The sequence below is a fragment of the Balaenoptera acutorostrata genome, chromosome 13, assembly GCF_949987535.1.
Source record: "Balaenoptera acutorostrata chromosome 13, mBalAcu1.1, whole genome shotgun sequence".
NCBI classification, from domain to species: domain Eukaryota; kingdom Metazoa; phylum Chordata; class Mammalia; order Artiodactyla; family Balaenopteridae; genus Balaenoptera; species Balaenoptera acutorostrata.
This window is the reverse complement of record NC_080076.1, coordinates 74,746,544-75,033,035: the sequence shown is the minus strand read 5'-3', so window position 1 is coordinate 75,033,035 and position 286,492 is coordinate 74,746,544. Positions and strand designations below refer to the sequence as shown.

The 286,492-nt window shown below is 48.2% G+C and overlaps 6 protein-coding genes and 1 non-coding gene across 17 annotated transcripts; 3 read left to right on the top strand and 4 right to left on the bottom strand.

The window, feature by feature from the left end:
- Nucleotides 1-24,606: 24,606 nt before the first annotated feature.
- TRNAR-CCU (transfer RNA arginine (anticodon CCU)) lies at nt 24,607-24,679 on the top strand. The gene has a single exon. It is a non-coding gene; the product is annotated as a tRNA-Arg (tRNA).
- Nucleotides 24,680-71,616: 46,937 nt separating this feature from the next.
- MVK (mevalonate kinase) lies at nt 71,617-92,498 on the bottom strand. The gene is given in 13 exon segments (XM_007180108.3): nt 71,617-72,191; nt 72,193-72,254; nt 72,256-72,353; nt 73,389-73,542; nt 76,762-76,878; nt 77,254-77,344; nt 81,271-81,316; nt 81,908-82,011; nt 85,180-85,335; nt 87,144-87,288; nt 89,990-90,137; nt 90,996-91,087; nt 92,373-92,498. Coding segments are annotated over 12 exon segments (1,434 nt in total). The 5' UTR covers nt 91,074-91,087; nt 92,373-92,498; the 3' UTR covers nt 71,617-71,956.
- Nucleotides 92,499-92,706: 208 nt separating this feature from the next.
- On the top strand, nt 92,707-107,369 carry MMAB (metabolism of cobalamin associated B). 3 transcript variants are annotated; one of them, XM_007180106.3, is made up of 10 exons: nt 92,707-92,859; nt 94,310-94,371; nt 95,406-95,499; nt 98,605-98,662; nt 100,594-100,666; nt 100,916-101,013; nt 101,351-101,415; nt 102,947-103,006; nt 104,427-104,654; nt 105,048-107,369. In XM_007180106.3, the coding sequence occupies exons 1-9, from the start codon at nt 92,744-92,746 to the stop codon at nt 104,524-104,526; spliced, it is 726 nt and encodes a 241-aa protein (XP_007180168.2). In that variant the 5' UTR covers nt 92,707-92,743; the 3' UTR covers nt 104,527-104,654; nt 105,048-107,369. The 3 variants fall into 3 exon arrangements, with proteins under 3 accessions (XP_007180168.2, XP_007180169.2, XP_028021771.2); XM_007180107.2 differs by lacking the exon at nt 105,048-107,369 and having other exon boundaries at nt 104,453-104,636; XM_028165970.2 differs by lacking the exon at nt 105,048-107,369 and having other exon boundaries at nt 104,395-104,586.
- Nucleotides 107,370-117,009: 9,640 nt separating this feature from the next.
- Nucleotides 117,010-173,147, bottom strand: UBE3B (ubiquitin protein ligase E3B). 7 transcript variants are annotated; one of them, XM_007180098.2, is made up of 29 exons: nt 172,986-173,146; nt 171,311-171,470; nt 169,086-169,192; nt 167,176-167,357; nt 166,893-167,013; nt 165,515-165,574; nt 164,992-165,096; nt 163,437-163,533; nt 162,096-162,181; nt 161,129-161,211; nt 157,894-157,999; nt 157,475-157,595; nt 156,298-156,475; nt 155,687-155,850; nt 154,380-154,547; nt 142,127-142,298; nt 140,430-140,548; nt 139,360-139,474; nt 138,487-138,586; nt 134,060-134,179; nt 129,661-129,837; nt 129,425-129,535; nt 127,358-127,495; nt 126,936-127,001; nt 125,064-125,122; nt 122,239-122,421; nt 121,652-121,763; nt 120,082-120,174; nt 117,010-119,214 (listed from the first exon to the last, which is right to left on the bottom strand). In XM_007180098.2, exons 4-29 carry the CDS (start codon nt 167,334-167,336, stop codon nt 119,023-119,025), a joined length of 3,207 nt encoding a protein of 1,068 aa, XP_007180160.1. In that variant the 5' UTR covers nt 167,337-167,357; nt 169,086-169,192; nt 171,311-171,470; nt 172,986-173,146; the 3' UTR covers nt 117,010-119,022. The 7 variants fall into 7 exon arrangements, with proteins under 7 accessions (XP_007180160.1, XP_007180162.1, XP_007180161.1 ...); XM_007180100.2 differs by having other exon boundaries at nt 171,311-171,343; XM_007180099.2 differs by having other exon boundaries at nt 173,001-173,143.
- Nucleotides 173,148-173,424: 277 nt separating this feature from the next.
- Nucleotides 173,425-210,102, top strand: KCTD10 (potassium channel tetramerization domain containing 10). 3 transcript variants are annotated; one of them, XM_007180097.2, is made up of 7 exons: nt 173,425-173,518; nt 181,345-181,558; nt 189,947-190,116; nt 192,745-192,831; nt 193,156-193,208; nt 194,495-194,690; nt 207,301-210,102. In XM_007180097.2, the coding sequence occupies exons 1-7, from the start codon at nt 173,516-173,518 to the stop codon at nt 207,523-207,525; spliced, it is 948 nt and encodes a 315-aa protein (XP_007180159.1). In that variant the 5' UTR covers nt 173,425-173,515; the 3' UTR covers nt 207,526-210,102. The 3 variants fall into 3 exon arrangements, with proteins under 3 accessions (XP_007180159.1, XP_007180158.1, XP_057382283.1); XM_007180096.2 differs by having other exon boundaries at nt 192,742-192,831; XM_057526300.1 differs by lacking the exon at nt 173,425-173,518 and adding an exon at nt 173,815-174,153 and having other exon boundaries at nt 192,742-192,831.
- Nucleotides 204,880-205,441, bottom strand: LOC102997514 (60S ribosomal protein L21-like). The gene has a single exon (XM_057526301.1). The coding sequence runs from the start codon at nt 205,404-205,406 to the stop codon at nt 204,924-204,926; it is 483 nt and encodes a 160-aa protein (XP_057382284.1). The 5' UTR covers nt 205,407-205,441; the 3' UTR covers nt 204,880-204,923.
- A 544-nt stretch (nt 210,103-210,646) lies between the features above and the next one.
- MYO1H (myosin IH) lies at nt 210,647-258,687 on the bottom strand. The gene is made up of 31 exons (XM_057526302.1): nt 258,532-258,687; nt 255,703-255,818; nt 254,166-254,364; nt 253,124-253,204; nt 250,608-250,787; nt 246,982-247,080; nt 245,736-245,849; nt 245,341-245,412; nt 244,564-244,683; nt 243,448-243,515; nt 243,006-243,111; nt 242,633-242,713; nt 240,285-240,376; nt 238,478-238,572; nt 234,711-234,757; nt 231,417-231,497; nt 230,163-230,268; nt 229,318-229,435; nt 222,905-223,018; nt 220,243-220,319; nt 218,794-218,862; nt 217,305-217,389; nt 216,459-216,618; nt 215,741-215,824; nt 214,863-214,956; nt 214,589-214,644; nt 213,603-213,738; nt 213,161-213,231; nt 212,932-213,029; nt 212,231-212,330; nt 210,647-210,849 (listed from the first exon to the last, which is right to left on the bottom strand). Exons 1-31 carry the CDS (start codon nt 258,655-258,657, stop codon nt 210,826-210,828), a joined length of 3,069 nt encoding a protein of 1,022 aa, XP_057382285.1. The 5' UTR covers nt 258,658-258,687; the 3' UTR covers nt 210,647-210,825.
- Between the last annotated feature and the right edge of the window lie 27,805 nt (nt 258,688-286,492).

Genomic DNA, 286,492 nt, shown 5'->3' with positions numbered 1-286,492 from the left:
TAATTAATTAATTATTTTTAAAAAAGGAAAGAAGTAAAACTCTCTACCTTCATATCAACTCCCCAGAAGCAACAACCCAAGTGTGCATTCAGACTTTCATTCCCTCACTTACTCAACTAATACTGACTACCTACTATGTGCTACACACTGCTGTAGCTACTTTTAACAATCGTGTGTTTGTGTGTAATTCTCTAGAAACAGTTTCTAGATATACTTTGCTTTTAGGTAATTGTGAACATGCAATAGTCTATTTTGCACATTTTTCACCCGCCCAACAACCCAGCCTAAGGAGAGATGGGGTGAGTTCACACCTCATCCATGCTTTTTAAAGGCTGTCCAGGAGTTCACTGAATGGATGGACCAAATTTATTAACCTGCCCTCTCTTGACAGACATCCCACTAGGCTCTGCATTTTTAAAATATCACACACAGAGCTGCAGTGAACATTCTTGTGCCTGCAACTGGGCTTATTCACAGGGTATACTCCTGTGGGTTGAAGAATATTTTTCAAAATTTCAAAAAAATTTAAATCTCTCAAGTCAGCCCTCTTCTTGACATTTGGGTGTGTTTCCACCCTTTTCAGAAAGTGAACCCAAATCTTCACACACGCCGACAAGCTGCACCATCCTGCCCCTACCGGTTCCCCTTGGCTTCATCTCACCCTGTGCTCCAGCCACACTGATCTCTGCCCTACCACAGGGCCTTTGCACCTGCTATGTTATCCGCCTGCAAAGCTTCCTCCCTCCTCCTTGTCCCCGTCGCCTGGCTAAACTCCCTCTTATCTTTCAGAGTTCATCCTACAGGAAGCACTACCTCCTCCAGGGAGTCTTCCCTGATTGCTCTGACTGTTAACAGCTTTCAGAAACCCCATTGCTTTCCTTCAGAGCACTGATGTCCATTTACAAAGAAATTTGTTTCTCTAGGATCCTGTGAACAATGCATGTCTCCCCACTAGATTGTGAGTGCCACAGGGCAGAGATGGAAACTTGGGTTGGACCCTGGGACCAGGATTGGTGTGCAAGGGATTAAGGAATCCATCTCAGGAGAGATGAGTAAGAGCATGGGGGAAGCAGGATGGGGAAGGGGAGGAAGCCAAGCAGGGTACAATTCCAGGCAAAGCCCCACGGAGGGTGGCTTCATCCCGACCGGGAGCTCGGGAGTGTAAGTTACACCGCAGTTATCCTGACCTGAGGCAAGGGAGCTGGGCTTCCACCCTCACTGTCAGCCATTGGCTAAGAACTGCCCCAGCATGGGGATGAAGGTGTATATAAACTCCCTGGCTCTGGGCATGTGCCTGCAAAGTAGCTCTGGTGGCCTGAAGATAGTTCTTTGAAGGAGTCACAAATGTGGACACACAGAAAAAAGCACACGAAAGCTGGTGGAGGGACATATAGAAATGGTCAAAGGGACCCCAGGAGATAAGTGGCATGTGATTGTACCCACTGCAAATGAGGTCTTTTTTCTTTACTATCCCAAGAACCCAGCATAGCGCTTGGCATAAAGCATGCACTCAAGAAAGACTTGGTGAATCAATGAATGAATGAAAGAATGAATGTGAGTGGAAAGACAATATTCCGGCAGAAGTGATGGCATATGCAAAGCCTCAAAAGCAGAACTAGACATTGCCAACTAAAAATTGTCACTCGCCATCTGCCTCTACAAGGATGAAGTCATGAGCCACTGCTGTCGCTGACTGTCAACACTCCCTGAGAGGAGTTCAGGGCAGAGATCAGGAATGAGGCGCTCTGTGCTCTGGGAAAAACTGGCAGAACAACACTTCAGATAGTTAGATATTTTCAGGAGAAGGTTTTATGAGCCCAAATTCTTGCATCTTCTCGTATCTAAAAAAGCACTAAAATTATTAATGGTGATGTCTGCTCCTCGTGACTAGCAGCTAGCCTCTGGCAACATGTGTGCTTGATGCACGTGCCCCCTTCACTGAAATCACATATAATACCGACTTTCCCCACCACCTCTTCGGAGCAGTTTCTCAGAGCTATCTGAGATGCTATCTCCCAGGCTACAGTCCTCATTTTGCACCAAGTAAAACTTAACTCACAACTCTCACGCTGTGCATTTTTTTCAGCATTTATACCCATCTGATGAGAGCCAGTTGTCAAAGGTTCAGGAATTCCGTGAGCCAGTTATGTACATAGTATTCTGATCCCAACTGGTGTGCTTTAATTCAATCCAGTTCTGATGCTTAACCATCAGTCAGCATTGGACTCGGCAGGTTAAGGGGCACAGACCCCAACAAGACTGCCCTCGCTGCAGACGACAGCTGCAAGTTCAGGGGTCCTGACACTCAGGACCAACTGGCTACAAATTCAGGTCTGAAAAGGTCCAGAACTCAGAGCTTCCATGCCTGCTCCTCGTGGAATCAGGCACGTCACCTCCTAGCACATCAATGTGTTTACCAACCAGGAAGCTGCACTGAGCTTTGGTGTCCAGAGTTTCTGCTAAGGTTCCGTTACCTAGGCAAGCTTGATTGAATCATTGGCCATGTGATTGAATTCCATTTCCAGGCCTCTCTCCTGCTTGGAGGGGGTTGGGGTCAGCCGGGGGCGGCACAAAGGCCCACCTTCTAATCACGTGGTTGGTCTTTCTGGTAACGAGCCCCCATCCTGAGTCACCTCATTTGTTAGCATAAACTAACACTAACTAACGTGCCCAAAGGCACGTGTAACATATATACTTTTTTTTTCTTTCCCCAGAGAGCTGGGACTAAGCCACTATGATAGGGCAGGTTGGATGGAGTGGAAGGGACAAGGTGCCTGAGGGGCTAAAGTTGGAGATGAGACCCAGTTCAGATAGTCCAGGAGCCTGAATGTCAGGCTCAGAGAGGGAGATGAGCTGCTCTAAGTCACACAGCCAGGAAGTGTCAGAGCTGAGTTAATCAGAGGGTTGTGGTGGGGCCTGCCCTTCTGTCTTGGGTCCTCTGCTCCCCTCTCCTCTCCAAGGCTCCAGCTCACTAATCTTAGGGACAAACCTGGGGTCGTTTGGGTCTGGGAAGTTAACCCAGCCCAGCCTCTGTATCCCATAAGCAGAGGCATTTGTCAAGTCTCTGAGTGCCAATTAGTGGGGCAAGGGCCTGCTTAGTCATTGTGGCATGGCAGATTTGGGGGAATTAATCAGGCCGGAGGTGGTGGCAGGGAGGGGGCAGAGGAGAAGGGGGGGAGAGTGAAGCGTGGGTGCTGAGTCCTAAGGATCCGGGTGATCAGTCCTTACAAGTGGCCATTAGGCTGGCCTGGGGAGAAGCAGCCATTGCTCCTGGGAGATGCCACTGGTCAGGGAGGGGAGGGGAGCGGATACTCTGGGGGACCAGGAGGGCTTGTTCACCCTTCCCTAGAAAGACAGTACAGAATTTTAGATCAAGGTGGCTCAGGAAATGACCACAGATGGGGCCCTGCCTCCCATGCCTGGATTTCAGAGGTAGGAGGGACATGGGAGACAGGGCTAGGTGGGATGGGAGGGGGTGCTCTAGGGCAGCTGAGTAGAGTGGTCAGGTCCCAACCCCCTTCCTTGCCAGCCCGCTTGCCTGGGAAACTGTCAGGAACTGTCTCCCACCTGCTGAGTCTGGGCTGACTCTTCCGGACAGGGGGGCCCCATGGGACCCCACCTCAAAAGTGTCATCTTAGAAGCTGGGCAGGGTTTCTCAGCTCCTGCGGATGTGCTTGCCTTTTAAAATGTGTTTCTGCTGGGATTGCAGGCAGCCCATCTGGGGGCTTTGTTGGAATTAGAAAAACGTATCCCCCTCTGGGCAGACCCATGAAGAAAAAGCACCCCTCTGGGTGTGATCATTACCAAAAGGCTACACTTTCTCCAGGCTATTGAAGGCCCTTGGTACAAGCCTCAACCAGTGGACCTCGGACTGCATTTCAGATGCATTTCACCCCTAACCCCACTCCCTCAACCAGGTGCCCCTGGGTGGGGCACAACCTGAAAAACTGTATCCTGCAGCCTGTTCCCATCTTCAGACCCCTAGGGACTGCTTTGGTCCCCTGTGACACCATGAAAAGAGCATGGGCTCCAGAACCAGCTAGCACTGGATCCAAATCCCAGCACTGCCTCTAGCCCTATGTGTGCCCTACCGTCTCATCTCTGGGCCTCAGTTCCCTCATCTCTAGAATGGGGATGATAACAGCTCTTCCATCCCAGGGCTCAGGGATGACAGAGGAGGTGACATGTACAGCCATGTGTGGTCCTTCCTATGTGCTAAATACACGCTTGGGCCTTTATTCCCTGGCCCCAGCCCAGATCCCTGGCTGTACCCTCCTAAGAACCAGGCCTGCCCATCTCCCTCCCCACAGCAGAGGAAGAATCCAGCTGGGGCCCAATGATTAGCGAGGCCAGCAGATAACCTGAGGACTGGACCTGGGATCTAGGGCTGGGGAGGCACATGCCAGGTGACAAGATCCAGCCCCCAGAGCAGTGGTCCTTGGCTTTTGGGGGTCATGAGCCCCTCTGGGTATTTGATAGACACTATGGCCTCTCTACCCAGAAAAATGCATCTGCACACACAGTTTTGCATATTGCTTCAAGGGTTCATGAACATAGTAAAACCTAACCATGGACCCCAAAGAATTCCCACCCTAGAAACAGCACGCTCAGTTCCCCGTGCCCCCCAGGGGGGCCATCGGGACACTAGATTCTTCCACAGGGCAAGAAGAGAAGAAGGAAGGAAGGAAGCTGGCATCTACTGAGCTGACTTTATATGTATTAGCTTGTCTAAGGCTCTCAGCAATGCTGTGGGGTAGTAACTATTCCCATTTTACAGATGAGGAAACTGAGACTCAAAGAGGCTAAGAGACTTGTCCAAGATCACACAGCTAGTGACAGAGCTGGGCCTCGAGTCTTGGTTGTCTGATTTCAAAGCTGTTCTAATAGACGAGGTTGAGGTCTCTTCCTAGAGGGCAAATGCCCTGGTTGTGCCTTTGCAGGGAGAAAGAAGGACGCCAAAGGCCTGATTTTTCTAGCCTGACTCTGAGTGCTAGGGAATGTCAACTGCTCTGTGCCCCTCTCCTCACACCCTGCTGTTGCTCCCATGGATGCCAGAGTCCTATTTGCTGCTGCCACAAGACATTCAGCTTCCATCCTCCAGATTATCCAGGCTTTGTCCCTGGATCAAGTCAGATCAAATTAATCTTTTCCCAGGAGAACCACCCACCCAGGGCCACAAAGCGATGGAGCCCTTGGCAGTCACTAAGGGTTTATGTGAGAAAGAATCATATGTGGAATGTCTCTGTGCAAAACCACTGTCAAGAAGCTGATCCATAATGTTGTCCATGGTTGTTCTATGTCATATGGATTCTAGAATGGCCCAGGGGACACATCCCTCTCAGGATCCAGACCTAAGAAAAGTCTCTCTTTTCTGGAAAACTCATAGTTTTACTTCTCTTAAACTTGGCTTTTGGTAGACAATGAGAACTAGGAAAAGAAACTTGTTTGCCTTTTTGCCATGGCTGCTAGGAAGCTCAGGACAAGGCTTACATTTTGATTGCCATCATTTACCTTACCCTAGGTTTTCTGATATAATTTGTTTCCTCACTTACTGTCAGAGAAAAAGCACATTCTCCCAAAAAAATTGCCTTTTAAACAATTTCTAAGGGAATATGTTGACCTAATAATTGTCTTGCAAGACTATGGAAAACAGAGAGAGGGTAGTCAGAGAATGGAGGCTTTTTCTGTGCATCTCCCTTGCACCCCCATTCAATGGCATAGGCCTTCCCCCAGCTCATTCCCTCTGATGTTAGGGCCTGGCTACCTCTCTGTTCCCAACCCTCTTTATGCTTGGCTCTTGTATTTTATTTCCAGTTTTAATGGTATAATTTTAATTAGGCAGGGTTTTAAAAAAATGTCAACTACCTTACATAATTTTTTGGAAGCAACACAGTTAGCTGTACAAAACACTACCTGTCTTCAAGTGCACAGGTACACACGTGACCACAAACGCACATAGACACACACATACACATCCGGTCTGAATGCCTCCCTGTCTCCCTACTCTTTGTTTCCTGGGACTCCGCTTTGCCTATGCTCTGCCCTCCCTCACCTGGAACATTCTGGAGCCTGGTGCTGGATCAAAAGATTAAGTCCTGCAGTGACTCTTCTCTCTTCCCCAGGTCCCTGAAGATCTCTATCATTTTCCCATTGGCCTGGTGGGGCCCAGGAAAGGGAATCAGAGATGATTATGGGCCTGGAAATTCAGAGACATCATGGGAAACTCAGGAAGCAAAGATACTTAGATCTCAGCTCCAATTCCAGCTCCATCACTTTTTCCTGTTAGGGGACTTGGTCCAAGTTCTGGACTTCTCTGATCCTCAGTTTCTTTCTTTGAATAATGAGGAGAAATAATCATACAGACTGTTATGAGGATGAAAGAGCATGTACAACGCCTGGCACACAGTCAGGGCATAATAAATGGGCACTACTTTCACTGCCTTCTGTCAGCTATGAGCAATTATCTCAAGCCCTAAGTCTGGAAGTTTGTGGGTGACTGAGAGATGAGAGTATTTTTGGTCCTAACAAAGGGAAATACTGAAACCAGAAGTCAACATCTACCAATCCATTCACTTCCCAGTCTGTCCAACCATCCATTTGTTCATTCATCCATCTATCCATCCACCTACCAATTCAAACAGCTATCCATTTATCCATCCACCTACCAACTCAAACAGCTATCCATTTATCCATCCACCCAACTACCAACCCACCCATTCACCCATCCACCTACCAACCTGCTCATCCATCCATCCACCCAACTACCAACACACCTATTCACCCACCCACCTACCAACCTGTTCATCCATCCATCCACCCAACTACCAACCCACCCATTCACCTGTCCACCTACCAACTCAAACAGCTATCCATTTATCCATCCACCTACCAACTCAAACAGCTATCCATTTATCCATCCACCTACCAACTCAAACAGCTATCCATTTATCCATCCACCCAACTACCAACCCACCCATTCACCCATCCACCTACCAACCTGCTCATCCATCCATCCACCCAACTACCAACACACCCATTCACCCACCCACCTACCAACCTGTTCATCCATCCATCCACCCAACTACCAACCCACCCATTCACCCATCCACCTACCAATCTGCTCATCCATCCATCCACCCAACTACCAACACACCTATTCACCCATCCATCCACCAACCTGCCTATCCATCCATCTATCCATCCATCCATCAACCACAAATCCTTCTGTCTGTTCATCTATCCATGTATCCATCTCACCCACCCATCCATCCATCTGTCCATCCTTTCATCATTCACCCTTTCACCTATCCCATTATTCCTTAGCACCTTCTAAGGGCTAATTTCTAGAGATAAGAGGAGAATAAAGCATAAACTTTGCTCTTAAGAACTTCTGGTCTCGGGACTTCCCTGGTGGTGCAGTGCTTAAGACTCCACGCTCCCAATGCAGGGGACCTGGGTTCCATCCCTGGTCAGGGAACTAGATTCCACATGCATGCCTCAACTAAGAGCCCACCTGCCGCAACTAAGGAGCCTGACTGCCGTTAACTAAGACCCAGCACAACCAAATAAATAAATAAATATATTTTTTTAAAGTAGCTTTCTGTTTAAAAAAAAAAAAGAAAAGAACTTCTGGTCTCCAGAGGAAGATAAGATACGTAGCTAGATTATTTTCTCATATCTATCTTACCCACCCCACCCCAGGGGATCAGGAAAAGAAATGTTTGGGAAATGTTGCCTATTAGATCCCCCTCTGGGTGATTCACTGCTCACACTATTAGCACATTAAAATATCTGACAAGTCCTCTAGTCAAGATCTCTTTTCAATCACTATTACCCCAAATGACTTGCCTCTAGAACTTATTTTAAGAGGATTGCCTGTTAAAATCCCATGGAATGAGATTGCCTCAGAATAGATTTGGGGAAATGCAGATAAACCAAGGAAGAAAGAACCAAGTGTCATTTAAAAAGCACTGAGTAGTATTGGATTATAACCCAAAGTAAAAAATAAATATCCATGAGTCCATAGTGATATAATGACTGAATAAATAAACAAAAAAGAGAATATACATATCTCCTGTGCAGAAGAACTCCAAATAATTTGTGTAGGTACTCTGTCATCAAGGAGGGGGAGGCTAATTCCCTACTCCTTAAGTGGGGGCTACACACAATGACCTCCTTCTAAAGAGGACAGTATGGAAAGGAGGGGGAAAGTCACTTTACGGTGGAGAAGCCTGGCAAATGCTACCCCAGCCACGTGATCAAGGTTAAGGTCAACAACGATATGTCAAACTCATAGTATGTACCCTTGACAAGATGTGATGAGAATGGCATCTGTGGTCTTCCTGCCCCCCAGACACATAACCTCAGTCTAACTATGAGAAAAATATCAGACAAATCCCAAGTGAGGTACAATCTGCAAAATACCTGACCAGTACTCCTCAAAATTGTCAAGGTCATCAAAAACAAGGAAAGTCTGAGAAACTATCACAGCAAGAGGAGCCCAAGGAGAAGTGATGATAAAGTAGAATGTGGTCTCCTGGGTGGGATCCTGATAAAGAAAGAGGACATTAGGTAAAAGTGAAAGAAATCTGAATAAAGAATAGACTTTGGTTAATAATAATGTATCAATATTGGCTCATTAATTGTGACAAAGGGACCATACAAACCGTAGGATGTTAATAATAGGGGAAACTGGGTGAGAGGCATATGGGAACTCTCTGCACTATCTATGTCATTTTTCTGTAAATCTAAAATGGTTCTGAGATTAAAAATTATTATTATTATTATTATTATTTTTTGGCCGCACTGCATGGCATGTGGGATCTTAGTTCCCCAACCAGAAATCGAACCCATGCCCCCTGCATTGGAAGTGTGGAGTCTTAACCACAGGACCACCAGGGAAGTCCCCTAAAAATTATTTTAAACATAAATAGATAAACAAATAAATAAACTTCAAACAAGCAACATACAGGGTTTGGGGAACAGCCCGGGGGAAATATGTCCTGGTTAGGAGGGGACATCTGAAATCAGAGCAGCCTGGGTTCTGTACCTTACTTACTGTGTGACCTCGAGCAAGTTACTCGATCTTTCTGAGCTTCAGTTTCTTCATCCATAAAATGGGGATTTTAAAATGCCGATTATTAGTTGATTTGGATTAAATGAGGCAATGTATGTAAAAGTACTAGGCACCAATAAATTATCTGGGACTATCAGATTTACTATATTATTATTTTTGGCAGGGTAAGTGGAGGATCTTGAAAGGCTGCAGGGAATAGGGCTATCGGCACCAAGCCTTGGAGAACTGGTAGGATACGGATGGGGTTGGGAGTGGGAGGTGGGGGCTCAGCTTTCCCCAAAGCAGAGAGGTTTCTCCTTCTATCCTTAACTCCTACCCTTTGGTTCCAGAGCAGGGCTAAGCAGCCTGTGAGGAGATAGAGACTTCACAGTTAGGTCCCTGGCTTCCCACCCCAGCTATGGCCCCAGCTCGCTCTCTGTCTGCCAGGGTCTCCGGGCTAAGTAATCACTAATTCCTCCCTAGAAGCACCTGTATCTGTAAGCAAATGAGCTGGCAGGTGGCGGCCTGGATAAAATATGACCTGCTCAGCAGGGGATTTGCTTACCAGTCGAGAGGCAGCCCATCCTGCTGCCTGCAGCCCGGAGGCCTCCTGGATAAAGCATAAACCGCTGGTGCCCACGGGGAGGGCAGGAGGCACCTGGAAGAGTGAATGACCCCCTGCTTAGACCCCAGCCACAGGCCTATGGACATGTTCTCAGTGGTTTGTGGAGAAGAACCAGGACTGGAAATCAGGAGACAAGGGGAGTTCCATTCTAGCTTTACCACAGGACTTGCTGTGGGGCCTTAAGCAAGTCACTTTCCCTCTCTGGGCCTTTGTTCTCAACTCTCTCAAATAAGAATTGTTCCCCTTCCTCCTATTGATTTGCTACAAAGATCATAGGAGAAACTGTATGGAAACTCACAATATTTGTTCTCATCTTGATTATTACTCTGTTGTTACTATGTTGCTCCTGCAGAAGCCCTAGTGAGCAGTGCTCAGGGGCTGGTAAGTTTCTGGTGGGCTGGTAGCTTCAGGGAATTACCTTCAAGGCTATAGTATCTATATCTATTGGCAGAAAACTGATCAAAGACTTTTCCAAGGAGGCAACATGATATATTAAAAAGCACAGGTTCTGCAAACATCAGAACTTGGTTCAAATCCTACAGCTGCCACTCATTAGATGAAGGTACTTGGGCAAGTGACATTCCCCCTCTGAGCCTCAGTGAACTCATCTATAAAGCAGAGTGAAGAACATAATCTTTTGGGTTGTGGTTATGAGGTTGAAACAAGATTACATTCCAGAGTATCTGGCTCATAAGTCGCTGCCCGATAAAGGTTAGTTCTTCCAGGCTGAACCAGGTTTACAAATCAGATTTCCTAACTTTCTACTCAGCTCTTTGCTGAGATCTCAGAAAGCCTTAGGGGAAACCTCCAGGCTTCTGCGATCTGAATCACTGCCCCCACCCCCAGTGCCCCACCGGGAGATTTCTGCAACCTGGACCTGGAAGAAGACCCCTTGGGAAGTGCTCCAGCCCAGGGGCTGCGGGGACTGCATGATGAAGACAGAGCCGTTTGCTAATACCATGTGGCTGCTGTGACAGTCTGTTAACGCCATTTACAACGTGCTGTAATTATGTCTCACACATGCTGGCAGCCCAGCCAGCAGGAACGTTCCCTAGGAGGGGCTTTGGGAAGATTCCTTTAGTGGGGTGGGAGATTGGGCTTTCTCAGGAGGCTGGGGACTAAGGCTTTCAAAGCCACTGTGAAGGAGGAAGAATTCCTTGCACAGCCCTGGGCACCTAAGAAAGAGGTCACCCCTGCTTGGACCAGTGGTTCCCACCCTGAATTGCTGTGGAACTTTGGGCAAGTCATGGCTCCTCTCTGGGCCTCAGTATCCCCTTCTATAAAATAAGGATATGGGGAAAGATAAATGTACTGGATCAGTAGTTCTTAACATTTTCTGGAGCATCTCCCTAGAAAAATGCCCAAACTCACAGCTAATCACAATGTAGCCTGCATTTCAGGGGGCTCATGGGCCACTGAAGTCCATCATAAAGCTCCAAGGACCCCAGGTCAAGAATCTCAATCTAGATCATTTCATGGACCTACTACCAGTATGGTTGAGCTTATTCCACCATCTGGGTTCTTAAGTTGCTCTCTGCTGGGTGTTGCTGCCGTGTTGACTGGGACATAGGTATTCATGACAGTTAACTGCTGACTTTGGATTGGACTTCTTATCATAAAGTGCCCAGCGTTGTCTCTTAAGCCTTTTTTATTTTGCCTTGAATTTAATGGGCCAGCTAATTTCTACAATGCTGCCCAAACTCTGACATTCTAGGATCCTTGCTAGTAGGTAATGCTCATCCTCCTCGAGGTCTGATAAAAAGAGCTCTGCTTTGGAGTCAAACAGATCTGAGTTCGAATCTCTCCATACTTCCTTGTTGGCAAGCTACCAGCTTCCCTGAGCCTGTTTCCTCTTCCAGGAATCCGGTTGTCATGAAGGTTAAATGCATCAATGCCCCTCAGGTGCCTAGCACAGAGTAAGCCACCAATACATGCCAGTTTTTCTGCCCCCATCACACTCTACCACCACACTGAACTCAGGCCCTCCTCTCCCTTTCCCGGAGGGAGCTGAGAAGGAGTCCTGGAGAAAAGCTCTCGGGAATGGAGAAGCCTATTTCCAAGTCATTAGTCCCCCAGTGTCGGGCTGCAGGATGGATTTTGATCAAGAGCAGGGTGACATTTGGCAAAAGTTGCTGATGAAGGATTGAATGATTAATCGTCATGACAACCAGGCTGGAGTAATGACAGGGATGCGATGGCGCCCGAGTTAAACACAAAGCGGCCCTGCGAGCCGGGGCGGTAAATTACTAGGCATGTCACCGCTGCGCTTTTGGAGAAAGCGGCCGTGCGTTCCTAATGAGAGGTTAACTGTGTCCCCAAAGTAATTACAGCCAATTGAAGAGGTGGCTGGTAATTAGAGGATTAGCAGTGATGAGGCTCACCTGCATGGTTGCCATGGTAATGGAGGGTGGGTGGGGTAGGGTGGCAAGGAGGGTCCAGACTCCTCCTCAAGGCAGGTGCCAAAGCCTTCTCTTCTGCACCAGTCTTGGTGTCCACCACCGATGCAACAGGCCCTGGGGAACTGGTAGGCAAGCCCCAAGGTTCTGCCTCTGGTGGCTGGGCCTCAGTCTTCCCATCTGTAAAGTGAGGGCTTGAACCCATTTGAGAATATAGAATATCAAAGCTGGAATTCTGGAAAGTGTCGAGTGATGTCACTTTCATAATTCAAATAGTCTTTAACTTGCCACCCTCCCCCCAAGCCTGGCTTTGCTGGGACCCAGGAAATTACGCACAAATTCCACTTCTTGGCTGAGTGACTCAAGTCAGGGGTCTGATTGCAATCCTCAGTTTCCTCACCTCTAAGATGAGAAGAATAATAATGGTTCCTAACTCTGAGGGTTATCTGGAGAATAAAGTGAAATCATAACTGCAGAGCATCTAGAACAGTGCCTGGCCACTGCAAGAGCTCTATAAATGTTAGTGGTGACGATCACCTTTGCAATCACCTCTCCTCTCCACTGACCTGGGGCAGTTGGGGCAGGGAGGGAACAGGAGCCTCAACCTTTTGTTGGGGAATGGGCTGAACCCTCCCACAAGTGATAGGTCACAGGAATTCCAGGGGAAGGAAGTAGGCGCCCACTTTCTGCTCACTTGCTGTGCATCTTTGGTCAAGTCTCGTTGCCTCTCGGAGCCTCTGATTCCTGCCTGCCTGAGCACTCTGTTGGGAGAAAGTCATGAAATGCTGGATTTGTGAAGCACTTACTATAAGCCAGACCCACCCTCACTATGTACTTTACAGCCATTGTCTAATTTGATCCACCACATAACCCATAAAAATATTATTTTGCCCATTTTCGAGAGGAGAAAACTAAGGCTCAGAGTGGTGAAGTACTAGCCGAGGGGCACACAGCTGGAGAGTAAGTCAAGATCTGAACCCAAGTCAGTCCAAATTTCTCACTACCATATGAAGAAGCCTGTTTATCTCTCAAGGAGAAGCCAGGCGAGTCACCTCCACCTAAGTGGGCTGGGCACCGCCCCCCATGGGCGGAGCTTCGAGAGGTCTCCCTGGGATTGGCCAGGGCTGGTATGACATCACGAGGGCGGGGCCATCGCTACTGAAGTGCGTGCTGGCACCTGCCTTGGTGCTGGTGGAGTCTGCACGCCCAAGGGTCAAGTTTGAGATGCTGCGGGGGTGGGGGGGAGGGGGGGAGAGGGGAAGGGGAGAGCGATAATGAACACCCCAAACCAGTTCAGCTGCTGGTGACGCCTGGTGTCCGGTCACAGGCCTTGGTGAACCGCCGAGCTCAGTGGCTTAATTATTCCATCCATAAATGATAAGCCCCGTTCATTTCCAGGCCTTCATGACAAATTTATGGCCTTAATGTGCTCGCTGCCCAATCTTCCCTGGGATTGCAGGGAAACTGGGGGCCCTTTCTGGAGGGCGCAGCGGGCGTTTCTTGCAGCCTTAGCCGCTGGGCCACGCATCCGCCCCTCCCGGCAATGGCTTCCAGGAGCCGAGCTCAGGTCGGCTGGTCTGTTGCAGTTTGCAAACCCATTTTTCTGTTTTGCTTCTGGGAGGTGCTGGAGCTTAAGCTAAGGGCAGCGAGTCAGCGAAGACTCAGGTTCAGGTCCCAACTCTGCTCCCTGTGTGACCTTAAGTATGTGTGGGTCTCTGCCTCAGCTTCCTGGTTATGAGGGTGAAATGAGATGAAACAGATGGGAAATGTTCAGTGTGTAGTAAATACTCAGGATAAGGTAGTGGTTATTGCAGCTTTGGGGTTTTCACATACAGTTATATGTTCTTTTTTTGGAGCCACTGCTTGGGGCCTGGGGACCCAGGGATGGGCCATATCTTAAAGCAGAAAGCCACCAGGCCCTGCTTCGGCTCTGACTAGAGAAGGCTGCAGAAAATGCTGGCTATGTAAGCCTTGCCTCAGTGACCAGGAGCCTGGTCGCAGTGTCAGTCTCACCTCCAACCTGCGCTGGCCTTGGTGACTCCTGCCTTTCCCTCAGTTTCCTCATCTGTCACAGGACCTCCAGCACAGTACTCAGAGCTGCCATGGGCCATAGGTTCCAGCATAACCGAGGAGTGGCAGAATCACTTTTTGGGGGGCCAATTTCTTGAACGTACGCAAGGCCCTCCAGCCTTGATGGCGGACAGGCTCTGAGTGGGGGTGTGGGTGAAACTCACAGAACCACAGAAACTTGGAGCCGGCAGGGGTCTCAGAGAGCACCCCCTCCAGCCTCACACTTCACAGATGAGGATGCTCAAACATGGCTGCCATATATTAAGTGCTTACTGTATACCGCACACCACAGTCATAGCTTACCCTCTATTGTCTTATTCAGTCCTCACCACACCAAGTATGGGCCAGAGATGACTAACCTCATTTTACAAAGGAGGAAAACAGAGGCCCAGAGAAGTACAGAGTCTCGGGCACGGCTACACAGCACCACCTGCCTCCAAGTCCAGACCCTTCCCGCTTGGCTACACCATATGCGTTTGCATGTTCATGCATGTGCATGCCTCCCGTGTGTGTGCATGTTTGTGTAGAGGTGCCGATATAAGGATGCTGGTGTCCACCCACATGTGAGCATGTATGTGCTGTACCTGGAGCACATCTCCTGACTCCCTGTCCAGTGTTCTTTCATCCCTACCCAGTGCCTTTTTGCAAAGAGCTGATTGGAGACAGGAGCCTTTCAGCTTGGGGAGTGCCTGGATTCTGAGAGTCTTAGAGACTTAGCTTTAATTTGCATGCTCATTTGCATGCCAGTGTAGCCACTCCCTTAGCAGGACCCAGCCTGGCCAGGGACTGTGCCTGTAACTCCACCCTAGCTACCCACTGGAGGTTCAATTTCTGTGAGGTCATTTCTATCATTACGCCCATTGGGTAGATCATGAAAGTGAGGCTAAGAAAGGCTGGACCAGTATCATGCTGCCAGCAAGTGGCAGAGCCAAGTTCTGATTCTTGGTTTGGGGACTCCAAATCCAGTGGTCTTTCCCCAATCCCATCCTGCCTGCAGCCTCGAGGTGGGCATGGAAGAGTGAACAGTCAGGAGGGGCTTCAGGGAGAAGAGGCCATGAAGTCCTTGAAGGTTCAGGAGGGGTTGAGGAAGCAGAGACGGGGGAGGGTAGAAAGTGTGTTTGTGTGTGTGTGTTATGTGTGAATACATAGGTGTGGAAGAGTGTGTTTAATCATCTTCAACAAAATGATTCAGAGCCTATTATGTGACAAGCACATAAACAACAATAATAATAACACAGCAAATATGTATCTACTGCTTATGGTACACCAGGCAAGTGACTTCCATTAACTCATTTAATCCTCACACCAACCCTATGAGATGGTGACATCATCATTCCCATTTTACATATGGGGAAACAGAAGCACAGAGAGATGAAGTAAGCTGTTCAAGGTCTCACAGCTGATAAGTGGCAGAGCTGGGATTCAAACCCAGGCTATCTGGGACCATGGTTCATGGACGCTTCCCTCTCAAGTTGGGAGACCTTGCCAAGTTGCTGTGCTGCTCCCAGAAGGATGAGACACGTGAGGGTGTGTGTGTGTGTGTGTGTGTGTGTGTGTGTGTGTGTGTGTGTGTGTTTGTGCATGTGTGTCTTAGCTCAGGCTGCCATAAAAATACTACAGACTGGGTGATTTAAACAACAGAAATATATTTTCTCATAGTTTAGAGGCCTAAGAAGTCTAAGATCAAGGTGCTAGCCTATTCAGTTCCTGGTGAGAGCTCTCTTCCTGGCTTGTAGACAGTTGCGTTATTGCTGTGTGCTCACATGGTCTTTCCTTGTTTCTTGTGAATGGAGAAAGACAGATTTCTCTTTCTGGTATCTCTTCTAATAAGCATACTAATCCCATCATGAGGGCTCCACCCTCATGACCTCATTTAACCCTAATTACTTCCCAAAGACATCATCTCCAAATACCATCATCACATTGAGGGTTAGAGTTTTAACATATAAATTTAGGGGGCAGGGGGACACAGACATTCAATCCATAACAGTAATGTATGCTATATACTTGTGCACATGTACATGCATGAGTGTGCATGTACACGAGTGTGGTGTGTTTGCATGTCTATGCATGCATTTCATGTATGTGCGTGTTTCTGTAAAGGTGCCTATTGGTATACAAGGATGTGGATGTATATACATGTGCAAGTATGTGCATGTAAGCACGTTCTGTGTTTATGCATATGTACATCTGAGTGTGTACACTCAGATAAGAGGTTGGGGAACCTCATCCCAGGTCAACCCCTCTGCCAGTTGGTCCAAGAGCCCTGTGAAAGTCAGGGTCACACAAAGGGGACTAAGGTGGGACTTTGGGGAGCTAGGGCCTAAGAGCTACTGCTCCCTGGATCAGGGGGGAGGGGACTCCCCAGCTGCTCATGCCTGTCACCCTGGCCTCCAGCAGACATTAATAATAGATCAGCAAATTCCAAATGTAAATAGGGCAATCAGGCCCGAAAACACAGACATTCATCACCCAGATACAAATTATGCTGCTGGCCCTTATGTAATTACTGGAGTTCAGCTCAATGCATGAGCCACCCCCACTCTGTACCCCTGCACATTGCTTTGTGCTGGTGTTCTTCCCTGAAAACACTCCCAACCTGACCCCACAGGGTCTCTCTGGCCACAGCCAAAGGTCCCCAGCTGTCTTAAGCAGCTATGAAGATAGAAGACCCATGAGATCCTTGTGCTTTGATGGCAGAGCCCTGAAGCTCATGGAGGCAGACACCAGACAACAAATCTTCCCCAGTTCTGGCTCCAGTTTTGAAACGACTTGCTGTGTGACCCTGGGCAAGTCACCCACCCCTTCTGAGTCTCAGTTTCCTCTCCTATCCAAAGGAGCTAACAATACAGTATGGTGTAAGAGCTTTGGGTTTTACAGTCAGAAAGACCTGGGTTTGAATCCCAACCTTATTACTCTTGAGTTGGGAGACCTTGGGCAAGTTTCTCCCCCACTCTGAGCCTAACTCCTTCATCTGTAAAGTGGGTGTAAAATGCCTCTTATGGGATTATTTGAAGGAAAGAATGAAATAATATTTTTTCTTTTAATTGGTGAATTTAACTCATTCACATTTATTGTGATTATACTATCATATATAAAATATATTCCATCAACATATAAGTAGATTTTAAAAATCTATATCCATATATAGTGATTATATAATTATGTGATTATATGGCTGCACTCTTTCTTGCCATATTTGTTTTGTTTCCTATTTACCAGTCTTCCTTTTGTTTCCTTCTTTCCCATGGCTATTATATTAGTTATCTATTACTCCAAAACTTGGTGGCTTACCACAATAACCACTTAGTATCTCATAGTTTCTGCGGCTCAGGAATTTGGGAGCAACTTAGCTGGGTGTTTATGGCTCAGGGTCTCTCATGAGCAGCTATCGTGTCAGCCAGGGCTGCAGTCTCACCTGAAGGCTTGTTTGGACTGGAGGTTCCACTCCCCAAAGTGGCTCCTCAGTTCCTCCCCATGTGGAGCTTCCCATAGCTGCTTGAGTGTCCTTATGATATAGCTACTGGCTTCCCCTAGAGCAAGTGATCCAATAGAGCAAGGCAGAGGCTACAATGTCTTTAATGAGGAAGCCTTGGAAGTCACAGCTGTCATTTCTGCAATGTTGGTTACAAAGGTCAGTCTCTTCATGTAGGAGAGGACTACACAGCAGATGAATACCAGGAGGCAGGGATCACTGAGGGCTGACTTGGAGCCTGGCTACCACACCTGTCTTACGTTAGACTGAATAATAATGTATGTAAAACTCTTAGTCCAGGCTTTGGGAGAAATTTATTAATCACTGTGACCCCAATTCCTGGCACAGACTAGGCCTCCACAGAAATGGGATGGCAAGTAAAGGACAATAGCAGAATTGGGTCTCCTCTCCCCAAAGCCATTTCCTAGAAGCCAGTGGGCCAGTAGCTACTTATAAGCCCACATCCTCCTTCCTTGCTGCTGTCCAGGCCTTGGCTCTGGACAGGCTGAGAGATGGAGGGCCGAGACCTCCTGCCTTCTCTGAAACGGAGAAGAGAGTCTAGACCAAAGGCAGTTTCCAGGCCTGTCTCATCCCAACTTTACATTGATCAGTAGTTAAACACAGCCTCCAATTACTATAACGTTTGGCGAGGCACCAAGCTTGTGTGAAACCTTGCAATAAACATCTGCTTTATAAATTGCTTCTCGGTGCAGTGCTGCACCAGAGGGGTTCTTGTGGGCTGGGGAGAGAGAAAATCAGAGAGCTGGGAAAGGGAGGAGAGGTTAGGGAGGCAGAGAGACAAAAGGAGAGGTGAGGGAGAGGGAAGAGGAGGAAGAGAGGGAGAGAGGGACATGAAGGGCCCGCTCATTCCTCTGTGACCCTCACCATCCTCCAAGGTGGAGACCCAGGATTGAACCAAGAGCAGAGGAACACTTTTCTCTTGAGATTTTGTCACACACCTAATGCAAATTACTCTTCTGTTGTTTTTTTATTTTACCAAATCCCATAACATCCCACTCATCTGCCATTTACATTTAGAGGAAGAAACATAAAGATGTATTTGCTACACCTGCAGCCCCTGTTGGGGGTGAGATATTCCCCAGGCTGCAGAGAAAGAGGCAGGTCAATGGTTTCCCACCACAGGCCTGCAGCCCACTCCCCCCAACTACACACACTGTCCCCTGAGCGAGAAATGGGCCTGTGCACCCCACTCTGTCTCCTGCATGGTCTTACTCAGGGAGGCCACAAGGAAGGGCGAACCCCAGGATGGGAAATGAGATGGAACTGGGCTGAGCTTCAGCTCAGCTCACATGAGACTTTGGGCAAGTGACTTGCCTCTCTGGGCCTCTATTTCTACACCTGTGAAATGGGCATAAAACCACCCTCAGAGGTTTTGGGAGGATTATGGGAGTTGTGGAGGCAGGCCTCAGGCCAGACCTTTTCCCCTCGAGCCTCATCTGAAAATGGGAGTTTGATAGACCTCTCATCCCCAGCCTGCCTGTTTGTTCACCCAGCACTGGAGGAGACTGAGGACTTCTGGTGGGTGGGGGTGGGCAGAAAGGGGAGGGCTGCCTGAGGCCAAACTGCCTGCCTGGGGGACCCTCACAGCTGCCCAGGGCAGCTGAGATGAAATGAAATAGCACACGTGTCACATGCTCATTAATACTGCTACTGTGATCTGAAACCCCACCTGGGGGGTGTGGGGTGTGTCCATCTCCCTTATTCCGTCCACTTTGGTCAGGTAAGATGCAAGGCGAGATGAGTGGGCCTCCTCCCATCTCTATGCCCGGGTGAGCTGCCCAAGCGCCCGGGAGTCCACCATTAGAAAACCTTTTCTTGGGCTTCCCTGGTGGCGCAGTGGTTGAGAATCTGCCTGCCAATGCAGGGGACACGGGTTCGAGCCCTGGTCTGGGAAGATCCCACATGCCACGGAGCAACTAGGCCCGTGAGCCACAATTACTGAGCCTGCGCGTCTGGAGCCTGTGCTCCGCAACAAGAGAGGACACGATAGTGAGAGGCCTGCGCACCGCGATGAAGAGTGGCCCCCGCTTGCCACAACTAGAGAAAGCTCTCGCACAGAAACGAAGACCCAACACAGCCATAAATAAAATAAATAATTAAAAAAAAAAAAAAAGAAACCCTTTTCTTACCATTGACACGGTAAATGAAAAACGTTTCATTTTTCTTTAAAAATGAAAACGGCCCCTAGAAGGCTGGCAGAGGGAGTCCTCCTATCTTAGCAAGAAATTCTTTATGAAATGACCTAATCTGCGAGTGAGGGGGGGATGTTCAGCCGAGTGCTTGGGTCATGGTGAATATTTGATGAATGAATGAATGAAGCCTTCCTTCCATCTGGCGCTGGCATCCTTACTACGACACGTTTACCGCACGGAGCCCAGCCTCACTGTGAACTCTTTCCCGACACAGGGAGCTCATTGCCTGGAGGGCAGCCTGGTCCATCCCTAGACAACGCCAGGCACTGGAATAGTCCCCTCTGAGCTCAGGCTCACGTCCCTCAAACTCCTCTAGGAATCTCTTTCCCCTGGAGCACAGCACTGAGGTCACTCTCCAGAAAACCCTAAGCTGCAGATAAGCAGTTGCCAATAAGTTTTGTAAAAGCTTACCTTGCCATCTCGGGATGTTTGTCAATGAAAATGACGTAGCAGGCGAGGTTTCATTCAGAGCTGTCAGCCCGAGGCAGCACACAGGTGCTCCGACGAGCAGGAACAAGGCAGAATAATAAGAGCTCACCCAGGCCAGGTGTCAGGCACTATTTAAATGCTTTCACATGGAGCAACTCATCTACTGCTTCCAACCCTCCAGTGAGGTAGGTGCTAGGAGATGGAGACTCAGAGAGGTCAAGTGACTTGCCCCAGGTCCCACAGCTGCTGAGGATCAGGGTAGGGATTTGAACCCAGACTGTCTTATTCCAGAGCCTGGGCACCAAAGCCTTACACTAAACTGCTGCTCTACTTACCTGTGATTCCAAATTTTCTTGACGCTGGCCAATCAAAACCAAATACAGGGTTCTTCCCCGGCAGCCCAGTGGTTAAGACTCCACGCTTCCACTGCAGGGGGCATAGGTTCGATCTCTCATTGGGGAACTAAGATCCTGCATGCCTTATGGTGCGGCCAAAAGAAAAAAACAGAAACAAATATGGAAATAAATTAGATGTGGGGCTGATACAAGACAGCACCTGTTATCCCTAACTCCTGATTTCAAATGTTTACATCTGTCAAAGCAACTTCCTTGTTTTTCCTAACTGGCTTTATGAATACATATATTATCTTCTTTAGCCTATCTTTGGTCACAAGTGATAGAAAACCCAACTGGCTGGAGCACAAATGGCTCTTGCAACAAAAATCTCCAGAGGTGGTGCTACTTTCAGGCACAGCGTGACTCAGGGGCTCTCGTGATGTCACCAGGGTTCAAGTATTCGCCATCTCTCAGCTCTGCCTTTCAGGGTATTGGCTTCATTCTTAGACTCCAAGGGTGAACTCTGACAGCTCTAGGCTTACCCAACCCCCATCTCAGGCTCAAATCTAGGAGAAAAAGGACCTTCTCTCCCTCTATAGTTTGCATGGAAATCATAAGCCTGACTGGCTCACATTGGTCACAGTCTGGTCCTTGAACATTTCCCTGTGGCCAGGGGATGTCTTTGGCATTGAGTAAATGCCACCTCCAGTGGGGGTGGGGAGCTGAGAGAGGGGGAAGGACAATCCCCCTGAAGGAAGGTCAGGATGTTATCACCAAAAGGAAAAAGGATGAAGGATGGCCAGAAGGCTGCAAACATCCCTAAGTACAAATGTCACGCTTTGAATGCTACTAAAACGTTCTTGTTCCTGTTTTACACGTATTGGGTTTCCACCTAAGATTCCATTTGTAAATGAATTACATACCTAAAAACTGAGGATCATTTAAAATAGCTTCCTAGGGTCTGTCACAGGGGTGGGTATGAATGCAAGGGTTTGCCATTTCTCTCGATGGGATAATGATAATTATAAGGCTAAAGCTACTATTTACTGTATGCTTGCTCTGTATATACTATTTTTTTAATTGAAGTATAGTTGATTTACAATATTGTGTTAGTTTCAGGTATACAGCATAGGGATTCAGTTGTGGGTTTTTTTTGCAGATTATCTGTATATACTATTAATATCCACTATTGCTGGAGGAAATTGATGCCCAAAGAGATTAAGTAATTTCCCTAATGTCACTCAGCTGGTAGAAGGAAGATTGAGAACAAGAACCAGATCGGCTTGACTCCAAAGCCAGTGTTTTCTTGTTTAAAAATTTTGTATTACATTTTTATACTTACAGACATCTTAGTTGGTTATTGTAAAAAAACTCAAACCATGGAGAAGGTTATAAAGGAGACAATTAAATTACCCCCCTGGAGCTGAACATTTTAAAAGAGTTAAAACTTTTAAAAAATACAAGTCCTACTGCACATAGTAAAAAGTAAATTAAACTAGCACGAAAGTGGATGAAATGATAATCAAAAACTGACCCGATCCCCAGTTCTTTGGTCTCACTTCCCAGAGAGAATTGCTGTGAGTAGATATTTGTGTGACTCTTCCTACATACTTTTCATGCACATCAAGTACATATATGCCTACTTTCATGTAAATGAGAGCACACTATAAATTGTCCTATAACTTGCTTTTTCCACTCAGTAATATCTCATATACTTTCTTCTCTATTGGTCCACACAGGATTATCTCTTTTTCTTAGCTGCCTAGTATTCCACTCAAATGGCTGTATTATAATATACGTGTATCTAGTCCCTTGTTGAAGGACATTTAGACTGTTTCCAGTTTTATGCTTTTTTTAAGGTTGCCATGAGCATTCCTGTACTTTTCTCTTTGAGCATTAAGCACAGACTTGGCTTCCATGCTGTAACCACCTGCTTCACAGCCCTCAGCTGTGTGGCCACGCTCCCCCTGCCAAGTTTGCCTTCCCCACCGACCTCGGCTTTGGGATCCTCCACGGGGCCAGCCTTCACCACTTAGGGGACGTGAAGGGGCCTCCCCTCCTTGTGTCCCAGCCAGTCTCTGCTCTGTCTCCTCTGAAGGCCCCAGCTCGGAGCTCTCAGTGTCTCTCTGTGATGAGATAATTTACATTTTCTGTTCTTTTTCTTTTTCAGCAAAAAGGGGGCACTTAAAGTGAAATATCTCTTGCCACACTGTTAATAAGGATTCATAAAAGTGAACTGTTCACCTTGTCTGTCGGCAGGCAGTTATGACAAATCAATAGTGCACAGAGGAACCCTGCTTCTCGTGTCTGACGCTGCCTCTTCAGTGGCACAGGAGGGCGGGAGCACCCTGCCCTCCTCAAACACCCCACTGGGAGCCTGGTGCGTTTGCAAACATGGGGCCCCTTGGCCCAGGTGACAGCCCAGATCAAAAGTCAATGCAGACAGCTGTCATTTGGGGTAGAAAAAGCTGCCTGGCCCTACACCCTGACTGCTTTCTTCCCCAGTACCGCCAGGAGAGCATGGGTCATAGGCCACTTCTTCTAGGAAACCTTTCCAGACTGACGCGTTCACTTATTCACTCAACAAACACATATGGAGGCCCCTACTATGTGGCAGGCCCATGCTGGGCACACAGAGGTGACGCAACATGGTCCCTGCTTTCTACAGTGGAGAAGAAAGACAGATAAACAAAGAAGGGTGAGGGGTACTTCTGCAGGGGGCACTCGGGGATGGTTGGGGCCCAGAGGGGACCCCTGACCCAGTCTAAGGGGTGGGGTGCTCAGAGAGGCTCCCTAGAGGATCTCTGTCTCTGTTCAGAGTCCAGGGAGCATGGGGGTGAGCCAGATGGAGGACAGGAGGAAGGCCATGCCAAGCAGAAGGAACAGCCCCGTGCAAAGGCCCAGAGACAAGGGGAGGGAAGGCAGGTGGGTCTGGGGCATCAGAGGTTTGGTCTGACTGGAGCACATGGTCAGAGAGGAGATGAGATGGGAAGGTGGGCAGCAGCTGGCCATGGAGGGCCTTGCAGACCCCACTGAGGAATGGGACCTGCCAGGGGCTGACACCTCTGGATGGTGGTATTTGAGGGTGAGTTTTAATTTGTCTTTGAAATTACCTCTTTCTTAATTTTTCTATCATGAACATGTGTTACCTTTGTAATAACTTAAAAATAACACTAAAAATTACAGCAGAAGGGAAAAAAGGGAGAAAGAGAAGAAGTAGCAATAGTAGTGATCATGGCAGCAACAGTAATAGTAATATTGGTAATAGTGGTAATAGTAGCAGTACTGGTAGTAATAGCAGCAATAGTGGTGGTAGTTATAATAAGAGTAGTGATAGTGGAAGTAATAGTAGTAATAGTATTAATAGTACTAGGAATAGTAGTAATAGTGGTGGTGGCAATAGTAACAGTGGTAATAGTACTGATAATATCAGTAATGGTGGTAGTAAGAGTAGTAGCAGTATTGGTGGCAGTAAAAGCAACAGTAGCAATAGTGGTGAAAATAACAGTAATAGTATAGTAACAGTGGTGGTGGCAATAATAGTAATAGTGGTAATAGTGACAATAGTGTAATATTACTAGTAATAGTGATAGTAATAGTAGTGGCAGTAATAGTAATAGTAGTAATTGGTCTGGGGTGACAGGCCTCTCATCACCACTTTTCCAACACTGAGAAACTTAATTGTCTCTCTTCCCAGCTCTTAGAATCCTCAACAGTCAGAATTTTCCTCTATCTTTTGTTTTCTCCATCTACTCATCAACCACCCACCACCCACCCACCCATCCATCCATCCACCCATTTCTCCCTCATCTATCCATCCATCTGTTCTCCGATTTTTTTTTTTTTGGGGCCTCGCCACACAGCTTGCAGGATCTTAATTCCCCAACAAGGGATCAAACCCTGGGCCACGACAGTGAAAGTGCCAAGTCCTAATCACTGGACAGCCAGGGAATTCCCCATTCTCCTATTTTTATTTTTTGTTGTAAAAGGTTTCCTTGATTTGGGACTTCCCTAGTGGTCCAGTGGTTAAGACTCTGCACTCCTAATGCAAGGGGCCCAGGTTCGATCCCTGGTCAGGGAACTAGATCCTGCATGCCTCAACTAAAAGATCCCACATGCAGCAACTAAAGACCCCACCTGCTGCAACTAAGACCCAGTGTAGCCAAATAAATAAATAAATAAATAAAAATTAAAAGCAAAAGTTTCCTTGATTAAAGTTCACCAAATGTTAATTTCTGGGTAGAGGAATCTTGAGTGTTTTTTTCCCCCTCTAATCTTTGCACTTTTCCATAGTGTTTGAATTTTTACACCACACATCCATCATATGTGTTTGCATAAAAATGATATACTCATAAAAATAAACAAGCATACCAAAATAGAAAACACACCCAAGATTTCACATTTCTTTCTCTGGTGGAAGTCAGCCGCCATGAAAGAAGCCTGACTACTCTGAGACCGCCATGCTGTGAGGAAGCCCAAGCTAGCTAAGTGGAGAGGCTGTATAGAAAGGAGGGAGATATCGAAGAAGCTCCAGCTGTCCCAGCCATTGAGCCCAGGCATCAGATATGCGAGTGAGCGAGCCATGTTGGACATTTCAGTCCCAGCACATGCAACTTGGAGAAGAACCAAGGAGCCCATTTGGCAGCCAGAACTGCCACCCCAGACATATTTCTAGTCTTTCAAACCACTCCAAATTAGGACCCAGTCATTGGTGAGCAAACACAAGCTATCCCTTCTGGGCTCTGCCTTGGTCAACATACCAAAACAGTTATTTTTTAAACATACACACACACAATTAAGACCTGGATTTGAATTCCGGCTCTGACACGGTTTGGGTATGACCATGGGCAAGTCCCTTTACTTTTATGGTCTCAGTTTCTCTATCAGTGGAACAGGAGCTGGATGGCAGTAAGTGATCACACTGCTGGTTTCTCCGAGATCTCTTACTCATCATGTCAGGAAGGCAGCATCATGGGGTGATACTAACTTGGGCTTTGCAGTCAGAGTCCCAAGTTCAAGCCTTGGCTCTGGCATTTATGAGCATGTGACCTTGATTCTCTATGCAATGCTTAGCTTTTTTAAAAAATTTTCTGTTTGGCTTTTCTATCTTGATGAAAAATATGTGATGTTGAGGGACTTCCCTGGTGGCCCAGTGGTTAAGAATCTGCCTGCCGATGCAGGGGACATGGGTTCGAGCCCTGGTCCCGGAAGATCCCACATGCCGCAGAGCAACTAAGCCCATGCAGCACAACTACTGAGCCTGCACTCTAGAGCCCGCGAGCCACAACTACTGAGCCCATGTGCCGCAACTACTGAAGCCCGTGCACCCAGAGCCCGTGCTCTGCCACAAGAGAAGGCACCGCAGTGAGAAGTCCTCTCACCGCAACGAAGAGAAGCCCCCGCTCGCCACAACTAGAGAAAGCCCGCGCACGGCAACGAAGACCCAATGCAGCCAAAAATAAATTTAAAAAAAAAAGTGATGTTGTGTGTCACTGCCAACAGAACTGTGGCTAATGCTACCCAATTATATTGCTGGTACTTTTGACGGTTCAAACATGTTTCGACAATTTTAAAATAAAGGTTCCCTCTGCGAAGTTGTTGGGGGGATGCAGTTGCCCCCCTCCCATACCTTGAGCCTGGATTCGCAAACTAAGTGTGCTGGGGTTCAGGAGACCTCTTAGGCAGCCTGTACCCCAACCAAACAGGCTAGGATGAAGATCTTGGCAGGGGTGTCCCCCTGCAGCCCGTGAGTGTGCGGGTGCACACACACACACACAGAGCCCTGCACAGACCCGGCCTGATTAGAGTCAAAAGGGCGAAAAGAGCCAGATTAAATATGTGTTGATTATGCGAGCTCGTGCTCCTGTTTATTTCTTATAAATAAGACATGAGACCTGTTTTCCACCCTCAACACACAGACACACACACACACACACTTCCAGGGGGTGATATTTATTGTATGCAAATCAGAAACTGAACTGGGAGGAGAAGTAATCACCTGTTTATCAGGGGGTGAGTGAAACAGGCAGAAAATAATCACCCTGGGTAACAGTGTCACATCAGTTTTAAAGGAGATAACATAGACTCGTTCTGGATTTGCTGTGCCTTGGACAAGTTAAGGGCTGGATCTGGGACCCACTGCCCCTTACCTGCTCAGGTCAGCCGGGCCCCCACTGCTCCGCCCAGTGGTCTTTGCTGGGTAATTGGTGGAGGGTAGCACGGCATTCATGAAACAGCAGGAGGAAGACAGCAGTTACCTGCAGCCTGCGTGAGCTTGGGCAGCTGTTTGCAGGAAAGACAGCGCAGCAGGCAGACCAAGTTCAAGTGTGGGATCTGCTGCTCCTCGCTGTGTGACCTTGAGCAAGCTACTACACTTCACTGGGCCCCCATTTCTTCATCTGTGAAATGAAGATGATCCTCATTCCAGTCTCGTGGGTGCTGGGGGCATGAGAGGACTCGGGTGTGTCTGGAGCAAGGCACCTGGAGTCACCTTAGACCCTTCTTTCACCCTCGCCCCCAGTTTCTGCTTCATAATATTTCTTGCGTGTGAACACTGCCCGACACTCTGTGAGTGTCCAGCCAATGCTAAGGGCTCACCACCTCTCCCAGACTGACCACCTGGCGGGCTTCCCTCCTTCCCCTCTAACCCGTTCCTCACCCTCCAGGGCAGAGAGAGGGCTCTTTCTCATGTCAAAATCCCATCATCACATCGCCCCCCTGCTCAACAGCCTGTTGTGGTCCCTGGGTGCCCTCAACACGAGAAATCCATGCTCCTCCCTATGCCCCACGAGGACCCCGGGTCCCGGCCCAGCTGGCCTCAGCATCCTGGTGGCCTCCTCCTTCATCACGCTCCAGCCTCTCGGATCTTTTTTCAGATCCTTAAACATGTTGAGCTGGTTCCTGCCCCAGAGCCTTTGCCCTTGTTGTGCCCTTTGTCTGGAATCTTCTGCCCCGGCTCCTTTTCCATGAGGCCACTTAAATGTCACCTCCCCAGGGAAACTGCTCCGTTAAATTAGGTCCCCTGCCAGCTATTCGCCTGCTCTGAAAACCTTGTCAGTTTCCTTCATGACACCGCTTACAATTTGTCATAGTGTTATTTATTTGGGTTTACTGGAATGTGGCAATCTCACCAACTGACTGTGAGCTTTGGAGAACAGGGACTGGGCCTGGTTTGCTCATCATGGTGGCCCTGTGAGCTGATGTACAAGTAGCCACTTCAAATGGGCCAAATGGCCACTGTGGACGTGACCATGGAGGCACTGGGCGGGGGGTGGCCAGGGCGGAGGGGTGCTCTGGGCTGGCGACCATGCTTCTTGTCCCCCTCCCCCCTCCCTGCCAACTCCAGGGCCCCCCAAGGGATGTTTTCCTGCCTCTCCCTAATGGCCTGACATACAGGGTCCTGGTGATAAACCTCCCTCTGATAAAAGATGCAAAACTAACATCTGGTGGTTAATTAATAAAGAGCAGCGGTGTCTGGCTGGGGCATGCAGTGTGCTGATGCTGGCATTTTCTCCCGCCCCAAGAGATGCTGACACTGTGAGTGAAAATGGGGGGAAAAAGATCGATTTGGAACGGGCCCTGCTGACAAGGCTCCTGAGGGGCAGGACACCCCCCTCGTCCCCTCTTTAGGGGGCTGATGCTTGGTCTTCCACTGAAGGGGAGTGGGTGGTGGGAGGGGGGAAATCATTTATTGAGTACCTATTATGTGCCAGCCCCTAATCTCATTCTTTCCTCCCAGAAGCCCTGAGAGGTCAATGTCTCTGTTCCCACTTACACACAAGGAAACCGAGGTGCAACTGCTTGTCTCAGAGCCTAGGCCCCTACTCCCTCTCTAGGAAGCAGGGGTGCTGGGGAGTCACTGGGAGCCCTTGACACAAGTGCAGACTCCAGGGCCCCAGCATCCAGGCTCTGCCGGTCCAGGTGGGGCCCAGGAGACTGTATTTGTAACAAGCACCCCATGGAATTCTGGAGCAGGTAGAATGGGCAGCTCACCTTGGAAAACACAGGTATTGCGAATACTATCGTTTACTGAGTACCGACCATATGCCAGGCCCCAGGCTAATCCAATAACACTATAAGCAGGAAAGAGTGATGTCTCCGTTTGACAGACACGGCCCAGAGAGCGGAAGGGTCTTGATCAAGCCCACACAGCCATGCAGGCAGGCTCCAACCCCGATCCTCTAACTGCCCCTGGCCCCAGGGCTTCCCAGCTGTCTCCGCTTGGCCTCTTGGGAAGACAAAGGACGCAGCTTCCCAGCTGCAGCAATCACCAGCCAGGACTGGGCCACTGAAATATTAATTGAGCTAATGTTTCAGTTACTACTTGGGAAACCTTGGAAGGCCTGGCCCCCAACCTCTACTGAATGCGAACGCCAGGGTGACCTTAAGCAAGCGGGTGGGGGGCCCCACCTGGTTCCCCAGGCTTCTGGGGACAGGCAAGTGGCTGCTGGAAGTCTTTTTTGAAGAGATGGGGGGAGTGGCAGCTGGGCTGCTCTCTGCGTTGACCAGGAGGCCATGGGGGTGGGAGACAGTGGAGAGAGGTCAGCAAGGTGGGCTGGAACGTGGGAGGGTCTGAGGCTCCAGAGGGGGCAGACAGAGGGCTGTGTGAGATTGAGATTGGAACAACCCATGTCTAAATCCCAGCTCCTTCTCCATCTCTCTGTGGGGCTACAGAGGGTCTCGCCTGCACACAGCACCTAAGGGATCTCCCAGAGCCATGGTGAGGAGAAAGCCAGGCGCTGGCTATGGACTGAGTCTGGGGGGCAGCCCAGACCTACCAAGAGGCCTGGGTTTCAGGCCGACAGGTTCAAATCTTAGCCTCACAGCTTTTGAGCCGCATGAACAAGTCGCCTCACCTCTCCAGGCTTCAGCTTCCCCATCGCCTCTGCTCACAGGGTTCTAATGAGAGTTAAATGATATAAAATGCTTAGCACAGGGGCTGGCACAGAATAAAAGCCGACATGCTATTGCACAACAGGTGTGCGGTTGCCTTATTACTACTACTCATAGTGTTATATTGAGAGCACGTGAGTGCACGCTGCTTCCCTATTTTGGGGTTTTCCTGTCCCTGCTGAGCCCAGCCAGCGCCCCTTGTGGCCCCCCTGCTCCAGGGCCCCCGCTTGCTTGCTCATCTCTGAGGGGTGGCATGGTCATCCACCATGGGAGGGGGCGCCAGCCAGCCCTGAGTCTCTCGGCATAATTGAATTGTTACCGACTTGCCCTTGTGACTCCGGTCCACAGACATGATAACGCTCCCGGGGGCTGCGCCGACTCCCACCTTGGAGACCTCCCGGCACCTGGGAGGGCGGCCAGATCAGGCTGGGAGTTGAGGGCTTGTGGGGATGATAGGATGTGCGTGTACTTGGGGTCCCTGGCTCTGTGTCGTCTTGGCCAAGTCCCTTATCCCTTACCTTCTCTGGGACTCAGTCTCCACCTCTCAAGTCAGCTCCTGTCTGTGACTGGGGTCAGAGGCAGGGTAGGTTTGGGAAGGAAAGGAGCCTGGCTTGGGGCTTATGCGAGGCTTCTCCCCCAGCCCTAGCCCGTGCCCTGTCCTGAGCCCCCTCCGTCCTGCCTCCCTAATCATAGCAGCTAACATTCGCTGCTTGCAAAGTAGATCTTAGCATCAACCCCATTTTCAGCTGGACAAACTGAGGCTCAGAGAGGTAAGGTAACAAAGGAGACCCACAATAAGGAAGTATCAGATCCTGGCCTTGAACCCACGACTATCTGACTTCCTTCCACCCTATGTTCCTACCCTCCCTACCATCCTGCCATCCTTTCCACCCCATCTTCCCCTTGGCCTGGACCAGAAGTTGGGGAGACCCTCCCATTTCCTGCTTTCCTAGCCACCCCATTTCCTCCTCCGCCCCCTCTCATTCCTGCCCTGGGCAATCAGTTTCTTCAGATATGATTTGGGATTCTAATGAGCGGAATGATTTGGCATTTAAATAATTATCCACTCCCTGTTAGTGGTGCTGAGTCGGGAGAAATTTCCGAGTCTTATTTATGAATATGGCTTTTCTCCCTCTCCGGGTGGAGATTTCCCAGCCCACCCCCCTCCCAGCACCTCCTCTCTCAAATGACTTTTTAGCACATGTTCCAGGGGAGCTCCCCCCACCCCACAGAGCCCCTAAGTGCCTATTAACAACTTGCCTCTTCCGCTATGAGCACCGCCCCCCCATTCACGCCCCCTTTTATCTTTACATTTCAATATCATTATAAATCCTAGTGTTATTCAAATTGCATCAATTATTCAATTTCTCCTCCCCGAGTGGAGGCAACAGTTTCCCAGTGGCTGAGCAGGAAAAAGCAGAGGCCTTTCAAGGAGGGTTAGACATTCACGGGGGATTCGGCTGTGTTCCATTAACCTGGGCTCTTTGGCTCCACAAACCATGGAATTGATTAAAACACACACGCAGTTTCAGTTTGGTTTGGGGAGAACGCCTGCTGCTGAGAAGCACTGAAGAGACGGTTTGGAAGAGAAAATGCTTTTGCTGCCCTATGATACTCATTCAGTGACCATTTATTGAGCTCCTGCTATAAGAGCAGCCGCCATTTATGGAACACTTACTGTATGCAAGACGTCACTTGAAGGTCTCTATAGAAGATGCTTCTGTTACCCAGCAAGTGCTGGCTGCCTGATGCATGTAGGAGCTGATACTACGGCACCAGCTTTCGAGGAAAGAAAGAGCTTTACTGCGAGGTCGACCTGCAAGGAAACAGGAAGCAGGGCTCAAACCCCTCCCCTCAATCCAGGGTTCCGGGTGAAATTTAAAGGGTTAAGGGAACTTCAAACTTGGAAGCTGATTGGCTAGTCTCGAATCAGTCCAAATAAGCTACCGCTGGAAGCCAGAGTCTCCTTATTGAAGGACTTCTCGTTTCGTAAAGGGCTCCGGTGGCAACATTTCTATTCTTTAAGTTCCGTCAGCTAAAGATCCCTGGTTCCGGGGTCATCCTGGAGACATGCGTTCCCATTTTGAACATGCGCAATGCTGTCTGTAAAAATAACTCCAGGTTAGATTCATCAACAACCCATTTTAAGGAAACAAAACCAGTTTAAGCTGGTCAGTGTTTTACACGCTGTTTCACCACCTCTAATTTTCGAGAACCTAGAGGTAGTTATCTCTATAACCATCCATTTTACAGATGAGGAAACTGAGGCTCAGAGAAGGGGCAGTCTCGAGCCCAAGACTGCGCAGAGGTGGAGACTGGTTTTGTCTTCAGGGCTGGGCCTCTTAACCATTATGCCATCAGCTATGGTTGTAGGGTTTGGGTGACCCCACGGAATAGCTAGAGGAGGAAGAGAGGGAGTGGAAAGGAAAGAGAATTACTCTTCCCACAGGCCCTCTCATGTGAAGACTCACATGAGAAATCACTCATATCCCATTACCAAGAAAAGTTAATTTTTTTCCCTAAGCAAGCAGTAGTTTCTCAGCTTATGGATACCAAGAGTCACATAATGGTCGTATTTCTCCCTTTGCTGTGGCTGCCAGGAAACTCTGATCCAGATGTGTGGCCCCCTGCTCGCAACCATACAAGACTTTACCCCACCATCTTGTCATCCTGTCCTCTCATCTAGGTCTTTCCTGCATTGGCATTGCAGTGTGTATTTATAAGCCACTTCTAAGCCTTTTTTGAAATGAGGCCAGATATAAGTGCCTTTAGAAAGACTTTTAAGCATCCATTATGAACCAGGCATTTTACACAAGCTCTCATTTTAACCTTGGCAAAGCATTTATTCTCACTTTACAGATGATGAAACTGAGGACCAGAGAGGCTACGTGAGTTGCCCAAGGACACACAGTAAGTGGCAGAACCAGGATGGAAACAAAGTCTGTAGGCCTCTTCTTCCCATGACTTAGGGGATATGAAGACCAAGAAATGTCGTTCCTCCCCAGACTCTGATATCCCTGCTCTAGATCTTGGTCTGGCAGGAAGATGTCACAGAAAAAGCACTCAATTGCGAATCAGTAGACATGTGACCTTCCTCTCTCCAGGCCTCTGTTTCTCCACGGAACACTATTGGGCTGCCCTCCAAGGCCCCATGTAGCTCTGACCTGCTATCACTCCTTTTCTGCCTGTTTTACTGGTGCATCCACCAGCATCCGAGCCCGGTTGCACCTCTGAGTCACAGCCGCCACTCCCTGAGGCACGTACACTCCCTGGGGAGTTGTGTCACCTGTTTCTCAGGGTTTCTTGATGCCACAGACAGGAGGAGGGGGCCACCGTGCTGATGACGAGGCTGTGACACGTACCTCCCACACCAGCCACCTGTGTGCTCTGTGATCCTGGGTCCCCAGGCAGGCAGCGCCTTCCTGGTAAGACAGGGTCTCCCGGGATGGGGACAGAGGAGGGGTGAGGATGGCCAGAGGCTTAGCTCTGGGTAGGACTCAGCCCCTTCCTGAACTCGAGGGTTCTAGGAAGGTCTGAACTCCCAGCAGGCAGGCGGTGGCATAGAGATGGAGGAAGGAGAGGCTCCCCAAGAGAAAGGGACCTCATTTATCGAGCACCTGCTAAGTACATCACCTTCCGTCAGAGCCTACACCCTGGCAGCCCACAGATCAAATTCAAGCCACAAACGTGGTAGCTTTGACCCACCTTGTGTTTTAAAAAAGCTTAAATTAGTTTCTAACACAAATAGGGATATCCTACATAAAATCGGGATTTAGGGTTCTCTTGAGAAGTAAGACTAGTTTGGGAAGTCTCCTTTACATTGTCTACCTGGTCCCTGTGGGCATCTGAGTGTCTGACCCACTCTTATAACCATAAATGCCTTCTGGGTGTTATTATCCCCATTTTACAGATGAAGAAATTGAGTGCCTCAAGGCATCCATCCCACCAAGTCCCACAACAGGTTAGCACTGGGGTCAGGACTTCACCCCACCCCTCAGCCCCCCAAGCCTCTACTGTTTTCACTGCCCCACACTGTCTCCCATCTAAGGAGGCTGGAACAAGCAGCCCCAGCAGCCTCCCTTTCCAGTGGATCTCTCTAAAGTCCTCTGTGCTCCTATCTGTACAATAAATGGCCTCTGAAGTCCTTTCCAGCTTTGATGTGGGGTGTGGCAAACTGAATGTGGCTTCCCTGGGCTTGGAACCAGGAAGCTACCCAATCACCATGAGTGCTCAGGCTCTGTGCTGGGAACTTTAAACACACCATCTCATTTAACCCTCACAGCTTTGCAGGAGGTAGGTTCTACTATTATATCCATTTAACAGATTAAGAAACTGAGGCTCTTCCATCACTCTCAGTGGTCCAGCCCCTCTGGCTTCTTTTTAGCTCTTGGATGGTGTCCTGCACCTTTCCTGCCTAAGGGCCTTTGCCCATGCTGTCCCCTTTGCCTGGAATGCCTTCCACCCTCCCCCATGCAAGCTTTCATCATCCTTCAGGTCTTCCCTGATTCTCTGAACAAAGTCTGGCTCCCCCTGTTATTGCCTCTGAGAGCTCCCTGGTACACTTCATAGTATAAATAATGACAGTAACTCAAGCTAAGACTTATTGAGCACTTTCCATGAGCCAGTCTCTGTTCTAAGCACTTTAATTACATAATCACAATCCTCTCACAACCCTCTGAAGTGGCTATGATTATTACCCTCATTTTACAGATGAGGTCATTGAGGCACAGAGAGGTTAAGTAACTTGCCCAAGGTCACACAGTTAGTGTCGACATTTTTTAGGTTGTATGACTGATTGACATCTTCAGGGACTATGTCCTGGGGAACCTGTTCTTGATAAATAAATATCCTTTAAATGAACGAACACACTAGGAGTATGGCTCCAAATTTCACGTCCATAACTATGAAAGTATATGACTGTCACCTTCTTCCTCTGTCAGTGTCTCACCACTGGGGCTGCCCCCAGCTCCCATCTGATTACATGGTAGCGCTGAGTTCACAGGACTCCCCCACCTCAGCCCTCTTTGTCCCCAGGGAGAAAGAGAAAGGGGCAGGTGGGATTCAGCACCACGGATAGCACCACCTCCCCACTTATAACAGCTCCCCTCCGAGGCTGGGGCTGCGAACTGACCTCTGGGAAATTCCCAAGGAGACCCCGCCCCATGGCTGCCTCCTTCCTCACTGCCCTCCCCCGCGCCAGTTTACTGCCAATGACATTCAGATAAATGGCTGCTGTCAGCCAGGCCGGTCCCACGGAAAGGCGTGTCGGGTGATGTATTGCACAGGACTCACTGCTCAGGAGCTCCGAGTGGGGTTCTCCCCTACCCCCATCAGCCTCCAACCCCAGGCTACATCTGGGCTTTGGTATCCCCCTCCTCTCCAGCCCTGGGGATGAATCCCCTGTCAGACACAATTACTAGGGTCTTTAATCACATGCTGTTAAGACCCTGGCCCACTCCCCTACTCTCTGGGCTGCTATGCAACCCCAAACCCAACCTCCATTCCTGTCTGCCCTAGGTATGCCCTCCTGGATTATTCAGGGGCTCAGGGAGGAGACCCAGCCCAGCCCAGCCCAGCCCACCCACCAATAGGGCAGCTAATAAAACCCTGGTTTATGATCCCTTCACTTGACTCAGAGAACGTGGAGAGATTGGGGCATGTAATGAAGTTGCTGCCCCTTGGGACCCTTGCCCCTTGCCCCTTGGGGAGGACGGAGGTATCTGAAGCCACTCTGTCCTCACATGTCAGGGGGCACCAAAATGCCCTCTCCTGCCCTTGGCCTTCTGCCAGCTGCCAGCTTTGGCACCAGGTTTGTCATCTTTAAAATGGGATTAATAATAATAGCTAACGCTTACACAGTACCGTTCAAATGCTTTCTAAGCTGTAAACCCCCTGCCATAATATTTAAAAGTAGGGGCCAAAGCATTCAATTGCATACAGTTCAAAGTCACGTGTGATGTTAACCAGAGGACTAGCGCCAAACAACAGAAATTTACTCTCACGATTCTGGAGGCTGGAAGTCCAAGATCAAGGTGTGGGCAGGTTTGATTTTTCAGAGCCTCTCTCCTTGGTTTGGAGACAGCCGTCTTCTCCTCCCTGTGTCTTCACATGGGCTTCCCCCTTCTGTGTATCTGTGTCCTGATAGCTTCTTATAAGGACACCAGTCATATTGGAGTGGCTGTGACCCATATGACCTCATTTTACCTTAGCTCCCTATGTAAAGGGTCTATCTCCAAATGTACTCACATTCTGAGGTACTGGGGGTTAGCACTTGAACATATGAATTTTGCAGGGGACACAATTCAGCCCATTGCAGTGCTCCACCATATCCCCTCACCCTTACCACCTGGGTGCACCTTAATCCAGCCTCTAGCTACCAGTGTGTGAAGCCTGCTTTGTCACCTGTAGGCCAAACTGGGGGATTCATGTCCCCTGGAGCAACCCCAGTGGTGATGGGAGTTGATCTGTAAATACCCCAGCTCCCAGCTTCTTGAGCTGGCGTGTTCCCAGCTGCATCCCAGAGCTCCCTCGTAAGTTTACGCCCCACTCGCCACAGCGACAGCTGGGCTTTATAACACGCCTTTTACTGGCGGCCTCCTGCCCTGCCTCACTTCCCCACTCTCCTCATGGTGTGAGCTTCATTTCCAAAATAAATGACTTGCAGGCTTGCAAATCCCTGTCTCAGGGTCTGGGGAGCCAGCAGTTGGGAAGGGTGACTGGTCCCTTTGCGTCCACAGGAGCTTGGGGGTCATGAGGACTGTTGACAACCATCCCTGGAAAGGGGCAGGCCAGCGTGAATGGGGTCCTGCTGATAAAGCAATAGTTACACCTACTGTTTACAGGTTGCTTCCTCTTCCCCAGGCATTGTGCCCAGCACTTTACTGGCCTCCTCTTCTTAAGCCCCACCCACAGTTCTATGTGAAGCAAATACTATGCTTAGCCCCTCTTACAGATGGAAAAACAAGGCTCAGAGAAGTTGAGTTACTTCCCTGAAGATGCAAAGCCAGGTTCTCAACCAATACTCTATCAACTGTGCTGTAAGACTGGGACCTCTGTCCCAACTGCACAGAATGGCAGGTGCCCAGGGTCCCCTTGATGATGGCTGGGGCAGTGACAACTCCTCTCCCATGGCTGCCCCCCACAGCTGGGACCCGTTATCTGTTTTGCGCACGGCCTGCGCCCGTCAGGGTAATGGACTGTGCTTGTCCTAGCGGAGGTGGCCTCTGGCAGGGATGATGTATGAGGCGCTATTGTTTGATATGAATGCATTAGGCGACATTCCCGATAAAGACTTTACCAGCAGAGCTGCACTTGCTGGCAGCAGCCCCTGTGGAGGCAGGGGGGCAGAGGCAGAAGCCCAAGTCCCCATCAAGCAGGGCTCCGGGGGACCAGCCCCCTTCAGGGAGGCAGAGACCAGGTCACTCTTGCTTTCAAAATTCTGGGTCCTGAGATGCACATCTTACCCCCTTACAAGCAGCAGAGTGTAGCCCGTGGGCCTCACACTTCAGAAAGCATCAGAATTGGCTTGGGAGCTGGCTAAAAAGGCAGAGTCCTGGGTCTCAACTCAGATCCATTGAAACAGAATCTCCAGAGTGAGGCCTGGGATCCTGCCTTTGCAAACCAGTTCCCTCAGTGACTCTAATACAGATGGGCCAGGGCCCAGACGTGGTCTACAAAATGGTCTGGGACGAAGCGAATGGGGTTTAAAGTCAGAAACCCCTGGATTTGAGTCTGGGCTCCTCTGAGAAGCAGCAGGGAAATCTTAGGCAGGTCACTCAGGCTCTCAGTGCCGTGACTCCCCTCGACAAATAAGCCTCAGTTTCCCAATCTGTAACGTGGGCACAGAGGCGATACCCACCGTGGCTACCTCCCAGGGCTCAAGGGGACACACCTTGCCTGTGCTCCATCCACATACTCACGAATCCCAGGGGCTGGCAACGTGGACCCTCTACATCTTCCCTGGGGGTCTTCTGAGGACACCCCACGTATGTTCAGACTGATGCTCCAGGGGATTCCAGGCACCCTATGAGGAATGGGGAGCCCCTTTGAGGGTTAGAAGATCCTTCAAAGCATCTATTCCATGAATCCTTTATGTTGAGTGGGGCAGGGAGGGGGCATCTGCCATTAGCACGTTCAGGATGTGGAGGTGAATGGAATCCAGATGCTGCCCCCGAGGATATCTACCAGGAGGAGAGAGGTCCTCCCCTGGGATGGCATCCCTGGGGACAACCTGGAGGGTCCCAACAGAGACAACGTGACCCAGGGCTCTGGGAGGCCCAAGGAGAGAGAGGTCGGGTACACCCAGGAGGGGGAGATGCAGAGAAGATGCCCCAGACAAGGAGATGGGTTTTGTGTGGATTTGAAGCAAGAGTGGCTTCAGCCATACAGGGAGGATCCCATGTCAAAGTCAAGTCTCTCCAACCCCATCATTCATTCATTCATTCATTCAATAAATGTGGATTGAGCTCCTACTCTGTGTCAGGCTGTCTTGGATGCTGGGAGTATGAGGATTATTTTTATGTGTCAACTTGCCTGGGACCAAGGGTACCCAGACATTTGGTCAAATATTATTCTGGGTGTATCTGTGAAGGTGTTTCCGGATGAGCTTAACATTTGAACTGTGATCTGAGGACAGCAAACTGCCCTCCCAATGTGGGTGGACCCCAATCAATCCACTGAGGGCCCGAATAGAACAAAAAATTGAGTGAAAAAGAATTCTCTCTCTCTCTGCCCGACTGTCTTTGAGCTGGGACATCCATCTTCTCCTACCTTCCAACTCAGATTCGGACTGGAACTTACCCCATCAGCTCTCCCGAGTCTCCAGCTTGCTGACTGTAGGTCTTAGGACTTGTCAGCCTCCACAACTGCATGAGCCAATACCAAACACACACACACACACACACACACACATACACACATCTCCTATTGGTTCTGTTTCTCTGGAGAACCATAATACAGTGAGAAAGTCCCTGCCGCCAAGTTGCTGACACTCCAGAGGGGACAGGCAGACATGGAGCAAATAAAGATAGAAAATGTCACAGGTTGGCCTCCAGGGCCGAGAGTGATCTTACTGCTGCCCCAGCCTCGCTTCCTGCTCCGCCCCATCCCTGTGTAGGCAACAGCTCACTTAACTTCATGCAGATTTCTAAACCTAAAGGTCAGCTCTAGCCTGTCCCTCTGCCTGGAATGTTCTTCCGTGTTAATTAGGTTTCAGCCCAAGGGTCACCTCCCCTGGTCCCATCCTCCACACCCAACCACACCGCAAGCAGCCACCTCCCTACACCCCACGATCACTTTTGATCCTAATAACCTCGCAAGGGGCTCTTCTCTGAAACAAACAAACAAACAAACAGGGAAACTCACAAAACATTGAGTGAGGAAAATCTTGACCTCTTCCCCACCTTAGGTACGAACTCTATGTCTCACAAGTAAAATGCAGCCTAGCCTCACTGCTGCTTTTCATCAATGCTAGGACGCGCGTTCCTTCACCTTTGAACGTCTCTGAAATCCGGGTGCACCTTGCAGTAGCTGTGGCCTCCAGTCCCACTCCCTTCAACCCCCTACGCCCTGCTGCCAGGCAGCAGTGACGGTGGAATTGTCATTGCCCGCGTGTCCTAACCCCGTCGGAGCTACTGCTATTGTTGTCACTCATCTACTGGGTTTAATCACTATCTAAGTATCTTCAAACCAGGATGGCAAAATGTTGGTAAGGGTTGAGGTTGGAGGATGGGGTCGTGGGAGTTCTTTATTCTATTCTTTCCCCTTCATTATGTGTTTAAAAGCTTCCACAATAAAAAGGAAAACATTTCCCCCCAAATAATAATAACCGTGCAAATATAGGAGGCTCTGCTTTGGAGATGAGAATGCAGAGGATCAGAGAGGTTAAGAAACCTGCCTAGACTCACCCAGCCAGCGCATAAGTGCTGGGGCCAGGATCCCCTCAGGTCTATTTCATTCTCGGGGACATGCTTTTCCTAGTGGAGCCTCCCCAAAAAGCCGTTCCTCCAGACATCTCAGTGCTTCCCCACCTCTGCGCCGCAGGGCCCTCAGCCAGGATGACCAGCCACCCCAACTCTGCGTGTTGAGAACCTGCCCATCTTTCAATCAATAGTCATTCGACAAACACATACAGGCACAATTGTGGTGTGCCTGGCGCTGCGCTGGGAGCTGGGATTCAGCATGAACCAGACAGACATGGTCCCTGAGCTCGGGAAGCAAATTTCCAAACACCACCCTCTGGAAACCTATCTCTTTAATCTCTTAGGACGCCAACCACAGTTTGCTACCAAGTTCAGCTGTTCCACGGCTGCCCCCTCTACACTGGAGAGCGAGCACCTTAGGGTCAGGGACTGCCCCACTCATCTCGTGTCCCCAGTGCCTGGTGCAGAGACTGGATTGTAGTAGGTGCTCATGAAATGGCCTGTGAAATGGAATGAATGAGTAGGTGGGTAAGCGGCTGTGCGCGTCAAAGCGCTGGTCCTGTATACAGTAGGTGCTTAAGACTGGAGGATGACTATCCGTGGTGACCCTGCTGATTGGGGCAGGAGGGGGAAAGGAGGCTCCGGTTCCTACACTTTGATCTTGGGTTGTGGCTGCTTCCCCTCACTTTCACACACACACTCACACGCTGACACTCTGCACACACGTATTCACACTCATGCACACACGTGTGCGACACCCTTTCTTGATCAGGTGCAGGGTGACACAATGAGGAAGAGTCGAAGCACCTGGTTCGGGTCCTGGTTTAGATGCCTCTTAATGGTACGACCTCAGCCCCTCAGTTTGTTCATCTGTAAAATGTGCATGATACAAACCACCCTCACGAGGACATGGTCAAGGTTAGATGAAGGACAATGACTTAATTTACATAAAGGTCTGGTCCACGGTGGCCCCTTGCTCCCCCCCACCCCCGGCTGGCTCTGGGACCCCCAGGGTGGGGTGGGAGGGAGGGAGCACGGAGAAGGGTGTGAGGCCACATCGGCTCTGGCTTGTGCACCTGCCCATGGCCTCTTAGCCACTTGGTCTTGCCCTTACCTTCCTTCACCCCCGGAGGTGTCCCATCCCTCCTTCTCCACCTTTCAGATTTTCTCCTGTCCATGTCCACATCTCTCAACACCCCAATTCCACCATCTATGAAGAGAATCCTGGGTCCCATGTGTCCCAAACACGAACACGTTTCAGCAGAAGCTTCTAAACACGGCGATGCTATCAGTGAGGGTTTCAGGCACATATGGGACCAGCTTCTGCCCTCCTGCCCACGCCAAGCCCACCCAGGGTTCGGCAGGAAACAGACTGCAGCATGGCGGCTGCAGATGTGATTGTTAGAGCTAATTTATGCTCCGTTTACAGGGGCTCCAGATGTCACAAGCTCCTCTGTGGCTTTATCCAAATGCCAGGGAAGGTGGGGAAGGGCTGGGGGCCGAGGCTGCAGCCACTTCCCCCCAGCCTGCCTCCTTTCCTAGTCCAGCTCTGAGGGCAGCATTCCAACATGTGGCCCCTGGGCACTCACACCCCCTGCTGAGCCCCAGCCCTGTCCCCCAAAGCTTCTGCCACATGTTTTGGTCATAGACTGTAAGCTTTGTGAGACTAGGAGCCCCATGCCTGGGCTGGCTCCAGTGCCCATGAGGTGCTTATTAAATGCCTCTAGTAATGAGCTGCTAAAAAAAAAAGGGTGACTTCCCTGGCGGTCCAGTGGTTAAGACTCCACGCTTCCACTGCAGGGGATGCAGGTTCGATCCCTGGTCAAGGAACTAGGATCCTACACGCCAAAAAAAAAGAAAAAGAGCTGCCAGTGTGCCAGTGGCTGTAGTGGGCAGAATGGTGTCCCCACCCTCGAAATACAAAACCCCTAGTACCTGTGAATGTGACTATATTTGGAAATAGGGCCTTTGCAAGTGTCATCAAGTTAAGATGCGCTCATACTGAATTGGGGTGGGCCCTAAATCCAATAATTGGTGTCCTAAGTTGACACACAGACACAGAGAGGAGAACCCATGTCATGATAGAGGCAGAGAATGGAGTGATGCATCTAGACTCCAAGGGACACCAAGGGTTCCTGGCAACCACCAGAAATTAGGACAAAGGCATGGAATGGTTTTGACCTCAGAGCCCCAAGAAGCAACCAACACTGTTGACACCTTGATTTCAGACTTCTGGTCTCCAAAACTCTGAGAGAATACATTTCTGCTGTTGTAAGCCACTCACTTTATGGTACTTGGTTACAGCCGCCCTAGGACACTAAGACAGTGGGGATGAGGATGAGCTGCCCAGTGGGGCAGCCCAGCCAAGGCTGCTTCCTTCCAGGCTCCCGAGGCCCCTCCCACAGGCCTCTGTCCCAGGTGGGGCTGCCCCTGTCCCCCACCTGGAGGACCAGCCCAGCCCCTCCCCAGTCTCCTTGGGAATCTCAGGCTTGTCCCCTCCATCCATTCTCCACCCAGCAACCAGGAGAATCTTTCCAACTCCCAGCCTGGCGCCTTCATCCCTCCCACCTTCCATTCACTCCTCAACCCACTGCCATCTGCTCTGGGCCCCCATCCCCTGAGAATGCTCTCCTCTACCCTGGCATGTGCACCAGCCCCACCTCACAGGCCTCTCTGGGAAACCAGACACTGTTCTAACTCCCTCCTCCCTGCGGGTCTGAGATTCCTTCTTTCTCGTTCTCCTCCTGCCTCCCCAGATGTGACTGCTTGGCTGTCTGCCTGTGCAGCTGCCCCCTTTCCTGCCTGCCTCTGAATGCAGGTGTTCCCCAGGGCTCTGCTTTCTCCCTCTTTGCTTCTCCTCCCACACTTGGTGGTGGTGGTCATGATGGTGACAGTGATGGTAGTGGTCATGGTGATGGTGATAGCGGTCGTCATGATAGTGATAGTGGGGATGACGGGAGATGATGGTGGTAATGATGGTGATGATAGCGGTGGTCATGATGGTGATGACGGTCATGATGGTGATGACGGTGGTTGTGATAATGGTGGTAGTGGTGATGGTGATAGTGGTCATGATGGTGGTTGATGGTGATGACGGTGGTGGTCATAATGGTGATGGTGGTGATGATGGGGGTGGACGTAGTTATGGGGATAGTGGTGCTGTTGTGAAGAGAGTCTTTCAACACGGAAAGTACACTAGGCCAGGCTATGTTGAAGACTTCGTTTTCACAGGCACTAACGCACGGTGTTTTTGCATCTTCATCTCTCTCTCTCCTCTCTTGTCTTTCCTCGCTTTCTTACACACACACACGTATGTATACACACTATAATTTTCTAGGGCTGCTATAACAAAGCACCACAAGCTGGAAGCCTTAAAACGACAGAAATGTCTTCTCCCACAGTTCTAGAAGCCAGATATCCAAAAGCAAGATGTCAGCAGAGCCATTCTCACTCTAAGACGCTGGGCAGAATCCTCCCTTGTCTCTTCCTACCTTCTGGTGGTGGCCCTAAATCCTTGACTTGCAGCTGCATCACTCCAATCTCTGCCTCTGTCATCACATGGCATTTCCCTGTGCGTCTGTGTCTTTTCTCCTCTTCTTAAGAGGACACCAATCATATTGGATTAGGGCCCACCCTAATGACCTCACCTTAACTTTTTTTTTTTTTGGCCATGCTGCGCAGCTTGCAGGATCTTAATTCCCTGACCAGGGACTGAACCCGGGCCCCCAGCAGTGAAAGTGCTGAGTCCTACCCACTGGACCACCAGGGAATTCCCTGGCCTCACCTTAACTTGATTATATCTGCAAAGACTCCACTTCCAAAAAGGTCACATTCACAGGTATTGGGGGTGAGGACTTCACATATCTTTTTTTTGGTGGGGGACATAATTCAACCCACAACACACACATGCACGTGCATACACGCACACACACACACACACACACTTCTCTGCACCTTTCTCTCAGGCTTCTATCATTTTCATACCCCGTCCCTTGTACTATCAAACCTTTGCCTTTGGTTCCTCTTACCTTGTCTTTCTGTCTTTCCCTCCCTTTCTCCATTCTTTCTTACACCCTTTAAGCCGCTCTTGGTGAAGGAACTGGAGGCACAGAGACAGGTGGCACCCGTGGTGCCTGTCTTCAAGGAGCTCACTGTCTAGAAAGGAGAGTGAGGTTGCACAGGCCTCTGGCCACGCAGCCTCAAGAGGGCTTTGACGGGGACTCAGGGGGCTGAGGGCACAGCTGATGCACCCAGCCAGCCCGTCCCTGGTCCTCTGTGCCCCTCGTCACCTCCAGGCCTATCTCATCTTCCTCCCAACTCCACTGCTCAGACACCCATCTGGTCGGTCCCCATGGGTCAGCGAAGGCTTCTGGGGGACCTGCACCGCCCCCCACTCGCGCATGTGCACCTCCCACCCTCCCACCCTCCCACTCCTTCTAAGCATCTCTCATTAAAGGGGCTGAAGACTGCCCGGCCTGTCTCTGGGCTTTGCGCTGAAAGGGCTAAATGATATGCTGACACCTTAATTACGGCCCATTGTCGTGGAGCACTGCAGAAATTGTCTGAGTGATCCGCAGAGAATGGGTGCTAACAGGCCCCTCAGAGCCTTTGATTCCCTGTGGCAGATTCGAAAATGACACAAACGATGGCTCTCCTCCAACCGCAGCCCCTGGGTGATGTGGGCGGACCGCCCCCCTCAAACATCTACCTGCGTGGTTGCCACAGGCAGGGGGTCAGGTGTCTCCCTGTGGTCTTGATCCTATAACCCCTTGATTCGGTCCACTGCATAGCAATCTGCTGAGTCGGGCGTTGCACACGTAACCCCGACACAGATCCTCACCACAACCCAGCTGAGTGAGGACTATTATGCTCCCATTTTACAAGTGAGGAAACGGAGGTCCTGAGTGTTTAAGTCACCTCTCCCAGCTCACCTGCTTACGCAGAGCAGAGCAGGCAACCTGGCTCCCAGCCTGGGCCTCGGCCACCGCAAGATACTGCCTCTGTAGGGAGGGTGGCTCCTGGCTCAGAGGGGTGGGATTTCCCAAGATCACTTGGGCCATAGCAGATAGGGGCCAGGACCCAGGCCCCTCAGTCCCACCCCACAACTTTTTCCACCAGGGCAGCAATTTGCAAAGTGTATCTGTGGAGAATGTTGACAATAATAATAACGCAATAGCAGCACCGACCTGTCGCTGAGGTCGACAAAGCACGGGCTCTGGGTCTTGCAACCGCAGGGGAATTTCAGCTCTGCAATCAATGGTGCTACCTTTGTGAGCTGGTTCAGGGAAAGGCCGGCCGTTGGGAAGGGGAGAGGCCTTGATACCACTCCCCTTCCCACCAGCCCACAGCCCACAAGGGGCAGGGGCCGATTCCCTGGCAGAGCAGTGCCTGCAAATAGGGGGAGGGAAGCTAGGGCCCCCTCGAAGCCAGGCCTCTGACCACCTCCACCTTGGGAACACCCCTCCCTCTCCTACCACTTCTGGGTGGGCAAGGGGCAGGGCTGGGCATCTGATAACCTGGACTTTAAAAATCTGGCTGCTGTAGTGGAATCACAGCGGAGAGGCCTCCTGACATCACTAATTGGCTCCATTAGCTGGAAAAGGAGCGAGGGCATCTCTGTGCAGAAGACATACTCATTCGGCACCCCCAGGATGGGCAGAACTTGAGGTCGGGACCCCAGAGAAGCGTGCGGGAGCTGACTGATGGGGACCAGCCTGGGAAGAGGGAGAGGGCAGCAGGAGAGGCGCCAGGTGCCCCCACAAGCTCTAGGGCAGGACCAGCCATGGACTCGGACTGTCGTCCCATTCTCCTCCCAGGGGACCGGACCCCAGGTGACGGCTGGTCTCCCAGCCCTGCCCCAACACCATCCCCGTGTGGGAGGAGGGAGAGGCGGGAACGCCATCTGAAAAGCTCAGGCTCTGTGCCCTGTGCTTTCACAAGCGCCGGGGCTGGATGTTATGCCCATTTCACAGATGGGGAAACAGAGTCTCCAAATCATGCATCCTTCTGGCAAAATTGCCTAGCGCCCGCTTTGTGCCAAGGGCTGTTCTGGGCACTGGGACCACATCAGGGGACAAGACAGATCATCCCAGCCCTTTGGGGACTCGCACCCACAAAAGGAACCTGGCTTCTCATTGCTTCTCACGGCAGCCAGGAGGAGGCAGGGCCAGGCTGGGAGCGGGTTGAGGGAAAAACTTCATCCGGCAGATGTGGGGACTGCAACTGTGACCCGGCAAGTGACTTTGCTTCCCGAGGCCTCCATGTTCTCATCTGCAAAATGGGGGCCGTAATGACACCTCCCTCTCAGGGCGATATAGTCAGTGCCATCAAGCCTGGCTCCTCCACGCCATCCCCTGCTGGCAGCGGTGGCAGTACTGGACAGTCGACACGGCATCTCCAGGGCCTTTCCCACACCCAGCAAAGGAGAATGTTTCCTGTGAGCCTTCTTCCTGCAGCCTTGTCGTTTCCCGTGGCCCCCACCAACTCTGGGAGGCGCCTTGGTTGTCCCCGTTGGGCAGAGGGGGAGCCCAAGGCTCAGAGACAGAGCGACTCTTGAGTTCCCGGCAGGTAGACGGGGACTGCCGTGCTCCCCTCTTCCTGGTGCTCCCACCCCTCCCACCACGTCTCAGCACGGTCCCTCCCTCGCCACCTAGAAGGCTGCCAAAAAGCTTCAGAGCTGCCAAAATGCCATCACGAAACCCAAGCATATTCTCCTCCTCAGGTCCTTTTTTCTTTTGGCCGCACCACGCAGCTTGCAGAATCTCAGTTCCCCGACCAGGGATTGAACCCGGGGCCACGGCAGGGAAAATGCCGACTCCTAACCACTGGACCGCCAGGAAATTCCCTCTCCTCCTCAGTTTCCACCCCCGAGAAATGAAAACATGCGTCCACACCAAGAACTTGTGCACAAATGTGCATAGCTGCATTAGTCATAACAGACAAAAGGCAGAAACGACTCAGATGTCCAGCAGCTGAGGAAGGGATAAACAAAATGTGGCCCATCGAGACAATGGAATAGTATTCAGCCTTAAAAAGGAATGAAACGCTGATACATGCTACAGCGTGGATGAACCCTGAAAACAGGATGCCAAGTGAAAGCAGCCAGTCGCAAAAGACCACGTGTTGTATGATTCCATTTATATGAAATGCCCAGAATAGGCAAGTCCATGTGACAGAACGACTAGTGGTTGCCAGGGCTGCGTGTGTGTGCGCGTGCATGCGCACGCACTAATGAGCAGGGAGTTCCCTTCTGGGGGAAATGGTGAAATGTTCTAGAACTGTGGTGCTGGTTGCAATATCTGTACTCTGTGCAGATACTGCAAACCATTGAATGATACACTTCGAATGTGTGAATTATAACTCACTGAAGCTGTTCCCAAAACCCCGGCGAGTAGACCCTGCCCAGTGTCTCTGCGATTCAGGCCCTGCACCTGAGCTGAGGGGAGAGCCCAGCTGGGGTACCCCCAGGCCTTCAGACTCCCCATCAAACCTGGGCAGGGCCTCGTGGCACAGCCCAGGGGGTGACACAGGGAATCGCCATACGAGACGCCCTGGGCCCGTCCCTGAACCCACGTGGCCGTTCAACCTTCATTCCCCATTCCAGGCTCAGTCCTGGAGCTGGGGACTTGGTGGGGAGCAAGAAACACTCGCTACCTCCAGGAAGTCGACAGACAGATGGAGTGGGGCTGACAAGTAGGCAGAAATGACAGCCCAGTGTGACATTGCTACAATCCCGGCAAGCACAGAGAGGAGGGCTCCTATCCCAGCTTGGGACCCGGCCCATCTCCCAAGGAACAGACATGTAGGCAGAGACGGGAAGGAGCTCAGGGGTGGAAAAGTAGCCAGGCAGGGGGAAGAGGAGATGTGAGGGCCTAGAGGCTCAAGAGAGCTTGGTGTATTCAGAAGAAGAAAGTGAGGGACGAGGGGGTGGGAGGGACGAGGAAGGCCCCCTGGCTCTGTGAGGAAGGGGCTGGGAGGGTAGAGTTGGAGCAGCCCACAGGCCGGCCCTGAGTAGCCCCTTCCCAGAGGCAGAACCAGCTCCCGGTCATGTCCCCTGCCTTGTCCGCTCTTCCGGGCTGGGGTGCCTGTGACCCCAAAATAGAAGGTGTCAGCTCCGTACAGCTAGGATCCCCTAACCTGCGCCCCACTCAACTTCTATGTCCCCCCCGCCGCAGCTGCCTCTCCCATGCCCTGAGCGTTAATCAGAGCAGACGGAAAAGGCAAGACTAAATTTTAATGAGACATCGCCGGGATGTCTTAAGCGGCATTGAAAAGCCCCTAAGCTTCCCACGACAGGGCGACCCGTATTAGGCAGGGTAAATATTTACAGCTCCACCTGAAAAGCCGGGCCCATTTTTCACGCAGGATTTTAACAATATAGATCATGCCGAGAATGAGACACAAATAAAGGGAAATGAAACCATGGGCGGCCGCAGCACCGGGCCCTGAATCATGGATATGAACCTGTCCCCAGCTTCTTGTTTTTAACTAAGAAGCCCTTTTTGGTAATTCCATTAAGAGGTGGCTGTGGTAGGAGAGTCTCTTGCTTGTTCTCTTTAAATTATGAAATGTCCCGTTGGCTCCTTCTAGTTTCAGGGGTCAGAGGACAGGAGACAGGGGACTATTAGGACTCAGGAGGGGACAGGTCAGGCCTGGCAGGGGCTCTGAGTCCTGGGCCTCCGCACTGCCACCCGATGCTCCTCTGCCCTAAGTCCCAGCCACACTCGTGACTGTCCACCTACTGTGTGCCGAGAGCTTCTATCTCCATCATCTCTCTTGCTATCCACAATGCCAGTGAGGTTGGGATGAGGGTGCCTAGTGTACGAGCAGAGGAAGCTGAGTCTCAGAGAGGGGAAGGGACGGGCCTAAAGTTACACAGCAAGTAGGAGGTAGAGCTGGAACTCGGATCCAGGGCCACCTGACTCCGAGTCTCCTGCCTTTCCACCTCCGCCAAGGATGGAGAGGGACTGGAGTCCTCATCCCATCCACTGGAAGGGCCTGGTGAGAGATGGGACACACTGGGGCCTTGATCGGCACACACCTGAGATCCAGGGAGAGGGGATCTCTGAGCACCCGGTCTGCGTGGGGGCTCAGGGCAGAAGATGGGGATTCAAATCTGGGAGATGCACACTGCCTGCCCTTAAGGAACACACAATACCCTTCTCTCTGTTTATCTGCAGCTTACTTCCTCCTGGAAGCCTTCTCAGACTTCCCCAGCCATCATCCCTCCTTCCATCTGCCATTCCTCCATCCACCTGCTACCTAGACCCTAATGTGATATTCACCCATCCACCCATCCACACTTCCACTCATCTGTTGTCTCCTTCAGCCGTTCATCCATCCATCCATCCACCCACCCATCCTTCCACCCACCCATCCTTCCATCCACCCATCCTTCCATCCACCAGTCCTTCCACTCATCTAATCTCCCTTCCATCCATACATCCATCCACCCATCCACCCAGCCACCCACCCACCCATCCATCCTTTCACCCATCATGAAAAGGAGCTAACACATCTCAAGCCATTACTACGTGTCATTCAATGTGTCTCCCTCATCTAATCCTAATAGCACCTCTGCCAAGTGAAATCTATCATCCTCATTTTACAGATGGAGAACCGGAAGTTCGGAGATGTTTAAGTTGCTTGCCCAGAGGGAATGGAGAGCTACTTATACATTTTCAGGCAAGGTAAGAGGCCACTTATGGTGGGGTGTTTGGGTCAGGAAAGAGAGACCTTCCAAATCCCGCCATGTGGGTGGGCTGCCCATTCCCCCTCCCACCACCACCATGTGTGAGCTCACCAGCCCCTCGCCCCTTGTTCTTAGGCCGGGCAGTGGCTGCCAGGGCCATCTCTCGTCCCCAGAGTGGCGCAGGGAGAGGCAGGCCCCGGAACACAGGGTGCCTATTGTGCCCCACCCCCCAGGAGCATAGGCTTCTCATTGTCTGGAGGAAGCTGCAGGTGGGCTCCAAGCTGCTCCTAAAGCCCAGTGCCTGTCATCTGGCTTGGATTGTCACCATTGTGTGGCCACAGTGGCTCTTTGTCTCTGACAGCCTTTCTCTCTTTGCCTCCCAGCCCTCCCCCACCCCACCATGGTGATTTGCACTCAGGACGGTAGAGAGATTAGGGAGGGGTGGGAGAGAGCACTGGCTTGGGAGTCCAGAGACCCCAAAATGTCACATCCCCTCTCTAAGCCTCAGTTTCCCCAGCTGTAAAAGGGATAGTCATTCCTGCCACGCCCCATCCATACTGGAGACAATGGTAGGGGACGCAGGAGTTGTTCTGAATACAGGTTTGGTTTAAGTCTGTTCGTTTCTTGCTCTGGTGGCCTTGAGCAAGTCATTTGCCCTCTCTGAACCTGTTTCCACATCTGCAGAATGAAAATAAAAGAAGCCCTGCCTCCGAGGAGCTACAACACGCAAAGAGCGTGGCCCCGGGCCTGTGCTAAGAGACAGAAGTTGCCATTTCTGTCATCATCGGTGGTGGCGGCAGCAGCCCTCTGAACACCGCAGAGCTCTGTGCCATGCAGGGCAGTCTGCTGTTTCTGCTGCCCTTCCAAACCGTCAAGCCCTTTCTTAGGTCATCTCATGTCTCAGACCAGAGAAGTTAAGCAACATATCTAAGGTCACACAGCAAGGGGACATCGGGCAGGCTCACAAATCCCATCCTGAATTCCTTATCCTCCAATTCAGGAGGCTTCAGCTGTGCTGTGGGCACCATGGGGGCAGAAGCTAGGCAGGGGCTCAGCATCCAAGGGTGGTCTAATGGGGGCGCTCCTGGCCTGAGCACATCTATTCATTGTTTTTGGTGAGGGCAGGGAATTGATTGAATCCCCAGTGCCTGGAATAGGCTTGGCTCGTTGGAGCTTGATAAGTGGATGGGGGGGAGGGTCCTGGGGGGGTCCACAGAGGGGCCAGACTTAGACATGGCTGGGATGGGGTCCAGCCCCGGACGGAGGGCTCTGCCACTGCTGCTGCTGAGGACAGAGAGTTGCTGGTGAGAGGTGCCCCCTGGGGTGGAGGGATGACAAGATGACATGGGGTCAGCCCTGCCCAGTGGCAGGCACTCTGGTCGGTCTGGCCGAGGACCGCAGCCTCTGTGGCCACTTCCCCGACTCGGGGGCCCAGGCCTCAGGGTCCCCGCATGGCCAGGTAGGTGGGCAGGGTGGCCAGGGCTGCAGAGATGGGTCCAGCAGCCCCCACGCTCTGCCAGCACCCAGTGTCCCGCACGGCCTCTCGACCCTGCGAATTACCCAGTTACAGCTCCTCACTGGGGACAGCACCACCCGTACACGACAAGGTCACCCAACAATGTCATGAGACACGGATAGATGGGGGTCACCCAGACACAGGTCACCCAGATGTTGTCATCAGGCACGGACAGACACCGACACCGATATCACACAAACAACTTAGGGTCACATGGCCGTGTCCTAGAGACATGGAAAAACATAGCGTAACTGGGACAGTGTCACCCCGGGAGACGCAGTGCCCATGGCATCCACGGGCATGACTTACCAGACACGGTATCACACTCAGCATGGGATACACCCCATCTATCACACAGGGACATGAGTGGCCACCGACACGCACAATCACATTCTCTCACACCACGTGACCAGAGCAGAGCGGCCAGGCCCCCCCACAGGAGCGCAGACCCAGGGTTGAATCCTGGCTCCATCCCTCCACCTGTGTCCTCCTCCCTGCTCTGAGTCTCATTCTCCTCTGAGAAAGGGAGAGGGAAGAGCCACCAGCCAGGATACCGTGCAGCTTGAGTGGAATAATGCTGGAGGGGCCTGGAGGAGAGCTGGCATACTGCAGGCGCTCAATAAAGGCTGTTGCTTACAGCGTGGTTTTGGCTGTGGAAGGCCCAGCCTCAGGCCAGACAGGCAAGCCTCTGGTTCTTCCCGGCAGGCCTTGGGTGCAGTGCCTGCAGCGTCCTCAGGCGTGGATGCCCCTCGGGGGGATTTCGGGGCTGGCTCAGGGCGGGGAGCGGTGAGGAGGGGAGAAACCCAGGCCACCCACTCACCCCCTCTCCCCCCGCCTCGTGAGCAAGTCTGGCTGGGCGGCTGCACCACCTTGGATGGGCGCCACCTGTGTCTTACAGGGCTGACCACTCCCCTTCCCACAGGGTGAAGTATCTACGGACCCAGGAGACGTGCCCACCAGGAGCCTGTGCCTCTGCTGACCATACTCAGGAAGCTGGCATCCTGGAATCCCCTTCTCTAAGAGCCCTGAGCCCACTTCCAAGGCCTGGAAGTCCTCTTCCGAGGTCCATCCTACCAGGACAAACCTGTCACAGATGTGAGCACCCCCAAGCCCAAGGGGTGGTCAAGGGGTGGCTGTTTAAGGGGGGTGGTGTGACCCTAGCAGGCTGGTGTCCCCCTGTGTGGGCGTGAGGCCCCTCCAGTTCTGGACATGGCCCATGATGGGAAGAGAAGGCCCAGGGGCTGGTGCTGGGGCCTCCATCTGTACCCGATCCAGAGCCTTGAGTGTCACCGGCAGGCCTGGAGGGAGCTGCACCCAATCCTCAAACCACTCTGCTCCCAAAGACGGCAAGAAGCCTGCTTGTCAGGGGAAACTTCCTCCCCCAACAAGTGAAATTCTGTGCCTGGGACTCTGTCCAGCCTCCAATCCCATCAGACTCACGGCACCCATGGGACCCTCCATATGACCCAGGGATTCTAAGCCTGAGCCTTGGAGCCTGGTAGTCGACCCAAACATGGGTGCATAGAGGATGCAAGTCTACAGTTCACCCGGGAGCCCGGGGAAGACAACCCTGCCCAGCCCAGGGCTTAAGCTGGTAGAATCCAGGTCACTAGGAACAACTCAAGACTCAGAAACTCCATCAGGCTTGGGTTCAAATCATGGCCCCATCTGGTACCAGCTATGTGACATCCAGAAAGCTAATGAGCCTCTCTGAGCATTAGTTTCCATTCTTTTGGAAACTGGAGATAAGACCTGCCTCCCAGGGATGTTGCCGGGATGAAATGTAATCATGGCTTTGAATCCTCCCCACACCCATCTACACAGATGTCCTTGGCCAGTCCCGGGGAAGCATTTGTTGCACGGATGATTTTAAAAGACAATCTGAAAAGTGGGGCCGAAGGAAGCCGTAGACCTCTGCCCAGCCCCCAGCTCCCGAATCCCTCCCTCCATGCAGCTGCAGCCCCTTCCCTGGGCTGCGACCCCCTGCCCCCGCTCCGGGCCCCTCCCCTAGCCACAGGAGGCCCAGACACATGTTGGAGGGGGCATTATCTGTGCTCAGTTGACTGTAAACGTTTAAGCGGAATTGACTGTGTACTCAGCCACTTTCAAACACAACTAATCTTCATCGGGGCGACGGGAAGTGAAATATGTTATTGTCGGCAGCAGTAAATTACCCATGCCAGAGCTGGCTTGTGAGGCATTAAGGGCCGCGGCCAATGTACTCCTTCACCCAGCCACCACCCGCCCGCAATCCATTACCGCAAATGGCCCTGGTCACCTCCTCACCAGCCGGAGGGACGTGGGGCCAGCTGCCAGCTGCCCTGGCCTGGACCCCACCCACCCTGGGCAGCAGGGTATGAAGCAGGCTGGCAGGGGCCGGGGAGGCGAGGCCTGGCTTTGCGCCGCTCCGCCTCCCGGATGCCTGGGCAGGACGCTTGGCCAGGGGATTCTTGGAGGTCGGCAACCAGATGAGATGGAGGCGCAGATGGCGAAAGGGATTTGGTCCAAGGCTTACCTCTGTCGCCTTCTGAGCCTCAGTTTCCGCATCTGTAAAATGGAGCGGTTCATTCCTTGTTTCACAGTTTTACAAATCTCTTTAACGTACGGTCTACCAAGACAGCTAGCTGGATTCCCACATCTGCCTCTGCATTTCAATCTGTTGCGATGTTTTGTTTCGGTTGAAGCATAGGAAGAATACCTGACCTGGCACAGGTGTGTGCTAGAAAAGGGAAGAATATTCTAATAGGCTTCTCAGATGATTATGGATATTCTACTTTGATATTAAACCAAGAGTCCTTCTGTGGCAGTTCGCGAAAGGTTAGCTGCAGTATGGCACTTGAAACCACATCCATTAACTCTCAGATTCTATTAAATTAAAACCCATTGGTCTATTTTGCCCTTTGAATGGATCTTTTACTCATTTTGTAACACTCTGCATTGGTCATTGGGAACGTACTGGTTTACTGAGTTACGTAGCTCTTCCAAATGTTGACGTATTTCATGATACAATATCCAAAAAAAAAAAAAGTTACATTCACTATTACCACCCAGCTCTTTGGTAAGCCTTTCCGTAGGAAGCTGTCAAACCCAGAGCGGCAGGTACAAGTTCTCCAAAATTCAAATTTTTGCTTGAAAGTCAAATTTTATCATTGGCAACAAATACTATCAGCTGACAGGCAACTTTGTGCATTTTCGAGAAAATACCTGCCAAATCGCCGAGCCGGCAAGGCTATAGTTTGTCTGTGTGTCATTATTTAGAGTGAAAATGATGCTCCGTGAAAAAAGTGTCTAGTGCAGCTTGTAACTCAAACAGTCACATGGCACTTTTCTGGGCCTTTCCGGGTGTGCTTCCTATTTTGTCACATGGAGTATTTAAAAGATGTGTACTCAAAAGTTGAGATTTTTAAAAATTAAAATTTTTATTTTTCATCAAGAACATTCTTAAGTGAAACTAGCTGTCGAAATTTTAACCGAGGGAGTGTTCAGGATGAAAAATGCAAACATCTCTATTCCATGTTGGTGCCAATGCCGTGATTCATGCTATGAGGCCAGCAGGTTTTATCCACCCATTACTTTTACACCATCAACACAGTGAAAAAGGGCAAGTAGGGACTTAGGATTATTATGAAAATGGTCTTGATCTCACAGGCTCCCTGAAAGGTGCCCCAGGAGGTCTGTGGAGCACACTTTGAGAACCACAGATCCAGGGTGATGATCCCTGGCGCCGCTAGAGGCGTTGGAAGAAGCGGATGAAGTCTGATGGGCAAAGGGTCCTCAACGAGTTGCTGTCCATCATCAGATACCACCGTCCCTGCCCCTATCATCAGGCCGCCTCTGCATTCCAGGGGCAAGTGTCCTCCACCCCCACGTGCAGCTCCTCCCTCGATCCCAGCCCTAAGTGAAGCTACTAATGGAAACCTTTTGGCTCTTTCGAGATCCTGTTCAAAGTCAAGTTCTTCCTGAGCACAAGCCCTCAGAGAGGATCATGTCTCCCTCCTCTGAACCTCCTGTCCACTCAGCATCTCTGTTCCAGCCTCACCTCACTCTCAGCACCCTCATCGGACATAATACGTCCTCAACAAAACCACGTTGATCCAAAGGAATGAGGAGATGGAAGTGTGACTCGGCCAATGGCTGGGGCTGATTAGTGACACTGGCTAACTGTGGTTAGCAGACCAGAGGATCCTGGGAGATCCTGCTATGAATCCCAGAACATGGGCATATCCCCAAGAGTTGAGCACCAGGGACCAGCACCCTGGGGGGACTGGGACGGGTGGGGCTTGGAGGAGAGGAAGGGGTTACACGTTTTCTGACGGCTGACCCAGAGAAAACTGTGACCTTGATGAAACTTACATCTGGGGGGGGCAGTCTTTCTCGCTGTGTGACCTTTGGCGAATCACTTAACCTCTCTGGGCCACGGTGTCTGCATCTGTCAAATGAAGAGTTTAAATCAATCTCTAAGATTCCTTACTGCTCCCCAATTCTCTGAGTCAATGATACTCATGTACTAATGGTCCTTGACGTTGACTGACACTCTGACCTCCTGTGAGAGGGAGATTCAAGCTTTCTGGGACACTGACATTTGAACGTAGCATTGACATTCAAATGTTCTGTGACATCATCCAGTGATATCGACATCAAACAGTCTATAATGCTAACACGTGAAAAGACATTTTGCTGACATTCACAGGGGCTGTGGCTGACATTGAACGCTCTATGACATCAGTGTGAATTGAGTGCCAGCTGTGTGCTGGTCACGCCAACAGCCGGGGGAAACCTGTGAGTCCATAAACTGTCCCTTCTCAGAACTTTCCTTTCCAGGAATCTAGACCCCCATGGTGGCACCAGAGAGTGGCTTCAGGAGACCTTAGCTGTCCCCATCTCCCACAGTCCATCCTCTTATATGAAGGATTGATGTTATCTCAACATAATGCAAAGGTAACTTCCATACAAGGTCCTATGGCCTTCTTCCAACCAGATTCTGTCCCCCCAGAACCCAGAGCCATCATTGCTGTAGGTGCAGTTCCCTAAGATTTCCCTCCTCCCTGATTTCTACCCAGGGCCTTGCCAGCTGGACCATGCTGGTGGGCATCAAGGAGGAAACAAGGCTCAGGGTGGGACCCACAAAGGGCCGTGGAGGAACGGTCCCGGGACCGTGGCTCAGCCCCCTCCTCCTGTCCCCTTGTCTCTCTGGCTGCAGCTGGGGATCCTGGGGGCCTCTAGGGGCAGGGGAGCAGGCACCACAGCGATGTCTGCTCCCCAACCCCCCTGAGGCTGTTGCCCAGACAAAGATTCCAAGCCCTGACTGGCTTTCCCTCTCCTGCCTCTCAAAAAAAAAAGAAAAGAAAAGAAAAAAAAGAAAAGAAATTCCTGCAAGTTGAACAATCCTTGTGTTGGATTTGGGAGATGTTATTCCTAGTGACAGACAAGGGCAATTATCTGCAATCCGCCAGCAGTTTTAGCCTAATTTCATTACTGCTGTGCAATTCTCCCTGAGCTGCTAGTCTATCAATGTCTTCCAGAACGGATTAGCGGGCACTTTCTTCATCTTCAAATGAATTTTAGCTGTCATGCCCTTGATGAATAGAGCAGGGACAGGCGGCTGACCTGGGCTGGGGAGTGGCCAGGGGGTGGCAGGCAGGCAGGTGGCCTCAGGGCCTGGCGGGAGGTGAGGTGGTGAGGGGTGACCCGGGAGGTGAGTGGAGGCGGGACACCGGAGCCGTCCAGCCTTCCTGGTCCCCTCCAGGCACAGGACTTAGGGCTGTTTGGACCCACCTACTGCGGCTCTGCACATGAGCACCCCCTGCATCTAAGGACAGGACACAGGAAGGGGCTCTTTCCTGGAAGCGTGTTGCCGACTGACATCAGGGGCCTCACCCGACAGCCCTCTGGGTCACCCCCTGCTACAGCATCTCAAACTTTGGAAACTCCCACTCCAAGTCTGCCTCCGTAAGACCCCGTGGACCTCACAGGAGCAGAGTCCAGCGCTGTCCTCTCACTGCCGTGTCTCCAGAGTCCAGCTCATAGGAGAAGCTCTGTCAGTTTTCGCCACAGGACAAATGACTCCAGCTTCCCTGCAGCTTGGGTCGGGGGCCGGCGCAGGCCTGCCACGTGGCAGGAACCCAGTTGCTATCAGATGAATGGCTCATGCCCCAGGGACTGATTAGGAAGAGGGTGGCGAGGGGGGGAAGGGGATGCTTTGTGGACCACCTACTATGTGTCAGGCACTGTGCGAGGCGCTTGGCTGATGTGGCCTCAGTTAATCTCAGGGAGGTGGAGCCCCTAAGCCTAGGGCACAAGCAAGGTGGGAACTGGAGAACCCAGCCTGTCTGGAATCCTCTCTGACTCCCCAGGGAGCACTGTTTTGGGAGCACTGGTGCCAAGTGAGACTCTGATGGGCGGGATGAGGCCCCAGGGGGGGAGGGGAGGAGCCATGGGCAGAGGTCACATGGGACTCAGCATCAGCAACATGGGGTGAAGACCACGCCTGCTTAGGACCCCCTCGTCCCCACTCCCCCCCAAAGCCTCCCCTCCCCCCAGTACGTATCCAAAGTCCTGGGAAGAAGGGCGGTGGTGGGTTCTTCCCTTTTATCACGTGTCTGTTCCCAACTTTCCTGGCGTGGCTCTGTGCCCTGGAAAGCTGACCTCCACAGGCTTCCCGCCCTCTGGCTTCCAGGAAGGACCACCCAATCGGAGGCTAGGGGTCGAGGGAGAGGGTGGGTTTGGGGTATGCTTGCCTCGGTGTGGCATTCCCGGCAGCGGCCGTGTCCCTTTGAGTGCGGGGGCCTCAGTGTCCCCGGCTGGCTTGCACCTCTGTGTACAGAATCCCTCCATGGAACTCTCTTCACTTGTACCGTCTGAGTGGGGCGCTGGGGCCGGCTGGACGCTGCCGGACGCGGGGGGGGTCGGGGTGGGGATCTGCATGGATAGCAGCTTCCATCCTCCCCGCAGCTGCTCTGTGCCGGCACCAGGCTGGGCCGCCGGCATCCCCTGGCCCGCTGGAAACTCCCAACTGCTCAGTGGGGTGTGCGATTTCCAGAGGGGAGCACTGGGGCCCCAGGAGGCCTGGAGACTGGCTGGGGCGCCCAGTGGGGAGGTGGGGGAGTCGGGACCTGAGCCATCCTTCGCCTGCCCTCTAGCTCTGTCACCTTCCCCGCCAGGCTGCGCACGCTCAGCTCTTAGGCTGACCAGAACCTGGGGCAGTGGAGGGCTCCTGGGGCTGTACACTGATGATTCCTCAGAAAGACCAGATGTTCAATTTTGTCCTTAAAAGGCAGTCTCGGTGAACCCTTTCTGCCTCCTCAGTCCCCAGCAGGCCCCCAAGTCAGCAAAGGGAAGTTGAGGCCACGAGAAGAGGGGCTCCCTCCACAGCTGCTGCCCTACTGGCCCCCTGTACCCTCTTTTCCCCTACACCTCCCAGAACTTATAAGAGAAGGAAGATCCCTGACTGGGGGCAGCCCGGACCCCCATCTTACAGGTGGGGAAACTGAGGCTTGGAGAGGCAAAGGGACTTGCTCAAAGCCACCAGAAGGTCACGCAGAGCTGAGCCCCACCCAGGAAGCCGACCAGCCCTCCCCAGGGCTGGAAAACAAGGCTCAGACCTGCCAGAGCTGGCCTTCCTCCCCCGCTTTCAAGTTCTGGTCCTTTTCTCCAAGCACCCGGGAGACTGTCCCAAGTTTATCGATTGCCAGGGTAGCCTCCAGTCAATATGGTGCACTTTGCTAATTAATCTTTTCCAGATAATTGCAGGAAATTATTGGTTGGTGTGAATGAGGGTGGAGAGGTGGCCTCTGTCCCCCCCACCTGCCCAGAGCGGCTCCTGGCAGAGCCCAGGATACCGGCCTAGACCCTCTGCCCAGCCTCCCACCTTTACCCACTTCTCTATGCCTTGAATCTGGGGCAGATGAACCCTGCTCCCTCCTGCACCCTGCCCAGTCCCCTTCCAGAATCCTCAGCCCAGGCCTCCCACCAGGTCAGCTCTCCTGGGATGCTGTGGGAAACACTGGAAGCAGGGATGGTCCTAGGTTCAAATCCTGACTTTGGCAACTACTAGCTGTGCAACGGGCAAGTTGTGTGACTTCTCTGAGTTTCAACTGAAAAACAAGATAGAGTTTACAATCTGCATCATGGGCTGCTCCGAGAGATGAAACCAAAGAAGGCATTTTAATACTGATTTACTGTGACCTCTATGAATAGTAATAACAACTCCAACAATAGCAAACATGAAGCAGGGGCTTTGCCACATGCCGGCTACTGTTCTGAGTGTCTGATAGGCGCTATTATTATGCCCATTTTATGGAAGAGGAAACTGAGGCCCTGAACTGAGGTCACACAGTGAGAGGCAGAGACTGAATCCCTGCCTGGGATGCCCATGGCCATCCCACACGGTGTCACCAAGCCCAGAGTGGGGCCCTCCATGGAGCAGTGTCACCAGGAGCAAGCCCTCCACATACTCATCTCAGAAGCCAGGGGATGCCAGCTGTGGGTGGGAGGGAGATAGGGGTGGGATGCCAGGGGTGGCACAGGCCTCAGAGGCACCCATGGCTTCCCACTCCAAGCCCTTTGCCCTAAAATTCGGGCTCCACCTCAAGGAGCCTGAGAGATTCATCGGGGTCCCCAGGGGCTTCCCCAGGCCCCACAGTAATTAATCATAACTGGACACTCTGGATAAAGTTTCCCATCCTTTTGGGGTTTCTCTCGTTCTCCCAGATACCATTTAATACATCACCTCGCCGGGCTGTATATACCTGCTCCTAATAAACCTCTAAGACTTTAATGAACTAAATAGCAAATTACTTTTTTATTCAAGAATGAAATTTCATCATATTCATAATTCATATTTTATTTCAGACATCTGCTGCTGATTACATTACATTTAACTAAAATTAGATGATGCTCAGAATGCAATTAAGCTTCTGCCAAATTCTTGGGCCCACCAATGCCGGTGCGGCTCAGCGGGGGCCGCTAGGAACCTAATATGTAATTAGGAGCTATTTTCTAGCTGTTTTTAAAGTCTGAAAATTAGCTGCCTTTATTAATCACACAGACAAATATAAAGTGGAACCAACGCTTGCTGAAATTTCTAAAAGGGATTTTTTGTTTAATTATACACCGCAGAGGGCCGCCACTCGTTCTGCATGTTGATTTGTTGTGCACTGACATTTTGACAACTGGTTTTCAATTTGTCTGTCGTAGTTAGGCAACAACAAAGCCGACGGTAATACTTTAACTTTCAAAACCTTCAGTGTGCCGGAGAGAGGGAGAATGGCGGGCCTCGCTGCGGGGCCTGTGGCTCGGGCTCTCGAAGCCACGGGGGCCGGAGACACGGGGAGAAGGATGGGCGAGGGCCGGAGGGACTCAGCTGACAAGCTGGGCGGGGAGGTGGCGGAGCACTGGACCGGGAGTCCAGAGGCCAAGGTGCGAGCCCCGCTCTGGGGAATGGCTAAGAGAAAACCCTTCCCCTCTCTGGGCCTCTGTTTCCTCCTGTGTACCATGGAGGGGCTGGCAGCCCGAGATCCTTTAAGAAGCGTTTAGGTGCTAAAATTCTGTTTTCTTTTTGTGCCAGACCCTGTGCTAAGTGTTTTCTGTGCAGTGTTATTTAGCCCCTGGACCTTACGAGGGGGACCTTTTATTATCTTATCATACAGAAGATGAAACTTAGACTCAGTGATATTTGGCACTTTCGCCAGCCAGCAGGTGGCCACACCAGAACCCAAACTTGTGGACTCCAGGATCTGTTTTAACTACAGTATCCACCTGCCTCGCTCGGCGGCCCTGAGCAGGGGCAGCTGTCCAGCCCTCATTTCCCATCTGGTGGCTTGGACATGGTGAGGTGGCTTGGACATGGTGAAGCGGCTTTGCAAGGTCTCAGGCTGATGCTGTGGTCAGCTGACCTTGCCTTTGCCCACTTGGTAACTGACAGCTCTGCCTGGAGCCCTGCTGGGGGCCGGGGAAGGGGAGCGCAGAGGGGGCTGCAGCATGGAGCAGGATAGGGCCTGCTGATGGGGCCTTCAGCCCCTGAGCTCACCTTGCTGTGTGGCCAACACCTCCCAGTGACATCCAGAGAGTCCTCGGGGCAGAGTGGCTGTCGAGGGGCCCGGTTCCACCCCACAAAAACAACAACGATAATAATAGCAGATGGCTTTTCCCACACGCAGGCGCCGTGATACTTTCATGCCTGCACCCTCGCACTGACACTATGAGGTGGTTCACAGCCAGGCTTGGCGTATCACAGCCTGGGTTCAGACACAGCCTCTGTCACTTCCCAGCCATGGAGGTCTTGGCCAGGCTGCCCCACCTTCTGAGCCTCGGTTCCACATCATTAACGTGAGGCTCCTGACGGCACCAGCTCTCTGGGTTCTGGGGAGAACTGAACAGGATAATGGGTGCTTGGCTCAGATGGAGCCTCGGCCACTGAAGCTACAAGTTACTACCCCATTGGACAGATGGGGCCACTGAGGCTCTGCAGGGTTAAGGACTTGCCTTGAGGTGCACCGCCGAGCTGAGAACTGCACCCCAGTGGGCCTGATCGCACAGCCCGTGCTCTCACCCAGCCCCCTGATGCCACTGAATGCCCACCGTGGAGGGCTGGAGAAAGGTGTGAGGACCCCCTGTGGGGTCTGGGCTGCCCCATCTGGCCACCGTGGCTATTTCCAGGGCCCGTCAGGGTGCCTTCCTCTCCCACCTCTCATTCCCTCTTGTCCCCTGGAGGGGGGTGCCGAGCAGGGCTGGAGCCGAGGCGTGGTGGCAGGGGGCTTCTACCCCGACTGACCCCAGGCAGGCGGAACCAGTGCTCACCGCCTGCCAAAACCAGTTTTCAGGAACCAGCCCTGCCTCCCCTCTTGCCCCCAGGCTCTCCTGATGAAAATGCCACTGCAGAAAAGGAGGTTTTTTGGGTGACAATGAAACTGTCAATAAAATCTCAAACGCAAGGATAGGCAATGACTATTTCATTTCCCCTGACAGCTGAGACTCTGCCGGGGAAGGAAAGTGATAGGCATCTGCTGACATCGACAGCACTTCTTTCGGAGAACAACCCGCGGGAGAGGCCGCCCCCGGAGACCTGCCTGGCCTGGATGCCATTCGGGCTGGGGTGGCTGCAGTCGCCAGAGGAGCTAGGGTCAGCCACGGAGGAGAGGCTGGACGCCCGGACTCAGTCCGCTCATTTGTTCATCCCACGATTCCCTCTGAGCTCTGACATACGCCAGGCTCTGTGCCAGGGACCGCAGATGCAGAAACGAACCAGGAAAACCCCTGCTCTGAAGAGTGTTATGATTTCAGTTGCATCCCCCGCAAAAGAGATGGTGAGGTCCTAACCCCTGCTACCTGTGAACGTGACCTTATTTGCAAATGGGGTCTTTGCAGGTGTCATCAAGTTAAGACGGGGTCACAAGGGTGGGCCCGAATCCAATGTGACTAGTGCCCTTATAAGAAGATGAAATGTCGTGTGAAGACAGAGACACAGAGAGGAGATGGCCACGTGACGACAGAAGCAGAGACGGGAAGGAGGCAGCTGTGAGCCCAGGAAGGCCAAGGATTGCTGGCCACCACCAGAAGTTAGGGAAGAGGCGGGGAAGGATTCTACCTAGAGTCTCAGAGGGAGCGTGGCCCTGCTGACATCTTGATTTCAGACTTCTGGCCCCCAGAACTGTGAGACAAGAAATTTCTGTTGTTTTCAGCCTCTTAGTGTGTGGTACTGTGTTCCAGCAGCCCTTGGATGCTAATACGAGGGGCTTGCATGCCAACTAAAGAAGCAGCGAAGAGGCCCCACCCCAGGCAGGAGACTATCTGAAAAGGCCCCTCTGGGCACCTGGGTAATCCTTCCATCTGTCACCTCCAGTCCGTCTGTCCCCGTTGCTGCCACTCCCTTCCAGCCACTGCCATCTCTCACCTCCCCTTATCCCCCTGCCTCTGTAACACCACAGCCAGAGGACTCTCCAAAGCATAACTGTGACCTGCCCTCCCGTCTCTAACACCCACCATGGCTCCCCAGGGCCCTTAGGAAAAACCGTGCTTCTCATTGGCCCAGGCCCTGTTTCATACAATAGGTGCCATCTGAACACCGAACCATGTGTGGCTTCTCTGCACCTGCTCCAGCACTGCTCCCCTCAGTGCCTTTGCTGCCTAGAATGCCCTCGCTCACTTCCCAGCTCAGCCAAAATTCTGCAAAGGCACCTCCTCCTCCAGGTAGCCTTCCCTGATTCCCTTCCCACACTCTAGCTGGGACACATATCACGCCTCCCTGGGCTCCATGGTAACTCGGAACCTGCCTCTCTTTACTCTCATTGTCATTTTGCTTAGCTGGCTCTGCCTGTGAGCCCTGGAGGGCAGGGACAGGTCTCATTCACCCCTGAGACCCTAGCACCCAGCACATTGTTCAAGGTCAGGTAGTATGTCTACTTGATCCCTCGGCCCCAGCCAAACTCAGGCCTTGGCCAAGAAGCTGGCTCTGGGAACAAATATTAGCTCAGCCACCTAGACCTGGGCCAGTTACTTTCCTGCTTGTGACACTCAGATTGCCCAGGGTAGGGGGAGAGAAACTGGCTTTGGGGTCAGAGGACCTGGCCTTGAGTCTCACTTACCAGCTGGCCAGCCTTGGGGATGTCGCTTTATCTCTCTGAGCTTCAGCATCCTCATCTGTGAAATAGGAACAGCAATGGGGCCTAATTATAGTGATTATTAACGGTTTTTGTCATTATAATGATGATCAATTCATTGTAATTGTAATGCGTATCATGTGGACTTCTGTCTCTAAAAAATCTTTCAAGGCCACATTCCCTGACCAATTCCTCAGAATTGTGGATCATACACATGCCCTTGTGAGACTGCCCAGAGTTTCTGTTTGTCATTTAATTCTTATAACTCTTTACATATTAATATGTCACCCTCCCAACTGGATGACATCTTCCTTACCTGTAGGGACAGTGTCATATTTCAGAAGCTTTTGAGGGACCCAACAACTGCTGGTTGATTGATCTGACCCTTCACTGACTACCCAGGGCCTAATACAAATCTGAAACAACCTGGACACTTGAGCTGAGGAGCAAACTGCAGGGTAGAGACTGCAGAGTGGATCTGGAGTCAGGCAGACCTGTGTTTCCACTTGGCTCTGCCTGCCTCTAACAGGCTGTGAGACTGAGGGCCAGCCCTTTCACCTCTCTGCTGAGCTTCAGTTTTCCCTTCTGCAAAATGGGGGACAGAATACCCACCTCTCAGGATGTCTGGAGACATGAAGGCGCCTGGCACACAGCAGACGTTAGATGAACAAGCAGGTATTGAACCTCAGAGTCCTGGGTTCCATCCCAGTGCCACCCTTTCCTGGCTGGGTGATGTTGGGCTTGCCCTCCCACCACTCTGAGCCTCAGTTTCCTCTTCTGGAGAATGGAGACAACTCCCACCACTGAGAACTGTTGTGGGAAAAATTCGGTCCTGCACGTCAAGCCTGACACGGGGAATGTGTGCATTTACTGGTGGCTGTTATTCTCTTGCACCGAATTTTATGAGTGTCCAGACCTGCACTCCCCTAGGGCCAGGGCCCCCTCAAGGTCTGGTAAGTGGAGTGAGGAAAGGGTGCAGATGGGTGCTGGCAGCATCACCCTTCCCCCAACAATGAGGACATTTCCTCCGCCTCCCCACCCCCAGCACTTCAAAGGACTTTAAAAATGTTATTTGTTCCCCAGCCCCTGGTTGCTGGGAGAGGGAGGGTCTGTGGAGGCCCTTCTTTCCCTCTGAGTGAAAATAGGATAAGAAGGGAAGAGCCCCCTGCCTTCTGACCAAGACCCCAACCCCCACCCATTCCTAAACCCAGCAAAACCCCTTTAGAGAGGTGGTCTGGAGAGGTGGGCTTGGGGATGGCCAGGTTTCCTGAGCTGAGGGTAGCCATGTCGCAGGCAAGAGTGGCCACTTTCTGTCTCCCTACCTTCTCATCCATCCATCCATCCGTTCATTCATTCACTCATTCACTCTTCACTCTTATCATGTGCCAGGCACTGTGCTAACTTGGGGAGGGGGCAGCAGTGAGAAGACAGCCTTGGCGCCTGCCCTCGGAGAGCTGGCAATTGACTGGGGAGACAGGTGACGTAACAGCAAATGACGGCACTTTGGAAATAAAACAAAGAGAGAGGTGGGGTGGGGTGGGGGTGTTCCAGGCAGAGGGAACGGCAGAGGCAGAGGCCCTGCAGTGGTACTTGCTTCCATCACCATCACCGCCATCCTCACTCTCACCTGCCTGGTCCTGCCCATGTAGCACCGGGAGGGAGTCCATGTTTATTTTCCAACTCGTGCACTGGAATGTAAGCTTCCTGAAGGCAGGCACAGGGGGCCTTACTTCCTCAGTGACGCAGACCAGCGCCCGGCACAGGGCTGTCCCTCAATCATATTTGTTGAGTGATACGCCAAGTGAATGCACAGGCACCGTGTTAAATGCCCTACACCTGTTCCTGCAGGTCGTCCCTACACCTGCCTTAATGGAGGCGATGGAGTTGGCTGTCTCCATTTGCCAGATGAAGAAACTGAGGCTTGCCCACAGCCATGCAGCCAGCAAGTGGCAGAGCTGGGATTCAGATTCAGTTCTCCCTGAGCTCTTTTGCTCTACTGCCCAGGCCTGGAGGGAGGCGTGGGGTTGTAGCAGACAGCAGGCCCCCTAGCTACCCCAAGAAGGAAGCCGGTCGAGAGAAACAGTGCTGCAGGTTCCATAAATAACCCGGGTCCCCGGGCCCTGCCTGTGGTTTAGCAGCCCGAGAGAGTGTGTGTGTAATGCAAACAGCTCTAATCCCCTGTCAGTTAAACTGGATATCAGAGGAGACAAGCTTCCGAGCGGGGAGGCCTAATTGAATCGAATTGAAAAGGCGGAATGGGCGGCCGGGATGCCGGGAGGGAGCAGGCGCGCGCGCGCAGCTGCCTGGGCCTCCCCTGCCCTGGGCCGGGCGGGCACCGCAGCCCCCGCTGCAGGAAGCCGGGCTTGGGGGGGTCATCGCAGTAATGGGGGGCGGGGAGCGCCCCAGCCGCGGCACTCCGCCCCCTCCGGCCTCCCCTTTATCTGCTGGCTCTGCCATTTTTTCTCCGTCGCTGACCCTTTCTCTGTTCCCTCTGTTATCTCGAATAATGTCACTGCCTCTTTAGAATCTATTCATCAGAGCAGAAAAAAGCCAATGCTGACACTGATAAAAAAAAAAAAAACCATCTGTGCCTGACGGGGAAGCGCTCTCAACCCAACCTCTGGCGCCCCGGCCCGCCCCTTCCTCCCACCTCCTGCCATTGGCGGGGGCGCCCGGGGGTAATCAGATTCCGCTGGGGGCGGGGTGCCCTCCCACAGGTGGTGCCCCGGCTCACTCTCCAGAGCCCCGGGGAGATGGGCTCTGAAAGAGCTCTCAAGGCCGGGCGGTTTTCCATCTGCAGAAGAGCTTGATTTGATCATTCGAGGCTTTTAAAAACTGGTTGACAGCATTTAAAAACCAGGTTATTTTACCCCCAAAACCCAGATGTCTGAATTCTCCTCAGAAACTAAATAGAAATGTTGGGCAATACAGGACCTACCACCCTGCAAGGCAACACCTGTCGGGAGCTTGGGGTGGAGGTGCTGCACCCTCCCCCAGGCCTGGCATTTCTGTGTCGCCTGGCTGGCCCCTGGAGGCTTGTGAATGTGAGACCCCTTGATGGGTAAGGTTCCTCAGAGCGGGGCTGAGGGGCAGGTGGAACACCCCAGGGTACTTTTCATGGAGCTGAAAATAATATCCTCAGAAACAATCAACCAAGGCCCAGAGAGGGAAGGCCTCAAGTGTAAGTCACACAGCATTTTAGAAATCTCCGAATTCGTGGGTAGTGCTCTCCTCAACCACATGAGGCTGGTGGGGAGATGCGGGGTCGTGACTCTGGTCCCACCATACCTCCCCTCCCCGCTCCCCATCAAAGCCATGAAGACTCCTGCATCTGTGTGCTATCACATCACCCCTCCTGGAAGCAGGCTCTGGTCGAAGCTCCCTAAGGGTGTCAGGAGAGGTACTAGCACCCAATCTTCTCTCTCCTAGGGCAGGACGTCGCATCAGCAAAACCCAGCCTCGCCTGGCAAGGAAAGCAGAGGAAGCCCCTGGCTTTGCTGTCAGACGCTGCTGCATTCCAATCCCTGCTCGGCCACCTCCCAGCTGTCCCATCACCTCTCTGAGCCTCAGTTTCCCCACCTCTGATAATAACAAGAGCTCCTGCTTATTGGACACTCACTCCACATACCAGGCTCCAGGCTAAGTGTCTGATGCGCATTGTTACCTAGTATTCCCACTTTCCAGACGAGGAACCTGACGCTCAGGGAGGTGATGTGGCCACCCCAAGCCCCACAGCTGGAGGTGATCAGGCCACAGAACAAGGCCAGACCTGTCTGACCTCAGAGACCACAGAATAGGAATCACTGGGAAGATGAAACAAGGGCACAAGGGCAAGCTCCTGGCACGGTGAATGGGCCCCATGATTTCCATGGAGGGGCAACCAAGGCCCAGAGAGGGCAAGAGACTTGCCTAAGGTCACACAGCAAGCTGCCTTTTGGTTTTCTCTTCACAGCCAGAGCATCTTAGGAAGAACACTGTACTGGTGTCTAGAGACCCATCTCAGGGCCTAGTTCCTGCACCTGTTGACTTCGTGGCTTGGAGCAGGGACTCCCTCTGGGCCTCAGTTTCTTCATCTGTAAAATGGGGCTCACCACACTTTCCTCACAGGCTTGTTGTGGGTACAGGTGGAGAGAATGATCGTGAAAGCATCCAGAGCCACAGGCCAGCAGGCCTACAAGGGTAGGAGCAGCTCCATCAGTCACCTAGCTTCCCCAGGGCCCAGCCCAGTCCCTGGCATGCATAGGTGCACATTTAATATCTGCTGAATGAATATCGTCCATGAGCTCAGGGGCCAGGATCTGCCTACAGCCCTTGGCAGTCGTGGGGAGGAGGGCAACCCTTTTCTCTCCGGGCAGGGAGGATGCCCGGGGGGAGGCCAGGTGCATCCCAGGAAAGCCTCGGTGTGCCCCCATCAGCATTCATGGGGGACACCTCAGCCTCAGCCAATACATTATGTAAATGCATCGAAATGGACGTTTTCCTTATCAGATGTAAAACACTGTGTGAGAACAGACCCAGCTCAACTTCTGTGCGGGGGGGTTTGGCAGAGCAGCCTGCTAAAGAGGCCCAACTCTTCCCCCCCCCGCCCCGCCCCCGTCTCTTCCCCTACGTGTGTGGTTAGGCGGCCTCCCCATTAGCCCACGAGTGTGGTGAGAATGGATGCGTTCGGCCTCCCCACCCCTTCTCGCTGCTTGGAGGGAGGAGGGGCGGCCCAGGAGGAGAGGGAGGCCCCTTCCCTCCCCCTCAGGCTATGGCCCCTCACTTCTGCCCCCAGTCTTCAGGAAGAAGCAGACCCCTCAAGAGGGCCCAGCAGCTGGACTGGGCCATTTCCTACGGCTGCGTTTGTCACATTACAAGCTTTACCGTGGGAAAGAAACAAATATGGTAGACGACTCCAGTTTGACTTACCAGCTGGAGCCCAGCGCCCCTCACCCTCAGTCTGTAGTGACACCCCAGCCCTCTCACCCCGATGGCCAAAGATGGCCCCTGGGCAGACCCTGCAGTGAGGGATGTCGTGTCCAGCCTGACAGATGGGGTTCAAGCCTGGGCTTCACCCGCTTAGATCTGTGGCCTTGGGTGAGTCACTGAACTCTCTCAGGGATCATCTGTCTGCTCCTCTGCAAAATGGGAGGGCCATTCAGGCCCACGGTCCAAGACACTCTGAAACCCAGAAGCTTGGCACCAGAACTCACTTGTCGGCAGATGCAACACAGGCTGACACACTATGTGTGACCTTTACCCTTCACACCCGTCGCTGCAGTCTGGAGTGGCGCTGCCCCAGATGCCACAAAGGCTGGAACATAGGGTGTCTATCCCTAAAGCTGCAAAATTCTGAATTCCAAATCACGTCTGGTCCCAGAGTTTCAGATAAGGCACTGTGGTCCTGTCCTACAGGCACCGCAGAGTTGCTGTGGGAATTAAATGTGACAACGCCTGCGGGGTTTAGCACGCTGCCTGGCACTTTTCATGTGAAGAAACTGAGGCACATCTGGCTATAACAGCCAGATGTGTGGTCCTGGACAGGATTTTGGACATTTGGGGAACAACTGGGAGGAAATGTGACTATGGCCTGGGCACTGGAGATAAAAGCATACCGTAGGCACATTGCTTAACCTCTCTGGGCCTCGCCTTCCTCACGTAAGCTGATGATTGAGCCTGGCACACAGTAGGTGCTAAGAGACAGCCAAGGAGCTGGTCCAAAATGAGCTGGAAGGCAGGAAGGGCGGGGGAAGGGGGTGCCTGCTAGTTTTTTTTTTTTTAAACAAAAAGCTTTCGCAGGAGAACAAGAATGAAAATGGGGACCTCGAGAGGCAAAGGGATGGGCCCAAGCACACTGGGATGGCAGGGCGGGCCCGACCAACCTGCTGACCTGCAGCCAGCGCCTGACTCAACAGGCTGCCAGCCATCCATGGGAGCTGGTCTCAGGGAGAAAAAGATCCCCACCGACAGAAAGAACATGGGTGTGACTGTAGCGGCTCCTCTGTCTGCTGTGGATCACAATGTCTGCTGCCTGTCTCCCAACGCGAGACCTCTGCCAGAGCGGGCAAATGTCCTGCGAACTTCTGGCTGGTGGTGGGGGGTGAGTGTTAAACTGGCTGCAGAGGCTGGGAGCCGCTCCAAATGCTGACTTGAGAAACTGCCGTCCTCCGGCAGCCGGAGAGGGCTTGGGGCTACATCACCGCCTCTTTGGGGAGGAAGCCAGGAGGCTGGAAAGCCAGTTGGCATTCGCTGTGTTTCTCGAACTGCGACCCCGGGGCTCTCCACCTAGGGGCTTTGAACAGACGGGGCTGTGTGCGTCTAACCAGCTCTGTGCACCATTTCTGGGCTCTGAGAGACACCCTGTCTCTCAGCTCAGGACAGTTAAAATAATGAGCGTTTACTGAGCGCTTACACTGTGCCAGGCACCGTGCCAAAGGCGTTAACGTGCATTTTCTCGTTCAATCTTCATGAAACTCTATAAGGTGAGCATTACTATCACTTGTATCTTCCCGATGAGGAGCTTACGGCCCCAAGAGTGGGCTGGCTTGCCCGAGGTCATGTGGCTAGTGGCTGGCAGAGCCGAATGGGGGCCCAGGCAGAGGCGAGCTCTCAGTGCCATGAAGGCTGCAGAAATGACCTTAGGTGTCATCTAGTTCAGTGTCCTCAGCCCTGGCCGCACATTCGAGTCACCTAGGAGCTTGTGCAAACTACCCATGATTGAGTCCCGCCGTGATCTGTTAAATCAGAACAGCTGGGGGTGGGGCGAGGCATTCAGGGATGGCATTCAGGGGTGGTTTCCAGGCGCAGCTGGGAGAGAGAACCACCACGCTAGGCAACGAGAAGGGCGAGGCTACAAATGCAAATCGTGTACAAATGTTATATCAAAGACAGGTGGCCAGGAGTGGGGGCCACTAGGCCCGTATGGCGGCCAGTGATGGTGGCTGGGGTGAGAGCCTGCAGGCCAAGGCATGCCAGGTGGCTGCTTCAGTGGGGCAACGGGTTGGCTTCTGCTCCAGGAGTGACACCTGGTCCCCAGGGAGCGAGGAAGAGGGAGCGTCTCAAGGAGCAGGTAGGTTCTGGGGCCTCAGCCTCTGGACACCCTCCTCTCAGGCCCGCCTCCTGCAGTGTAGAAATGCTGCCAACCAGCCTCATCCCTGAGAAAGCATCTTGCAACCCTGAGTGCTCATTCAAACCATATGGGGAACTTTCAAAAAACACCCAGGCCCAAGCCCCACTCTGACCACGTACATCAGAGTCCGGAGGAAATCAGAAGCCCGAGCGTGGAAAACAGCAAGAATCAAAACAAACCTGTGTCCAGGCAGAAGCACATAGGGGCTGAGGGCAGGGGCTGGAGTCAGACCATTTGAGTTGGAATCCTGCCTTGGACGCTGATTAGCTGTGTGGCCTTGGACGAGTTACTCAATCTCTCTGAGCTTCAGTTTCCCGATCTGTAAAATGGGACTGAGACTGGCAATTATTCTCCAAGATTGGGGTAGATGAAAGATGACTGAGGAACAGTGCTTAGAACAGTGCCCCATACATGGTAAGCCCTCAGTATTATCATTTTATGCATTATTTGTTTTGAAGGGCAGAGGCAGGCAACCCCTATCAGTGATGCTAGGGCCATTTTCACGTGTTAAGCTGGGGCAGATGTTCTTCTTATCGCCCTCAGATTCCTGGCAGTGACCCCAGGCAGAACCTGGAGAGAGAACCGTGGTGTGGGGGGCAGACAGACTGTGCTCTAAGGCTGGCTCCTACTCACCCTCCCCGTGAAGATGCTGGGAAAGAAGCCAGCTGCCCCCTAGTGGTCAAGGGCAGAAGCACAGAGCCATTTTAACCAAATCCTGCACTCCCTGCCTCAGCCCCCCAAACTTCTTGTCCAGCCTCTTGCAGACCCAGGGCTTCCAGAGCTTCCGGTGGCAATGTGCTAGCTACCAGAGCTATTGTATGGATCCTGCCATTTCATAAAGAGCCTTGACTTGCAATATAAAGTTCAAACAGGGCCAGCAGGTACCAGGCACTGGCTACCAGTGCTCAAGTCTCTTTCCCACCCCCAGTCAATTTTAGAAAGAAAGGAATATTCCCTGACCTACAGCAGGTTTGTTTCCATTTCTTTAAAAAGTCTGCGAATTAGTGGGTACTCACGGTTTGAGAAGCAAGGAAGCTTAAAATTCCCCTTTTTGGAAAAGCGGGCTGGAGCTCTGCTGAAGGGCTGAGAGCTTGATGTCCAGGCATCCGTCCCTGTCTGGCCAGGGCCATCTGGGGAAACCCCGCCCCATCCCCCGAGACACACAACCAAGTGACCCAAAGCCTTTCTTTCCACTGACAAAGTGGCTGGAGAAGGGACAGGACAGGAGAGGAAGGTGTGGGCAGCTGGAGACTACCAGACCCTCCCCCGTCTTTCTGGACACGAGTGAAGCACTGTTTACTCAAGATCTTTTTATTCCCCCCTTTGCCATCTTTTCTGCAAACCCCTTGGGTTCAGACCGGAAGAAACTGAACATCAACTCTGCCTTTGGCCAACCCTCGGGATGCAGGGTAGAAGGCAAAGACCACCACCCGGACACTCCCTGGGGGCACCCACAGTCTAGCTGGAGAGAACAGCCTGGGAAGGCTTCCTGCGGGAGGTGAGCAGAGGTGGAGGGAGGGAGAAGGCCTGCTGCTCTGGGAACCAGACCCCTGCATCTGGGATCCAAGCAGCTCTGCCAGGGAATTTGTGGGTCTGTGGGCACTTCAGGGAGAACAGGAAAGAGGCCCTTGAGTCTCAGAGGACTCCACATGGCCCCACTGCCCACCGGCTCAAGAGAATGTTGTAGAACACAGACATGGCTTCTGGGCCACCTGACTCACTCCGGGGACTGGGGGGCATGGCCAGTGGGAGGGGCATCACAGAGGGGCTGGGGGCCTCCTGGTCAGTGTCAGGAGCTGGGTGCCCACTGGCCGGCACAGAGGCCAACTCCAGTGCCCAGAATAATCTGGGAAGGGGCTTCGTGGTGGGGTGGTTTCATCTCAGAGGCCATCCAGGGCTTGCCGAACAGGGGTGTCCAGGGAGGTGGCCGCGTGGACGGAGACACCAGGGGCACCGATGCTGGTTTCCCAGCAGTCAAACTCACAGCTGGTCAGCGCCTGCTTCACAGCCTCCACCTCTGGCCGCTCCAGATCTGTGGGGAGGAAGGGCAGCAGGTCACCCCTGACAACCATCCACTCCCTTGGAGAATGTTTGTCTCCGCTCACGGCACAGGCACAGGGGCCGGTCTTCCTGTTGGTATGCCGAGCCTGGCACCCTCCCCGGGAGGGTTGTGAATCCCGAGTCACACGGACCTGGCCTTGGCTCAGCCATGGGGCCTCAGACAAATGACTTCCCCTCTCTGAGCCTCAGTCTCCTCATCTGGGAAAGGGGCTAATAATGAGACCTACCCCTCAAGGGTCACAGTGAGGCTGGCATGGGCTACTGCAGGTGGAGAGCCTGGCACAGCGCCTGGTACACCGCACAAGCTCAAGAAATGTTCTCTCGCCATCGTCATCGCCACCTGAACTAGGTCCCCACAGTCAAGGTCTCCTGAAGTTAGGACACGGTGACTCCCTGAGGCCTGGGAGTCCCACTGAGGCGGAGGGGGCCTCTGTGGGCCACTGAGGGTTTACAGCAAAGCAAAGGGGAAAAGCAGGACAAGAAAAGGAAGGAGGAGGAGGCCAAGAAGGGGAGATGGAGAGAAAGGAAACCAAAAGGAGCAGTGACTCCCACCCCAGCACAGGGGCTGCTGCTATAAGCCCGTTCCTCATCCTCAGCCCTGCTCTTTCCCCAGAGACTAAGAGGAAAGAGACCCCTTTCTTTTGTAGCAAGGCCATTCCGCATCGTGGCCCCATCAAGAGGTGACAGCAGGGGATGCAAGGCTGGTAGGGTTGGTGGTGACAATGTCCTGGTTATTTCTCAAGCCTGTGGGAGCCTTGGCAGGTAAGAAGGTGGTAGGAACAAGCCCTGCACCAGCCTCCCTAAATGCATTTTTCCTCCTTGAATCTACGCAACAATCTTACATAAACTAGATTGTCAGCATCCTTATTTTACCAATGTGGCAACAAAGGCCCAGAGAGGTTAATTCACTTGACCAAGGCCATATAGCAGAGCTGAGACTATTCAGAGGCCTCTTCTTTCTCCCAAGGGAACTGCCCAGGTGGAACCCTGCCCATCCCCTGGGTACCTGGCCTGAGAAGCGTGATGCCACAGCCCCCGCCGCCCGCGCCAGTGAGCTTGCTGTGCAGTCCGTGGGCCATGGTCACCTGGCACAGCCGGTCCAGCGAGGCATGGCCCACACCGAGGGCGTTCAGATGGTGCTGGTTCATGTCGATGAGCTCCTGAGGGAGAGAGGTCTCTGTTCCTGCTTGGCCTGCCTGAGGTCGAGGTCCTTTGCCCACCCTGTCCACGTGACAGCTGCTGGTTTGGGACCGCAAATGGCTCTGACTACCCGGCACACTGTCCCTCTCCACTGATAAAAGAACCTCTCCTTCCTGCAGGACGTCCCACGGGGCTGGGATGGAGCTGGTGGTGAGCACATGTCCCAGGCCTGGCCACAGAAGCCTCTGGCCATGGGGACTGATCAGGCTTGTGACCCCAGCTGGGCCAATGAGATCCCTCCCAGGGTTTACTCTGCCTCTTCCCTTGGAAGCTGCTAAAACTGGTTGACTTCAGAGGTAGGCCGCCAGAGTTATCTTCCCTGAACATGGTCAGAGATTACAGAGATGGAGAGAGATTTCAGACTAGATCTTTGGCCCCTGGATCCAGCTATGCCTGAAGCTGTCCCCTCTGGTCGTCTCAGTTATAAGCCAATAAATTCCTTTTCTGCTAAAGTCTAGTTGAGATGGATTTCTGTCATTTGCAGGAAAAGAAGTCTCAAGTAATATGCCATCGTACAGCTCCCTCAGGTACCGATTTTCAGAATAAGAACAGGTTTGTAGTTCTAACAATGTCACAAGTGGGGGAAATTGCTAAATGTTTGTTCAGGTTTCTTTGATTATGCGTAATAAAATTTCTGCCCTCCTGCAGATCAAACAAGATGCAGGTTGATGAAATAACAAAGCTAACAACCCTCACTGCCCAGGCGTTCCCTATTTACATTTCATTTACTCCATCGGTGTCTGGCAAATCCCTTCAACATGCTGCCGGCACCCTGCTAGATGCTGAGGCTCTGAGGATGAGCTCCGGTCCGCAGGGAAGTTACAAATGTGGGATCTGGAGGCAGAGGGGCCTGGGTTTGGGTCCCAGCTCTGCCACTTCTTGGTCGTGTGTCTTGGGAAGAGGTCTTTCACTCTGAGCCTCAGTTTCCCCCCTTGTAAACCAGGGATTGTAAGAGTATCTGCCTCATTGCTGTGAGGATGGAATGAGGTATCTTTCACATGATGCCTGGAACAGGGTGAGTGCTTGGCAAACATCAGCTGCTGTTAGTACTTTTACGGTTGCATTACCATCATCCCCATTTTTCAAAGGGGAAAACTGAGGCTCAGAGGAGAAAGTGATTTGCCTAAGGTCACTGAGCTAGTAAGGTACTGAGCTGGCACAGGAAGCCAGATCTGCCTGATGCGAAGCGTGCATCTACCCCGCCTCTGAGAGCACCCTTGGCATCCCTCCCGCCACCCACTTCTTGCCGTGTGCGGCTTGACAGCATGCAGCTCTGCCCCGGGGTCCTGGGAGCGCCTGTGTGCCATAAGGGTTGCCAATCACAGGGCTGTCTGCCGAGGCCCACCTGGTTCTCCTGCCTGGAGCCGTCGGGCAGGGTCGGGTCTGCCTCTCCCCCGCAGCCCGCCTCACACACCCCAGTACTTTTGACAAACGAGCAGACAGGCGTGATGGCCCGGTGGCAGCCTCGGGTGCCTTTCACCGGCCCCGAGGGCTGGATGGGAGGGAAAACTTCTGGGGGCCTCTCTCTGCGCCTGAGCACCAGGTGTCACGTTGCCAAGGCAGGTTCCAGACACCTGTCACATTCTGATCCAAAATCTGTCAAGGATCAGATGACAGGCTGTGACACAGGAGAACAACTCGCTGGCTTGAGCGCAGAGCTGTCCGGGAGGCGAGCTGCACATTTCAGCGGCTGCCGAAGCCAAAAATATACACGATGTATAATTGACGTGCTGTTCTGAGGCATTCTCCAGGGGCTCAACAGGGTGTATTTTAGGCAGCACTCCATCATTATTAATTTCCTACTCGGGAAGACTGTGTTCCCTTCTTTTCTACGTGAAAGGGATTGAGAATGAGCAGGCAAAGGCTGGGGGAATGGAGGGAGGTGGCTGGGGGAACGAGGGCAAAAGCCCAGAGATGAATTAGATGGAGTCCCTGCACCGGGCCTGTAGTAGACACTCATTAAAAATTTGTTGGGAATTCCCTGGCGGTCCAGCGCTTAGGACTCGACACGTTCACTGTCGTGGCCCAGGTTCAGTCCCTGGTCAGGGAACTGAGATCCCGCAAGCCGTGCAACGAGGCCAAAAAAAAAAAAAAAATGTTGACTAAAGGAATAAACAAATAAGTCAGTGACTCCCAGCTCAGGGCCACTCATTAGTTGGAAAACCTCAGAGAAAGTCATTCTCTTTAGGTCTTGGTTTTTGTATCTGTAAAAGGGTGGCAACTTATCCACTTCACAGGTAGGTTGTTGTAGGACTAAGTGAGGAATCATTTGTGAAGAGCCTTGGGAGAGTAGCAGTTCCCACTCATTACAGGGGCTGCAGACTCAAATGCCTACAGTGGGACAGGGAGGCACCAGGCAAAGAGTATAGCGGCTGTGGGTAATACTTAGGGAGTGGTGGGGACTATGGAGAAATGGAGACCCCAGGGCCAATCTCAAGGGGGTCCCCTGGGCACCTCCAGCTGACCGCTGCCACACAGCTATGTCAGCTGGGGCTGCCGGATCTTCTGATTCTTGCAGGGAAGCCAGATGGCTTTTTAATGCAGTCCATTCACTGGGCCAGATGGACCGGGTCTGGGAATGAGCCCAGGCCCTCTGGCCGAGCTGGTGGCTCATCGGGCATGGTGCTTGTGTGTTACCCACAGGGCCTCACTGCACTCTTAAGACACTCCAGTGAGGCCACGATTCAGACCTGGGCCTGATGAAATCCAAAGCGTGAGGTCTCAACCTCTACATTAGAATTAGGCACAGGGTGGTGGCTGGAGTATTGACAGTGAGAGAACAATTTTAGACCATGTCTGATCCACAGCATGCAGGTGAGAAACAGCTACTGCATGAATAGATGCACTTAGCAAACATCACGGGAAAGAAGCGGCCAGGGGAGAAATTGCTCCTGGACCTATGGAGGACTGTGTCCTTACATGCATGATCCCAAACATGGCCCGTCGTACTTAGCACACGCCAGGCACCACCCTCAGTGCTGCCTGTGTGTTCACTTGATTATTCCGAATCACCTGGGAAGAGGCTTCAAAAGAAGGCACGCTTGCTCATGGGTGCACACGTGGGTGCCCAGGCCCGGCCTCTGTGTTTTAGCTCCCAGGGATTCTGAGCGCAGATGGGGAGCCCCTGCCTGGGACAGCGCCGTGGATGAGGGACCCCAATCCTGCAGGCGGGCTCTTACCTCCAGCACGAGGTAGTGCTCTGGGGCCGGGGCCGCCGCCATCTCCCCCAGCACCCGCTCGCATTCCAGGGAAATGGCATCTATGGAGGTCAGGAGGGGGGCCACGATCTCTGGGAACTGCAGGGAAAGGGATCGAGGGCCCATGAGGCCTGGGGGCTGGCAGACACTGGACAGCTGCTCCAGCACCAGGGCAGGGGGAGAAGGTGTCCCCAGGGCCCACACCCACCCTCTAAGGAAACCCCCTCTCCTTCTGGCCTGGTCCCCGCCTTGTCCAGCCACCCTTGACCCAAGCGGGGGTTCTCACTGCAAAGCCAGCACGTCTAACAATCCCTGTTCTGCCTCCCGGCGGGGGTATGGACGGACGGCACCTTCCCAGGTCCCCTCCACCCCACCCCCCTCCACTAACCCACGAGGCAGAGGGAGGGCTTGGACACCCAAACGTGAGTGCCGCGGCCCTGCCGGGAACCCGCCCAGGAGTGGGACCAGCGGCACCTTCAGCAGCCTGCTCCTGACGCCGGCCACCAGGGCCTTGGTGCTGCGGGGGACCTTGGTGTTGATCAGCAGGATCTTCAGAGCTGGCGGCCTGGGGGGTGAAGAGGGTCCACGGTGAGCCCAGGACGGGGCAGCTGGGTCAGGGCTGGGGGCCCGCCTGTACTCCGCCCCACCCTGACCCAGTGCAGGAAGCAGAGGCCCGGGGAGGTGACGTCAATGGCAGGCCGGAGACAGGTCCTGACGCCCACCCTGGGGTGCCCACCACCGCCTACAGCTGCATCCCTTTGGCCCCTGGGCGGACGGACATTTTCCTTTGGTTTGTGACTCACTCATTCATTCATTCAACCTCGAGCGAACATGCACATGGAGGGCCTGGCATGCATGGAGTTAGAAGTTCAAAGGGTACAAGAAGGGGCTGAGGTCTGTCCTGTGGGCCACCCCAGGGAGCTGGAGAGGAGGGTACTGGAGATTCAAAAAGAAAAAGCCACAGGACCAGGGATGGGTCATGGAGGGGGCATGGGGAAGAAGGATGCTCCAGTGGGCACAGGAACGCGAGGGGAGGGCAGCCTTATGGGAGGGTCAGGGTGCCAGCGCTCTGAGCCAGTTCTTGCCCTGCCTCGACAGTGCCCAGACCGGTGGCCCTGGTATGATACCAGGTGTGGTTAGAGGAAGTCAGTCACCCCCAGGTAGGAGAACGGAGGGCCTGGGGTGGCCACGGTCAGCCGGCTCTCCAGCACGACCCCGTTGTCCTCATCTGCCCTCTGGGCTTTCTAATCCCTCCTAAAGCCACAACCCCAATTGTCCTTGTGGTTGGCTGTCTTTGGGGACTTAAGCCACTGTTTCTTGTCATCCCAACCCGCCTTTCAGAGCACTGCTCCAAGGCCAGGGACAGAGCGTGGAGAATTTGGATGAGCTCTAGCCAGAGATAGCTGGAGATGGACAGGCCCCTGATACGTTTATTCGCTTTTCTTTTCACAGATCAAGATTGTAAAATCCAACAGGGCTGGAAAAGGCTGTCAGAAACCTGCTTGATCTCACCGCCCATAAGCCCATGAAATTAATATCGATTCTCAGCCTTGGAGACCGGCTTTTTTTTTTTTAACTTTACAAACGATGAACATTCTATCTGGCTTTTCTCTTCCCTTTAAAGACAAGCCGTTCCTCAAAAGGGCAGCATTCTGGGAGGTCGCATCTTGATCCTCTCCGCAAACAATGCTTTTTTTTTTTTTTTTTTTTTATTGAGAAGCACGAGGCGTGGTGTGGGGTGCAAGGGTTCCTCTTTAAGCCATTGGCGGGATTAATGTGGAGTCTGGCCTCCTGGCTTCGCAGAGAATCTGCCATCTGCTCGCCGCAGCGCCCTGTGGCCGGCAGCAAAGGTCGGCCGCTCTGTGTCACCATCCATCGGGGTGGGAGAACTTCGGGTATCACATCTTCATCTTTCTCAGATAAAGTCCTCTGCAAACGGGCCTGCTGCTAGCCCTGCGGGCCCCACAAAACTCAGGCTCCTATGACATCCAGTCACCACCACCTGGGGCTATGCCCTGTAAGTGATCTGGGCCTGGCTATGTCCTCAGCCTCATCTCATCTCTGCCCTCCCTTGGAGCTCACTCCACTCAGCCACCCTGGTCTCCTGGCTGCTGCTAAGCACGCCAGGAACACTCCTGCCTCCGGGCCTTTGCACGTGTGTCTCCTCCTCCAGGGACCTGCCCCAGCCTCGGCAGCTCTGCTCAAATGCCGTCTGGTTAGGGGCTTCCCTCCATCAGCCTGTCCCACTCCCTCCTTCACGTTCCAGCCCTCACTCTGCTTTATGTGTCCTAAGGCCGTGGGGATGGCCTGACGTGCTCTTACAGAGACATCTGTCTGTGGGCTGTCCTCCCACAAAGTGGGAGTTCCGTGAAGGTGGGACTTTGGGTTCCCTGCTGAGGCCCCAGCACCCAGTAGTTGTTCAGAGATATTTGTAGACTGGATGAATGAATTTGGTCAGGAAGGAGTGAATAAGCACTTGATAGATACCGTTTCTGATTTCATGCCCCAGATCCCTGTTACATAAACGAGAAGACAGAGGCCTCAGGAGAAGTAACTCACCTAAGGGCCCCCAGCAGACAAATGGCAGAGCTGGGCTCAAACTCAAGCCTGTGGACCCCAGAGAATCTGCCACCACCCCGCCACCACCACCGGCCACTGTGCACACCTTGGGGCCTCTCCCCCCGCCTCCCCGTGCCTGGGAAACCCTCCGGCGCTCAGCTCTTAATTCCCCGCATAGGCCATGCATGTGCCCGGCCACATCTGCATTGATCTTCTGTCCCCAGGGCCCAGTTCAGGGCTTAGGATACAACAGGCTTGCAGGCAACAGAGTGAATGACCTGCCGCTGCCCCGTGAAGGACTCCCCAGATCTGCAGCCTGACGATGACTGTCATCCCCAGCAGCCTCAGAGCCCCGAGGACACCTGTGTGCCGAGGATCACAGTCGTGACTGCCTCCTCCAAAAGCCCGTGGGCTGAGGGCAGGCCCGGGCCCACAAACCTCTGCATCCTGCCCTCGCACCTGCTCTCACTGCACATGGACTCGGTCCACCTGGCAGGGCCAGCCGCCACCTGGGCACAAGGCCCCCCTGCCATCGCTTCCACAAGCAGCCGGAGGAAGCTGTCCCGAGCCCCCAAATGGCTCCGCTCCCTCCTTTGTGTGGAGCAGTGGTTGTCACCCAGGGGGCCTTGCCCTCCAGGGGACAGGTGGCAATGTCTGGAGCTATCTTTGGTTGTCACACTGGGAGACAGGGGAGGTGCTACGGGCATCCGGTGGGCAGAGCCCAGGGATGCTACTAAACATCCCACGCTGCACAGGACTGGCCCCACTGCAAGGAATTCTCCAGCCCCAAATGTCCGCAGCGCTAAGGCTAAAGAAACGCTGATGTGGGGCCTCAGAAAGGCAGGCTTGGCTCCCAGAAGCTGACAGAGCAGGGGTGGGAAGATGCCAGAGGTGCAGGCAGAAGGAGTCCGCACCATGGCCTGCCAGGTCACTGAGTCCCGAACGGAGTGGCCCAGCTGGCAGAGGGCCAGGACCTGCTGTCCAGCTGCCAAGAAGACCACCCTGGCTGCAGAAGGTGACAGGGAGCCCTGGGACCCTGAGAGTGTGGAAAGGCCCCCCGAGGCAGCAGAGCACCCTGGGACAACCACTGCCCCCCACCAACTTGATGGAGGGCTCAGGGAAGAGCCAGGAGGCACCTGCTCCTACTGGCCATGGGCTTCACTCCTGCCCCTGACGTTTCCACACTGAGTGCAAACAGAACAGAGGATGTTGGAATTTAATACGCATGTCTATAATTCCAATGCTTCCAGCGGGAGGGCGGAAGGAAATACGAAAGTTGCTAAATGTCCCTTCCGCTCAGACTCCCACGAGCCTGCCGCGGGCTCTGGTCTTGCTCGGCCATGGTGCCGTCACTATGGCAACTCCCACGTTATCTTTTGGTGGCTTGTGTGTGTATGTCTGTCCCTAACTGCCCAGGACTATGTCTGAGATTCATCTTTATACCCCTAGGCCCTAATGCAGTGTCATCTGGAACAGAGGAAGGTATCAGTTCTTGTTTACTGAACAAATGGATGGACGAACAGGTAACTGAACGGATGAACGGGTAACTGAACAAAGGTCTGGGGAAACAGCCACTTTCTGGAAGCGGAATGGCGCAGCCTCGCATGCCCTCCCCCTCTGATCTCTCGGCAATTTAAGAGCTAAAGTGGAGAATTCTCTGGCGGTCCGGTGGTTAGGACTCTGCGCTCTCGCTGCTGAGGTCCCGGGTTCAATCCTCCCTGGTCAGGGAACTAAGATCCCACAAGCCACGCGGCGCAGCCAAAAAAAAAAGAGCTGAAGTGGAGAGGAAAGAGCAGGCTTCCTCGCAGCCCACGCCCTGCGGGACCACACAGGGGAAGGGACGCCCAGGGGCACGTGCCCCTCCCTCCCTCCCAAAGAAATGGGGCCCCCCTTCCCTGCCAGACGCGGAAGCTGCGGCTCCCCCAGCATTACCTCTTTAAGGATGAAATCTTCCCTTGCTGGTATCGGAGCGCTCCTCCTAAAGAGACGAAAGAGTGGGTCAGAGTCGTAGGAAAAGCTCCGTATCCGTGCCTCTTGGGAAAGGGGCTGGGTTTGGGGTAGGGGTACAGTGTCACCATAACTAGACTCAACCCCGTAACTAGGCAACTCAGCTTCAGGCAGCAAAGGCCCAGGAGGGCGCAAAGGCACTCTGCGCCCAGGACTTGGGGTCCCTCCCTTACATCCAGGCATCCAGCTTCCCGCCGACGGGCTGCACGGCGACGGGGTGGAGGTGGGACCACCGCAGGCGTCCTCACCGGAGGGGAGCCCAGCTGGTGCAGTCTGCAGACCCCACAGCAATGGTTCCGCAGCTTCACCATCTGGACCCCTGGGGCTGGGGGTCCCACTGAAACCGTAGCTTCCCAGGCCCAGGCCCACCCCCCAAGATTCGGGTCCAGGAGGGGCGAGGCCCTGAGACGCCCCCCGTTCCCCTCCCACCAGGAAAATGGCATCTTCCTCAGAACGCACTGATGCTGCTCATCCCAAACCCACAGAGCCTGGGCAGCTACGCTTGTCATAAGAATTTCTAAAAGAATAAAAATAAAGAACACAGGCCCGAGGCAGCACCTACCCCAGGTGCTGACGGCGTTGTCCACTCCGGAGGGGTTCCCGTGAATCACCCTCTCCCCCTGGAAGGCCCACTTGTTAATTAGTTCCAAGTTCTCCTCGGTCCACCTGAAGGAGACACAGAGATTCGTCTTTACTGTCCATGGTGGTGAATAGGGGGCTGGGGGTCACCGAGGGCAGCAGAGGGCAAGGGTCACAGGCTGGGCTTGCTGGAGACCAAAAGGCAAAGGGGCTTGGGCCCCCGAACTCAGAAAGAAGAGAAAAGTAAACAGTTCTGAACGTCTCCGGCTAAAGAGCACGCCCTAAAGCATGCCTCTTCGCCTGGTGCAGCGAAAAGAGCCAAAGCTTTGCGTTCACGGGATCCTGCTTTTTGCCTCTTATGAGCTGAGTGACTCTGGGCCCCTTGCCTGCCCTCTCTGAGCCTCAGTCTCCTCCTCTGTAGGATGGTAACTCCTCCCTCCTCACAGGCTCAGCGCAGGGGTGTGGAATGTGGGTCATCTCTGGATCCCTCCCCAGCCCGCGGCCACGGTGCCTCCCCAGAAGGGATGCGGACTCAGTGACGGTTTAAGTGAACAGACCCAAAACATGTGAGTATCAAACGAGGGCAAGTGCTCAGCCCCACTGCCCCACCTTCTCTCTCAGCTCTTGTTTCCTTTCTGTCGAGCCCCTGCCCCATGAAACGGCAGAAGCCACCGGGGCTTGTGCAGCTGAGCTGGGAATCAAGCAGGGAGCTGGTGTGAACCCCATCCCGCCGCTGACTCACTGGGCGTCCCTGAGCAACTGCGTCACCTCCGACCCTCAGTGTTCTCATCTGGGAAATAGGGATAAAGATGTCTACCTCACAGAGGATTTTGTGGGATGGAAAAACACACAGGTGCCTTGTAAAATGCCCAGGGGAGAGTATGTGCTCCGGAAAAAGAGGCCACCTGGGATCACGGCACCTGGAGTCACTCCAAGCCTGGTCCACCCACCCCTTTGCTGTGGAGCCTTGGGCAAGTCAATCACCCCCTCTGAGTCTCTTTCCTCATCTGTCAGATGAGGATTTTAGGGACCTGAGACTCACACGGTGGTTGTGAGGCTATGATTCATAGTGAGTTAACACTGCTCAAAGCTACTGATTACCCAGGGCCAAGCACTGCGCTAAAGGCTTTCTCTAATGGACCATCTGTAATCCTCACAATCACAACAACTCAAAAGGGAAGGTACCATTACCACCCCCTTTCTTACAGCGAAGGACACCGAGGCTCAGATCACAGTACCACTCACCACGACATCAGAACTGCATCTGTTAATGGAAGCCTGAGCTCGTTAACTACTGACCTTTTTGGTGCCGACAAGACTCACTCACTTGTCCAATATTTATTGAGCATCTACTATGTGCCTGTGACTAAGCCCACACAGACGTGGTCCTTAACTGCTTGCAGCTTGGAGTCTAATACAGAGCAGATGTCAGGAAGCCACCAGAACTTAACTACAGCCTCTGGGAAGTGCGATGCCGGCTGGACGGGGCACACCCTGTTCTGAATGGAGGGGCTGAGGGATGAGGTGGGTCAGTGAGGCAAGACATAGCGGGAGAGCAGTCCAGCCCGAGGCCGTGCTGCTTGTGTTACGCCTGGAACTGGACAAGAACTGGCCCTTTCCAGAACCGAAAAGTGAGCGAGCAAGCCAGCGAGGTGGGGAAGGGGTAGCTGAACATAGCCCAGGGCCTGGCCCGCTCTGCAAACTCGAGTCTTCCTTCCGATTGGGAAATGCTGGGGGGCAGGGTGGGTGGGTCTGCTCTCTTCACAGCTTCTGAGAAGGAATGATGGGTCTTTAGGGGAGGTGGGAGAACTGGGTGGAAGGAAGCAGCACGAGAAAGACCACACCCACATGCACACTGGACACTGGCTCACCCACAGGCGTGTACATGCACGCACGCACACACAACCACCCATATCCTTTGAAAGGCAGAGCCAGTTGGCCGGCCTGTGGGCAGGTGTCTATTCGGGACACCCAGGGCAACACGGCCTTCACTGCTTTGGGCTAGAATCAGCCATCAGCACACAGTAATGAGCGGCTGTCTTGAAGCCTCCGTCCTGAGTCACTGTCTTATCTCGGGATCAGCACATGTCAAGGCTGGAAGCTCCCCCCACCCAAGGGATCACAGGTGCTGCCCCTCACTTTCAGATGAGGAAATGGAGCCCCAGAGAGAAGCTAGTTAACTGGCAAACCTGAGATTCCTGAAAACCATTCTGGAGAATAGCCGCCTCGCAATCCCCGCAGGTGCAATCATTACCTGCTCATTACCTGCGGATCCTTCCCACGGCCACCTCCGCGGGCCCCTTTCCCCTCCCCCCACCCCGCCCCCACCCCGCCCCAGCCTCTCTCCAGCGCATGAGCCCTTCAGAGCAGCCCTGGGGAATTTGGACCAGGAGTCACATCAACAGCCCCACACCTGCTGTGGCCACGGGGACCAAAGCGACCTCCGGGCTTAGCCCGCAGAGCCCCCGACACAGCACAGCTGGGCCCACATGGCTGGTACGTAAGGCCCCCCAGCGGGAGGGCTCCCCGGAGCCATGAGGGCCCAGGGCAGGCCTCACCAAGAAGCTGCCAGGCTGGATGCTGGGGCCTCATCCCCAACTCCCAGGGCAAACTGCGTTATCTACACTCGGGCCGGTTTCTCTAGTTTCCCCAAGTAACAGAAACAGTCCGCCGGCAGCCCTGTCTGGACAAGCCTCAGTGACTTACAATAAGCCGCGGAGGAGACGCTGCGAACTTGTGGATCGAGGACCCACGGGAGGGGAGACGCCCTGTCCTGACCGACACTCCTGCTATGTTTATTTCTCAGCACGTTATACTACTTTTCATAACCATTTGGTACCAGCTGGCAACACCCGCCGGGTATCCGTATCGCCATTTACAGAAAAGGGCACTGAGTGAGGCTCCCAGGGTGGGGTGGGGGGCAGCAGGCTGGCCAAGGTCCCTCAGCGAGTCGATGGCAGGGGGGCCCGATGCCTCCTCTGATCCCTTGCCCTCTACATCCGGGCTCAGGCTCTTTCTACCAAATCACGGGCACCTGAACCCAAAGGAGGCAAGGAGGGGTGGGGGGTTGGGGGCAAAGAGCTCAGGCTCTGGATTCAGACCGCCGGGTCCGGATCCTGCTCTGCCATTACTAGCTGTGTAGCCGCCCTGTCCCCCAACGTCCTCAGCTGAAAGGTGGCCAAGGGACACCTCTCTCCTCTCGGCGCGGGGTGCGGAGCCCAGGCAGGACAAGGAGCGAGGCAAGGGCCTGATTACCTGCTGGCGGCCTCGCCATCCTTCAGCGGGTTTGGGATCTCCTTGCACGCAGTCAGGAGCGCAGCCGCCAAACACACGGAGTAGGCGGCACTGGAGCCGAGGCCGGCCCCGGTGGGCAGCTCCGACCACACAGTGACGTCCAGGCTGGGCAGGGCTCTGAAACACAGCAGGCAGCAGAGCGTGACTCTCCTGAAGGGCCGTGAGGGGCCAGCCCTGAACCGGCGGCCCAGACCCAGGACTGGACACGGGCAGGGCCTGACTCTAAGTGTCTGGCCCAGTTTTCTGACCTCAGGGAGATCTCCCAACCCCAAAGGCACCCCTGTTGGATGGCAGGAACTCATGGTGAATCAGACAACTTGAAAATAGGTAGAGGATCGTTTAAGTCACTATGTTGTTGTCCAACCGGAGCCCTTCCTAAAAGTGCCTCGTGATCCACCGACCTTTCCTGTAAACTCCTTCCTGCTCCCCACACAAGCAAGACTCTGTCAAGGCCCTGCCCTCAGCACAGGCTGGTCCCTCTGCCCAGCTCTGCACCCCTTTCTCCCCCAGGGGAATTCCTACCCATCCTGCAAGACCGTCCTCAAATGATCCCCCTGGGCGCTGATACTGTGTTCATGGGATGCCTCTCCCACCGGACAGCGTTTCCCAGCCGCGTGTAACACAGGCCTGCTCTGGATCAGCGGAGACTTCCCAATTGCTGCATCCTACCTCTACTTCCCCCCCAGCGAGAACCGTCAGACGTCAGGTTCTATCATTTTCATTAAGCATTCTTCCCGTTCTCCAAATATAAAGTTATAAGACTGAATCTGCCTTTTCAAACTGCATATGCCCACCCCACCCACATCAGATTCTGGAATGTGTCCCCCACCCTCACCCCGGAAGGGGACACGCCCCTCTCAAGGTGAAAACCCTGGCATTGGACAGCAAGTGTCAAGACGCGATTGAATGTGTCTGCAGCGCAGCACCCGGGCCCAGTGGCCGCTTAGCCAGCGTCTGCTGCACGAGTGAAGGGCTGCGCCTCGAGGCTTTCCCTTCGGGTCCTGGACCACAAATCACAATGCACACGCACTGTGTGCCAGTTACAGTGCTAGGCCCCTTTCATGTATAATGTTTCTAATCCTCTGATAGGTTCTCTGAGGAAGGTGATAATAATAATAGCTAACATTTATCAAGCTACGTGCCAGGCTCTGAATCAAACACTTTAAGTAAATGAACTTATTTAACTTCACAGGAACCCTACGAGGTAGGTGCTATTACCACCCCCATTTTACAGATGAGGAAGCTGAGGCTCAGGAAGGGTAAGAACCTCACACAAGCTAGTAAATGGTCGCGCTGGGGTGTGAACCAACGCCGTCTGACCCTCAGCTCGTGCCCTCTGTCACCATGTGACACCACCTCAGCAGGAATGTCCCCCTCTAGGAGCTGGCTTTCCCGAGAGAGCAGACAACCCAGATCTTATCATAACACAGGCTTCACTCCGCTAATCACGGAGTTCCCCTGGAGCCTGTGGGGTGTGGAACAAGGGTGCCTCTCTGGGCATGGCTTGAAGAAGACACACGGCGGATTTGAGAATGGAATCTGCTTTGGTTGAATCGAAGAGGCCAGAGGAGGCAGTGTGGGGTTAAAAAGGCAGGCGTTGACACTGAAGGGAAGTAAGTTGATTTCCCAGCTCTCACCACTTAACTAAGTAGCTGTGTGGCCCTGAATGTCTCTATCTCTCTGGGTCCCAGTTTCTCCCTGTGCAAAATGAGGAGAGCGTCCTTCTCGTGGGGTTGCCATGAGTACTGAAAGCAGACCATACATATAGGGTCTAGCACGGCTCCTGGCACGCGGCGAGGACAGCTGCTGTTATTCAGAGCCTGGGAAGGAGCCTGTGCATCGTCCAGCAGCCAAAACCACAGCCACCCTGGCTCAGTTTCCGGGGCAGGCTGCGCCCGGACTCCCTGCCCCGACCGCGCACACACCTCTGACTCTGGCAGACGGACAGGTACAAGTGAAGGAAGGACAGCACGGCCAGCTGCTCGTGGTCGGCACAGTCCTCGGGGAAGCCCGCCACCTCCTTCAGCTTCTCCACTTGCTCCGGGGTGAGTGCTGGGACGTCACCTTGCTCTGTCACATGGGCAAACAAGTGCAAGCGGGTGGGTGAGAGGGCCTCGGGGCATTTATAGACACCAGAATACAAACGGCCGAGCAGTCATGGGAGTCAGCATCTGGATGGACACGGACTCAGGGTCCGAGCACCACAGCCGAGGGTGTCAGGGGACTGCAGGCTTGGGAGGCAGGCGGACTTGGGTTTGGGGCCCTGTGCCAGTTACTGTGACCTTGAGTAGGTGACTTAATCTATTTGCACCTCGGTTTCCCTCCTTGGTAAACAGAGGTAACAGCAGTACATCCTCCCAGGGTTGTTTAAATAAAGTACAGAGTATCCTTAGCACCGCTCCTGGCACATAGTAAGGGCTTAATTGTAGTTTTCAAACACACACACGCACACATACACACATGCACACACAATCACTCAAAGGCCTAGGACTGAACTCCACAGTACAAAATCAAAACCAAAGGCAGTATTATTTCCCCAATATTTCCCTCTCCCAAAACATAATTAGTGAGAACAGGACACGCACATAAAACCAGGACACATAAATGCCCAAATGTTCAATATGTTTAGGACTATTAGGAGGGAACAAAAAAACACTGGAAGAAAAATATGGCAGACCCTGGCAACCTAGTAGAAAACTTGACACCAAAAGGTTCAGATCCCCTTTGTCTCCTTGGAGAAGTAGCCTAACGAGCCCTTGTGAATGGACTACACTCTAGATCACAGCCTCCACCCACCTCCCACCTTGCGGGATCCTCAGAGCAGCCCTCCCAGGCATCACGACTCTGCTCACAGGGGCTCAGAGCGGTAAGTGACGCTCCCAGGCTCACACAGGGAGTCTCAGACAGGTGGTCTGAGGCGTGAGCCACCACACCTGGCTGCTCCATCCACGGTGACATGCAAAAGCAGCAGCCAGTTCTCACGGAACGCTTCCAGCCAGGCTGAGTGGCCTCGGGTAGCACGGAGAGCAAGGGCCAGGCCGCTCCAAAGTAGTGGCTCTGAACTGAGGCTGTCCCTGCAATCACGCAAATACACACGCCGGGTCACCTACCACCACTACCGATTCTCCATAGGAGAGGGGCAGGGCCAGGAAGCCATCTGTACTGTTAAAACAACAACAACAAAAACCTCCCCCGGGGATCTCAAGGCAGGACTGAGGATTGCTTGCAACTGTGGGTTTTCAACTCTTCCTTCATCTCCCTGCAGGGTTTGGGAGTGGCTGAGTGACTAGCTGTGGACTGATTCTCACGGGGGACAGGGAACCGTCTGGAAAAGGCCCCTGGGGCTTCCCTGGTGGCGCGGTGGTTAATAATCCACCTGCCAACGCAGGGGACACGGGTTCGAGCCCTGGTCCGGGAAGATCCCACATGCCGTGGAGCAACTAAGCGCGTGCGCCACAACTACTGAGCCTGCGCTCTAGAGCCCACGAGCCACAACTACTGAGCCCACGTGCCACAACTACTGAAGCCGGAGTGCCTAGAGCCCGTGCTCCGCAACAAGAGAAGCCACCGCAATGAGAAGCCCGCGCACCGCAATCAGGAGCAGCCCCTGCTCGCCGCAACTAAAGAAAGCTCACATGCAGTAACGAGGACCCAACGCAGCCAAAAATTAAAAATTAATTAATTAATTAATTATTTTTTAAAAAGAAAAGGCCCCTGGAGGAGTCTCACTTGCCCCACCCTGGCTGGGAGACACTGTTCCAAAGGACTAGGCGTCAGCCCAGACAGGAAACACTGACAGCGAAGAACACACTGCAGCTTTGCTGCAGACAGTCACTCTGCTGATGAACGAACCGTGTCTGCTCAGGAGTGGACAAAACAGCCCCAACACTACCAAAATGAGCACGGAGGCCTTTATTTATTGGCATGGGACGAAAGCCCCAATATATTGAAGAAGGGAAAAATCCCACACGCTTCTAAGAAGTTTATATGGAAAAAAAAAAAGAAGAAAAAGAAAACAGAAAAAGAAACAGAAAAAGAAGGAAAAAAAAAGAGAAGAAAAAAGAAAAAAAAAGTTTATGTGGCTTGATCCAATTTTGGGTAAAAAACAAGCTCTCTCCCTATCTCAATCAATCAATGTAACTACTGGTCTACAGGAAATAACCCAGAAGGATGAACACCAAAATGCTTAGCGCTGTCCTGGGGGGGTGGAGTGGGAGGCAGTGATAACTGGGGATTTTTTTTTCCTGGCAACATCTCAGCATTGACCATATTTTCCAGTAACATAAGTTACTTTTATTTTTAACGATCTTCAATCACACAAAACACCAAAACATTCTCTTTGTTAAAACAACATTGTAGAAGGGAGGCTCCCTTTGTCCACTCCCCGACTGTAGGACCCTCCAAGACATAACTAATCACCATTGTCAGTGGATATATATCTTCCCAGGCCTCTTCTTTGCATTTACATACCCACTGATACTTAATCTATACGTGCTGTTTTGCATCTTGTGTTTTTTCACTCAACAGTAGGCCCTGATGACCTCTCCCAACGGCTCACATAGACCTAGTGCATCATTTTATGCTTTTAAATTTAAAAAAAATTAATAAATAAGTGAAGCTATTTTTATGGGGACAGGAGAGAAAACACCCCCAGAGTGGCTGGCTTTTGGTCCCTAGCGGACAGCCTGGGATGACAACCCAGCTGTCCTCCTTCCCCTTCTCTTCAGGGTCCAGGCTCTTCCCGCACCTGGTTCCTGCTCCCTGTACTTACTCAGAAAGCTGGTGTCCACCATCTGAAGCTTGGCCACATCCCAGGCCCGCTTGATGCCAATGTTGGGTAAGTTGAGGCCCACTTTCCCATTGCTGTGGGGCTGAAGCCGGAGGAATGTTCTCAAGTTCAAGGCCACAGCCAGTGCTACCTATAGAATAAAGGGCACAAGCAGTTAGCCTGAGGGTGGTTGGCAACAAGCATGGCTCCTGTCTTAGGAAAAAGGGGCCCTTGTCAATGAGCCGAGAAGAGAGGGCAAATACTAGCACACAGGCCACTCTCACCTATGCCCTTGGCAGACACTGCTAATCAACGTTGGCACCCTCTCCCACATGCCTAGGCACAGCCACTACCAATCAATTAGGAGTTAACACCTACTTATATTTGCCCTCCCCACGTAAAATTTCACACGTTCTCAACACCAAGGAATGGCTTCCCCATAATCACCATGCTTTCAAAGATAAATATAAGTTAAAAATATGAAAAACGACAGCTTGAAAGAGTGGAAAAAGCATGGCTTTGGGTTCAAGCAGACTTAGGTTCACTCCTAGCTCTACCGAGGTGCACGGGACCTTGATCAAGTTACCGATCCCCTCCTAAGTCCCAGCTTCCACGTCTGCAAAATAGGATGATAAAAGTTTAACGTCAGAGGGTAGCTGTAAGAGGTAAATGAGACAATGCATGTCTCAGACTCCTTTGCAGAATCCTATTCGTTTTCCCCAGAGTTTAGTCCTTAAACCTCTTCTCTTCTCCACCGAAGCTCACTTCCTAAGTGGCCTCATTCCACCCACGGGGCTTTCCATGTCATCTTTTTGCTCTCTTACTGGGTGGGCCAGAGAAGCCCTTCAGAGGGCCTAAGACCTGTCTTTTCTTTGCCCAGCTGGGGAGAAACTGATCTCCTCTCTGATGTACTCCCAAGCTATGCCTCAAAGCTTCCTTTCAGCTTCTTTTAAGGTTAGCATCAGGGAGAAGCAGTTCCTAATCCTCAAAGGCTCAGGGGGCCTTGTACCTTGCCATGGACCACGGCATGCTCTCCATGAAGGATGACTTTCCCTGGGGCAGACACTAGCAGGACTTCTGACAACATGGCTCCTGGAAGTCCTGAAAAGGAAAGCCAGAAAGAGGATGGAAGTTCCCCCAGAACTTAGAGAATGCCTAGTTCAAGCTCACCATTATAACAAAAAAGGCAGCTACCATCAGCATTTGCTATGTGCCCAGAAAAGCAGTGCAGGGTAGCAGTCAGCTAGACACATCAAATAGATCTGGGTTCAAATCCAGCTCTTCCACTCCCCAGTGATGTCATCTTAGCTAACTCACTCAAATAGCTGTGAACCTCAAAAGTTACACGGGGACAATAAATGTACTTACCTCAATGGGTTTTGAGAAGGTTAAATTAAATAATGCAAGGGAAACACTTATGGTCTGGCACACCATAATCACTCAGTTACTCATAGTTACTTATTAATGGCTCTGTTCTTAGTTCCAGCTTTTATTATTACTACTATTTTTTAAAAATAAATTTATTTATTTATTTATTTTTGGCTGCGTTGGGTCTTCATTGCTGTGCGCGGGCTTTTTCTCTAGTTCCGGGAGCGGGGCATACTCTTTCGTTGCGTTGCGCGGGCTTCTCACTGCAGTGGCTTCTCTTGTTGCGGAGCACGGACTCTAGGCGCAAGGACTTCAGTAGCTGTGGTTCGCAGGGTCTAGAGCGCAGGCTCGGTAGCTGTGGCACACGGGCTTAGTTGCTCCGCGGCATGTGGGATCTTCCTGGGCCAGGGTTTGAACCCGTGACCCCTGCATTGGCAGGCGGATTCTTAACCACTGAGCCACCAGGGAAGTCCCCTATTATTACTACTATTAAATATAGAAATTTAAATGAAATCATGGACCGGAAGGAACCTTTTCCTGGACATTTAGGCTGTTTCTAACGTTTCACAATTACAAACAGGCAGCAGAAAACAGCTGTTATACCCCCCCCCCTTTTTTTTTTTTGCACACTTAAGTCAGGATCTCTACAAGACAGAGTCCTAGAAAGTGACTTGCTGGGCGTACGTGTGCGCGTTTTAGATTTTTATAAATAATGCAAAACTACCATCCATTTAAGGCTTTACCTCAGTAGCGTGAGACCAGAACCGCACTATGCGCTAAGTATATACTACAGTGATCCCCGTTTCTTAGGGGGGAAACTCAGGCTCGGAGTGGGGGGGACCTATTGCTTGTCCGAAACTCCAAATCCGGTCTGTCAGATTCCAGGTTGCCGGCTCGTCAGGACGGATTCTCAGAGTTGGGGAAACTAAGCCAGAGAAGCCGGGAGCCCGGTCCAGGGTCGTCCTGGGTCTCGGCCTCGGACTTCGCGCCACCCTGTCCCGGGACGCCGACCTCTCACCTGTCGCCACAGGCCCTCTGCTCCCGAGCCCGAGCCGCTCCGGGACTCCATCCCCAAGCTCGCGGGCGGCGGGGGGAAGAGGCCTCTTCCTTCTCCCAGCCAATCAGGGCGCGCAAACCGAGAGCCCCTTTACCAATTGGCTTGAGCGTTGGCCAATAGCTGTTGCTAACTAAGTCCTCACGAGTTTCCCCGCCCAGCTCCTTCCGTGAACCAATGAGAAACAAGTCTCTGGGAGTGTCCCGCCCTGGGGAGAGAGCCACGGACCAATGGAAGATGGCGGCTGATGGGTGGTGCGGCCGGAGGTAGGTGGAGTCACCCCGGGATCTGGACGGGAGCCTGGCAGGGTCAGTCCCCTACCAGAGCCCTGGAGCATGGCTGTGTGGGGCCTGGGAGGTCGCCTTGGCTTGCGCGGGTGCCTCTGCGCCCGCAAGCTATTGTGTCCCCGTTTCCAGAGCCGCGGCCCCCAGGGCGTGGAAGACGGGGACAGGTGAGTATCTGGCTGGGAGGGTAACCCAGGCACCTGCCCTGAGTTATGTTGTCGCCGTGGTTACGTCAAACCGCTGGGAGGTCACCGCAGCAATCGCCAGGTGACGTCCTCTTTAGTCGTGACGTCACCGTGGCAACGTGGGCTCCGTGGAAGCCAGAGACCAAGGTTTCTTGGCACAAGACAAGTCCAAACGAAGCCCAGCATCCATCAGGACAGGGCATATCCCATGTGAGCCAAGAGGGTCATCTTGCCTGGCCTCACAATCAGAAGGGGCCTCAATTCGGATCTTAACCTATCTCCAAAGCAGTTTATACTTTAAGGCACAGAGGTACACCAACGCGGTCTAAAGATGGCTGTCATCACATACCTTGAAACTTGCACCCCGTTCCCGGACCTCAGAACCTGACTTAATAATGGATTAATCTATTTCACAGATCCAGTAATTTAACCTTTGAATAACCTTCTAATGTCACATTTTAATGTTGAAGTCTTTATTAAAGGTGCTGCTGGGCTTCCCTGGTGGCGCAGTGGTTGAGAATCTGCCTGCCAAAGCAGGGGACATGGGTTCGAGCCCTGGTCTGGGAAGATCCCACATGCTGCGGAGCAACTAGGCCCGTGAGCCACAACTACTGAGCCTGCGTGTCTGGAGCTTGTGCTCCGCAACAAGAGAGGCCGCTATAGTGAGAGGCCCGCGCACCGCGATGAAGAGTGGCCCCCGCTCGCCGCAACTAGAGAAAGCCCTCGCACAGAAACGAAGACCCAACACAGCCATAAATAAATAAATAAACAAATAAATTAATTAATTAAAAAAAAAAAGGTGCTGCTATTTGAAAATGCCAGTTTTCGAACCCTGTTTTGGCAAATCTCCATTTCGGAGTATACTTGAAGCTTTATAGTATGGAAATAGCCCAGGGTTTTTTCCCTCCAAGAGTCCCTGGCTTGGTAGAGCAGAGGTAACAGTTTTGGGATGTCGAATAAGATAGTCTTGGGCAAGAATCCCAGCCCTACCGCTTCTTCCCTTGGTGATCTAGGAGGGTGAGTCTCATCCCGTCAGCTACAGATTCCTCAAAAACAAAATGAACATCATAGGTAGTGCTTGGGAAGATTCTAGGGATAATTCAAGGAGATAATGCTTGTAATTCACTTAGCACAGTGCAGAGACTATGGAAAGTGATCGATAAATTCTTTAAGCTAATATTTATTGAGCGTCTGCATTGAGCAATGCACTACATCAGCTATTCTGCAGATACGGGTGTGGCAAGACACAGAACTTGCCCACAAAGGGCTTAAAACTAAGAGGAACGGAGGGGAAAGATTTCAAGAGATCCAAGCAGAAGGGGGTAAGTGCTGCCTCTGAGGCTATGGGTAGCAAACTGTGACCCACTGAAGGACGTGCCCCACTGTATATGCCATCCTCACTCATCATCTCTTGATGTTTATTTCTCCTTAGGCCACAGCCTTCCTCGAAGACACCCAAGCTCCCCAAGATCTACACCAAAACAGGAGACAAAGGTAGGGTGGGGACAGGTGAAAAATGCAAAGAAAGACATGGCAGATACCATCTTAAAGTTCTTCCAAATTCTAGGAATTCCCTGGCAGTCCAGTGGTTAAGAATCCACGCTTCTACTGCAGGGGGCATGGGTTCAATCCTTGGTCAGGGAACTAAGATCCCGTATGCCACGCGGCACTAGAAATTGATGGAAAATTCTGGAATGAGAATTAAATAAATAATAGCTTTAAAATATATCTTTTAAAGTTCTTCCAAATTCTTTGCAGACACTAAAAGTATGTGACAGATCTCAATAGGCATCACCCAAATGTGATGTGAAATGAAAGATGCCCAAGATATATTAAGTGATAAAAGCAAGTTGTAGAACAATCCAAATAGTTGGAATCTATTGGATAAAAGTGTGTGTTTCTATTTATATGTGTGTTCAGGTATGCATAGAACATTGTGAAAGGTTGTACCTTGGACTGTTACCTGGGAGAGAGATTGAATTGTGGGAGAGGGGAATGAACAGACGGGCTTTCATTGTTTCCTGTACAGACTTTTATTCTATTCTATTATTTATTTTGTAATGAGCATATATTGCTTTGATAATTTAAAAAAATGCCAGAACATAATGTACAGAAAAAAAAGATGCACTGGCGGTCCAGTGGTTAGGACTCCACAGTCTCACTACCAAGGACCTGGGTTCAGTCCCTGGTTGGGGAACTAAAATCCCACAAGCCAAGTAGCGCAGCCAAGAATAAATAAATAAATAAATAAAGCATATCAGGAAAGAAGTGAGGACAGTGGTTACCCCTGGGGAGGGAGGCAGTGACTGAAAGCGGGGACATGGGGGCTTCCAGGGTGAGGGTCATATTTTATTTCTTGATCTGGATGCTGATCATAGAGGTCTATTTCAGTTAGTAACAGTTCATCAACTTGTACACTTACGATTCGAGCACTTTTCTGTGTGTGTTATCCTTCAAGTGGAAAAATGCTTTAAAAGAGCATATCAGGAAAAAAACTCTTTAATTTGGGCAGCAAAACATTTCCACAGGGTTTTCCAGCACCTTCACTGGAGAAAGGAGACCGAAAGACGACCAGGTGTTTGAAGCCGTGGGAACTACAGATGAATTAAGTTCAGCCATTGGGTAAGGGGGACGGGATTGGCCTTGAGGTCGGGCTTGAGTTGGTCGTTAGAGGGCATGACTGATGTGCAGCTCTCCAGAGTGCCCGCCAGTCCCAGAGGCTGCGAGCCCTCGATGAACCTTCCTTGGCCCGTGGCTTCCGCCCCTCACCGCGTGATGCTGCCTCGCCCCTCCATCCCTGCGCCCTCACTGTGCTCACACGTGTGTGCCATTGAGGTGCACGTGCTAAGTGACAGGTGAGTCGAGCACAGTACACAGGGCATCAGACATGATCCCTTTCGTGAGGCTTATTTTTTATTTTTATTTTTTTATTTATTTTTTTTTTTTTAAAAGGGATTTTTTTTTTTTTTTTTTTTGAAATTTGAGTCTCAGATTTTTTTTTTTTTTTTTTAATTTTATTTATTTATTTATTTATTTATTTTTGGCTGTGCTGGGTCTTTGGTTCGTGCGAGGGCTTTCTCCAGTTGCGGCAAGTGGGGGCCACTCTTCATCGCGGTGCGGGGACCGCTCTTCATCGCGGTGCGCGGGCCTTTCACTATCGCGGCCCCTCCCGTCGCGGGGCACAGGCTCCAGAAGCGCAGGCTCAGCAGCCGTGGCTCACGGGCCCAGCCGCTCCGCGGCATGTGGGATCCTCCCAGACCAGGGCTCGAACCCGTGTCTCCTGCATTAGCAGGCAGATTCTCAACCACTGCGCCACCAGGGAAGCCCTGTGAGGCTTATTTTTTAAACAAGCATATACACAGCCAGAATTTAGAAGGTGGACTCGGGGAAGTAGTCAGGATCGGCCGGGCCATGCTGGTGTAACAAACAACCCCCACATTTCATGGCTTAAACCACCAAAGGCGTATTTCATCCTCTCACTTCAAGCCCATCGTGGGTTGGGTATGTTTCTTCTCTGCCTGGCCTTCACTCTGGGACCCGGGCTGGTGGGACAGCCTCTGTCTAGAACAACACCAGTAATTGTGGCAGAGGGAAGAGAGATCACGGTGATGCCCACGCTGGCTCTTAAAGCTTCCACGAAGTGACACGCCACCTCTGCTCACATTTCATTGGCCAGAGCCAGGGACGTGGACACATGTGACAGCAGCAGGGGTGGGAGGGGCCGAAAATATTTGAGAACAAAGTTCAGGCCACCACGCTCAGCAAGCTGTTGGCAGCGTGAGCTGCAGATATTGTAAGTACTAGTTCACAAGTTCTGACTCGGCCTTGTGGGTGAAGATCATGGTAATCAGACAGACCTGGGTTCAAATTCTCTCCCACTGCTGACTGGCTGTGTGACTTAAGGCAAATCACCTGGCCTTTCTGAGCCTCAGTTTCCTATTCTGTCAAATGATCCTAGTAATAGTATCCAATCTCATTGGGTTCTTGTGAGGATGTAATGAGAGAACTCCATGTTTCCCCCTTAGGACAGTACCTAGCACCAATCATAATGCTAGCTATTATTATCATCATAATTATTAAAACTTACCTGTTCATGGTCGTCATTTCTCAGTGATGGGCCTAAGTGAGGTTCTCAGGAAAGATAATGTAGCTAGTCTGCCAGCAGAGGAGAGAGGGCAGACCCCTTGGTGTGTGTGGGAAGGGTGTGGCGAGGGGGAAGTGCACACAAGATGAAGTGGGCAGAGGGGCGGGAAGGTGGGTTCTAGCATCGGCTGTTTAGAATTAGCAAATCAGCAGGCCATCATCCGTCAGGTGATGTGGTGCAGGGGACTGGCCACAGCTCAGTTGTGGATTCTTCCGTCCTCAGATGTTGGCGGAGCAACTGCGTGTGCCACGCTTTGCTGAGCGGGGAGCCTCAGCCCTGCCTTCAGGGAGCCTGCGGTCTGGGGAGTGCGGTGCAGTGGGGGGGGGTAGAGCAGACAGACTGTAGAGGGGCAGCCACAAGTGGTGGGAGCGGGGATGGAGCGAGCATGGGGAGGGGCCTCCCGCTGGCCTCTGTCGTGGGAACATCCTCGGTGAGCAGATATTCCCGAGCATCTCCAGCGTGCCAGGCCTGAGGCATACGCCCCCTCCTCACCGTCCAGAGGGGAAGACCAACGCCAGACAGCTTACGTGTGTGCTTATTTAGTTCTGATTGTAAGATGGGCTAGAAGATGCACAGTAGTTCTTCTTTTGCCCTTTCAAAGCCATTCTCCTGTGCCTGGGAGGCTGGCCTGGAGATGGTCTCACCCCGATTCCCTTGTCCTCTGGCTTTAGAGTTGGACCAACCAACGGGCAGCACCAGCAGGAGATCGGACAAGGGTGAGAGGGGTGGGGGTATGTGTGACCCCGTCCCCAGCCCTGTGTGGCTCTGGCAGTCATGGGGCTCTCCACTGCTTTCTCCCAGCTGCCCAGCTCCTGGCGGTGGCCTCTGCCTAGAATGCAGCTCTCTCCAGGGCTGGTAGTGCCTTTGCCCCTCCCTTGCCCCTTCAGGCTCTTGCTTTTGCTCATCTCTGCCATCCATCCGCAGTTCCCATAAGCCTTCCCACTCTGTCAGTAGTCCCTTCGTGAAGCTTTCCTCCAGGAACCCTTCAAACACACCACTGTCTGTTCTTGGCCAGGACCCCGACTGGTACAGAAGTGGGTGCAGTGTTCTGAGGGAGGCTAGGGCCACAGTCCTGACCTGCATCGGGGGCACTTTGATTTTCCTGCCCCACCCGGCCTTACCAGCGAACCCCTACTCAGCCTTCAAAGTCCCACCTCCAGCATCGCTTCCTCCAAGAAGCCCTCCCTGAACCCTACTCAAGGCCAAATATCCCAGGACTCTCACCCTTTCCTTCAGAGCACTGACGTCAGTTTGCAACTTCACCGTCAGTTGTGTGACATCTGACTCACATCTCCCTGTCCTGCCTAACGGGACCTGTGTCACCTCTGTTCATACTGAATCACCTGGACCTGGCCAGAGTAGGCGCTGAAAGAGGAGTTGTTGGCTGGATGAGTGGCGAAAAACAAATACCCCCAACCACATGGAAGGTTACGATGTTCTCAATGTCAGCAAGAAAATAACGGCCTTCCTGTGATAGCTCAATTAGCAAAATGGCCAATCCCCTGAGAATGTATTGCCTTCCAGCAAGACAGGGCCTGGGGATGTTATATTCGAGGCACATTCTTTTTCCTTCTTCCTCACAGGTTTGCTATGGAATTAATTGCAGAAAAGGGCCACCCGTTTGTGGAAGAGCTTCAGAAAGTGAGTAACATTGTCTTAACCCGAGCTGGGATTTTTCAACCCTGAGGCCTGGTGGCCATAACTGGATTTGCCAACTGACCATCACTTCCTTTCTGTGTCACCTGGGACTAGTCCACTTACCTTCTGTGAGCCTCAGTTTCTTCATCTGTAAGATGGGGACACACAGAGATAACCCTCCCTCACAGGCGAGTGGTGAGGTTTGCCCTCAGGGAGGGAAATGTGAAGGGCAGTGGTCTCAGCCCGGGACAGTTCTGCCCCTCAGGGGACACAGGGCAATGTCTGGAGATGTTTTAAGTTGTCACAGTGGAGGTGGAGGTGCTATTGGGATCTAGTGCGTAGAGGCAGGGATGCGGCTAAACATCCTACAACGCACAGGACAGCCCCCGTGACAGAGGATGACCTGGGCCAAAGTGTCAGTGGCCCTGAGGTTGAGAGACTTGAGAGGCCCAGCTGTGGTTAGCCCTCGGCGGGGGGGATGGTAGCATTCTTAGAATTACTGTTCTGTTCCTTAAGAGGCAGTGGGGGCTCTGGCCCACAGAGAGGACTTCAGAAATAGAGGCAGGGCCACCAGCCCCAGAACATGGAGAATGTACCCGGGGTTTTAGTCTGCGTGCTGACCTGAGTCAGCTGCTCCCTGGAGGGTCAGCCCTCGGCCTGCTTCAGTCCTCCAGGTCAGGCTGGAGCCCACTGGGGCCCCTGGGAGCAGACACAGGGTAGTGAGGGGCTGCAGAAAGATGGGAGGCCTAAACTGCTGGAACATTCTATGAATGAGGCACCTCCTGTATGAGGGAGACTGGTCTTCGGCCTCATAACGAGGAATTGCTGGCATCTACAGTGGTCGTTTCTGTCTGCCGTGCTCACCTCTGAGCGGGGTTTGCAGAGGGAAGAGGGGGTCAGTGGCGTGATGAGCCCCTCCCTTGCTTTAGACCACGTCCTTTGGGTAACAGTTTCAACATCACCTCCTCTGGGGCCTTCCCTGGCCACCCCTGCCTCCAGCTGGTGCCTCTCCCAGGCTTCCGCAGCTCCTGTGCTTCTGCCTGTAAAGGCAAGCATCACCAGGAGTGTGGCCTGGGCGCCCCAAGGGCGCAGACTGTGACTTGTTCAGCTGGGTGCCCCGCCTGGCCCCCGGGGGCTGCTCCGGGCCTGTGGCAGGCCAGGCAGCCTGTTCCCGGCTCTCCCTGCAGAAGCCCATGAGGTGGAGGCCAGCTTTCACGTTTTACAGAGGACAAAACCGAGGCTCAGCCCAAGGCCGCACAGCCAGGAATCAGCGGGGCTGGGATTGGATTCCCAGACTGGGGCCTCCTCTCTCCAGCCCCCGGGGTAAATGCTGCAGGTGGCCGGCGGGGTAGTACTGTGACGCCCCTTTCCACCGGAAGCCACAGAGACACTACGAGGTCAAGTCACTTACGCAGAGTCTGCTGCTCGGTGGCCCAAGAGGGTTCCAGTCCGCTCCCGGGTGGGCACCGCCTCCTCTCACCCACTGTGTCCTGCTCCCAGCACACTGCCACGGTGGCTGTCTCATCAGAGGCACAGACCTGTCCTGTATAGTTTAAAAAGCACTGTCAATTTGGGTCTCTCCGCCCAAGTGTTATAGGTTAGAAAACCAAGGCCGTCAGTTTAGAGAAAAGAAAAAGACCTTGAAGGGCCCGGCACATGGGAGAGGAGGGCCGGGGTGAGAAGATTCCTCCTGACTCCCTGGGTGCTTGACGCTCCCCGTCTGCGTCACCCAGGAGTTCCAAGGGAGCCAGGGCCCCTCGCAACAGGGCAGACCTGCTGTGCTGCAGGTTCAGACAGTTTGCTGATTAGCCTTTAAATGGCGGCTCCTTAGAGGTCTGACAGCTCCCGGCAGGCCCGCCCCTGCCGTGGACGCACGAGACCCCCGCTTGGCCCGCGTGACAGGGTCTTCACCGACGCCTTGCATTCCTCCCCAGATCCAGTGCTCCCTGCAGGATGTCGGCTCTGCCCTGGCAACACCGCGCTCCTCAGCCAGGGAGGCTCACTTAAGTAATTCTCTCCCTGAACCCAATGTGTGTGCTCAGAGGGCCCCGGGGGGCCTGGGCCCGTGGGTGGGGGGAATGACTCTCTCCTGGGTGTCGCCTGGGACCCCTGTCAACCTGGCCTGTGCAGCCTGAGACGGAAGGTCCCTCGGAGCCAGTGGAATGGTTTGCGGGCACCCAGGCGGAAGGGACGGGGGTGGGCTCCTTGTGATCCTGGGGCAGTGGCCTCACGGCCATGTCCTCCTTGGCTCCACAGGACATGCCACGTTCGAGGCAGGGCCCATCTCGGAGCTGGAGCAGTGGATCGACAGATACTCCAGCCAGCTGCCCCCGCTCACGGCTTTCATCCTGCCTGTAGGTACTGGGCTGCCTCACCCGGGGGGTGACTGCGGGCCAGTGTGTTCACCAAAACACACAGGCAGGGATTCAGCGCCCCCCCCTTTTAAATTTTTAACAGCGACAGAAGCTGTCCCCCAGCCCCCAAGTCCCCTCCAGACCGTCACGGCTCCCTCCCCAGTCCTGCCTGCTTTGGAGAGGGGTACCCAGTGGGTGTGCCCCGGCAGGGCCCCTGGAGACGGACCACTGCCCGTTGTGGGCGGGGCCTGTGTGTCCCTCCGTCCATCCAGGCTCCCTGCCTGCAGTGGGCACCCTCCCCCCGCCCTTCCAGCCAACACCTGCTTTCTCCTTTCAGTCCGGAGGCAAGAGCAGTGCCGCACTGCATTTCTGTCGGGCCGTGTGCCGCCGAGCTGAGAGACGGTACTGGGGTGCGGGGGCCGAGGGAGCGGGGCCTGGGCAGAGAGACAGTGATCCTGACGGGGGAGGGGGGGACAGCACATTGGGTTCAGAGCTTGTGCGGAAGCAGGCAGCTCCAGGAAAGGGCGGGGGAGGCCCAGCGGGTCTAGGTGATTATTTGTAATTATAATAACACTCACGTGGTATGAAATTCAGGTGCATATTTGGTGAAGACTCCCTGTTCCTGGGGTTAATTTAAATGGTGGGGGTGGTCTCAGCTGAGCAGAAAGGATTGAAAAGCTCCACACCATAAGAGCTATGAGGGAGGGTACTTGGCACCAGAGTGACCCAGCCTGGGACTGGGCATGGGGGGTACTGGGGGCACAGCGGACAGAGTGTCTGGGGTGAGGGGACAGCAAGGGCAGAGGTGGCAGTCTGCATGGAACACACACAAAGGACGCTGAGTGTCTGGTCCAGAGTGAGGGGCGTGAGGCATGACGAGGCTAGAGGCTGAGCTGAGGCCAGGCCGGGCAGGGCCTCACGTGCCCCGAGAGCTCTGCATTTATCCTGAGAGCCTTTATCCTGCGAGCCATTGATGGGTTTTAGGCCATGAGATGACGTGCGGGCTGCTGAGTGGAGACGGGCCCAGACCAGCCACCTGCTACCCCAATCCCCCAACTCAGAGTCAGGAGAGGAGGGACCCCCCCACCCCCGCCCCAGAAGCTCCTGACAGCCTTTTCAAGGAAACTTTAAAAGAGTAATTGCAACATCTCCATTTACACCACTCATAGGCCAGGCTGCCACCCAGCTTTACAGAGAAATGGGAATAAAGCCCTGTTTTATACAACGGGCAGGACCATGCTGGGCACTTTGTATCCATTATTTCATTGATTCCTTGCGGTAACGTTGGGAGAGAGGTGGTGGCAGCCCCCACTCTACTGGAGTCAGGACGCTGGGGCTCAGAGGTGACACCGTGGCCAGGGCCACCTGGGTGGTCCATGGCAGAGTCTGGATTTGAGCCCAGGTGTGTCCGCTCCATACCTGAGCTCTGTCCATAGTCCCATGTCATAAAGATTTCACTTATCATGAAAGGCGCTTGGGGCCAAGTGGTTCCTAAAGTGACACTGAGTCACAAAAGAGCTTCAGCTTCAAAAGGAAGAAAGTCATTTGTACAAAGCTGTCCACATCAGCAGTGCTCATAGTAGCAAAAAATTGGGAACAGCCCAAAGGCCCAACATCAGGGAATGGCTGAGCAGAGGAGGGGTCCTGAGGACACCAAACCCGTGCCCAGGTGACCAAGCCCCTGGGGCAGGAGACACTAACCTGGCGCCTCGGTTTGGGGCGAGCACCTCCCAGCAGGGGTTACGTAGCAGAGGCGACGTGCATGGAAGGGCTGCCAGCTCGCTGGCGCTCAGCAGACAGCACCATCTAGAGTGTCTGCACACAGACTGGCGAGGCTGCAGCGGGAGTGAAATGCTGGCTCAGGACGCAGCTCCTGCCCCCAAGCGTGTTGAGCCCGTAACGTAGCGTGATGCTGTGTTTCCTCCCCTTCTAGCGTGGTGCCTCTTGTCCAGTCCGGTGAGACGGATGCAAACGTGGCCAAGTTCTTAAACAGGTACTCAGATGGGATCTGGAGAGTCTTTCTGAAACAGTAGGCACTTCGCGGCTCCAGCCCTGGCTCGTGGGGCTCCAGCGTGGGCCAGGCCAGGACTGAGAGCTGAGGGACCCCAGGAGCTGCCTGGGGTCCAGGAAGTGACCTCACAGCCAGGGTCTGGCCCCTTAATGTGGTCACTCCTCCGCCGGGACATGGCCTGGGCTTTGATGGCCCTGACCAGCTCCTTTCCTCCTGGGAGGGGAGTGAGGACCGTTCTGTTCATGTCACAGTAGTGATCCTGGGGAGCCTTCCAGCCGTGTAGGTTGTGTGGGCTGAGCCAGTTCGTTCCCTTAGCAAGGAAGGCATCACCGCGCAGATGAGGAACCAGCATATGACAGCTCTGCGGCGGCGGGGGGGATCACCCAGAGCAGAGTCTCTTCCACTGCCCAGTCCCCCACCCCACTCCCAGAGAGACAGCCAGGCATCAGGAGGAGGGGGGCATGGGTCAGGGAAGGTTCCAGCAGGACCTGGCATGGAGCTGGCCTCAGCGGGTAGGGTTGGGGCAGGGAGAGAAGAGGAGGGTGGGGTCAGTGCGGCATGGAAACAAGGGAGAGCACAGGGCAGCTTCGCAAACTAACTGCCAGCTCCTTAGGGGCAGGCTCGCTGTTTCCTCTCCTGTTTCCCTCCCCACCCACCCCTGCCCAGAGGCCCCATCACCGGTGGGTCAGAGAAAGAAGGGAGAGGGGCACTAGGGTCTAGCCCACTAGAACATTCCAGGCCAGCGCTTCTCAACCGGGATGTCTGGCAATGTCTGGAGACAAGTGGGTGGGGGCCAGGGGTGCTGCCCAATGTCCTACGATGACGCACACAACAGCTCCCCCTTCCTGCCACGAAGAGTCACCCAGCCACGAGGAATGGTCCCGAATGTCACTAGTGCCGAGGTTGAGAAGCCTGCTCTAGGCTCCCTCTGCTCACAGAGTAGACCAGCAGCACCAGAATCACCTGGGCACAGTTTAGACCTGCCCAATCCTGGGCCTGGCCCAGCCAGTCCTCCCGAATCAGAATCTGATCTGCATGTCACCAGCATCCCCAGGTGACTTGTATGCACACCCCAGTTTGGGAGGCACCAGTCCTGTTCACTGGAAGGTGCAGAAACCAGGGAGTGGCCCAAAGTCACCAGCCCTGTGAGGTCGGACAGGGTAGTGGCCTCATCCTGCAGGACCCGCCCCAGCCCTGGCGCCAGAGTCGGGCGCTGGGCTCTCAAGAAGCTGGCCTGGAGCGCCATCCATCAAGCCCAGGTTGGCTGAGCACCCGCTGTCCCGCCCGATGCTCCCGGGGCACGTGACTGGTGTTTCCTCCTTGGAGGCTAATACAGGGAGGACCCTGTTAGCACTGATCTCTCATTTCAGATCATTCCGTTTGCCTCCTTCTGCCCCTCCAGACTCAGTGACTATCTCTTCACATTAGCCAGATACACAGCCATGAAGGAGGGGAATCCAGAAAAAATATACAAGAAAAATGACTTGTCGGACCGTGTCTGAGGCACGTGGAAATAATGGAAAAAGGGAGCTTTGCAGACTCCTCCACAGTGACAACAGGAAAGGAAGACTTTGCCCTCATGTCCTGATTCCTGAAGATCTCACCCAGAGGGGCCAGAAGCTGGTCTTTTTTTTTTTTTTTTTTTTTTTTTTTTTTTTTTTTTTTTTTTTAAAGGATTTTCTTTCTTTATTTATTTATTTATTTGTTTGTTTATTATTTTTGTCTGTATTGGGTCTTCGGTTCGTGCGAGGGCTTTCTCCAGTTGCGGCAAGCGGGGGCCACTCTTCATCGCGGTGCGGGGACCGCTCTTCATCGCGGTGCGCGGGCCTCTCTCCACCGCGGCCCCTCCCGCTGCGGGGCACAGGCTCCAGACGCGCAGGCTCAGCAATTGTGGCTCACGGGCCCAGTCGCTCCGTGGCATGTGGGATCTTCCCAGACCAGGGCTCGAACCCGTGTCCCCTGCATTAGCAGGCAGACTCTCAACCACTGCGCCACCAGGGAAGCCCCCAGAAGCTGGTCTTTTGTCCAGGCTCAGCTTCCTTTCAGGGCCCCGCCACTTCCTTCAGGAGCTGAGGCCGGTGGAGAATCCTGCCCCCTCCCCTGGGCTCTCCTCAGCCTTCCAGGAGGTGGGAATAAACGCAGTGTTGCAGGAAAGAAAGATAAAGTGATTGCTTCATTGAGGAGCCATGAAGAAAAAAGAATAAAAGTGGGAAAGGCTTGGGGGGGGGTGGTGTGTGGTGTGTGTGTGTGGGTGTGTGTGTGTGTGTGTGTGTGTGTGGGTGGGTGGGTGTTGCCCTCCACTGGCAGCTCTGGCTGTCCAAGGATTTGGAATGGTACCAGAGGCCCTTGGAAATGTAACTGTGATTTACCTGTGCCAAAGGGGCTTTAAAATGTCACATTTATAAAGAGGAAGGCAGACAGGATTTGGAGTTTAGTCACCTCTGAGCCACTCATCAAGGGGGAAGGACGGCTGCAGACTGACAGGCGAGGCCTCAGAAACACTTGGACTGAAGTGCGTGTGTGGCGAGGGAGCAGCCCGGAGAATAATCTCTAAAGGGGAGCCTTCCTCCATCAAGGGACGGACACCCCGGGGAGAGGAACACCACCACTTTAAGGAGGGCACGTCCTGCCCAGGCAGGTGGCGTCCAGGGTCAGAGGTGAACTGCGTTCAGCTTCAGACTATAAGCTCTTAGGTTTCCAGCGAGGCTGACGCAGACCAGACCGACTTCTTTGATGTTGCACTTGGCTGGTTTATGCCTCTGAGATCCAGGCCACAGCTGTATTTTATTTCAGTTGTCACTGCTGCTCCCTCCCGCTATGAAGTGACCTTGCCAGTGCCAGCTGTGTCCTTGGGAAGGGGGATATTTGTAAAGGGCGAGGAGGCAGCCCTGAGAACCTGAAGATTCCACGCCACTAATTGCAGGAAACAACTTGGGAAGGGCAGGGTCTCACTAACTGTCAGGGCAGAAACGCCCAGTGAACTCCATCCAGCCATCATTTATTAGCCTGAAGCTCGGAAGGCTGGTCCTTCCAGCCATCCTTGCCAGCAGTTAGGAAACATTAAAATGATGAGTTTTGTGCTTGCTTTTGCTTTCGTTCTTAACCACCTTACCTGCTCATTTTGCTGGAGGAACATCATATCTCGTCCCTTCTGGGTCCTTTCGTTCCTGGACTTGGGCAAAGTGGCCGAGGTGCAGGTGACCGTGAGTGAAAGTGAAAACCCTCCAGGAAGTGGCCCCGGCCAGCAGTTGGTGCCAGGTCTGGTGCGTGGTGGGCGCTCGGCCTGTGTGAACAGAACTGAGAACATTACAGAACAGGCTAAAGGCGGTTCACTGTCGGGCAGGCAGTCAGGCTGGACCGGGGAGGGTTATGTTCCAAGAGCTCACAGCAGATCCATCAAGTGACTAGATCCTGCCCACAGCTTAGCATCTTCCCGGAAGGAGCCGGACCTACATAATAAAACAACAGTCCCACACTCCCCACCGTAGTGAAACATCTGCAAAGGACAAGAGAAGTTCTTTGAGTAGATACAGCGTCCTCACAGGATGATCTCTGAAACAAGGCCTTTTCCTGTAGCCAAATCCCCTCCCCACCAGCCCTTGCTGGGAGGGACTGTTGCAGGCCAGATGGTAACTCTGGGTTCCCAGGCCCCGCGCCCCCTGCATCGTCCCTTCCACCAGCAAACATCCCTGAGAAACAAACACCCCTGAGAAACGTGCAGGTGCAGGCATGTCCTGTGCCACTGACCTGGGAAGAACTGAGGAGGCCTGCTGGGGAGGGGGGTCGCCCAGGGGACGGGTCAGTTTGAAACTTTGGCTCCTCTGCTGTGCCTTACATAGCCATGTGGGAGCTGGAAGCAAAAGGAAAAATGTGTTCACCCCGCACACTTATCAAAACATCCTCCCCGGTCTCGAACCCAGTGGGAAAAGTTAATGAAAGCTCCGTGATCGAAACACATGACTATACATAAAGCCCGTTTGCAACCACTGTCAACCCTCGTGAATGGCTGTCCGCGTCACACAGCAACGCAGGTCGGGAGAGAAATGGCAGGCTGTTTTTATGTATAATGGTGATACCTTGTCGATCATAGATTTTGTTTTTGCATAAATTTGATTTTTAAAGATATCCCGGTGAGGGACTTCCCTGGTGGTCCAGTGGTTAAGACTTCACCTTCCGATGCGGGGGGTGTGGGTTCGATCCCTGGTCAGGGAGCTAAGGTCCCACATACCTTGTGGCCAAAAAAACCAAAAACATAAAACAAGCAATACTGTAACAAATTCAATAAAGATTTTAAAAATGGTCCACGTCAAAAAAAAAAAAATCCTAAAAAAAATACTGCAGTGGAATAAATTCTGTAAAAAAAAAATTGCATGAAAGTTATTTCTCTTGCTTCCTGGATTTGGGAGTGTTCCCATACATTTTACACCCAAGAAAGTGCTCCACCTTGCCTCTCCCTGGTCCAGGTCTGGCTCTCAGGATCGTATTTAGGGCCACGCTCAGAGGTGGTTGGATATTTCAGCGGTGAGAAGCCCACTAGCCAGCACTGTCGAAGGGCTTGACGTGCCAGGCCCCAGGCCAGGGGCTCCACAGACATCATCGCATTGAAACCTCACAGCAACCCCGAGGGAGGCACTGTCTATGGCAGGAGCGGGGAAACAGACTTGCAACCCAGCTTGTGTCAGGGAGTCAGTGCCAAGATGTGGGCCAGGGACGCGGCCCTGTGACTCCCGGCCCAGTGCCCCTCCCCCCGCTGCCACTTGACAGTCATTTTAATCACGCCCTGGGTCGCTGAGAACAATGTCAGGCACTAATAGATTCTGCTGTCTCATTTCTCAACCTACTTTCCCTTAACTGATACTTCATAGCTATTGTTAATGTACATTTTTCACCGAGTAATTTTCACAACCCGAACTTGTAACACATCCCAATGACAAACGTCCCCGGTACCAAATCCCCCGTCAGCTGCAATGTCACCCTCATCTCCCCCCTCCCCACCCTCACACCTTGCTCCGACAACCCATACAGTTTTATGATCCCTCTGTCCCAGTTATCACTACTGAACCTTTAAGAATCCAGACGCATTTCAAGTTTAATTGAATAAAATCCTTTGTGTAATAAATTCCACATGAATGCTACATAAATCAGCGCCTTGGGAGGATTTGTGACTCACCCCTCCCTTCAGACCAGGCCCACTGGCGATACTGGACCCAGGCTGGTCTGACCTTGCTTAGGGAGAGGACTGAGGCCCCCTTTGCAGCCTGGCCAGGGTGCAGTGTTCATTTGCCTTGACCTGTCACTTTTCTTCTCTGGAGTCCATCGTGGAAGACAGTGCTTGGGCGCAAGCAGAGGCAGGAGGTGAGCTGGCTGGGGACACCAGGATTTGGAAGGTTGGGGGACACCCAGGAACTTTGGGGGTGTCCCGGTGCTCTCCCACTCCACAGATGCACAACCTTCTGATGAAGGCTCTGTGCATCCTCTCCCTAGAGAGACACAAAGACACGTGTTCGCAGTCTGCGTACAATCCGTGGAAGCCCCGGGGAAGAACCTCTGCTCTCAGTTCGCCAGTGCAGCACCCACTTCAGGAGTGAAGCCGTGCACAGGGCTGCCTGCTCCAGCGGCCTCCCTGCTGGCTCTGCAGAGCCCCAGGCTTGTGGTGTGAGAAGGAGCACGGGAGTGTGAGCAACAGTCAGAGCTCGGCATGGGCGTCAGCTTCAGGCAGACGTGGGTCCAAGACCAGCTCTGTTACTTCCTAGCATCACGACTCTGGGCAAGTCGTTCCGTCTTCCTTGGACTTGCTTCTTCATCTGTAAAATGGGAATGAAAATCATATCCACCCCACAGGACCACTGGAAGAGTTTAATAAGGCAATGTTTAAAAGGCTTAGCATGCTCCCCCGTCTCATGTTAGCTATTATTATTTTGATTATTATTATTATTTGAAATCAAGTTCCAGCTCTGTCACTTCCTAGCTGAGTCACCTTGAGGGAATCTGTAACCACTCTGAGCCTCAATCTTCAACTTTTATTTTTGGGGACAATGATACCAACTTCCAAGGGTTCAGGAAATATGTCCATGGGCCTGGCACACGGCAGCAGCTCAAAAAAAATAAAATGTAGCTATTTTTGAATGAGGTTTTATCCTTTTTCAAAGCACTTTCAGATAGCTCAGGCCCAGGTGAAGCGCACAGGACCGGGAGCAGCGCCTCTGGTTTGTTTAGACTTCCTGAGCCGGTGGGAGATGGGGGCCTCCAGAGGGTCCTGGGCCAGGCCAGCCCAGGGGGATGTAGCTCCCGGAGCAACAGGCCGAAGTGAAAGGGAGGGTGACCCGGTCACAGAACAGCGAGAGCCAAAAGGGATCAGTGCCCGAGGACTCCCTGCGGGCAGCAGCAGAGCCTGGTCTTCGGATTCCCGCAAGGGGCCCTCTTGGGACAGAGGACATGATTGACAAATAACTGGGGCAGAGGAGAAGAGGGGACCTAAACCCGGGACAACCCCACTACAAGCTACCTCTCCGAGGAAGGGTGAGCAGCAGGGCAGCTCAGCGTGCACCAGGGCGAAGGCAGCCTGGGGAAGGGATTGAATAAATGGCAGAAAGGCGTCCAGCTGACCCAGGACCTGGGGGTCCTCCCCGCACCAGCTGCTCCCAAGGCACAGACCCTTGGCCCTTGTCTCCGGCCATCTGCAGTGCCCACGTCCCTCCCCAGTGAGCAGGTGCCTTTATTTACAATCACCTTGGAAGGGTCGAACATCCATATGTTGCTTAGGGTCGTTTATTCTTGTTTATAAAATTTATGGCTTCACCTCGATTACACACTGTCAAAACGGGAAGGATTGGCCCCAAAGTCTCTTGCCGCATGACTGCCTCAGACGTGCGTACATCTGTTAACTCCGTAGGAGCTGTAGAGGGAAATAAGGCTGCCGATAACTCAGAAGCTCGCTGTCCCGTCACGAGGTGTGGGCTACAGGCCTCAAGGAGAGACATCAGGCGCCTACGTGGAAGGGGAGGAGGTCAGGGTCTGCGGGTGGCTGCACGGGGTGGCATCGGGACCCTGGCCTTGCCTGGCAGACGGGCTCTCTCAGGCGCTTTGGGGTGGGGCGTGGAAGGGGAGCAACTTGATTCCCGCAGCCCTCAGGGGTCCGGCTGCAGGACCGGCAGCTGGAGCGAGTTCTAAGCCTGTGGCTCTCCACCTGCAGGTGTCAGCGGGGAGAGAGAAACGCTGACTCCACTGTGGCGGGTGGAGTTAGGTACGACCTCTCAGGAGGGCAATCTGGCAATGCCTATCCAAGTCCTAGAAATGTACGTCCTTCTGGCCCAGCAACTCCGTGTCTGAGAATTTCTCGGAAGGAAATAGATTCATCAGTGGAGTCATAGGGTTTTTTTTTTTTTCTTTTCAGTGCATGCTGCTCATTACAGAGAAAAACTGGAAACAAATGTCCAACAATAGGGAGCTTATTATTAAAGAAGAAATATTTAACAATAAGGGACTGTAGGAAATATCATAAAGCTACTGAAAATGATGGTGCCTTTATATTTATTACTATGGAAAAGTGTTCACAATTTATTAAGTGGGGGAAAAAACCCCAAATTATAAAATGATAGGTATAGAATGATCCAAATCCTGTAAAAGAAACATGAATGTAAATATACCATAGAAAAAAGATGCAAGGATTCATTCCATATGTTAATAATGCTTATCTCTAAATCGTGGGATTACTGGGTGGTTTTTACTTACATTTTTGTTTGGATTTTCTAATTTTTTTTTTACAATGTATTTGGGTTAGATTTGACAGAGGCGTACTTGTATAATAAACATGATTGAAAAAGTGTAAAGAAACTGGCAACTGCTTTCCCTGCCTATAATAAATCATCTACCTCCCTTGGGATGTTTGGAGCCAAGAGAACAGCCCAAGGGGAGGGCGCCCACCAGCAGCCAAAGCCACGGGGCCCCTCCAAAAACTAGAAGCCTGGAGAGTGTGTCCTGCATTCGTTCTATTGGAGACAGCTGGCTGTTTGGAGTGCAGCCCCTGTGCAGCCTGAATGTGGACGCTTGGCGTCCATTCTAGAACAACAGCTGAGGGAAGAAAAATGATCGCAGCCCCACTGAAGTGCCCCCGGCGGGTAATCACACCAGCTTTTCACAGGATGTTGAGGATGCTGGCATCCTTCTTTCTCCTCCGTTGGTTGCTGCATCTTTAACTTGTACAGAATTTGAGAGTAGACAGTGGACTTTCACATTTAATTATTTTATGAGGTTCTGTCATAAAATAATTTTGTTCTGGATTATCACCCTAACTTTACCTGGACAAACTGGCGCCCCATCGGGTAGGGTAATGAATCCTATGTGCCGTAGTCAGCAAGTGGAAAAACCAGCACTCAACCCGGGCTTCCTAGATCAGAATCCAGCTTCCTTTCCCAACTCTGTTCTGCTGAGACAGGGCTTATCCCAGGGATGGGCAAGAAATGCCAATTCCAACTGACTGGTAGTGGCTGCCTAAAGGGCTGTGGTAAGGAGCCTGAAGCTGGATCCGATTCAGCAGGAAGGAGTTTGGTAATCCATTAGTAATGTCTGCCATGGCTTCCTAAGGAGGTAATGTAATAAATAATGTGGATTTGATGTTTCTGAATTCCTGGGCCAAATCCCTCACAGATTTCAAAAGGGTGGGGACCTCAGAGGTAGGTATGGGTCTTCAGGCTGCCTAAGGGTTCTCCTAACCCTACAGCTCCCCAAGAGAGCAAACCAGCAGGATAGGGATTTCTCAGGGCTTTGAGACGACACAACAGGGTCACAGATCTTTGAGACCCAAACACTTGTAAGTCTGACTAATTGATCAGTCAGGCCTGATGAGCTCACCAGCAGAATTTAGAATCTGTAATTACATTTCACATTAAAACATGTAAAGTTAAGATTAAAGCCAGTGAGAAGTGGCGTGATAAGATTAAAGCCAGTGAGAAGTGGCGTGACACCTCCCGCCCCCAGCCCACCTCCAGCCTCTGCCGCCATCATCCATCCCTCCTCTCGCCAGCAAGCGGGTCTCCTAGGGGCAAGGGCTATAGTTCTGGAAGCCGCTTCCTTGGGCTGTTTTCCTCTCAGTTCCCTCTAAGGCTGTCTCCTGCTGTGCTAGGGACCAGGTCCTGCTCCCCTCCCTGCAGTGCTACATTTAGTTGAGGCAAACGCTTTGTTCAGGGGGACATTTTTGGGTCTCTAATTTACAGTGACCTTCAGCTAAAGACCTCTAAGAAAAACACCCACACCCGTAATTGAGCAAAGTCGGATCGACTGTCCTGTTGCAACGAGAGAGCGAGTACACAACACAGAGAGCTGCGGGGTGTTTCGGGAACAGGGGTTTAGAAAGGACCTAGAGGATTTGGGCTCGTGTCAGGTGCTTGGGGGAAGGTTCAAGGAAGCAGGGGTAGTTCTATGACAGGGTGTCTTAATAAACCTCTATAAGGAGGGAGGAATGCAGGAGGCTAAAGCTGTAATGGAATACACTGGAGGGTCAGACAGGCACAGCCCCCAACCTGTGTGAGGGGTCAGGGGGAGTGACAATACGACAGGGCAGGGCACCCCTTTATCAGGTACACTCCCAAACCCAACCCTGCCTTTTAGCTCTTTAGCTGGGGACCTGCGCTGCTGTGCAAACTGTCACTTCTCCTGGTTTTGCCAGGACTCAGGGAGACTGAGCTCTGGGGTCCTCAGCGAGTCCTGAAAAATGCTGCAAGGCCTTATTTGCAAAGTGGGCGCAATTTTGTCTGTTTCCTTCAGCCCCCGAGAGGGTAGGTGGGACAGGGGACAGCAGCAGACACAGCGGGCTCTGGACAAGGGACAGAACAGCCCCTGGGGCTTCCCTCAAGCTTGGCCCCTTGGCTAGAAGGCTCTCCCACCCCTCTTCTGCCTGCTCAAACCAGGTAAGGGCTCTGGAGCGTGGCAGACCTGGGTTCAAACCTTGGCTCTGCCTGGGTTCAAACCTTGGCTCTGCCGTTTACTGACGCTGAGACACCGGACAAGGGGCTTACCATCCCTGAACCTCAGTTTTCCCAGCTGTGAAGTGAGCATCCTAGCAGCACCACACTGGAGATAAGTGATGACCGTGTGTGCTCACACGTGTCCTCCTTGGATTAGTTACGCCTCTTCCCCCACCCCATATCGAGCTCTGCAGGGCAGGGTGGTGCCCACATTCTTCCCTCTGTGCCTCCAGCACCGAGCCCAGCCCAGAGCATAGCAGGTCCTGGCTATCTATTCAGGGAGCCTGAACTCCCTGGCAGTACGGCTTCCTGGGCCAGCTCCTGGCTGGGACACCTGCCAGCTGCCAGGCCCGTCTGGCACCGTCTGTAACGGTGACCAAACCATCCAGGCTGCACAGCGGAATGCGGCCCTGCACTGCCCCACTTGGGTGATGGTCCCTTCCCTGGACAGTGTCCCTGGGTGGGCCACAAGCAGGGTGGGGAGTCAGTGGGGCCAGGCCCAGAGGGAAGGCGAAAGGACCATGGAGCCTGACGTCTAGGACAGGTGTCCAGAGCAGCCCAAACTGTCAAGAGGACAAAGTGTCACTGTGTCTCCCCGACCTGTCTCTTTCTGCCTCTAACTTCAGGCTCCCCGGCCTCCCCCTGGAGGCCCCTCTCCTGCAGCCCCCCTGGGTCTGTTTGCACCCAATGACTTCTAGCCCCCTAGGCTTTGCCACCTCCAGCGCCCCTCACGGCATGGGGTGTCCCGCACGGACCGTTCCCTGTGGCGGCAGTGCTAGTAGTGGTGGAAGGGGGACCTCCGTGGTCTCACAGACGCAGGGCCGAATCTCACTTCTGGCACTTTTGAGCTGTGTGTCTCATGCAAGCGAACCCACCTCTCTGAACCTGTGTCCTCATCTGCAGAACAGACCAGTTACACTCCCAGGGCCCAGGGTCCCTGGGTGGATTAAATGTGACCGCTTGTGCAGAGGGCTGAGCGCAGTGCTGGGCTTGGGCGAAAGCCCGGGGGATGGCAGCTACCGCCACTACATTTATGGCATGACGCTCCCACTCCCGTCCTTGGTGATAGATGTGTTCTAATTCCCACCGTCCACCACCTCCACACCTTCGGTCTGGCTGCTTCCTCTGCCCCAAATGCCTCCCTTCCCATCTCCAAAGTGGAAACCCTCTTTCTAATTGAAAATGAAAGAACACCTCCTTTACGGCCCCCTCCTGCCTAAACAGATGTGACCCCTCTTCTTTGACCCCCGCACACTACCTGTTACCATGACGATGCTCTTTAAGGCACGACTCACAATGCCCAGTTCTTGGATAAGAAGAGAGAGGTTGGCAAAGGTGGTCAAAGCTCCCGCAGCCAATGAGTGGCCGGGATGGGCTTGGCACCCGTGTCTGTGACCCCACAGTCCATGTTTCCACCCCAGCTGTTTGTGAGGTTCTCAGGACAGATACTACCATCGCTGGGGTGATTCTACTGATGAGGAAAGAAGGTTCAGGGAGCTGGAAACTTACCCAGGGTCACTCAGCTTTTGATGCCAAGTCCAGGGTCTTAGGCTGATCGCTGGGGCTTGGAGGACGACACTCCAACCCTTGCTCCTCAGTGTGGTCTGCGGTGCAGTGCCCCAGCCACACTGGCTGAAGCAGGATCTCCCTGGAGACTCGTGTGCACGTGAGTGTTTTCGACGCTCTGCTTTGGCTTCCTCTGTGGCCCAGCTTCAGTGAAGTGTCTTCTGCTGTCGCTGGGTGGATCCGGGCAGTCTGGCTTCTAGGTGGAGGGTCTGTAAACTGACAGACCCACCCGAGTCCCCCCAAATTTCCAAGAGCTGAGAAAACCACAAAGGGAATGCAGCTGTGAGTCCTGAGTTGGGGAGATGCCTGGCCTGAGTGCGCGGGGAAGCGCAGAGCTCGGCCAGGGCTCGGCCAGAGGAGGACCTGCACCCCTGGGGCTGGGCTGAGCGTGGAGCCCAGCTCCTTGGGGTCCTGCTGCCGTCAGTGGAAAACAAAGAGGATGCTGACTCCGACTCGTCCTCCGTGGCATGGTGAGTGCCGCTCGCCTACTTAATGGAAGCCCAGGGAAGCAAGGGGCCTCGCCCACAGCCTGCCAGGTGGTGGGAGGCAGAGCTGGAACGCGAACCCAGTTCCAGATGCTCTGAAGCCCTTGCTCTCTCTAGCATCCTCAGTTAGAGCTGCACTCCGCCGGACTCGGGATTCAGCTGCCACCTGTTAAGCACATGCTTGTAACAAATGTTAACCATCACGATAATTATAACAAGTGGCTGTTTCATTCTGATTCCATGCTCCAAAGGCTGGAGAAAACCGTGGATCCCGTCTGGGCCTCAGAGCAGCCCCTTCTCAGTGTTACTCAAGTGTCACACTGTGTGGGTGTGTGGCTGTGCGCGAGTGTGTTGGCTGGGGGATGGGGGGGCACAAGCCTGGGAACACCTGGGCCAGGATCCTCTGGCTGACATGCTCTTGCTTGTGTCCTTTCCTGCTCAGCCCCGCGCCGCAGGCAGTGCAGAGGAGGGCGTGTGCTTCTCCCCACTCCGCAGAAGCTCCACAGAGATCACAGAGCACCCTCCTCCGTGTCATCTCTCGTCATCCTGCTGTGACTGTCGGTAGCACCAGAAGCTACTCTGGAAGCCTGGCCAGGGCCCGGCGACCAGGTGCGGGGGCAGCCCGGGTTTCGCAACGTGAAAGGTGAGGAAGGGCAGAAGAGGGCTGACATCTGAGTGCTGACTCATGCTGGGTGCACATGACGCCACTGAACTCTGGGCACCCCCGCGGTGGCACCAGGACTCCCGGAAGTGCACACAGCCAGGCCGCCCGGTGCGAATTAGAGCAGGAAGTGAGGGACCGGGTTTGCACACGTGCCTCTGTTTCTTGGAAAAGACACCGAATGAACACTTTCCACAGTTCTCCACCAGCTCTTATCAATTTAAGACATTTCCAGGAAATAAGACTTCAGCCTAAGGGGGGTCCTGGGTCTACACGTTAGCCAGGCTTAGAGACAACCTGCCTGTCCGTACCTCTCACAGTTAGCAGCGTGTATCGGCTACATCAGCAGCACAAACATAGGCTGATGGCTTTGCTGGAGTCAGAAACAGTGGTGACCTGTGTTCCACCTAAATATTCTTAGGCACCTGCAAGTTCTATCAGTGTATTGAATTGTCCTCATTTTAATAGTAATGGAAAACACCCCACTTGTTTTTCCTAGTTATAAAGACAAACTTTCTCTTTGCAGTACTAACTTGTAATTAAAAGCCAAAATATCACAGGATAAGGCTTTAGTATTTTAGGTGGGCGTGTCCCACACTGAAGGCCACTGATGGATGTGGGGGACTCTGCAGAATGCTTTTCCTTTGCAGGATATAAATGCTCTGTGGGAGGGAGCCTGGCATATGCCAATTCCTCTTGGGAGCCCAGGTGGCCCAACCGTCAGGCTTTCAAGACCTCTCTCCTGATGCTCAGATCCTCAGGTGCCCCCAGGCCAGGGGAGGCAGCAAGAACTCACGGGAGGAGCTGGAAAGACTGGCAGGGTTGAGATGGGCTTTCTGCTGAGTGTAAACCTGGGCTTGTGTAACAGGAAGAGACAGGGCTGGCGTGTCCTGCACATGCGACCCTCAGTAATGGAGGAAAGCCGAATACACCCAGATTAGCAGGAAAATCTTACTTTGAGCACTTTTGAATTATCTGGATTCTTTTCCGCGAACACCTGTCACCATTTTACGTTACTGTGGAAGGCGTGTAATCCAGGGTGGAGGCTGCCTGTGGGAAATGCGTGAGAAGGATGGGGAGCACGAAGGGTGCCTATGGGGGCTTTAGCTTTATCTGAAAGGTGACACACTGTCCACCACTGTTGACCCTGGTGAGGCAGTGAGCCCCGGCTGTCTGCTGTATCATCCTCTGTGTCTTCTTCCCACGGTGGGAGCCTGCATGCTCTTTAAGCCTCAGATGCCCCATCTTGAGCTCTCCAGGCACTCGGTTGGAAAGTGCTCCTTCCCGACATAAAAAGCAGAACAAAGCCACTATGTGCTGAGTACAAATTTAATAAAGCTTTTGTTGTTTTAATCCAAAGTTATCTATGAAAACAAGCTCCACCCTGCAACTTTTTAGAGCCATCAAGAGCCATCGAGGTGTCTGTGAACACCACCTAGAAAAGTACAGACTCAGGGTTTCAGATAGTGCAATACTTCCAGCTGTTGAAGTTAAATGAAATTACAAACTACCCCTCCTCATCAGAAGAACAAAGGCGATGCTGGTGCTTAGGAACCCACTCTCTCTGCATCCCACACTGGCAGACCCTAGGGAATAAGAATCAAACCTCTTCATGCAGGTTGACAATCCTTTAGGCACCAGCATAAATGCACCCACCTGTCCAGAGCACAACACGCACGTTTAAAAGGAATTTTCCAAGGAATCGAGTGTTTAAAGATAGTGGCAAGTCCACAGCATCGGAGATTACTGACAAATCTTAATAATAATAAGAGTAATAAATTCCTATCTGTCTTTAAATTCCTTGCCGTCTCCCCATCAAGGTAAAACACGTGCTCTGTTTTGTAGAAGCCTGGGGCTCTAACATGGCCAAACTTGGGCCTGGGCAGGACGCCGGCACCCGGCTGAAACCCTCTGCCGGAGGCCATGGAGACAGGTCCTGCCCGCTTTGCCGCCAACATGAAGGTTCTTTCTGGAAGGTGTTTTGCTATTTGGAAGAGAGCTGCGAGCCCTCTGCCGGCTCCTGGCCTCTAGGCTGGCTTCAGTCTGGCTGGTGGGGATGCACCGGGAGTGTGGTGAGGTGGGCGAGGGTGGGCGGCTGTCCACACAGAACACTAACGTGGCTTCTGCCTCAATTCCCTGGATCTAGAGTACACTTCTCGTGATAAAGGTGAAGAATGACGGCAGAAGAGAGCAATGGGTTGGAAGAGAAAACAAAGTGAAAAACCCAAAACCAAAAAACGCGGAGGGCCCGTGAGTCTCCTCAGCCTCGTGAGCCTCCGTCAGTGCAAAGGGCTCCTGGGTTCCCAGGGCTGAGGGAGGACGGGAAACAGACCCACGTTTCTTGGGACTCCTACAATCTACGGAGTAAAGCCACTGCCCAGATGGGATAGGTACCTTCAGTTGGTGTTTGTTCCTCACTAGACGACAAGTGTGGCCAACAAGCAGGGGAAAGGCAGCCGCCCTCCCCAGGAATCAGCAGGCTTCGAGTAACAGCTAGCGCCTTCTGGAAACGGAGCTGCTCTTAAGGACCGATGGGTTTTTTTCTCCCAAACTCGGGATGCCAACGTGAGTGCCCAAGACGGGAGCAAGCCAGAAGGAGCTCCCTGGCAGCCCGGCTGCTGAGGACCCGGAGCATCTGAGGTGAGAACGGGCAGAGGACCGCCGCCAAGTGGAACTCGTGGCTCTGAGGTGGGAGCAGCGCCCTGAGCTTCCGGTGCTCTGTGGTCTCACCGGCAGGCACCTCTGCCGCCTGGGAGCAGGTGGGCCTGGCTATCTGGAGAGAGGCTGCTGTGGACGGCACGGAGGCTGAGACTCTGTCGGGTGCATAGAGGCTTGGCGAGGCCTTACCTGAGTAAAGAGTTTTCAGAAACGGAAGGGGAGCATCTCACGTTTGGTCGGCTTCGTGCATTCAGGCCCATGCCCTGAAAACTACTCCGGAGCCTTGGTGCTCCTGGGACTTGTTCATGCATGGCTCGCTCAGAAAGTTAAGGAACAGAAACTCACGAAAAGACCAAATTAACAAAAAGAGAGGCCCCACTGCCATCACAGGCCTCGGCTTCAGGCCACTGTAAAGTAGGAAAGAAGGACCAATGCTGGCGGAACCTGGAGGTTTATTTTCAACACCCCCTTCCTGTTAGTGTCACCTGGAGAGTGCTGGGTAGCTTTGTCACGTGCATCCAAAGTTCTTGAGGCCACAGGGGGGTCTCATGGCTATAGAGAGGGTATGGGGGCCACCGTCCCCTGGCACGTCAGTCGTGCTCCCAGGGGAATGCCGCCTCTTGGGGCTGAGGGTGCCTGGGAGCCCAGAGTCTGCGAGGACGGGAGCTAGGAGAGCTCGAAGCCCGTGTTCATGCTGATGGCGTAGCGCAGCTTCTCCCGCAGGACGCTCTTCTTGCTGTAGTTGGGCAGCTTGAGCAGGTTGAAGCAGGTGGAGGAGGTGGGCAGGCGGCCACCTGGCTCCCGCTTGCGGATGGTAAAGAAGCCGCGCAAGACGCTGCCCAGGGTGTCCCCGGTGTCCTGCAAGCACACCCCACAGCCTCAGGTTGGGGGGCGCCTGGGGAGAGGGCTGGACCGGCCCCCTGTGGAGGACAACCAGCCTGGAGAGGTGGGTGCACAGAAGCAAGCACAGCGGAAGCCTGCGTGAAGCAGCACTTGGAAACAGGACCTCTGGTTTAACTGCTAACCATCGGTAAACCAATGTGCAAAGAGCCGGAACACTGTAAAAATGTTATGGTAACAAACTCCTTCCTGACCTTGCCAGCGCTGTGGCCTGCGACAGACCGTAACTTGGGACAGCCTTCCTCAATAAGGGGGCTGAGGGTCTTCTAGTGTCACCTAAGAGGAGGGATCGGCGTGAGGACGGTGGCATCGTGGAAGGCAGCTACACTCAGAGGCCACTGGGTTTTTATGGGGGGTGAGAAACTTATAACAACGGCTACCAACTGAGCACCCACTATGGGTCAGGCTTGTGGCACACAGAACACGATAACCCCTAGGGCGTCCACTCTCCCTCTGCAGAGCAGGGAATGAGGCCGCGTACCCAGGTGGGCACAGCCGGCAGGTGGAGGAGTTGAAGCCTGCGCTTGTCCAATTCCTGAGCCCACGTTCCAACCCCTCTCCCACACTGCCACTCAGACCTGTACCAGCAGTTACGAAAAACGCCCCGCAGGTATTCTTCCCTGAGGGAGTAACGAGAAAGGGACCTCCAGGAGAGCTGAGGCCCCAAAGTGGCCCGCCTGTGCTCCTGGCCCGAGAACCGCGACACCTTCTCACCCGGCCAAGGAGCCCGGCTGCCCGCCCCGTGGATACGACTGGGTAAGCGCCCCACCCGGTAGGTGCAGCAGACACCACCAAGAGGGGCTGGCTCTTCCCCCGCAGCGGTACCTGATCATCCGACACTTCCACACAGCGGATGGAGAAGGGAGGCTTGAGGTAGGCAAATCCCAGGAGGGGGGGCCTGGAGCAGCTGGTCACAAACTGCAACACAAAGCAGGGCCGGGAGTCAGAGTGGGCCTGGCTGACGCCGTCCTCAGGGAGAGACCACTCGACAAGAGCACGGGAGAGGGGGAGGGGGCGGGGGAGGGGGAGGGAGGAGCCAGCGGGCCCGCTAAGCGTGTCGGGGGAGGCCCGAGCCGAGGGCCCAGGCCAGGGGCACGCACCACACCACCAATCGTGAGCGCTCGCTCTGCACCTGCCTTTCCGCTCGGCTTCTTCGCCACACACAGAGGACGTACGGGCGGCTCCCTGAGCACGCATGCCTGCTGGGTTGCCGGGCAGCCCCTGTGAGCTTGCTTCCTGATCTCCTCTCAGCACGCTGACAAAAACCAGGCCTCAGGAGCCAGCGGGGCTGAGGGCAGACCAAGGTACTGGAGGCCCCAAATGGGGCCTGTGGGCAGCCAGCCTCGCTTCCTTGCTACACTCTTGGAATTCCTTGCATTTTCCAGACGGCAGCTCCTGTGTCATTTCCCAAAATGACTAGTCCTGCCTGGACAGAGGTATCTACCCACCTGGAAATCCAAGTGCTTAACCTGCACAGGGAAGTCCTAAGAAACCATTCGCTTCCTTTAGTTCAACATTAGCCCAATGCTCTCCCTTCTCTAGGGGATCTAGGGACCTGCTACTTACGACACCGAGCTGTGCTTCAAAACGCCGTGTCAGGCTGAGTGTTTGGGTCTTAAAATAAATATTACCATTTAAACAATGTTATAAATGGTAGTGAGATTCCTGAGACCATCCAAAAAGTTTACGTGTCATGCTTCAAAAACGGTTTTTACAAAAAGTATTGACAAGATATATTACTATCCTAATATCCTGTATTTTCCACCATAAAGACCGCAGCAGCAGCAGATCCTGTTTAGAAGCATTTCCACACTGTGCTGTGTCCTCTGTGAACCCGAGCTCAGCTAATCATACCACAGGTGCTGTGTGACTTGACCCGTTTGAAGGATGAGGAAACAGACGCAGGTGAGTCTGTGCCCCTCCCAGTTCAGGCCGATCAGGCCTGCTGCCCGCTGCCAGCCAGAGCTGGTCCAGGGAGGGAGGGGTGGTCAGTCTCCTGGGACAGGAGGAGGATTGGAGGGCAGGGAGAGCCTTGGGGCTCTGCTATCATTATATTTAAAGAAAGTACAGTCACATTCTCTCCTGTACAACAGTTCTGTGGCTTCCCCCTGGCTCTGGGGCTGTCTGCAGTCACAGAAAAGGGCAGGCACAGGACAAGGAACTGCAGGTGTGGTGACAGGCCACCCAGAGACATAAACATGCCTGCTGTGTGGGGCACTGACCACGTGGTTAGGAGAGACCGGCTTTCCTCTTTCTAGGAGAGGGGGGTAAGCAGCTCTACAGGTTGGCAGAGACTGTTAATGCCTACAAGAGGCCCTGCCGGAAAAACTGATTCTCTTGAGAATCAACTTCTGGAATTATGTCCCCCTGCACATATAGGTAACATATGAAATACCTTCAGAAACATGGCTCTCTCGTCGGGCGTGAAGTCAGAGGCCAGGATATCCCAGAGCCAGATAATGACCCTGTGACTTCCATGGAAACCACCGTAGTACACTGTGTGCTTCCTGAAAACAATGCAGACAAGGGCTCAACCACACATTCTGATGGGCGCTTACAGACACAGGCAGGCATGGAATTTAGACAAGCGGCACAGCAAACTCTGGCCAGCCTGGGTGACGACAAACTTCTCTTAAGCCAGAAGTTCATGCCTTAGTAACCCCAGGTCCCGGAAGCTCAGTGGGTGGAGCGTTGCATTGTAGGCCCTGTTGTTTCCCAGCAGAAGCCGACAGGAGACCCTGCACCACTGTTTCCTAGGACTTTGGACAGCCCCACGGGCCTCAAGCTCTGCTTCTGCTTCTCAGTCTCCAGGCAGACAAGGGCTTGAGCTTTTCTTCCAAAGCAACTCACCCAGAGATCAGGGAGGAGGAGTCCATCTGGAGACAGGACCCTGAAAACTCTCCAAAAGGAACCCAGCAAAGGAGCAGCTTGCTTTCTTGGAGGCCTAAGAATTTCAACCTTGCCCCTGCACTCACTCCTTACTTTAAATCTTCCAGATCGATCTCAGCATTGTCCCCGGAGATGAGTCGCTGTAGCTCAGGGGTCGAGAACATCCGGGTCCACTCAGGTTTGATGATGGAACGGAATCCACTAATGAGGGCAGCTGTCTGGTTCTTGATTTGAGTGTGCATTCGAAAGTGGGCCATCAGATGGATGTAGCTAATTCTGTTGCCAACAAGGGAAAACAACGGAAATTAACAGGACAGGGTGGGCGGTTGCTGATGGGCTGAAAGATTGAGTCCAGTCAGTTCTGAACCATTTTACAAAAACACAAATAGCACCAGAGCACTTCACCAGAACAAGGGCGATGAGGATGACAGCCCTCCTGAACGGCCCACGGTGTGCCACCGTGAAAGCGTTAGTGTCAAGGGCGTCACCTCATGCACTCCTCCCAAAAGCCAGTGGGTCAGACGCTGGGGTAACCTCACTGTCAAGAATCAAAGTGAGACATTCTCCAGCTAAGGAGAGGGCCCTTCTTAGGACAAAGGGACTTTTATTTAACTTCATCCTTTTGGACATAAACCAATTAAGATACTGTTCAGTCCTCCAGAGAAAAACTGTTTCATGTTGAAACTCAACCAAAACCTTGCTGGACTGGACAAGGAGTCTAGGCCATGAGAAGGTAAGGCTGCAGAAAGCTTTAACCACATGCAGCTGGCTGACGATTAGGCTTAACAAGGAAGTTGGAGCACTAACAACGGTTCCAAGCAGCCGGTCTTCCAGGTCTGCTTTCACCAACACTAGTTCATCTGCAGCTGCACGGCACAATGCAACGCTTCCGCTCAGGTGAAATCCCTTTTCACAGGCTTGCCAGCATTGCTGATTTCTTAGCAAACCATTTACTCAGATGAAAGAATGTGAGCCCAGCCCAGGTGTTAGTACAGTCCAAATAAATCTGTTTTACCCTACGATGCTCAGATCTGAGTTACTGACCTGGAAAATATGCCTATTTAAAAAAAGCTTCCAGTGGCAAGCTTGCACACTGATATACTTAAATATGATTTTTTTTTCTATCACTGCTATTCCTTTCATGTACTCGTTGAAGCAGGTGACTAATACTGTTCCATTTTACCAAAAGAGGGACGGAGCCTCGGAGACTTTCCCATCGAACACCCAGGAAGTGCAAGCTCAAGTATCACTCTGCAGGAGCAGGTCCTGGTGATGTCAGGCCTTTTAAGAGTCTGCAGAGGGGCTTCCCTGGTGGCGCAGTGGTTGAGAATCTGCCTGCCAATGCAGGGGACACGGGTTCGAGCCCTGGTCTGGGAAGATCCCACATGCCGCGGAGCAACCTGCGCGTCTGGAGCCTGTGCTCCTCAACAAGAGAGGCCGCGATAATGAGAGGCCCGCGCACCGCGATGAAGAGTGGCCCCCACTTGCCACAACTAGAGAAAGCCCTCGCACAGAAACGAAGACCCAACACAGCCATAAATAAATAAATAAATAAATAAAATAAATAAACCCAAAAGTTAAAAAAAAAAAAGAGTCTGCAGAACTGAACGTCCTTGCCCTTATACTGAGGTTTTATGCTAAGAACACGTAAGAGTTTGTGAAATGACTTTCCACGTAGGTTTCCAGGCAAGACAGGAACCTCACTCCAACCCAGGCTGCATCAACCCACCTCCCCTGGCTGCTGTACATACGGCTCCTACCATCATTCCCGTGCCATGCCTGGCAAAACAGGGCCCATCTGAGGGTAACATACCTGATGATGGTGACATCACTGCTTTCATTTATTAAGGGCCTCCTTTGAGCCAGACATCCTGGAAGGTACTTTACATGCGTTCTCATGTGAAACCCTCTGAAGGGATGATTCCAGGCACACGGTGGGCAGGCTCAGGACCCACCCTGCTCTCTGACACCCCCAGGCAGCTTCCACCCACCCTGTGGCCCCTGTTCTTTCTCGGCTGTCACTCTAAGGCCCCATGGCCAAGAGTCAAAATGGGTGTATTTCAATCATGATGAGAATTGGGTCTGCTCTCCTGACTATTCTGACAGTCTAAATAAAAGCTCCCCGAGCACGTGGACTGACTGATCCGACCCGAGAGGGACATGATGCTTGGGGACAGCATCTGATCCAAATGACTCACCGGGTAGGACTAAGCTCTCACCTGTCACTGAAGAGAGTGATGCTCAGATTAACAGTTCAGATGCTCAGCTGAGCCTAGTGGCAGGAGATTGACAGATTGACAAAAGGGCCAGTATCTACTCCTTGAGCCGGGTCCTACTGTTTAATTAGGTGAGTACAGGGCTGGGTGGAGACACGCATGGAGGGGCTTTGCTTTGAGGGACCATTTATGATAGATTCCTAAAAGCCTGTTATCTGTGACAAGAGCTGCTGGGCCTCAGGGTCTCCCCACGTCTGAGGACCTGTCTGCTGCATCTGAATTCATCACTGTGTCTTCTCAAGAACAGTGTTTTGTACAACTGCCACACACCCTCATTCCGAAATGATCTGCCCCTCCAAGGAGTCTTTCCGCCTCCGTGCCCTCTGGGTTCAGGACTTCGTGCCCGACCGGCTCAGAATCCATCTGTCTGCATCTAGAGCCGTCATTAAATTCCTAGGAACACCACGGCCTGGGTGCCTCTGACCTTAGAAGTGCTATTGCAAAATATAAATTGTCAATTCTTATTTTGCAAATCGAATTTAATACGATTTCGGCCTATGAACTGTAACCAGGAAATTCCATTATGATATTTACGGCCTCTTTCTACTTCAATTTATCTTACTAAATTCTCCAAGTAAGCCCAGACGGCCAGAATGAAGTCTTTTCAAGTGGTGACCTTAAAAATCTAATTGCCATACTCACTTATTTTCATTTGTAACAGGAATGGTCTTCCCTCCAGGAATCAGTTCATGGCAAACAAGCTGGGGGAGAGGAAGGGGAACAATTACTCAAGAGAATTCTAATGAGAAAATAAAGCTTCCTGAAGATGAAAGGGCCTGATGCTGACATCCATAATAACGAAAGAGGAAGATGAGACATGTTTGGGAACAATCATTTTCACAAAAAGCCAGGGCTTAAGTATCAACAAGCCCGCCCTGCCTGATCAATATGACAGGTTCCTTCTCATCTGATCCTCGTTCAAACGTGTGTATTAAGGCTCTGGGCTGTCGTGGAGGGGAATGTGTCAGCAGTGAAGAGCGCAGGAGGGCGGATAAATAAACACTAGTACAACCACACCTTGGAATACTGTGGCGCTATTAAAAAATATGATGAAAAAGTACATTTCTTGAAAAGGTGGGGGGAAAGAGCAGATTATATAACAGCAGGCAAGGTATGCAAAAAATTATATATGTGCCCAGGGAGAAAAAGCCTCAGGCCACATGTTAACAGTGGCGCTCTCCAGGCACCAGCACTATAGGTGGTTTTCACTTTCACCTTTATGCTTTTATTGTAGCTGAATTTTTGGTTAGAAGTTTGCATTATTTTTATAGTCAGGACAGAAAATTAAGAATGTCGGGAAGAAGTCTCAAAATCTGATTAAAGATTCAAAAACGCTATAGAATCAACTGCTTTCCTCAACTTCAAGAAGTCTTGTGGGTCGCCTAAAAATCAAAGAATGCATCATTTCAAAGCTAATTTTAATAGAAATTCTACTAACATAATATACTGTAACTCTAGAGACCTGGAAAGGAGTAACGGTGCCCTCTAGTCCCACTGCTATCAACATCTCGGGGCTGACGCCGCAGGAGTTAAAGCTGGATGGCCCTTAGGAATGCCCAGCCTGGTGTTTCCCACAATAGGTTCCAGGGAACTCCTGGTCTGTGCACCACTACCTGGAGAATCTCTCTGTGAGGTGGTGTGCCCTCCCTGAAAGACGAGTCCTGTGACCACGTGAGCTGGGGAAGGTTGGGGTAACACAACCACAGCAGGCTTCTTTCTCATGGGCTTCTTAGGGCCCCACGTGCCAGCGTGCTCAGCGGCTCTTCAGGAGGAGGACAGGGCGTGCGGTCTAGAGGGCGTCTGGTGACACTGGTCCCAGCAAGGACTCATTCGTGCAAATGGCATTTGTTAAGGAAAGTGTGGCTCAGGGAGACTAAGTGACCTCGCCGAGGCCCTGGGAAGCCGGCCCTGTACTACGAGCTCCAGAGCAGCCCTAACACCACGTGCACACTGGGGCTCATGCAGGGGTCTGGGGATGCAAATGAAGGGGCTGGGAGCCCTGCAAGGAAAATCAGGGCAGAGAAAGCCTGGGGGAAGCCCCTCTGCTGCCATGACTTCAAGGGTCTTTTTTCCCTGCTCCGCTCTCCAGGCTGAGGCGGAGCAAGGACAGGATTCTGTTAGAGGCACACCCTGTCAGGTGGTTTCTTCCCTGTGTCTCGGTCATGATCCTCTGGAACAGCTAATCCTCACCATGGTAACGAAAAGCAGTGTACAAAGTAGGAGTCACAGCTTCCATCAGAAATGACCCCAAAGTGCCCTGGAAGCAGAGCAGGGTCTCTGTGGGAGCTCTCTGGGTGGCGAGCAGGCCAAGGCCAGGTCAGCTGGAAAGGGGAGGGGAGCGCCCTCCCTCCTGGCAGGGTAGCAAAGGGGCTGGGGAGGCAGAGGAGAAGGGTGGACAGACAGACAGACAGAGCTCCAGTCCGTGGGTCTCCTGGGGAAAACACCCAGAGCAGGGCAGGTCTTAGGAAGCCAAAGGAGGGAGGCGGAAGAAGGTTCGGCCAGAGGCCCACCTACCTGACCCATGACATCCTCATCATATGACAGTGTCAGGCCCAAGTCAGCAATGTCCCCATCGTACCGCTAAAACAACAGAGAAAGTGACAATGTAGGGGCCAAGGAGTGCTACATCCTTAAAGGTTTTAACACTCCCTGCCTATGACATCGGCTTGGGCAGCTACCACTATGGCTGCCGTACAACTTGAAACAAAGGAAAAGGCCACTCATCACCTGGAGGAAGGAGGCTGTGGGCATCAGTCCCGGGAGGAAGGCTCAGCAGGGGACAGGAGGCCCTGCAGTGGCTAAGGAGTGCGCCACTTCCCCACAGCAGGAAACCCCACTCCACCCCATGACGACGGGGTACAGCTGAACCCCACGGGGCGTCACTTGGCTGAGTTCACACCGGCACTCAGCTAAGCCGTGCCGCCTTCCACACTGACCTTAATGGAAGTGAGGTTTTTATAGAACTCGGAGTCCAGAGAAGGCAGTTCATCCACGGAGCTGTAGAAGACACTGTGGTGGTGCCCGAGCAGCTGGCTCAGGAAGAAGGGGGCAAAGGGCACGTCCACCACAATCCCCTGCCAGAGAGGAGACAGGAGCTGCCACCTGCCGCCCAGAAGCCCGTCTCGGTGACCTCATCCGGGGCGGCTCGGGCTGCAGACGGGGCTCCGAGGGCGCCAATGACATCTCTAGACTTCCTAAATTTTCAATCTGGAGAGCAATACCTCCCTACCACCTAAACACAGTCGAGCGCCTCCTGGGGACATTACCACGGAGTGGTTAAGGGCCCAGGCTTTGCAGCTGCACAGCTCAGGGATCACATCCCAGCTCCGCTGCTGCTAGGCCACGGGGCATTGGCTTTATCATCTGTAAATGGGGACCAGAACAGCCTCAGTTTTAAGGGTTAAACGAGCAAGGTGGGGAAAGTTTCCAGGAGGAAGGGATAGCTGAGCAGGCCTTCAGTACAAGGCTCACAGGTGCCCTCCAGGGCTGGAACACAGGTCTGTCTGGCCCCAGCACTGGGTGTGAAGGAGGGGGTGAGCGAGAAGGCCAGGGAGGCAAACAGGGCAGATCAGGAAGAGCTCACAAGCCTCCTGGAGTCTGGATTCTATCCGGAGGGCAGCAGGCAGCCCTGGGAGGGCTCTCCGCACGGCTACTTCCTGTGGGGAACGGCCTGGAGGCAGGGACACGCAGGGACACAGCCCGGAAGCCCTTGCACAACGCCAGGAACTTCAGACAGACTGTACTGGGTGGAGAGAGGTGTGAGGGCTGGAGAGACTGAGAAGGGAGAGCCAATCAAACCCCACGACGGGCCTGTCCTGAGGACGAGGGTGAAGTGAGTTAACACAGGCCACTCCTCATCAGGACCCATGAGGTCCTTATTGCCGGAGAGGGAGGAGACGGAGACTAGGCCCAGGAAGTGGGGGAGGACATTTACAAAGCGAGGAAGTGGTGTTTTTCAGCTGGCCCAGCCTGTCCTGGGTCTCATCACAGCTACACGTTCAAAGGAAAAACACGGCATATGCCCAGGCAGGGCCTCATGGGTTTTTTTTTTTGTTTTTTTGTTTTGTTTTGTTTTGTTTGTAAAAAAGGGGAATCAACTGAGAAATTGTCTCCATTTTGCAGATGTGGAAACAGAAGCACAGAGAGTGAGCCCAGGCCACCCAACCAGTCCAGGGCAGGAGGAGGCCTGGAGGGTGCTTGGACTCCAATGGGGCACCTGACATCATCACAGCAAGGGCTGAGGCCGTGGACCGGGGCTGTTTACACAGAGAGAACGATGGACTAGTCAAGAGTCACAGTATGTTCACCCCACATGACCTCCTCTCTCAGCCTGGCCCGCTATAGCTTCTTTGCCTCTGGAAGGCATCCTGGCCTCCCTGGGCTTTGTGATGGGTGTGACATGAGCACTACTCAGGTGGCGGCTGCTGGGGGTGAGGCAGGGTGGGGAGGGACTGGTCCCCTGCGGCTCTGGAGTCCGCTGTGAGGCCACAGGGACAGGCTGCTGCTGAGCTCAAGCTGGAGCTTTACTTCCTTCCTGGGGAGCAGGGTCCTAAGGGCAGGGGGTAAAGCGCCACCTGGAAGCAGTCCTGCCAGTTGGTGGGCTCTCAGGGGAGAGGGACCAGGAGCCGGGAGGACGCGCCCAGAGCCTGCGGAAGGCCCCACCACCCCGACCCCATGACAGCGGGAGCAGCTCAGACACCCTTCCTCCTAATAACAGTGAGGATGGCAGCTCCGACGTCCCCCGTGACCAGCTGCCTGCCACCATGGGAGACGTTTACCTTATTACCTCATTGACCACCTACAGCAAGCCCGTAACGTAGCTCTGCTATCGCCCTTCACTGACACGAACACAGCTGGCGCTGGCTCCTGTCCCTCTCTCCTTGCCTTTATCCTTGTGACAGGTAGTTGCCACTGTGTACCTGGTCACTTACATGTATACAAAGCCCGCGGTACTTAGAACATTTTATTTTCCATTCCTGTTCACTGGTTCTTAACGTGCCTACCTCATACACAGCTTTCCCCAGCATCTTGCCCACAAACTCAAAGAGCTGCAGGTAATTCTCATGAATGTAGGACGTGGGCGAAGGGTAGAGTCTCTCGTCCCCACTGGTCGTCTGCAAGGCAAAAGGACGGGTAAGGACAGGGAAGTTAAATGCCTTGCAACGAGCAAGGCCTTCACTTCTCATCTGTCACCTCAAATCTGGCTGCCGTCAACCACGCTCTCGTGCCCTTTAAATACCTTGAACAGGTTGAGCGCCGGGTCAAACACCCTCTTGATGATCTCTTCCAAGAACTCCTTGAAAACGCCATCTTGATCAATCCCTGCCTCGTCCACCCCGAGGTCATTGACAAACTTTACGCGGATGACGCCCTTCATGGCGTGCTGGGAGAGCTGCCGAAGTTGCTCGTAGCCATCCTGCCAAGGGCAGAATTATAGCCCATTAGGAACCCAAGGCCCCCTGCATAATCCAGGGCTCCCTGCTCAAAGCTCCCTCTCCCCTGTGGGAAGCCTTCCCAGTGTAATTACTAAATGTGTCAGGACGCACAGGTGCGTGAGGAGAGCCAGCAGTTTTCACTTGCTTCTAGATGAGAGCCTGTTAAAAGAAAAATTCATTTTGGGGATGTGACTTTACCACTCTTTGGCAAGGGGAGACTGCCCTCAGGAAGATGCAGAGCAGTGAGATGGAGAGATTAGACAAGATGAGTCACGACAAGCTCTCGGTCATCAGACAGGACGGAAGACACTGAGACAAGATGAAAGCTGTGAGATGAAAAATCACAGTGGCCCCCCACCACTCAACTCCTGGTGCCCTTCCCCAGATCCTGAAAGGCTACGAGTCATGCTGGGAAATTCAGGTTATTTCCTGAGGGCGCTGGGGAGCCGCAGAAGAGCTTAGGCGGAGAGTCACATGGCTGGCTTTCTGTCTTAGGAAGACCTTGCTGTTGGAAGGAAAGCAGAGGGATGGCAGGAAGCAGGGAGATGGGTGTCAGGAGTGCTGCTGGGCCTGGAGGAGGGCAGAAGCAGTGGGAAGAGAGGCCTCAGCACCTCCGGCTTGTGGTCGGCTCCCTTGAGACACACAGCCACTGGGCATGTCTCCCTGTCCAGAAAGCTAGGACAAGACTCTGGAGCTCTCCTGCTAAATCATCGTGCACAGTCTATCTCTTGATTCTGATCTGTTGAGGCCTTCCTGGCTCCAGAGCCTGTCCTCAAATGTATTCCTGGCAGGTGGCTGCTGACGGGCAAGCTGCTTAGGCTTTCATTTCAGAGCAGTGATTATAAAAAACCGTGCTTAGAACACGATAGGGCCCAGGGAGGAGTACTTTGGCCCAGCCTGAGAGGCCCCATAACCAGGGTCAAACCGATGTCTTTAGATACTGTCACAGAATAGGTTACAAATCAGCTGCCACGTCCTATTGTGGCCACCCCACATTCCTCCCCTCAGGCACAAGTGCAGTGCTCTGAGATGCTCTGTTGACATCAGACAGGCCATCTCCACAGCACCCACTCACCTGCCAGTCTGGTTCCTTGTCACAAAGCAAATGAGGCCAGTATGGCAAGACCTGTTTTGGGGAACCCTTGCTGCCTTCCTGCCGATGTTTTCCTTGTGCTCACCTACTGATGCAAAGGCCTGTGCCATGGTGGCTACCCATCTCATTTAGGAGTTAGGTTCCGAAGTTAGTGAGCAGAGAAAAAAAACTACCTCTGAAGTCCCCTAAGTCACCTGAAGGAATAAGAACATGGTTTTGAGTGTACAATCCTGAAAAGTACATATTTTATGCACATGAAATATGAAAATCATTAAGTTAGACGAAAAGGAGAGAAAAACAGGGAGTCACCAGGCAGCTGCTGCAGCATTTCAATCATTCTGCCTAAATGTAAGGTAATTATCTTGGCACTGAGTGGGGACGGGGAGAGAATTCTAACATGCCCCTGCCTGCTGGACTTCCTCCATTCTGCTTTAAAATGATGCTTCCCTAACCTTAGCACGTGTTAGGAGGTATGTCAGTGTCATGCAGATTAAACGAGATGGTCCATGTGAAAGCTCTTAGCAAGTGGTCAAGCTCATGGCAGGTGCTCCAGGAATGTTTGCTGGACTCAAATCTCAGTTTTGCTGGATCAGCCCCACTTTACCCTCCCTTTGAAACCCTGTAGAGAGGAATTTGCTGCCCACCTCCTCTGACATACTTCCTGTTGCATCCCACTGCCCTCTCTGGAGGAGTCTGTATCTGTGCCCCAGGGGAAGGTGAGAGGGGGACTGGGCGTTCCTCTTCTCTTCTGCATCTCAAACAGCGGATGCACAGAACACTGACGGGGGACGGGAGAACCGGCTTCCAGGCCCAGCTCTGTCACTGACACCTGAGTGACCCTGAATTCCTCTGGCCTCAGTCCTGCCTTTGACGGGGTGAGGGGAAAGGGATGAGCAAGGGTGTGTCCACGGCTCCTTCTAGTTCTGCAATGCTGGTGTTCTGGCCCCCGTTCACCCCCTGTGAGGAGAGGCCTTCCTGCAGGACTTTGGACCATCACCTGGAAGCCTAATACACAAGCCTCACCTTCAGTACAAACCATAAAAAAGGGGCAGAATAAAAGCCCAGGATACCATGGGTCAAATATCGGCTTTTTGATGCCCCCTTGTGTCCTAATCAAGCAAAGGCCACTGGGCTCTCAAGTTCTGATACCCAAACCACTGAATCGTGAGAACTGGGGTAACTGAATCAATGACCCTCTCTCCTTCCTAATTCAGTATGAACACCAGTGATCAATTTCATGACAGGATCTGTCCCAATGGAACGTAAAGACGAAAACGGACTTTGCCTAAAATCTAAGACAGACATCCTTCCTTTGACGTCCCTGAGGGATGTGTTTAAAAAAGCTGGCCCAGGGTAAGCGGGTGTCTGGTAAATCTCCCAGTGACACTTGAGGAGGGCGTCGGGGATTCTGTCACTCTCAGGAGACACCACAGTTTCCACCACCCAGACTCCCCGTTGTGCTGGCCACATGGGAGTGGGTATGACGGGCGGTGGGATGGTGGAGTTTAAGAGACAGGAAAGGTGCATCTGGGTCCAACAAAGAAAGTGCTGGAGAAGTGAGTTCCTACAACACAACTGGGTTTTTTTTTCTTTGAGTCAAAGCAGAGGTTGCAAACTGGTGGCCAGCAAGTTGAATCTGATGGGCAGACAGGTGTTAACTGACCTTCCAGGTACTTTACAAAAACTGACTAGTTCACAACACAAAGGATCTGTGGATTTCACACAAAACCCTCAATTTTGGTCTTTTCTTAACAAGCCGGAGCATTATAGAGCCCAAATCTCCACAAGGCAATACTCAGGTGGCCTCTTTTAGAGGCATGTGCTCTCCACCTGCCTACCCTCTCCTGCGCCCCAACACTGAGGCTGGTTGTCAGCTGTCATTTATCAACTCACTCGTGAGCTCAGTCCAAGGGCTGTGTTTCAAGAAAAACGGGAGCAAGCAGTGGAAGTGGAGAATATTTCTATTCGTTTAGCATGCAAACAAAATGCCCCTGTGCCGAGACACTCTCAGCCAGCGTTACTCATCTCCATGACTGGCAGGGCCCCTGGGGGCACTTACATTTCTTATCCCTACTTTTGAGAATGTCAAAATCATCTGTTCACCACCTGCTGCCTTTCCCCGGCAGCTGTCAGTGTCAATCACCAGTGGTCAGAGAACTTAAACAAGTTCTCCAGGAGCGACAAACACGGCACAGATGCCCCGAGGCAGAAATGAGACCGCGTGGGGAGGAAGGGCTGCTGCCGATGCCGTTTGCTGGCGGCTGGCGATGCGGCCCCGTGCTGTCCTGGGATCCCCTGACTGTTCTACGCTGCAGAACATGCCGATGAGGAACTGTGGCTGGAGTGTGATGAAAGGCAAGAGAGCAAGCATGGGCAAATCAACGAAGCCAAGCCGCTCCTGGGAATGGGGACATGGGGCTCAATCACCACATGTGCACATACACTGCACAACGCCGGAGGAGCGTGTGGCAGGCACGATGCAGACACTGCAGGTGCGTGCATTTATTATGACAATGTTCAGGGTCTTGTTCCAGCAAAATCAACATATCATGACAACTTCCTGACATACGGAAGACAGTGTCCTGAGGACAGGCACCTATTTCAAAGTCACACAAAGTCACTGCATGGGAGGAACCCTGGACGCTGGGTTTGGCGTAAGTGGGCCACTTCACGTGCATCTCCTAAGTTTATGTCCAAAAAGAACGTGTAGCTCTGTGATCGATGTATTTCCCAGAATGGCTCAGTAACTTAACACCCGCACTCCAGCCTCCACACTCACAGCTGGGCGGCTGGGCAAAGCGCTTGCCAGGACAGACAGAGTCTGCACAGATATAAGCGTGTCTGTCCTCATTTCAGAGGCACAGAGTGTTGGCCGCTCTCACCTCGTGGGGTAAAGGGAGGGAAACGCTGGGCTGGGGTCTCCAGAACTGAGGGCGTGTTTAATCAAGCAGTGCTCAGGGCAGCTGGCAGGACAAACAGGCCCTTCCTGCACCCACAGCCCTGGCTGCAGTGTCATTAGATCAAGGAGTGATAAGCACAGTTCAGAGGCAACAGGTCACCCACCAGAAACCCTACAGTTTACAGAGAGCACCCTGCAACAGGCTTCTCACCTCCAACATCCGGGACCGGCGGATGGTGATGTGAGTGACATGAGGGGAGGCGGAGCTGGTTTCCACAAGCCCCAGTTTCTCCTTCTCCTTGGTCACCATGTTTCGGAACAGGAGAACTCTCTGAAATGAGCAAAGGTGAGACCGATAAAGGGGTCAGCAACTGAGGATCCCCTAAAACACACTGTACAAAATTAATGAAATGGAAGCACGTGAGAGGCTCCCAGAATGGGACGCTCTGATGTGTGCTACAGGTTAGAAGTGTTTTGTGAGGACAGTAAACATCCCCCCAAACGCTCTTGGAAATTAGAAATATAGCTGAATACATGCCAAGGGGAAAGGTTCCAGAAAGAGTGGTCTGGCTGCAGCCAGAGCCCAGCTAAGAACAGTCTGGGAGAAAAATCATTCTCCTTGTTCCGTCAATAATCCACTGTAAAAACCTTGCGGCAGCACGCATTACAGAGGGTGCTTTATATAGCCATGCCTGCTTTAGAGGAAATCAATAGCATGAATTTAAAACACAGAAACATTTCAAAGATATATATTTTTTACTGTCAGAAATGTGTAAATGACCCTACAGTATAAAGGTCCCTGACCTTTACACCTGCCTCCTCTGTGTCCTCAAGCACATCGCAGTCCCACCAGTAATATTTCTCAAGTATCATTTAAATAGAACCCTCTCGCATTCTCAAGACTCTGATAGGCCCCTTTAGGAGAGCATTGACCTTTGGCCCCATCCTGTAATAGCACTCAAATCATGTCAGCGGAATGAACAAATAACTCCAACCTCAGCTGTTTTTCTGAAAAATGTAAATCTCCCCAAAGTCAAGAGCATTGTTAAATACAAATAATAACAGTAATAATAACAGCTGCAGTAGTAATAAGAGCTAACTATACACGAGGGGAGGCTACTGCATTTTCGTTTGATCATTCTATTAGCTCCCTGAAGTAAATATGGTTGAGAGAGAAAAAGCCACTGCCGACAACCTCCTGAGATGGGGGATGTGCTCAATGGAGGGACTAGTCAGTGAAGGGGCGCCAAGTGGCTGGTTTACAAGTCTAGAAGCTAGGACTGAAGTGCTCTGAAAAACAGCAAAAGCTCTCGGGGTTCCTGGGCAACGCGGAAGGGAGAGCGCGGGCTGAGGACAGTGAGGGAGGCTAGAGATGCACATGCCGGGCACTCTCGCCTCTGCCTTCTGTGCTGGGGAGCTGGAGACAAGCACAGGTATTTAACTCGTGGGGGGCCATGTGGCATGACTGCTTCCCCTGACCCCCAAGTCTTTAGCATGATCACCTGAACAAGGGGTGCTGTCTTGCAGAACTTGAGGCAGAAGATAAGCCTCCTGTCAAGGTTAATACCGTATGGAGCAGAGACAGCGGACACAGAGGCAGAACTACAGAGGTGACCACAAGAACGCCGGCCTCCCATGAATCGCAGAAAGACTGGATGGGGCTCTGGGTTTCCGTGGGGCAGGGAAGAAGGTTTGGGGTAACTCTCACCAGCTCTCAAGGGGCTAGGAGACCTCAGTGAGCACAGCGGACATCTAGGTAAGGATCACCATCCCACTTTGCAGATGAGGAAAACTGTCATGCAAGGTCACACAGCTGGTGCACGGGGGACCAGGGCCCACGCACAGACCACCATACTACCCAGCCCTACCCACCACACGTGGTTCTAGGCCTTCTAGGCCAAAGCAAGAGAGAGAGGCCTTAAGTACCAGTCAGGAGATGAACTGCACGTAAACATGTAGAAGCAACATAACAGAGTGCAGAGGATGAAGTGCCGCGTGTGTAAAGCAGGCAGAGCCGAGACTTTTAAAAATATTAAGGAAAGCAATAAAGGCATTATAAGCCACCCACTCAGGTGGGATCAAGAACGAGGGAGAGGTTCGGTGTCTAGGGCAGATGGCATAACAGTAACAGATGAGAGAGACAACGCAGGCCTGGAGAGAGGCTTTCACCCCTTGTACGCCGCAGTAAGAACGTCACCGGAAGAGGACAGCACACACGCTGTGAGGAGGGAGGGGAAGCCTGAGACACAGAAAACACGCCGAGCCTCAGACACCATCCCAGACCTGCCGGCGCCATCACAGGAGCAGGACAGGGGCCAGAAGACGAGGAAGGGCCCTATTTTCCCAAGGGAGGGAAAGGAGAGATTTATGAGCCAAGGACGAACGGCTCATAATCTTTATGCTGTCGATCTTAAGCGCCCCCCACCGCGCCCCTTGGTGAGGATTACCATGCAGCCTGGACTCTTCAGTCAGGTCAGCTAAACCCAGAGCTTCCCAGACTTTCTTGTTCTCAGCACCCCCAATGGCTCAGTAATATTTCTTACTGCAATCTTAGGTCAAAAGAAATACCTAACAGTTCCATTTAGTAGACAGTTAAGTCCTAACAACTTAATAAGTGTTTATGTCCTAAGAACTTAGTAGCTGTATTTAAAAAACACGCATAAATTGAAATTAAAAATATTTTAATTTCATTCTTTTAAAACCCAGCTTAGCAAATAGGACATCATTGAGAAGAATGGAGCAGAATTTATCGCTGACGCTGTGAACTCAAGCAAGTACTTCACACGGTGCCCAACAGATTTCACTGTGTTTCCCTCAAAAATTTAAAATATCCTGTAGCAACCGGGGTGCCCAGTGCACCATTTGTGAACTGCAGACACACGGAGTGGAGATTCCAGACCAGACGCTGTGGGGACGCTGTGGGCCAGGGCTGAAGTCACAGACACCCAGGAACGGGGCGAGGAGCCGCATTTTAAGTCAGATTCCACCAACCTGGACTAGACCCACGAGGTGAAGGGCTGGAACCCACTTCAAATGAGGACTGGCTGGAGAAGGGAAGGGCACCACCCTTGGAAAACAGAGCACCCAGAAAGCAAACCGCAGAAGATGACACCGTCCACTTTCAGTGGCTGTTCAAGGACCAAAGGGTAGAAGTTACAGAGAAGTAGATCGTGTAAGACAAGGAAGGATGTTCCACCACTGGGAAGAGAGAAGCCATACAATGGCCTGCTTTGCCAAGCTGCGCATCCTTTTATCTGAGGCAGGGGCCAGGATGCCGCTGAAGGGGCTCCTGCAGAGAGGGAGCGCGACGAAGTCATCTCCATGAGAGGCTCAGCTCTGTCTAAGCCTTCTGAGAGGCTCTGCTGTCAGGCGCAGTAAGAATTTAAACGGCCACATCTGTTTGTGAATCACTGCGTGAGGGGAAGTGAAGAAGGGCAACCACAAGTATGACGTCAAGGTCAAGACAACACCAGAGGACAGCGAGGAGTACTAAGTAAGTCAGGAGAGAAAGGAAAGGGCACCTGTGGGTTCTAAGGAGCCTCCCCCTGAAGGAGCAGACATTTCTGGAGCGCTCACGACACACCAGGGACGCCCCTCATCTCCCAGGCGCCCCCGCCACAGCCCCTGGCCCTTCCCAAGGCTCTCACGCCCCTTGGCTCTGTAGGCCACACCCCCCGGTCCTCCTCCTTCCTCTGATCACTGCTCTCCCCGTGCAGGGCTCTGGCCTCCGTCCCCTGTCTTCTCACTCCCTCTGGCTCCCTGACCACCTCAGCCTCCCCCATGAATGCACCGAGGAGGTCTGCAAGCCGTCCGCGTGTCAAGTCCCCCTCCAGCCCAGTCCTCCCTCCTGCGCTCCAGACCCTCGCGTCCACTGGCCTCGAGGAGTCGCAGACACGTCACCTGCCCCCTGCTCCTCCCAGCCCCGCTCTCGCCTGTGCCCCCACCTCTGGGAATGGCGCTCTCGAGCAGCCAGGCACCCAAGCCGGAAACCTGAGCATCCTCTGAGCTCCTCCTCTCCTTCCCCCCGAGTGCCATTGTTCTTCAAGGCCTGGAGGTGCCACCTCCTTCAAAATCTCTTGATGTCATTGTCCTTCTACTCCCGTGGGCCCACCCGAGTTCAGGCCAGTTTGCCATGACACCTGCCTCTCGCCAGTCCTCCACGCTACGGCCAGAAGGAATTTTCTAAAGCAGAGCTCTGACCAGGTGCCTCCACAGCTAAAAAGCTCTCCGATGGCTTTGGACGAAATCCACGCTCCTACCCTTGGTTTACAAGGCCCTTCCTGCTCCAGCTCCTACGAACCTCCTCAGCTTCATTTCTTGACTCCACCTGGCTCTCCACTGGCACCACATTCTCTCTCACCTTGGGCCTGTAAGCACTGTCCACTTCTACCTGTGGAGGCTTCTCCTGAGCCCCTGCCCTGGGTGCCCACAGCATCCATCCCCGTGGCATCCATCCCACACTACCCAAATGGACAGTTCACACCGTCTTCAATCTCTGTACCCCCAGCACTTGGCATAACAGCTGGAATAGAGTAAGAGCCAGTCAGCATCTGCGTTTATTCATTTCTAATAATCGTTATAACAAAAATGGACAGTCAGGAACTTGGTGGGAGGACCCCAGCTCTGAGTGCAACTCACGTTTTTGTGAGGAATGACGTGCGGGATGTACTGCAGGATCAGCTGAGCCCGTTTTCTGTCCTTGTCAAGTTCTTGGAAAAGCACGCTAGGTTTGAGATCCCTTAAAAACAAAGACATGGATTTGGGATAAAGAACAAGAAAACCATCCCCTCGGGCAGGGTTGGCCAGCTACAGCCTATGGGTCAAATCCAGCCTGCTGCCCATTTTTGTAAATAAAGTTTTAATGGAACAGTCATACCCATTCATTAGGTACTGTCTCTAGCTGCTTTCGCACTACAATGGCAGAGCTGAGTAGGTGCAACAGATGCTGTCTGGTGTGCAAAGCCTAAAATATCTACTGTCTGGCCCTTTACAGAAAAAGTCTGCTAATCGTTATTCTAGTGCCACAACTTCAGTAGTTACATAAGAGTTGATCTGTCATTGATTAAAAAAAGGCAGACATGATCTTATGTTTAGTTGTTGCAAGAGGATTTCCCTACCCTACCCCCCAACAAACCTAGCTGTGGTTTTTATCCCGCTAATTCTGCTGATAAAAACTGCCATTTAATGATCATAACCTGTTGCTTAGTTCAGCTGAAAGAACTTTTCTTTCCAGTTTGCGTATGAAACATCTGCTAAATGTGAGCTGCCTCTGCTGCCAATAATGAGCTCTAATCATCTTCAGCGTACTGTGTCCTAACAGAAGCAACTGCGAGGTGACCTGTCCTGACAGGAGCTTTACAGGGACATATGCAGATGAAAGGACAGATGAAGAAGACGGACCAAGTCCTCTCTGCCCTAAAACATGAGTGCTGAGCATCAGGCCACACCGGTGCCGGCGACATGATAGAGGGATGCCAGCCTCCATAAACCCCCTTCCCACCGCGTGCTCACTTTCGCAGCCAGTGGTCCTCGGGGGCGAAGCGCCGCCGGCAGTCCCGCTCGTAGAGCACCATCAGCCACCCGTGGACGGACTGGAACAGCTCCAAGGTCTCGCCCTTGGCATTCTCTGTGGGGCAAACAATCAGGAGAGCCACAGTCTCGGAGCTGCTCAGAACTGGAGGGGACAGGAGGATAGCCTGTGTCTCCTCTCGTCAGCCCCGAGGCCCAGCAGTTCTTCGTCTCCCTCATGCTGAACGTTACATGGCATCAACAGAATTAAAAGGCTCCCTGGGTACATTCTAAGGGCCTGTGGGACCTGGGAATGTCTCAGACACAATCACTCGGGCTGCCTCCCACTTGTATGTCATCCAAAGGACCTTTTAATCTAAGGAGTTTGGTGCTGAACGACTGGAAACACTTCAGGAGGTAGACTCTAACTTGAACTGGGACCAGGCACGTGTTTTATCTTCATGAAAATCAACTCAAAGAATCAAAAGGACTGCCTGCTAATGCAGGGGACACGGGTTCGAGCCCTGGTCTGGGAAGATCCCACATGCCACGGAGCAGCTGGGCCCGTGAGCCACAATTGCTGAGCCTGCGCGTCTGGAGCCTGTGCCCCGCGACGGGAGGGGCCGCGATAGAGAAAGGCCCGCGCACCGCGATGAAGAGCGGTCCCCGCACCGCGATGAAGAGTGGCCCCCGCTTGCCGCAACTGGAGAAAGCCCTCGCACGAACCGAAGACCCAACACAGCCAAAAATAAATAAATAAATAAATAAATAAATAAGAAAATCCTTTAAAAAAAAAAAAAGAATCAAAAGGAGTTTCAGGGCAAAATTAATCGTGAATAATCCTTCACACACACATGTAAATCCTGAAGGATGCCTGGGAGAGTAAGACTTCCATAACCACACTACTATCTTAAGAGGTCATAATCAGTGGAGAAATAAAACTTCTAACTATGTGAATAAATATGCATTTTCAATTAGCTTTGATGGACAAGGCTAAGAATCAGTTGATGTTATAGGCTCTAGACTCCCCATGTGTAGCAGCAATTAAACAACGGCTGACATCTTTACCTTACCTACGATTCCATCCCAGATCATCTTAAACACAAAGGAATTCAGAAAAGAGGAGATGGTGATCAGTTCTTCCAGTTTGAATGAAATCTGTTCTTCATAAACTTCAATGTCATCAAGGATCCTAAGTCAGACAGAAAATTATTCACAATTTCCCACTAAGAAGAAGGGGAAAAAAAAAGATCTATTCCTCATACTAGACAAAATAATGTTAAGAAATAAGCTCTATCTTTTAGATAAAATTTACAGGTAAAATGATATGAGGGAAGGGTGGGTGGAGGTATAGATGAAGCAAGAGTGGCCATGAGTTGATAACTAACTAATGAAATTGGTTGACAGGTACGTGAAGGTTCATTATACTATTCTTTCCACTTTCTATTTATTTGAAATTGTCTGTAGTAAAAAGTTAAAAAATACAATTGAGAAAGGAAAGAAACAACACGTTCTGCTCTACCCTTTTGTTATTCATAAGGATCTGACTGTGACACTGCTTATGAATTCATGTCTGAATTATCAAGGAATCTTGACTGAGAGTCTGTGTCTACTGAGGGAAGTTGTGGAATCTTATTCTGCATCTGCAACAGACACTAGGGGCACTGAGTAGGTGCTTGATAAGTATTTGAGGGTGAATGAATAAATGTCTGAAAGAATATATGAATAAATGAACCATAAGATGCAGCTCTATCTGAAAATCTCCTATAACTGCTCTATTCACTTTAGAGCCTGACTCACTCTTGGGTCACCCTTGACCTGGCAATTAAGGGTGTGTCACCAGCAGCTACAGACCCCTGCTGCCCCCGCTAACTACTCACTGAGCCCTCCCTCCATGACTCATACCCAATCCGCCACCTACATATCCCTAATCCCCTCCTGCCGATCTCTCCCAGACCGAATATAACTTCCTGAGGTCCATTCTATCTTACAATTCTTCACCAACCTTTTGGGAAAAAGTGGAATTAAAAGAATACCAAATACTCAAGTAGACACATAAGCTTAAAGAAAAGGAACTGAATGGGACTAACATTTGTTAATTTCTCACTGTGTCAGGTACTGTACTAGGTACTTGACACTCCTTTTCTCATTTACTCCCTATCAGATTGGTAATATTGTCTCCATTCTAGTGTTGAGGAAACTGAGGCTCAGAGAGGTTAAGCAACTTGCCCAGGGTCAGCTTGATAACAGTTGTAAGAATAACAGCCAACACATACTGACTGCTTCCGGTGCCTGGGACTATGCCTAACACTGATCTCTTCTGTACCTTCCCACATGGCTAAGAGGTAGGTGCTATGAATTCCTATCTATAGATGAGGAAACTGAGGCCCAGAGAGGTGGAGCCCCTTCCCCTCTGGCCCAGGGTGTCTCAGTGAGTGGCTGAGCCAGGTTCTGCACACTGGCTCCGGAATTTTCCAGTTAACTACCTAGCACAGTGAGTAAATAGCTGAGGTGTGATTTGAACCCAGCTCTAGAAGACCCCAAAGCCCCCATCAAGTGGTAACGACCCAGCTCTCCTGAAAGGATGGGAACTAACAACTGCTGAATCCCTACTAAGTGCCACCCACTTTGTAAATGTCTTGTCAAATTCTTCTAATGACAGGTCCAAATGCTTGCAGTAATCACATTAACAATTGCTTCCTTGCTGACACTGTACTTTGGTCTCTCCACATTCTAGGAAAGGAATTCAGCCCCACAGCAGTCAACCTACGTGATGAGGTGCCGGGAACAGTCACAGAACAGCATCAGCATGGCCAAGAGCTGCTTAGACTCTTCAGTGTCATTGTTGAGGCATTCCAAGAAGAGCTTTAACCCTCCGTGGGGCCCCAGTTCACAGATAAACGCCCAAAGTTTGGGCAGCAGGTCATCAAGGTAAGTGAGACCTGGAAAAGGATAGAGAAACCCAAGCTTCAGGTGGGGCTTCACCTGGTCCCTTATGTCTCCTCTCCTTCGGGAAAACAAAACACTTAAACCTATCAGTGACCATTTAATGCATGTTGAGAGAAAGAAGGTGCAATTACGAAGAAAAACATCACCATGAGAACAACAATGATAATCGCAGCTAATATTTAGTGGGTGCTTACTATGTGTCAGATACCATTCTAAATACTTTACAGGCACTATTTCCTCTTCACCTTGGGAAACCCGATGTTATCACCATTTTAAGGGAGGACACTGATGCACAGAGAGGTTGAGTAACTGGCCCCAAATCACACAAACAGTAACTGTCAGAGCCAAGAACAGAACCCAGATCTGCTGACTCAGTGTTTATGTTTTAAATCAGGGATCAGCACTTTTCTTCTGGAAAGGGCCAGAGAGTCAGTATTTTTAGGATTTTAGTCTGGACCTCTCTCCGTCACAGCTACTCAATGTGCTACTATCACAGCATGAAAGCAGCCATAGACAATAGGTAAATAAATGGATGTGGCTGTGTTCCCAACAAAACTTTAATTACAAAAGCAAGTGGTGAGCTGGACTTGGCCCATGGGCCATAGTTTGCCAGCCCCTGCTTTAAACTATCTTGCAGGCTTATCCACATTTAGCAAAGCTCTCCTCTCATCTACTGCTATTATTCTATCTCTGTCAAAAATGGGAAAGCAGCGAATGGCAATATGAGATACTCTGGAGTGTTACACAAAAATTTGACCCGGGGAGAAGCAGAGGGCTTCTGATGGCTAGGCCTCAGGCACACAAGCTGCATCACTGTTATCTATGAAGGCTTTTAATATGGCTATTGACCTAGAAAGTGTGGCTCTAAAGTTCCACATGTCACTGAATGTACAGTAAGATGTGTTCCTCAAATGATTCCTCAGAAAAGGAGGAGTCACCTTATACCTGAGTCCTTATAATGCCTCTCACTTTACAGAGCACTTTGAATGTCTTAATTTTGAACAAAGAACTGTTTGGGGAAGATATATTAGCCTGGGGGCAGACTCAATCAATGCTACTTATGGATGTTTAGAGGGTGAACTGAAGGGACTGTAATGGAGACAAAGAAATTTAACACCCATCTCATTATTATTCCTAAAGGTTTCACCTCACTTTTTCAAGGGTAAGGGGATGTGGTTATAAAATGCAGAAACCTCACAATTTAAAAATAAGTTAAAAAAAACAAAAACAAAAAACAGGGTGACTGAGAGGACCTTCAAGATGGCAGAGGCATAAGATGTGGAGATCACCTTCCTCTCCACAAATACATCAAAAATACATCTACATGTGGAACAACTCCTACAGAACACCTACTGAATGCTGGCAGAAGACCTCAGACTTCCCAAAAGGCAAGAAACTCCCCACGTACGTGGCCATGCGGCTGACGGGGTCTTGGTGCTCTGGCCGGAGGTCAGGCCTGAGCCTCTGAGGTGGGAGAGCCAAGTTCAGGACATTGGACCACCAGAGACCTCCTGGCCCCACATGATATCAGTCGGCGAGAGCTCTCCCAGAGAACTCCGTCGCAATGGTAAGACCCAGCTCCACTCAATGGCCAGCAAGCTCCAGGGCTGGACACCCCATGCCAAACAACTAGCAAGACGGGAACACAACCCCACCCATTAGCAGAGAGGCTGCCTAAAATCATACTAAGTTCACAAACACCCCAAAACACACCACCAGATGCTGTCCCGCCCACCAGAAAGACAAGATCCAGCCTCATCCACCAGAACACAGGCACTAGTCCCTTTCACCAGGAAGCCTACACAACCCACTGAACCAACCTCACCCACTGGGTGCAGACACCAAAAACAACGGGAACTACGAACTTGCAGCCTGTGAAAAGGAGACTCCAAACACAGTAAGTTAAGCAAAATGAGAAGACAGAGAAACACGCAGCAGATGAAGGAGCAAGGTAAAAACCAATCAGACCAAACAAATGAAGAGGAAATAGGCAGTCTACCTGAAAAAGAATTCAGAGTAATGATGGTAAAGATATACAAAATCTTGGAAATAGAATGGAGAAAATATAAGAAACGTTTAACAAGGACCCAGAAGAACTTAAGAGCAAACAAACAATGATGAACAACACAATAAATGAAACTAAAAAGTCTCTAGGAGGACTCAATAGCAGAATAACTGAGGCAGAAGAACAGATAAGTGACCTGGAAGATAAAATAGTGGAAATAACTACCATAGAGCAGAATAAAGAAAAAAGAATGAAAAGAATTGAGGACAGTCTCAGAGACTCTGGGACAACATTAAATGCACCAACATTCGAATTATAGCAGTCCCAGAAGAAGAAGAGAAAAAGAAAGGGACTGAGAAAATATTTGAAGAGATTAGAGTTGAAAACTTCCCTACCATGGGAAAGGAAATAGCCACCCAAGTCCAGGAAGCACAGAGAGTCCCATACAGGATAAATCCAAGGAGAAATGCCAAGACACATATTAATCAAACTATCAAAAATTAAATACAAAGAAAAAAATATTAAAAGCAGCAAGGGAAAAGCAACAAATAACATACAGGGAATCTCCATAAGGTTAAGAGCTGATCTTTCAGCAGAAACTCTGCAAGCCAGAAGGGAGTGGCAGGACATATTTAAAGTGATGAAAGGGAAAAACCTACAACCAAGATTACTCTACCCAGCAAGGATCTCATTCAGATTCGACAGAGAAATCAAAACCTTTACAGACAAGCAAAAGCTAAGAGAATTCAGCACCACCAAACCAGCTTTACAACAAATGCTAAAGGAACTTCTCTAGGCAGGAAACACAGAGAAGGAAAAGACCTACAATAACAAACGCAAAACAATTAAGAAAATGGTAATAGGAACATACATATCGATAATTACCTTAAATGTAAATGGATTAAATGCTCCAACCAAAAGACACAGACTAGCTGAATGGATACAAAAACAAGACCCATATATATGCTGTCTACAAGAGACCCACTTCAGACCTAGGGACACATACAGACTGAAAGTGAGGGGATGGAAAAAGATATTCCATGCAAATGGAAATCAGAAGAAAGCTGGAGTAGCAATTCTCATATCAGACAAAACAGACTTTAAAATAAAGACTATTACAAGAGACAAAGAAGGACACTACGTAATGATCAAGGGATCAATCCAAGAAGAAGATATAACAATTGTAAATACTTACGCACCCAACATAGGAGCACCTCAATACATAAGACAAATGCTAACAGCCATAAAAGGGGAAACTGACAGTAACACAATAATAGTAGGGGACTTTAACACCCCACTTTCACCAATGGACAGATCAACCAAAATGAAAATAAATAAGGAAACACAAGCTTTAAACAATACATTAAACAAGATGGACTTAATTGATATTTATAGGACATTCCATCCAAAAAGAACAGAATACACTTTCTCCTCAAGTGCTCATGGAACATTCTCCAGGATAGATCGTATCTTGGGTCACAAATCAAGCCTTGGTAAATTTAAGAAAATTGAAATTGTATCAAGTATCTTTTCCAACCACAACGCTATGAGACTAGATATCAATTACAGGAAAAAAACTGTAAAAAATACAAACACATAGAGGCTAAACAATACGCTACTATGTAACCAAGAGATCACTGAAGAAATCAAAAAGGAAATAAAAAAATACCAGAAACAAATGACAAAGAAAACACAATGGCTCAAAACCTATGGGATGGAGCAAAAGCAGTTCTAAGAGGGAAGTTAATAGCAATACAATCCTAACTCAAGAAATAAGAAAAATCTCAAATAAACAACCTAACCTTACACCTAAAGCAATAGAGAAAGAAGAACAAAACCCCCCCAAAGTTAGCACAAGGAAATAAATCATAAAGATCAGGTCAGAAATAAGTGAAAAAGAAATGAAAGAAATGATAGCAAAGATCAATAAAACTAAAAGCTGGTTCTTTGAGAAGATAAACAAAATTGAATAACCATTAGCCAGACTCATCAAGAAAAAAAGAGAGAAGACTCAAATCAACAGAATTAGAAATGAAAAAGGAGAAATAACAACTGACACTGCAGACATACAAAGGATCATGAGAGATTACTACAAGCAACTATATGCCCATAAAATGGACAACCTGGAAGAAATGGACAAATCCTTAGAAAAGCACAACCTTCCGAGACTGAACCAGGAAGAAACAGAAAACATAAACAGACCAATCGCAAGCACTGAAATTGAAACTGTGATTAAAAATATTCTAACAAACAAAAACCCACGACCAGATGGATTCACAAGCGAATTCTATCAAATATTTAGAGAACAGCTAACACCTATCCTTCTCAAACTCTTCCAAAGTACAGCAGAGGGAGGAACACTCCCAAACTCATTCTACGAGGCCACTATCACCCTGATACCAAAACCGGACAAAGATGTCACAAAAAAAGAAAACTACAGGGCAATCACTGATGAACAAAGATGCAAAAATCCTCAACAATATACTAGCAAACAGAATCCAGCAGCACATTAAAAGGATCATACACCATGATCAAGTGGGGTTTATCCCAGGAATGCAAGGATTCTTCAGTATGCTCAAATCAATCAATGTGATACACCATATTAACAAACTGAAGGATAAAAAAGTGGTGCTGGGAAAACTGGACAGCTACACGTAAAAGAATGAAATTAGAACACTCCTTAACACCATACACAAAAACAAACTCAAAATGGATTAAAGACCTAAATGTAAGGCCAGACACTATAAAACTCTTAGAGGAAAACATAGGCAGAACACTCCATGACATAAATCACAGCAAGATCCTTTTTGACCCACCTTCCAAAGAAATGGAAATAAAAACAAAAATAAACAAATGGAACCTAATGAAACTTAAAAGCTTTTGAACAGCAAAGGAAACCATAAACAAGACAAAAAGACAACCCTCAGAATGGGAGAAAATATTTGCAAATGAAGCAACTGACAAAGGATTAATCTCCAAAATATACAAGCAGCTCACGCAGCTCAATATCAAAAAAACAAACAACCCAATCCAAAAATGGGCAAAAGACCTAAATAGACATTTTTCCAAAGAAATATACAGATTGCCAACAAACACATGAAAGGATGCTCAACATCACTAATCATTAGAGAAATGCAAATCAAAACTACAATGAGGTATCACCTCACACCGGTCAGAATGGCCATCATCAAAAAATCTACAAACAATAAATGCTGGAGAGGGCATGGAGAAAAGGGAATCCTCTTGCACTGTTGGTGGGAATGTAAATTGATACACCCACTATGGAGAACAGTATGGAATTTCCTTAAAAAACTAAAAATAGGACTACCATATGACCCAGCAATCCCACTACTGGGCATGTACCCTGAGAAAACCATAATTCAAAAGTGTCATGTACCACAACGTTCACTGCAGCACTATTTACAATAGCCAGGACATGGAAGCAACCTGAATGTCCATCGACAGATGAATGGATAAAGAAGATATCCATTCTTCTTTATATATGTGGCACATATATACAATGCAATATTACTCAGCCATAAAAAGAAACGAAATTGAGTTATTTGTAGTGAGGGGGATGGACCTAGAGTCTGTCATACGGAGTGAACTAAGTCAGAAAGAGAAAAACAAATACTGTATGCTAACACATATATATGGAATCTAAAGAAAAAAAAATGGTTCTGAAGAACTCAGGGGCAGGACAGGAATAAAGATGCAGATGTAGAGAATGGACCTGAGGACATGGAGAGGGGGAAGGGTAAGCTGGGACGAAGTGAGAGAGTGGCATGGACATATATACACTACCAAATGTAAAATAGCTAGCTAGTGGGAAGCAGCCACATAGCACAGGGAGATCAGCTGGGTGCTTTGTGACCACCTAGAGGGGTGGGATAGAGAGGGTGGGAGGGAGACGCAGGAGCAAGGGGATATGGGGATATATGTATACATATAGCTGATTCACTTTGTTATACAGCAGCAACTAACACAACAATGTAAAGCAATTATACCCCAATAAAGATGTTTAAAAAAACAACAACAACAGGGTGACTAAATAGCCAATAGGTCAAGTAAGAAATCAAAAGAGAAATTAAAAAAATACCTTGAGACAAGTGAAAATGGAAATAAAACATTTCAACATTTATGGCATGCAGCAAAGTGGTTCTAAGAGGGAAGTTCATAGTGATTCATGCCTACCTCAAGAAACAACAAAAATCTCAAACAATCTAATTTTTTACCTTAAGGAACTAGAAAAAGAATAAATGAAGCCCAAAGTTAGTAGAAAGAAGTAAATAACAAAGATCAGAGGAGAAATAAATGAAATAGAGACTGAAAAGGCAAAAAGATCAATGAAATTAAGAGCTGGTTCTTTGAAATAAAGTTGACAAATCTTCAGCTAGACTCACCAAAAAATAATAATAATAAAAAGAGGCTCAAATAAAATCAGAAATGAAAGAAGAGACAACTGATTGAAAAAATACAAAATATCCTAAGAGACTACTATGAACAATTATATGCCAACAAACTGGACAACCTAGAAGAAATGGATAAATTCCTAGAAACATACAATCTTCTAAGACTGAATCATGAAGAAACAAATTCTAAACAGACCTATTACTAGTAAGGAAACTGAATCAAAAACCTCTCAACAAATATAAGTCCAGGACCAGATGACTTCAATGATAAATTCTACCAAACATTCAAAGAAGAATTAATACCCATCCTTCTCAAACTCTTCCAAAAAACTGAAGAGGAGGGAATGCCTCCAAACCCATTTTACAAAGCCAGAATTACCCTGATATCAAAACCAGACAGACACAACAAAAAAAGAAAATTATAGGCCCTGATGAACATAGATGCAAAAATCCTCAACAAAATATTAGCAAACCAAATTCGACAAGATACTAAAAAGATAATACACCATGATCAAATGGGATTTATTCCAGGGATGCAAGGATGGTTCAGTATCTGCAAATCAATCAATGTGATACATCATATTAACAAAATGAAAGATAAAAATCACATGATCATCTCAATATATGCAGAAAAAACACCTGACAAAATTCAACACCCATTTATGATAAAAAAACTCTCAACAAAGTGGGTACAGAGGGGATGTACTTCAACATAATAAAGGCCATATATGAAAAGCCCACAGCTAACATCATTGTGAAAAGCTGAAAGCTTTTCCTTTAAGGTCAGGAACAAAACAAGGAGGCCCACTCTCACCACTTTTACTCAACGTGGTACTGGAGGTCCAAGCCAGACCTAGGCAAGAAAAAATAAATAAATAAAAGGCATCCCAGTTGGAAAGGAAGAAGTAATATTCACTATTTGAGATGACGTGATATTATATATAGAAAACCCTAAAGATTTCATAAAAAAAACCTGTTAGAAATAACAAAAGCAATCCCATTTACAACTGCAACAAAAAGAATAAAATATCTAGAATAAATTTAACCAAGGAGTTCTGAAAGACCTGTACACTGAAAACTATACGACACTGATAAGGGACTTCCCTGGTGGCGCAGTGGTTAAGAATCCGCCTGCCAACGCAGGGGACACAGGCTTGAGCCCTGCTCCAGAAAGATCCCACATGCTGCGGAGCAACTAAGGCCATGTGCCACAACTCCTGAGCCTGTCCTCTAGGGCCCGCAAGCCACAACTACTGAGCCCACGTGCCACAATTACTGAAGCCCGTGTGCCTAGAGAAGCCACCACAATGAGAAACCCGCACACCACAATAAAGAGTAGCTCCCACTTGCCTCAACTAGAGAAAGCCCGCGCGCAGCAACGAAGACCCAATGCTATGAAAAATAAATAAAAAATAAAATAAAATTAAATTAAAGACACTGATAAAAGAAATCAAAGAAGACACAAATAAATGGAAAGATATTTCATGCTCATGGACTGGAAGAATTAATATTGTTAAAATGTCCATACTACTCAAACCAATCTATAGATTCAATGCAATCCCTATCAAAATTCCAATGGCATTTTTCAGAGAAATAGAATCAAAATTTGTATGGAACCAAAAAAGATCCTGACTGGAAAGCAATCTGGAGACAGAAGAACAAAGCTGGAGGCATCATGCACCCTGATTTCAAACTATATTACAAAGATACAGTAATCAAAACAGTATGGTACTGGCATAAAAACAGACGCACAGATCAATGGAACAGAATAGAGAGCCCAGAAATGAACCCACACATATATGGTCAATTAATTTACAACAAAGGAGGCAAGAATTTACAATGGGGAAAGAACAGTCTCTTCAATAAATGGTACTGGGAAAATGGGACAGCCACAGGCAAAAGAATGAAACTAGACTACTACCTTACACCATGCATAAAAATAAACTCAAAATGGATTAAAGAATTGAATATAAGATCTGAAACCATGAAACTCCTAAAAGAAATCACAGGCAGAAAGCTCTGTGACAAGTGTCTTGGAAATTATTTTTTTGGATCTGACTCCAAAAGCAAAGTCAACAAAAATAAAAATAAGCAAGTGGGACTACAACAAACTAAAAAGCTTCTGCACAGCAAAAGAAACCATCAACAAAATGAAAAGGCAACCTATGGAATGGAAGAAAATATTTGCAAATCATATACCTGATAAGGGGTTAATATCCAAAATATATAAAGAACTCACGCAACTCAACAAAAAAACAAGTAATCTGATTAAAAAACGGTCAGAGGATCTGAATACATTTTTCCAGAGAAGACATACAAATGACCAACAGGCACATGTAAAGGTGCTCAACATCACTAACCATCTGGGAAATGCAAATCAAAACCACAATGATATATCACCTCACACCTGTTAGAATGGCTATTACCAAAAAGACAAGAAATAACTAGTGTTGGTGAGGATGTGGAGAAAAGGGAACCCTTGTGCACTGTTGCTGGAAATGTAAACTGGTGCAGCCACTATGGAAAACAGTATGGAGAGTCCTCAAAAAAAACTGAAAATAGAACTACCATATGATTCCACAATTGCATTTCTGGGTATTCATCTGAGGAAAACAAAAACACTAATTTGAAAAGATGTATGTACCCCCTTGTTCACAGCAGCATTATTTACAATAGCCAAGATAAAGGAAATAACCCAAGTGTCCACCAATGGACAAATGGATAAAAAGATGTGGTGTGCATGTGTGCGCATGCGCGCACACACCCACACACACAGGAATACTATTCAGCCATAAAAGAGAATGGTATCTTGTCATTTGTGACAACATGGATGGACCTTGAGGTCATTATACTAACTGAAATAAGTCAAAGAAAGACAAATACCATATAATCTCACTTATATGTAAAAACTAAAAAACAAAGAAAAAAACCCAAGCTCATAGATACAGAGAACAGGTTGGTGTACCTATGGTTGCTGGGGCAGGGGGTTGGCGGTAGGGGAAAGGTAAGCAAAATGGGTGAAGGGGATCAAAGAGGACAAACTTCAAGTTATAAAATAGATAAATCATGGGGATGTAAAGTACAGCATGGTGACTATAGTTAATAATATATACTGCATTTCTGAAAGTTGCTAAGAGGGTAGATCTTAAAAGTCTTTAATACAAGAAGAAAAAGAAAAAAATTTAACAATGTATGGTGATGGAGGTTAACTAGCCTTACTGTGGTGATCATTTTGCAATGTGTACAAATATCAAATCATGTTGTACACCTGAAACTAAGATAATGTTACATGTCAAGTATACCTCAATGAAAAAAAATGGAGTAAGAAGTTACAATGCAGAGATCACAGGTGTACTTCTACAGGACAAGTATACTCATTTACAGCATGATATACCAATTCAACGAGGGCTGCATCCCAAGCAACTTAGGTAGAAATGAAGATGCCGTGCTCTGGAGAGCCGGGTCAGAGGAGCAGCACGTGGCTCCAGGACCAACACACGTACGTGAGGAGCGTGAACAAAGACATTTTGTAAATTGTGAGAGCAGAAAAACAGCCGTATTTTTAAAACAAGTATGTTATTTTCTATAATCTAGTTTGTGTATAGTTTTGTGTATAGCCAAGCTAATAGAACGAATATTATACATATACTTTAGACTAGCTTATCTTCATTTTTATTTTTTTTTATTTTTTTTAATGTGGGATCTTCCCGGACCAGGGCTCGAACCCGTGTCCCCTGCATTAGCAGGTGGATTCTTAACCACTGCGCCACCAGGGAAGCCCAATCTTCACTTTTAAAATCATGTATTTTATTTTCCCTCTTTTTTTTTTTTTTTTTTGGCCACGCAGCGCAGCTTGTGGGATCATAGTTCCCCGACCAGGGATTGAACCCGGGCCCTGGCAGTGAAAGAGCTGAGTCCTAACCACCGTACCGCCAGGGAATTCCCTAAAATCATATACTTTCAAATTGGCCAAAAAACTTCTTTTTTGATTCTCTCATTGGGACAATGGGGGATGCTTAATGTGGTTATCTTAAAAAGGTGGACACAGGCTATAACCTCAAAATCATCTCACTCAGTATGCTTCCCAGACCCTCCCACTGTGCCGGGGTGCCAGCTCATCTGGGCCCCTTCTCCTTCTGCACTCTCCTTAGGGAAAGGGCCCTCAGGCCCAGGCCTTTCACCCCACCCCTTTGCTCAAGCCTCCACACAGTACACAGTATGCTGGCTTGGCATCTCTGCTGCAGGTCCAGCAGGTACCTTACACTCATCACAGCCAAACAGAACTCTCGATGGCCCACAATCCCCCCTCCACCTCCTGCCCCCCCCATCCAAGCTGGTCATCCCCTAGCTCAGCAAATGGCCCCACCACCCACACAGTTGCTTGGGCCAGAAATCTGGCAACATCTTTGAAACTTATAGTCCTCACTCCCCCAAATCCAATCTACCAGTAAGACCTGTAAACTCCACTCCTGGAGTGGATTGTAAATCCTCCTGCTTCCATCTCCATCAGCCCAGTGGTTCTCAACCAGGGATGATTTTGCACACCGCCCCACCCCAGGGGGCATTTGACAATGTTTGGAGACAAGTACGGTTGTCAAAAGTGGGAGAGAGGTGCTACTGGAATTTATGGGTAGGGGTCAGGGGCTGCTAAGCATCCTACAATGGATAGGATGCCCTCCACAACAAAGAATTATCTGGCCCCAAATGTCAACAGTGCTAAGGCTGAGAAACCCTGCCCTAGTCCAAGTCAACAATGTCTCTCATTATTTTCATTGTCACAGTGTCCTTCATTATATTAAATATACTTTCCTCTTACTTATCGTTGGTCTCCTCACTACTACAGTGTAATCCTCTTGGGAACACAGACCTTGGCCGTCTTATTCCCCTCTGCATCCTCAGTGCCTGGCACACATAGGTGCTCTATAAATATCTGAAGATGAGTAAGTAAGTGTGAAAGACAGAAGTAGCAGCAATTTGATTTAAGAAATGTAAAACGTAACAGAGAAGTTCTTAACCCTTTATGCAGTCAACAGCTTCAAGGTTTACAGACGTTTTGTCCTCGTAACACCCATCATACTAACAACTCCTGTGCTGCTCACAGTGGGGAATCTCTGCTCACAGCGGGGACTTTCTTCCTTGCTCAGCTAAAAAGGAAAATGTCGGGCATATCCATGCAATGAGATCTTACGCAGCCAATAAAAATGAGGTTTTTAAAGAATTCTGACATGATAAAATGCTTATAATGTGATTAATGGAAAGGGAAAAATAAAACTATGTATTTCAATCTAAATATATATTTATGTAACACACTCAGGATCAGGTGGTTATCTATGGACTAGGATTATGAATGGTTTAAGTTTTCTTTTTTCTGCTTGTCTTTTCTAGTTTTCTATTCATAAAAAAATATTAACTTTTAAAAAAGCAAGTTGTACTTCATAATGAAAATAAAAGCCAGGTCACAGGAACAAACTAGAAGTGCTAGGACTGCAATGAGCTTAAGCTATTTAACTGAAGAGAATCACGTTCTAAGAATAGCTCAAAGATACCCTTCTTCAGAATCTATTTTCTGAGTCAAGGAAGCCAGGAGAGAATCAACTTCTAAGAAAACTTGTCTGGCAAACGTGAGAGATGGCAGAGACCGCCTCAGGACTCCAGACCTGTGAGTATCTGCAGCCGGATCTGGGTGAGAGTCGTCAGCGAGGTCTGGTAGAGGACGCAGATGTTGCAAACCTTCTGTACCTCCGCAGAATCAACACGTTTACCCCCAACAGGCCTGAGAATATTCCGAACTGACGCCGACTTCTGAAATGCACGCTTCAGGAGAGCTGGCATGGAGAGAAGGAGGAACGTGTGAGCAGAAGTTCAGCCATCTGCCAAACTCCACCCCATAAAGGGAAGAGCACTTCGGTAAAGCTCCTAATTTCCAGCCAGAGCCAGACAGTGAGGCTGCAGCTTTGATTCAAATCATCTCTTTCGGATAAATCAGAAAAGCAGTAACAAAAGGTTTTTAGACAGAACACAAAGACCTCTTTAGAACAGCACAAGATCTGTCAGAACAAGCCAAACATATTTGATTCTTACTGTGGATTCTTTTACTGTAACCACTTAACTTCAGAACGCACAAAGGTGAAACTTCCAAGGACTGAATTGGGGGAAGGGGGCAAGGTGGGGGGCCTGGCTAATTCCCAATGTTCTGTGCTTTCAGAGGGAAGTAGGAGCATCAACCTCAAGTACTCATAATCAGTTTGGGTTGTACTCTCGTTTTACACCTTCGCATCTCTATGTTGCTGAAGTTACACTGAGCCCATGCTCACTGACAGCTACAAGATGGAGCTTTGTGACACACTGGGGGGCAGAAGAAAAGCCACACTGAACCTGGCAATCTGCCACAGGCAAGTGACTCCACTGAATTATGTGCTAACAGCATTGCCTTACTTTTATCAGAGTGCGCAATAAGAAACCTTTCCAAGGAACCCATTAGTGACCCTGCAGCGGGGATGCGCTGAGGTGGTAGCCTGGTCAGTGACCACTATCACCTGTATAAGGAGCTCCATAGGGGAGATTTATTTTACGATTAGGAACTCAGAAAGGCTCTACTTCCCCTAAGAAATAGATCTTCCTCCTTCTTCCTACTAATGAGAAGTAATAAAGGGTCCAAAAATCCCTTTTCATTTTTGGCCACTGGAAATTCAGAGCCAAATGGAAGTTCAGAGATAAGCAAGGCAGCCCTCATGGATCATCTGTGGATGTTCTCTACACACAACCCTGACTTTGTTCACATAGTTACATTTCCCTAGTCCTTGTTTACTATCCCTAAGGACTTCCCGTCACTGTTTTGCTAAACGTGAACTTGATTTAAGCCGTCTCAAAATCTTCAGGGGAGAAGTCAAAGGTCACGTGACAGAGGGGAGCAGGTACACAGGGCCAGTCAGGCGCTGCACTTCGGGGAAGGAGAGCCACTCACTCTTCACGGGAAGCACATTCTGTGGGGACGCTGGTGGCGCGTGGACCGGCTCCTGGTTCTCCAGCAGCTTCTTGCTCAGAATGTCACTGAAGAAGATGCGGATCAGAGGCACCCCCCACAGGAACTGCAGCTGTCTGGTGACCAAGGGCATGGACTCGTTAAGGCTAGGAGAGAGCAGGAGAGCGGGCATGTCAGTTCCACCTGCTGGATGGCCACACGGAAGGGTAGCTGGGGACTGCCACTCAGCACGGCAAGTAAGATGCTAAAAGAGAAGTGGGATCCACAAATTGCCGCTGAGGCCTGGATGCAGAAGGTGCCGACCTCTCTCTTGGCTCTCTCGCTCCGCACAGACTTCCCGTGCTGCCAGCAGCGTTGTTGCTCCCCCCAGGCCCCACGTGTCACAGTCACTTCCCAGACACCCTCCATCTGTTCTTCGTCCTAATTCCATCCTGTTTACCACCCAGTCGACAAAAGCTTCCTGATGCCTACTGCACTGTCCTCTTCATAGCTGGCTTGCACGCCTGGCCCACAAATCTCGATGAAAGAAGGGGAAGTGGTGGAAGAGAGGCAGGAGGAGACAAGGAAGACAGTGATCTGCCTCCAGGACTCACCCATAGTCCACGGATTGGGAGAACCAGCCAAGGACAGGGTGCCAGTGGGTCAGGTTGGATTTCTTCTGGGACACGTACTTCTGACAGTAGCAGAGCATTTGGGTGAGCAAACTCACAAACCCATCTGTCTCCTCCTCTAACACCCTGTGGCTGAGGGAGCCCAAGTGCAGGAGGTTGCCTACGAAGAGAGAAGACTGAGTGCGGTAGGCCCAGACAGACACGCTTCCTCACCTCCCAGCCCTGCTCTCTGCCTGGGGCTCATGCACCCATGTCTACGTGCAGGAAGAAATTCCACGTAGAGAGGAACCCATCAGTGCTGGGGCTGCAGTGCTGTGCAGGGCTTAGAAACAGGCAGACCTGGCCTCAAATCCTGGTTCTGCCAGAGGCGAGCTAGGTGACCCTCAACCCACTTCTTGAGTCTGTTTGCTCATCTGTAAGACTGGAGTGATGAGCCCCACTCTTGATGTGAGGACTATATGAAGTGACGTGTAAAATGTCAGGCACACAGATTTTTAAGTTAGTATAACATTTTCTTACACCAAGATTCTAAAACCAAGGGTCAACACAAGAAATGACCTTCTGAAGAATAGCTGAAAGTCCTGGAAAATCACTGTTATTCAGTGTTCACTGAATTTATTTAACGTTTTCTGTGAGGACTCTTACCATCGACTCCCTTAAAATGTAGCCCCAAGAACCTTTTTCTATGCAAGATAAATTTCCTCTAATTAGGCAATGAGAGTTGTGTACCTCTGCTGTTTCAAATGCTTCTCTATCCCCAAACCCTTTCCTCATCTAAATGAAAACACTGTAAAATAGACATTGTAGACCCTACTCAGATCTAAGCCCCACCCAACTGTGCTCTCTTCTCTCTTGAGATGAGAATTATCCAGGTAACTCAACATGTTTTCATTTCTCCCTTGGCTGCCAGGAAGCTAAGGGCTGAAATTTAACATTCATTTACAGTCACTCAGCTAGTTTGCCAGGCTGATGTATTTTTCCATGTGATTTTCAGTTTCATGTGTCTACTTAAACTGTTTACCTCATTACCTGTCTTTTATTGTAAGCACTTCCAACCTTTACTAAAAACAGCTTGTGGCCTCCAGAATGGTGGAAAGCAAAACACCTGGGCTTTTCCCAACACCCAGAACACAATAAAATTCCAGCCATAGATGCTTACCCATGAGACAAAGTGTATGGCATCCTTCTAAACTTTCACATACATCACGGCATCGATCTTCGTCTCTTAAAAATGTGATGAATTTACGGAGCATGTCATGAGATTCTAAAATAGTGAGGCGCTGCAAACAATCGCAGACTGTTAAAGCGGAAGCTGATAAAAGGAGCTTCCCACCAGAGTGTGAACTCTATCCCTGCAGATCACCCCCTAGCTGCCAAACATGTTATCCATCACCAAGAAGAAAATGAACAAAGACGAGACCCCTTTTCTTTGGGCTTCTAACACGAGTGTGTCTACGGTAGCTACTGATTTAGGAAAACCATCAGGAGACGAGGCAGAAGTTAACAGAGAAAACATTTTACTTTCTATTTTAAGGACAAAGGCAAAGATGGAATTGGGGGAATTCAGAGTCCACTCACCTCGGGGGTCACTGTGCTGAGATGAGTCACGAGAGCGGGCACAGACACGATGTGGATGAGGAACGGCCGGATCAGATTGTCTGAAAATTGTGCAGCAATCACAGGGCTAGACACAGACATATCACCTTACTCAGACACGTTTAATGTGAACATGGAACAAAAGAACAACCCTACCAACACCCCCAAATCCCTTGGAATTATGCTTCACAGGACTTCTAGGAAGACTGAAGGCTGAAAATGGGCCCATTCACTGGGGGAAGGTTGAATAAGTGATACTTTAGTCTATGTCGCAGCTATGAAAAATCAATTTACTGAAGTTTTACTGACATGAGAGAATCCTCATGCTATAATCAACTTAAAAAAAAAAAGCGGAATGAGAAACTATATACATGGAAGAGGAGGAAGGGGATAGTGATTGGAAAGGAGGAAAAGAGGGGCTTCTGGGGTGCTGCTACTGTTGTTCTATTTCACAGGTGGGGTGGTGCTTACATGGGTATGTTTACTGGGTGATAAGTCACCAATAACTCATACTTCAATTAAGCAATTTATTCTGAATATATATCCAGATAATAAATGGAACAAGGTGAGTTTGGGAAGGTTCCCATGGGCCATTAATTTAAGAAATATATATTGATCTTAGAATATAAAAATGTGTTGACTATATGAAGCAAGTATAAAGAGTACGGAATAAAAAGTGTGGGCTCTGGAGTCAGATGGCCCAGGTTTAATTCCAGGCCCTGCCCCTCCCGGCTGTGTGACCAAGGGCAAGTGACCTAACCTCTCTGGGCCTTAGCAGCCTCATTTATAAAATGGAGATAAGAGAATGTGGTGAGGAGTCAGTAATGTGTGTAGAAGTCTTAAAACAACGTGCGGCCCATGAATGTTAGCTATTTGTATTATAGGACTTGGTGATCACATCTAAACATATCAGTTATGACTTCACAGACTTTTAGTAGTAGTATCTATATATTGTATGACAAAACCACTGAATATCTTGTTTTACAAGGTCCTGGTCCTGTTCAATTACTTACAAATATTCAGAGGAGGAAAAAAAGTGCACTGTGCAAGAAAAGGGCTTTAGAACAGCCCAGCCTTAGCAAGTGAGTCAATGGATTCTGACATATGGAAAGAAAAAACTTAAAATGATGGACGCTATTATATTCTCAAAGGAGAAGAAACGTGGTGGAATGCCTAGATGACCCTCCTGGTGGATCACAGTGTGAACTGCAGCCACAGTGGGACAGGGGAAGGATGCTGGGACGGAAAGACGACTTGTGTTCTTGAGAGGTGGAAGACAGGGGAGCTAGAGGACGCTGCTGAGCTCCTGGGCTCAGGCGTCTGTGTCACTCCTCCGCTGTCTCGGACAGAGGAGAGGGTGGGCGATGCTGCTGGAATGAGCGGCTCAGGTGACTCAGGAGAGGGAGCTGCAGTAAACCTGATTCTAGGAAAACGTGTGTTATGACTCATTAAGTACATCTCTATGTAGCTCCTCTCAAAGTATGTAACGAACGTATGACCGTTACCTAGATAATTTGTTCTACTTCTTTAATCATAGCATAACCGGTTGGATTCTGTTCCTGTTATGAAGGTCTAGCCTCTAGAGGTGTGCTGTCCAGTGCAGTAGCCACTGGCCACACGTCAGGGGCTACTGAGCACCTAAAATGTGGCTAGGCCAAATTCCTATGTTTTAAGTGTAAAATATCCACCACTTTCTGAGGACTCAGCACGGAAAGAAAAATTAATAAATTATCTAATTTTAATTAAAATAAATAATTTAAAAGTATTGATTCCATGCAAAAATGATAAATTTGGATATAGCAGTTTAAATAAAATATATTGTTAAACTCAATTTCCCCTTTCTTTTGACTTATTTAATGTGGTTCTCATCATATTTCTATTGGACGGTGTAGACCAGCCTTGTCCAATAGAACTTTTGGTGATGATGAAAATGTTTCACATTTGTGCTGTCAGTATGGTTTTCAACTAGTCATGTGGCCCCTGAGGACTTGAAATGTGGCTAATGAAACCAAGGAACTGAATTCTTAATTTTATTTAATTTTAATAAATTTCCATTTAAACAGCCCCATGTGGCTAATGGTTAGTAGAAAACACAGTCTAGACCAGGTCGGCAAACTGTGGCCCACAGGTCAAAAACTGCCCACTGCCTGTTTTTGTAAATAAAGTTTTATTGGAACACACAGCGATTCTCATTTGTGTATGTACTGTCTATGGCTGCTTGGCGGCTACAGTGGCACAGTAGTTGTGACAGAAGCTGCATAGCCCACAGAACCGAAAATATTTACTAGCTGACCTTTTGCAGAAAAAGTTTGCCAACCTATAATCTAGACCATTTTTCAAATTGGCATTCCATGGAAAATGATTCCAAAGGAGGGTAACAGACATATTCCATCATCTAAAACTTGGGCGAGAGAACTCCATGTTCAGACATGTTTGGGTCAAATCAGGTTAAACAAGCCCAAAGAGTTTGCTACCACAGGATCTGTCGGAGCTTTCAGCAGGAAGGTGCCCGGTGAATTAGCAGGAAGGGGCAGACAGGCAGCTTTACCAAGCTGGTTTGACCATAACACTCCTTCTTTCCCAAGTTATTATTATCTTGGGGATTAAGATTATCTCAGATTATCAAGCTATCTTATTAACAACTCCCCAAGTTACTGCTCCTTTCAACAGTTTAAGTATGTTCTGGACCCATTAACAAGCACAGCTCTTTACACTTGGCAGTTCTCAGACTTGCTGGTATGATTTCTATCAGGAAATATTTAGCTGCTTAAGTACTTTACATCTCCAAACTGACTAAGTGAAGATAAATATCACATCCTCTCTGGTCCTCCAAACTCCAGTGTCTTAAACCCGTGTTCGCAACACTATTCCCTGAATCCTTTCACCCTGCCCTTTGCTGGGCCTCTTTCAGCTCTTAGGTTTCCTTTCTCAATTAAAAGCTCAAAAGGAAAAATGGTCGTATCTTGGTCCCTGGCAGAATAAAGCAATTCATTTTGAATAGCTTCCCTCAAATCATGATGCAAAAACATTCAAGGGTACAGTCGGAAGATTAAGAACAGGGCAGTCACAGATGTGTCACTTTCATCAAGAACAACACTTCCTGTAAATTCTAACAAAGTGGGCAAGCCCGTACCTAATACAAGTAACAAGAGAAGAAAAGCAGGAGGAGCAGGCCTTCAGAAGCACGCCAGCTCCTCAGGTGCAGTTTCTTACTTACCGCATTGCTAGGGAAAAGGCTGCTGTTAAAGTGCCTTTGGACAGACAAGGTCGGGGTCTCGCCAGGCCACGGGTTAACAATACCTGCAAAGAACACTGTAATTGGTCAGGGGGCGACGCCAACTTTATATTCATGTGCACGTAAAAAATGCACAATAAGTGCTTCAGATAAAAAACTGTATCGGAATGTTTCTAAAAAATGAAAGAAAAGCAATAGGTATGTATGGAGGTTCACTGTACCACTCTCTCTCTCTACTTTAAATACTACACTTGAGTTTTTAAAAATAATAGTTAAAAAAATTAGCAGCCGATAAAAAGAACACCAGATTTAAAATCTCAATTATTTTAGAAGCAATTCAGAGTTATGGTGTCAAGTAGACGCTCCCACTGAGATGAACTGTTGAGAATCCACCTTTGGCTGCCACAGCACCTCGCAGGGTTGTCGTGAGGAGAAAGTGAAACCCAACCAGGAAAGAGCCCATCTCAGTGCCAGGCGGGAGGACGGCCTAGATCAATGTCACTTCTCAAACTCGAGAATTCCAAAGTATCAATACTTTTCAACAGTGATTAGTTACATTTCTGACAATTCCCTGGATGTACGAACTGGCACGATCGCATGCAGTGTGGACGGAAGGCTGTTTGAGGACACAGAGCTAGAAAGACGATTCCAGACACCAACCAAGAAGGAACCTGAGGGAATACATCCTGAGGCCTCCTGCCTGCGTTTAAGTCTCAAATGACCGGATCATCCTCGCCGTCAACAATGGAGCACAATGAAGGGGTCCCAGTCACTGCCCTCCCTTCACACAAACCGCGAGGGTCTCAGAGCCGGGGTTGGGGAGGGAGGAGAGGGCGCTTCCTGCAGAAAGCGCTTCTGTGAGGAGGGCAGCAGATATGCCGAAACCAGAGGTAAAAACCCAAGTTCAGGTATGGAGAGTGAGTCCCATGTTAGGGATGGGGTCACAGACCTGCAGCACAGAATAAAATCCATGCTGGTTGAGATGGCCCATTATATTTGCACAAATGCGGTTCATGGCTGGTCGAAGACTCTCACCTAAATGAAGAAAAAAGTCTGAGAAAAAAAATCTCTGGCCATAATGTGAACTGTTTACATGCCCCAGGCCCCAGGCCCCAGGCTGTAAGGAAACGTGAGCTCCTCTGGCTTGCCTTCCTGCTCCCCTTGGGTCTGGCACCAGAGGACAGGGAGACGCCACATCTCCAGAATTCTCTCTCCTGCAAGGCCCGGTGGAAGTGTAACCTCTTAGGTGACGGGACCTATGGTTTCCCAGAAGTATCATCCCCGGCCTCCAAGCTCCTGCAGCACATTTTCTACTTCCCTCCGAGGGCCTGGCACTTTCTACCCCCGGTGGCTACCTCCTCTCCCCACTGGGATACAAGCCCTCTGGCAGGGCCCAGAACGCACCGAGTTTTAAATCCCCCCCAGAGTCCAGGATCATGACTTAAATGAACCCCCCTTCCTGGCCTGGAGCCTTAGCACACAGTTTCCTCTGCTTCAGAGTCGTGCCCCACCTCTGTGCTCTGCAAACTCCACCTCCCCCTGCAGCTCTCAGCTCAGATGTCACTGCTTCGGGAAAGGCCGAGCCCCAAACAAGGCAAGGCCTCCCTCCCCACTGCACTCTCGTTTCTCCTGGGCTCTTCCTTCCAAGCGCCCCTTGTCACGCTGTTGTCATGACCTACATACCCACGCATACTACTCAGATACTCATATATATATGACCTCTCTTTAGTGTCTGTCTCCTCCCCACTCCGCCAGACTCAGGTGCTGCGAGGAAGGGCAGGCACACAGAGTTCAGCACCTAAAGCCCCTGGAGGGCAGTGACCTCTCCCCTATCTCCAGTGCCTGCAGAGCGTCTGGCACACAGCAGGCTACTGGGTGAATGGATAAATGAAGTGAATGTATGAAACACGTAAGGCCGAGTTCAGTGTTCAAGGAAGAAGGCAGCTTTACCATGCAATTTTATGCGCAAAATAGAATTATTTGCTGCCGAATATTCTCCAACTGAAATGACGAGGCTTAAGTAAATATTATCAATCTGGAGGCTGAGGTGCTGTGGGAGTTGTAACAAATGAGCTCAGAGGGACTGTGCCTTCAAACGTAAATTCCAGGAAGGGAGAGAGTTGAGCACACGATACTGAACTTATCCTAGATACCACAGTGCAACATCTCCACGTGTGTAGTTCTAGGGCCTTCCCTGAGGCTTGTGGCAGCAAAAATACTCCTTGAAAAGGTCCCCGAACTCTCCACGGAAATGCTACTTAGGAAAGATTTTGAAGCAAGTCCCACAGACCTTTTCCCCGGAGAATTTTCCATGTTGAAGTGTCTGTAAAGGTGACAAGCATCGTGAGGTACAGTGTGATGAGTTTGGAGTCTTGTAAAATTTCAGGCTAAAAACAATAAAGAGAGTAAGATTAAGACACACGCCCTCCAGTCCAAGACAGCAGCACAACCATTTTACAACTTTTCTGAATGCAAACAAACGAGTCAGGATTCTAAGTCTTTATTCTTTTTCTCTTGAGGAATGACCACTATAGGAGTTAAACAACAGGGATTTCAGCACACTAGTGCTTGACCATAGAATTGAAATACTCTTGGGAATGGAGAATTGAGAATTCTTAGAAAACAAGATGACCAGGGCTGGCCTACTACGTGTATGCATTTAGTATTTAACATATGTATGCATGTACACTGGAGCAACAGAGTATAAATGCAATTGAACATAACAAGGACTCTGGGCTCAGACTTTTGGCTTTACCACTTACTAGCTGTGTGATCTTGGGCAAGTTTCTTAACCTCTCTGTACTTCAGCTTCCTCCTCTGTTGACTAGGGACAGTAACACTGCTTTCTTCGTTTAGTTGTGAGAAATAAATGGATTAATGAATATAAAGCACTAAGAACAGTGCCTCGCACACAGAGAACACTATGTATTGATACTATTGGCTATTACTATAATGATGACTATAATTCATGCTTGATGCTGGGTCAAGGCCAAGAAAGCCCTTCACAAATGCCTTGGGAGAGTTGTCTGGGAATGGATCACTGGGTGCTCTGGGGACATATGCTCCATTGCTCAGTTACTACCAGAGTCCTTGCCAAGCCTCTGCCCCTGAAACTTCTCCCTCCCTACGTGCAAAGTGGAAATGGCTGCTATTTGTGCACACTCACTCCCCTGCCCACCTTCCCATAACACAAGGTAGGCACTGGACCAGGCGGGGCTGGTGGCAGTACCCCACCCATCTTGCCACTGTGACCAGTTCAGTGTTGAGACCAGGAGCCCACTGGACCTTTATGAGTCCTCCCAGATTTCTGAATCAATGGGGGAAGCCTCCCTTTTCTCTTTGGTCAAGACAGAGTTAGGATGTGAGGCTAGAACTGCCAGCTGCCATGATTACAGTGGGAGAGGACAAGGTGATTCCAAAAGGGAGCACACATGAAAGAAGCAAAGAGAGGGAAAATCCAGAAGGCCCCTGGCTCTAGTATGTATTACCAGCTGCACTCATGTTGGATTTCTGCACTGTAACAAGGGGCCTGACTAGTATAATAATGCCAGCTACAAAGTATCCACTATATCAAAAGCACTGAAAGGAAGACAAGATTCCCTGGCATCAAGACTGTGGTAAGTGCAGGTCAATGTTCAAAATAACATGCATGAAAGAAGCTCTCAAGTTGATAACAGCATCTAACTCACTCTCTCTGGGAACAGGGGCTCCAGTAATTCTTTACTAGACTCCAACTGATACATCACAAAGGTATAACCTATGAGGGAACCATGAGGACTCTGAAAATACATTCTACAGGCCTCAAGTGGGAGGGATAGATTTACAGTCTTGTTTTTATTTTTTACCTTGAGCTGCTCAAGAAACTCACAGCAATACCACAGAATGTCTTTGATCTGTTTAATCCATAGGAGGGTGAGATCCTTGGAAAGAGCCAGGGACACGTACCATACCTACAAGCAGGAAAAAGAGAAATGTAATGGGCAGTTACAGGGATCAAATGACACACATTCCAGCTATTGGAATGGGACCAATTAGCTAGGTCCAGAGCCAGATAAGGCAGGGGGATGAACAGATAAATAAGCAGCAAGGAGGACTTATTTTAACACTAAACCCAAAGGTAAAAATAGCCTGGTAAGCGGATTTACCGTCCTGAGTATGAGGCAAGAGCAGAACACAGCTTCTTGGATAATGCAAAGACTAAGGAATTCACCTGTACTTTGTTAATGTTTTCGATCCATTACTTATTTGCACATGGGTGTGAACATGCAGAGTCATACACAACAGTCAGAACATTCAACAGGAATTTTCAGAGGCAAACAGGCCAGCTTGAGGGGTCGTGGGAGACTTTCTGGCTTCCGCCCCACTTACCTTGGGTTCATTCTCAGCATCCATGCTGCTCAGGATGCAGCGACACAACTTCTCAAATCTCTGCAGAGAGGCAGAATGGGGGGTTATAAATTCTCACAATGAATGGAGAAATCAGAAAGCAGCAAATGTTCCGTGGGCCCCTGGCATGCATGTGCCGGCCTGATGCCAGATGACTCACGTCGGGATCCTATTTAATTCCGACTTGTAGATGTGAAGACTGAGGATCAGGAAGCCTAAGGAAAGGCTCTCAAACTGGTGACCTGCAGGCAGGATGAGCCCTACACGTGTTTTAGACTGGGGCTCCTTTTGAAAAACAAGATCAACCTGGCAAAGTTGGCCTGGATTCCTGCAGACTAGCAGCTGTCTCCTAAATTGTGCTCAGCCATTTGCCATTTTGTAAGCACCACGGATACGGACTTTTGCCTCACAAACTGTCCTATCATCACTTTCATCTTGAAATGCAAAAGCAAGAAAAGTGGTACACTCAGGCTGTACCAACCCTGGATCCACCCTTAAAAGAGGTGTGGCCCTGGCTGCTGCCCTCCCAGACTGAGTTTCCTCCTCTGTAAACAGGCGTCACCGCCCTGCGCCTGCCTGTCCTCATCTGCGTGACTGTTTACTGCCAGTGTCCTTCTCTCTCCTGCTGGGCTACAGGCTCCTCGAGGCTACAGACCTTGCCCACTTTGTTTCCTTCTGGGGCCCCGTACCCAGAAGAGGGTCTGGCACATGTGAAGCTCAGCAGTGATGGATGCCTAACCCCCAGGAACACAGAAGCCCTCCTCATCAAGGGTCTCCTTAGTACTGCTACAGATGACTAGCCGCTCCCCTGGAATTTTACTTTCTAGGCTGATTTTTCTAACTCCAAAGGTACAACTAGCCTGTTTTGTTTGGTTTGCAGGATTTTAAGAGAAATTTCAAATTAGCAGCCAATTTTTACAAATTAGAAGACTGAGTGTCAAAGAGCTCTGGAGTGTCTTTAAAAAAATCAGAGTATCAGTCCCCCAGCGGCTAGAGCAGAGGAGCGGCCACCCCTTTGATGGCAGGCCACAGCCCACCTCTTCCTCCGATGTCCTCACCACCGCCTGTCAGTTACCATTTATCATGACTTGTACCATGTGTGTCTCATAAATCTGCTAACCTACGCATCTGAGGACAAGTGCCTGTAAGAGTCAATGTGAAAACAATCGTGATGATTCCCAGCACTGGGCATAATCCCTACGAAACAGGTTCCAAGAAAACAAAAGGGGCAGGATGCGGGGGTAACAGAACCTGTCTCATAGAGTTGCTGTCAGGACTAAATGAGTTAACATCTATCAAATACTTATAAAAAGATCTGACACATAACAAGCACGATGTGAGTTTGCTATTATTATTGTACCTCATCATCCTCTTTAATTCTGAACAAGAACAGCAGTTTCCTGGCAGTCTTAAAAATACAAAGTGCACTTCTTTTACTGGACCCAGAGTCATCTTCTTTAAAAAACTCATCAATCTCTCTCCTAGGGAGGGAAGGGTAAAAAAAGACGTTTTAAATTAGGAGCTCATAGCAGCTGGAAGGCTGTTCAAGAACTGTAAGAGAAGAGCAATCGGTTTTGTTTGTGTTTTTTTTTGCTATGAATTGGAAACAAAAGAAAACGTGCTGAGGAGCTACTGACACCCACCTGATTTCCCTTTGCAGTCGACGCCGACAGAGAAAACTCCGTACGTGGGCCTGAATCTCCACAGCTGCCCTCTCCCGCTCCTTCTGCACCAGCCTTTCCTCTCGAGCCTGACGGGCTCTATCAATGAACCAAGCTCTCGAGGTCTGAGAAACCGTGAACATGTTTGCAAACTTGCACAAACCCTGCAAGGAAAATGGCAAGTGGCTGATGTAGGTCATTATATGAAAAACACTCACGGAAAGGGGCTCAGGAGCAAAGAGCAGGAAGGAACTTGGGCAGCAGCAGAAAGCTACTCGGGACCCCCCAGCTCCCTCCCAAAGGGCTGATAGCTGTCCCCGCACAAGTCCCAACTTCCTGTCGGCTCCTTTCATGCAACTCCCCAGACCAGCGATGCTTTTTCCTGTATTAAGTAATCACTTTTTTTTTTTTTTTTTTTTAATACATTGATTTATTTATTTATTTATTTTTGGTTGTGCTGGGTCTTCGGTTCGTGCGAGGGCTTTCTCTAGTTGCGGCAAGTGGGGGCCACTCTTCATCGCGGTGCGGGGACCGCTCTTCATCGCGGTGCGCGGGCCTTTCACTATCGCGGCCCCTCCCGTTGCGGGGCACAGGCTCCAGACGCGCAGGCTCAGTAGTTGTGGCTCACGGGCCCAGCCGCTCCGCGGCATGTGGGATCTTCCCAGACCAGGGCTCGAACCCGCGTCCCCTGCATTAGCAGGCAGACTCTCAACCACTGCGCCACCAGGGAAGCCCCATCACATTTTTTTAAGAGAAAGAACAGAGTGCCTGGCATAGGGTCCGGCTCTGCAATGGTTTAATGAATAAACAAAGCATGAATCAATTCCACCCACAAAGCTCTAACTCAAACCAGGCATCCTCTAAGTCAAAGGTCCCTGGATATTTCACTGAGCAGTCAACTTTTATTTTGCCAAGTAAAGACTTGAGGGAAAAACATTAAACATAATTATTACTGTCACCATTATCTTATTCATCCATTCACTCAACAAATATTTACTGATACCTACTTTGTGCCCAGCACAAAAGAAGCCTTTCATTTTTTTTTAAAGGGCCATTTAAACACTAAAAAAGCCAAAGGTACATGATTCCAGAATGCCAGACAATCCATTAAATCGAACATGTTTGGTTTTAAGCGTAAATTATTCTGTTGTCCTCGCCGTTCCCATCCTGCCAAGGGCTGAGGAAGACGTTAGAGCAGAAAGGCCCCCATGCACGGACTGGTATTTTTGGACAGAGGCTCTAAATTAGCCATTACGTTTTAATCTAAATCATCAGTAACTGTCTTTTCCCAAAGGGATGGCTTTGGCTATCAGCCTAGAGCACATAGCACTGATCCACAGAGCCTCCCACACTGAGATGATGTCTTTAGATGCTTGAAAACTTTGTCATTCTATCCAAAATATATAATCAGACCAGCTGACACGAGCACTGAAATGAATTACTCAGAAATCTAGACTTCTTGTAAACCATCTCTTTACCAGGTTACCTCACTCAAAGCAGTGTCCACGTGAAAACATCAAGGATAAAAAGGTCACGAGAGGCTCCTCCCATGTCAACACATCGGGGGACCTCTGTGGCCCCTGTTCGACACTGATTCACATCTGTTAAACAGTAAGGCTTTTCCTACACGTGGGTCTCTCATCAGTAATTCTCAAGACAAACGAACATGGAGACAGTCCCTCATGGGGTGTCGGGGGGGAGGAAGCAGAAGAGAGAGCCTCTTCCCAATAGTAAAACAGGAGGTTGCACACAAACTGTGACTAAGTACCTGTAAGACCATCTTGAAGCTTTTACCTGATGACGGGAGGGAGCGTGAGAAGACAGGCAATAAAAAGGTACCAGTCTTCCAAACCATTCACTCTGCCCCAGAAGTGGAAGTCAGGAGCACTCACCTGAGGACCTGCCGGTGACGCAGAAATGTCAGGTAATCAGTCATTAGTGATTTTGCACAGGGCTCACAGCTGAGGACAGCTTCTCACTTCAGAGGAGCTTGTGTTTTCTGGCAGAAGCAGAAGAAAAAAAATCCAGATTTAGGATTAGTTTTATAGGTAGGCATCATATATCCTCCTCACTGAGAAAAAGTAATAAAGACAGTGCCTCTGGTTTTAAAAAAACATCTGTGTCCTCTTTAGTTAATGTTGGATCTAAATGGTAGACGTATCTCCCCAGTCCTCACAGTTTAAAGGGAATAGGTTGAGAATAAGCCCAAAGTTGCTGAATTAAAGCTGTAAATGTTTTGTGATGGCAACCAAGAATAACAGAGGGGATGACATGTTTAAAAGCCATTGCAAATTATGTTTGACATTTTCAGCAAGTTGGAAAATTATTTACGTCTAAGAAATGAAAAGGAGGCTGGCTGCGAACCAACACTGTGACAGAGTCCAGGGTCATACTGCTTGCCACACGACAGGCCAATAAATCGAGAGACGAGTTGATGGGGCAAGGAAGAGCGATTTTATTTGGAAAGCCAGCAAACTGAGAAGATGGTGGACTCATGCCCCAAAGAACCATCTTGCCTGAGTTAGAATTCAGGCTTCTTTTATACTAAAAGGGGAGTAAAGTCAAACATTTCCTGGTTCTGGTCAGCCTCCAGAGGGGATGTGTTAATTTCTTCCTCCCTGCAGTCATTCAGAGGTGGGCCCGGTCAGGATGTTTCCTGTGAGCTAAACAAATGTATTTTAGCTTAATGCTCATTACCTGGGAGGCAGGGTTCCCAGAGGTGGGCCATTATGTATAATTTAAGCTTACAGGCAACATCCCTTTAGTGATTAACTTGTAATAGAATACAAAGGGTTCTTCCCTATTACAACATGATCCCAATTACTTAACGAAAGAGAAAAAATCACGTGCGCAGGTAGATACAAAACTGGGGGGAAAAAACACTTTAGGAATGGTTGTTTTAACTAGTGAATATAACAAAAGAGAAGCAGACTCACAGATACAGAGAACAACTGGTTACCAGTAGGGCGAGGGAAGGAGGAAGGGGCAGTATAGGGGTAAGGGATTAAGAGGTACAAACTGTAAGGTATAAAATATGGTACAAGGATCTTTTGTACAACATGGGGAATATAGCCCGTATTTTATAACTACAAATGGAGTAAAACCTTTAAAAATTGTGACTCACCATATTATACACCTGTAACTTATATATAATATTGTACACCTGTAACATATATAATATTGTACATCAAGTATACTTCAATATTAAAAAAAAAAGAATGGTTGTTTTGAGGTAGGGGAACTGTGGGAAATTTTGCTTCCCTAACTAGTCTGTTTTCCGAATTCTCCACAGAATGCATGCGGTAGGGTGACATGGCACTGTGAGTCACACAGAGCTGGAGCCAGCCCCTAGCTCTGCCATGTACCGCGGGGGGAGATTATCTCGGAGTCGTTCTGTCTTGTCTGTTAATCAGCTTAGAGGTCGATCATGAGCACTGAATGAGATGATGACATCAAGCACCTACTGAGGTGGCTGACGGGGCCCACAGTCAGTCTAATTGACGTATTATTTTTATAGACGCAAAGATTTTCTTTTTTAAAACTTTTCAGCAGAGGCCCTCATCTGTACAGGCACTATGGTTCTCTGGGTAGGAAATAACAGTCACCCGTTAAGAGTTTTTTCTATCTCTGGGTGCACTAAGACTCACCAGTCTTGTCACTTGGGCTATGAACCCTGGGCCCTGTTTATATTGGGTAACAGCTTCAAGGTCCTGAGAGCTACAAACAAGCCGGCCCAAGCCATGAGCACAATGGTATACTCTTTCCTTAACGTGGAGACAGTCCCTCTTGGGGGGCAGGGGGAGGAAGGGGAGGGAGCAGAAGGAGAAGAGAGCACTTTTTCCCAATAGAAAAACAGGAGGTTGCATGCCAACTGTAACTAAGTATCTCTAAGACTATCTCAAAACTTCACCTCTCCCAGCGGGCCCTGCAGGATAAGATCCCTTCCTTGAGATCATCATCCCCTCGGCAACGCTATATGTTGGTTTCTGTTTACACCACATAATGGTCTATACTTTGCAGTTCTTCAAATTCTTTTTCACCTCCTCTACCTGCATAACATCTATTACAGTTCATCAATCAAATAAAAACATATCAGAAGTATTTATTAAGTACTTACTCTGCTAAATGTCCTGGAGAATCAAAGAAAAGGCTGTGTGTAGAAAAGGCTGTGTGTAGCAGATAAAGCCTTGGATCAAAGTAGCCCTTCGTTCTCTCTAGTTCTCGTTCTACCTTATTTGGCCAAGTTACTTATCCTCTCTAGGCCTCAGTTTCCTTATCTGTAAATTGAGGATAATAATAGTACCTGCCTCCTAGAGTTGCTAAAAGGATTAAATGAAAATTTACCCTTCTTGTATCTCGATTTACTCATCAGGATAGTGTGATTAGATTAAATGGGAAAATGTTAATAAGGAGTATCTGAAAGCAGATAGCAGGTAAGTGAACTTTACCGTTCTGTCCCTAAGAAGTTTACAATCCAGTTAGGGAAACAAAAATGTTATAGGTGGAAAGATTAGGAAACAAGAGATTGGTGATAACCAAGATGGTCTGAAAAGCAAAAGGAAACATGTTGATTTGAGTACCCACTGCCTGTCAAGTCCTTTCTATGTGATCTCATCTAACAAGAAGAGCAACCCTATAAGATCATTTAATATCTCCCATAATCCCATTTAATATCTCCCATAATCCCAAAAGGGGCAGAGTCAATATTTTAATACTGAGTCAGGACTCTTCGCTACTTCTATAGTTCCATGAGACTGTTCAAAATCAATCTTTTCTGGATCAGGCCAACTTCATGGAGCACTATGAAAGAGCCTGACAGTCTAGAGAGTGTAGTCCAAAGGTGAAGCACCATAAATAACTGCTATCTGAGCCCAAGACAATTTTCCGCTCATGGTGGGAATAGCTGGGCAGCCAAGTTGAATGACCATCACCATTTGTTAAGGGTGGATCATGGTTCAGACACTGTACAGATATTTAACCACCTCTGTCTTTTCAGCTCTATCAGGTCTCAACAGTCTAACCTTCTTAAGAATTAGCAACAGGTTTTGAAGGCTACAGCCTATGTAGGTGCATGCTATCAAATCCCACCTTCACACAGAGAAAATGAAATGTAGAGAGGGACATGACCTGTCAGAGGTCACTAGGCTCCTGAATTTGAACCCACTTCTAACCCCAAAGCAATTATTTATTTTAAGTGAAACAGAGAAGATCCAGGGACGCCACTATTCATGGAAGGCAAAGAAAAATCGAGAATGCAAGGCTGCCCGTGGGGCTAAGTTAAGAGTCAGATTACTACCAAGCTTTTCTTTATTGATATGATTAACACCAGCTGCTTCCATTGAGAGCTGAGTGTCAGACATGGCTCTAAAACTTGAATTACACAACACCCTTTGTGACACGAGCTAATTACTCCATCTTACACAGTTGGAAACTGAGGCTCACAGAGAAGGAATTCACCCAAGGTTACAGTGAGTAGGGTTCGAACTCCGGTTTGGGTGACTCCTGCGGCCCGGCGTCTTTCCTCGGCATCAACAACCACAATAACAAATCTTTTTCGTCCAGCGCTAGTCCGCTTTAAAGGCCTATTGCCCCTTTTTATCTCATTGACCCCAGAGATTAAAAAGGTCACGGAGAACCCCTCCCCCTCCCCACCCCCCACCGGAACCCGAAAGCCAACCCCCAGCACCTGCCCCTCCGACCAGGCGAAGCAGGGACCCAGCCCCAGGGGCACCTCCCTCCAAGTCCCCGGCCCCACTACCCAGGGAACCCACAACCCTGTTGCCACTCGCTACCCGCAGGCCGTAGACCTTTATCCGCTCGAGGCCCCCGCGGTCGGGGTCGAGGCCGCAGTTTACCACCGCCTCAGCCCAAGACCCCCGAGCTCTGCCTGACCCGGGGCAGCAGCCGAGGCCCGACCGCCATCTTGCCCCGGGGTGTTCACTCTGAGAGCTCCGTCGGGAAACAACTATCCATTCCCGAAAACGACAGTTCCGAAGAGCTTCTTCGTCCGGAAAGGAAAACCTCCCTGCACCTTGTCCTCCTCTATGGAAGCCGAAAAAGCGGAGCATTAGGAGCGGGATAAATGCCTGACCCAGCTGAGGAGAGATGCAACCCATTCCAGCCAGGAAACTTGGAAGGAAAGCGGCCGATATCTAGGAGTACAACGGACCCTTTAGGAAGATGTCCTCTGCGGGGCGGAAGTGGCGTGGCCGAGTGCGGAAGTTCCCGCCCCGGCCCCGCCTCCGCCTCAGGCTCACGCGAGCGGGGTGTTTCCTGTCTTTCTTAGTCCGGGTTTGGAGACTCCGGCGTCCTCCGGCTTTTCATGGTAAGGAGGGCGTTGCCCGCGGACTGGGGGCTCTGGGCGGGCGAGAGAGCGGGGCAGAGATAGAATAAAGGGGGCAGGGACCTAGAGGAGGGGGTTTGATGAGGGACTGTCGCGATAGGAGAGAGGCGGTTGGGGGAATGGATGGGGGGCGAGGCCGGGGGTGGGGGAAGGGCTCTGGACGGAGAAGTGTGTGTGTGTGCGTGTGTGCGCGTGTGCGTGTAGGGGAGTGCTGTCCCTGGCTGTTGGGGGATCCGGGAAAGGGCATTTGGGCTTGGGGAGTAGATATGTGCATGGATGAGTAGGGGGGGCAGTTTCTGAGACTTGAGCGCTGGTCGGAAATGAGGATTGGTGATTGTAAAGAACAAAGAGATGTCACTGAAGATGGACATCTGGAGTGGAAAATGAGGATTTGGGCAGGGTTGTGAAGGAGAATGGGTAGTTTATGAGAGGGCGAAGTGGGATTCCTTGGAGCGGAGTGTTCGGGGTTTTTGGAAGTTGTGCTAGAGTCTCTGGGTTTCGGTGAAGTGGGGACGAGGCTTCCAAGTGCGTCTGAACACACGGGCCAGTGGAGCGGAGGAAAGCAACCGAGGGAGCCCGCCGGCGGGCGTGCGCTTGGTGCTGGGAACTCCGCGGAGGTATGATGCCAGGGTCCTGAGGTCAGGGTACCTTCGCCACGGAATCCAGCGCCTTAATTAAGGCGCCTGGGTACCTATCTAGTCACTTGCGTCGAGACCCGGGGTGGCCACACCTAAGGAGCTGGATGTCTCACACTCTTATCTTCTAGCTGTGGGAAGTTTCTTTGTGCTTGGAATCTTTCAAGGGTCTGTTCTTGAATAGCCCTTTTTCTCTGGGTGGGAATGACCAAAGTTCAGCCCAGACCCTCTTTTTACTTGTTTGCCCCAAGTCTTTAACCTGGCAAGTGCCAGGGAACACCGGTCTCAAGGCCAATGTTGAAGAAAAAAATGATTCAGCCTGTATCTGACTTTGAACAGCTCCATTTTGTGCAAAGTAAGTTCCACTTGAGAGAGAGAAGTCATTAAAGCAGTGGATCTCAAACTGTGGTCTCCAGACCAGCAGCATCACCTGGGAACTTGTTAGAAATAGCCAAGTTTTCTAGACCTACCAGACTACTGAGTCGGTCTGGGGGTGGGGACCCACAATCTGTTTTAGCAAGCCCTGCAGGGGATGAGAGTGATGATTTCTTGATTTGAGCTCTGTAATGAGAGGTGCATGAGAGTGGGATTCAGAGGATCCAAATAGTTCTGGTACTTACTTTTCTCCCCTTAAAAATGGAGTGATGATAACTTTTTCCTCACTAGCCTGCTGAAAGAAATAGGCCAATGGTTTGTGTGCTCAACACAGGAAGAGAAAGTAATTCGACAAAACTCTTGGAAATAGCAGTGGCTGTCCTGTAAGTTTTGGATGCAGAATAATGCTGCAGTTATGTGGTTGGTTGAATTTATTTTTATTTTTTATTTTTTTCATAAATTATTTATATTTGGCTGCATTGGGTCTTCATTGCTGCGCGCGGGCTTTATCTAGTTGCGGCAAGCAGGGGCTACTCTTCGTTGTGGTGCGTGGTCTCTAGGCACGCGGGCTTCAGTAGTTGTGGCACACAGGCTCGGTAGTTGTGGCACACGGGCTTAGTTGCTCCGCGGCATGTGGGATCTTCTCGGACCAGGGCTCAAATCCATTTCCCTTAGCATTGGCAGGCGGATTCTTAACCACTGCGCCACCAGGGAAGTCCACTGGTTGAATCTAGTTTTGTTGAAATGGAACAGCAGACCTCTGAGTTGTAGAAGTGCCCTGATTTGGGGGGTAGGGGGAGTTTTATAATTAGCCTCAAGGCAGTGACTCTTAGCTAGTTAAAGAAACACCTGAGCTTTGTGGCTGCACATTAAAATCACTTGAAGAGCTTTTTAAACACTAGTTTCTGAGTTGCCGCGCCCTTCCCCAATTTGATTAATTGTTCTGGGTGAAGCCAAGGCATCAGCACTTTTTAAGTGCACCCAGGTGATTTCAGTGCAGCCAAGGCTGGGAAGCTCTGGCCTCAAGGACAACTTGAGCAAAAGGGAAACTACACTAAATGCTTAAACATTTATTCCTTGAGGGTTATTCTGAAGATTATAGCTTTAACTTCATTTTACAAGTTAGGAAGCTGAGACTCGGTGAAACCATTTGTCTGAACGTCACACAGAACTGCAGTTTAGGTTTGTTGAACTCTTGTTCAGACCTTCCACACACATCTCCAACACACACACACACACACACACACACACACACACGAGACAGTTCTACTGAGAGAGGTAGAGGAAACTTCGAAGCGTGAGGGATTTGGTGCCTTTTTTCCTGTTGTACTTGCCTGGGTCTCCTTTCGAGTCAAAGGTTTTACCCCTTAGGCTGATTTTTATTTTTTTAAGCATGCGTACAGTTGCTTCTTGTCTGTGTGTGGCCTGAAGCTGTGAAGCAGGGGCCTGCTTTTGTTTCTGATTTGGTTTGTTTTTCTGTGTGGTCAGGAATTCATAGGGCTCATAGAGCCAGAGGTTGGGGAGCTTCTCCAAGACCAGGAAGTTAAATGTAGGTTGATTGGAGTGGGGCGACACAGAACTTTTAGAACAGCGGGTTGAAATCTTGGCTGCACATTGGAATCACCTAGGGAGTTGGAATTCTAAAGTGCTATTGCCTAGCCACACCCCCAGACCAATTGCATCAGAATTTCCCTGAGTAGGGCCCAGGCATCAGGATTTTTTTAAAGTGGAGAGCCACTGTTTAGAATCAGCAATAGTATGCTCAGGGGAGGTGGGAAAGAGAAGCCTGGACTTATTGATCTAACTGGAATAAACTTCTGATTGAGTAGAATCAGTAACCAATACTGCAAGTGTTAATTACCTCTGTTTCTTGTAACCAGTCCAGCTCTCTCCTGCCTCACCTCCCCAACCTCATTAACCATGAAACAAAGGCAGGATCCCAGCATGGATGGCTGGGGAGGCCTCGGAAGAGAGGTTTGCTGAGAGAGGCTTATTGTCTACTGCTTTGTGGCCTCCGCTCCCTGTGACTCAGGCTTAGGGATGAACACAGCCAGAATCTTTTTTCCAAGGGCCTCTCCTAGTATTGAAGTGACTGACCTTTGGAAGGGTGGGCTCTGGAAAGGTTCAGGGCTTTCTCTGTCTATTTGGAAGTCTCAAGCTAGATCAGCATGGTTTCTGCCTTTATCTCTTAGTGATTCGGTCGAATGTCAGTAGACCTGGAAATGGACTTCAAAGAGAAGATAATTTGAGACTTGGTGCGCATTCCCAGATCATCGTAGTTTGAGTGCTTTGTGTTGCTCTGAGGCAGGGGCTGGGCTGAGTGCTCTCTGGGGCATCGCTCACCGCAGCCCTGGGAGGTGTGGCTGCTGTCCCCACTCGCTAGACGGGACTAGACTCAGACAGCTGGTAAGTGGCAGGGCTTGGGGCCTAAACTCAGGTGTGACTTCCAAACCCAAGCCCTCAGCCACACATGACCTCCTGTCTTTCTTTCAGAGCTTTTTTGTACTTTCTGAAGAATGGGGGGTGGGGCCCCCTTTCTCAATTTCTGTGTCATAGCTCTGTATATACCAGGCATGACCATTGATAAAACCATGGGCTTGGGACCAGGCAGGACTTGCCCACATCCTTCACTCGCTTCCTCATCAAGACACCTCTGTCACCAGTGCACTTGGGGAAGTGACTGATTGTGGGCTGAGGTATCCAGATCCACAAAATGGAAATACTGATAACTGTCTTCCAGCATTGTTTGGATTTAAATGGTAGAATGTGGTGATAGAAATTAAAACAGTGGTATCTCCTGGAAGGGAGGAGTGGGAAAGGGCAGGGAGGGGCTTTCTGGAGTGATGGAAATGTTCTCTATCTTGATTTGAGTAGGGGCTACATAGATGCATAAGTTGACCCAAACTCATCAAACCCTACACTTAAAATACACTTTAGTGTATGCAGATTGTCTTTAAAAAGGTATTGGAGAGCAAAAAAAGTACAGCACATAAAATTATTCTTTATGACTTTTTTTGTCTGTTTCACGGTAAGTGCCTTACAAAATGCTATACCATTTCCCCAAAACATATTTATTTATTTATTTATTTTTTAAAGAAGATCTCTTATTTATTTATTTATTTATGGCTGTGTTGGGTCTTCGTTTCTGTGCGAGGGCTTTCTCTAGTTGTGGCAAGCGGGGGCCACTCTTCATCGCGGTGCGCGGACCTCTCACTATTGCGGCTTCTCTTGTTGCGGAGCACAGGCTCCAGACGCGCAGGCTCAGTAATTGTGGCTCACGGGCCCAGTTGCTCCGCGGCATGTGGGATCTTCCCAGACCAGGCCTCGAACCCGTGTCCCCTGCATGGGCAGGCAGACTCTCAACCACTGCGCCACCAGGGAAGCCCCATATTTATTTTTGTATAAATTTAGATCTGAAATGGGTGCTTAAAAAAGTATTTCCGTTTGGGGGCAAATTTCCTTAACTAACCCCCCCCCACCAAAAAAAAACCCAATCCATAATTATAAGCTTTTCTTTCCCCCCTGCTCCAGGTCTTCAAAGTTTTCTGAAACTCTTTACTCCCGTAAGCCATTTCTTTTTTTTTAACATCTTTATTGGAGTATAATTGTTTTACAGTGGTGTGTTAGTTTCTGCTTTATAACAAAGTGAATCGGTTATACATATACATATGTTCCCACATCTCTTCCCTCTTGCGTCTCCCTCCCTCCCACCCTCCCTGTCCCACCCCTCTAGGTGGTCACAAACCACCGAGCTGATCTCCCTGTGCTATGCGGCTGCTTCCCACTAGCTATCTGTTTTACGTTTGGTAGAGTATATATGTCCATGCCACTCTCTCACTTTGTCACAGCTTACCCTTCCCCCTCCCCATATCCTCGAGTCCATTCTCTAGTAGGTCTGTGTCTTTATTCCCGTCTCCCGTAAGCCGTCTCTGTCATCGCATGGACAGCGTGTCTTTCTGGGGGAAATGGTTGGTCATAACTGTTAGTGGCAGGTCTCTGAGGACTGATTTCACAGGAAAGCTAGGAGGGAGGCATCACTGCTTCCTCTTGGCCTCTGTCTTTTGTGTTTGGCATCAGGCCACAGAGACCCCAGGTGAGCTAAGCCTGAGCTTTTGAAAACTTAACCTTCTTGTGATGTTTTCACTTGATGAACGAAGCAAGAACAGTTTCTTGAGAAAACACCTTTCTCTCCAGGAGGCCATTCTTTTTTTTTTTTTTTTAATAAATTTATTTATTTATTTATTTTTGGGTGTGTTGGGTCTTCGTTTCTGTGCAAGGGCTTTCTCCAGTTCCGGCGAGCGTTGGCCACTTTTCATCGTGGTGCGCGGGCCTCTCACTGTCGCGGCCTCTCCCATTGCGGAGCACAGGCTCCAGACGCGCAGGCTCGATAGTTGTGGCTCACGGGCCTAGCTGCTCTGCGGCATGTGGGATCTTCCCAGACCAGGGCTCGAACCCGTGTCCCCTGCATTGGCAGGCAGATTCTTAACCACTGCGCCACCAGGGAAGCCCCCAGAAGGCCATTCTTCGTCCGTGTCATTCTGCAGTGTCCTGACAACAGTGGGTTCCCCAGTGGGTGATTTCCAGGCCACTCTTTTGAGGGGATGGAGGTCAAGCAAGTTGGCCATTGCCTCTCCTGTCACTGGTGGATGGCAGGTTGCCACCCGTTAGTCCCTTAGCCCATTTAAAAAATAACACTTGTGGGGACTTTCCTGTTGGCGCAGTGGTTAAGAATCCGTCTGCCAGTGCAGGGGACTTGGGTTCGAGCCCTGGTCCAGGACGATCTCACATGCCACGGAGCAACTAAGCCCATGCGCCACAACTAGTGAGCCTGCACTCTAGAGCCCGCGTGCCACAACTAATGAAGCCTGCGTGCCTAGAGCCTGTGTTCTCAACAAGAGAAGCCACTGCAATGAGAAGCCTGTGCACCGCAAGGAAGAGAAGCCCCCGCTCACCTCAACTAGAGAAAGCCTGTGCGCAGCAACGAAGACCCAACACAGCCAAAAAAATTAATTAATTAATTAATTAATTAAAAATAAATAAATTCTAAAAAAAATAACATTTGTGTTTTACCAGCTATAAATGTAATACGTGTTTATTGTGGGAGGTCTGAAAAAGAAAAGCATAAAGAATTAAAAAAAAAAAAAAACCAGTCCTTTTTCAGTCCAGGGTATAGTTTTAAAGGTTTTGTGTTGTCAGTGCCCTCCAGCTGAAACCACCAAGAGTGTGTCTGTAGTCATAGTTGGGTTTGTTTCCTTGGTGCATTGAGGGAGAACTGTGGAGAGTCTCAGAAAGAGGACTCGGGCTTCTGGTGGGTGATTGTGGGAAGGACTCAGGGAAGCGGGGCTTTGCTCTGTGTTGAATGCTGCTGGGAAACAGGGCTAATTCTGGGATTGGGTCTTAGTAATTCCTCACTTGAAGGCGGGAAAGATGGAATGGGGCTCTAATTGTTAAAGAAGCAGCCATGACTCTTATTGGTCATTTTTTGGGGCACAATGTCCTTGTTTTTGTCTGTGTTCAGACATAATTACAGAGCGGCCTCGCTTGTGTCTTGATGCGTCAGCCGCCGAGTTGCCTTGTCTGCTGGTGATGTGCTGTGAAGTCATTCACATTCTGTGGGAACCCCGAGGCCTCGGCGTGAGTGCCGGGCCAGCTCCTGGCCAGCAGGGGCTGCCTTCTCGGTGCTGTGCTCCAGATCCAATAAAGACTCAGCCACTCTCGGAATCTCCAGCTATAGAATGTTCCCTATTCGAGAAAAGTTTTCTACTGGGAGTTTGGGATTAGCAGATGTAACCTATTATACATAGGATGGATAAACAACAAGGTCCTACTGTATAGCACGGGCAGCTATACTCAGTATCCTATGATAAACTATAATGGAAAAGAAGATTAAAAATATGTGTGTATAACTGAGCCACTTTGCTGTACAGCAGAGATGGGCACAACATTGTAAATCAACTACACTTCAATTAAAAAAAATTTTTTTGGAAAAAAATGTTTTCTTTGAATACACACATGCCAGGTACCAGTCTCCTTTCCTGTGTCTGCTTAGATCAGACACTGCATCCATTTCTCTGACCGGGATGTACATGGTCACTGGCAGTGCTCTTCAGGGAGACTCAGCGGATCTTGCTGGTTGGGGTAGCACTAGTACAGGAAGTCTCCATTTTGCAATAACTTGCTTCCAAGAGTTTTTATGTCTTTTGTTGAGTCCTTAGAAACACTTTTTCCCTGTAAGGGAATGGTAGTTGAGACCCCACTCAATTTCCTGAAAGCTTGTTTCCTGGGTAATTCAACTGAAGAGTGGCACTTTTAGCTGTTCCGTGGTGCGTGACAGTAAGGAAACGAGACCTTGGCAGTGCTTTGGGCCGCTTTAGGATACAGCCAGGGTGTTCATTTATACGGGTAGTGGGCACAAAGGAAGTCCTTGTAATGCAGGACTTAGTGGCAAACTGGTACTTGCAGGGTCAGCAGTGAAGCCAGTGTGTGAGGCTGTCTGCGTGGAGTTTGGGGCAGGTTGGGGAGTGCATGCTTCTCCCCATGGGGCAGCCGACGCCCCAGCTCCCACCACTGGTTCCCCTGCTGGCCTAGTTGGCCTCTGATGTTAAGAGAAGCCAGAAATCCAGATTTTCCTGTGAATTCTCCCAAGTTGTCAACGCTGAGAGCAAACTTTGTTTTCAATGCAGTATACGCTTGGACTAAGCAGAACACATCTGGAGGCCAGCTGCAGCACCCTGGCTGAAAAAAGTAAATCAGGCCTGGTGCTGTGACCCTAGTGACCCTGTGTCTGTCCCCTGGCAGGAAGAGATGTCAGGAGAAAGTGTGGTGAGCTCAGCGGTGCCAGCGGCTGCGACCCGCACCACTTCGTTCAAGGGCACAAGCCCCAGTTCCAAGTACGTGAAGCTGAACGTGGGTGGAGCCCTGTACTACACCACCATGCAGACGCTGACCAAGCAGGACACCATGCTGAAGGCCATGTTCAGCGGGCGCATGGAGGTGCTCACGGACAGTGAAGGTAAGCCCAGCCTCCGGGGCCTGGGACGTGCTTGTGGTCGAGGGCTTCCTTCCAGTTCAGAAAACCAACGTGAAACAGGCAGTGTCCACAGGCCCAGGTTTCCTGTTGTGCTCAGTGTTACTGGGCATGCAGGGAGCCTTGAGAGTGAGTAACAGGGAGACTGGATCTAATCGGGGGTGGGGGGGAAGGGGAGGTGGTCAAGGAGGGCTTCCCTGAGGAGGTGACACCTAAGCTGAGAGCTGAAGATGAGTAGGAGTCAGTGGGATGGGGGGGGTCATAATCTCGACTTAACTGTTGATTTGCAGTGTGACTTTGAGAAAGTCACTTCCCCACCCCAGGCATCAGCTCTGTACAGTGGATGCTGGACTGGCTGCCCTGGTTGGCTCTCTTCCCATTCTCTCAGTCATGATTCTGTGATGTCAGAGTGAAACTCAAGTGTGACAGAGGTGGGAGTGTTTTCTCTGCACCATTGTCCTCCTAGGATGGGGTCCTGATAAAAGACTCACAAACCTGGATTTTGGAGTCTCAGCTCCCCATTTTCTTGTCTGGTGACCCTAATCAAGTTGTTTAGCCTGTTGTTGTCTCATTTCTCCATCTGGTAAATGGGCACAATGACACCCACCCCGGGGGGGCTGCTGGCCCATAATAAGCATTCAATATATGTATATTCAATGCGTGGGTTTTTTGTTTTTGTTTGTTTGTTTTTAGTTGCGGCATGGGAACTTAGTTGTGGCATGCGGACTTCTTAGTTGCGGCATGCGAGCTTCTTAGTTGCGGCATGCATGCGGGATCTAGTTCCCTGACCAGGGATCGAACCCAGGCCCCCTGCATTGGGAGCGTGGAGTCTTACCCACTGGACCACCAGGGAAGTCCCCAGTGCGTGTTTTTTTTTCTTTTTGTGGAAAGTCATGTTAATGAAGGGCAAAGGATTGTTTAAGATGGTCCTGCTTCCCATAACTACTTCCCATAACTACTTCCCATAACTGCTTCCCACCCACCTTGAACACTCAGACCCCTGCAAAAGGGAGCATCCTTCCCTGGCTGGGTTTATGGGGCAGGTCACATGAGGTTTAAAGATGGCCCCATCCTTCATTCCTTGGCCTGAGCTTGCTTGAGACCAGGCCAGACCACGGCTTGGCTTGACCCTACCTTACCTGTTTCCGAGGCTGGCCTCTGTGCTGACGCCCCTGCCTTTCTCGAGATGGTAGTTCCTGGGAGAGTGGCGAGTTTTGACGCGGGCTGGGATTGGGGGCCCTGGGCCTGGTGTGCACAGCGTGTTCTCCTATCCTAAGAGGACCGCACCCTGGACTGTCTGCTAGTGGGGGCGTCTCCCTCTGTGTCCTGGAGAAGCCAGGCTGCTGCGGGACCTGCAGTCCCACTTCCCTGAGTTCCCCACAAACTCGGGTTTCTGGCCCAGCAGCAGGTGAATGAGGTCAGAGCCCCAGAGCTGCCTCCGTGCCCCACCCAGAAAACGCCAGGGTTTTTATGAGTAGGAGGATCCCCTCTGCTGGGCCGCACCCAGAATTGCCCGGGAGTATTTGTGGAAATCAAGACAATAGCACCCCAGCTGCTGAAGGAAGTGGACCTTATCTGAGACCCCAGGATTGTTGTGGCCTTTCTTCCGCCCTGCCCAGTCTCTGGCGGGGCTCAGGAAAAGTGGCTGGCTCGCTTCAAAGGCAAAGTGGAAGCCGTGTCTCCTTGAGAGCCCTCACCTTGGTGGCTTGATGCTGTGTCACAAAGGAGACAGAGTCCACAAGCTTTCCCATCCCCCAACTGGGAGACGCACGAGAGTGGAACCAGTGGGCCTGCGCAGGCTTCTAAACAGCTGCCAGATGATGTCCTTTCTCGGTGCTTCGTGGAAAACCCAGCATCTCCAGGGAAGTAGTGCTGCCTTTGACACTCCAAACCTCAGCTGTTTTCACTTCACAGACCTCCAGCCCCCTTCAGGTCATCACGAGAAGCTCACAGTATGGCCTTTTATGGGTTTTGTCTCATTTAAGCCTCACCTTAACACTTTAAGGGGTGGCTGCTGTGGTTACCGATTGCTAAGTGAGAAATGCACATCTCAGAGAGGTGAAATGCTTTTTCAAAGGCTACAGGGCTGGAAACGATGAAGCTACTGAACCCAGGACTTGCTGGCTCTTACTGTCTGTCGTGCGTGGCCTGATGTGGGCCCAGCCCTAGGCCTGGTCGTCTGAGTGTGGCAGCCTTATGGTCCAACCACCGGCTTAGAGATGAAGCCCTTTTGGGCCTGGGATGTCAGGCTGGGTGTCTGGTCTTCCAGCCAGCGCTGTGCTGGCAGAGCGATCCTGTTGGCCCCTAGGGAGTTACACTCCCCAGCCTGACCTGTGGCCTAAGCGTGCCCTTGGATCTACAAAACGCAGTAGACTTTCTGCATCTCACAGCTTCACCCTGGCCTTCAGGCAGGAAGCTTGTCGGCAGCAGTGGAGTTTGCCACAAACAGGCCCAAATGCCAAGTGCGGCTCACCCAGGCGAGTGAAGCCAGCAGGACGGCACGCTGGTTAAAGAACAAGGGCTCTGAAGATACCGAACAGCGTATGCATTGTGTTGCTAGAAATCTGTACAGGATATCTGAGAAGCTGGTTGCTTCTGGGGAGGGGACCTGGGGTCCTGGGTGGGAGGCAGACTCTCTTGCACTCCACGCCCTTCTGCCTGCCTGAGTTGTATACCGTGTGCACGTAATTCCTCAACAGAGAGGAGCGTGGGTGTTGGAGGTGGAGCTGGATTTGAGTCCTGTTCTGTCACGTGGTAGCCGTCCCAGCTAACCTCTATGGAGCAGTTTCCACGTATTGGGCATTGTGCTCATACAGGCTCATTTGCTGTTCACTGGTGACGTGACACTGGGCGAGTGACTTTTTCTTTGAGCCTCTTTCCTCATTTTGAAGTTGCAAATGGTAATGCTTTTCGGGCTTGTCGTGGGGATTACATGAGGACGTTAGAAAGCCCTTGACAGAATGCCCGGCACTTTGGGAGACTCAGTAAATGGGGGCTGTCTGTTATTGCTTTAGTCCTGCCTGGGCTGGGGTGTAGAGGGGGCGGGGTATGGGGAAGTGGTCTCAGCACGCTGGGGAGAAGTGGCCTGCCTTGGCCTTGCGGGATGAGGGTGTGGCGGTCTCACGTTCCCCCTACAGGGGTCGCTCTTCTGAGAAGACACGGTGGCAGTGATCAGGCCTTTCCCAGACTCCTCCCCAAAAAGGTTCAGTTCCTGCAGTGCTAGAATTTCTCCTGGAGCCCTTGTCATTGTCGTCATTGGCGGGTGGATTTATGTGGCACCTTTTGTAACACGACTTCTGTCTGGCCCTCACCTATAGTTGCCTGCTTCATCCCTGTTGCTTGTAGTACTTTCCTGCCTTAAATGGTGTCTGGTCTCTGGCTAATGTTTCTGGAGTGAGGAAGTCTATAAACTAGATCAGAGAAGAGAGTCATTTATCTAATTATCAGTACGCGTTCCCTAGAAAACCAGTGGGGCAGTGTAATAAGTGGGAAAACTGCAGTACCCGTTTCCCTGAGCTCTCCAGGCCTCCTGCCTTATGCAAAATTCTGTAATATGTTGAAAGCGTTTAAACTGCATAATGTAACAAACTCCCTTGTGCCCCAACTCAGACAAGGACTAAAACATTACCTGGACCTATGGGGCTTCTCTTTACCCTCTCTGCCTCTCTCCCTTCCAACGAGGACCTCTAAGTAGCTTGACTGTGGGGTCACTGGGGTGGATTTCAGTCTTTGCTGCACGGTGAGTCACCCTCAGAGCTAAACCTTGATGCCTGTCGTCCGTCCCCCCCCTGCCCCGCCCCCACGCCTCAGCCAGATGTAACTGGACAGGGTGTGCTGGGTTTAGGACTTGAAGAGCTCGCCGTGGGATTCTAATGCACGGCCAGGGCTGAGAACCACAGGTGTGGGGCTTTGCACGAATTACTGTTACTACAACTGTTTATGTCCGTAACCACCGTGTAGTTGGTGCATTTTTAAACATCATATAAATGGTGTTACGTGTTATAGCTTGTACGTAGCTTTTTAGCTTTTGCTTTAGTGAGCATTATGCCTGTGAGATTGAGCCATGAAAAAACCGCTCTAGTTCACACATTTCCCTGAAGTAGAGCGTTCCATGCAGTTTATGGATCCATGTTCTGTGATGGTGATTTAGGCCGTTTCCAGCGTTCACTGTTGGGAATATTATCATTCTCCAGCACTCTCCCAGTGCGTGTGTGGGCTCTGCTTCCCAACCTTTGCCACATCGTGGCACACCCAGAAAATAATATTTTTACTTTGGTGAATGAAGAAGCTCTGGAGTCCCCAGGCCCCAGCCAGCCACCCCAGGGCCCACGGCATTAAGATCCTACCCACCACCGGGAGCTCTGTCCTGGAGTTGATTCCCAAGAGGGGAATTGGGGATCATGTCCTTGGCTTGATTAGGTATCAGCGGCTGTGTCAGTTATCCTCCCCACAGGGGTCTGAATTTTTGCCAACACTGGGCACCTGTCATTGTTTACTTACTGCCAATCTGATGGTTATGATACGGTACTTTGTTGTTTTATTTAGCATTTCCTAATTTCCAGTGCATTGAGTGACTTATGTTTATTGGCCATTTGTGTTTCATCATTTAGCTGCCGGACAGTATCTTTACACATTTTCCCGTTTTCCTTTTTTTCTTTCTTTGTAGAAGTATATATTCTGGATCATATTTCTTTGTGGTCTTATGTTGTAAATATCTTCTCCCGATCTGATTTGTTGACTTTGATACCTCGAAGTTTTTACATTATTTTTTACATTTAGGTCTTTGATCTATTTCAGTCAGTGGTGCTCAACCAGAGATGATTTTTGACCCTCAGGGACACTTGGCAATATCCAGAGGCATTTCTGGGTGTCACAGTTTGGGGGTGGGAATGCTCGTGGGTGGGGGCCGGGGTGCTGCTACATACCGTATGGAGAGTCTCTCCATAAGAAAGAATTACCCGGTCTAAAGTGTCCGTAGTGCTGAGGCAGAGAAACCCTGCCCTAGAGATTCTGACTCAGGAATGAGGCTACTTCCAAGAGTCTGAATTTGTAACAAGGACCCAAGTACCTTAGGCAACTTATGAACAGGCAAGTTTGGGGACCATAAAAATCTAAATACCTTAGTATGGAGAAGGAGAGGTCAGTGAAAGCTCCCTGGAGGAGGTGGGGGAGGGAAGGAGAGAGGAAGTACCTGGTCTGCTGGCGGGGCTGGGAGGGGGAAGCCCGGCGGTCCAGTCCCCCAACTCTGAGCCAAGCCTCCTCCCAGGCACCCCAAAAACCACGCAGACCCCCTTCCTGGGGGCTGGAACATTCTGCCTCTGGATGCCGCTGCCACTCCTCTCTGTTCTCCAGTGATGATGACATATGTAAAGGGCTCACCATCAGAGACCTAATTTGATGGCTGCTGGCGGACCCGGCATTGTGCTCTGTGCTTCCTGTACATTCTCTCATCTTACCTTTATGCCAGCCCAGGGAGGAACCATTTTTAGAACAGGAAACTGTCGGACAGAGAGAGGTTAAGTGAGACACCGACATCATCCAGCAAGTAGGTGCAGAGCTGGGTTTCCAGTACAGGCCTGTGCTGTCTCACTCAACCCATCCCAGAGCCTCCGGGTCTACACCCCTCACTCTTCTTCCCAGCCCTGCCGAAGGGGCCGGGGATCCCAGGTCGCCCCGACCTGGCTTGGCTTCCCTTAGCTTGTCTATATGCTGGGCACTGGAGCTGACTGTTTCAAAGGGATCGATTCCTGCTTTGAAAGCAACTAAAATATTTTGAAGTCAAAATGCTAATTGAAACCTCATGGAGAGCGTGCCTGGCTCTGCTCTTTTTTTTTGCCCTTATTTGTCCAAAGTATGATTCCTTCACCACAAGCATTTCCTGACAGCATTCTTGAGCCAGAGCCCAGTGTCACGGTCCGCCTGTTCGTTTATGGAAACTCTGGACTGTCACTTGGGTAATTGATTTCAGGGGCCCTCGTGCTTTCTGAGCGGCTGCGTTGTCCACGCATCAAAGGCAGACAAAGACATTTTCTTCCCAGAGCAGCTGGGTGGAATTTGTTGCCCTTTCTCCCAAAGACTGAGGTTCTACGTGTCTTCTCAGTTTCGTATGATGAAAAGAGTTTTCCTACGCGTTCCTTGCTTGTTCTTTGTGGTTTAGTTCTGCCTCCCCAACTTGGGAGTGTCCCTGAACCTCTCTGAGCCTCTGTTTTCATCTGTGGAAAATGCAGGGGAATGAGCCTCCATCAGCAAGAACTGTTGGGAAGATAATACGGTCTTTCCATACCTTGTTGGCTCGCTGGAAGGAGAGCACTTGATCCACAGTAACACAGGGGTCACAAACTGGTGGCCAGCAGGCCCTGTTTTGGCTGCCCTGTGGTGGGTTAATGACAGGTTTAAAAAAAAAAATCAGTTTACTGTTCTTTAGAAGTCAGGAGATTTCACAGGGAAATCTGCATTTTTGGCTTCTCCTGGAACCTCAGGGGCTCTCTCAGCCCTGGGCCTCATCCCTGCCCGGCCAGTTTTGGCTGGAGCGAGAAGCGCCCCCTTGTGGGGGGCGGGGAGAGGCAGGGCCTGTGCTGTGGTCCTCCCTGCCCACCCGCACTTGGTCATCCTGTGTGCTCAAGGCCCCTGTAGGCATCTGAGCTGCGGAACAGATGCTGAGTCCGCACTTTGTTGTCTCGGCTGGAGAAAGGAGTGGTTGCATAATGTCCAGTGGGCACTGTCAAGGTGAGAGGATTTACCACACCTGGGAAGGCCTCGTTGTCCTTCCTCGGATCCAGGGTTTGACTCCAGGCCACACATTTGCTTTGTGTTTGCCGAGATTGGGGATTAACTTCTCGCTGTACTCAGGAAGCCATAGCAGCGTGCAAGTGCCAAGCAGAAGGCTCTGGAGGGACGAGACGGGACCTTTAACCAAAGGCCCAGGAACCGCGGACTGAGGAGTAGTTGCAAAGCGGAACGTGGAAATGGCCTCGTTGTCAACTCTCCTGGTGATGGCTGCAGAGAACACTAACTAGTGCACTAGAACACCTGAGCACACTTGGTGGGGCTGGACTCGGGGGAGGCGGGCCGACTTGTGACCAGACGTGAGAAGGTGCCTTGGCTGCACGTGGCCTCCATTGGCCTCTGCCACTGATCCGGGGCCCGGGGTCTGAGGAGGATTTGGGAAGACATAGTGGTCTGAGAGTGGAAACCTGGCTCTTTTCCCAAATTGAGGGAAAGCAGGGGCAGAGAATGATGACTGATTCCTGTGTGAACCTCCTAACTTCCCTGGGCACTGGTGTTTCCTCACCTGCAGTGCACAGCAGGAGACTTGGGTCCCCCTTCCCGGGGTGACCCTGCTTGTCAGGAAGGCCGGGACTTCTCTGTCTGTCTGGCTTCACGTTTTCTCTTGAGATGTACTTGGTCTTCACTTCATCCCTGCTTCCCCTTCTGGTACCTCCTCCTCCCCTTCCCAGGCTCCAGTCCTCTTTCCTCTTCCCAGTAGCACTTGCATTTCAGCGGAGGAATTTCGAGAAGCCGTCGAGCGGGCCCTGCAGGCCAGGGCCAGGACTGGAGACTGGAGAAGACACTGAGAAGCGGCAGGACTCGCCTTGCCCCCACCCGCAGGGCACGATTTCGCACTGTGCCTGGTTCGGGTCAGCAGCTGGGAAGTGTTTCCGTATCTCATGAATGCCAGCGCCATCTCCCCAAGTTAGACTGAACTGCTTGAGGGCAGGGTCTGGCTGGTCACCATTTATCTCAGATCGCTGTTGTTAGCCAGCCACTAAACACTTGTGTGGGGGGTTGGATGGAATTTTCTTTGATGGTGCTGGTGAGTGCCTGGGGCTCACCCTTGGGAGTCAGATGTCACAGCCTGCGGCAGTGAGCCGTCTGCTTCCTTAGAAATGGCTCTGTTATTTGGGAGTCTGAAAAAAAGCATTGTTGAAAAAGGGAGTAGATATTTTCACACCAGAAGCCTTTCCCCTGTCAATGGGATGTGCTCATTTGGACCCATTTTATCCAGGTGTGGGGTAGGCCCTCTTGGGATATTCTTGACAAAGGGATTTTTGAGGTACTTCAGGAACATGCTTTCAGGACCCAGGGGCCGTGGACTTCCCTGGCAGTCCAGTGGTTAAGACTCCGTGCTTCCTTTGCAGGGGGTACCGGTTCAATCCTTCCTTCGGTGTGGCCAAAGAGTTAAAAATAAATAAATAAAATAAAGGAGCCCAAACCAGTGAGTCCGGGGTGTGCTTGTCTGCAGCCAGCGGGGCCTGGTCAGCCCTTTGCTGGTAGCTGGGCAGGTGGGGCCGCGACCGTCTCTGTGGTCCTCTCCCCGGAGGTGGTGGGAGCCAAGAGACACCCCAGCTCTCCTCCCCGCTCCTCCCACCGCAGGCTGGATCCTCATTGACCGCTGTGGGAAGCACTTTGGTACGATACTCAACTACCTTCGTGACGGGGCGGTCCCCTTGCCTGAGAGCCGCCGGGAGATCGAGGAGCTGCTGGCAGAAGCCAAGTACTACCTGGTCCAGGGCCTGGTGGAAGAGTGCCAGGCAGCCCTGCAAGTAGGTATCACCCTTTCTCCCCGTGTGGGCGGGGGGAGCCCCAGACTCATCTGCCTTTCTCATTGTCCCCCTCCCTCATTGAGCTGTTGTGAGAGTTAATGAGTTGACCCCGGAGCTGCTCCCCTCTGGCCTGTGCGACCCCCGAGAGGCTTCCCTGTGATGCTGAGGCCACCTGACTGTTCTCTGGCTTATTTCAGCCCCCATGGTGTTGGGTCCTCTCCCTGTGTGCATTGTAACCCTTCAGTACCGAGCCATGGGGTGTAAAACCTGATCCTTTTTCTGGACTCATTGGGAGACTTATTCTCATCCCACAAGTCATTGTTGAGAGTCCAGTGTAATCTCTACAGACAGACACCCCTCACTCCTCAGCTGGAGCTGGGGCAGGACCACTGGGGTCAAGTCTAGGGACAGTAAAATCCCTACAAAATCAGAACGCTTCTAGATGTAGCCAGCAGCCATTTATTTCAAGGCAAGTTAAGACATGGCAGAGAATCAGAAGAGCCCCTTTGCGTTGTCCTAGGAATTGGATCTGTAAACGTGAGGCTCTTGGGTGGCTCTCCACTGGGGCAGTACCCACAATGCCAGTCTGCCTGAGGAACTGTTATTTGCACAAACCACCCCTGCCGCTACTGCGAGTCTGTGAATTCCCTGTAAATCTAACTGAATGTTGTAGCTTTTACTTTGTTATTTTTTATTTCATTTGTATGTTTATTAAAGTAATGCATGTAAAGCGTTTACCAAGTCAAGTTAGTATTGTAAGGCTAGGTTGATGTCAAAAACACTACCATACGCCTTTCACCCACTCCCACCCCTGCAGCAGCCTCTTTTAATTCTTGCAGCAGTTGTTTACTCACCTATTTCTTATACTATTTATTGATTTTTCAGTTTACCACATTATCTACTGGCATTTCTGTAGAAAATTAAAATTTAGCTCATGCACCACCCCCAGCCACTACCAAACTTGCATGCACATATTCCTTCTCCCAGTATAGTTTATCACAGTTTTGATTAAATCCATACTCAGAGTTTACGTTGAGTCATGTAAATATTGTTAACAGTTGAGCCACAGAGTATACAGTGATTGTTTCCTTTCTCGTGTAACTTTTCAGTTTGCCAGAATTAGTGATTGCTTCATTGTCTTTTGTTTGCTTGGTTTTCTAAGCACACAACCCTAATTCAGCCCTAAATTCTCAGAAACTTCAGTCTCCTTTTGGTATGTTCAGACACATCAGGGAATCTCTGTTTCATCTTTGTCTTAGAGACATGCCCTCTGGGTTCCTTTTTGTGGTTTCTGTTAGTCTGAGATTAAACCTCCGGGACTGACCTCCTAGTTTCTGTCGCCCTTATCCTTCTATTTTCTCAGAGGATTTTTTCAGTTTTATCTTTTCAGCGCTTCTATTGAATTTTTCATTTCTGCTATCGTATTTCTAACTCCCTAGAGCCTTTTCTTGTTCTCTGAGTGCTCTTTTTTATATAGCACGCTGATCTTGTTTCATGGGATGCGATATCTGCTCTCATCTGTCTGATGATACTATTTGAAGTTTTCTTTCTGCTGCCTTCATTGTGTGACTCCTTCTCTTACTTTTTCTCTCTGTTTCAGTTTCAGTCTCATATTTGAGAGCCTTTCCGAGTATAATCTGATGGTCCTTGGTCTGTTGAAATTCAAGAGTAAAGGCTCTGAAACACTGTATATATTGTTGTCCAGTGGGCTTCAGTGGCAGATGATAAGGCTGGCTTTTTCAGTGGGAACTCTCAATGTCAGAATCTGTAAGCCTTTTTTTTTGGAAAGGTGGTTCCCTGTAGAGGAGTCCTCCACTCCCTTGCCTGGCGTGTATAAGCCTGACTGGCTGCCTTCTGAGATCTGAGTAGGAGAAGGGGCTGGGGTGGGGGTAGGGCTCACCATTTAGTGTGTAGATCGTTCACTTAATCCCCCCTTTTCAGAATAGCAACTCAGCCCTGTCCTCTCCTGTACAAACTGCTCCAGGAAAGTGGACTTTTCTCCTGCCCGGCTGGGGTAGGGGATCCATCTGGAGGTCTCAGCAGTGCTTCTGCCGACTAGCAAGCAGCGCTCTGCTCTTGCCCTGAGCCCACCAGCCTTCACAGCTGTGGATTCTTTCCCATCTGCCAACTTAGGTTTCAGCGTTCTCCTTCTCCTTGGTTATCACTCATTTGAGACCTGCTTTCCAGACTTGAATTTTTGGCGTCTTTTGTCTGCTGACCTCACTTTTCCCATTCTTTCTCTCCTTATGGGCTTATAATTCCTCTGCAGTCATTGCAGTGGGGTTTTAGGAGCTTTGATGCAATCATATTTCATCTGCCATGTTTAGGGTGGCTTCCTGGGCTGTGGCTTTTGAGTGGCTTCCTGGGCTGTGAAATGTGTCGTCGTTGTTAGTATTTATATGCCAAGCACCCTGGCATATAACAGTCCTGGCCGAAGAGCGGGTTCACTGGAGAACTCCACTCCTGGTCGTCCCCCATCCTACTTCACTGGTGCTGGAATCTGCCTCTCTTCCCAGCCATGGCTGCCCCATCTCCCCTCGCCAGAGTCCGTCTTTGCCCGGAAGGCCAGCTTAAACAGTTCAATGCTGGGCAGGCCTCCCAGGCTGAAAGCATGTTTTGTTCCAGCAGAACAAAGATACTTATGAGCCTTTCTGCAAAGTTCCTGTCATCACCTCATCCAAGGAAGAACAGAAACTTATAGCGACTTCAAATAAGGTATGGTGGAGGCAACCTTGTGGCATTTCTTTTGCTACCAAAAGTGGTGGAGGTTCTTCTGAGTAAGTTTTGGAATAAAAATGTGCGAAATTGCCTGGGCAAGGCCTGAGAGGGGGTCAGGAATGGGAGCGTACAGCTCATTCTGTGTTTCTCCTGGTGCTGGCTCACGCAGTCTCCCTCTCCAGCCCCACCCCCGCCAGCAGGCTACGCTTACCTGCCTCTTCAGGCGGATGGCAGGCCTCCAGCGCTGTGGGAAGCCTGTGGTCCTTCGCACCTGCACTCCAAGTGACTCTCTTCTTCCTTTTTTTTTAAAACAACCCACAGCCAGCCGTGAAGTTGCTCTACAACAGAAGTAACAACAAATACTCGTATACCAGGTAAGGAGTTGGCCAGAAAAGACATCTGCACTCACACCAGCCAGGCCCAGCTCCCCTCGTTCCCTTCAGATGAGGGCGGCCTTTTTGCACTTCTAGAATGCCCAGATGGATTGATAGATATGAAATCTAATTCACACATACCATAAAATTCACCGTTTAAAAATACACAATTCAGTGTTTTTTAGTATATTCAGAGTTGTGCAACCATCACCACTTACCTAATTCTAGACCATTTTCATCACCTCAGAAGGAAACCTGTACCTGTTAGCAGTCACTCCCCATGTCCCCCCACCCTCTTATCTCCCCCAGCCCTAGGCAACCACTATTTTGCTTTCTGTTCCTATGGATTTGCCTACACCGGACATTTCATATATATAGGATCTTATAATATGTTGCTTTTTGTGTCTGGCTTCTTTCACTTAGCATAACGTTTTCAAAGTTCACCCATGTTGTGGCACGCATCAGTACTTCATTCATTTTATGGCTGAAAAATATTCCATTGTTCAGACAGACTACGTTTTGTTCATTCATCAGCTGATGGACAGTTAGGGTTGTTGCCACCTTCTGGCCATTAGGAGTAATGCTGCTGTGGACATTCATGTACACGTACATGTTTTCATTTCTCGTGGGTGGATACCTAGGAGTGCAATTGCTGGGTCCTACGGTAACTGTAGGTTTAATCACTTGAGGACCTGCCGAACTGTTTTCCAAAGTGACTACGCCATTTTATGTTCCCACTGGCAATATATACGGGTTTCCAGAATGCCTTGTGGCTCTTGGGAACATGTGGCTCTAAATCAGGAACTTACGGGTTGTAGGGGTATTAGATGAAGTTACTCAAGACCCATAAATGGACCCAGGATAAAAAGTCTCCCTCGAGCGGGTCACTCATCCTCTCATGGGGCTCCGTGGGGCTCTCCTCCATGTCCCCCACCTGGTGCCTGTGCCTGCAGACCCCGTGGTTTCACCATTTCATCCCTGGCTGTTGCACAGCAGGGCGTCCGCTCTAGCACACTGGTGAGGAGCGCAGACTTGGAGGCTAGAGCTGTGTTTTTGAGGCTCAGCTCTGCCATTTATTAGTTTTTGGCCGCAGGCAGTCCCCTAATTTCTCTGACCCTTGCTTTCCGTTGAGCTTTGGGGACTGTAGTGCCTTCTTCACGGGCTTAACATGAGGTTGAAAAGGGATGGTGGAGATAATGGGCCCAGTGTGTGGAAACACTCCCCCACTAGCGGTGGCTGTTAACACCAGCTTGTAATCAATCACCTTATCAAATGCTCTTTTGCAGCAATTCTGACGACAATATGTTGAAGAACATCGAACTGTTTGATAAGCTGTCCCTGCGCTTTAATGGAAGGGTCCTGTTCATAAAGGATGTCATTGGGGATGAAATCTGCTGCTGGTCCTTCTATGGCCAAGGCCGCAAGATCGCTGAAGTCTGCTGTACCTCTATCGTCTACGCCACCGAGAAGAAACAGACCAAGGTAAGGGCCTCCAGAGGATGGTTCTGAGTGGCTGGCCTGAAATCTGTATTTGAAAAACTTCCCTTTCTCCTTGAGCAAAATACACTTCAAGAGGGAAGGGCTCTAAAAATGCTTTCCTTGACTCATGACTGCTCATTGTTCAAATATTCATTCTCTTTTGGGCCCTGGAAAGATCCAGATGTAGGCTTGGAAAAACAGAATGGCGTTTCCTTTCTGACACCCAGTAAATATAGACAGTCATACTGCTCCTGGGTTCCTTTTCCGTAAAGGTTGATTCAGACGGGTCCTTGTACCCGTGTGTACCCCGCTGCCTGCATTTTCTCCTCTGTCATCAGTGATCTGATCCCATCAGTGATCTGATCTGACCTGTGCCAGCTCCTTTCTGTCTTCGGCTCGACGCTGTTTCCCACCACACTGGCCCCATCCATCTCACTCATCAGGAGCAGTGCTACCTTCAAGGTCTTGACCTTGGCCTTCTGGTCATGAGCTACTACTTCCTTGTCATCTGTCCTCCTCTTACCCACTGACTTGGGCAGCCCTCCACCCTCACGGGGCCCCCTCAGCACTCCTCGTGAATCTGGGTGGCTTCTTCGCAGCACATGACTCCCTGACTGATCTGGACTCTGGACCCATTTTTATGTCATCCTCTGCAAACCAGTGGACCTGACCTCTCCCTTGGCTTCTGTCCCTTTGCTGTTTTGCAAAGCTAGATTGTGCTGCAGAGTGTGGTTAGAGATCTGGTCCACTGTTAATTGATATTCACTCCCTTTAGGTTTCTGCTTGCCTACCCTCCTCCTTAGGCTATGTGACTGGGTTGTTTTTTGTTTTTTGTTTTCCTCCCTTCTTTTTTTTTCTTTTTATTGAAGTATAGTTGATTTATAATGTTGTGTTAATTGCTGCTGTACAGCAGAGTGACTCAGTTATACATATATACATTCTTTTTCACATTCTTTTCCATTATGGTTTATCACAGGATATTAAATATAGTTCCCTGTGCTATACAGTAGGACCTTGTTGTTTATCCATCCTATATATACCAGTTTGCATCTGCTAATCCCAAACTCCCACTCCATCCCTCTCCCATCCTCCTCCCCCTTGGCAACCACCAGTCTATTCTCTGTGTCCATGATTCTCTTTCTGTTTCATAGATAGGTTCATTTGTGTCATAATTTAGATTCCACATATAAGTGATATTATATGGTATTTGTCTTTCTCTTTCTGACCTACTTCACTTAGTATGATAATCTCTATTTGCATACATGTTACTGCAAATGGCATTATTTCTTTCTTTTTTATGGCTGAATAGTAGTCCATTGTATATATGTACCACATCTTCTTTATCCATTCATCTGTTGATGGACATTTAGGTTGTTTCCATGTCGTGACTATTGTGAATAGTGCTGCTATGAACATAGGGGTGCATGTATCTTTTTTTGAATTATAGTTTTGTCTGGGTATATGCCCGGGGATTGCAGGATCATATGGTAATTCTGTTTTTAGTTTTCTGAGGAAAACCTCTACACTGTTTTCCATAGTGGCTGCACCAACTTACATTCCTACCAACAGTGTAGGAGGGTTCCCTTTTTTCCACACCCTCTCCAACAATTGTTATTTGTAGACCTTTTTCTTTTTTTTGAAGGTATTTTATTTAATTTTTTTGTGTTTAATTTTTAAATTAAAAAAAATTTTTTTTATAGGTCAGTTTTATTTTTTAAATAGATGTAAAATCATAATTTAAAGTTAAAGTGAATCTAACAATGTTAGAAAATAATAATATATAATATCTAAGGATTTAATCTTAGGAATACAATAATGATTCAACATTTTAAAAATCTTAAAAAGTAAAAGAAAAAAGTTTATGTCCTTTTTTTACAATAACTGTACTTCTTCAAAATCTATCGTAAGTACACAATAGACAATTCAAAAGCTTTATTCACAACAATGTTCATAGAGACATTATATATAGCAATGAAAATTAGAGCTAATCTGAATGTTCATCTATAGCTCTAACTAAGCGAATTATGATGTAACCACTCAACTGAACATTATATAGCCATATAATGTTTACAAAGAATTCAGTAGAAAATGCTATGATAGATAGATCCCTGACTTTGTCAGATTTTAAAACTCAGACCTCACTAAGGCTTACTCTGATTGCTCTATTTAAACTTAAAACCAACTTCTGTCCCCCAAACACACTCCTGGTACTCCCAATCTGCCTTACCCAGCTCAATTTTTTCTTTTTTATGTAAAACTTACGAACATCTACAAAACTAGATGATTTACATGTTTATATTTACTACTTATTAGAAATATAATCTTCTACCTTTTCCTATTACAATATGATCTCAACAAGGAAAAGTTGTTTGGTTTGCTGATGTAGCTCAAGTACCTAGAAGTACCTAGCAAAGTTACATATCTTGAATGAATGAATGAATAAGTGAATGAATTTAACGTTAGGGATTTTCATTATTTGTAAATGACCTCAAATTCTATGACTTATGAAAATATATAATTATGTTGAGGGCTGAATTTAATTCACAGGCACCATGAGTCAAATGTATATAGGAGGTGCCTGGCATCTGAATCTCAGTGTGGTTTTGTTGTTCTCTGGACATTTTATGAAGAAAATTACATGCTGTACAACAGCATACCAGTCAGTGATAAAAAGGTAAAAACTACGGATACATGTAACAACATGGATGAGTCTCAAATGCATTAGGCTGAATGACAGAAGCTAGACCAAAAAAACAAAAACAAAAAACCCCCAGTATATCCTGTAGGATTCCTTTCATATAAAATTCTAGAAAATGCACACAATGGTAGAAAATAAGAGTGCTTGCCTGGGGAGGGATAATTGTAATGGGGCATGATAAAACCTTTGGGGGTGATGGAAATGTTCCATATCCTGATTGTGATGGTAGTTTCATGTGTGCATATAGCTGTCATAGCTCATCAAATTGCCTACTTTATGTATGAGAAATTTATTGTACAAAATTCTACGTTAATAAACTTGTAAAAAAGAAAGTTAAAAATATATACTCAAATGGTATTAATGAATGTAAACATTATCAAAACTTTCAATATGAACCTCTGATAAATTTCAAGGATGCTCAACAATATTAAATGAAAAAAAATGAGGATAAAAATCATGTGCACATCATAATTACAACTATGTAACCATAAACAGGAAAAAAATAGAAGAAAATATACCAAAATACTAACATTGGGATTCAACAATGATCATTTCTTTTAACTAATTAATTAATTAATTTGTATTTTTTAGCTTGATAGCTCATTTACTTTTTTTTTTTTTTACATGCAAACATTCGAAACAAAATTTTATCAAACTGGATCCAACAGTATATAAAAAGTGCAATATACAGCATGACCAAATAGAATTCATTCCATGTATGTAAGATTGGCTTAACATTGGAAAATTAATTGATATAATTCAGCCTATTAAACTTTTTTTTTCACACACACACACTGTATTTTATTTTTACAAGAGATAAATAAACTGACACCAAGTATTGTAAATGGATGACCACAACAAAAGCAACAATGATTGCAATTACCAAAAAATTTTTAAATTTTTATTTTATATTGTAGTTGATTAACGATGTTGTGTAGACTTTTTAATGATGACCATTCTGACTGGTGTGAGAATGTAGTTCATTGTAGTTTTGATTTGCATTTCTCTAATATTTAGTGATGTTGAGTATCTTTTCATATGCCTATTGGCCATCGGTATTTCTTCTTTGGAGAAATGTCTCTCTAGGTTTTCTGCCCATTTTGTGATTAGTATGTTTGTTTTTTTTGTTAAGTTGTATGACTGTTTGTATATTTTGGAAATTAAGCCCTTGTTGGTCGCATTATTTGCAAATATTTTCTCCCATCCTGTAGGTTGTCTTTTCGTTTTGTTTATGGTTTCCTTTACTGTGCAAAAGCTTGAAAGTTTGATTAGGTCCCATTTGTTTATTTTTGTTTTTATTTCTATTGCCTTGGGAGACTGACCTAAGAAAACATTGGTATGGTTTATGTCAGAGAATGTTTTGCCTATGATCTTTTCTAGGAGCTTTATGGTGTCATGTCTTACGTTTAAGTCTTTAAGCCATTTTGCGTTTATTTTTGTGTGTGGTGAGAGGGTGTGTTCTAACTTCATTGATTTACATGTGGCTGTCCAATTTTCCCAACACCACTTGCTGAAGAGACTTTTTCCCATTGTATATTCTTGCCTCCTTTGTTGAAGATCAATTGACTGTAGGTGTGTGGGTTTATTTCTGGGCTCTCTATACTGTTCCATCCATCCATATATCTGTTTCTGTGCCAGTACCATACTGTTTTGATTACTGTAGCTTCATAGTATTATCTGAAGTCTGAGATGGTTATGCCCCCTGCTTTGTTCTTTTTCTTCAGGATTGCTTTGGCAATTCTGGGTCTTTTATGGTTCCATGTGAATTTTAGGACTATTTGCTGTAGTTGTGTGAAAAATGTCATGGGTGATTTGATAGGGATCATGTTAAATCTGTATATTGCTTTAGGTAATATGGCCATTTTAACAGTATTAATTCTTCCAACCCAGGAGCATGGGATATCTTTCCATTTCTTTGAATCATCTTCAGTTTCCTTTATTAAAGTTTTATAGTTCTCAGCATATAAGTCTTTCACCTCCTTGGTGAGGTTTATTCCTAAGTATTTTATTTGGGGGGTTGCGATTTTAAAAGGTATTGATTTTTTTTACATTCCCTTTCTCATACTTCATTTTTGGTGTGAAGAAATGCAACCAATTTCTGTATATTAATCTTGTGTCCTGCTACCTTGCTGAATTCATTTACCAGTTCTAGTAGTTTTTGTGTGGAGTCCTTAGGGTTTTTCTCTATATAGTATTATATCATCTAAATATAATGACAATTTTACCTCTTCCCTTCCAATTTGGATACCTTTTATTTCTTTTTCTTATCTGATTACTGTGGCTAGGACTTCCAATACTATGTTGAATAGAAGTGGCGACAGTGGGCATCCTTGTCTTGTTCCAGATTTTAGCGGGAAGGCTTTCAGCTTTTCACCAGAGTATTATATTGGCTGTGGGTTTGTCATAAATAGCTTTTACTACTTAGAGATATGTCCCCTCTATACCCATTTTGGTAAGAGTTTTTATCATGAATGGATGTTGCATTTTTGTTAAATGCCTTTTCTGCATCTATTGAGATGATCATGTGGTTTTTGTCTTTTGTTTATGTGGTGTATCATGTTGATTTGCATATGTTGAACCATCCTTATGAATTTGGGATGAATCCCACTTGGTTGTGATGTATGATCTTTTTTATGTGTTGTTGGATTTGGTTTGCTAATATTTTGATGAGAATTTTTGCACCTATACCATCAAAGATATTGGCCTGTAATTTTCTTCTTTAGTGGTGTCTTTTTCTGGTTTTGGTATCAGAGTGATGGTGGCTTCATAGAATGTCCTTGGGAATGTTCCCTCCTCTTCAATTTTTTGGAAGAGTTTGAGAAGGATAGGTATAAGTTCTTGTTTGTATGTTTGGTAGAGTTTGCCTGTGAAACTGTCTGGTTCTGGACTGTTGTTTGTAGGGAGTTTTTAAATTATAGATTCTATTTCAGTTCTATTGATTGGTCTGTTCAAATTATCTGTTTCTTCTTGATTCAGTTTTGGTGGGCTGTATGTTTCTAGAAACTTGTCCATTTCTTCGAGGTTGTTGAATTTGTTGGCATATAATTGTTCTTAGTATTCCCTTATGGTTTTTTGTATTCCTGTGGTATCCATTGTTATGTCTCCTTTTTCATTTCTAATTTGTTTATTTGAGTTCTCTCTCTTTTCTTCTTCATGAGCTTGGCCAGGTTTATCAATCTTGTTTATCCTTTCAAAGAACCAGCTCTTGGTTTTATTGATTTTTCTATGTTGTTCTTAAAATCTCTATTTCCCCTCTGATCTTATTATTTCCTTCCTTCTGGTGACTAGGTTTTGTTTTTTCTTCTTTTTCTAATTCTTCTAAGTGGTAGGTTAGGTTGTTTATTTGAGATTTTTCTCATTTTTTTGAGGAAGGCCTATATCTCTATGAAGTTCCCTGTAAGAACTGCTTTTGCTGCATCCCATAGATTTTATATGGTTGTGTTTTCATTGTCACTTGTCTCAAGGTATTTTTTAATTTCCTCTTTGATTTCATCGTTGACCCATTGGTTTTTTTTTTTTTTTTTTAATTTTTTTTTTAATTTTACTTATTTATTTATGGCTGTGTTGGGTCTTCGTTTCTGTGCGAGGGCTTTCTCTAGCTGTGGCAAGCGGGGGCCACTCTTCATCGCGGTGCGCGGGCCTCTCACTATCGCGGCCTCTCTTGTTGCGGAGCACAGGCTCCAGACGCGCAGGCTCAGCAATTGTGGCTCACGGGCCCAGCCGCTACGCGGCATGTGGGATCTTCCCAGACCAGGGCCCGAACCCGTTTCCCCTGCATTGGCAGGCAGACTCTCAACCACTGCGCCACCAGGGAAGCCCCGACCCATTGGTTTTTTAGTAGCATGTTGTTTAGTCTCCATGTAATTTTTTTTTCTCATTTCTTTTTCTGTGGCTAATTTCTAGTTTCATGCTGTTGTGTCAGAAAAGATGCTTTAGATAATTTCTGTACTCCTAAATTTGTTGAGGCTTGTTTTGTGCCCCAGTATGTGGTCAATCCTAGAGAATGTTCCATGTGCACTTGAAAAGAATGTGTATTCTGGTTTTTTTGGATGTAATGTCATGAAAATATCAATTAAGTCTAACTGTGCTATTGTATCATTTAGTATTTCTGTTGCCTTATTGAGTCTCTCTCTGGAAGATCTGTCCATTGATGTGAGTGGGGTGTTAAAGTCTCCCACTGTTGGGTTGGCCAAAATGTTCGTTCTGGTTTTCCCATAAGATGTTACAGAAAAACCGGAACGAACTTTTTGGCCAACCCAATATTGTATTCCTGTCAATTTTCTCCCTTTACGTCTGTTAGTATTTGTTTTATGTATTTGGGTGCTCTTATATTAGGTGCATATACGTTGATGAGTATAAAATCTTTTTCTTTTATTGATCCTTTTATCATTATATAATGTCCTTCTTTATCTTTCTTTATGGGCTTTGGTTTAAAGTCTGTTTTGTCTGATATTAGTATTGTGACCCCCACTTTCTTGTCACTTCCGTTTGCATGAAATATCTTTTTCCATCTCTTCACTTTCAGTCTGTGTGTGTCCTTTGCCCTGAAGTGGGTCTCTAGTAGGCAGTGTATTGTAGGCTTTTGTTTTTTTAATCCAATCTGCCACTCTGTGTCTTTTGACTAGAGCATTTAGTCCATTGACATTTAGGGTAATTATTGATAGATATGTATTTATTGCCATTTTAAACCTTGTTTTCCTGTTGTTTTATATTCATTGTCCCTTTTTCTTTTCGTTTTTCCTTTTGTGGCTTGATGATATTCTTTTGCATTATACTTATGTTCTTTTCGGTTTTTGTGAATCTATTGTACGTTTTTGATTTGTGGTTACCCTGTTTTTCAAGTATGTTAAGCCCTTCCTATATATATTTGCCTTAGACTGGTGGTCATATAGGCTCAAACACATTTTAGGGGGAAAAAACCCTACATTTTCTTACTCTCCTCCCCAACATTTTATGATTTTGATGTCCTCTTTTACGTCTTCATGTTCATCCTTTTGCTGTTCATTGTCATTATCATCACTTTCACAGAAAATTTTTTGATTTTTTTTTTTTTTTTAATCTGTAGTGGCTTTTTTAAAAAATTTATTTATTTTTGGCTGTGTTGGGTCTTTGTTGCGGCTCATGGGCTTTCTCTAGTTGGGGCGATTGGGGGTTACTCTTCTTTGTGGTGTGCAGGCTTCTCATTGCGGTGGCTTCTCTTATTGTGGAGCGTGGGCTCTAGGTGTGCGGGCATCAGTAGTTGTGGCACGCGGGCTCAGTAGTTGTGTCGCAAGCTCTAGAGCGCAGGCTCAGTATTTGTGGCACACGGGCTTAGTTCTCCACGGCATGTGGGATCTTCCCGGGCCAGGGCTCGAACCCATGTCCCCTGCGTTGGCAGGCAGATTCTCAACCACTGTGCCACCGGGGAAGCCTTGTACTGGCTTTTTTAAGTGATTTATTTTCTAATTGTGATTTTCTCTTTCCTATAGATTTTTACTTCTTTTCTATTTAGAGAAGACCTTTCAATATTTCCTCTAGGATAGGTTTAGTATCGCTATGTTCTTTTATTTTTTCTTGTCTGAGAAATTCTTTATCTCTCCTTCTATTCTAAGTGATAGTCTTACTGGGTAGAGTATCTTAGGTTGCAGATTTTTTCCCTTTTAGGACTTTGAATATATCTTGCCACTCCCTTCTGGCCTGCAACGTTTCTGTAGAGAAATCAGCTGATAGTCTTATGGGGTGGTTCCCTTGTAATTAACTCTGTTTTCTTCTTGCTGCCTTTAGAATTCTCTCTTTATCTTTAACTTTTGCCATTTTTATTATAATACGTCTTGGTGTAGGTCTTTTTGGGTTTATCTTGTTTGGGACCCTCTGAGCTTCCGGTACCTGGGTATGTTTCTTTCTTTAGGTTTGGGAAGTTTTCAGCCATAATTTCTTCAAATACATTTTCGATCCCCTTTACTCTTTCTTTCCCTTCTGGAGTCCCTATTCTGCGTAGGTTGGCACACTTTATATTATGCCACAGGTCTCTTAGATTGCTTTTGGTTTTTCTCATTTGGCTTTCTATCTGCTGTCCTGATTGGGTGATTTCCATTATTTTATCTTCCAGATCAATTATTCATTCTTCTGCATTATTCATTCTGCTATTCATTGCCTTTAGCTCAGCTTTTGTCTCTGCAAATGAGTTTTCTAATTTTTTTGGGTTCCTCTTTATAGTTTCTAGTTCCTTTTTACAGTACTCTGCATTTCTTTCAATAGCCTTTCTTAATTCCCTCGGTATTTTCATTATCTTCTTTTTGAAATAAGTGCCTATTAGACTGAAGGGGTCTGTTTCACTCTTTGTTCCTTCAGGGGTCTTTTAACTGGGAGTAGTTCTTCTGCTTCTTCATTTTACATATTTCTGTTTGTGAGTTTCGGAGAAACAGTTGTCTACTGTGGTCTTGGAGGGCTGTTTACACGTGGGGTCATCCCTGTGTAGCTTTTGTGAGTTTAATATATTTGGTGCGAGGGCAGTTTTTAGTATGGATGCCCGTGGACTTTCTCTTCAGCGTGTGCTGGTCATTATCCCCTTGATGGGGGTGTGCAGATGCAGTGGCTGATGCCCAGTCCTGGGTTCTTGGTGGCGGCGGGCAGCTCGGGCACACCCCCAGAGCGCACGGGCGTGATGGCATCTCACAGCCACTCCTGGAGTTTGGGCGGGCAGCAGTGGGGGCCCTGCAACCCCTCCTGGGGTCCAGGAGGGAGGTGATGGTAGCCTGAAACCACTCCTGGTGTCTGGGGGTGGGGGGAGGGCACTGCGACTGCTCCTGGAGCCCATGCAGGTGGTGTCCTGCCCTCTGCAAGCGCACGCACAGAGAAAAAGGCTGCAATCCAGATCCCACCCCTCCCCTCGTGCACCCCCCAAACAATGACGACTGGCCTCTAAGGTGGCCCAGGCTTCCCCTGCGTACACCCCCAGCCGTGATCACACTGGATTCCAGCCCCCCCAGTCCGTCTGCACAGCGTGCCAACCCTAGTCCTCTCCCCGGTTCTGATCTCTGAAGCCCGAGTTCCAGCACCCAGCCCCTGCCAGCACTGGCAGACTTGTTTGTCAGGCTGGGGAGTGCAAGGCAGCAGCACTGACTGACTGTGCAGTCCTCCCTCTGCTTTGGCTGCTGCAAACCGGCTGCTGTTTTCTCCTCTGAGGCTCTGAAGCTCTCCTTCTGTCCCGGCCCATCTCCCTGCCGGTGAGGGGGCTTCCCAGGGTGCAGGAACCTTTCCTCTTTTTCACAGCTCCTTCCCAGTGACACAGGTCCCGTCCCGATTCCTTTCTCACTTTCTTTTCTTTTCCTTCTTCTTTTTTCTTTCTTCCTACCCGGTTACGTGGAGATTTTCTTGCCCTTTCAGCAGTCTAAGGTCTTCTGCCAGCGTTTGGTAGATATTCTGTGAGAATCATTCCACATGTGGATGTCTTTTTGCTATATTTGTGGGAGAAGGTAAGGTTCATGTCCTACTATTCTACCATCTTTTTTTTTTTTTTTTTTTTACACAGTCCAGGTCTTTTATTTTCTTTATACCCATCATGCCATGAATTCATAGGGAATGGGTTCCAACAGTTCAGGCTCCTTTCCATTGGTTCTCACGAAGTGTGCTTCTCTGGGTGGAGCAGGCTGGCGCTTCAGCTGAACCCAAGTACCTTTCTCTTTGGCTTCCTTCTTTTTCTGATCATTTTCCTTCACCCGTTTCAGGAAGCTATCTCGGCTCTTAGAGTGCTTAATATGCTCGATACGCACATTAATTCTCTTGGCAAGAATCTTGCCCTTAACTTGTTTGTGTACAATGATGCCAACAGCATGCTGAGTAACATTGTAGACTCTCCCAGTTTTGCCATGGTAATATTTGTGGGGCATTCCTTTTTGAACAGTGCCCATTCCCTTGATATCTACAATATCACCTTTCTTGTAGATTCGCATGTATGTGGCCAAAGGAACAACTCCATGTTTTCTAAAAGGCCTAGAGAACATGTAGCGGGTGCCCCTCCTCTTTCCCTTTGTGTTGGTCATTTTGGCGAATTACTGGAAGATGGCGGTTCCGGCCGAAAAGCTATTCTACCATCTTGATTACGCTTTTTTTTTTTTTTTTTTTTTTTTTTTTTTTTTTAATCATCCCATACACTGTGTCATTTCCTTTTCAACCTATCTGGGGAAATCTGATGACCAGGGACACATGCAGCAGGTCATGCCTCTAGTCACCTTTATACAGATCTGTAGGTCACCTGCTCAGGTTATTATCCTCACTGCAGTCCCAGGAGCCCACAGCTCTGTGTGATGCTAGAGCAGCCTCAAAAGCAAAAGGCAAATGAGAGAAAATCAGACCACAAAGTAGAAACCAGAGTTAAAAATCTTTTTTTAACTTCTTTTTTTTCTTTAAAGGGTACGTGTTTTTTTTGTTTGTTTATTTTTGGCTGCATTGAGTCTTTGTTGCTGCGTTCAGGCTTTCTTTAGTTGCAGCGAGCAGGGGCTACTCTTCGTTGCGGTGCGTGGGCTTCTCATTGTGGTGGCTTCTCTTGTTGTGGAGCATGGGCTCTAGGCACACGGGCTTCAGTAGTTGTGGCATGCGGGCTCAGTAGTTGTGGCTTGTGGGCTTGGTTGCTCCGTGGCATGTGGGATCTTCCTGGACCAGGGATTGAACCCGTGTCCCCTGCATTGGCAGGCGGATTCTCAACCACTGCACCACCAGGGAAGCCCTTTTTTTTTTTAACATCTTAAAACATTTGATTCATTAGTATTTAGAATGTATCCTAAAAGGTATGTATTGTTGTAAGGTAGCCAGGAAGGGAAAAACACTGAGTTTCTTTTTTTTCCTTTCAAAGATAGTGGGGGGACCAGAAATGTTCACTTTTCCTCCTGTGTTAACAAGACGTGCCTCTTTTCTTTAGGGCTGTGAATTCCACCTGTAACTAGACTCTCCATTTTGTCATAGTTTGGTTTTTTTATATACATGGATTGCCTCTGCCCTTGGATATTCAAAAGCGAACCATCATATTGATTAAACTTTAAAATAGTGACTTTACGTTTTTAGAGCTTAACAGCGAGCAAAGGCACTGAGAGACCTTGTGGTCGGATCCCAGCTGTGTATAGGTTCGTGGACGGGTTCCGGAGTGAGCCTGTGCTCACGTTTGTGCAGCTGGTTAGCGGTGGAGCCGGGATGGAGGCCAGAGCCCCTCTCGTGGCTCCCTCTGCTCTGCCTCTTGTCCCTGAGGGCGCCTTCCTTTCTCCAGGGACTTGGTGTCGGGATGGCTGCCCCTTCAGGGACAGTTTCCTCTTCTTCCATCCCGTACTTCCGGGAGCTGTGCTTTGGAGCTGACACTCGTGGTTCGTTGTCTCACGTAACTGCACAGATGTTCCACTTGGGTTTTTGCATAACCGGTGTCTTCCCTGGCAGAACATTTCAAGTGCTTTATCATTTCTTACTGATTGCCTGGGACCCACCTCTAGTTCACGGCGCCTGACCCCGAAGGGCAGTAAGCACACGCAGCACTTTACTGAGTGGGAGGGATTGTGTCCATTTTATGAGGGTCCCCAGCTGGTCCCTGTTCAGAAAGGATGCTCCTTTTAAGGTGTGGAATGCCTCGTGTACAGGGGTGCAGCCCTGATTGTTAGAAGCAACACATTGGGAATGACGTAAATGTCCAAAGGAAGGCAAACTGGGGGGCAGAGAGGGCAGGGAGATCTGTTTCACTGTATCCCTTTTGTCTCTTGTGAATTTAGTGCCATGTGTAAGTGTTGCGTATTGAAAATAAAAACTGCTTTAAACATAATAACGATGGTCTTACAGAGTCTTAGGGGCCTGGTGTAGACAGATGGCCCTGCTCAGAAGTCCTGGGTGGCGGCAGAGGTGGTGGGGTGGGGGGTTTGAGATGCTAACGTACCTGCCTTGTGTTTTGTGGGGCTACAGGTGGAGTTCCCTGAAGCCCGGATCTATGAGGAGACCCTGAATATTTTGCTGTATGAGGCCCAGGATGGCCGGGGACCTGACAACGCACTCCTGGAGGCCACGGGTGGCGCGGCCGGACGCTCCCACCACCTGGACGAGGACGAGGAGCGGGAGCGGGAGCGGATCGAGCGTGTGCGGCGGATCCACATCAAGCGCCCGGACGACCGGGCCCACCTCCACCAGTGAGCGGGCAGGGGGCCCCCGAGCGCGCCCGCCCGCCCTGCTCCTCCCTGCTGTGCACGCAGATCCCCCGAGAGCTCCCGGGCCTCCCACTTCCCCCGAGTCCGGAGAGACTGCATAAAAAGCCAGATGACGATTTTGGTATTTCTCGACCAGGTGAATGGATTGTCTCTACCCAGGTGAACACACCCCTGCTATTGAACAAGCTGGGTCCCAGGTCTCTGCCTTCCTGAGAATCCGAGAAGCACTGGAGCCAGGCTCTCCTGGTTCTGGAGGAAGAGGATGAATGGGTGTGGTGTGTATGTGAGAACTTGTCTGCAGTATTTATTTCTGTGGGTGTTGACTGCCTCTTGGAGCTTCTCGGGTCGCCTTCCCTCCAGGGTTCAGTTTGTCAGCTCTGAGACGGGTCCTGTAGTCGGCGGTCACCAGCGGTGTCTGTGAGCTCAGTGTTTCCTGACTCCACCCCAGCACCCTGGCCCCATCCCCGTGCTCGGCACAGGCTCCACGGCTTTGCGAACAGCCCATCCCGCCCCGGGCATCGATCCTAGAGCTTGTTGAAGAACCACAGCTCGTAGCGGTGGAGACCCCACCTGGGGGGTTCCTGCCTCTCAGCCGCTGTTCCTAGTGTGGCTCTGGATGCCCAGCTCCGTTGAAGGGGCAGGCCTGTTGCCCCTTCTGCTGATCTGTGGTCTGGTGCTTGTTGGGACCCCGCAGGGTCTGGCCAGGAGCAGAGCTGCCCCTTCCTCTGCCCTCCTTGTTGACCCACTCCATTCTGGGAAGGCTGCCTGGCCTGCTTACGGGCATAGCGCACAAACCACTGCCCGGTGGGCTCCATTCCTTCTTCCTTGGCCTTCTGCCCCGTTAAGCGGGACTTATTGCCCCCAGCGGATGCCCTGCCCTTTGCTTAGAAGAAATTAAACACGGCCCCAGACTCTGTTCTGGTGTCCAGACGGGACCACTGCTCACACCAGCAGCCTCAGGACAGCTCACCTGCTGTCAGCGCAGCCGTCACCTGGAGATCCCTTCCTGTCTCTGCCTCTGATTCTTACACAGTGTGGAGTGGCCGTCGGTGAGCAGACGGAGAGGACGTGCAGATCCTTTTGGGTCCGGTCAGTGTGTGTGTTCATGTTTGTTTAAGGGATGTGTGCGACTGTGGATGAGGATGTGTGCCCATGGGGCCTGGGTGGCCCGCACTGGAGCCCTGCTGCCTGCACGGCGCTCGTGTGGGACGGACGTTCTCGGTTACCTACCTCCCCGTCTCCTCCGCGCCCGTGACGCACAGAGGGAGTGGTGACGAATGTGGGTGGTTGAGACTAGGCTGATAGAGTAGTTCCAAGGAGATTCGGATGTGTGTAAGGTATGGATGGGTTTTGTCTGCTATTCAAGGGAAACGTTACCATTTTATACCAAAGGTATGAATACGGGCAGCCTTTGATACAGTGTATTCGAACAAAACGAGTTTATATTTTGAAATGGTTTTTACAGCTTAGACTTTGTACATCCTGCCCTACTTGTGACAGTTGTATGCCTTTATTTTGTATCCAGCAGCAAAGCCTACAATAAAACTTTAAAACAATCATGACCCAACCTAAAAATCATGTATCGGGTAGATGCTTTTTAAACTGTTGTGTGGGAAACTTTCATATTAGGCCATTTGGATTTTATTAAGTGTTAAGGATGGGAGGGGAGGGGGCTTAAATAATGTTTTGTAAATATTTTATACTGTTTAAGTTGTAAACACCAACCCTGCTGTTTGGGTTGAACTTTTTTAGAAAGTTAAAGTGAATGTCACTTCTGATGTTTTCTGTAGGAATGGAAAAGCCATCATGTAAGTTCTGTTTTTCAAATGTTTACGTGACGAGTAACTAACTTTGTGGAACAGTCTGATTAGTTGGGGCTTCTACACCTTCTGACCAAATGTTTCTGGCCGTCTCTCTACTTTCACATTTCCTTCAACTTTGCACTTGTCGTTTGGAGTCTTTGCTTCCCTGGGATATGAACAAGTTCATGAAACATTCCATGGTGAGTGATACTGTTTGTTAGTTGCATACAGCCGTGAGCTGACCATGACAAAGTGTTGGCTGGTCCAAGCTCTGTTATCAGACATATTCTACAAAGAATAGATTTCTTATGTGAGCACTAAGGGCAACAAAAGTCAATATTTGTATTTAAGAACCGTCCCAGTAAAACAAACACTGGCCTAAGATTTGGTGAAGAGCAAAGTTTTATTACACTGTAATAACTTACTTACAATGGAAAAAGCAGAACAGCTTTGGGTCCCTCGTCATGAAGCTTTTTTTCAAGTAAGTCATCTGATTGTGGTGACTGGGGGCCTCGCCTCTCCATCGTCCTCCTGCAGTGGCTTAGCAGGGCGGTCGCTGTGCAGGTACCCCCGCCCTCCCTCTGGAATGTGTGTTCTCTAGGGCTCCACCCAGAGTCACTGTAACACGTGTGTGTCACTAACCTTTCTGTCTCTTTGTGCCATGGAAAAAAACGCTATGAGCTTCAGAAGTAGTCACTGTATGTTGTACAAGCATCTGTGGACATATGTAAAATAAAAGTTATATAACGCTTCCACTTAAATCTGTTTTTCTGGGTCTTTTCAGAAACACCCAGCACAGTCCAGCCACTGAACTGAAGTGCAGTTCACAGGAAAGAGAGCAGAGCAGAGAGCCCACCTTCTACTTCACCACCTAAAGGTTGCTGCTCAGGGTGGAAAAGATGAGTCATTTTTCCATAGTGTTTGAACTCAAACACTGGAAGGAAGTCTTGGGTGGAAATGCTGCTGGGCTTGTGAAACAGCAGTCGGCTGCTGTTGCCTCCGACTGCAGGTTTGGGGTAGGGAGAGCTACACCTCACCACGTGGAACCTAAAGCCGTGAAGGAATTGGGTATGTTTCTGAGTTTCATTTATTTAAAGCAAAATTCAAATTTTGCAGCTTTATGCTCTCAGACCACGTATAATACTTCATTGTGTCTCAGAGGCAGCATGACAGAGAATCTGTCACCCCCCGTACTGACATGTTCAAGTGCCCGTCAAGTGTAGGTCCTACTGGGGATGTTTAAAATCACCCCCTTGGGTGACTTGAGTTTGGCTCCCTGAAGAGAACATGTAGTGCGACAGAACACCTGAGGGTTTGGCCTTTGGCACAAGATGCCACTCCGCTTCTTCAGGGACGATCCTTTTCCTAGAGCTGCTGGAACCTTTGCTTGAAGGTGTCGCTAACTGGACCAAATTCGAGCTTCCTGGGTGCTTTCCTCAGCTGCAGCAGAAACGGCGATGGGAGAGATCAGACGTCATCCTCCATCAGGACTTCATGCAGACCGACACCTGGGGAAGGTACACGCTGAGGCTTAGAGGTCTCTCCTGTCACTCAGGAGGAAGCAGTTAGCAGCGCAGCCGCCCGCATGGTTGAGGCGGACGTGGACAAGCTGCGAGCAGCCAAGCCCCGTCACCCACACCGTCTCCTGCCCCACCTCCCGTGAGACAAGCCACGTCTAGAAATGGGCTCACTGAGGCCTCGTAGCTTCAGCCTGAGCCAGCCAGGGAGGAACGTGGGTAAGTTTTAAGACAGCATGTAAACTGAAAAGTCACCTTATACTTTACATTAAAAATCATGCTTCAGTATTTTAACTTGTCCCCGAAGGAGTTAACTGTGTTCGGGGGCAATTACGTGTACTCTTTGTCCACAAAACAATTTCATTGTTAAATGTGTACGAGACAGTCCATGTTGTTAGACCATTTTTTAGTTTGTATATACATACCGAGTATTCATAATTTGCTACAGACTACGTTTTAAAGATTCAGCCGCCTCAGCTTTCAGTTTGTCGTTTCCCAGCAGAATTGGATCAAACTTGCTAGGGAGGGCAGAGCACCAAGCACTCAGGCTTGACTTCTTAAGATGCACCTCGTTCCCAAACCTCTCCTCCTCAGTCCTGGGATCCTTGTGTTCCAGAGCCCAGGCCTCACCCCTAGCCAGTTACGTCATGGTGTCGGGGAGTGGGTGGGGGGAGACACAAACACTGGTATTTTTCTTTTTTTTTTTTTTTTTTTTATTAATTTATTTATTTTTGGCTGTGTTGGGTCTTCGTTTCTGTGCGAGGGCCTTCTCTAGTTGTGGCAAGCGGGGGCCACTCTTCATCGCGGTGCGCGGGCCTCTCACTATCACGGCCTCTCCCGTTGCGGAGCACAGGCTCCAGACGCGCAGGCTCAGTAGTTGTGGCTCACGGGCCCAGCCGCTCCGCGGCATGTGGGATCTTCCCAGACCAGGGCTCGAACCCGTGTCCCCTGAATTAGCAGGCAGATTCTCAACCACTGCGCCACCAGGGAAGCCCCAAACACTGGTATTTTTCGAAGCTCGCCAGGAGTTTCCCCCGTGGAGACTCACTTGAGAACCACGTGATAGGGCATGAGGCCTTTGACATCCCATGAAGAGTTGGGCTTTGACATTTAATATTGAGAAAAGTTTAATGTCAACTTCTGGTTCACTGACAAATGTGAGTAGACTGTTTTCCTTTTCATTCAGTGTTTGAATCTACACCTCTAGTACCCATTCCTTCCTATTTTTCAATGTAGAATCAGGGACAGAGGGAAAAATAAACTAGATAATGATTCTGGTCAATCTACAGGAGGACTGAAATTGGGAGAATTTTAACCTATAGTCTTATTTAAAACTGCTTACACCTCTCCCTCCCCAGACACGGCCACTCACCACTGTTAACTGTCCGTTTTTATCTTTATAGATTTGTTCTTCTGGTCCGGTGTCAAAAACTATTGTGCCTTCTTTTCCAGGACTAATATAAAACTGTAAACTTAAAATACACAAAGTGATAAATTACTGACATATTTTTTCCCTCAGCTTTGGGTCTGCAAAAGAAATTCACTTGTGACGCTTACTAGTTTCAAGATCAAATTCCTGTTTCATTACAGAGTTTTATTGTATATTTGAGTAATTGAAAGAAAACCGTTTCTGCAACTGGGAAAATGGCCACGCCTTCCTGTAGTTAGTTATTTTCAAATCAGTTTAGCACAGTTCTTCCACAGGCATCAACAGTAGAGGTGTGGCTGGCACCTGCTCTCGCCCAGGGGGTCCCCCTTTCACTGGGTGACAAATTCTCTTAGGACCATAAGCACCTCCTTTGAAAACTAGATGGTGAGACCACACTTTTCATTCCCTTTGGTGAATAAGTGATCACTGACTTCATTTCTGTGGAGCCCAAGTCCTAGGGGGGTGAGGAGGGAAGAAAGCTGGTGATCGGAGGGGGCAAGGGTACCCCACCCCTTGTGGGTAGGCAGTTCTTACTTTGCGGGGAGGGGCAGGCCTGGGTGAAACGATTAACATTTGCGTCTTCCTTGATCTGTTAATAGACACTTAACATTGAATGACTTCCTGATACAGATGAAACCACCTACCTTCCCTGAACAACATTTACAATGTTCTCCTTCTTAACCAGCATGACGAGTTTAGTAACTGCCTCAAATATGTGTTTGCACTGTAAGACGGCATCCCCCTGCGGCAGAGAGAACACGGCCGGTTCAGTGGTAGTGGCTTCAAAGAAGAACATCACTGAGGTTTCACTGGGGGCAGCTAAAGATTTTGGCAGTGTTTCCCTCTGTTAGCAGCCCTGTGGCTGTCAATTACCTTTTGCTTGTTGTCTTCTGGGGAAACGTGAATGACTAAGATTCCATCGCTGAAGCTGCTGGTAGAGACACCTTAGGACAGAGCCAAAGTTAGGGGCCAGGAACTGGACAACTTGACATTAATACAGAAAAAAGAGGCATGCCTTGGGGGTCCCCAACCCCAGGCTTTTTCCCTCCTAGCTGGGCCAAGTGGGGTGGCCCAGCAATCAGCACCTGTGCTCGGAATACAAAGCTGCTCCCTGTTAAAGATGACTAGTGTCCGACCTGGATGCCGGAGTGAGATGCCGTTGGCATTTATGCCAGAATAAGAGGCACAGCCTGGGCCGCCCTGGGTTTTGTGGGCACTCTTCACTTAGGTCTGTCAATGAAAGGCTGCTTCACTGCTGGTGTGCCCGGGAGCTGAGTCAACCCAGTGAATTTTCTGAAGATTGCCTGCTTCTTACCTTTGAGCGCAGGGTACTCTATTTTCTGCTTGATTTTGGCAAGTTCCACCACGTAAGCTGCTTTCTGAGTGAGAATGAGTTGCCTCTGCCGTGTCTTGAAGCCTTTCCTGTCGTATTTAATGACCGGGATACCGTACTGCAAGGAGGTGACCGTCACTACGAGGGGACGCTTGCTTCCCGGGGGAGGGCGGCAGAGTACCGAGTGCCTTGTTACTCAGCCTCTGAAAACGTTGCTTCGAGTACCCCAGCGGAGAGGGGCCCAAACAGATTTTGCATAAATGGATTTTCCCTGAACCCTGGCTCTCTGCATGAAAGGCTGTGATTCCTGGCTCTGCCTATGGCGTTGACCTTCAGAGGAATTCAAGGCCACAGCCACTTGCCTCACGGGGCTGCTCTGAAAGGTCAGCAGAGATGAAGACACTCTGCGGGCGTTAAGAGCCCTGACAGCCAGAGGGTAATCCAACCTAGTCACAGGTTTCTAGTCCCCAGGGACCAAAGTGACCGAGCAGCCACCAGAGCCACGGTCACCAGCTGCCGCATGCCAGGCCGCAGCCTGTGCCCTTCACACCATCAACCCCTCCGTCCTCCCCATTCACGGAAGGATGAAGGCACCGAGGGTGTTAGTCATCTGCCCAGGATCACACAGCTAAGTTATGAAACCCACGTCGGCGCCCAGGCACACTGCTTCTAATAGGGGATGTTTAATGATTAAGTGTATGCCTGCATTTCGCTCAACTTCATCGAAAGCCAAACACAGTTCCTGGGTGACAGCTGAGGACCATGGAACAGCCACAGGTGCCTAATCGTCACATAATCGTGATCCCTATCATCTTAACACCCAGAGCATCGCAGCTGAGAGCCCGGCCCACGCACGCGCACCCCTGCCTTTAAATAGTGCTTCCAGACCCCCTTCATGTAGCAGACAGACCCTGTTCTCAGACCCCACAGGGGAATCCTGTCTCAGGCAAGGACACACATTTCCTTACCTGGATTTTCTCACTGCTGATGAGTTGAAGCACTTTGGGATTAATGTCTCCTTCATCTAAGGAAGCAACCAGAACACAGCGAATCATCACTAAGTACCACCCCTGTGCACAAGCCACTGGCATCTGCTGGTTTTCTGTCCCTCTGTGACCAAGACCTCAACCTGGGAGATAGATAGCTGTCAGGAAATGCGGATCAAGCATCTTCCTTTGACTTTTTTTTTTTTTTTTTTTTTAAATAGGGAAAGTGAGCACATAGATGGAAAAAGGGACTTACCTATTCGGCTGTTGGCAAAGGGTTGATTTAAGCTTTCTGCATAGCCTTCTTTCTTTCCCCTGAATATTTCACTTGTAACCACCTTTTGCTGCATCTGGTAATACACAATTAAAAGTACAAAATGGTAGCCATGAGGCTTTTGGGGACCTAAAGAGGTCCACACTAGTGCTTGCTTTCCTGAATAAGTAAGGCTCCTCAAGGAGCCTTGTCTTCCTTCTGCATAGGAGTCAGAACACATAGAAGTCAAACACATTTGGCTTTGGCCAAAATGCTCCAAGAATTCTACTGATTAGAGTCTGAAGTTGACACTTATGCTTGTCTCTACTTGCACTGACTTCCTGGAAGTGGAATTTTCAGAGCTGAGAGTTTCTCCTAGGTCAGAGATCCCAAACTGCAGCCCGTGGGCCAAATCCAGTCAAGTTTTTTTGGAGTGCAGCCATGCCATTCATTTACAGGTTGTCTCTGGCAGCTTGTGTGTACCAGGGCAGAATAATTTCAACAGAGATGGTGTGGCCGGCAAAGCCTAGAATATTACCCTCTAGCTCTTTACAGAAAAAGTCTGCCGACCAGCAAATGAACATAAACAGAACCACGCCACCAGCGGAGAAGGGGCCCTGCATGCTTTGCAGTTCAGAGGCCGTCTAGATGGTGTTCCCATGGTTAACAAAAGAGCGATGCTACTTTTAACAGCTGCCAGTTAACGAGGGCTCTGTGCTAAGTGGTCTACATGCGTTTCATCCTCAAAGCATGTATGAGGCATGAGCCTTGTGTGACCCTTGGCTTACAGGTAAGATGGTGGGTGAGGATTGCTGACTCTCAAGGGGCTAGCACCCACCCCTCCAGCATCCTGCCACCTGCCCGCAACGCCACGTCCCTACCAGGGCTTTCCTCTCGTCTGTGATCCCTCGGCAGTACTTCCGGACCAGGTTCCTCATGCACATTTTCCTGAGCAGATTCGATGCCTGTGTGGAGAACATTCTTCTTTTCCACCTGCTTCCCTCACCCGCCCCCGCTTTAGGCTTCAGCCGCCAAAACAGAAGCTTTGAAAGCACAGCTGAATTCAGTTTGAGGTAAAGGACAGTGTTAATGTTTTCTAGTCAAAGAAAGCAGCTCATGTTCCAGTCTTGGGCTCACTGTTCACTACTGCTAAACTAGTGGTTCCTAATCTTGAATGAGTTTTGAGTCACCTGAGTTGCTGGCCAGGAGGTTCCTAGAGACGCTGATTCAATGGGCCCGGGTTGGGGCCCAGGAATCTTAGTCACCCCCACTCTGCGCTCCAGACACAGAGGGTCCCCAGAGCATCTTCTGAGAAACACTGTTCTAGGCAACAGTCCCTAAACCCATCTGAAATGTTACATCAAGGACAGAAACCATTCAAGAGTGCTCTGTTGAAACAGACCTCCACGGGCTTTATAATTCTAGAGAGGATATATGAATTCTGAGGAGTTAAATTCCTTCGGCATCACTCTTGCAGGGAAGTGCTTTGTCTGCTGAGGCAGCCCTTTCAAGGCAAGGGAGGCAGCACCAAATAATATACAAGTTAAGCTCCATCTGTGCCCACGTCATTTGCAACGTGAGTTCTGGAACAGTCCTTACATTTTCCAAGATGCCAGGAGGCCTCAGCCAGCTCTTGTCCAAGACGTTCTTTGGGACATGATACCGAAGATTCAAGATGTAATTCTTCCGCACGAACACGATGAACTCCTCATTGTCAGGACAGAGGGGCTTGTTGCGATTGATGAATCCCTTTATGAACCTAAGCAGGAGAGAGTTTTGTTAGTTTTCTATTTCTTCACTTCCCATTTCTTCACTGAAACTTGTGTTCTCTCCCCCACTGGTTTGATTCAACGGTGGCCAAAACGGTGGAGATTATTTTGTTCGCCAAGTAGGGCCACAGGCCAAATCTGGCCCAAAGATATGTTCTATTTCACCCACACCATTTTTTGTTTTGTTTTGAGTGACTTGAATTCATTGCCAACAACAACAAAAAACTGGGAGGTATTACATGAAAGCCAGATATCCAGCTTTCCTTGAAAAAAAATCAAAAGATCTGCCAACACTGGCCTGGCTGCAGTCTGCTAACGTGGAGTAGTGACTGCCCCTCTTAGGTGGACTGAGCTTTCCAGTTTGCCGCAGTCCCTACCCTACCTTATTGCCTTATCCCAGCTCATGAGACTCGCTGGCCCTGCCTGGCCTCAGAAGGCATTCAGCTTTGTGACTTTTGAACTAGGCTAAGAGAAACAACAAACATTCTGAGTTGTGATCACTGTCAAATTAGGGAGCTCAGAGGAAGGAGATGGAACAGAATTCCTAAGGGTTGACATCCTGCAGGGAAGATTACTTTTCTGCCCAAAGCCAAAACCTCCAAGTCCATGACCACCCTCTGCAGCACAATAGCACTTAGAGACCTTTCCTCCCTACTGGACCCAAATGAGAACTTACTTTCTTATAATCTGCACAGCCCACTTTCTCCTTATGGCCTCCTTCCGAGCTAGGGCTCCACGCCAGTGGGCTTCAAGTTTAATGGCTGAAAGAGTTCACTGCTGGCATTAGAAGGTGAGCACGATCACTTAAATACAAAAGCCTTTTCCAGAATTATTCACCCACTCCACAAACACCTGGATGCCCAGCACAGCACTCCGCTAGCCCTCGAGACGGAAAGTGGGATGAGAGTCATCAGTCTCTACCCGGACGTGCCCAGACGGACAGCTGAACCAGAGTGACAGAGGAGCAGAGGGTGCTGGGAAGCTCCAGAATTACGCAAGGGGGTCAGTTTTCTGAGGTCTTTTTGAGGGACCAGAGTGGTACTTGATGGCACAGATTAGTCTTGCCCCTGCATTTGCTTTGTCTCACCCCGTGTTTAGTTTTAGTTGTCTACATTAAAAAATGGGGATACATAAATTGGGACACACAAAAATTAGATTTCTGGCTTGTGTCCCAATTTTTAAATGCTTTTCAGATTTTTTTTCCAGTTAACTCAGATATTCAAAATGCTTTTCTTTTATTCCTCATGGCCACAGTGTTACAAAAACAAACAAACAACTGGAAACAACCCAAATGTCCATCAACAGAACAGCTAAATTGCGGTATGCTCGTATAGCGCACGGGTCAGCAAACTGCGGCCCTCGGGCTGGCCACGTGTGTCTAAGTAAAGTTTTATTGCAACAGAAATGTTGCAGAAGAAAAATACAAACAGCATAATTTTATGGAGTTCAAAACATTCCAGCCTACAAGTATATTATTTAGTGATGCATCCATAGATGATAAAATTATAAAGAAAAACAAGGAAATAATGCAAAGTTCAGAATAGTTGTGTGTGTGGGGGATGCTGAGAAGTGACTGGGGAGGGACAAAGTGCAGGGGCTGCAAGTGCACTCATGGTGTTAGTAACCTTTAAAAACAATTACTCTTTAAACATGCATGGACTTCCCTGGTGGTGCAGTGGTTAAGAATCTGCCTGCCAGTGCAAGGGACACGGGTTCGAGCCCTGGTCCAGGAAGATCCCACGTGCCGCAGAGCAACTAAGCCCGTGCACCACAACTCCTGAGCCTGTGCTCTAGAGCCTGCGAGCCACAACTACTGAAGCCCGCATGCCTAGAGCCTGTGCTCTGCAACAAGAGAAGCCACCGCAATGAGAAGCCCGTGCACTGCAACGAAGACCCAACTCAGCCAAAAATAAAAAATTAATTTTAAAAAAACATGCATATGTTGTGGATCAAATAAAACATGTCTGTGGAACAAGTATAGGCTGCATTGTTATGTAGAGTAAAAATGAGGCCCCAGAACCGGACCCTGAGAATGCCCGACACCAAGGCTTCAAGGCCACGCAGGCGAAGAGAATGCTCAAAGGAGCCTCTGCGTCTAGGTGCCACGTGGATGAGAGGGAAACTGTGGTCCATGGCAAACCTGAGAGGTCCTGTTCAGTTCTTACCTGCTTGTCTTTTTCTCACGTATGCTCTCCTTTCCAGGCAGCCTTTGTACGTGGCTTGGATTCGCGCAACTTAAAAGAAAACAAAACTTTTGGTGAAGTGGCTTTCAGTTGTGCAGCTTGGTAGTTGTGACCTTCAGAGGAGGTGTCAGCAGTGGCCCTAGGGGCGTGCAGCATAGAGGTGAGAGAGGAAGCCACGGGATATGACAGGACAGAAACGAGAGAGGGCAGGTTACGTTCAGCCTGAGTGCCAGAGCTGGCCAGTAACGGGGGCTCCCTTTCTTCCTCTTGCCTCCCCCCAGCTAAGGAACAGAACCACCACCTGGAGGGCTTGCTGGCCCCTGGTTCTAGGCATTATATTTCATCCTCCCACCCAACCCTGCAAGGCAGGCGGGCATCAGCACATTTCACAAAGGGGCTCACAGAGCCAGGCGGTGAAGACCCTTGCCAGGCGCGAGGCAACCACGCGGCTGTGAAGCAGGAGTGTGAACCCAGGGCTGTGGGACCACACACGCGCCCTTAGCTCCTCCATTCACAGTGCGCCCCCTGCACCCGGTGACTGGGGTCCCCCTGCAGACCGAGCTCCCCGAGGGCCCCGCACACCAGCAGCATCGCATCCCCTGGGAGCTGGGTAGAAACGTTAACCCAGGCCCCCGCATTCAGCACCTGCCCACGAACCCGACCTGGGTGATCCGTGCCCGCTGCCGGAGGGGTCAAAAACAAACCACCAAGCACAGTGGTTACGAGCCCAGGCCCTGAAGCCAGACAGACACACACTCAAACCCCAGCTCTGCTGCTGTTGGGCCTCAGCTTCCCCCCATGTAAAGTGGAGATGATAATACCACTCGTCCACAGGTTTGTTCCGAGAATACAATGAGATCATGAATACGGCAAGCACTGAGATGATTCAAGCAGAGCTGGTCTCAACAGGCCAGGTGAGATCTCAGAGGGGAAGCCCCTACCCCCTGGTAGTTTTGATTTGTGATTTTTTGCATTTTCCTCCCGTCTAAGTTTTCTTATTTACCATTCACAACAAACACCCTGGCTGTGGGCTTTGCAGCTACACCTTCTGACATCAGACACTTATACAGATGAAGTTTTAAAAAAAACCTTCATTTAAGGGGGATGGACTCCGTGGGTTTAGGTCCTGGTGTGGCACGACAAAGTTGGATCCAAACTAAAAATGAGGCAGAACTACAGCATTTAAGTTTCCAGGTGCATCCATGACAGCCCTCCAAACATAAGGGATAAATACACCTGTATCTTATAATCTTGTTGCCTTGTTCTGGGTTAAGGCATAAATTCACCTGTATCTTATAATCCTATTACGTTGTTCTGGGTTTCCAAAGCCAGTGCTTCTAACATATCAAACACTCATGTTTAAGATGTTTCCCAAGCTAAGCTTGTTCATATCACATTCTGTTAAAATCAGGGCAGGAAAAAAAACCATACCTAATTGATGTTTACTAAATTCAAAGGCATCTTCAGTAGCAAACAGAGTTCTGGGGAAGCGAATGAATATTTTGGTTCTAGAAATGAAAAAAATGTTTTAATTATTAACTGGTCATCACCATCTGTAGTGGATTCAATAGTGTCCTCCCCCCGCCCCCAAAGTCACATCCACTTAATCCTCAGAATGTGATTCTTATTTGGAAATAGGGTCTTTGCTGATGTCATCAAGGTAACGATTGAGATAAAATCACACTAAATCCAATGAGAGTGTTCTTATAAGAGAGAGGGAAAGACACAGAGAGACGCAGGGGAGAAGGCCATGTGAAGACAGAGGCAGAGATTGGAGTGATGCTGCCACAAGCCAAGGAATATCAGGAGCTTCTGGAAGCTGGAAGCAGCAAGGAAGGATCCTCCCAGAGAGACTTCAGAGGGAGCACGGCCCTGCCAACACCTGGATTTTGGCCTTCTGGCCTCCAGAAATGTGAGAAAATAAATTTCTGTTGTTTTAAGCCAACCAGTCTGTAGTTAATTCATTATGCAGCCCTAGGAAGTTAATTCACCTTCCTAACCCAAAGTGACTTCCCTGGGCTTTAAAAAGTGATGACAGAGAATATGGGTCTAAGTTTAGGAGAAGATCCCATCAGCCAGCAAAGATAAATTATAGACATTGAGCTCATATTGCCTGCCCTCTCAGGCTCCCCGGCAACCCACCCTTTGAGGGAAACTTCCCAGGCCAGCCACTGGGGGGCAGCAGTGCATCGTGCCACGTGAACCCATCAGAGGTTTTATACCGGGGACAGATAACACCTCTGACCTCCCTGACCCACCTCGCATTGGATGTGCTAAGCCCTATTCCTCAGAAATCTGGCTTGGAAAAGTAACTGCTCCTTGGAGCAGGGCCCAGAATAGAAGAATAAAGGATGGAATGGGGCCAGGGTGGTCATAGAGGGCTATGTACAAGTTGGCAGGGAAAGCCCACTGACACATTCAAAGGCAGAGATCCCTGACGCTGGAATCTCTGCGGCCTGGCAGTAGATCCTCTTCATGTGTGGGCCCTGTTCTTTGCAATCAAATGAATGCTGACCAAAATGTCTAAGAGAACAGATGAAAATTATCCTGGTTCACCCCACTGAGTTGTGCCTTGACGCTTTCAATGTGTACGAAAAGTCCTGCTCAAGGACAACAACTCTACAGTAATGATACCTAGAGTTCTAGAACACCACTTTGTGGGAGATGCTAGAGGAGCTTTCTCATCGCAGAAGTCCTAATATCCCCTCTGAGAAGTCATGCATACATTTTGAACAATGAAAGAATCTAGGCAGAGAGAGATTAGGGAATTCGCACTGATGCCCTCCTCATTTTGTGCAAAAAGAAGCTCATCCCAGTCTCCAATGCAGGTTTAGAACCCAGGGCTCCTTTATACTTAACCTCCTCCAATAGGCAGCTATGTAGCCTTTCTAACCATTTAGCTCTTGTGATACGGTGCTTTATAATAAGAAATATGTATTTGGTCTTTGCCCCGTTCCAGTGTCACAGCTCCCAAAACCCTTGTAATTTCCTAAGTGATTAGAGCAATGGGGCATCTTTTGTTATAATCTTTTGGGTTTTGTTCCTGAAATAGCTTCAAAGTGATAAAGGGGAAATGGGTGTCTTTTAAAAAATTCTTTTCCATTATGGTTTATTATAGGATATGGACTATAGTTCCCTGTGCTATACGGTAGGACCATGTTGTTTATCTATTTTATATTTATAGTAGTTTGTATCTGCTAATCCCAAATTCCCAATTTATCCCTCCCCACCCCCTTTCTCCGGGTGTCTTTTATTATTTATAACAAACCCCTTTCAACCACACCACACCTGAGTTTATGCTAACAGCTGATGTTTGGAAAGGCCCTAGATAACCTAAGGATGGGAACTGGTTGCCAGGGAAACCAACCTTGAGATTAGAGGGTTGGAACTTTCAGCCCCACTCCTGGGGAGGGGAGAGGGGCGCGAGGTTGAATGAATGACCACTGTCCAGTGAATTTATCAATCATGCCTATGCCTCTATAAAACCCCCAAAAGGCATGATTTGGAGATGTTCTGGGTGCACCTGGAGAGAGCATGGGACCTCCGCACCCCCTCCCACATACCTTGCCCTGTGTATCTCTTCTATCTGGCTGTTCCCAAGTTATATCCTTTTGTAATAAACTGGTAATCCAGTAAGTAAAGTATTGTCCTGATTCTTTGAGCTACTCTAGAAAAGTTAATCAAACCCAAGGAGGGGGTCATGGGGACCTCCAATTTATAGCTGATTGGTCAGAAACACAGGTGACAAAATGGACTTGTGATTGGCCTCTGAAGGGAGGATGGACAGTCTTGGGAGACTGAGCCCTTAACCCGCGGGATCTGACACCATCTCCAGGTAGACTGTCAGAAGTGAGTTTAATTGTAGGACACCCAGCTGGTGTTAGAAGTGTGATGGAGTGTTTTGAGTGTGAGGGAAGCATTGAGAGTAGAGACACACAGGAGAGTTTTTTCTTTACAGAGATGCATTTAAATTGAGTGAATGCAAGTATCTGCTTATAAATCTACGTAAACTCCTGAAGAATGAATCTCCAGGCTCAAGATGGATACAGATCGATTAGGAAAACATTTTGACAGCGATTTCCGGGACACTCACCTCCCTAACTTGTACTCCTCAGGTTCGTAGCCAATGTACTTGATCAGCCGCTCTACGCCCTCTGCTGGAGGCCCGTGCCAGTGCGGCCAGGTGTCTGGGCACAAGGACTTGTACCTAGGGAGGGGAGAGGAATGTTTAGGAAGCCGCAGACCTTACACTAACTAGCTCCCCTTGAGGTCAGCTTCACTCCGCTGGGCACACCAACCACTCAGAATAATAGAGTAAACGCATCACAGCCACTTCCTAGAATTCAACGATATATACTCAGCAATAAAGAAACAAGAGGGGGGCTTCCCTGGTGGCGCAGTGGTTGGGAGTCCACCTGCCAATGCAGGGGACACGGGTTCGAGCTCTGGTCTGGGAAGATCCCACATGCCGCGGAGCAACTAGGCCCGTGAGCCACAATTGCTGAGCCTGCGCGTCTGGAGCCTGTGCTCCGCAACGGGAGAGGCCACGATAGTGAGAGGCCCGCACACCGTGATGAAGAGTGGTCCCCACTTGCCGCAACTGGAGAAAGCCCTCGCACAGAAACGAAGACCCAACACAGCCATAAATAATAAATAAATAAATAAATAAAATTAAAAAAAAAAAAGTGAGGGGGTTCGTTTAAAAATAAAAAAAAAAGAAACAAGAGGAACTGTTTCAACAGGGTAGGAGGTTCGGCCTGTCTTCATAGAACAATGACCTCACATCAGACACTCTACCCAAGAAACTCAATTCTGCTCCTAGGTGTATACGCAAGAGACACGAAAACATATGTCCGCACAAAAGCTTACACGTGAATATTCAGAGCATCATTATTTATATTTGACAAAAGGTGGAAACAACCCAAATGTCCATCAAGAGACAAAGGAACGTATAAACAAGTACAGTCCAGCACGGGAAGAAAAGGTATCATGCTTGATAAGTGACGAGGGATTTTTCAAGGGTAAATTTTGGACCCAAGGTTGACTTAAGAACCTGATTTCAGTACAAAATGCAACTCCCTTCTAATATGTGGTCGCAATAAAGATAACCATGATGTCTGTAATGTAATGAAGAAAGTGAATGCAGAATTCAGAAGTGCCTGTGGACGAAGGCTAGAGCGACACCACTGGAGCCCCCGGACCGGAGCCGCACTACTTGGGTTGGAGTCCAGCTCAGGAGCCGGACAAGTCGCTTCACCTCCTCGCTTTGCAGCATAAACAATGAATGGCAGGACCTTCCTTGTGGGGTCGTCACGAGGTTGAAATGAGATACCCCATGGAAAGTATTTGGCACAGTCTGAGACTTCAAAAGCTGTTAGCTACAGTATTCCTATTACGCTTCTTTCCCTTAATATCATTATATGGTTTGTATTATTTTAAAATCAAATGTCAAACCGTTAAGAACATGTTTATTTTCCTGGAATTATACTTTATGAGAAAATCCATTAAGGACATCGCAATGAACTGAATGTTTGTGTCCTCCCGCCCCCAAATTCATATGTTGAAGAATCCTAACCCCCCAATGTGATGGTATTAGGAGATGGGACCTTTGGAAGGTGATTAGGTCAGAAGGGTGGATCCCTCATCCTTGGGATTTGTTCCCTTATAAAAGAGACCCCAGAGAGCTCCCTTGCCCTCTTTCCACCATGTGAGGATGTGATGAGAAGAGAGCAGGGTGCAATCCAGACGAGGGCTCTCACCAGAACCTGACCGTGCTGGCTCCCTGATCTTGGATTTCTAGCCTCCAGAACTGTGAGAAATAAACTTCTGTTGTTTATAAGGCACCCAGTTTATGGTACTTTGTCATAGCAGCCTGAACTAAGACAGGCATTAAGTGTCACATGTTCTTCCCTGATGACTTCCCGCTGTTACTGCCACACACAAAGGTACAGACACATGCCAACCCCAGGGAACGCAGAGCAACGCCAGGCCCTGCTCCCTCCTGTCTGGTGCAGGCCCCTCACTAGCACACACCATCAAAGCTGTCTAAACATGGGCTAGACAGACACAGAGGAGATGGGGAGATGATTTAAATGCCTGCAGGGTAGAGGGACTCATAACTTCTGTCCTTTTTAACTCTGAGATGCAGTCGCTCCCTGATCAAGGGAAGCAGTGCCAGGGAGGGTGCACACATTCGGACATCTCCAGCCCATTCCCATGGGCCTCTCCTGCCTTCCCCTGGGCCACTGTCCTGCAGCAATGCCAGCCTCCTAGCTGGTCCTCAAGCTGCCCAGTTCCCACCTCCAAGCTCTGCTGCCCAGACAGCTGCCTCCAAATATCCTCATGGCTCCCTTCCTTACTTGGAGAGGCCCTCCTGGACCACTCTTTCCCCAACCCGGATTCATTTTCCTTCAAAGAATGTACGCCCCGCCTGACCTCCTATATCTCCCTGTTATTGCCAGTAGAAAGTACACTCCATATGGGCAGGGGTGGGGTCTGTCTTGTTCACTGCTGTTACCCAGCACCTTGGACAGTGCTGGTACAAAGCAGGGGCTCACTAGTATTTACAGAAAGAATAAACAAGCCCGACAGCAGCAAAGTAGGAAAAAACGCAGGAAGACTGGAACGGCAAATGCCTGCGTGTTTTGGGGCCGGGGTGGGCAGTAGCTGCTGCTTCCATCTTCACTAGACTTCAGATTCAGAAAAATGGATGAGATAAGGGTGAATGACAAGTCGCTGATGAGCAAAACTGGTATGTCAAGGAGGTTCTCCCCACCTAACCCTAACCCACCACAAAAAAAAAAAAAAAAAAAAAAACCCTGGCAAAAAGACTGGCAGATCCTCAAACAAACACTGAGTTATCATCTGACCCAGTAATCTACTCCTAGGTATGTGCCCAAAGAAATGAGAGCATATGATCACACTAAAACTTGTACTTGAGTGTTCCCAGCAGCATTATTCAGAATAGCCAAATAATGGAAACAACCCAAATGCCCATCAACAGAGGAATGGATAAATAAAATGTTGTCTGTCCACACAATTGAGTATCATTCAGCCATAAAAAGGAATGAAGTGCTGACACATGCTATAACATAGATGAACATTAAAAGCATCATGCTGGGCTTCCCTGGTGGCGCAGTGGTTGAGAATCTGCCTGCCAATGCAGGGGACACGGGTTCGAGCCCTGGTCTGGGAAGATCCCACATGCCACAGAGCAACTAGGCCCGTGAGCCACAATTACTGAGCGTGCGCGTCTGGAGCCTGTGCTCCGCAACAAGAGAGGCCGCGATAGTGAGAGGCCCGCGCACCGCGATGAAGAGTGGCCCCCACTTGCCGCAACTGGAGAAAGCCCTCGCACAGAAACGAAGACCCAACACAGCCAAAAATAAATAAATAAATAAATTAATTAAAAACAAACAAAAAAAAGCATCAAGCTAAGAGAAAGAAGCCAGACACTAAAGTCCATATATGATACGACCACACTTGTATGAAATGTCCAGAATAGAGAAGTCTATAAAGACAGAAAGTAGAGTGGTGGTGGCTTAGGGCTGGGGCAGGTTGGTAAGGAGTTAGGGCATTTATAGCTAAAGGGTATGAGGTTTCTTTTTGAAGGCATGAAAGTGTTCTCAAATGGACTGTGCTTGCATAGATCTGTGAATACCAGAAACCACTGATGCTTTAAGTGGGTGAATTGTACATTCGGTGAATTATATCTCAATGAAGCTGTTTAGGAAAAGAAAACCATGGCTATCCACTGGCAGTGTGGTCCCCAAATGGTGACAGATGAAAGAAAAAAGGAGAGAGGACAAAAAGGAGAGGGGGGTGACAACCAGCCTCTGACTCTAGGCTGCTTGAGGGTCCCACGTTTCCTTCCTACCTGCCCTCCAGACGGGCCTCCAGTGGGACACCTGTGATGGTGTTTCATCTGTGAGGATTGGGATGGAGATGCTTATCCAAATGTACCTATAGCGTAGAGCAAAGCCGGGCAGAGATTTCCAAGGCTGGGGTCCCGGGCCCCGCTGAGCCTTCCAAGGTAGTATTTGGGGTGGGGTTGTCTGTAACTCTTTTCACTGTTTCTAAAACCCAAAGACACTTATACTGTTTCTCAAGATAGAACCACACAGGTCAATAAAATCCTCCGTGTATTTAGCTGAAATTGTATCAACTCAAAAGGTTAATGCTGACGATACTCATCAGAGGTTTAGATCAGCAGGTAAATCATTAAAAAACAACAGTGAGGAAAGAGATGGTTACTTAATAAATGCATATAAACAGATATTAATTATCAAGACACGAGGCTCATGGGAGAAAAATAAGCAAGATCCGTGGGTAGAGAAAAATCTGAGATTAAATGAGGGGCTGAAAATAAGAGCACCAAAAAATGATGAAGTTTCAGAGCACAGGATCTTGATGTAAATTGCAAAATGCGAGGAATTGGATTGAAAATGTAGCCTCATGCATGTGCTTTTTATAATTATGAAGTTGTACTTCAAAAGAAGCCTAATATTCACAAATGAACCTATCTACAAAACAGAAATAGACTCACAGACATAGAGATCAGACTTGTGGTTGCCAGGGGGGAGAAGAGGAGGGAAAGGGATGGCCTGGGAGTTTAGGGTTAATAGATGCAAACTATGACATTTAGAACGGATAAACAACAAGGTTCTACTGTATAGCACAGGGAACCATATCCAATCTCCTGGGATAAACCATAGTGAAAAAGAATATTAAAAAAAGAATGTATATGTGTGTATAGCTGAGTCACTTTTTTTTTTTTAAACATCTTTATTGAAGTATAATTGCTTTACAATGGTGTGTTAGTTTCTGCTTTATAACAAAGTGAATCAGTTATACATATACATATGTTCCCATATCTCTTCCCTCTTGCATCTCCCTCCCTCCCACCCTCCCCATCCCACCCCTCTAGGTGGTCACAAAGCACCGAGCTGATCTCCCTGTGCTATGCGGCTGCTTCCCACTAGTTATCTATTTTACATTTGGTAGTGTATATATGTCCATGACACTCTCTCACCCTGTCACATCTCACCCCTCCCCCTCCCCATATCCTCCAGTCCATTCTCTAGTAGGTCTGTGTCTTTATTCCTGTTTTTTTTTTTTTTTTTTTTTTTTATTTATTTATTTATTTTTGGCTGTGCTGGGTCTTCGGTTCGTGCGAGGGCTTTCTCTAGTTGCGGCAAGTGGGGGCCACTCTTCATCGCGGTGCGGGGACCGCTCTTCATCGCGGCCCCTCCTGCTGCGGGGCACAGGCTCCAGACGCGCAGGCTCAGCAGCTGTGGCTCACGGGCCCAGCCGCTCCGCGGCATGTGGGATCTTCCCAGACCAGGGCTCAAACCCATGTCTCCTGCATTAGCAGGCAGATTCTCAACCACTGCGCCACCAGGGAAGCCCTTTATTCCTGTTTTGCCACTAGGTTCTTCATGGACTTTTTTTTTTTCCCCTTAGATTCCATATATATGTGTTAGCATACGGTATTTGTTTTTCTCTTTCTGACTTACTTCACTCTGTATGACAGACTCTAGGTCCATCCACCTCACTACAAATATCTCAATTTCGTTTCTTTTTATGGCTGCGTAATATTCCATTGTATATATGTGCCACATCTTCTTTATCCATTCATCCGATGATGGACACTTAGGTTGCTTCCATGTCCTGGCTATTGTAAATAGAGCTGCAATGAACATTTTGGTACATGACTCTTTTTGAATGAGTCACTTTTCTATACAGCAGAGACTGGCACAACATTGTCAATCAACTATACTTCAATTTAAAAAATTTAAAAAATAAAAAAGAAGTCTAATATTAAGTTAAAATATGAAATTACTGATATTCAACCATGTTGACCCACAAAAAGAACCATTTTATTATGCTTCTCTTGCGAGTGTAACAATGTGTTGTTTTCTTGGTAGCACGAACGACATGCAGCCCAACTGCACGCACAAGCAATTTGGGCCATAGTAGTAGTGGTGGTGGTTATATGATTAAACCCTTACAAACTCCTCGAGAGCAATTTAATCCCCGTGTTACACATGAGGAATTAGGTCTCAGTTGGAAGAGGAAGAATGGGGATTCCCACCCAAGAATCTGTGGCTCCAATGCCCATGTTATCACCACTACACCTGTGTCTCTGGACAGCCCATGAGGCCAAGGGGATTGCTCCCAGACTGACCGCGCTGAAACCAGCACCCATGGTCGCCATGGGAAGGGTCTTCCCCAGCCAAGTACGACCCCAAGCGTGCATGTCCCACGTCTGCCCCCTGGAGGCAAGTCTGTGCATGGCATCTTGTACTTCCTAGATTCCAAGAAGTTAGGGGCTTAGCGAAATGAAGAGAAGGTGGCAAACCAAGTCAGCTTCCTATTCTCTGAAATGTCAGTGTTCATCACTGTCACCGCTACAGCAGTTAAGAAGCAAACGGAGTTCCCTGGGGGACAGCCTTTTATTCATCGCCACACACTTCACTGGCTTCAGATCAACAAAACAAACTTTACCTTTGCAAGAAATGCTCGTATTTCCGTCGGTACGCAAAGCCGGCCCGTCTCACCCGCAGGTGCTCCATCAGCCCCAGGTACTTGACCTGATGCCTTATGAGGAAGTCATCGAACTTGCCTTTGGAAACACAGAAGGAAGAGTGACGGTGAAGGACCCTGTGGCTCTGTTTCAACCAAGGCAGACCAGAGGCTGCAAGCTGACGATCTGTGGGCTGGGTCTGGCCACCAGGCATGTTTTGTTAGGTCCTAATTGTGTTTCTCTTAATGGGGGAATTTTACAGGAAAATCTGAATTTCTGGTTTCTCTTGAAAATCCATGAGATCTGGCCATTCTGGGCCTAGAGCCCCACATGGCAACAAATGGCCCTAAGGAAGGAGGACTGCCCCTTTAGACAGGGTGTGCCCTCTCCAGTTGGCCACAGTCCCCTCCATTCCCTATTGCATTACAGCTGGTCTGCTTCACTCATTCGCTCTTCCTGCCTGGATTCTATAAGCCTTTGACTGTACAGCTTTGTCATGAGACCATGGCACAAGCTTAGAAAATACCCAAGTCATAGACCATTTTGGAAGATTCTTCACTGGCTGGAGAGAAGCAGTATCGCTTCCCCTCACCTCTGAGGTCTGCTTGGCTCAGCTGTGTTAGTCCTGAAACTGGCCACGCTCTGAGCAAAGCTCACACAGGACCATGAAAGAAACCCTCCTCCTTATTCATTTGTCTTCTATTATTTAATACAGAGAACAAGCAGCAAGCCTGTGGTGGTTTTCAGGACTTTCCCCACCGTCGTCTTGGTTTTCCTCCCAGCCTCATTTCCCTGACCTCAGTGTTCTGAACAATTCACAACTCACTGGGTTCTTTACTCTCGTTGGGCTTGATGCAACGGATGTATGAAGGTTCCTTAGAGATGAGAATTTCCAGAAGGCTGCTCAGACTGTTTTTAAACTGAGTTCCCACCTGCAGGGAGAGAGAGAATGAGCTAAACAGACGCCGTTGCTCCCCATTTATACAGAGAAGACTGGTTAAATCACAAGACTGGCCCTTTAGACCCAAACACTCGACAGACTGTTCTACTCGTTACCTGTCATGAACTGTTTTGTCCATTAAGAGAAGGCTTTGAATGTCCTGGCCTGAGAAGCCCAAGCTCAGTCTGGTCAAGGGGAGGCTGGACGAGCACCTTTCCAGGATGCTTCCCTCCCTCGGCGAATACAAAGTGAGTACCTCGTGGGAGCCCTCATTGCCGCTGAGCCAGTCACCCTCCACCACCTTCCTGTTTCCTTGTTACCAAGCTTCCTTTATGACACTCGCACTACTGTAATTTCTTTCTTTATTTGATGATACAGTAAGTCCCCTACATATGAACAAATTACGTTCTGAGAGCACATTAAGTCCAATTTGTTCATAAGTCCAACAAAGTTAGCCTAGGTACTGAACTAACACAATCGGCTATGTAGTACTGTACTGTAATAGGTTTATAATACTTTTCACACAAATAGTGAATTAAAAACAAACACAAAAAATAAGAAAACATTTTTAATCTTACAGTATAGCACCTTGAAAAGTACAGTAGTACAGTACAACAGCTGGCATACAGGGGCTGGCATTGAGTGAACAGGCAAGAAGAGTTACTGACTGGAGGAGGGAGAGGAGGTGGGAGATGGTAGAGCTGAAGGATCATCAGCAATGGGAGACGGAGGGCGAGCTGCAATTTCACTCACGCCTGACGTTGATGGCACGCACGTCTGCATCTTTGAAAGTTCGCAACTTGAAGGTTTGTGTGTCGGGGACTTACTGTATCTTCCTATACCACCTCCCACTAGATTGTAAACCCCACGAGGGCAGGAACACTGTCTGTTCTGTTATTGGTAGATACCCCTGTGCCCAGCACAGTGCCTGACACACAGTAGGTGCTCAATGAATGTCTGCAAATGAACACACTGGTTCTAACCTTGGAAAATATATATTTAGTAGAACAATTAGAGAGTGATACTTCCAAAAAAAGGAGAGGACAGCTTAAAAAGCATAGGTAACTAAAGTACTTGCACCCTCTGGGTGATTTTTGCTACCTTTCCAATTTTGCACAGGCATTTCCCCCTGCCACTCACTGTTGGTGGCCTTCTCCGGTTTTCTAACTCGGCCACCCGGAAGCATTCCTTCAGGATTCTGTTTTTGGACCTGCACAGCACCTGTAGGTAAAGAGAAATGAGTACCACATTTGCTGCTTCAGAAATCATTAAGGGGTCTTCAGGAAAGTTCACGTTAAGTGTGCACAATGGACCAGAGCCATCTGCCTTGGGAGCACTTGAAGAAGAAGAGGGGAAAAAAACACAATCATAGAGACTTCCCTGGTGGTACAGTGATTAAGAATCCGCCTGCCAATGCAGGGGACACGGGTTCGAGCCCTGGTCCGGGAAGATCCCACATGTCTCGGAGCAACTAAGTCCGTGTGCCACAACTACTGAGCCTGCGCTCTAGAGCCCGTGAGCCACAACTACTGAGCCCGTGTGCCACAACTACTGAAGCCTGCGCGCTTAGAGCCCGTGCTCCGCAACAAGAGAAGCCACTGCAATGAGAAGCCCATGCACCGCAACGAAGACCCAACACAGCCAAAAAAAATTAATTAATTTAAAAAAAAACCACAATCACATGTAGAAGAAAATGTTCAAATACAGACCGTCCCCGACTTACGATGGTTTGACTTTACAGTGGTGTGAAAGTGATGAACATTCAATAGAAACCATACTTTGAATTTTGGTTTTTGATCTTTTCCCGGGCTTACAACACTCTCATGACGCTGGGCAGCCCAGCAAGCCACGGCTCCGTCAGCCATGCGATCACAAGGGTGAACCACCAATATACTCAAAACCATTCTGTTTTTCACTTTCAGTACAGTATTCAATCAATAACATGAGATATTCAATAATTTATTATAGAATAGGCTTTGTATTAGGTGATTTGGCCCAACTGTAGGCTAATGTAACCATTCTGAGCACCTTTAAGATGGGATAGGCTAAGCTATGATGTTCAGTAGCTAGGTGTAGTCAATGCATTTTCAACTTATGATATTTTCAATATACGATGGGTTTATCAGGATGTAACCCATGTAAGTTGAGGAAGACCTGTACTATATCCAGTGCTCTGTCTACTTGGTGAGGCCATCTGATTATTTTTCCTTGGACATGATGAAGCAGTAATTATTTCCAGTCCAGCTAGGCTGCTACAGAACAAACCAGCTCTTTAAGAATGATCTCCAAGATATGGTGTTAAGTGAAAAATAGCAAGATGCAGGACCACATGCATAGTGTGTATGAAGAGAAAAGAAAAAGGGGGAGACACACACACACACACACACACACACACACACACACACACACACACACACACACATGTCCTGGTCTGTCCCATCCCTGGGAGGATACACAATAAACTGGTTAGAGCGGCTGGCTCTCAGGAGAGGGACTTGGTGACATGGGTCCAAGGACATCAGCTTTGGTATGTCTGATTTTTCCTTCTGTGCATATCTTTTCAAAAATTTTAATTTGACACACACAAAAAATCTTTTTCCTTATAGCCATACGATGGAGGATGATTCAGCCTTAAAAAGGAAGGAAATTCTGACACATGCAACAACATGGATGAAGCTTGACACCATGATGCTAAGTGACACAAGCCAGATACAAAAGACAAGTACTGTGTAATTTCACTTATATAAGTACCTAGAGTAGCCAAATTCATATAGAAGGTAGAATAGTGGTTGCCAAGGGCTGGAGGGGAGGGGGAATAAGGGAGTTAGTGGTTAATGGGTACAGAGTTCCAGTTTTGCAAGATGAAAAGAGTTCTGGAGGTGGATTGCACAACAATGGGAATGTACTTAACACAACTGAACTGTGCACTTAAAAATGATTGACATAGTAAATTTCATATTATGTATGTGTATTTTGCCACAGTTAAAATTTAGAATTTTTTTAAACTCACCCCAATTTTATACTCCCAGTGGCATGAGAGAGTAAGTTGCAGATAGGAAATTTTAAAAATTAGAAAGCACCCATCTCAGAAAGTACAAGGAACTTCAGCCCTGGTGGAAAAAGTGGGAGATTTAGAGATTCTTCCTGTGGGAAGCACCCTCCCATGGATGGGTTTGTGAAGGGGATGGGCAATGCCCACAGAGGGGAAAGCCACAAGGGGAATACTGTCTCCCATTTGTCCAACAGGACCTTCCACTCCAAGAGGAAGGCATCAACAGACCCACTTCACCGATGGGGAAATCTGCCATGAGACCCCCCCGCTGGGACAGGGTCAGGCTGAGACTCAAGACCCAGAGAGCACCCGCCTGGAGCAAACATCCAAAGTTAGGAATCGCTTATCCATCCTGAATCCCAGAGGTTGGGACAAGTGGTCCTAAAGTGGTAGAGAAAAATAGGGAAGGGCAGAAAACACTCCTGAGATGAACCATTTGCGTGTTCTCTCTGAAAATGTCTCTCTAGGTTTAAGCTTTTTATAAACCAAGCTCATTAAACACGATCCAATTTTTAAAAAACAGTTAACTATTTTAATACAAAATAAAGGCTTAAAAAAACCCAAGGTTTCTCTGATCAGTGAGGCATATGAAAAGAGATGGGATTTCATTGGTAGCCCCAGGGGCATATCCTGGTTCCAGCCCCACCTTGAGATATGACCTTGAACAAGTCATGATCTCTCTGGGTCTCAGTTCTTCATCCTTGGTTTGTGTCACCCCAGTATATTCCCACTGCTCCAAGACAAGATCTCTATTCCTCCCTGGAGACCTCATCCTGCTGAGCTCTCAGCCCCCTCTAACACTGCCTGTCACTGAACACATGCTGAGCTCACCTGGGCCTCGGGGCCTTTGCACATGCAGGTCCCTCTACCTGGAGTAGCCCCTGATCTTCCCAAGTCCAAGATCCTTCTCGTTCAGGTTTCAGTTCAAAGTCACCTCGACGAGGGTGTTTTCTCTGACCACTTAGACTAAATTTAAAATGTCCCTCTCAATCATAGCTCCTTTTCTTCATAGCACTTCTCACTGATGGATAACTTAATTGTGTATGTATTTATTCTCAGCCACTCCTCCTTCCCTCCCCACCCTGCCCCCACCCCCCGATGATAAGCCCCATGAGAACAAGGACTGTCTTGTTCACCACTGGGACCCCAGAGCTAGCACCATGCCTGGCACACAGGAGGGACACCACACACATATGAATGGGTTTGTTGAGTCAAGTGTTCATACAGATGATCTTAAATGTCTGTTCCAGCCATGACATGCTGGAGTTCTAATATAATGCATGGAAGAGAAAAGTCCAGAAGGCCAAATCTACCCCAAAATTAGTATCACAGGTGATATCTCATAACCATCAGAAATACATATACTTAAGTTTCAGACTTACTTCTTTCAAATGTCTGTAGAGGAGATCATTGTTTTTTTCCAAGAATCCTGTAAAACATTGAATGAGAAATCCCTGAATCAATGTTTTTGACTAAAAATACAATTCCGTCCCAACTGATTGCAAAGGGAAATCCTAAAAATAATCTTTTAGCATTAGCGTTTCTCAGCCTTGGCAATACTGGCATTTGGGGCTGGATCATTCTTTGTTTTGGGGGCTGTCCTGTGTATTGTGGATGTTTAGTAGCATCCCTGGCCTCTACCCACTAGATGCCAGGTCTCTAGACACTGCTAGATGTCCCTGGGGGATAATGCCATCTTTGATCAAGAGCCAAGTCCTCAGGGCTTCCCTGGTGGCGCAGTGGTTGAGAATCTGCCTGCCAATGCAGGGGACACGGGTTCGAGCCCTGGTCTGGGAAGATCCCACATGCCGCGGAGCAAATGGGCCCGTGAGCCACAATTACTGAGCCTGCGCGTCTGGAGCCTGTGCTCCGCAACAAGAGAGGCCGCGATAGCGAGAGGCCCGCGCACCGCGATGAAGAGTGGCCCCCGCTTGCCGCAATTAGAGAAAGCCCTCGCACAGAAACGAAGACCCAACACAGCCATAAATAAATAAACAAAAAAAAATTAAAAAAAAAAAAGAGCCAAGTCCTCAGAACTGACTTATAGCTCACATGCTACACGCGAAACCCCGATGAGCTATCACGTGAATGTAGAGTCTTCCGATGAGCTATCACATGAATGTAGAGCCTTCACACTGAGTATTGTACACGTGCCCTAGTAAAGAACTACACATACAATGAATGACATTGAAACAATGGAATGGAGCTGAATTCCAAGGGCGGCCAGTTGAGATTATGTAGATGGATGAGAAAATCACCCCCACCACTGACAAAAATCAAGCTCAAGCATTTGGACTAGTGGTACCCAATGGCATCAAAGGAAGACACGTTATTTCCAATTTTAAAACTTGGCTTATCAATGCTCACTTAAAACCTAGCCAGTTAGTAATTAAATTAGTAACTAGATGGCATTATAAAGCCAAAACCAGCTAAAGATGACATGCATCAGGAAAAAAAAGAAAAAAGATGCATCAGCAATGTCTAAGATACAACCTTTTTAGATGACAATTTGGACTTATCAAAACTAACATTTTGGGACTTCCCTGGTGGTCCAGTGGTTAAGACTTCGCCTTCCAATGCAGGGAGCGCGGGTTCGATCCCTGGTCAGGGAACTAAGATCCCACATGCCTCATGGCCAAAAAACCAAAACATAAAAAACAGCAGCAATGGGCTTCCCGGGTGGCGCAGTGGTTGAGAATCTGCCTGCCAATGCAGGGGACACGGGTTCGAGCCCTGGTCTGGGAAGATCCCACATGCCACGGAGCGACTAGGCCCGTGAGCCACAATTGCTGAGCCTGCGCGTCTGGAGCCTGTGCTCCGCAACAAGAGAGGCCGCGATAGGGAGAGGCCCGCGCACCGCGATGAAGAGTGGCCCCCACTTGCCACAACTAGAGAAAGCCCTCACACGGATACGAAGACCCAACACAGCCATAAATAAATAAATAAAATTAAAAAAAAAAAAAAAAAAAACAGCAGCAATATTGTAACAAATTCAATAAAGACTTTAAAACAACAACAACAACAACAGAAAACTAACATTTTTATTGAGGTAAAACATATATAACATAAAATTTACCATTTAAACTATCTTTAAGTGTATAGTTCAGTGGCTTTAAGTGAATTCATATTGTTGTGCAACCATCCATCCATCTCCAGAACACTTATCCTTTTCCCCAACTGAAAATTTGTACTGGTTAAACACTAATTCCGCATTCCTCCTCCCTGAAGCCCCTGATAACCCCTACTCTACTTTCTGTCTTTATGAATTTGACTACGTACCTCACGTAAGTGGAATCCTATAGGATTTGTCCTTTCGTGTTTGGCTTATTTCACTTAGCACAATGTTTTCAAGGTTCATTCATGTTGTAGCAGGTGCCAGAATTTCTTGCCTTTTTAAGCCTGAATAATGTTCCATTGAAAGGATAGAATACATTTTGTTTATCTGTTCATCCATCGATGGACACTTGAGTTGCTTCAACCTTTAGGCTATTGTGAATAATGCTCCTATGTATATGGGTGTACAAATATCTGTTCGCGTTCCTGCATTCAGTTCTTTTGGATATATGCCCAGAAGTGGTCAAAAGGAACTTTTGATAGAATCTTTAACTTAGCAATGCCACTTCTGGGAATTTATCCTAGGTATATAATGTGCACAAATTGGCTAAGTGGAATAGACAAAAATGTCAAACACAGCAGTGTTTACAAGAGACAAAGCTGGAAACAACCAGAGGCCATCAAACAGATGACAGGACACAGCCCCACAGGGAGTACCTGTAGCTTTTCAGAAGAAATGCAGAGGAGCCTGTTTGTTGCTATGGAGAGCGAATGCAGGTCTGGAGGCAAGAGGCCTGGGTGTGTGACCTTGGTCAAGTTATTTAACTTCTCTGAGTTCAGTGCCTCACAGATTAAAAGGGGGCTAATAAGGCTACCCACCTCACAGGGTGGTTCTGTAAGGTCTAAGCGAGCTACAGAGGTAAAGCATTTGGGACAGTGCCTGGCCCATAGTGAGCGCTCAATGAATATTAGTTGGAGTCCAAATGATTGCCAATATCCATTAAATGAAAAATGCAAAAGAGATAACCCAAAATAACAATCTGTGTTATTTAGATGTGTGTGTGTGTGCACACGTGCATGTCTCCACGTGTGTAAGTATATGCATAAGACATTCTTATTTTCCAGTTGGTTCTTGTGGTTACCTCAGGGAGAGACTAAGAATAAAAGGGGTTTTTAGTTTTCCTTTTGTACTTTTCTGTACTGTCAGAAATTTATAGCCTTACATGTGTATTACTTTATTCTTTAAACAAAAATCAATAAATTATATACGTAGAGAGATTTGTCCTATTTAAAAAGTTTTTCTTTCTTATACCACTCTGTACTTAAGGGAAAAAACCTAATATACAGTATTTTACTTTTTAAAGATTTTTTAGCAAAATAAACTTATTTAGAAGCAAAAATTATCTAAAACCTAAAGCAGAAGTGGCAAAAGAAAGTGTTTGAAAAATGCTTTGGAAAAAATGTTCACAGCAGCATTATTTATAATAGCGAAAAAGAGGAAACAACCCAAATGCCCATCAACTGATGAAGAGATAAACAAAATGTGGTGTAAACATGCAATGGAATATTATTTGGCAATTAAACAGGAATGACAACGTGGATGAACCCTGAAAACATTATACATTATATAAGTGAAAGAAGCCAGACACAAAAGTCCACACGTTGTGTGATTCCATTTCTATGAAATGTCCAGAATAGGCAAATCTACAGAAACAGAAAGAAGACTGGTTTGTTGCCTAGGGCTGGGGGAGAGGGGCTGGGGGAAAATGGGGAGTGACTGCTAATGAGTAAAGGGGCTCTTCTTGGGGTGATGGGGAAATGTTCTAAAACAGAATGTGGCGATAATTGCACAACTGCAGAGTGAATATACTAAAAACTGTTGAACTGTACACTTTAAACGGGTCAAATAGATGCTATGTGAATTATCACAATAAAGTGGTTATATATAAAAGTAAAAACTTTTAAAATGTTTTTAAAATGGCATGTTTGCACGCAGGGCTAGGGAACATTTGAGACAGATGTGCAGCATTTTTTCAGTGGACTCGGGGGCACCTGCATGGCTGTGACCTGTGACCTGTGCCCTACAGACACTCACCCTCGGTGCAGTATGTGACCTCTCCCGCATAGTGGAAGAGCTGGAACTCCATCCAGCCAATCCTCTTTCTGCCCTTTGGACCTGCCAGCTTCCGGCTGCAGCAAGACAGAAATAGACACGAAATGAAACTTTCTACTTCACTGCAACCAAATGCACCAATATATAAAGCAAAAGAGTTGTTTAGGATTGTGACAATCAGCTGAAGGCCAGCACTGAAAGCTAACCACAAAGGGCAGCTCCCAGGAAACCTTGCCTCCTATTTCTTCTGGCTACAGACCAAGGTCTCTCTAAAATTAGATCCTTCCTTCTCATAAGCACCGAGGAGTGGGAAAAAAATACATGAGTCACAGAAACACATTTATTTGTACAGTGAAATAACTTCCATTTTTCTAGGTGATGCCGAAAGTCAGTTTTACTACTTTACATTTTTATGATGCTGAGAGACTAAAATACTGATGAAACATTGTTTTTCAGATCCTGGTGATTCATAATTTTTTATAAATTTTTTGAAATGTATATACATATATATTATGTACACATATATCGCAGTGCACAGCTCAATGAATTTTTGCAAAATGAATTCTTCTGTGTGACTCGCATCAGATCAAGAGACAGAACATTACTAGTCCCTGAGAACCCCCAACCTTGAGCCCTCTCCAGGTACAACCTGACACCTAACAGAAGAGGTTGTTTTTACCGGGTTTGATATTTCATAGAAATGGAACCATATAGTATGTACTCTTTTGTGTCTGATTTCTCTTGATTACATGCTTTTGTGATTTACCTACATCATTGCATGTATTATACATTGTTCATTCTCATGGCCATATATTATCCCATTTGTGAAGATGTTACAACTTATTTTCCCATTCTTGATTCATATACTTATCCAGTTCCACTTATGTATCCTTTCAATAGTCTATAAGGGGTTTGATGAAGCCACTACAATTTATTGAATCTTTACTATGGCCAGATATTTCACTAGGTGATTTATGTAGTCATTTACAATGCTATATGGTAGGTATATTAATTATCCCATCTTGTAGAAGGGGAAACTCAAACTCAGGAGTATTGCTTGCCCAAAGTCACGTGTCTAATAAGTGGCTGAACTGGGATTCATAACCAGCTCCCTACGACTCCAGAGCACATGCCCTTAAATTCTCTCCTCCTTGTCTCAAAGACTATGTTAAATTTCTAGTTGATTTTCTGGGGTGCTGTAAATGCTCTATGTCTTCATCTGTGGGATGGTGATGTGGGTACGCACAAATATAATAATTCATCTGGTTGTACAATTCAGATCTACATACACCACTGCATGTATTTTATGCCTGAATTAAAAAGAGGCATTTCATGCATGTGGACATGTCCAAAATGAAATGATGAATAAAGATACAAAATCTTAAAAAAAAAAAATTCTACTTGGAATTCACATGACCTTGACCCCTACCAACAAAAGTTGTGCAGTTGGCGTATCATCATGATATTTCTAGGAATGAAGAAGTATCTGTACTCTTGGAGAGCACTGTCCATATATCCAAGATAATGGAGATACAGTTGACCCTTGAACAACATGGGGTTTAGGGGCACGGACCTCCACACAGTCAAAAATTTGTGTATAACTCATAGCTGGCCTTCTGTATCCATGGATTCAACCAACAGGGGATGGGATCACGTAGTACTGTAAGTATTTACTATTGTAAAAAAAATCCCATGTATAAGTGGACCCACGCAGTTAAAACTTGTGTTGTTCAAAGGTCAACTCTACGTGACCTTCCCCCATGCAACAGCCTCGCAATGAGACACCTACGTTTGGAAGTGTGCGTGCTTGCCCACTTTCTCTTCCAATCTCTCCAGGAAACTCAAGTCTGTAGCAGGACCAGGACGAATACATTCTTCATCCTACAAAACAGAAAGAGAAGTCTCTGTTCATGGTACCACCCTCCATCAATTCCAAGTTTAAATGCTCCCACCAGCTGGGGCAAAATGTAGTGGATTGAAATATATCATCTCACACAAGTTCGGGTGAACATTTCTGGGGGAGGAAGGGTAATCCATCACATGTGCTCAGCTTCTCAAATCTGATCAGGGAAGCTTGGAACCAGAGAGACTGGAAATTTCCATGAAAAGTCAACTCTTCCACCTGTCTGACGCCTATGTCCAAAGTCTTCCCAGGGACACTTCGCAGATTTCATAACCAGCTGTAACACTCAACTTCATTGTCTCTTAACCACTCATAACCAGCTGGCCAAGAACATACCCTCTTTTACTAGGAGCAAAGCCCTCAGGGAAAGCAAGCCGTAAAGCTAGTTGAGTCTAACCTTTCCTGTTTCACAAGCTATGTCTATTTCCTGTTTTGGGTCCTCAACAGTGATAACATTTAATTGACCATCTTGAAAAAATGAATCAACCCTGGAGCTTTTATTAAAACAACAAAAAAGCTGGGTTCACGTTGGTGAAACAATTCTTACAAAGCAACATTTCTATGCTTTCTGATTCCATCTATGGCAAACCAAATAGAAACAAGTACTTACTACTAAGGTATTTTAAAATACTAGTCTAGCAATCTGCAGGCGCATTGAACGTACATGTACTAGCTTACATCAGTCTGTGCTTCCTGGACGTCCACGCAGCTTGTCCCCCTTCAGGTCTTTGCTCAAATGTCACCTTCTCAGAGAGTCCTTCCTAGACGATCTTACCTAAAATTGAACCCCCCTCACCAGCACATCTAATCTTTCCTGCTTTTTTCTCCATTGCACAATCTGTGCATTTTGCCCATTGACCTGTTTATTGTTAGTCTCTCCATGCTAGAATTTAAAGCCTCTGAGTGCAGCTGTTTTGACCTGTTTTGTCCACTGCCGTGTCCCAAAGCACAAGGCAGAATCCTGGCACAAAGTAAGCATTCAATAGGTATTTGCTGAACAGATAGAGTCTGAATGCTTGCCATGCACCAGGTATAGTTCTAAGCCCTCTGCATGTATTATTTCACTTAATTTGTCCTTACAGCTCCTGTCTGAGGTAAGTGCTGTTATCATTGGACCCATTGAAAGATGATGAAATTGGAGCTCAGAGAGGTTAAGACACCTACCTAAGCTTACACAGCTAATAAGCAGTAGGGCTGGGATCTGAATCGAGATGGTGCCCATGTTCCTGGCGACTACAGTTGCCACCCATCAATGTCCCTGGCTGTGCTTTAGAATCGTGGGTTCACACAGCAGTTAGTTGTCGGGGAGGCAGGAGTAGGAAGGGGACCAGTAATTCTCATTAACAGGGAGGCAAACCGTAGTACAGATGATCCCGAATGGAAGGCAAGGCAGGGAAGTCATTTCTCACTGGCCTTCAGAATTTATTAGAGACATTGATGTTTGAAGTGGAACAATTGTGGATTCGAGGACCCTGATATTCTCAGAAGTCACAATAGTTCAAAAGAAGGTCACAGGCCCACCTCACGGAGCCTCAACTCAGGATCTGTGGATATTCTTTTTTTTGTTTTTAATTAATTAATTTATTTATTTATTTTTGGCTGTGTTGGGTCTTCGTTTCTGTGCGAAGGCTTTCTTTAGTTGTGGCAAGCGGGGGCCACTCTTCATCGCGGTGCGCAGGCCTCTCACTGTCGCGGCCTCTCTTGTTGCGGAGCACAGGCTCCAGACGCGCAGGCTCAGTAGTTGTGGCTCACGGGCCCAGTTGCTCCACGGCATGTGGGATCTTCCCAGACCAGGGCTCGAACCCGTGTCCCCTGCATTGGCAGGCGGATTCTCAACCACTGCACCACCAGGGAAGCCCCACGGATATTCTTTATAAAGCCTTCCTTTAAGTCTTCTGGCTCCCTGCTCAGTGCCAAGCATGAAAGCAGCCCCTCCCCCAAGTGCCTAAACCAGGTCCCCAGTTCCCTGGCTCATCCTTCCATGTCTATGGAAGAGAGACACGCATGCTTTCATTATAAAAGGTCTTTCCTTGTGATCTCCTGATGGGCTATAATTTAGGTCTGTGAATCTGAACAAGAGGAGAAAGCTCAGCCTAAAGCCTGGAGCAAAAATTCAGCAAAAAAGTTCAACTTGCATCCTTCAGTAATCCCGTGGATTTCACTCTTAACCCTTTGTAAGCCTGGGTATTGTAAATACCATTGAATGGGCCCCAAGTCAATGTTAATTTTCTCACCAGAATGGAAATGATTCCTTTGTGTCTCTCTTCTACCAAGTCACAGATGATCTTGTTGTTGAAATACTGAATTGGCTCCCACTAAAATGACAAAGATGAAAAAAATTCTCCAAGAAGGATTAAGATGAGCATCAAATATAATTCTTTTAAATTGAGTTTCCAACTGTTTTTCCCAAATCTGATTTTTATCTCTAACATTTCAAAAAGAATACTTGCTGGATTTCAAAATAACTTCCCACGAAATAAGCAGAGAAGGAGTGAAAAATAATCCTTAGTACTAATCCGGAAAAATCTCCAATGAAATAATATTTCTCAAGTAAATGTCTTTGCTAGGTTAAGAAATCAAATGAGGAGAAAACATCGAAACATTTACCTCTATACCTTCCATTTCATATTCTGCCTGTTCCGCTTTTAGGGTTCTCTCAATTAATAGTTGCTGGAGTTTCTCATTGCAGTAATTTATACAGAACTGTTCAAAACTAGAGGTGCAAAAGATTTAAGTAACTAAAGCTACGTGAGTAGACCAAGTTTTAAAAAAATTGCTTTTACTTATTTTTAAGGATGCTTTTCCATACAGAAAAACCAAAGCCCTTATTAAACAAATAATTTATTAAATAGATCAGAAGAGTCAAGCTAAAAGACAGTTGCATTTTTTATAGTTATTCCGGTTCTAGAAAAGTCTATTAGGTAGGGGCTATGCAAATCTGGAGAATTTCTAGAAATAGAAAAATGAATTCCAATAACATCAGAGATGCCATAAACCAGACTCAGACCTTAAAGAAAAACAAAGAACCAGTGGGTAACAATGAACTCACCCATTCTTGTCAAAGACTTCAAACCCATAGATATCCAGCAATCCAATCACAGTTTTCCCAGTGAAATCCTAGTCAAAGTAACACATACCATTAATCATTAAGGTTGTTTACTTTGTGACACTCAAAACCTGGTAGCTGTCCCCGAATCTGGGACTTGGCTATAAATCTCATGCCTTCTCTCTCCAGCAATGGCTCACAGAAGAACCTTAGGGTAGAAATAATTTTCCCAGCCTGCCTCCTCCTGCCTGCAGCCTAGCCAGATCCCATCCCAGCTTCCTTATCCATCACCGGAGCAGTGAAACCTTCATCTTCCGATTCACTTCCTTGCTTCAGCCCTCTCCAGCCTCCCAATCCCACATTCAATTCAAAAAAAAAAAAAAGAAGATAGAGAAAGAGGGAGAAAAAGAAGAGGAAGAGAGAGAGAACAAGGAAGGAAGGGAGGAAGGGAGGGAGGGAGGGAAGGAAAGAGGGAAGCTATAAACAGCAGGAAGGAGATGTTTATCCAGGAGAGAAGGCAGATACTTTGCATATCATTTTCAACAGAGGACCAAGTGCTGTCCAGCAAGGATGGCTATTTAAAGAGAGCATGCCTTTTTATTAAGGGACACAATTTAACATTGTATATGATGTACTGAGTCAATGTATCCAAATCTGTCCTTTGCATGCTTCCTCCCTGAGTCTCACCACATCTATGTACCCCATTGCCCTCATATCATTTCCTTCATTTCCAGCTTTGAGTAAACTTCCTTTTTAATTTAAATAACTCCACTTAAAAAGGAAACATGCCCATAGGGTAAATTCGAAGGAGTCAGCCTGTTTTTTCTTATACACATTAAAATATCCTGTTAAAAGGAAAAGCTTCTGTATATACTTAAAGCCACCTGGCATACTTGAAATGCTGTGTGTCCCACACTTGGGGACACACAGCCAAGATCATTCAGCATGCATTTTTGTGAGCCTACTGTGTGCTAGACACTGGAAATGTAGACGTGAAAAGACACCATCCCTGCCCACCAGGAGCATACAGTCAATTCTCACTAATTCTTTAGAGTAAAGATACTGGTTATAAAACATTACCATGTTAGTGAGCACATTACCTAATGTGTGTGGACCAACCTTGTTCACTAAGGAGGAATTGATTTTGTTGACCAGCCAAGTAAATGTTCGTCCGTAAACGGCCTTTGCCATTGCATCTCTAGCGTAGGCAGAGAGTTCTAGCGTCAATGGGCATATCACCTGAGAAGAAAGACAGGTACATCTTTACAGAGGTTAAAAAAATTAAAAGGCCTCCTGGGTGTTCAACCTAGGCTTTAAAGATGACTAGGGAAGGATGCTTGCTGGGGAAAGATGCCCCTCCCGCCTGTTCTGTTTATGCTATTTCTTGAGTGCCAGGCACTGTGCTGATATACAGCCATGACTAAGACAAACAGTTCCAGCTGTGGGCTCATATTTGGCAGGGGGACATTCAACAAGTCACACAAAGAAGCATCATGTTGCTCTCAAGCTGAGAGTGACAAGTGCTATAAGGAGATACATATGGTGTTTTAGGGTAGGGGTGGGATGAGCAGGGAAAGGACTTTGAAGAAATGATCCCTGGGAACTGAAGGATGAGGCTGGGCTAACTGCAAGAAGCATAGGGAAAAGTGTTCCAGCAGAGGGAACAGCATATGCAAAGACTCTGTGGAGGGAAGGCAGGGCGAGCGTGAGGCACAGAGAGCTTGTGATGGTGGGATGTTGGGGGATGGGGAAGTTAAGGCAGGAGATGCTGACAGAAGCTGGACCACACAGGACCTGGTGGGCAGGATTCAGGAGTCTGGCCTCCCCTAGGGCCACCATCCTGCTGGCAGCGGTGGTGGGAAGGGCAGGTACATTTCCACCTAGAGCCATTTTTACCTCCTCCGTTTTGGCTTCAATCTTTCTATGGGTGAGAGCTTCCAGAAGGACCCATGGGTGGACCCCTAGGAGCTGAATAAATGGAAATGAAAATGCCATTCAGTAACCCAACTTTACTCACTAATAAAGAGTTTCCAGGTCCAGGTGTACCTGCCCTACTAATTGTGCTTTAATGCAAAACAGATCATATTTGGTCTTTCAACCAACTGGCTTTTACCCACTCCCTCATCTACCCCCATGCTCTTTAAACCTCCTAACCAGTGTCAGCTGGGAGAACAACGATGTGAGCCATTTGGGACATGGGCGTCCGGCTGCCTCACTCCCCTCCCCCGCCTCTCCATCTCTGAAAGTGTCTGCTCCCCCTGCACCGGGGCTCTCGCAAGTTGGACCATCACCTTGCCAATCCGTTTGATCTCGTGGGTGTCTGGTATGGAGGCCCAGCCTTGCTGGTTCTCTTCAAAACAGATGTTCCCCAGGTGTAGGACACTGGCAATAATTCCAAAGAGATTCTAGGAATGTGGGAAGTGGTGAGGAGGGCAGGGAGAGAAGACGGTGGCCGCCTAATTGATAAATGTCATCAGAGGAGATACCCGAGGGAGAACTCCCCGCCCCTGAATTCCAGCCTGGAGCTCACAGAACGAATGGAGTTTCCTCCTTCCCCAGATATTAAGGGAAGCCGGGAAAGAGCCTCGGCGGAGGGCAGGATGATGCCTCACTCAACTCCAGCACAAGACACTGCTATTATGATATCACCCTGTGCCTCCCCACCAATCTAATGTTCCAATGTCATGATCCCAGATATATGTGTGTATATATACGTGTGTGTGTATATATATATACACATATGTGTATATATACATACATATATATATTTTTTAAAATTATATCCTGGTCCTTGAAAGATCAATAGTTTAACAATCCCCGCCCCCCACCCAGAAAACAAGGACAAAAAGATGTAAAAACAAACTGTTTATAAATCCTACAGTTTGGTCCAGTTTGTTCCAATATAGAAGCATAAATAAATGATATTCCTAGCGTTCTAGGGGATTAAATATTTGAGATTGGGTTTAAGGGGAAGAGGAAACATGACCACCTGCTGGCACCCAACACTGGGAAGATTCAGGGCTGCTGGATAAAATGCAGAATGCCCAGTTAACATTTGAATTTCAAGTAAGCAATGACTAATTTTTATTTATTTTTTTTCTTTTTTGGAGTAAAATTGCTTTACAATGTTGTGTTAGATTCTGCTGTACAATGAAGTGAATCAGCTATATGTATACCTATATCCCCTCCCTCTTGAACCTCCCTCCCCCCACCATCCCACCCATGTAGGTCGTTACAGAGCACTGAGCTGAGCTCCCTGTGCTATACGGCAGGTTCCCACGAGCTATCTATTTTACACATGGTAGTGTATTTATGAGCAATGACTAATTTTTAGTATGAAGTTTGTCCCATGCAATGTTGGGACATACTTCTACTAAAAAACTAGTCAGTGTTTATCTGAAATTCAAATGTACCTAAGTGTCCTATGTTTTTATTTGCTGAATCTGGCAACCCTACCGTGTAATCACCGAGAAACCAGGATGGTTTCCTCAATCCCAGACCTGAATACTGGCATCTCTGCCCTTGGGGGGCTCATACCTCAAGATCATCTTCAGTAAAATCGATGACAGAAAAGGCATTGAAAACTGTTTTCCAGTCGTTCTTGTCATTAATAGATGACTCTTTGGCACAGTGGCCCTGTTGACACAGAATTGGGTCGCTTAACAGCATTTTTATAAGGACAGTTAGGTTTATAAACACCTACTCCTAATCAAAATGATTTTCTCTACAAGCACGAAAAAGCTAGTTCTAGAATGTTCTGAGCTGTGAAAAAAATGGGTTCTATTCTAACTGTTTAGCACCTGACGATTTGCCAACTGCAGCTTTTTTCAAATTTATTTGTAATTTTGTTTAAAAATCTGTCTGGGAAAACTTTCAAAGTTACATATTAGTGGTATATCTTTAGTGCGTTTTTAAAAATAGGTTTTCTTGCCATTTTTGCTGAATAAGTTGGAAACACTTGTCTCAATAGATATCTGCTGAAACATACAGGAAAATGACAGTATTTAAATTCAGAAAACAATCTTGACACACTTAGCAACCAACATCAGAAACTTCACTGCAGGATTTCCTTCACTTAAGGAAATAAAAGTTTGGCATCTAGAGAAACACAGATTCTACAGGAAGTGTAATAAGACTTTTCCCATTAACTCTAGAGGCTGTCTTTTAAACAAGTAACAGATTACCAATATCACAATTTAAAGAGAAAACCTTCTAGATGAGGTGTTTTTTTTTTTTTTTGCTTTTGTAGTGCAGAGTATTCTTAGTTTCCTGATTATCTGAAGATTTGTTATCTTAAAAGAGTTCCTTGTTGCATGGGGAAAACAAAGGTGTCATATCATGAAAATATTCACCAGTGAACTGGCCAGTGTTAAATCTGCAGCCTCCCAAATATCCCTGCCCACACAACTAGCAACATCTGCTCTTGCCTCTCCAAGGGCAGGGCAAGTCTAAGTCAGTCCTCAGAGGACACCTAGAGGTTTGGAAGCAGTGCAAATATACTACAAAGCAGTCACAAAGTTTGCCAAAGTTACAGGAGAATATGAAATCGATTAAAATAATACTGGTGAATTGCTTGAGCCATTTCCAAAGCCTCTGTGGCATGAGGATCTGGCCAAATTAATCGGGCCAGAAAAAATCTGCAAGGATAAAGGCATGATACATTCCCAAAGAGAGTGATTTGATAATCGAATGGTTAGGAGAAGCCCTACATAAATGAAGTCCTCTTAAATGGATGAAATCCATCCTTAATGGATGAAGTCCTCAAAGAGTGTAACAAATTGATCCTCTGATCATGCATGCTATGAAAAGCCAAAGGTGATGTTCCCATACAGCTCTGTTGGAAAAATGAGGTCCTCAAAAAGAAAGAAAAATCAAATTTGATTTATTCTTTGTTCTAAGAATTAGTACAAAGTTTGTTAAGTATAAAATGAGATTATGAGATTCTTTTATCTTCCTGATTTAGCTGCATTTTTCAAAATAAATTTCCATCAAGTCATCTTTTCCTCCATGATTTACTATGATACGCTGGTCTTCATTTTACAATATTCACTTTATAAGACCTGGCTCTCTTTCTTAAGTGATGTCCCTGCTTTGTACTCTGCCAAGTGACCTCTGTTCAAGCCAGGCCCAGAGAGAAGAGAAAAATCCAAAAATCTTGGGGCAAAAAGGTGCTGGTGACATCAAACACAGAGAGGTGTTATACATCCTGAGCGTCCCACACCCTAGTGCTGGTTGCAAAAAAATTAGTGCTGGGAAGTTAAATTCTGGAAGCCACTTTGTACAACACTACATCCTAGGATTGCTCATAGAAATGGCCTGAACCATTTCTGTAAGGGAGGACGCTCATTCATTTTGCAGAAAACAGTTCTCGGGATGGAAGGCAGGAAGGTGCAAAAAGTCTTTTCCAAACTAGTTCTGAAAGCAGAATGAAGTACCACAGGTTGTGGACAGAGATAGACAGTGTGTTTCTATCACACTAGACCAGAAGTTCTCACCTCAGCTGTGCATTAGAATATCCAGGGGATTCACTGAATTGCATTTAATCACCAAGGAATGTTTAAAACAACCTTGATGGAAAATATTTCTACAGTGGAAAGATCTGCCACCACCTTAACCTAGTGATCAAATTCGCATCACTAACAGTGAAGCAATGGACAACATGTGTCTGCTGAGATGATGCAGGATGTCTACGCAGGGCACCTATGCAGTGTCCTTACCAAAAATATTTAATCTCAATCTACTGCTCTAGCATCTTCACACTGTTAATTTTATGAAAAGAAGTAAGAGTCTAGATTGAAAGAAACATAATAACCGATGCATGATTTTATCTTAGTTGGAAGAAACTGCTATAAGATAGTATTTTTTTTTTTTTTAAAGACAATCAGATGTTTTTATTTATTTATTTATTTTTGGCTGTGTTGGGTCTTCGTTTCTGTGCGAGGGCTTTCTCTAGTTGTGGCAAGCGGGGGCCACTCTTCATCGCGGTGCGCGGGCCTCTCACTATCGTGGCCTCTCCCGTTGCGGAGCACAGGCTCCAGATGCGCAGGCTCAGCAGCTGTGGCTCACGGGCCCAGTTGCTCCGCGGCATGTGGGATCCTCCCAGACCGGGGCTCGAACCCGTGTCCCCTGCATTGGCAGGCAGATTCTCAACCACTGCGCCACCAGGGAAGCCCTATAAGATAGTATTTTGAGGACAATGGAAAATTTGACTACGGACTAGTTAGTAGATGATATAAGGAAATTATTGTTAATTTTTAAGGTTCAATATGGTAGCACGGTATAAGAAAATACTCTTATTTTTAGAAGCTACATGCTGAATTATTATTTGTGACGGAAGTGCCATAAAATCGCAAATTGCTTTAAAATGGTTCAGCTGGGGCTTCCCTGGTGGCGCAGTGGTTGAGAGTCTGCCTGCCAATGCAGGGGACACGGGTTCGAGCCCTGGTCTGGGAAGATCCCACATGCCGCGGAGCAACTGGGCCCGTGAGCCACACCTACTGAGCCTGCGCGTCTGGAGCCTGTGCTCCGCAACAAGAGAGGCCGCGATAGTGAGAGGCCCGCGCACCGCGATGAAGAGTGGCCCCCACTCGCCGCAACTGGAGAAAAGCGCTCGCACAGAAACGAAGACCCAACACAGCCAAAAATAAACATAATAAATAAATAATAAATAAAAATTAAAAAAAAATAATAATAAAATAAAATAAAATGGTTCAGCAGAAGTTAGATGATGGAGCAGATATAGCAAAGTGGCAATAATTTTTTAATGTGAGGCATGTAATGATATTGATTCAACTTTTCTGAAAACTGAAAATGTTTATAATTTTAAAAATTATAAGAAAAAAAAAAATAAAACCACCCTGATGTCCAGGTCTTGCTCTAGACCAATTAAATATGAATCTCTGGAAAGTAGAGCCCAGGCATTTGTGTGTTTCAAAAGCTCCTTGGGTGATTCTAACTTCAGCCAGGGCTGAGAACCACTCACCGAGATATTGGTTACTGTACCAAGATGATATACCTGCCAGGCGTAAAAGGAGGGGTCAAGAAACCAATCAGTAGAATACCTCCACAATGGTAATGAGAAAGTTATTGAACATCCCACAGAAGTCCCCCAAACACCCCTGATCCCCCCCTCCAAAGGACCACCAGAACCAGGTCTTTCCAACCTGTGAGAGGTATTTATACAGCTGGGGGTCTCGCTCAAGTCCCAGGTAAGCAAGGAGCTCCTCTTCTCCACCCTCTAGCAGCTGGTAGAAGATGTGGAAATTCCGCTCACCCTGATTTTGATAGACGACTCGAGACTTTTCTATCAAGTAACTGATGATATGCCCGCCTACAGGAATGCCCTTCAAAAGAGAACAAAAAATTCGGGAAAAAAACCCAACAATAATCAAACCACTCTCTTACTGGTGTCTTCTGATGAACTGAAATTCTGAATTTGAATCAAGCCTGATCTAACGATCTTCTAGGATTAGTGTTTTCTGGGTTCCCTTTCAAAAAGAGTTTTGCCTACGCCCACGGTCATGAAGATATTTTCTGTGTTTTCATCTAGAAGCAACTGTTTTACCATCCATGTTTAGGACTATGATCCATCATTATTCAATTTTTGTATATGGGGTGAAGTTGAGGCCAAAGATCTCTTTATCCTCCATATGGATTTCCAGTTGACCAGCACCATTTATTAGAAAGATAATTCTATGCATACTGAATCACAGTGGTGCTTTGGTCATAAGTTTGGTGACCATATACATGAGCGGGGCGGGGGGAGGGGTCTTTCTCTACTCTCTTCTGGTCCATCAGCCTCTTTATATATTCTTGTGCCAACATCACACTTGTCTTAATTATTGCTTTAAATAAGATAGCCAATAAAGGGTTTGTGTTCCAGGACATATATAGAACACTTGCAAATCAATAAGGAAAAAAACCCAGACAGCCCAATGAAAAATGAGCAAAAGACTTTAACATACAAGAGGGTCTTTAAATGACCAACGGGCAAAACTTCATTAAAAATCAGGGAGATACAAATTTAAACCACAGTGAGAAACTACTATACCCTACCAGAATGCCTAAAACTAAAAGGACTGACAATACCAAATGTTGGCAAGAGTGTGGAAAAACTGAAACTCTCAATTATAACATTGCTGGTAAGAACCCAGCAATGCCTCCTCTGGGTATATACCCAACATAAAGGAGTGTGCTTATATCTACTAAAAGAGGTACAAGAATGTTCACAGCACTATTTGCAATAGCCCCAAATTGGATACAACCCAAATGTCCAACACAGGAGAACAGATAAATGGTGATAAAAGTCGAGCAATCAAAAAATGAACAATTCCATGCAGCAACATGATTGAATCTCACAGACATGTTGACTGAAAGAGGCCAAACACAAAATAGAACAATTGTATAATTCCATTTTTCTGAAGTTCAAGAAGCAGCAAAATGAATCTGTGATTATAGAGGTCAGAACAGCAATCACCTTTGGGAAGGGGGGGTATTGTTAGAGACAGGTAGGAGAACCTTCTAGGTGCTAGAAATTTTTATATCTTGATCTGAGTGGTGGTTACACAGGTAGATTCATATGTAAAAATTTATCAAGCTGTATGCATGATTTGTGTCCTTTTTACTATGTGTAGAATTTCAATAAAAAGTGAAAAAATATATATCATTATTAAATTTTTTTCAAAGTCTATGCACACACCACCAGAAACCCATGTTTCAGCCTCTGGGAAACCCTGAGTCAGTCTGTCCTCATCACCACACTGAACGCTCAGCCAGTTACTGTTCTCTAGCCTAAGTGTCACTTTGTCACTTGGAATTATATGTCCTTGAGAACTTTGTCTACCCCTCCTACTTGCATTAGCTTCATTTAAACTCTGTGTACAACACAATCACACTCATTCATTATGTGTTGTCTCTGGCTACTTTCATGCTGCAAGAGCAGAGTTGAGTAGTTGAGACAGAGGCTATATGGTCCATAAAGCCTAAAATATTTACTATCTGGGCCTCTCTAAATAAGTTTGCCAACCCATGTCATATAATTATGTATACATAAGCAATATATTGTTTACTTTGGAATGTTTTCAAGTTTTATAAGAAATGGCATCACACTGACACCCAGTACGTTCTCATGACCCGTCTACATTGTGTGTAGCTGGCATTCACATGCTCTCACTGCCATAAAACATCTCATTGTGTGATCATCCGCAATTTGGCCGTTCTCCTGTTGATGGGCATTCAGCTCTCTCGAGATGTGTTGGTTCTTTTCCAGTCCCTTTACCATCGAGAGCAGTGCTGTTGTGGGCATGTTTGCATATCTGTAGGAATATCTCCAGGCGTAGAATGGCTCCACCTTAGATCATGTGATTTCAACATCACAAGATGATACACTGTTTTCCAAATGGGCTGTACCAATGTACTTCCCGCCAGCAATGTGTAAGAGTTCCTAATGATACACATCTTTACCAACACCTGGTATTATCAGACTTCTTAATTTTTGCCCACATAGTAAAATATGTCATCGTGGTCTTTATTTGCATTTCCTAGAACTAGCACTAATCCTGGATTTTTCAACTTTTTGAGCCAATAAATGCCCTTCCTCCCTTAAGGTGCCTTGAGATGGGTTTCCATTGCTGGCAAGTTAAGGGGTTCCCGTGAAGCAGTAATAAGAACTTCAGTGTACCTTAAAGTCAAACTGTATGTCCATGTATTTTCCAAATCTGCTGGAGTTGTCATTCCGGAGTGTTTTGGCATTTCCAAAAGCCTTGGAATACAAAGGGAGGGGAGACTGAACCAAGTTGTCATTCACTGCCATTTAAGTCATTAAGTGTCATTCAGTGTCATTTAATGTGTCACTCAATGACATTAGGTGTCATTCAGTGTCATTTAAGTCATTCGCCATGCTCATCGAATTCCTGACCCTAAATGACATGCTCATTGGAGGAGGGGAGGGGGAACCAGGAATGAAAGCCATACTTTATATTCTAAGAAGGAATCGCTATTTACAGAGGATTTGATGCCAAATATTGGGGTTGGACCCAGAGAAAAGAAGGGAAAAATATCTTCTCCCTAGAATCCAATCTAGGAATAGATTAGAAATGGCCTAAGGAGAGGTAGATAGGACCCTAGGCCCTTGCTGTTCTAGACGGGCACAGTTAATGGCCCCGATCACCAGACACCTTCCTATATCAAAGATGTAAATTGTTCAGCCCAAAGTTCTACTGGGAAAATCCCTTTAACCATAAACACCTTTTACACAAAGAGCAACCAAAACACAGGAGAAAATAACGTGTTCAAAATCATCCAGCAAGTCAGTGAATTGCAATAGTAGACATAATAATCATCAAAATGATTTTAATTAAATAAAAATATTAATGAATAATAAGAGTATTATTTTAGTGCTTACTAATTCTGCTGTGTGCTTTTTATGCATTCATCTTGTTTAATCCTCAAAACCTCTTAAGAGGTAGGTACTATGAGTAGACCCATTCTCCAGATGGGAGTGATTGCAGAAGCTTGCTGGTGCATGACTGCCCCAGGGTTAGTCTCCATGCCTGCTAGACTTCAAGGTCATGCCCTTCAACCACAATATTACCCATGTGATCCACTGCCCTCTTCTTAACTTCCAGACCTGCCCATTTTGACCGACCTACCCGAACAGAAGATTCTTCTTACTTAGTGACCTCCCTGGAACTGCCCTCTCTAGGTCCTCAAAGATCGCTCACCTCCAGCACTGGATTGGAGAGTAGCAGTCTGTCACGGGCTATTTGTAGTGACTCAGTCATTGGGCAGGTCACTGCAAAATACTGGAGAATCTTCTTGGAGGCCTCTGTTTTCCCTGCCCCGCTCTCTCCAGAAATGAGGATGAAGTGGTTACTTAGCTCAGAGCACATCATGCGGTAAGCGTTGTCAGCTATGGCGTAGCTGGGGAAGTAGTGAGACAGAAACGCAAGGAATGGAAGTGACTATAACCCTCCTTCCCTTGACTCTGATGCCCACCAGAGCAGGAGGACAAAGTACCCTTCCTCCCAGAAGCCACGTCCAGATTGTGGTACAAGGCACTTAGTTCAGACAGATAGCAAACCTTCACCATGACCCATTGACTGATCACTCACAGAGTGTACTAGATATCAAAACTCTAACAATGGAAGAGTTACAGTGAAGAATTGGGGCAGGAATAAAAAGATTTTTCAAAATTTACCAATTTAAAAAAAATCTATCAACATTTCTTATAAGAATAAGTTACATACTAAGTTACATCCCCAAGAGATGCTCTATTAACTGTAGGTGGAAATAACATCTTGTCTAAATATTGAGTAACTCAGTAGATATAAGATCTCATGTTTTCTTCCCTTCAAAACCTAAAGTACTAAGAGTATAGAGGCAGGAAACCAAAAAGATTTGAAAAGTTCTGTGATAGCTTTAGGACAAGAGGTAAAACTAGTATAAGGGTTTTATCTACAAGATCAGAAACCAAAGCATGAAGGTCTCTCAAGGGTATAATCTTAGTATGTGGCCGAGTTTGAAAGCTGGGTATTTCAGAAATCACTGGTGGTGGTGAGGCAGAAAGGTTCATAAATGCCTTGGGAGTAGAATAGGTGAATCACCAAGAAAAATGAAGGGAGAACCTAAATATTAGCCCAGAAGTCGACCAAGGAGGAGAACTGGGAAATTCAGCAAAGCCCAAGTCACATATAGACCAGGCAGGAAATTGCCTTTCTTATGGATCTGCAGCCCTGGTAAGTTCCTACCAATGGGCATTCTTCTCAGCTGCCAGGACATTCAGGTACCAATAGAAGGCACTATAGCAATCCATTTCCAAGAGAAGACACCTCTCTAGCCACATTTAGATTTCTCAGGAGTCATACAAAGATTCTATTTCTCATCATATTTAAGCTTAGATTTGATAATGATCTGCTGATGTTTTCCACTCTGTTGAAAGACTTGTTTCAGAAGAAGGCAGCAGTTTAAGTGAGATACACAGCCTAATGAGCATGCATCAAGGATGTAGATGGTTGGGTGGATGGATAATGGATGGGTAGGTGGATGGATGGGTAGATGGATGGGTGGGTAGATGAATGGATGGGTGGGTGGGTGAATAGGTGGATGGGTGGGTATGTGGGTGGGTAGGTGAATGGATGGGTGGGTGGGTGGGTGGGTGGTAGGTGTATGGGTGGGGTGAAGGGAGAGAGGGGAGAAAAAAAAAGAGAGGTAGAAAGAGAAAAAAATACTCCTATTGCTGACCTCATGGGTGCTACTTACACATGCGGTGGCAGTTCAAAGAAATTGACCCCTTGATAAAGTTCCATCTGGCTCACAGTGTAGATTCCAAGCTCCTGGTATGGGTTCACAGACACAAGGAGGGTCCCAATATATGTCTAGAGGAATAGACCAAAGCACTAGTGAGGAATTTCGGGGTGCAAATGGCTACAGCAAAAGACCATCACGTGCTATAATCCCCTTGTGTTCCTCCAGTGCTGGGACTATAACACGATAAATAAGACAGGTGGGGAGGGGGGTCTCTGCTGTCATGGAACCTACATGGCATAGGCGGGCAGACAAACAGCCAAGGGACAAAGACTGCTTCAATTAGTGTGCTAAGAAAGGCATAAATAGAGTAATGAGTGAGTGAATGACTAAGGAAGGCCACCTTAGCTAGTGGGCTTTGGGAGCCTTCTCTAAGGGGATGACATCTGAGCTGAGACTTGAAGGATGATGAGCCCGTCATGAAAAATGTAGGCAGGAAGGGCATCTCAGGCTGAGGGGACACATGTGGCTCTGCATTGGAGGCCAGCGAGGGAGGGGAGACTAGAAAATGGTAGAGAGGATGTTGGGGAGGGTGTGAGTTGAGACCATACAGGGTGTCAGGAACTGGGGGTTCATTCCACATGCAATGGATGTCAGAGAGCCCACTCCCCGCTACTGAAATGAAACACTGCCCTGAACTATTATGTAAAAGAGATGACTTTGAGGGTGTACACCATGATCTGATTGATTCATGTTTCACAAAGGTCTTTCTGGTGATTGAGTGAAAGCAGGGCAAGCATATATACCTGCCATCTAAAACTGGGCAAACACTCCCACTACTGGCATTTATTTCTCTAGATCTCACTGTTGGATTCAACTAATATTCAAGTGTTTGAAGTACTTATATTTGTAATATAGCCACTAAAGAAAGCTTCTTGGAATATGATTATGAATAAAAGTTCTAAGCTCTTATATATAAAAATAAATATTTAGGCTCCTTTAAAAATACATCTGGAGCACGGGCTCTAGGTGCGTGGGCTTCAGTAGTTGCGGTGAAGCCCCGCACCGCAATGTAGAGTAGCCCCCGCTCGCTGCAACTAGAGAAAGCCTGCGCGCAGCAATGAAGACCCAATGCAGCCAAAAATAAATAAGTAAAATAAATAAATTTATTTTTTAAAATCCCAGTATTTAAAACAAATACATCTGGTACTCAGCTATAGAGAACAAACTAGTGGTTACCAGTGGGGAGAGGTGGTGGGGGGAGCAAGATATAGGTTTGGGGGTGGGAGGTACAAACTACTGGGTGTAAGATAGGTTCAAGGATGTATTGTGCAACACGGGGAATAGAGCCAATATTTTGTAAGAACTGTAAATGGAAAGTAACCTTTAAAAATGGTATAAAAAATATATCTGGTGTTTTCAGATTCTGAGTTTGTTGTTGCTTTTCATTTCAGAGTCTCAAAGACTGGAGGTACTCAAGCCTACATTCAATTATGCTAAAATCATTCCAACAATTGTTTCCAATCTCTAGGACAAAGCCAAACAGAGAACCGGATCACAGATGAGTATTTTGACTAAAACTCTGCACCGCTTCCATCAGTAGAAATCTTCCAGGATAGAACACAGTTTCTGAAATTTACCTGTTCAGATTGGAAACATTTCGTTTATCCATGATGATCCTATCATCCCGCTTATACTTCCCCAAACCATGCTATTTCTCTTCTGCTTATACATAAACTTATAGATGAAATCTATTTCCACGATTAAAAATGTATACTCTGAGAAACACTTTGCTTGTTTCTTTTGGTAACCTTGGTTTCCACATGTAGACTAAGCCACGGGCACTATTACAAACAAAATAACTATAAGAAAAAAATTTTTTTTTATTTTTTAATATTTTTAAACTGCTTCTGATCATCTCATTTACTCTTAGCAAAAACTAATAAAAGTAAACAATGACACACCCACCTACACAGACACACACACACAGAAACACTGTTGAGTGCACCCTTAAAGGAATTTACCTGAAAATCGACCAATCAAACCAAGGTGGAGTGATAAATGGAGATCTTAATAAAAATTGACCACTAGAAGCAAGGAGACCAACTTGAACAGAGTTCTGGTAAAGTACTGCAGTCTTGACCCTTGAAGATTCCTGGGATATGGTGGACATCTCTTACTTTTGCCTGCCTGGCATCAAGTCCCCCTTCTTCCAACAGATTCCTCTGAGAGAACATCTCCAGCTCTCAGGCCATATCATGAGGTCAGGGGGCCACTGGCCTCATCCCTCACCTCTCTAGAAGTGGGTCTGGGAATAGCCTGGCCAGTCAGAAAATTCCTCATTTCTACCTATGGGGATTGGTTCAGAGATAGACACATGACCCAACATGGGCCAATCAGAGCCAACCATTGTCCGTCTCCCAGAAGACTTGCTCCCTGCTCAGTAGCAGCTTTAAGAAGATAACATATCAGCCTGGTTCTGCCGGCAGCCACCTCGCCACCATGCAGAGAGGCTGCTCCAGAAGGAAACTGACGCAAAAGAAAGCAGAGGGATGGAAAAGAGTCCTCAAGACATCACCCTAGACCCTAGATCTATTTCTGGAGCCTGAAGTTACATAGGTTGATAGATTCCCTCTTGCAGCTTAGGCCGATTTAAGTTGGGTCTCTGCCACCAGCAGACATAAAAGTCTTAATTCAAAGAATCAAAGTGCACCTGACAGTGGTCCCTCGACACCTCCCTTTAACGGCTAACCTAATTAGAGTGATACTGTTCACGACCATCGAGACAAGACCAGAAGGGAGCCACCACTCTAGGAAAAACAGCTGAGAAATGGGTTACATTACATAGATGAGGTTCTCGCTGAAACGCTTGCGAAGATTGTCCAGAAAAGCAGATTCACTGGTGTAGGCATCCAACAACACAAAATCCTGCACCCCGACCTTGTCCCGGGCAGTCAGCGCGCCTTCCATGTGCAGACGAATGTGCTTCCGCCCCACTTCTTCTTTCTACAGGAAACAGAACATTCCTCAGCAACTCACTTATTCTGTCATTTTTATTGCACGTCTAAAATGGAAATAGCAAGATCCCAAACCCTGGGGATAGTTGAGAGCAGAGATTAAATCATGCTCTCTTCATTAAGCATTTATGATCCAGTTAGGGATACAAGTAATGATAGTAAAAGCAATAACTGTAGTAACAGCAGCTGCTGCCAGGAACTGAGCATTTACTATGTTAGTCACTACACTAAATGCTTGACAAGCATTATCTCTATTGATCCTCATTCTGACCCTATGCTCTTATCATGCCCATTCTACAGGCGAGAAAACTGAGGACAGAGAGGTTATAAAACATGTCCAAGACCTGCCAAAAGGCAGAGCCAGGATATGCACCTAGATAGCCTGGCCCTATAGCCTGCTTCCCTGACCATGATGTACTCACTGAATGTTAGTTGCCTAAACTTGCTATGTAATTCCCAGATGAGTGATGAGAACGTTGGTCAGAAGGAGACTATCTTGTTGCAGAGGAGTATTTCAACATCAACAAAGGACAAACTTGGAGGGTCTCCTCCCAAAGGCTGGGCTTCAGACCTCCCCGGAGAAGGTTGGTGGCAGCCCACTGGATGGTGGAGAATCTTGCTAGGTTACTAAGGCCAGACCAGGCAGCAGAACAACCCTCCCAGGAACAGACGAGCAAAGGGAGCCAGATCACCGCTGGGCGGGAGACCTGGTGCTGCCCTGTTTGGGTTGGGAGGGCCGCGGGAAACAGCTCTCCAGGGCTCAGGTAAGCTGAGGCGGGGGGTGTGCAGAGGGAGTGGGGAGCTGCTGTGGGTAGGAGGGCTGGAAGTGTGTGATGTCTGTACTGGGAGGACTGTGGCAAGGTGGTCACCAGGCCAGGGCTGCAAAGTCACAAGGGACGCCGTGCTCTGGGTACACAGTCCGTGTATGTCCGCCCCGCCACATCCCACTGTGCAGCTGACAGCAGCTGAAAGGCAAGGAAAAGCAAAACGTCGCAAAAGGAGCCGTGAGGAGAACCCTTCTGCTATTGCAATGTCCTCCCAGCACCTTCTAGTGACAAAGATTGACATTATGCCCTCTTCAAGGAGAAATGCTTAAGGAGTCCACTTCATTATCCCAGAGCAGGTACGGAAGGGTGAATTTGGATCTGAGAGACAATAAATGGACACCTGGCACATATGGCTGTGCAAAGGTCCTAGAATAGCTGCAACCATCTTGAAAAAGAAAAACAAAGCTAGAGGACTCACATTACTTTAAATAATCAAGACTGTGTGTCAACTGATTTTTGTCAAAGGTACCAAAACAACTTGGTGCAGAAAAGGAACATCTTTTCAACCAATGGTGTACAAACAACCGGATATCTATAAGGAAAGATTGCATTTCAACCCCTACATCAGACTACATACATATGTATATTATACAATAAAATATATTGTACAATATATTATATACATTTATATATGTATATATAAGTATATAGAGTTAATATATATTAATTTGAGATGGATTTTAGATCTAGATATAAATGCAAGATCCGTAAAGCTACTAGGAGAAAATAGAGGGGAATATCTTTGCATCCAGAGAAAGGCAAAATTTTCTTAGGACACAAATAACTGTAAGAGACAAAAAAAAGAAATTAGAACTTCATCAAATATAAACCTTCTCATCAGAAGATACTGTTAAGAAATGAATCAGCAAGCCATAGACTGGCCAAAAAATGTTCATGAACCATATACCTGCAAAGAATTTGTATCTAGAATAAAAGACTCCAACAGCTCAGTTAAAAAAAAAACAAAGAAATTGGGCAAAAGACTTGAATGGATGCTTCACAAAGGAAGATAGACAGATGGTCAATAAGCACATAGAAAAGTGCTCAACATCATTAGTAATCAGAGAAATGCACATCAGAACCGCAATGAGATGCCACCAGAAGAGTTCAAATGAAAAAGACCGACGACATCGAACATTCGCGAGGATGTGGAGCAGACAGAACTCTCATACATTGCTGGCAGGAAGGTAACGTGACGGAATCACTGGGGAAAAGTCTGGCAGTTTCTAATGAAGTTAACCAAACCTCTACCCTTTCATCCAGCAATTCCATTCCTAAGTATTTACACAAGAGCAATGTAGACATATGTCCACAAAAAGACTGGAACATGAAGGTTTACATTAAGTTTATTCATGATGGCCCCAAACTGGAAACAATCCAAATTCCTATCAACTGGAGAATGGTTGTGGAACATCTATACAATAGAATGGGTACAGCAATAAAAGAGAAATGACAGGTATGCACAATGACACAGACATTATGCTGAGTGAAAGAACTCAGACACAAAAGACTGCATGCTGTATGATTCCATTTATACGACATTCTAGGACAAGCAAAACTAATCGACAGTGAAAATCACAACAATTGTTGCCTGGTTATAGGGGGACTGCCTGGCCAAGGACATTTTTGGAGTGATGGAAATATACTCTAACTTGAGAGGACTCTGAGTTACATGGGTGTATCTATTTGTCAAGATAAATGGTTACAATGTTGTACATTATGATACATGTAAATTTTGTTTTAAAAAGAACCATAAAAAATAATCAAGTGGGGAGAGGATGGAGAGTAGGTGGAGGTAAAAATGATAACAGGGTGGCAGAATGTTCATAATTGTCGAAGCCAGGTGATGGGTACAGGAGGGATTATACTCTTCTGTTTACTTTGTATTGCTTGAAATTTTCCATAATGAAAAGTTTTAAAAAACAAGATCACCACCAGGTGTCTCCCTTCACTAGCTAAATGGAGCTAGAAGGCGCAATCACCTGCTCTCTAAGAATGAAAACGATGCATTTAGATCAAACTATATTAGTGATTACAAATATTCCCGTTTTAAATATTTTTTATAAGGGAGGCAGTATAGTATAGTGATGAAGCACAAGGACTTTGGAACATGAGTCTGTCCAGTTTCAAATCCTTGGGAAAGTCTCTTAATCTCTCCAAGCCCCAGTCTGTTTCATGTCTGTAAAATGGAATATAATTATACCTACTTCATAGGGTTATTGGTTTGAACAGAACCATGGAAAGCCTTGGAACAGTGCCAGATACAATATCAGCTCTGTGAGTACTGGCTTCTGTCCTCATTAATACTAATAATTAGATTATTAGAAACAAGACCATAATAAAGCAAAAAAGAAATCCGCTGGTAAGTAGTCAACAAGCCCCATATTAAATTAGGAGTGGGCTGGAGTCTGAAGTAATCTCTGGAGCTGTACCCACAAATATTACTGCAGTTGGATCTCTGCGGGTGGAGGGTGCAGAGATTGTAACAAAGCTTCTTTCTTATTCCAGTCCTAGAGATGGGAGCTGCAGCATGCTTACAGGAGTGAGTCCTGCAGTCAGCCCCAGCGCCTTATGCGACTTGCAGCCCAAAGAGATTTGACAAAACCTCTTAGATTAAGGAATGTGACAATAATTTTAACTTGCAAGGGCCAAAGCACAGTCTACCCATGTCAGCCTGGAGTTTTGTTTGTTTCAGTATTTCAATTCTAATATCTGGATTTCTTTTATCTAGTTCGTTTCAAAATACCTTTAGAAGGGTGTGAACTAGCTAGAGGATCCTAATGATATTGACAAGAACGGTCAGAGGGATGAATATTGGAGCAGAAGAGGGAACAGTAATAAAGAAATTGAAGGGTTTCAGCTTTGACCAAAATGAAGACGATTAAGAGACTTTATCAAGAAAGAGAACATTAACACCATAAATGACCAGATAAGAGGGAAATTAAAGAGTGAGAGGTCTTTACTATACCTGTGAAAGAACTCCATCTTTGGGGTGATAAAACTGTAGTAGATACCACCACGCAAACACACACAGCAGGGATCACAAACTCTGCTACCTAAAGAGCAGATACTGGGATTCAATCAAGCTGCAGGTGGCCGGGACTCACTTCAGACTTGGGAGTGAATGGCCATCTGTGTGCAGCCACTGCTCAGTTTTGGCTGGTTGACGGATATAAGGCTTGTGTTGCCAAATCTTCCAATTCCTCAAGAAAAGTTTAAAACGTACAATTTTATGTAAAGTCCTATAGCATGTATTTAGCCTCGTGGGACACTAGTTTGCAAGCTCTGCAGCAGACACTGCAAAATAAAGCAGGCCACCCTTTGTCTTGGATGGTTTAGGTATTTCACTCATCTGAAGGCAAGGGATTCAATGAGATGCTCCCAACGGGACCATTGTTTTGGAAGCATCATGTTGTCAATGGTGATCTGATCATATCACCTTCTACACCACCTAGTGCTTGACCCAGTGTGTCCGGGGGATGGAGGGCAGTGGGGGAGGTGGACACAATGTGACTAAAGATGGTGAGATGCTTTGGCAGCGACAGAAATGCCTGCCAGATATTCCATGGGCTGCCCCACATTTCCCCCTTGCAGTTAGGTGGTGTCACATAACTACTTCTAGACAACAGGTTGTGAATAGAAGTGACATTTGTGCCAGACCCTTTACTGGGTTATTAGGACTCCTTCAGTGCTGCAATGATTGAGAATTTCTCTCATTGAATGGATGAGCCACAAAACCAAAACAGCCTAGATTCCTGAGTCATCACATGGAGAAGTTCTAAAGAATCATCCAGACCCTAGTAGACTTTGTGAACACAAGAAATAAACTTCTGTTATGGTAAACTTCTGAGAGTTGGGGGCCTGTTTGTTACTGTAGCCTAAGGCTGCTTAACCTGACTAATACAGATGCCAAAAGGCTTCTCCATTGGTAGAATAGCAGTCTGAATGTGAACCACAGCTCTTGCATGTTAAACTCAGCCAACAGGTTTGGCTACTATCCTTAAGCTTGGAAAATGAGAAGGAGGCATTTTTTTAAGGGAGAAAATAAGCCCTAGAGTTGTAGCTTTTGAATTTTATTTTATACTTCAGAACACTTTGTTCAAGGTAAGTCATAAGAAACCTCAATATACAAAAATTAAAAAGCGGAGCCTTTCTGATTAAGGTGGAAGGGAAAATCTCCTTGGGAGAGAGTCTGAGGAACCCTGAGGGCAAAGGAGAGTTTGCAAACCCCTGCATGTCCCCTGTATCATGTTCCCCAAGCTTCATTATTTGATGACTTCCTTTACATTTATAGTCATATTAGTATACCACCAGTACTATTTTTTACCTCAAATGTTTCCTTAAAGTGTTTTTTCCTGTAAATATATACAGTTAAAGTTTTATTATGAAAAAATGTTCACACAAAAGTATCAAACGCATCCCAAACCCAATGTACCCATTACTCAGCCTCAACAAATACCAACTGACGGCCCCTCTTACTTCAGCTGTGCCTCGCCACTCCTCCCGACACTGGAGGGATTCGTTCAAGGTAAGTCACAGATACCATGTCACTATCTATAAATATTTCAGTAGGTATCTCTAAAAGGTAAAAAGCTCTTAAATTATATGTACACAACACCATTATCATATATAAAGACCTTCACAATAATTCCTTAATGTTAATTATCATACACAATCAGTGTTCAAATTTCTCTATCTTATATGATTTTGGTATAGTTGGATTGCTCAAATTAGGATCCGAACAAGGTCTACACATTGAATTTAGTCAATGGGTCTTTCAAGTCTCTCTTGTTCTGTGGGTTCCCTCTCCTTTTTTCTTGCAGTGTATTTGTTGAAGAAATAGGACAATTTGTCCTGTAGAATTTCCCACCTTCTGGATTTTTGTTGATTGCATACTTATGGGGTCATTTAACATGTTTTTCTTTGCCCTGCATTTCCTAAAAACTGGTAGTTTGACCTAGAGGACTTATCAAATACAGGCTTGAGTTATTCTGGCAAAAAGACTTTATAGGCAGTGAAGTGTACTTCCGGCGGAAGGCACATAAGGTCTCACTGTCATTTGAGATGTCAGTGCTCTTATACACATTGCCTAAATCCACATTTTCTTAGAAGACTGCAAAAAAAATGGTAATGTTCCAGTTCTACCACTTCTTCATTTATTAGCTGGGATCTTTCTATAAAGAGAAACCTTATCAATTACTTGGTTACCCTGAGGTACAGTTTGAAAAAAAAAAAAAAAAAGGCAGGATAAATGCTTGATTTCCCATTTTCAGAATAATTAGTTGGTTCTGTAGCATCCTTCAAAGAGGACAGTGAGTTTTTAATATTATGAGCTAGTAGCTTTAAATGTATTTGATATATTTCATTCCGTGGCAATTATTTTTCCTTACTGATGCTAAAATTATCCGATTTTTGGCCAGTGGGAACCTTTTAAGTTGGCTCTTGAGTCCTTTTGACATGGCCTTAATAGTCTTTGATAGCTTCCCATGCCTATCAAAATGCCAAGCTGTTTTTAGGTTTATTTTATATATTTTCAACCCAGATCTTGAATCTACCCAAGGAGCTCTGGTTTCTTTCAGTGGGGAGGTGGTAGATACCATAATCAGACACTAGGGGTGCTCATTGCCACTGGGTTGATCATTTTCTAAAGCTTTTCACTAGAGAGCAAGGAAGTATTCTTAAAATAAAATACATCATGAGTTTATTCTGATTCTACCAATTCATATACACAACTAAGGGGCTTGTGCTTAACCTTAGTTTGCTTATATCTCTTCCTCTTTCTCCTATCTAAAATTCCAGTTCAGTGACACAGTCAATTACTCATTGGCTTTATTCCACAATACACACAACAGTCTCAAAATAGCAATACGAACACCATCATCAACATGATTACTGAAGAGAGTTCGAAATTTTTAAAATTATTCGTCTTCAGAATGTACTTCACTGGGTTTGTATAGGCACATTACTGTGTTTTTAAGCTCCCTTGAAATAGTTGATTTCCATGTGGCCATCTATACCAGCAACCAGATACATATTTAGGTTCATTCCTGTTGTTTTATTGCTTATTTGGGGAGACTAATTTTAAAATTTTGTTTTATCATTATGTAAAATATATTTAATGGTGCCAAAAACAAAATAAGGCATATTCAAAGAGCTAGCTCCCACGCCTGTCCCTTCCACCCTATTCCCTTCTTCCCACAGTAAATAACCATTTCAAAAGCTTTAAAATGCTAAAATTGTTTCTTTTCTTAAATGGAAGCAAATACACACGTAGATCTGTTTCCCCCCTTTCTTAGGTATATGCTTGGAAACTCTACATGCTATGTTTCCACCTGTCTTTTCATTGGGAAATCTATCCCGGAGATCCCTTCAGAGTTGTTTATAATGACATTCCTCATTCCTTTTTAGATGCAAAGTACTCCACTGTATGTTCATACTATACAGTTGACCCTTGAACAAATACGGGTTTGAATTTTGTGGGTCCACTTAAATGCAGATTTTTTTCAAGAGTAAACTGCTTTTCAGCAGTACTACAGGACCTGTGGTTGGTTGAATCTGCGGAGGATCAACTATAAGTTATAAGTGGATTTTCGACTACACAGAGGGTCGGCGCCCCTAACCCCCATGTTGTTCAGGGGTCAACTGCACTATAGTTTATTCAGACAGTCTAATAGTGGAAGACCTTAACTAACCTCTGTTAGCAACTGACAGAAAACAATGGCCAAAAAATCGGTAGGACAGAGAAAATCTAAACAGCACAATTAGCTAACACAAGTATAACACTACACCCAACAATCGCACAGTATACATTTAGCACATAGAGCACTGACAAAAATTGACCACCACCTGGGTCATAAAGCAAATCTCAGACTTCAATGGATTCAAATCATGCACAGCTTAATCTTGATTAAGCCTCACTGAACCTGATCAGGCCAACACTTCAAAAGAATAGAACTTTCTGAGATGACGAAAATATTCTGCAGCTTCACTGTCCAATGCAGCCGCCACGAGCCATACGTGGCCTCTGAGCATTTGAAATATGATGAGACCGAGGAACTGAAATGTAAATTTAATTTTAATTAATTTAGATTTAAGTAGCCAAAGGTGGCTAGTGACTAGTGTTTAGGCTGCACAGGTCTGGAATCTAATTTCCAATTCAAAGGAAAACAAAGAATGAGAAACACTTTAAAAAAAACGCTTCCACCACAATCACCTAAATCCAGACTGGGAAACTCTATGGAACAAACTATCTAAGTTTCTTCATCATTTGTGGAAGAACACTGGAAGATAGTCTGTATATTAAAAGAGTTGAAATAGGAAAATGCAAATCAAAATCACAATAAGCCATCACTTACTTCATACCCACTAGTATGGCTACAGTCAAAATGTCAGACAACAGCAAGTATTGGCAAGGAAGTGGAAAAATTGGAACCCTCACACACTGTTGATGGAATATAAAATGGTGCAGCCACTTTGGAAAACAGCCTAGCAGTTCCTCAAAATGTTAAATATAGACTTCCCATATGACCCAGCAGTTCTCCTCTCAGGTATATACCCAAGAGAAATGGAAACATGTGTCCACACAAAAACTCATATAGACATGCTCACAGCAGCATTATTCATAATGGCTCCAAAGTGGGAACAACCCAAATGTCCATCAACTGATGAATGCAAAAACAAAATATAGTGTATCCATACAATGGAATGTTAGTTGGCAATAAAAAGGAATGAAGTACTGATACATAACATGGATAAACTTTGAAAACACTATGCTAAGTGAAAGAATCTAGTCACAAGAGGTCACATGATTCCATTTATATGAAATGTCCAGAACAGGCAAATATATAGAGATGGAAAGTTAATTAGTGGTTGCCAAGTGTTAGTGGGTTTGGGAGGAAATGAGAAGTGACTGCTATAGTATAAAAGTTTTCTTTTTAAGGTGGTGAAAATGTTCTAAAATTGATTTTGGTGATGGTTGTACAACTGAATATACTGATAATAACAAACTTGAGTTGTATATTTTAGAGGGTGAGTTGCCTGAATGGTATGTGAATTATATCTCAAAGATCTAACAAAAATCAAGATCTAAATGTGAAAGGCAAAACTATAAATCTTTAGAAGAGAATGTAAAAGTTATCTTCATGACCATGGGGTAGGATTTCTTCATAATTCATACAAAAATATATCAACCATAAAGGGAATGACATGCAATCTTGACAGTATGAAAATCAAGAGCTTTTGTTTATCAAAAGATAGTTAAAAAGTGAAAAGAAAAGGTACAGGGTGAAAGAAAAACTATTTCTAACACATAAAGAGAATTTAGGGATAAATAAGAAAAAACAACCAGCTCAATGACAAACAAGCATTTTTTTGAAAAATAAAATGGCCAATAAAAATACAAAATAGGCAAATTTTTACCCCAGTGGAATACAACTGCATACTTAACAAATTGGTAAAAATTTAAAAACCTGATAGGACAGGATAGCAAAAATGTCCAGCAACAGAAATTCTCAAACTCTGTGGATAGGAGTGTAAATTGGTACAACTAATTTGGAAAACAATTTAGCATAGCCTAGTAAAAGTTGAGGACACACACCCTATGACCAAGCAACTTCATTCCTCTTGTTTATGTGCAGTGAGGCACAAACACAAGAAGCACTCAGCAGCATTATTATTTGTAACAAGCTAAAACAGGGAACAACCTCAAGTTCTAACAATAATAAAATACATGGCTATCACTATCACAAAATGCTATAGTCATACCAAACAGTTATACAGAGCACCATGCACTACCTCAAGTACTTTTCATATATGAATTCATTTGAAACCTTTGAAACCTTTCAACAACCCTATGAGGTAACAGGTACTTTGCTCCCATTTTTCAGGTGTGAAAACTGAGGCTCAGAGAGGTTAAATAACTTGCCACACAGATAGTATAGTTGACAGAGATTCAAACCTCAAGAGTCTGATTCCAGAGTCCATGCTCTTTTTAACACACTCCAGAAGCACACAAAACAAGACTTCAAGAAATGGAAATACATGCCAGATCCTGGATAAGGAGATTCAACAAAGAGGTTTAATTCAACCACTATGTTGTGCACAGCTGTGAAAGTGAATGAATCACAATTAGGCTCATCAACATGGTTCGATTTAAAAAAAAGGCAGCATCGTTCAAAGAAAGCAAGTCACATAAGAATATACACATATATGTGTAGTTTCATTCTGTTTTAACCAAGGTCCCAAACAAGCAAAATTAAGCAATATGTTGCTTAAGGATACATTCACAGGTTACATTTCCAACTACCAGGAAAACCAAGGATTGTACTTAGTATCTTACACTGGGTGGAAGCATATAGTTATTATTCTTTAAGTCACACACATACATATTCTTTTCCATGTATGGTATTTTGCAATAAAAATATTTTTAAAAACTAAGCTAACCTCATTTAGGTATATCAATACTAAATTCCTCAGTAAGTGATTAGTAAACAGAATTCAATGTAACAATAAAGGAATAGTAAAACGTGACCAAGTGGGATTTATTCCAGGAATTAAATATTAGAAAATCTATTAATAATAGATCTACTGTATCAATTGATCAAGAGTGGAAAAACTATGCATCTCATAGATTCTGAAAAGGCATTTGATAAAGTTTCATTTCATTCTTGATAATTACATTTATCAAAAACAATAGGGCTTCCCTGGTGACGTAGTGGTTGAGAATCTGCCTGCCAATGCAGGGGACATGGGTTCGAGCCCTGGTCTGGGAAGATCCCACATGCCACGGAGCAACTAGGCCCGTGAGCCACAATTACTGAGCCTGCGTGTCTGGAGCCTGCGCTCCGCAACAAGAGAGGCCACGATAATGAGAGGCCCGCGCACCGCGATGAAGAGTGGCCCCTACTTGCCGCAACTAGAGAAAGCCCTCGCACGGAAATGAAGACCCAACACAGCCATAAATGAATAAATAAATAAATAAATAAATAAACCCAAAGTTTAAAAAAAAAAACAAAACAGTAGAAACCAAAACAAATTCCAGAGGATCACAGATTGAAACATTAAAAAAGAAAATTATAAAATAAAATATTAGAAGAAAATACAGGTGAGGGGAGAAATGCCTTTCTAAGTATGATACAAAATTCAGAAGCCACAGAAGAAAAGACTGATCAACTACATAGAAAAATTTCAGCCTAGGAAAAACATCATAAGCAGAGTCAAAAGATAAAAACAATTTTGGAAAAGAATATTTGCAACTCACAGCTCAGACAAATGACTCATTTCCTTAATATAAGAGCTTCCATAAATCAATAAGAAAAAGTTGAACACGCTTCCACATGCATACACCCCAAAAGTGGACAAAGGATATAAACAATAGTTCACAGAAAAGAACATGAAAATTTGTCTTTTAAACAAAAGGAAAAAATACTTAACTTCTCTCCAAAGAGAAATGCTATTTAAAATATATCGAAATACTATTGAAATATCATTTCTCATTTTTAGCAATTTGATAGGTAAAGTTTGAGAACATACTCTTTGTGAGAGTATGGCAATGAAATGTAATTTGCTATTATATTTTAAAAATTAAGTACACATTCTTTGATGCAGTAATTCTATTTATATTTATCCTATTATATATGATCTTGCAAAGATAAAATCCAAATATTCATCAATAGGGAAACAGGTAAATTAAATTATGATACATGCGATACAATGGAACTCTATAAAGGTACAGAATCTCCCAAATAGGTTGCTACCATGTAACGTGAGGTCACAATATTTCTTTAATAGATTTGTTGTAAGGATATGAGGTAGCACCAAATAAAAAGTAGTCCCTCCCACAGAAGTAGTAAATAATAAAATAACAATGTATGTAGTAATAATAGTGAGAATTGACTAAGTTCCTACAGCCAGTAAGGGGCTGAGCTGGGATTCAACACACAACTGTCACTCCCAACGCATTCTTCTTTCTCTACTCAATTTGGCCTTTTATGTAGCAAATGCAAGTGTTTTTCTATATCTGTTTCAATGCTCCAACATAGTACTTCATCCCTTTCATATAACAGGTTTATCTGCATCTGAGTGAGAACCACAGATGTGTCCTGCATTTAGAGCTTCCGGTTCTGTGGCAAGGAGATTGTTCTGGAACCTTGAATAGATTTGCTCATCCTACTTAAACCACAAAATAAAACCACCAGATACAATGGCCTCAAAGCCAGTTCTAGGGCTGTTTCAAGGATCCCTATGTGGTTAGACTTGAGAGGTACAGATGGGGACCCCCAAACTTCTCCAAGCCCCCCTATCTTGGATAGATTGTAGCTTTGGCTAAAAACTCACCACTGGACCCCTTTGCTTTGCGTTCGATTGTAGTGCCTAAAGTTGATGGGACACAGGTTTGAGAAGTTTTGGCAAAAAGAAGTGAACTGAAAAGAAAAAGCACACGAAGTTCCGGGGAAGGCACATCTCCGTGGTCTGGGTGGTAGTGGGTCTCAGAGAGGCATCTCACCCTCCTTCTGTGATGGAGGATGGGCCACAAATGCACCCTGGGTGCTGGTGCTGGGTCCTTAGCCTTATGTTAACCATCTCATCATCTCATTTATTCCTTACAAAGCCCCATTACAAAGATAATAGCACCTATCTTGATTTTTCAAAAGAGGAAAGAACTATCTAAGGCCCACGGATGGTAAGTGAGGGAGGCTTGACTCCAGAGCTCTTGCACCCAACTCCAAGCTTACCACCCGCCCCCACGGGGCTCCAAGTGCCAGAGGGGAAAAGTATGAGATGGAAGAAAAGGATGGGAAGAAAAATCCCAAAGCCATTCTTTAAATAGAAGCTTGATCTCCTTTGGTTTTGCCTACATACTGCCACTTGCCTGGGAAGCATTTTCAGTTTTGCAACAAAATTGTAATAAGGAACATGCCCCGGATTGAGCTACGTTACTGCCATTACTACTCTTGCCTGTGCAGTACCTGACATCTGGGCCAAAGACTACCTATTGGTGCTCAACATCAGTAATATTTAAATTCATACAAATGAAAATAACAGCATCATGCTTTTACCAGAAAATATCAAGTAAGGGATAGAATAATACACAATACTTGCAAGGTTGAGGTGAGATTAAAACCAAATACACTGCAAGTAGCATAGTAAGTTTTGATTCTCTCTAGAAAGGTAATGTCATATGTAAAAAAAAAAAAAAAAAAAAATCATTAGAATAATTATTATACCTTTGGTCCAGTAGTGCTGTGCCTGAGAATTTCTGCTAAGGAAATATTTCGAACAACTGATGTTTCTATGTTTCTGTGGTGTTCTCTAAAATCGACATTAAATTTACAACAGTAAAGAGTCAAGTATATTACACCAACTGGAGAGAGTATGTATAGAGATTAAAGTAATGTTTATGAGATTATGCAGCCAATGTTTTCTCCCTTTTAAGGGAGAGCAGCAGAGTACAAATGTATATGTGTACTGTGAGAGCAAAATATACATGCAAATATATGCTAATAGTTCCAGACTGGACTGGGATGTGGGCCAGACAGAGTTACATGCGGTGACAGGTACAGGTACTCGGTTGTCCACACTGTTCCCACTTCTTGTGTCTGTCTGCTTTTCCCATTGCCTGGTCAGACACTGAGTCCAAGAGAATTGTTATTTCTTTTTCCTATTGTGGTACTAAATGTCTGTTTTTGCTCTCACAGCCCCTGTACCTCCTCCTCTGACTACACCCCTACCAGAGGTGTGTCCTCTCTCCCACTGGAAGGTGTCACGTGGTCCAGTCCAGTAAGATGCTCCCACCTTTAGCCAAGAAGAGGGTGGAAGACACAGCTCAGACTTCCAGATTTCCCTCTCCAGGGACTTAGACCTTGATTGCAGGAATATAAAGAAGGGAAATGGTCATTACTGACAGCTCAGTTTGGAGGTCACCTCAGTGTCTACCACTAGGGACTGAATAGCATGGGAGATGCACCCCAGGGAATCTTTTTTTTTTTTTTTCCTCCCCCGGCCGCACTGCAGGCATGTGGAGTTTCCCCGACCAGGGACAGAACCCATTCCCCCTGCAGTGGAAGCGAGGAGTCTTAACCACTGGAACACCAGGGAAGTCACAGTATCTGGAAAGATATTACATGCATTATGTCAGACAAAGAAACAAATTTACCCTTTAAGCAACATGCAAAACAAAGCTACATGTTGCATGTGGATATAGCCATATTTAAGGATGTGTTCCAAATGCCCTGAGGGGGAGGGAATCTCTAATTGGGAAGGTGAATGGAGGGGAGAAGAAGGAGGAAAACAAATCAGGAGGGAGACTTCACAAAGACCACAATGTGTGATATGAACTGGGGACACTCCATCTTTGTCACCTGCATCTAAGGTCAAAAGAAAAGAAACAAGTAATTCCTTTTTGGCCTAATTAGGGTTATTTCTATTGCTTGTAACCAGTGAAATAAGACATAATGTAATAGGGAAGAACAAATCTGACTCCATATTAGATCTGTTCCTTTTCCTGTGCTTAGTCATGCTGGCTCTGCATCTTTTGTAAAAGAATTTTGCCTATAGCCTGAAATATACAGGGTAGCCTATTCTCAGGGCTCTGACCTTTAAGAGTCCATTCACCAGAGATAAAAAGTTGCAGAACAGAGAATTTGTCTTGTTGGAGGTTTACAGGAACATGGTGACCTGACCTATGTGGACAGCTGCAAAAACAAAGGATTCCCACACCAAGAAGTTTGCAACAAGTAACCATGGCCCTCCCTCACCTTGCCTTTAAAAGTGCTTTGCTGAAACCCTTCAAGGACTTTGGGGTTTTTTGGGCACAAGCCCCCGTCTCCTTGCATGGCCCTGCAATAAACCCTTCTCTGCTCCAAACTCCAAGGTTTTGGTTTGTTTGGCCTCACTGTGCATCAGGCACATGAATTTGCGTTTGGTAATGATAACATAATGGATAGAATTTTTAAAATAAATTCAGTAGAAAAAGGATGATCTTTGGGCTCAAGCTAGAGCTCAAATATTAAACCATGAGGTTCAATACAGGGATATGCCCTTTCAATAAATCTCTCGATCAGTGGCGCCCTGCCCTCCCTCAATGGAATAACAAGGACACACCTTGATGTTCCTCAACAGTTATTTGGTGACTTGTAGCTTGTGAGTAAAAGCTCTCACTTTTGCTGACAGAGTTACAAAGCCTTTGGTGGCTGAGCAATAAAGGCTATTGCATGTCTGCTTTCTCTTTCCAAACTTAAACTGGAAGCAATCTGCTCCATCCAAAAGACAATCATTAATGAATCCAGTCACTGCACGTTTCAGTTGTGACTTTTGCTGGGTCCAAGTCTGACCTTTTTCTATTATTGACTCAGTTGTTTTTCTTTGTACTGATGCAAGATCAGCAACAAGGCCTACTTTCATTTTGTTCTAAGTAATAGTATCTGCACAGTGATGCATTCGGTTTGCTAGTTCTTTTCCCCAATACACATGAACACACAACTATGCCATCTCTGTACCAGTTAAAATCATCTAGATGCTTCCACCTTGTGAAACTAGTCTGATTTTTTTTAAAACTGTAATTTTTGTTTGCAAATGCTCAACAAACGATTAAAAAAAAAAAGTCATGAAAATCCAAATAGTGATTATCTTTAGTGGCTATGAAAGGAGTTGAATGAAAGAGGCACATGAGGGGTTTCTGGGGTAACCAGGATGGTGGTTATACGGGTGTGAACTTTATAATAATTAATCAAACTGCACATTTATTTATACTCTTTTCAGTGTGTGGGTTATACCCCACAATAAAAAGCCTTTTAAAAAACATCGCATCTTGGGGCTTCCCTGGTGGCACAGTGGTTAAGAATCTGCCTGCCAATGCAGGGGACACGGGTTCGAGCCCTGGTCCAGGAAGATCCAACATGTTGCGGAGCAACTAAGCCCGTGTGCCACAACTACTGAGCCTGCGCTCTAGAGCCCGTGAGCCGCAACTACTGAGCATGTGTGCCACAACTACTGAAGCTCGCGCATCTAGAGCCCGTGCTCCGCAACAAGAGAAGCCACCTCAATGAGAAGCCCACACACCGCAACGAAGAGTACCCCCGCTCATCGCAACTAGAGAACGCCTGTGTGCAGCAATGAAGACCCAATGCGGCCAAAAATAAATAAATTAAAAAACAAGACCAAAAAAAAAATCACATCTTAATCGTCATGTTTCCTCTCAAGATAAAGAATGTAGGACAGCAGTGCCTGTGAGGAAGTGCACACTTCTATTTTTCATTTATTCTCTATAAAACTTTAGCTGGGAAAGCTAAGTCACTGAGAAGCCTTGTTTCACCTGGAAAATTAGTTAGACTTGTGAAGACAGCAGGTAACCAGGATAAACCAACAGAGAAAGACTCGGGGGATGGAAGTTATGTTCACGTTATCGGAAAGGAGATCAATACTCTGTTGTACCTGTTAAAACTGTTGATTTTTGTATCTATTTCTAACACAGAATACTGTGGCTGTGTCTCTTATCTAAAGCTTAAGAACCAACAAGGATTTCAGGCAGCATCTTGCAAGCAACACCCACTTCTGTCGACATCTTTAATTTGCAGATGAGAAATGCGTATCTGGTCTTTTTTTCTTAGTACAGTACTTCAATATGATTAATCCCATGGAAAAAAGCAAGACTGTGGATGTCTTTGGCTACATCCATGAGGACCAAAGAGACTTCTTCCAGGGAACAAACACATTTACCCTCGACCCCATGAAGGCAGATGACCAAAGAGTTTGGAACATTACCTTCCAGAAAAATTTCGCCAAGCATCGGACACAGCTATTCTTGTCCTCAGCACCCTCACGTTAGTATTAGTAAAATTCCAGGGAAAGAGAGAGAAGACCCTTGCTGTGGCAGTTGTCTCACTGGCAACAAAACAGTATTGAAACTCTGAAGTAGATATCCCCGCACCAATTCAAGCAGCACAGAAACTCCCATTAGTTTTGTCATAAACCGATTAGAGCTGGCACACAAACCCAAGGATCTCAATGCTTAGACGCTGAATAGCCACTCAAATCCCAATAGTTTGCCCCGTAAAACCCACTGGGAAGTTCTTAATAAGTTCACCACAAGGTGACATTTGAAATACTCTGCAGTCACATATTCATCCACATGCATCCAGGAAAAAAATAAAATGAAATTTAGCCAAGAGAAAGTGCCAACCACCCACGCCTGGGACATCTTTGCTTGTCTCTAAGAAACAGTCTCCAAGAGTTGCTAAAGGAGGACCGTCCGTCTGGCTGCCGGAACAGGACAGAGGTCGGGGGGGAGCTGCTACCCTTTCCCAAATCAAAAGGGGGGAAAGTAAGTGAGAAAATCTCCCGAGTTCAAACATTCCTTTAAACCCCGCAACTTTAAATACTAAATGTGTTTCATGGCTGCCATCTTGAAAAACATTAGTTTGCCAAAAGCGGCCTTTGATTCCCATTTGGGATGGAAACGCTTGCAGATAATCCATTGAAACAGGTCCGGCACAAAGGCCTTTTTGCAACAATCACGGTGCTTGTGAAGGACAACATTTTTGTGCGCAAAATAAAACATTTTAATGCGCTACAATCCATTACACATATAGTCCTCCATTTCCTTTCAGTAATTATTCATTAGAAAACATTTAACGTCACTGTGGATTTCACACTGGGCAGTCTGGACACAAAGAACAAGAGATGGCCCATTTATAAGGGGCTGGGGTCTTCTTTTCTAATCTGAGAAACTCCAAGGAGGTGGGGCCCACAGGACACAACAGGCCGGCTAAATTGTGCGGTTAACGGTCAAAGCCCCCCTGCCTACTTTGACACTCATTTAAAGATGACAGGGAACAAAAGAGATTTGTTCTGTGCAACCCTTTCTTGTTACGCAGTCTACATTGGGCTCCGCACATGAAACCCGCCCGATATTTTAGTCCACCTGCCAGCTCCCTCCCGCCCTCCTTGACTCTCTCCTCTGCTACTTTGCTCGTTCCCACTTTAACACAAAGAGACAGGTAAAGAATATCGTTAAAAGCGGCCCATTCAGCATGTCAGCTTTCATAATACAATTGCCTGTCAGGTTCCCTAGGAGCTACGAGGCGCTGAAACGTCTGGGTTCAGGCCAGAAATCCGGCCCGCAGTTCTGTTAGTTAGTGAGGCAGCTCCCGGTCACCTCCCACCCTCCCGTAGCGAAGGGCCATCTCCCGGGGGCGCAGACACCGAAAACCATCTTGAATAACAACAGTTTGAAACATTTGCTCCATCAGCGAAAGACTACATGCCAACTCCCGATGGGCTGTATCTATATTCCTTGCATGCCTCCATTAAAAAATTTAACTGAAAACTCAGACCCAAAGACCTAGAAGCCGATTCGTAGGAAAAGTTGGGAAACATTTATCTTAGAGCCAATTTTTAAAAGGTACTCAAAGGAATAAAATAGTTTTAACACCAGAGGATCCTTCCCTAAGGTGGTGGGAAAAATCCCATCTTCAAAGTCTGGCCAGATTAAGACGTAGCTAATCATACGGGAATATGTACAAATCTAAAACACCTCTGGTGCTGTTTCTACTTTGCAACTGTATGAAGATTATATACCACCTAGTGATGCTGATTAGAAACCATTGAGTACCAACGGGCTTGGCTGTCATAGATTCTCAAAAATGACTCATGGTCACTGTATGGTTATTTTTATAGCAATCCTGAGGTTTGCATGTTACACTTGCTTCTTATTATCATCTTGATGTGTCATAGGAAACTGCCTCTGGTCACAGAGTCAAACGGCGAAAAGATGCTGGAGAAAATCAGTGGGTACTTAAGGAGAAAGCAAAATTCATAATGAAGCTAGTTACAGAAGCTCGGTCAGTGGTCAATGAAATTCTAAAAACAAAACAGTTTTGATGCTCCGTGTCAGAGAATAACAAACCATGGCCCGCGGGCCAAATCCAGACAACCGCATGCTTTTGCCAAAAACAAATAATAATAATAATAATTTTTTTAAAAGACACGAGAGGGCTTCCCTGGTGGCGCAGTGGTTGAGAATCTGCCTGCCAATGCAGGGGACACGGGTTCGAGCCCTGGTCTGGGAAGATCCCACATGCCGCGGAGCAACTGGGCCCGTAAGCCACAATTACTGAGCCTGCGCGTCTGGAGCCTGTGCTCCGCAACAAGAGAGGCCGCGATAGTGAGAGGCCCGCGCACTGCGATGAAGAGTGGCCCCCGCTTGCCACAACTAGAGAAAGCCCTCGCACAGAAACGAAGACCCAACACAGCCATAAATAAATAAAAATTAAAAAAAAAAAAACAAAAAAAACCAAAAAACAACTTTCTTTCCTTTAAAAAAAAAAAAGACACGAGAAAGTCATATGAAATTCACAGCCACAATATTGTGTACGTCTGTCTGTGGCTGCTTTCCTGCTATGACAGATTTGAGTAGTTGAAACAGAGGCTGATGGTCCACAAAACCTAAAATATTTACTATTTGTCCCTTTATAAAAAATTTCTCTATTCCTTAGGAACCAGACTTCCGAATCCATGGTATTTAAAAGCTGCACGCACCAAGAGAAGCAAAGTGGAATTTCAAATATAACCCTTTCCAGACAAATGTTTGATGGTTTATGCTACATCCCTCCAACTGTGGCTAGGATTCTTCTTAGTTAAGATTTTTACAGTTAGCATTGTTAGACGTTGAAAAATAAGGTCGTTGAGAACTCGAGGTGAGATGTTACTTTTCCAGACCCACGGCTGCTTCTTTGCTCACCAAACAGAAACCAAAAATTAACTGTGCAAACAGCAGGTAGCAGTTTCTCGAGTAGAACTTAGTGTTTGCTCCATAAACAGACAACACTTCTAGCTCTCAAGAAAACCCTTCTGAAGGCACCGTCCCCAAGTCTGAATGACGGTACTCTGTGGCAGCTAAAATTTAAACCAAACAGACCTCCAGAAAGAAAGCATGGCCTGGTATTTTGATTGAAGGGGTCTCAGCTGTGGAAATGACAAGGCTCATACTTGAGTGATAAGAGCATTATAATATTGCAAGTTTTTATGTAGCCAATTTGCTCAACACTGATGGCTTAACGGCTGAAATGAGGGACTATCTTTTCATGTAACGACAAGAAAACCGTCAGCTTTTGATTATCCAACTGCGGCCCTTTAATCACTACTGAATGCATATAATTATGAATATCAGTAAACAGAATAATGCTTCTAAATTACTTTAGGGATTAGATGGTCTCCTAGTAAGAATTAGAACAGTTCATGGAGCCTTAATTGCCCCATGGGAGTTGCAGGTGGAGAAAGAAATGGCCATTAACTGCACATACTTTTCAGCATAGAGTCAAGGACTAAACAATATCAAATGCAAGGGCTAGACTTCTCTCACTACTTCCCAACAATAAGTAAATAAATTAGATCAGTAAATATTAGAAAAAAGATCTCTGGATGTTTACAGCATTTTTTTCCTCCATACACATTCTTTTTTTTTAAATTGAGGTGTAACTGACATATAACATTATATTAGTTTCAGGTGTACAACATGATTTGATTTTTGTATACATTAAGAAAGGATCACCACAAAGTCTAGTTAACAGCCATTAGCTTACATAGTTACACAACTTTTTTCCTTTGATGAGACTTTCAAGGTCTCTTTTAGCAACTTTCAAATATAACTACAATATTATTAACTGTAGTCACCATACTGTATGCTACAGCCCCATGATTTATTTATTTTATAACCGGAAGTTTGTATCTTTTGACCACCTTCATCCATTTTGCCCAACCCCCAACTCTGGCAACCACCAATCTGTTCTCTGTATCCATGAGCTTGGGTTTTTGTTTTATTTTGTTTTTGAGATTCAACATGGAAGGGGGAGGGGAGGGATAAATTAGGAGCATGGGATTAACAGGTATAGACCACTATATGTAAAATAGATAAACAATAAGGATTTACTCTATAGCATAGGGAACTATATTCAATATTTTGTAATAACCTATAATGGAAAAGAATCTGAAAAAGAATATATATATAATATGTAGTTATAGATATATAATTGAATCACTTTGCTGTACACCTGAAAGTAACACAATATTGTAAATCAACACTAGTTTAATAAAAAAAAGATTCAACATATAAGTAATACCATACAGTATTTGTCTTTCTCTGCCTGACTTATTTCACTTAGCATAATTCCCTCAAGGTCCATCCATGTTGTCAAAAGTGGCAAGATTTCCTTCTTTTTTTTATGGCTGAGTAATAGTCCATTGTCTATTTACACCACATTTTCTTTTTTTTTTAATATATTTTTTTATTTGTGATAAGAATGTTTTAGATGAAACTAATTTTGTACAACAGTTGGACAAAGACTTTTTTTTTTTTTAAGAGTTATTTATTTATTTATTTATTTTTGGCTGTGTTGGGTCTTCGTTTCTGTGCGTGGGCTTTCTCTAGTTGCCGCAAGCGGGGGCCACTCTTCATCGCGGTGCATGGGCCTCTCACTGTCGCGGCCTCTCTTGTTGTGGAGCACAAGCTCCAGACGCGCAGGCTCAGTAGTTGTGGCTCACGGGCCTAGTTGCTCCGCGGCATGTGGGATCCTCCCAGACCAGGGCTCGAACCCGTGTCCCCTGCATTAGCAGGCAGATTCCCAACCACTGCGCCACCAGGGAAGCCCTACACCACATTTTCTTTATCCACTCATGTATCGATGGATACTTAGGTTGCTTCCATGTCTTAGCTGTTATAAATGATGCTGCAATGAATATGGCGGTACAACCTAGCGGTTTTGAATGGAAGATATCTATCCTAATTACTTTTAGCTTTTGCTCAAGTCCATGGAAGTTCTTGAAGTCCCATTTCCCTGAGTTTATAGATGAATTTATAAAAGAAGCATTTTCTTGCCTTAAGGAGAATCTTCCTGGTATCCTCAGCTATCTTTCACTGGAAAGAAAGATGGTTCGTGGTCTGGGAGCCTTGCGAACACTCAACAGAAACTGGATATTGGCCATGGATTATACTAAAACCTATCTGGAACAACAAATGCTAATGTGTGGCCTGGAATTTTCCCAGGGTACCCCCCTACCCAGTCCACATCCCTGTGGGACAATGAGGAAATTAATAGACATCACAGAATAGACAACTTTCAACATAGCTTTTTAAACTATTCCCCATCCCCAAAGGGGTGCTTTCCTAACACTCAGGGAAAAATGGCTGTGACGTCCAGCACAGTTAGCAATCACTTAAACCTAAGGCAGTGGTTCTCAACCTTCAACACGCAGGAGAATCTCCAGGTGAAGCCTGGGACAGTGCAGAGGGTGGGCCCAGGAATCTGCATGTTTAACGGGTACCCCAGCCCATTCCAATGAGGGTAGCCCAGGACCATAATTATAACTCTGCTCCTCAAACTGTGGTGCAAGGTATCAGCATCACCTAGGTGCTTATTAGAATTCCAGAGTCTCAGGCTCTGCCCCAGAACTAGTGAGTCAGAATCTGCATTTTAACAATAGCCCTCTGTGATTGGTATGCACCTTACTGTTTGAATAAAACCTATGTTAAGACCCAGTGATCTAGGGAAAATTTTAAAGTTAAGGAAGATTGAAAGTAAAAGGAAACTAATTCCCCTGAGGCAGAATGAATGAGAAAATGGAGAAAGAATTAGTGTTGAGAAAAGGGCTCACTGAAGGGGAGGGGGAGAGAGGGAGACCACACACGTATCCCTTGGGGACAAATATGCAACAAATAAAGATCAATGTGTACCATTTTTACCATTTTTTAAAATTTACTTTTCTGGATTTTGCTATTAACACTGAATGGTTTCTGGGACTTCCCTGGTCCAGTGGTTAGGACTCTGCGCTTTCACTGCAGGGTCCCCGTTCAATCCCTGATCTGAGAACTAAGATCCCGCAAGCCATGCGGCTCAGCCAAAAGCAAAAAAAAACAAAAACAAAAAACACTGAATGGTTTCTGATGAGAGAAAGTAGGGAGCTGAGGATGAAAAGTATACTTATTAAATAGGCAACTATTAAAAGCCCCCCCATAAATATAGCTCTTTTAAAATGCTATCTTTTCTTTTCCTGTCTGATTATAAAAGAATTATACGTTCATTTCAGACATTTTGGGAAAACGTGATGAGGAGAATAAAAAGTATCCATAATCCCACCACTCAGAAATTACCACTGTTTTCCTTTTGGAATATTCCTTTTAGTCTTTCCCACCCATGTGTATGTGTGTATGTAAAAATACTGGGATACTGTTTTATATGTGATTTTATGTCATTTTTCTAAAATGACATGATTAATTCTCATAAATTAAGAATGACACTATAGGGCTTCCCTGGTGGTGCAGTGGTTAAGAATCCACTTATCAATGCAGAGGACATGGGTTCGAGCCCTTGTCCGGGAAGATCCCACATGCCGTGGAGCAACTAAGCCCGTGTGCCACAACTACTGAGCCTGCGCTCTAGAGCTTGCGAGCCACAACTACTGAGCCCACGTGCCACAACTACTGAAGCCCGTGCGCCTAGAGCCCATGCCCTGAAACAAGAGAAGCCACCACAATGAGAAGCCCGTGCACCACAATGAAGAGTAGCCTTCGCTCGCTGCACCTAGAGAAAGCCTGCACGCAGCAACAAAGACGCAACACAGCTAAAAATAAATAAAATAAATTTTAAAAAAGAGCAATGTACTTTAAAAAAAAAAAAAGAATGACACTATAAAATATCACATGGTATAAGATCATCTGGAATTGAAACCTGCAGAATTACAAGGTTAGAAATCAAAATTCAGGCAACAGTTAATTTCCCAATAAGTTCTCTGGGCCACAGTGGTATTGTTTAAGTCTTATGGCCAAGTACCCCTGATATTAAAGTATTAAGAACTAGAATTATTTTCATCATTACATGTCATCTTTTAAAGACTTCATTAAAAGTGGAATTATGAGCAGAGCCAGGCTTCTGTGACAACAAAGGATCTAGCCTTGAAAAGAGGCAAAAACCCTTCATCTTCTGAACCATATTGAGGGCATCCTCTTGTTCCACTAGTAAAACAAATTCTGAAGCAAAGAAAGAGAGTAAAGCTCATCTGACAGAATCCTGAACATCTAGAAAATCAAAGGGGAGAGAAAATAGAGTTTCATTTTCTTTAAATGAAAGTGATGGGGGTAAAAAAGCATAATTTGAACCAGCTTCTCCGACTACCATGGAATCATTTACATTAGATTCAAGCAGAGAAAATTTTACAGAACCTGCTAAAACTACTACTGGAAATGTTGACCCTAGAATCTGTACTGTCCACTTAAGAAGCCAACAATCACATTGGAAATTTGAGTGATCCAATTAAATAGGGACATGATGTGGTGCCCCATGGACAATGGTGCTTCAAGGACAAAGGACGACCCTGCCTGAAAAAGTTTCAGCGACACACCCCCTACCAGACTCTTAATCGCCCTCCCTACCAATGGTTAAGAAATTCCTGAGCCCACCTGGGCAACACCCACCTGGGCAACAGGACTTTTCCCAAATAAGGAAAGGCATCTGCCCTGTCCCACTTCCACCCTATAGAAGGAAGGTATATGTGCCTCGACCAATCAGTAAATGAAATTTTCACCTCGGACCATTCCTTGTTTTCTGGCTATAAAAACTGATCAATAGCACATGTTCGGGCTCAACTCTCCCAGACTACTAGGAAGTCGGCCCGCTGTTCTGGCAGCGAGCCTTCCCTCTAATAAATTCTATCTTCTTTACATTCTGCCTTGTGTCTGGAAATTCTTTTCCAACCCGCGTTCGGACCACGACAATGAACACAATCAAAATCATCATAATTATGGGGGCTCTCTTCTTATTTTTCAAATGAACACAGCACCTGATCAACCAGTCAGCAAATATTTTCTGAGCATCTACTGTGTGCAAGGCATTGTGGTGGGTACCTGGTCCTTATCGGGAATTTACAATCTCTTTAGAAATAAAATACAATTATAGGAACAGTGAACAAGACAGCAAGCCTGGACTCAGTGAATAACCTTTTAAATGGCTTTTATCTGATTCTAGTAAAAAGTGGTTAACTACAAAGTTACTTAAAATAGTGTCATAAGTTCCTGCTGTAAAATTCTGTGTGATTTTGCTTTTCTTCAAGACTTTAGTATAAAATATTTATTTTGTTAGTCAAAAAATAAGGTAAGATAGTGGAAGTTGACTGGAGGAAAGCGTTCCTAAGAGTTTTCATAGTAGTAATAACAAAAACATGCAGCCTGCTTTAAATGCAGCTTTGCTTTAAAAATAAGCCATATCAAAATTAGTGGCAAAACTAAAAATGAAGTTATTGGAAATGAAACCCAAGGGGCAGCTCATCCAGCCCAATTATTCTCTGAACCCATAATATTACTTGGATACCACTTCACCTACATTCTAGTGAAACCACCTCTTAACCGAACAGGAGAATAAGTTTATTAGAGGCTTAATGAGCTTAATTAATTAGCACTTAAGACACCAGCATAAAAATAAATACATTGTGGTGATTGTTCCATGGATCTACAGATGTGATAAAAAATGGCATGGAACTACACATGCACTTCGTACCAATGTCATCTGTCCTGGTTTAAATACTGACTATACCTCCGTAAGATGCAGCCATGCAGGCACACGGGGTTAAGTGTACATGGGATCTTCTCTGTACAATTTCTGAAACTTTTTATAAGTCTATATTTTAAAAATAAAAAGTTTAAAAATTGCTTATTGCATTTTGACGCTTTGATGTGTCGTAAAGGCACAAAATATATAAAGTCACAAAATATATTTGAACCATGGCAAAGTACTCATTTGAAACATGATGAAAGCCATCCTCTATAGATATTGAACATGGATGTAAACCATGAGTCTCTTCCTTATTACCTGATAGGAGAGTTTTCCGATTTCTGACCAAGTCCCTACAATCCAGTTAATTGAAGGAAAGAGGCAACTGACCACATGATTTGCATAACGTGAGGAGCATATGGAAATAGCCAAACATGGATGATGGCCAATCAAGTGGCAGGAACGAAGTACTCAGTTATTATCAGCATCATTATTCATGTGGCTTTAAGTTCTTCATTTTGCTTCTCTCATCAAACCCAGCTCCCTCTGAGGTCATTTCTAAATGGCTTCATCTCTAATATTTCCAAATAAGTTTTAACTTTTTATTTTGAAATAATTATAGACCCATAAGAAGTTGCAAAAATAATACAGAGATATCCCATGTAACCTTTACCCAAGTCCCCCAAAGGTAATATAACTTTAGTACTAGGAAATTGATGTTGGGACAATTTTCAGGTTTTATTCGGATTTCACTAGTTTTTACATGCACTCGTGTGTGTGTGTGTGTGTGTGTGTGTAGTTCTATGTAATTTCATTACATGTAAGGATTCATGTAACCACCATGACAATCAAGATACAGAATTGCTCCATTATCCCTAAAGATATGTTACCCTGTACAGTCATACCAACCATCCTCTAACTCCTGGCAACCAGGAATCTGTTTTCCATCTCTATAATCAATATCATTTCAAAAATTACATGAAGACATACAGTATACAAACCTTTGACAGGTTTCTTCACTCAGCATAATGACTTTGAGATCCACCCAACAACTTGGATGGATCAATAGTTTGTTCTTTTTTATTGTGGAGTAGTATTCCATTCCAATAATGGTTTACCAAGTGAGTCTGGGAATTAATTCACCAATTAAGGAAGGATAACTTCCTTCATTTAAAAAAAAAGTATAACTACATATAGATACACCTGCATGAATTTCATATGGCCATGACAATAGAAAATACCACACATGACCTTGCTTGAGGACAGGTCTACCTGTGCCATTTCCTCTGAAGACCCCATCCACAGTGAATACTCCTCTCCACCAATCAACCAAATTATTTCTCCCAGTGAATCAGGCTTCCCAGAGTTCCTATTTTAAGATATGATGCAGGGGGCTTCCCTGGTGGCGCAGTGGTTAAGAATCCGCCTGCCAATGCAGGGGACACGGGTTCGAGCCCTGGTCCGGGAAGATCCCACATGCCGTGGAGCAACTAAGCCCCTGCGCCACAACTACTGAGCCTGCGAGCCACAACTACTGAAGCCCACGCGCCTAGAGCCCGTGCTCCACAACAAGCCACCGCAATGAGAAGCCCACGCACCCCAACGAAGAGTAGCCCCCGCTCGCTGCAACTAGAGAAAGCCTGCACGCAGCAAAGAAGACCCAACGCAGACACACAAAAAAAGGTATAATGCAGGAATGGCAAGTAAAACCAGGACCTCTGGGCATTCAAATACATTTTCAGTCAAGGACAGTGCCTTTTGGAGTTACCGGTTGCCAAGCAGACAGTATTAGGTGCTATAGAAATGAATCATTGACTGAACGGCTCGATGACAGACTGTATCTAGAGTTTCTTCATTGTGCAGGAGGGTTCTGTGGCCAGCTACTAAATTATTCTAACTATATATATAAATGCTTCTGTAACCTTTTTGACTGTCTAGAGAAGGAGAAATAATCCTTCAACAAATAATTTTTTCTGAATAGACAATGTATGAGACGGTTATGCCAAAAGAAGGCGGGTGGGGAACCAGAAAAAATTGTCCTTCTAGATCTTATGCCTTTTAATTAATTCCTGGAAAAAGGCAATAGGTCTGACACTCAAATTCTGTCTTCCATCACCTCAAGAGAATTTTCTCATTGTCTACAGGCTAGTGAAAATATGTTTTCGCTTTTTAAGGTTATTTTTACCTGGGATAATTTGCAGTTACCACGTCTAAGAATAAACACAATATATCTGGGATAAAAAGAAAATTTACAGGTAGTCTTACATCTAAGGGCAAAAATTACCTACGATTTTCTTCACTATTAGGTCACCATCTATTATTTAAGGTTCTAGCTGGGCTGCTCAACACAGTAGCCACTGGCCACATGTGGCTATTAGGATAAAGAAAAATTTTTAATTTAGTTCTCCAGTCACAGCAGCCAGATCAC

Bases quoted from the DNA above. Each gene is read 5' to 3' on its own strand.
- MMAB (XM_007180106.3), top strand. From the start codon at position 92,744: ATGGCTGTGTGGGGCCTGGGAGGTCGCCTTGGCTTGCGCGGGTGCCTC. The intron at 100,667-100,915 runs GTAATTCTCTCC...TTGGCTCCACAG, and splicing joins AGCCAGGGAGGCTCACTTAA to GACATGCCACGTTCGAGGCA. The intron at 101,014-101,350 runs GTAGGTACTGGG...TTCTCCTTTCAG, and splicing joins TCACGGCTTTCATCCTGCCT to TCCGGAGGCAAGAGCAGTGC.
- UBE3B (XM_007180104.2), bottom strand. From the start codon at position 167,336: ATGTTCACGGTTTCTCAGACCTCGAGAGCTTGGTTCATTGATAGAGCC. The intron at 157,596-157,893 runs GTGAGTGGACTC...GATTGTTTGCAG, and splicing joins TCAGCACAGTGACCCCCGAG to CGCCTCACTATTTTAGAATC. The intron at 127,496-129,424 runs GTAGGCACGTTA...CCTCTCTGGCAG, and splicing joins TGGGGAAAGCTGTGTATGAG to GGGATTGTGGTGGACGTGCC.
- KCTD10 (XM_007180096.2), top strand. The intron at 190,117-192,741 runs GTAGGTATCACC...GTTTTGTTCCAG, and splicing joins AGTGCCAGGCAGCCCTGCAA to CAGAACAAAGATACTTATGA. The intron at 192,832-193,155 runs GTATGGTGGAGG...AACAACCCACAG, and splicing joins TTATAGCGACTTCAAATAAG to CCAGCCGTGAAGTTGCTCTA.
- LOC102997514 (XM_057526301.1), bottom strand. From the start codon at position 205,406: ATGACCAACACAAAGGGAAAGAGGAGGGGCACCCGCTACATGTTCTCT.
- MYO1H (XM_057526302.1), bottom strand. From the start codon at position 258,657: ATGGAAGGCGCGCTGACTGCCCGGGACAAGGTCGGGGTGCAGGATTTT. The intron at 244,684-245,340 runs GTAAAAATGGCT...CTTTCTTCTCAG, and splicing joins TTGAAGCCAAAACGGAGGAG to GTGATATGCCCATTGACGCT. The intron at 230,269-231,416 runs GTGAGTGGCAGG...CTCTCCCTGCAG, and splicing joins ACCGGAGAAGGCCACCAACA to GTGGGAACTCAGTTTAAAAA.